Source organism: Monodelphis domestica, chromosome 1 (assembly GCF_027887165.1).
Source record: "Monodelphis domestica isolate mMonDom1 chromosome 1, mMonDom1.pri, whole genome shotgun sequence".
NCBI lineage: Eukaryota > Metazoa > Chordata > Mammalia > Didelphimorphia > Didelphidae > Monodelphis > Monodelphis domestica.
The window spans coordinates 64,877,388-65,129,031 of NC_077227.1; the positions used below are offsets into that span (position 1 = coordinate 64,877,388).

Here is a 251,644-nt window from a genome sequence, read left to right on the forward strand (position 1 = left end):
ACAAGTGTTTTTCTAGTTTACTTCACTAGAGCCACTAGAGAAGGACATGGTAAACCACTCTAGTATCTTTGAAAAGAAAACTTCATGGATAGCTATGGTTCATGGGGTCAAGAAGAGTCGGACAGGACTGGACAACAAGAACAAATATCCATTATCTCACTGGGCCCCCGAACAACCTTGTGAAGTAGATACCAAAGGTACTAGTGTTTTTATCCTTCATTCTAGGAAACTGAGTCTCTGAGAAGTAAAGCAATTTAACCATTGTTATATAACTGGTTTCAAAACCACCATTTGAACCTAGGTCTCCCAGCTTCTAAGCCCAACACTAGATAATCTGTAGTCCTGTTAACTATAAAAGCTATTTAGAGTATTGAAAAAGGATAAAACTGTATGTTCAGGGAAGACTTCTAGGAGGAAGTAGAGCTTGAGTTAAAGCTTGAGTTGGGTATTGAAGAGTAGACTTTGGGCAGTTAGGTGGTGTAGTAGATAGAGTCAAGAAGACCTAAGTTCAAATCTAGCCCCAGACACTTCACTTGACTCTAGGCAAGTTAATTAGTCCTATTTGCCTCAGTTACTTCATCTATAATATAAATTGGAGAAGGAACAGGTAAAAATTCCTGGCCCTATGCCAAGTAAACTCTAAATGGAGTCACAAACAGTTGGATATGACTGAAATGATTGAACAACAAGGCTTTGGAAAACTGAAGGAGAGAGCTGTTGGCAGATGGTCTAAAACAGGTTAGGAGTAATCTGTAAGCCTTAAACCTGTTGGTGAATCAGGAGAGTGTCTAACCCAAGCATGTGAAGACTTCCCTGGTGAAATAGTGGAATGAAAACAATTTATTCCAACAGACCATGAAGGTGACAGGGCTTGGTCAGACATGGAAAAATGCTAAGGTCATCCACTGCATCCTGAGCCATTGCCAGTTGTCTTTACTTTTGCCTTACCAGTGGACTTGTATGTCTGAAAGAAAATGAGGCTGACAATTTTGTGCAACTCCACTTTACATAAATTCAATTTATTATCAATTTATTCCCATGCCATTTTACCATTTACTATTTACTGTTTTAATATTTTGTTGTTATACTATTCAATTATTTTATTATTTCACTATGTAAAGATTTAGAGACAACTTCATCCCAAATGTTCATAAGAATTGTTTGTGCCTTCTGAGCTCATATTGCTCAGCCCCAGTTGGATGCACTGTACATTGACTTCAACTTAGTGATATCATTTTGGTCCTCTTTGAGTACAAAGAATAACAACCATTTTTTTTTGGAGATAAAACTGATAGGAAGGTATGATCATGTGTGTCAAATGAGATTATAGACCTAAATAACTTAGCACAGTCCTTGGCCAGTGGTAGGTGCTTATTAAATGCTTGTTACTTCCCCTTTCCCTATATGAACAGCCTGGAAGGGTTGTTTTATGAAGGTTTTCTCCTCTAGGACCTACCTCTAACACACAACCCTCACATATATCCTACGTGGTACCCATTGGAACTGTCCTCCCAAGGTATGCAGAACTGACAGTGCCATATCTCTGGAAGCAACTTATAGATTTCCTCTTTGCTCTTTTCAGTTCCATTCAGTTCAGTAGAAAGAGAGCTGGGCTTGGAGTCAAAAGATCTGAGCTCAGCTACTTTTTGCGAAGTGGAATTTTGGTAGGAATTGAATAGTTTATGGTTAGAGAAGACTTCCAAATGGAGGAACTGAGAGTTGAGTTAGGCCTTGAAGAATGAGTAGACTTTGGAAAAGTGAAGGAGAGTATTATGGGGGAAAAAATCTCTTCTTGAGTTCATATGGATCGTAACTGCTGCCAAGATAAAGCTACTACAATATAGAAATTATACAAGTAAGAAAAACCCAGGTCTTATTATTATATTTATGTATTGGTACAGGTATCAAACAAAAAAAATTCTGTAGCCTGATTAAGATTCTCACAAGGCCTTTTATAGGCAAAATTATGTTATAATAGTAGAGAATTCTTTTATATATTGTAATCTTGTACACCTTCCTCAGGCCATAAAAGTTTTTAAAAAAAGACAGATGAATAATCCCATTCTTCTTCCACTATTGTAAACATTGATCAAATTTAGTTAAACAAAGTCATAATCTTATATATCCCTTAAGGAAATAGACTTAGTTAAATCAGTCTCTACAGGAGAACTAAGTCAATTAAAGTCCATTAAACTACATTGAGAGGGTTTATAAATGGGCTGATTGAGGGAGGGGATTTACACGTCCCCAAAGAATGAGGGACAGTTGAGATTCTTCCTCTGTCCCCTTACTACTTATCTAAAGATTTTTTTAGTCTTAAGTGAGTTTTTATATGCCAAGGGACAGTCTGATCAGGTGAGGTTAATATGAACAGAAGGAAGATTTTCAGTTAACCAAAAGTTGCAGAAGGACTGGTCAGTCCTGAGCCCCAAATGATGAAAGTTAATAAAAAAATCAAAAAATTAAAAATGTCCAATCTAGAGTATAAGTATTGTAGGTGGAGATAGAGATCCGGGGATGAGTTCAACATATCCACAAGACAAGGGAAATCTAGTTGGCACATAATGTGATCACAGGTTCATAGATTCAGACCTGCAAGGGAACTTTGAAGTCATCTAGTCTCACCCCCTCATTTTGCAGAAGACCTTCATTTAGAAGATGAAAAGGTTCATTTTTATGGCAATCCAATTTACAATGACTGATTCGTTCATTTATGGAGTACAAATCTAGGTCCTTTGACTCCACAGTCAAAATGATCTCCACAGTACCAGTAGGACACGAACAAAGAAAGACAAAAGCTGTGCCCTGAGTTTAAAATCTCCCTCAAGGGGCTGTGGGCAGAGTTCCAAGCCAGCCCTGCACTGTCATTTAGGGCAGCTATGTTTGGAACTATAACTCCAAAGCAACAAAAATGCCCTTTTGTTGTTGAGTCCGTGGCACCACCCCCTGCCCATCCTACCAAATGCTGAACTCACATTTATGAAGTCCTTAATTTCTAAGCACTGAATTTACTAAGGGTTCTCCTACTTACAAATGGCTATGCCACGGTTTCAGTGGCCACAGCCCTCATAAAGCACTTGGAACATTTAGAGAATGTATAGGGGCTTGGAAATAGAGGAAGAGAAAATGCAGGGAAAGGCAGTTGTTCATTTAGGCAACCTGATGCTGAGGGTGGTTTCCCAAGCAGAGACTTCCAACCTATTTTTGTGACTGCCTCATTTTACTTTGTTAGGCTGTTTGCAAATGAATCAATTTATTTAGGCTAATGAATCACATTTTAAAAAATCTAAAGTATTCATGGAGGGATTAGGGATTCTTAATCATTACATAATATCATGAATTAGCTCAACTCTATTATTTTCTTCCTCCTCTCTCTAGAGATGACCTACTTTAAGGAAATACATTTTGGTCTGGAGGAGGGATTTCCAGATTCTAGATTTAGAATTATAAGGGACCTCAGAGGCCATATAGTTTGAACCATTGTTTTATAGAAAAGGAAATAATAGCCCAAAGAGGTTAAATACTTTGTCCAGAATTCCCTAGATGATAAGCACCAATTTAGGTACAGTGTTTCCCTCTCCCCCACCCCCAACGTTCTCCATTATGTCACAATGTCTCTTGTTTGGGATATTTTTTTGTGAGTTTTTTTGGGGGGGTATTAATTTTAATAAATTTCTATATAAGTTTTCCAAAGTTATATGATCCTTATTGTTTCCCTCACTTCTTCCCTCCCCCTTCGGGAGCTGACAAGCCATTCAATCTGGATTATACATGCATTATCATGCAAAACATATTTCCTTATTATTTATTTTTGTAAGTGGAATAATCTTATAAAACCCAAATCCCAAAACATATACCCAAATAAACAGGTGATAAATCATATGCAAATCATAATCTGTATTCCTAATCCAAGTTCTTTCTGGCATTCTTTTTCTTAAATCCCTCAGAATTGTCCTGAATCATTGTATTGCTGTTAATAGCAAAGTCTATTACATTTAATTATTCCACAGTATTGCAGTTACAGTGTATAATGTTCTCCTGGTTCTGCTTATTTCACTCTGCATCAGTTCACACATCTTTCCAGCTCTTTCTGAAATCATTTTGTTCATCATTCCTTATAGCACAATAGTATTCCATCACTATCATATATCACAATTTGTTGAGCCATTCCCTAACTGGGGTACATTCCTTTAGTTTCCAATTCTTTGCCACCATAAAAAGAGCAGCTCTAAATATTTTTGTTCAAACAGGTCCTTTCCCATTTTTAAAAATCTCTTTGTGATCTAGACCTAGTAGTGGTACTATTGAATCAAAGAGTATGCATTCTTTTATAACTCTTTTGGCATAATTCCAAAGTACCCTCCAGAATGGTAAGATCACAACTCCACCCACAATACATTAGTGTCCCTTCTTTGAGAAATATTAAACACAATTTTAACATTCAGTTTTTAAATTCTGCCTTACACCAGTCCTGGTGTCAAGACATAAGGAAAGGAAGAAAGCTCTCTTTTTTTCCCCCCTCCAGCCCCAGGAGTCCTAGAACTTGGGCATCTATGCTAGGAAGTATTTACAATGTTGGTTAAGTAGACTTTTATGGATTGGTCTGGAAAACCAACAATCAGTTAAAACCAATTTATAAATTTGAACATATCCTTTTGCTAAATAGGGGACTAACTTTGTGCTAATTTATTGTTTAAAAATTAAAGTTGTCAACTTGAAAAAATAATCAAAACTATAGAGTACCATTAAGAACAGATCTTTAATCAGGAAAAGAGACAAATGATCAGGGACACCAGGCAGAGCCAACCACCATGGGCCACATCTATGGAAAGACTGACAGTAATATAATTCCTGAATTGCAGAATTTGGGGTCCTACACACACACACACACACACACACACACACACACACACATATATTTGGGAGTACAGGAAAGGAAGGAAAGCCAAGTGGTTGCATTAATTCTTTAGTCAGAGAAGGAGGCCAGAGTACCTGGGAGGCCTAGATACAGTAGGAGAGATTAAAAAGACTAAAAGCATGCTCATGGTTTGATTGTATCAGTTGATTCTGTTTAGAGTAATCAAGAGGGTTTGAGAAATAAATACATTTTTACAAACTTCTTCAGGGCAGAGGTGAAAATTCTAGGAGCTGGACAAAATGTATTTATAAGCAATTCAGTCCATTCAATCTTTTTGAGTTCTTTGTTTCAATCTGAGGAGACCATCAACATGAAATAAAATAAATATATTTTGTCCTAGCATTATTTTTTGAGTTCCTCTCCTTCTTTCTTTCCTATTTCTAATAATTGAGAGGTCTATGGAAGGCCAGGGCTGGTGATCAATGAATTAAAAGTACAGTTAATTAGTATTATGATTAAGATTCTCTGGAGAATTTCATGATTTGTAATTATTTATTAAATAATAAAAAGCGGTCCAGAGAAAGAAAAAACACCAGCCACATGTAGCCCACCAATTCTCTTTGAAACTTCCTCCTTGAGCCTATTGCACCAGCCCTGAACCAGACCTTGTTAAGGGTAAATTTTTAGGGTTGAGACTAAATATATTTTTTAGTGGTTGCCAGGGATTTAAATTCTAAATTCCAATGAAATACTCAAGTCAGAATGGAATTTTATAGTGGTTTATTTACAATACAAGGAAGAAATTAAGAATGAGAGAGAATGAGGGAAAAGGGAAGATCTGCTCCAGCCTGGTCTGAGCCAGGGGAGTTCAGAGGCCTCAGGCAAGGGGCTCTTCCTAGAAGAGTAAATCTAGCTTGCTTCCGACCAGGAGGCCTCCTCCAAGTGCCTCCAGGAAGAGCCAAGGAAAAGGGGAATCAGCCTTAACACTCACCATGTGGTCACCTCAGGGAAGCAGTCTGAGGTCCCACACTCTAGCTCCTCTAAGTCAAGTACTATTGCCAAAGTCCTCTCACAGGAAGTCACACAAAATATAAAGGCAGTTCTTCACTTCCTGTGTCTCACATGTACAAATGATGGCTTAAACTTGGCTTTGGACAGCCCAGGGGGTTAGTCAGTTGTTTCTGATTTGTCACTTGCTAGCACATGAGGGTCAATGACTTTCCTCCCCCATGCTTAATCATTCCTGGTTGCTAAAATTCTAAAGACTAAACAGGGTGGAGTAAATCTAAAATTCACAACCTTGGGTGTGAAAGCACTGTCTTAGTCATTTCCTCCATGATTCCAAGGCAAGAAAATTCCATTCCCTTCCCCTAATCTAGTTTATGCTGCTTATAATGTTCTTTTTCTGAATCCCTCTGATTTGGAGAACTCTGACCTCAGTAAGGACAAGAAGTGGGTCTTTCCGATGCCAGGAGTCACCATAAGGTGACTGCACAACATTGGTACAACATTTCTGAGAATGGTGGACAAGGCAGAAGATTCCACAAATCACCACAGAGAGATACAATTTGGAGATTCAGAAGTAAGAGGTTTTGCTTTAAATTCAAAAGGTTATAGCTGTGTGATCCTGGACAAGTCTCTTGACTCCCATTGCCTAGCCCTTACCACTCTTCTGCTTTGGAGTCAATACAAAGTATTGACTCCAAGATGGAAGGTAAGGGTTTTAAAAAAAAAATCAAAAGGTTGTCTCAGAGTGCCAAAAAGAGATACTGATTAATATTGAATTTCATCATTAGAAAGACACAGAAAGGCAGTGTGGTAAAGGCAAAGAGTGGTAAGTTTGTACTGAGAGGAGCTGAGTTCAGATTCTCACACCTGTATGACCTTAGGCAAGTTATTTTATCTTTCTGGGACTGGTTCCCAAATCTGTAAAATGAAGAATTTGGAGTATATTAGGGATTCTTAGTTTCTTTGATGTTATAGATCCCTTTGAGGTCTGGTAAAACCTATGGATCTCTCACAATAATGTTTTGAAAGGTATTCAATGAACTATATAGGATTATAAGCAAAAATAATTATGCTGAAGTAATTATATATGTATATGTGGGTATATATGTATGTATAAATAAAATGAAGTTCTCGGTTCCCAGGTTAAGAATCACTTGACTAGATGAGTTCTAAGATCCATTCTAGCTCTAAATTTATGATTCTATGGCAAAGCAGAATATGAAAGAATTCACACTGATTTAATAAGGCTTAACTCAGGTCACAAAAAGTAGGGTGGGGAGAGAACATGGTAGCATTTGTTAATACTTTAGTTTTAGTGGAAAAAGCTCTGGATTCGCAGTAAGGAGAAACCTGGTGTCAAGTCTCAATTCCAACACTTTATATCTGTGCGACTCTGCTTAAGTGAGTCACTTTCTTTATGTAATCCCCTTCCTCAAACATCTTCAATGATTTCCTGCTGTCTCTAGGGATAAACAGCTCAGCTGGCATTCAATGAAAGCCTCCACAATTTGACTCATGCTTACCTTTCCCCTCTTCTTTCATTTCCCTTTCTGTTCTAGTCTGCTTCCCTATAGGTGACAGTCCATTGCTAACTTTGTATCATTCTTGGCTTCCTTCTATGAACTCCCAGAAGGCCCTTTTTTATTCCCCCAATTAGCACACTAGCCCACTTGAAATTAATTTATTTTTATTTGTGTATAAGTTATGTTCCTTTATTAGGGTCTAATCTGGGGGGGGAACGAAGGAACTGCTCTATTTTCATGCCTCCCACCCCCAAACATAGCTGGCGCTTAATAATTTCTTGTTGAATTATATTGAGCATCTAACTGATATAGAGGCAGGAAAGAGGGTTCCCCCCCCCCCCACATGTCATTTGAAGCTTCTTTGATCGACTTTGAGCAATGATGTATTTCTTGGTATGCAAATTAAGTGAGAGATCTCCCAAATATGAGGGCACGATGGGGACTTCTTGTACCATTGCTTCAGGCTCGTCACCAACAATGCCTAGGCAGCTCTCCCTGTAGTTATGTTTGGAGAGATCGGACCCAAATCTTGGTTGGCTGGTGTGGCGGGCCAAAAAAAAGGTTTGTATTTTTAGCACTAGGGTACAAGTCACCGCAAGAGGGGGTTAGAGTTGGACGTCGTCAGTAGTTCGGTGTGGTTTGATTCACATAGAAATCTTGGTTTGTGTGGGAGCTGTATTCTCCCCCAAAGATAATTACAGACCACAGGGAACTGAGACGCCTCTCCCCAAACCCCGCCCCCAGCCGTAGCCCTACTTCTCTTCAAGATGAAGTTGCCTAGCTCAACTAACTGGGAAGCTTTGTCCAGGCTGATTCTTGCGGCTCTGCACCTAGGGGTTAGCCTTCATTTTGCCCCTTCTCTCCCCATGCCCTGGTCTCGTCTTGGAGGTGTGGAGAGGGGAAGGCGATGGAGGCTGCCCTTTGCTAACTGTTGAATAGTCTTAGACCGGGCCATGAGGCTGGGCGGGTCCCAGGGATCAAGGTTCCTTCTCCCTCCCGCCCCACTTTTAAGTCCCCCCAATGAGTCAGCAAGCATTTATTAATCGCCGACTACATTCCAGGTACTGTGCGGGTTCTAGGGATCACAGTTCCCCCTCCCCATACTATTCACAGGCACACTTAAGCCCCCAAATCAATGGGCAAGCATTTATTAATCGCCGCCTACATGCCAGCCACTGTACTAAGCGCCGGGGATAGAAAGAAAGAAAAACAAAAGCACACAGTCCCGGCTCTCCACGAGCTCAGACGCTAACAGCAGAGACAGCCGGCGAACAAACAACGAGTATGTACAATCAAGATACAGACAGGGTAATGAGAGATGTCAGAGACGTCTGAGGAGGTACTCATTACAAAAGGCCAGGCACAGCTCTCTACGCTCTTTCTACACCCAGCTCAGGCCCTCAAACAGCCGGCTCTCCCTTGCTAGCTGCGCTCCAGGAACACGCGTGGCACACAATGGAAGCCGGTGCTGCTTCAGTTCCAGAAGAAGTGGCGAGAGAGCTGGCGTGAGCCCCCAAAAGTGGCTGAGGAGGGGAGTGGAACGCGCGGGAGGAGGCGGCGAGGGAAAACTCCCCCGAACGGGAGCAGGGTGGGGCGCGCTGTGGGGGGGAGGCCGAGTAGCTCCCGGGTGGGCGCAGGTCCCTGCGCCGGCGGGGCTGGGCTGGGTGCAGGGACTGGGCGGGGCGCGGGGCGTGGTGGCGGGGTTCAGGGGCGGGCAAAGCAGCTTCGCAAGGAAGTTCCGCTCTACTCGGATAACAACAAGGGAGCCAGTCTTGGTGCTGTGGACATTAGGGTGTGCAAGAGAGCTGTCCGTCTTTTCATCCATCTATCCATCCATCTGCAGTGAAGGAAGAGAGTAGCGCTCGAGGGGCCTGAAGAGCGCCCCGCCTCCCGTGCCTCCTTTCTCCACGACGCGCCTCACTCTGTGCTGTGCCCGGAGCAGAACGTTGATCGCACCTAGCCTAGCGCCTGGGCGGGTAGGCTGGCAGGCTCGCCTAGGCTTCTTCGTGAGCTCCCGGAGCTTGGGCTCCGCTTCAGTGTCCCCGCCTCTCCCCCGCCCACTTTTCGGATGCTTCGGGCACCCGGATGGATTGAGTGAGCCGAGCCCTCGCTACCTCCTCCTCCCGGCTTAACTTGCTCAAACTTCCTCAGCCGGGGCCAGAGCGCCGCCGCCGCCGCCCCCGCGGGTGAGTAGTAGGGAGCCCCCAGCCAGTGCCTCCCACGGATTGGTTCTGTACGCGCCTCTGCCTGCCCCCCCTTCCAGCTCGGGCTCTCCTCCCCCCATTGTCTCCGGCCACCCCAGCCCCTCTCGGCCCCTGGATCCTCCTCCCCTTTCGCTTTCAGTCCTGGGCCTCCAACTTGTTCTCACGCTCTGGGGCGAGGAGGGCAGGCGGTTACACCGGCTGGCACACCGGTGGACAGCTTCATTGTGCACTGGTCTTCTCTCTGGGGACGGGTGTCCTCGCTGCTCGGACCCCGCCTTCCACCCGCCAGCTCCCCAGAGACTTCAGCTCCTTTCCCATTCGTGCCCTACTCAAAAACAAGGTTTCATTTGCAGGGTGCCACCCTAGGGTCGGGAGGTGGGGAGGAAGAGGAAGAAAGATCAGGCCCTTGGGAAAGGCAAGTGAAGACCAGGTCCTACAGACTTAATTCTGGCGAGTGCCCTGACTTGAGTTAAAAACCTTGTAAATGACCTCTGGGGTACGGGGCGGGGATGGGGGAGGGGGACAGGGTGTGTTTTTTTAAAGTTAGTGCGTTTTAAAAATGTATTTAAGAAGCACCAACTCCTTCACCCCCACCCCCACCCCACCCCTGGTTGCTATTTTATGCTCAAGCCAGTCAGCAAGCATTTAGTAAGCGTTTACTGTGTTCCATGCCCAGTTGGGAGATTTGAGATGCTACAGCTAGGGGTTAATATGGAAGCTGCCATATGGAAATGGACAGAGGGAACAGGTTAGTTTTGTTGCTCGGAGGGAGAAACTCTAGTGAGTTAGCAGTTGAGCAGGTAAAAGTTTCACACGTACCACAGCTGGTTGGTGGGTATTTGAAAGCGGCAAGAGTTTTCATTTTAAAAAGTAAATTGAGGGAGACTAGTGAGAAATGGGTTTCTATGGGTAAAAACGTCCGATGGCCCTTTGGCTCTGAGGAACTTTGAAATCCCCATCCCAGTTCCAAAGTCCTTTAATTTTTTTGGCAAATCACCCCTTTGAGTTCTGACCCTGGCTGAGCTGATTCCCCTTCTCTCCCCTTCCCCCCAGTTTGGTTCTCTGTTAATCCAATTCTTAAAGTTGAGAAAACGAGTTAGGAGAGGTTGACTGATTTGAGTCGGTTAATATTTGACCATTGGCTGATGAGTGATTTCTGGGTTGTATGACTGGTTGGTTTTTTTCCACCTCTTTCCACCCCAGCAGATTCCTCATTGAGAACCTTGTACCTCCCAAAGGGTGAGTGAGATCCTCTGGCATTTGTCAAATGGGTAAATGTGGACTTTCATGCAAGGAGGGACTTGAATCAATGGGACTCCATCCTGAAAACCTCATTGTCTCATTTGGGCTATAATTAATGGTGTGCTGTGAGCAGCCATGTTTGAAGGAGAGACACTAGCATCATAACCAAATATCCTTTGCAACTCCCTGCTCTTTGGCATTTTGTAGGGGTGGAGATATTGTTTCAAATTTTAAGTTCTCAGTGATTCAAGCTGCAATAATCATATTAGGTATCATTTTGATAGCAACATTATTCATTATTAATTTGATTCTCACAATAACCATGAGAGAGATCCATTATTATCCACCTTTCTACAGATGAAGAAACTGAGGCCCAGGGAAAGTAAGTGACTTGTTCATGGCTCTGGAGCTAGTAAGTATGAGAGGACAGATTCAAACCTAGGTCTCTTTTAACTCCCAAGACCATATTGCCTCAAGTTTTACTCTTTCTCTGGTTGTGCTTTTGAGGTTTTTGCATTTAATGATTGGGGTGTGCAAATGTATTTATATAGTTGACTGGGATTTGTGCTTAGCAAAAGCTCACCAATGAGTTAGTTGTTTTTTTTTTAACTTCCTCTCTTGGTTGCATTTCACTAGGGCAGTAGTTGGGGTTGTCAGGGGTTATGAAGCCAGCCAAATTTATGCACAGGTTATCCGCTTTGGGGCTCCATGTGGCAGCTAGCTCTTCCACTTGGATAGAAGGAAGCAGAGAAGTGTTCAGAAAGATAAGACTTTGTTTACCATAAAGGTGGCTTTGGAGACAGTTGGGACCTATTGCTTCTGAGGGCATGAGTGAGTTTGTTTTTATTGGGAGAGTAACAATGTTGGCTAAGAGCGTTTACAAAAACCATCCAAAACAGATACATGTATCACTGTTCCCTTGTTTTTAAAGAGAACCATTTGTATGTGTATTTATAGCATTTGATTTTGGCAATGGGAGAACTGGTGTGTGTGAAGATAATTGAATGTTAAACCATCTGGACTGTGTTTGGGGCAAATTGTACCTTCAGTGGATTCTGCAGCTGAATATGTCCCTTCCTTTTCTGACCCCAACATATCTAGTGTGCAGAACCAGAAGAACTTGTGAAAGCCTAAAAAGCAGTTTGGCCCCCCAGCCTTCTCTCTGTAACCTCCAAGCAAGAGGAAGTAAGAGTAATCACTGTACTCCCGCCTGTCTCCCAGCCCCCCATCCCCTTTTGTATTATGGGGAATGCAAACCCAGCAATTTAGCTGGAGGAAAAGAACATGCAGATGTGTCAGTATTTTATGTTTCGGGTTTTTTTCCTTGAGTCCAGATGGGGTATAGTTTTTTTGGGGGGGAGGGTATTGTTTTTTAAGATTTCACACTTAAATATGTTAGAGACAAGGATTTCATTTGTACTCCCAGACTTCTATACTGGTAACCATGCGTTGTGGTTCCAAGTTCTCTTTTCTAATGGGGAATCCAAAATTCAAGATCCTGAGTTCTCAATTTCAAGAGTTTTCAGGCATCAGGGTGACTGCTGATTTGAAATCTGCCTTTTAGGGGTCAGGTGGGAAGGTAAGAGGGAAGCTTCCATAACTTAAGATTCAATGAGTTTTTCAGAAGTAACCCCAATGATTTCACTACTATTGGATTCTGTAGATGTAGGAAGTGAACATTCTCTGGTCTCTTGAGCTCTAAAGTTTTATGATTATGAGATCCTGAGCTTTTCTGTTTTCAGAAAGATGCAGACTTGAATATGTGGGAATATGTGGGAATATGGGACATTGATTTAAATGGATAGGAAAGCATTTTGAAAAGTGCTGTATAGATACATAGTGATATCATCAGAGGACAAAGAGAAATCCATTAGGATGTTTTCTTGGCCTTTTATTTCTTGAGTCATTCTCCATTCTAGAACTGGGGAGACTTAAGGGGTTTTTGGGGGGAGGGTGGAATAGGGAGAAACCGTTAATTACCTTTAACTATTGTTGGCCCCTCAATATTGGCCAAACTCAATTCCAATTGGATATCACTGTTACATGGAGAATTTTCTTTGTAAATAATACTGATATGTTTAGGTTATTGAAGTGGCTATGGGGTAGTGGGATGGCTGGAGGGGTCCCCTTTGCTATCAGTGGGATCAAATCCTGCTTTGGACACATACTGGGTATGTGACCCTGGATAAGTCACTTCAACTCTATGTGTCCTAGGCCAGAGGTATCAAACAGGAGCTGTCAGAACTAGGTTAAAATTTAATTGGGAAATATTCAAGGAATAAAAATACAATAAAAAGAAGATAATGTTAATAGGTGGCTTTCTAAGTGAGGATGTGCCTTCTGGGCAGATACTAAGAGGTTCTCTGAGACTCAAATCAACTATTTTCTTGCTTAGGTTGCCATTAATTATCCTAAAAGAGGGATCTTGCTTTCCTTTGCTCACTTCTTCCTCTCTTTAAACTACTTGAAGGTGGGTTCAGTGTCTGTAACTTCTATTTCCTCCCCACCCACTCTTTCCTCACCGGTTTGCAGTTAGCAGTTTGGCTTCCACCTTCATCACTGCTGACACTGTTCTCTCAAAGTTCACCAGAGACCTTTTAACTAGACATTCAGTTTATTGAGAGTTGTTATGAGGAAGTCAGCATTCGAGGCTGATGGTAGAAAGGTGGAAAAATGTATCCTTCATATCCTTAAGGACTCACCAGTCAGTGGGATGGAGAAAAAAAGTAAGACACAATTAATTGTGATAAAAGGTTCGTGACTTAGAGAGGGAAGACAGTATTATTAGGTTTAGAGCCAGAGGACCTGTATTTGAATCCTGGATCTCCCACTTGGTCCCCGTGTGGCTCTGTATTAGTCACTCAGCTTTTTTGGCCTCAGTTTCCTTATGTGTAAAACAGGGGGTTGAACTTGATGATCTTTGACTTAGCAGATCTAAATCTGTGGAGGTTGTAGGTTCCAGGATAGAACTTATTAATCAATCTAGGAGACTGGTACAAAGATCATTGAAGTATTACATTAGAAAACCGAAGAGGGACAGAGCCCTGGCAATAAATGGCTTCTTTTGGGAACTAATTCACTGGGAACCTGAGGGAGGGAAGTGGAGGTTGAGGAACCTGTGAAAGTACTAGCCTGACTCCCTGAAGAAGCTATAGAGGAATCTTTAAAGCCTGGGTAGGAAGGAATATTCTGAAGGAAAGTATTCTTTTGTCTGTTGTGCTGTGAATTAAGACAAAGGTCTTGGTTAGAAGTCTGTGGACATACCTTTGGATTGGGCAATTAAGATGTCTTTGGAGGGCCAGCTAGGTGGCCCAGTGCAGACTGGAAGTCCTGGGTTCAAAAGTGATCTCAGATACTTCCTAGCTGTGTGACCCTGGGCAAGTCACTTAGCCCCTATTGCCTAACCCGTACTACTCTTCTGCCTTGGAATCAGCACTTTAATATGGATTTTAAAACAAAAGGGAAGGGCAAAAACCAAAACATCTTTGGTGATCTTGATGAAAGCTAGAGTGCTGGGGATAATTGATGGAAGACAAATCTCAGTAATAGTTGCTGAGGAAATGGAGACCACAGGTATTGGCAAACCTCCTAAGAAGGGTTAGAGAGATGCAATTAATAGCTCGAAGGGGTAGGAAGATAACTCCTAACTAATAACCAAATCTTGTGTTCTTTTTGTTAGTCTCATTCTCAGTTCAATCCAGGAGGCATTTCTGAAATGCCTACTATGTGTTGGGTACTGGCTGTGCTCTGGGGATAAAAGGCAATACCAAAAAGCCTTTTCTTGCCCATAGAGCTTACATTCTGAAGGAGAGGGGTGATACTGAGATATAGCATTCTCTTTTGCTGCTTTGTCTTCTGTAACACTTTCTCCTTTGACTTCAGAGATGCCATACTCTTTCTTGAGTCTTATCCTTACTGCTCCCTTTTTTTATATACAAAGTTCAATGCTTCTCCTTTTCCAGAACCTATGAAGCAGATATTTCAAGGCTGCAATGAGGTGTTCATATGGGACCATATTTTATTTTTTGGAAAATTTTATTTAATTAGAGTATTTTTCCACGGTTACAAGAATCATGTTCTTTCCCTCCCCTTCCCTTGCCCCCTCCCACAACTGACACATAATTCCACTGGGTTTTACATGTGTCCTTGATCAAGACCTATTTCCATATTATTGATATTTGCACCAGGGTGATCATTTAGAGGGACCATATTTTAGAGAGAACATTTCTAAGGTAGAAGACAAGCAGAGGACCACCCCACCCCATGATTTGGAGCTCTGTCATGCCATGTGAAGATAACTATTAAAAATAATATTATCTCCTTTGATTTTTTTTCTCACAAGAGCCTTGGCAAACAGATGATATTATTACTTCCATTTTACAGATAAGGAAAATGAGGCATGGAGAAGTTAAATTATTTGCCCAAGGACATAACCTTTATTAAATGTTGAGAGAAGCAACTTACTTAGATGGTGCCTAGAAGGCTGAGCCTAAAGTCAGGAAGAATTGAGTTGAAATTTTGCCTCAGACACTTATCAACTGGTTGATCCTGGAAAAGTTTCTTAACCCCTATCTGTCTCCAGTTTCCTCAGCTGTAAAATGGGAATAATAATACCTTCTATCTTGTAGGATTGTTGTGAAGGTCAAATATAGTTATATTTGTAAAATACTTCGAACAGGGCCTGTCATATATTAGGCACAATAATGCTCACTATTATTTTTCTTCTTCATTTGCCATGGGTTAGAGCAGACACAGGGGACATCATAACTTATTTCAAATACTGAAAGGCTGCCATGTGGAAAAAAAGTTATATTTCTTCTGCTTGTCCCTAGAAGGCAGGCTGGAATCAATGAATAGAGGTGAGGTTGCAGATTTAGGTTCAATCTATGAAATAAATGGAAGTATCCAAAGGTGGAATGAGTTGCCTTGGGGAGGTGGTGGGTTCCTAGTCTCTGGAGGTTCTTAGGCAAAGGGTAGTTGGTCACTTGTTGGGCACTGTGGAGGAGATTTCCTGTTAAAGTACTGTTTGGTCTTGATGACCTCCAATATCCCATTGGAATGGGATAATCTGAGCTCACAATGCCTACTGTGCTTGGACATCCCACACTGGAGAACTGAGCTCCTCTTACTTATCGTCCACCGGTTTTATTTTCTGGCCAGAGTACAACCATTTACTCACTTATCCATGCTCCAGACCTTGGTGGTAATTTTTACTGCTCTGTCTTCTTTACTTAGAGACTGGTAGAAAATACTCTTCTTTTTGCCTCCTCAGTATCTCTTGTATCTATCCAACCCTCAAGTTCCTTTGTCTTTTTTTAAATCCTTATCTGTCAGGATCAATATCAATTCTAAGACATAAGAATGTTAAAGGTTAGGCTATTGGGGTTAATTGGCTTGCTCAGGGTCACACAACTAGGATATAACTTAGGTCAAATTTGAACCCAGGTCCTCTCAACTCCAGACCCAGAAGTCTAGCCCTGGAAGCACCACTGTGCTGCCTAGCTTTGCCTCAATTCTTTTCTATTGTACCATACTCATTAACATCTTCCATTTCTAAATCCTATGAAACCAAGAGTCACTGATCACCAGCTTCTTTTCCTAGAATATTGCAATAATCTCTTAATAGTTTTTAAAAATAATCTTTATTGACATTTTCTGTGCCTTATGCCATCATAGTATCCCATGCAACTTTCTTCATCTCCTTCCCTAAGAGCCATCTCGAAGGACAAAGTATTTTTGTTTTTTAAAGAGGAAAGAGTCAGCACAACTGACGGATACATTTAGAAAGTCTCTCCTCTTCCTATCAGGTTTTTCTGACTCAACTCTCTTCTTTGCAATCCAATGGTTATGATGATAATTTTAGTTCAATATAGATCTCGTCATGCCCTTGCCTCCGACAATCTTCAGCAACTTCCCCAAATTGAATCCAATTAAGAAGTCTTTGTTTACTATTTTATTTAGGTCCCTTTACAATCAGAGTCCACTATGCCTTTTGGACCTTATTTTAAATTATCTTCCACTTTTCTCTTACTTGCTGTCATATAATTACTGCTTCAGCCAAGCTGGATTCTTCCATGTAGGTGGCACAGTGGCTAGAGCCATGGGCTTGGAGTCAGAAAAACCTGAGCTTAAATCCTGACTCCTGCACTTGCTGGTTTGCTGGTATCTTAAGCACATCAATCTTTGTCTTGACTCTGTCTCATTGCCTAGAAAATGGGGATAATACTAGTACTTATGTCACAGTGGTATTGTGATATCAAATGAGAAAGATAATATAATAAAGGCTTTGCAAACGTTTCAGCATTTAATAAATATTAGCCACTTCTCTATTCCCTGGGCTTTCTTCATTGCCTTGGCTCATATTGTTTCTAATACCAGTCATATCCTTTTTTCCCCTTTACAAGCATTGAATTCCTATTGATCCTTAAACCCGGAATACTACCTTGTACCATGAAGCCTCCTCTTTTCCCACCTTTCCTCCATGTCTAACCCCATAGATAGCATTGCCCCAAAGCTCCAGTGTGTATCTCATGCATTGAAAAAAATGGAATCAGTACATGTATGTATCTCCTTATCTAGACTGAGTTCTTCCAGATCCAAGACTGAATCTTCTCTAAACTTTGTATCTTTCTCCTGTGCCTAGGATAAAGCTTAGCTAGCTGGTGAGCCAGCCTCCCCGTACCCCTGCCTGGGTTGTATACTTCCATACTGTTCTAGCCTTATCGGTTGTTAAGGAAGAGGGAGTGAGATAAGTGACTTGGGTGGAGTGGTTTAGGGCTTAGAAAGAATGAGGTCAGCTGGAATTTGCTTGGAAGCGAGGAGCCATATTCACCCTGCAGCCTGTTTCCTTTGGCCTTGGTCCCACCTGCCTTAGTAACTCAGGTAACATAATGAATGACCTGGGAAAATGGTTTCCCCTGGAAAGCAGCCTTGTTAGGGTGGCGATGCCCCAGTTCCTGGTTCTGGGCCAGCTGTACAGTAAGCCTTGATTCTCATCTTTCTCTGATCCCTCTGATTCATCAGTGTAGACCCCCACAATGCTCAGGCAGGTGTCTTTGAAAAGAGGGAAAGAGCCTGAGAGTGAAAAGAGCACTGAACTAGATTTCAGGTGGCTGGGGTTTTTTGCCCTAGTTCCGCCAGTCCCAGATAGGTTTGCCTGACCTTCTCTAGAGCTGCAGGATTCTATTCTGACACCCCAGGGCTTCTTCCTCTGATTGCATTGGTCCTTTTCCCCCCAACCCTCATTATTAGGAAGTTACCCTCAAGCCAGTCATGACCAACTCCTTCCTTCATGACTCTGGACTTCTCCCTTCTACCTTGCCTCTAGCTCTTCCCCCACTTCAACTTCCTTTTATGTGTTTGTTGTCTTTCCCTATCAGATTGGAAACTCCTCCAAGTCAGGGAAAGCTCCCCCATCCCCCTTTGTATCCCAAGTTCTTGGTGCTTTACTCAGTACTGTATAAGTGCCTGGAGATTTGTTCTCTTACCAGGTGTCCTGTTGTGACCTTAGACAAGAGACTTAGCATCTCTGTTTCTGTTCCCTTATCTGCAGAATGAAGGGTTGGGCTTGATTGCTGGATGATCTTTAATCTTTGGAAACTTTTTGGGGAGTGGTTCATAAAAAAAAAATACCCACCTTATTTTTGTGTCAAGGTTTGGAGTTTTCATAGCACTCCAATGCCCTTTTTTTTGGTATTAGAATCAATATGGACTATTGGTTCCAAGGCAGAAGAGTGGTAAGGGCTAGGCAGTAGGGGTTAAGTGACTTACCCAGGGTCACATAGCTAGGACGTGTTTGAGGACTCACTCCAATGCCCATTAATCTCAAGTGATCTTCACAACAACATTTTAAAGTAGGGTAGGAGGTATGATTTTTCGGAAAAGATAAATGAAGTCTGTGGTGGTAGATTTGCCCCAAGTTCACACAGCTATTTAAGTGCCTGAGATAGGACTGAACTCCTGTGTGCTGGCTCTTGGTGGCATGTTTAATATGCTACCCAAGGCTGTCTCTCATTCACATAGACAGTAAGTGGTTGTGATTAAGATTCTGGGTTAGCTGAGGCCACTGGGCTCTGCCTGCCCCTTCTTATTTTATCATTACTGATAGAGCCATTTTTATGGGGCTTTGCAAAAAGCTTGCTTGAGTGCCTCTTAGGTCTCTGAAGTTTCTATTTTTCATCACCACTGGGTGGAGTAGGATGTGGGGTGGTGACATTGTGACTTCTTATCCCATGACACAAACTAGACCAGCACTCCAGAGGATATGTGAAGACTGAGCCAGAGAACTCCTTTGCGATTCTTTTTTAGTTTGTAACCTATTGAACTGGAGAGAAGTGTTGGAATATAGAGGAAGTACAGCAATTCTCCCCTCCTCCAAAAAAAAAAGGCATTGGCACCAGACAGTGATAGTACCTCAAAGAAGCTCTCGCTATGGTTTCTTGTGAGAGTAACCCTGATGGGGGCACAGCTATCTACTCCTTCATGATTCAGAAATGAATCTATTAGGAGCAGCAGTAATTGTCTGGCCAGCTTGATGACTGGAGGGTGAGTTATCTAAGTGTTAGAGTGCAGTTTTGGTTTCCTGGCTGTTAGAATTTGGATAAGGCATACTTATCTTCTAATCATTCTGAAACTGTTTGGGGTTTTATTAGTATTCCATTCACTTAGTATTTTTTTCCTCTTCAAATGCTTATGTGCTTTGGAGTAGAATTATTTATTTAATGTGATCTTTTTTTCCAATTAATGGAAATCTACCGTGCTCATCCTACCTACTGAAAAAAGAATGGAAAAACAGAACCCTTGTAGCAAATATATATAGTTAAGCAAAATATGCCTGAATTGGCTTTGCCATATATATATGTGTATATATATATATAAACAAACACACGTGTGTGTGTGTGTGTGTGTGTGTGTGTGTGTGTGTGTGTGTGTGTCTGTCTGTCTGTCTGTCTGTCTGTCTCAGAGGGTGGATGACAGGAATTTTGGTGGATAAAAAGAACATAAAAGATCCAAACAGTCCATGAAGAGTACCTAGCCTCCTCAGGAACACAAGAATAAATATGTGAAATAAATTAGAAAACACTATAGGCCATCTTGTTGATTAGAAATACTGTAGCAAAGGAATACCAAATTGTTATCATCATCCATCCCATCTTCCCACTGGATGTCTAGTACCATTTACCCAATTGTCTATTAAACTCTTCTTTTATGGTGAAAGATTGATCAATCAATCAATCAGTAAATATTAAGCATTTAGTAGGCAAAAGACAGTCCTGCCCTTAAGGAGCTTATAATCGAGTAATAGCCCATGGTCACTCTAGTGTGTATCAGAAGCCAAGCTCATCTCCCCACTCCCTCTCCCATCACCTGTCATTGATACCATTTTTTTCTGCCAATCAGGTTTGTCTCAGACTTTTTACATGATTTTGTCCCTTGTGGATTCTTTCAGGGAGTTTTTCTTCTTTTTGCCCCTCTCTGCTGATCCCATCCTTGGGTGTCCATGCTTTTAGGACAATAGCCTCCTGTGTCCAGGCACTTGCTAGTGTAATACTTCTAGAATGGGGCTACCTCTGCTTGGTCGTATCCCTCTCACATCGTTCAGGTCCCAACTCAAGGTTTACATATCTTCCACAACATCTTCTCTGACTGGTCTAGTCTCATCTCAGAATTCCTGTAGCATAGTTGAAAGTAAGCATGGTATAATAAACCAGGACCTGGATCTGGAGGCACAAGTTCCAAGTACAAACTCTGCCACAAGCTAGTTTGTGACCTCAGCAGACCTTTCAGTGCCCTGAATTTCAATTTCCTTAGCTGTAAAAATGATGCTTTAGTTGCTTTGTTGCTAGGACAAGAGTTCCGATGTTCTGTGTATCTTCCTGTTCTATATAATTTAACACTTGATTGTGTATTATTTTGAAATCCTTTATCCATTTCCATTGTTTTTATGTAGCTTTGTTTCCCTATATAAGAACTATTCTGGCAATCTATGATGAGTCCAATACATGATATTTCAATATTCAAAATATCCTTGATTTTACCAGATACTCCCTCCAGAAGGGAAGAACCCCAACCTCCCTAATTCCTTAGGCTATGCTGAAAAAAAAAAGTATCATCTACTGGCCAACCTTTTAGTAATAAGTCTTTGGTCATAGCATTAGAGCTAAAAGGGATAGTAGAAGTCAAATGCCTTCATTTCACAGAGGAGATTAGAGGCTCAGAGAGTTGGAAGGAATTTAACTCAGAGAAAATAGAAGCAGGATTTTGATTCCAAATCCTAGATTTGGACTTCAGATCTTGAATTGGTTCTCATCATTGCACTGGGCTATCCTACTCCAAAGCCACCCTTTGGCATGGAAGGCTATGTGAGTGGAGGACAAACTCAAACAATGGTAGACCCTACCAAGCTAGAAAGGTTTTGGCTACAGTTCAGAGCCTGCCTTAGACATTTCTTTTCTTTGAGACTCCCAGCAAGCCATTTAGCTTCCCTGAGCCTCAGTTTCCTTATCTGTAAAATGGGGACTATAGTACCTCCATTATAGGGTTACTGTGATGGATCCAGTGAGACAGCATGTATAAAAAGCATTTTGCAAATCTAAAAAAGCACTATATAAATGCTTCCTTTTGTGATTGGCTGGATTAAGAATTTCAGTTTTTCTTCCACACTATTTTAAAGAAACTTATCATCACCAAAAGGCTGGCCCTTAGGTGTTAAACACCAACCCCTCTTTTCATTTTTTAAAACATATCCTAAAGTATAGAGGGATTGTGTTCTCTTTTGGAGAGAATATCTGATGAAATCAAGGCTATTTTGAATATTGAAGTATCATGCACTGAGTTCATCGATTGTCAGAATGGTTCTTGTAAAGCAGAAAACAAAGCTCTTTTTTCCATACAATGTTTTGATATCCCCTGTGTCTTTTAATCCTAGATATTTTTTCAGGTTCCTACATCTATTGATCTGTTCCTCCTGGATATGTGTTATCTTCAGGAAATCCCATTATCTGTAATACCTTCTGCCACTTAAGAGTTCTTTTAATCCTTAATAACTGCCATTTACATGTTCCTTTCAAAGTTAGGAAAGCACTTAGTGTACATTATCTCTGAAAGTAGGTACTCTAGGCTATTGTTATCCCCATTTTACAGGTGAGGAAACTGAGGTCCAGAAGAGGAGCCTTTTGCACTGTCATACAAGTGGCATATGGTGGTTGGTCTTGGTTTGATAATCCACAAGCTGTGTCCACTTTCATTTCTTTAGGCAGGATGAGGGGGTGGGGGTAGATGGGGCAGAGGGAAGCTCTCTTAATATCTGCCTTGCTCAGGAAGTAAACCAGCCAGCTTTGTCATCTTCACATACAAAAGGGAAATAACAAAGATAACCTGAAACAGAGTTTACATTTGCAACTCCATTCTGTTTTTTAGGGTGAATTTCATTTCTTTTCAGAGGCCAAGGGAAATAAATGTATTGGATTTTGGGTGGTATCTTGTCCCTCTCTCCAAAAAAAATAAAAATTACGAAAGCACACCTCATATTCTGAGTGCCTGGTGTTAAAATAAAAGGCATGGTAGTTAGAGAATACTATTAGAAACACATGATTCACTTTAGTGAGAAATAAATATATAATTACATTTAGTAATTGCATTTTGTGGCTGACACATTTCCTGAAAGGTATTCTGTGTGGGCTAGTGGTGGCTGGCCACGGGAGAGCTGGGAATTGGAATTCTGTAGGACTATGCCTCAACTTGTACCTGGATGGGGGTCAGACTAGTTGAATGATGCTATAGCTTCCCATATCTCTCAAAGTGGAATGACTGGGTAATAATACTGTAATTTTAAGCCCTAATTGATGGCTAAGAAAAGTTATATACAAACAGGTTATAGGATCAATTGATGCTGGAAATCGGCAACTTTTATTTCTTAAGCATTTTCATTGTGATATGCTTCTGTCAAAGTCTGAAATCTTAAATCAAGTGGACTGAACAGCCAGTTGTCTTTCAGAGGGTTGGAATTTATCCTTTTACCTTATTTGAAAATTTTCTATTTACTTGAAAATGAGGGGCTTGGTGTATTTTGAGATAAGTGAGTTTTTGGGTTGATACTTTAATGTATCCTTTCCAAAACCTGGTTTCAGTTCACTTTAATCCCCAAACTATTTGTTGAACCTTTGCCATGCTTATATCTTGTGCCAGGCACCATTCAAGAATATAAATTTAAGACTACTCTTCAGTCCTAAATCATTTTACAGATAGGAATATAGGATTTAGATTTGGAAATAAGAAAATAAGGCAAGGCAGTATAATTAAATCCCTAAGTGAATTATTCAGACAATTATCCAATCAATAAATATTTGTTAAGCATTTGTGGGCCAGGCCCTGTTCTAAGTGCTGAGGATACACAAAGAAACAAAAGATAGCCTCTGACCTAACTGTGGAAAGGTTAAGGTGAACTAGTGGTGAAGGGGAAAGCTTTTCTGGAGGAGGACTTGAATTGGGTCCATGAAGGATGAGTGGAATTTGGGTTTGAGGAAGGAAGGAGGGCATCTATGATGGGGGCTGGAGACCAATGTCTATATGAGATGAGATGAGAAAAATATTCAAAATTAAGCTCTTAAATTTTATAAAAGGAACAAATACCTTGTTTTTGACTATCCTTTCCTATAAGCTGGTACAGTGGGATTAAGCTTATTTGGCAGTTTAATTTGAATGAAGGGTTTCAGAAAGCATTTATTTAGTTAGTTCACATCTGGGCCTTTCTTCCATTTTCCTCAGTTTCCTTTTGTAAAATAAAGAGTTGGACTGAATGGCTGTTCTCCAAGATGTTTTCTGATACCTGAGAATTATGTGAATGTTATATTTTAGGCCTAGGACAATCAGTCTTGGAGAAATTTGTGGGAAGGGAAAGTTTGCCTAGCCCACACTAGGTGCTCAGTACATTTTTGTTGATTGACTAAAAGAGAAAAACCTTGTTTGCATTTTGACTGGCTGTCTCCCATGCCTGGATCTTACCCTCCTTATCTCTGCCTCCTGCCTTCCTTAGTCACCATTAAGTCTCAACTTAAAGTCCGTCATCTTCAAGTAGCCTTTCTGGGTCCTCCTTAATTTTAATGCCTTCTGTCTGAGATTATGGTCAGTTTATTTTGTGTACATTTTGTTTGTGCAGAGTTGTTGGTTCCCCCATTAGACTCAGTTCCTGAGGGCAAGGACCGTTTTTCCCATCTTTGCATCCTTAGGCACTTAGCACAGTACCTGACCCATAGTAGGCACTTAATAAATGTTTGTTTGTTAGACTAACTTTCCTAAACCTGTATAAATCCTAAAAACTCTTCAAATCATTGTTTATTTCAGTGGGATCAGACCTCTTCTCCAATATTTTTAAAAACTCCAAAACTGTTTACTTTCTAACCCTTTATTCAACACTGTGATAGTATGAATATACCTTAACTTTCATTTAACATTTTCTCTGTTCTTCTCTAGCTACTGCTTGTACAAACTCTTTCCACTGAATTTTTCCTAAGTATATATTAGGACACATTAAAAATTACATAAGACCAATTAATTGCAATATCATCACATTTTTGGATTCTTAAATATAGCTCAGTACAACTGCAAAATTCAAAGTCCCTCTCCTAATTTCTCAGTGTTGAGTGTCACAGATTTCAGTAAGTAAGATGACTTCAGAGAAGTAGTTACCTTCTCAAAGTTGACCTCTTTTATGCTGGAGAAACATTCATATACTTATTTCAAAGAGAAATTTACTTAGAAATGGACATTTTTCAATCCCGAATGCTAATTGAATTATTGTATCAAATTAAACAATTAAGAATTTATGTTTAATTTTTATCAGGAGAGGTATTAGTTTTCTAAAGATTTTAAATTAATAGAAGTCCTTATCACATAAATTTTGGATTTAACTAAATCAAATATGGCTATATCAACACTACCTTTATTAATTTAAAACCTCAGATTTTACAGGGACCATTAACTGCCAGGATCTTAGATTTCAGGGCACAGTTATAAATCGGAAAAGTGATGGTGAGATGGTGGTACAACTGTCATGATGTTACTTTTTTTAATTGAAAAATTTTATTTAATTAATTAATTACTTTAGGATGTTTTTCCATGGTTACAAGATTCATGTTCTTCCCCTCCTCCCCCACCTCCCCCAGCCAATGAGCAATTCTGCTGGGTTTTATATGTGTTATTGATCACGATATAATTTTGAATGGCATAACAGTATTTTTTTTTTGACACATTTCCTAACTTATTCATAGTAAATGGGTTCGTTCCCCTTTGTTTTATTTTGCCTTAATTTATTATAGCTTATACAAGAAAACATTACATTTTACTTTTAGTTGCTTTATGGCTCTAAAATGAGCTGTTCTCCCTCTAGGTTTACCTTTAATCTGGCAGTTCCAATTTGGGTTACCAACAGATCTTATTTGGTGTTAGCAGTGATAAAAGGGTAAATAAAATCTACATTTTCCACATCTCCTTCCCTCAGCAAAATTGTCACTATTGCAGGAAGAACCAACTCTTTCTTGCTGGATCCAAGAGCAGTCAGGGATCCAATCTTTAACATTACAGTTAATAGGCCGAGGAATCAGGGATTGAAATCAGGCCTCTTAACATCCTGAACCACTAACTCAGTGCCAAATATCAAATATTTTATTACCTCAGTGTCAAGTATCAAACACTTCAAATCTCAAATGCTGGAGTTATTCAGACCCACAGGATTTTTACTCCAAGCTCTCATGTGCTGTTTTGTTTTCAAAGTTCCTTATTTTAACATTTCTGTGAGGTTTACTAGATCTCTCTTTAAATTTCATGATTATTAAAACAGTTCTTAAACTTTAAATTGTAGTTTCAGAAGAGATTCTTTTGCAGGTTAATAAAACCAAAGCAATCCCAGTCTAATACTTTGGTTTCACCAGTCACAAGACATAAAAACTAGAAAAAACCCAGAAACAATTACAATTTAGAACTTTCTAGTGAAGAAATTCAATAATATTCTTTATCAAAAATTTAGTCTCTACAATTCTGAGGGACTTATTACAAAGAATGTTATCTACCTCCAGAGAAAGAACTGCTGGAGTCAGAATACAGATGAAAACATATGTTTTTTCATTTGTTTGTTTGAGTATATGTTTCAGGGTTTTGGTTTTTATAAGATAATTCTCTTTAAAAAATGAACAATATGGAAATATGTTTCATGTGATAATATATGTATAACCCAGATTGAATTGCGTGCCAGCTCTGGGAGAGGGGAGAGAAGGAGGGAGGGGAACAATTTGGATCCTATAACTTTCAGAAAGCTTATGTGGAAATTTGTTATTAAATGGAATTGGCAAAAAAATAAGTAAAAATTTAGTTTCTAACTTTGCCTTTTCCTTGTCTCTGTATCTTTAAAGTGGCCAGCACTGAGAACAGTTGGACTAAAGAGAAACATGCATACATACATATGTATATAGTCTCTTGACCAATTTTGGAAGTTTTACTGTTTAAAATCTTTTTCCTCTGGTGGATCAGACCAGGGCAAAAAGAGAAGAAGGCTGGATCAAAAGTGGAGCAGATAGAGCAAATTCTGGCCACAAGCAAGTCCTTTTGGATGAAAACATTGAGCTTAAACATCCCGTCTATCTTTATCTCCCTTTCCTTTCTCTTTAGTTTCTGAACTGCTCCTCTAGTCGATGTTTCTGTTATTTTCAAATTCTTCTGTTACTACTGTTTTCCCTTGATCCTCCTTGTCTTTCTTAGTGGGCAAGTGGGTCCTCAGAGCCATCAAACTTGCCCTGGTTCTGAGAAGCAGCCTCCCTTCCTTTCTTTAAATACTGACATATAAGATGGCCTTTCTTTCTGCAATGGGAGCACTCTAGGGAATTATGTCTCTTCCTTTTAAACCTATGAGCTTGGTTGTCTGCTAAGTTGGGTTCTGTGTGTGGGATACAGGAGGGGGCAATTAAGAGGGAGGAGTTGTAGGCTATATGCAAGATGTCTGGGATAATTCTGCCCAGCACTACCATTTCCCCCTTTCCCTTTCTTGCAGCTACTGCCCTGGAGAAGTTTTAGCTGAGACAATTTTCATCCCTCCTGTTACTATCAAAACCTCAGCTTCATGGTCTACATCTCTATAAAAGGGTACCAAGGCTATAAACCAACACAAACTGTAGGAATCTAGAAGTTAAAATGCAGTTATCTAACAGCATCCTTTTAGGTATATACATACATATATAATGTGTATTCATTTATGTATGTATACATGTGTAAAGGTACAGATATATATTTATATGTGTGTATATATATATAAAATATGTATATAAAGATATTTCATTTGAGGCTCATAATACCCCCACTGAGATAGGTGCTGATTACTATCTGTATGCAATCATACATCTTACCTGTTTTCATGTTAATTGTTTTTCTTTTGATCTGTTTTATTTTTCTTGTGATAGTCCCTTGCCTAGCACAAATGCTAGTTGAATTGAATTAATCATATTTTATAGATCAGGAAATTGAGGTACAAAGCAGGTAAGTGACTTCATAGCTTAGTGTGAGAATGAGATTTGAACCCAAGTCTTCCTGACTTTTAAATCCTTGTTCTGTAGAACTGTGATGCCAGAATTTTATCTAATCTGCAATTAAAAAACAACAAACAACCCCCCCCCAAAAAAAAAGAAACTGAGACATAGAGCTCCATGTCAATAATTACTTATTAAAAGGAACCTGGCCCTCTTTAACAAATAAGACTAAGACCTTCCTTATGGTCTGAGATCCCTATTTTACTCAGCTTTTCTATCCTTCTGGGTCCATTCAGTCTTTTTATGCGTGTACAGTCCAGGCAGCATGAGTTATAAGTGTGTAATTTCATTAGTGGATTCTGAACTCTTGATATGTCTCCAAAAGTCACACTGTTACAAAATAAATTAATTGATCAACTGACTACACACACATTTAGTTAGCTAGTTAGTTGATTAACTTGACTATATATGGTTAGTTGATTAAGTGATTATATATAGTTGATTGACTATATATAGTTTATTAACTTGACCATATGTAGTTGATTAATTTGACTGTACACATAATTGATTAAGTGATTATATATATAATTGATTGACTATATATAGTTGATTAACTTGACTATATATAGTTTGTTTATTAACTATTAACTGAATATATATATATATATATTTACTATATATATATTACTGTTTGTTAATAATAACTAATCATTATCCCCATGGAATCACATTCAACTTGATAACTGATTAGATTGAGATTTATCACAGGGCTAAAACCATTGATTGAAGATGGGCAGAGGTCTACTAAAATAGGGTAGGGGGTCAAATTATTTCTCACAGAGCCTTACACTGTACTAACTCTTCGTAATATAAAACACAGTTGCTCACATCCTGTGGTTTCCTCTGTAATTGCCTGGCCTCCTACTTGCTCATATATTCCCCTTTCAGATCCTTTAGAAGGCTACATTTATTTATTTATATTTATTTATTTAAGGTATGAATGCTTTATTATTTGTCCATGGTTTAAAAAGCCTGTTTGAAAGGCAGTGGCTAAATAATAGATGGGATTTCTAGTTCCAAACAGGCAGCTTCCTTTCAGAACTGAAGCAGGAAACAGAATGAAGGCCGTTTGGTTCTTCCTCTCAAAGTGGGGCCCAACAAGTTTACTGGCTGCAGAAAGGATGAAATGGGTGGGCCTGGCCCCTTCCTCTGAACATTGCACAGAGGTGGAAATGTGCCTCTTCCTGCCTACGCCTATGAAGTCAGGATGGGGATGACCTGAAGCTTGGGCTGGGGGATTTGGGAAGGTCAGAGGGAAATGAGAAATGGATCGACTCCCCTGTACCGTGGCTCACGTGTTAATTCTCTTGGTGTTAGCCACCTCCATGTTTGAGAGTCTCTGACTACAAGAGGGTAAGCCCCATGAGGGTGAAACCTTGGCTAATTTTACCCAGTCTTGGTCAGCCTGAATGTCATGCACATGTATTTGGACACTTGGAAAGAACCCTGACTCTGTTGATAGACTGACCCCCACTACTCACATTTCATCATTTGCTGGGGTTAACAATTTCATAACATTATGGGCAATCCCATAGTTCTAGGATTCTTTGCATTGAATTGGATTGGCTCATAGTCAATAGGCAAATAGTTGGTTTTTGCACTTGAACCCTTTCCAGATTGGTAGTGATACCTTCCATCTATAGAGGACTTTAGGGTTTGTAAAGTATTTTTCTCTCAGCAGTCCCATTATGCATGTTTTATCCCCATTTCATAGGAAGGGAAATTGAGGATCAGAACACCTATTGTGTTATTGGTCTTTGAGAACCCAGCTTTACCTTGGTGCTATGATGAGTCATTCAAGTGAGAGATTGGTGGAAGCTCTTTCCATCAATGTTCAACAAACATTCTTCTTTGGGGGTAAGGAAAGGATGGGAGGAAGTTAGAGCAGGGTACCCAGGTAGGTAGCAGAGAGCCAAGATGCCTCCTCTATGTGATGCCCTAGTGATGGGGCAAGGGACAGACCCCTGGGTCAATGCCCGGAGTCTGGGGCACGGGGGTAGCTGGGGTTCTTGGGGTGGTTGGCCTGTGGTGGAGAAAGCAAATGGGACCCTTCAGAGAACATGTGGCCATCGCCATGAAGAACTGCATTGGAGTGGGGATGCTGTGGTCCACAATGGGACATTCTCTAGGATCAGAGATCGGTATGTGCGGGAGGGAGGGCATTTTTAGGCATTGACTGTTCCCTAGTTCCAAAGCTCTCTCAGAGTGACTTCCTTGAGTCTGTCTCTGCTTTAGGGTTTGTGGGGAGGGAAAAGCAGGGGTTTCATCATGATGGGAATTGCAGCTCTTTGAGGGAAGAGACTTTGGTGATTCCTCCTTTTTATTTCCAGCTCCTGGCTTGGTAGAGAAGGGGTTTGGTGACTGATCCACAAAGATTTCGGGAGGCAGAATTGCTGGAGAGAAGAGCTAAAGGGCTGAGTGGAAAGGTGGGAATCCTCGATTTTAGTCTAAACTCTTTGGCTGACTGGCAGATAAATTCCCTTCCCTCGAGTTTCAGACTTCTGAGCTATAAAATGAAAGGAGTTGGATGAGGTGGATTTCCTAAGAGCAATCCCAATCTCCAAAGAGCCCAGTTTGTCTCCTGGCTTGCTCATGCACTTGTGTTAGGGAAAGAGAGGTAACCTCTGAACGCTAATGGCTCTTTTATAAAATGGCGGTGATACTGTTTGTATTATCCACTTGACAGGGAGGTTTTGAGGGCAACATGAGATAATGGATGATGTGAGCCATTTTATAGGATAAAAGCCTCTATGAGAAGTAGCTGGCCATTAGAATGGTGGTTTGGGGTAAAGGACGGGATGGTGGATGTGAAGTCAGTCTACCTTTGGCTTCAATCCCAGCTCTGCCAGCTTGGACAGGTTGTGGGCATCAGTTTCATCATCTGTCAAATGAGCCAACAATGTCTTCTGATTTTGTATCTGTGATAAAGGGCTGGTTTCAGAGGCAGGAAGGACCTGGGTTCCAGTAGCAATGGGTAGGGTCCCCATGGCCCCAGACAACTCTGTTACACCCAGCTGCTGTTTATCTGTAGAAGAATCTTCCCACACCAGGGAACCACAAGTCTAGAGCCCCCCAAAGCCTCATTTAGAGAAGCTCTTAAGAGTTTGTAATTGAACTTACTCCAAAGGAGGCCTTCAAGCTTTTATAATATTTTGTTATGCTTGTTTGGTAATCTCTCATCCTCATGGTTAGTTTCTTGATTCAAGAAATATATATATTAATTTATTAACCTGTTTTGTGCCACTCCAGAGGGTGAAAACTTCAGTCTTGATTCACATTTATAATACCCCTGACCCTGTCTTAACTTAGCAAGTCATCCAAGAGCCTGCTTTCCCAAGAACCACCTGTCCCTGGCCTTCGGTTTCTATATCATGGGAATTTTACTGTATGTAAAATCCTCTGGGTCTGGGACTTGGGAACTTTTGTTATGCAGAAGTTTTTATTGTTGTGTTTACCATCCAGGGATTTGACTTGTGGTTGGCTGCCCTGCTGGATAGAGGAGGGCCCCCCTAGCCTTGGTGGGTGTTATTCCTCTGGATTGGGGCCTTTCCTTTGGGGGAAGTTTAGCATTTTGAGGCCTGCTTGTGGATCTTTTGTGGTGGTTCTTTTACCTTCCTAGAAGTTCAGCTCATTGATTACTTTTAAAGTGGCATTCCTTCCCCTTGAAAAAAGGATTCTTTATCAAAAAGGTTTTCTTCATCAAAGATGGCTATTTCATTGTTCAAAAAACTGAGATGCTTCAACATGAGACTGTGAGCTCCTTTTTAAAAAGCATTTTAAATTGGACAAGAAATAAAATGGTCTTTTTTGGACCCCTTAACTCTTGCTTTCTCCCTTTTTGTTGTGGGCATTTAAAATTAAATTTAAAAGCAAAGGAAGAAAGGCTAATATTGAAAACTTAACTTGTGATATTGCATTTTCCCTTCAAATGGGATGAAAATGGTTCTTAAAGTAGTGTTCTGTACTTGGCAGTAAAATTGGTAAAATGTGGATTTTTTTCCCCTTTTTTTGTTAGTTGCAGAGCCTGCTTGGTGGGTTGCTTCCCTGGAGGGTGTTAAGCTTGTCTCAGCATCCCTCCCTTGCACTGCTCCCTCTCCCCCACTCTACCCACCAGGGATCCAAATTCCTCTGTGGAGACAGTTGACAAAAGTTTCTCATGACCCCATCTACCAGCTGGGCAGAGGAATTGGGGGTGGGTGAGAAATAACCACCACCTGCCTGCCATCTGCCTTCTTCAGTCTGGCTTTTGTTTGATTTCTTCCCCATAGTGTGAACCCCCCTCTTCCCCCCAAAGGACTCTCAGCTTGTGTGGGGCCTCCCCCCCTTTTACCCCCATCTCGGTCTTCTGCTTCCCTTTGGGATGGAGACATGGTTTGCAAAAGGGCTGGCAAACAGCAGCTGGCATCTTGGCTCTGGGGCTCAGCTGCAGTGCTTGGAGTGGGGCCAAAAGCGTGCCCTTGGTGGCTTTCTTTCCCTCACCATCCATCCTTGCCTTGTGCCTGGGTGCCCAGCGCACTGTGTCCCTTTTTCAAAGCCACTCGAGTCCCCCTCTCTAGCAGAAAAGGCTCGGCTGGCAGGCAGAGCCGGAACAGTGGAGCTGTTAAGGCCGGCCTGGCCCAGCCTGTGTCCAGGGAGAGGAAAGGACCATTTTTCTTTGTTCCTGTTCTCTTGTGTTCTGGCATCCCGGACACAATAAGGCCTTCTCTGAGGGCGTAGCTTGAATGGGGCTCTTGTGACATAAATCTTCTGGCTGATTGCTAAGGAATGCCAGCCCTGAATGTGCTGGGATCCCAACAAAGCCTCCTCCCTTCACCCTCCTCTTCCAGGGCCCAGCCTCTGATTGCAAGGGGAACAGAGTTTTCTCTTTGTCCACTGGGGAACAAAAACTTTTGAATCTTATTTTTTCCCTCCCATTTTTATAATGATGAGTCACTGGGTTTTGGCCCAGGATAGGGAAGAGATGATGATAAGCTGCTTTGATAACAGTGGATGGCTCAGAGAGGAGGAAATTGTTTTCCATGAAGTTACAGAAAGGTGGGTTGTGATTTTTGTTTGTTTTTGCTTTTGTAGATTTCTGTCTGGGCAGCTAGGTGAGCTCACTGGCTGGAGTTTTAGTCCTGGAGTCAGGAAGATTCTCCAAATCCATCTTCACAAACTTTTTAGCTGTGTGACCCTGGGCAAGTCACTTAACTCTGTTTGCCTCAGTTTCTTTTTTTTTTAAACCCTTACCTTCCATCTTGGAGTCAATACTATGTATTGCTCCAAGGCAAAAGAGTAGTAAGGGCTAGGCGCAATGGTGGTTAAGTGACTTGCCCAGGATCACATAGCTGGGAAGTGTCTAAGGCCAGATTTGAACCTAGGACCTCCATCTCTAGGACTGGCTCCCAATCCACTGAGCTACCCAGCTGCCCCCTGCCTCAGTTTCTTCATCTATAAAATGAGCTGGAGAAGAAAATGGCGAACCACTCCAGTATCTTTGCCAAGAAAACTCCAAATGGGGTCCTAAAGAGTTGGAGAGGACTGAACAAAAATATTTTTATCTGCCTTAGGTTTCAATAATAACACTACCTATTCCAATACAGTAAGAATTAAAAAAAAAAACAAACCATCTATTCTGTCTTAGAATCAATAATGTGTATTGGTTCCAAGGCAGAAGAGCAGTGCAATGGGAGTTGTGATATTGTCTGAAGTCACATAGCTAGGAAGAATCTGAGGTCAAATTTGAACCCAGAACCTAGCCCTGGCTCTAAATTCATTGAGCCACCTAGTTGCCTCCCCCCAGCAAGCATTTTTAAAGCACCCACTACATGCAAGACTTTATGCTAAGAGCCCCTGGGGTTCAGAGACAAAATTGGAAATAATAGCTAGCATTTATATAGTGTATCTGAAGGTTTGCAAAGCAAATAACTTTGGTTATTTGATGACACAACTCTGTAGTTGTTTACTTGATTACATGCTGATTAATAGGACAAAACAAGTCTTTTCCCTACTTCTCAGTCTGGCTTTAGGTCCTTTGAATCTAGGGTTCCTCCTCTAACCTTCTTCCTTCCCTCTGCCAGAGATTCTTGTAACTTTATTCCCCGTTGAACTAAGCTGTAGGCAACTACCCAGCAGGAGACTTAGTGCCTATTGTGTCCTGTTTTTCCCCCAGGAGGGAGCCTTTTGAATTGGTCCACATTAATTAAAAGCCTTAGAGATTTTCAGAAGGAGGTAACGGGTATAACTGCTGGAGGGAGGACAAAAAACTTCTAGTAGATAGCCTTCTAACCCAATGGGTTTCTAGTCCAAGTTTTGGGGCTTTTCATTTCGTGCTGCTTAAACAACTTATGTTTTTCCAAGTTGGGTAGCTGCTGTGGACTGATCATTAGAAATTTGAACTGGGATCCTCCTGTGAATTCTTTGATAAATGAAACTTCTAGGTAGCAAAGCCATCCTTTCCTCTCTCCAGACTTTGGGTGAGAAATGAAGTGATTTGTCTTGGGGCAACAAAGCAGGTATGTTGTCTTGCTCACTCCAAGAGCAGCTCTGTCTTCACTAGGTAATGCCTCTCAAAAGATTATAACATAATATTAAAAAACATTTTTTGAGTTACATATTTTCTTCCTTTCCTATTCCCCGAGACAGTAAGCAATCTCATAGATTTTACGTGTGCATTCAGGTAAAAACATTTTTTCCATATTAGCCATTTTGTAGAAGAGAACTGGGACAAAAACAAAGTAAAAATCCACAAAAACAAAAATGAAGAAAGAAAGTGAGAGTATGCTTCAGTCTGTATCAGACTCTATCAGTTCTTTCTCTCGGTTTTCATCATGAATCCTTAGATTGTTTTGGATTACTGTATTGCTAAGCCATTATATAGTATAAGTATTATAGTAATAGAATATAGTAATATAATAGTATAGTATTGTAGAGCTAAGTCATTCATAATTGCCTGTCATATAGTATCACTATTGCTATATACAATGTTCACCTGGTTCTACTTACTTCACTTTGTATCAGTTCATGTAAGTCTTTCTAGGTTTTTCTGAAAGCTTGTCATTTCTTACAGCACAATAATATTCTATTGCAATCGTCCAGCTGTTCCCCAAATAGATAGACATCCCCTCAATTTCCAATTCTTTGCTATCACAAAAAGAGCTTCTGTAAGTATTTTTGTACACGTCTTCTTTTTTATCTGTTTGGGATACAGACCTACTGGTGAGTGGTATTGCTGGATCAAAAAGTATGTATAGTTTTCAAGCCCTCTGGGCATAGTTCCAAATTGTTTTCCTGAATGGTTAGATCTATTCACAACTCCACCAACCCTGAATTAGTGTCCCAATTTTCCCACATTCTTTCTAACATTTCATATGGTATTTTTACAGAAAGAAAAAAAGGATTAATTTGAGCATCTCACTTCTTGCTTAATTTTACTATGTGCCATTTTATTATTTATTTCTGGGGCATCTCTTCATGTCAGGGATAGGTCCTTTTTAATCTTTTGACCTGCTTTTGGAATCTGGGATTTTTACAACTCTTGAGGTTGTCAACCATGTTTGGTTTTCCTCCAGGTCTTGACATTTTTTTTCTCTACTCCTGTGATATCCTAAATATGCTTGATTTTTATTTACTTTTTCTTCCTTGACAGCATAAACTTTAATAGTTGCTGCTTCTTAAAGGGACCCTAACTGAGAGGTATTTGTCATAGGACTCATTCTAGGTCACTTAGGAAAAGGCCCAAACACATTATTTAACTCTTCTCTAAAGTGTTGTGTCAGAGATCTCTATCCTGAGATGGGATGGAGAGGCTTTTCAGAGAGTTGTTCCACTCCAGCCTTTAAGGAAAAAGAGGTATCATGTTGAAGTTTAAAGAAAAAAAGACACCATTGCAAAACAATAGAGTAAATGAATATTATGTTATATAATATATATTAATGTTATATTGAAATTATATAAAATTATAATAACAATAACTGACATAGAAGACTTTAGAGTTTATAGAGAACTTTATACACTTAATTTCATTGGATTAAAAAAATTATAGTTGATGTCAAAAATCCCCCATTTGCCTCAATTGGTATTTTGGGGGTAAAAGGTAGGAATGATATTGGTTTAACTACAGATGTTTAAAACTGTCTCTGTTAAGTAGTTATAAGTGACATTAAGGATATTGGTCTAATTCCGTTATAACAAAAAAAAACCCCTTAATTGTGAATATCTTAGCATGGCAAAAAGGTGGAAGATACTAGGCCAGGGTTTCTGAATCTGGGGTCCATTTGTTTTTGTTTCTTTAAACATTTTAATAACCGTGTTTTAACTTAATTGGTTTCCTTTGTGATTCTATGCATTTTCTCTTATTCATTTAGAAACATGAAAAAGGGGCTTATAGGTTTTACAGGATTGTCTAAAGGGGGTCTATGACACAAAAATCTCTGGTATGGAAAGGAAGGAAGGAAGCAAATATTTATTAAAAATAACTACTATGTGCCAAGCACTGCTCTAAGCACTTTACAAGCAATATCTTGTTTGATCCTCACAAAAACCTGAGAGGTGGGTCCCATTTTACAGTTGAGGAAACTGAAGCAGATAGAGGTTGAATGACTTTTCCAGGGTCACTCAGCTTGTTAATCTTTACAATTTGAACTCAGTCCTTCCTGACTCCAAGCCCAGGATAGAGAATCCACTTCCCTACCTAATTGCACTAGGCTAAAAATGAACTGCTTTAAAGGATTTGAATTCGGGGAGCATTTTGTTATCTACAGGAAAAGTACCAAACCTCTCTGGGAGTGTACTGAGGACCAGATTAAAATGTGATTGGGAAATAGTTTAAAAAAATAGGTAGACATATATTGCAACATGATGTTAATTTGTTTGTTCCTTCCTTCCTTCCTTCCTTCCTTCCTTCCTTCCTTCCTTCCTTCCTTCCTTCCTTCCTTCCTTCCTTCCTTCCTTCCTTCCTTCCTTCCTTCCTTCCTTCCTTCCTTCCTTCCTCCCTCCCTCCCTCCCTCCCTCCCTCCCTCCCTCCCTTCCTCCCTCCCTCCCTCCCTTCCTTCCTTCCTTTCTCTCCCTTCCCTCCCATTCCTTTTTCCCCTTTTCTTTCTTTCCACTGCTTAGAACATTAATATCATTCTTCCTTGTGCTTCTTTTGTTCACCTTTTGCTATAAATCTACCATCTGTAGCTTTCCTTGTTCTTTTGCCTCTTGAGGGTACTGGCTGCAATCTGGGTTATTCAGGCATTGTTCCATGTTCCAAACAAGTACTGTTTATTAATTAACATTTAAAAAAACTTAACAAAATCCTTACTTTCTATCTTAGAATTGATATGAGTAACACTTCAAAGATAGAAAAGCAGTAAGGGTGAGACACTTGGGGTTAAGTGACATACCCAGAGTCACACTGCTAGGAAGTGTCTGAGGCCAGAATTTGAACCCAGACTGCTAGCCTGGTGCACTAGCTATTGTGCTATCTAGCTGCCCTATTAGTAAACATTTTCATGAGTGATCTCAGTGACAGTGGAAGCTACTTGAGAGCAGGAACCTAAACTATTATCCCCTGAAACAAGGCCAGTTGCATGGTAGGCATTTAATCATCACTTTTTATAGATTGATTCTGGTAGATTCTTCATTATAGGAAATCAGGAATCAGGCCTGGATCAGAAGCATCCTGTGAAAATTACATTATGTTCTTATGACAATCTGTGGCCTACTGTCTTAATTATCCATGAAATTTAAAAATCTGTTCATTTAATTTTTTTCCCCTTCAACTGTATTGTAAACCAATCTCTTTTTCTCTTTAATGTTCTTAGACAGCAGAGACTCATATCACTGGAAACATTCCACTATTTTTTAAAGTTAATTTTTAGTGTTCTGAACATAGCAAACACCAAATAAAATGGGCAGTTCCATCTATCTCAGTACAACGGAAAAAGAGGATTATGTGTGAAACTGCAAATCTATGTGTACAAGAAATCTTTGTATGATAAATTCAACATGTAACTTTAAAAGCTGATAAAATCTGTTTATGATTCTTTATGGTCTTTCCCTCCCCCAACCCTCTTTTCTTTTTCCTTTCACCCTCCCACCTTGTCTCTTCTGTTCTTAACCCTCCTTGCCTACCCTCTCTGAATTTGAAAATAAAATTCTCTTAACAAATATGCATGGTCAGGTATAACAAACTCTCACAGTTGACTAGCCATCTTTTGAAGAATAACAAATCTAAGTTTTCCCAGGGGTATTGCCGGTCTTTGGGGATGGTACTTTGGAGACTAGGTTTTGGATGCCCCAATGGACCATAAAGTCATGGACCAGATGAATGGCCATGCCTAGATCTATGCTATTTGGATTACTCAGAATTTAGCTGGATAAGATATGCTTTAGGATAAGATCTAATTCATAGCACCTGTTGCTGGTGGAATACCATCTGTTGCAACTGGGGTATTGACTGGTCATGCTTACACTGGTGTTCTTATCAAACTAGAAGTCAGTTAAATCATTGAAAACGAGGGCTTTCTAAACAGTGTGGTGGGATGGTGGATTGACTTCTATTCAGAGAGGTTTCTGAGGGTCTGTCTTTGGCAGTTTTCTCTTAGTTCAGCTTATATTTCTGCCTAAAGTAAGTCGGTATTAAAAAACTTAAAACAAAACACCACCTTCCATTAGAGTCAATGAAACATGGTAGTATTGAAGTATAGAGATGTTTTGACTCATGCTACTTAGGAGTATAATGTTGGACAGATCTCTGGGCCTCAGTTGCCTCATCTGAAAAAATGAAGGTATTAGACTCTCTGTGTGTGTGTGTGTGTGTGTGTGTGTGTGTGTGTGTGTTTTAAACCCTTACCTCCCATCTTAGAATCAATACCGTGTATTGGTTCTAAGGAAGAAGAGAAGTCAGGGCTGGTCAGTGGGTCTTAAGTGACTTGTCCACGGCCACACAGCTAGGAAATGTCTGAGGCCAGATTTGAACCTAGGACCTCCTGTTTCTAGACCTAGCTCTCAATCCACTGAGTCACCTAGCTACCCCCTAGACTAGATATTTTAATCTTATTTCAGCCTTAAAAATCAGTTTCTATGATCTCATGTACTGGTGAAATGCTTTAACTACTTTTTCTTGAGCCTTTCCTTTCCCCCAACTCCATTCAGGCTCAGTTTGTTGAAATACCTTGAAAACTCATTGCCCATTGAGTTGTTGGTGATGTTGACAAAATGAGATAATTTTTGGAGTTGGATTTTTTTTTTTGGTTGAGTTGTTAGAGAAGTGATTTGAATATGGTAGATCAGGAGAAGTCTTGGAAGATGAATCAGTGAGAGGACATGGCATCCCAGATCTCAGAATAAGAGATTTAGAGCTGGAGGGGACTTCCTTCTGATGACATCTCTTCCAACTCCCTCATTTTGCAGATGATTTTAAACTTTAATCTTTATTCTGTTGATTCTGAGATCAATTATATACAGCTGTAGGCTCTCTCTAGAACTCTAGTCATTCATCATCAAGATATAAAACTTTTTTTCATTATTCTCCTGAATTCAGTTTTTATTATTGCTTATTTGGATGGATTGTTGAGATCTGAGTGTTACTGAGTTCTTCATTGTTTAGAGATATCTTCATCTTATTACCATATTCTTAGAATTTTTTTTTTTAGCTAGTAGAAGCCTTAGAGAACCAAATAATCCAACTACCTCACTTTTTAGTTGAGAAAACTGAGGCCTCAAGAAAGAAAGTGGCTTAAAGGCTGAAATTAGATTATATATTGTAGAAGGTGAGCTCTTTAAAGGCAAAGATTATTATTGTTGCTTCGTTTGCTTGTTTTGGCTTGTATACTCAATTCATAGATGCATAGACCGGGGAGGCATTTATTAAATGCTGGTTGAATTAGATTGAATTAGAATCTAGTTCTCTTGGTTCTGTAATTCAGGGCCCTCATCCCTATCTTCAAAGAGCAGACAAGGAAGAAACTTGGAAAATGTCCCCAATCCCCAATTCTTTGATGTATATTTTGTTGAGGTGTAGTATTTAATCTCTGGTTGTTCTCTGCTTCTAACTTGGTATGGTGGATAGGGCTCTTAACTGGACTGGAAGGCAGGTGGTTTCACATTGATTATGTGACACTGGACAAGTTATTTAATCTCTTGATTTCAGTTTCTTCATCTATAAAATAAGAAAGTTGGTCTAGATGGCCTCCAAAGAGTTTACTTCTGGGGCAGCTAGGTAGCATCGTGAACGACAGAAAATTTCAGGCATGGGTGATGGCCAATAGAGTTGGGATATGAAGAATCTTGCAGCCAGACTACCCAGGACTTGACTTCAAGCATATCTAGGGTTTTTTCTGCTTTGGTGCTTTGGCAGTCTATTCACAATCCAGACTAATGCAATTTCACTTGGAAGTCAAAGATCCTAGAAACACCAATTAGGTAAAACCCAATCACATCCAACTTGTGGGGATTTTCAAGGTAAGACCTTTCTAAAGCACTCAAGTTTTCTTGGTTTCTTCCCAACTATCCAGGGCCACATGAGGGAGCGATATTTTCTCTAAGCAATAATAGCATTAATGAGCAGAAATGCTTAACCTGCCTGGCCTACTTCTGTTCTCTCAAAAGGATCTGACCTTTTCAATGGAAGATGGCAACACTGGCAGGTCCGAATCACACTGAGGCTAATGCTCTTCTAGAGGAGTCCTAGATTTAGAGCTGGAAACAAACTCTTTTTTTTAACCCTTACTTTATGTCTCAATATTAATTCTAAGACAGATGAGTGGCATGGGCTGGGTAATTGTTTATATGTGATTGTTTGCATGTGGTCTCTCCCATTAGATGTGACTTTTTTGAGAGAGGCTACTGTCTTTTGCCTTTATTTGCTATCTTTTTTTGCATATCTTTATCACAGTTCCAGGCACATAGTAGGTACTTAATAAATGTTTATTGACTGACTTATTAACAGAGGAGGACTTTCCCCCAGTAATGGGATGCTGTTACTGGTCTCTTCTTGGGTTTTGTCTTACTGAGGAGTATTGCCAAATTACAGAGTTAACAAATTACAGGAATATTGCAAATTATAGGAGATGGGTAATTAGTATGCCTGTAACTAGTCACCTGTGCTGGTGTCTTTTATCGTCCTTCTATACCATAATCTTTGTGAGAATCAGAGACCCTCTGAAATTTAAACTTAGTACTTTCCCCCATATCTAGCTCAGTGCTCTCCTTAGTAGGTACCCAGTAAGTTTTTATTAAATGGTTTGGAAGGGATGGTTGAGTGGGCTGGTTGAATGTTTGGTTTCAAAAAACAGATGGAACAGTGTAAAAGTTGTCTTCAGATCCCTAAAGAATCATCATATGGAAGAACAGTAGGTGGAAATATTAGGAGGGATTTTAGAAGCAGAGTAGTAGGTTTTTCCCCCCTTTCCCCCTTTTTTTTTAACTCTTACCTTCTGTCTTAGAATCAATATTGTTTATTGGTTCCAAGTCAGAAGAGTGGTAAGAGCTAGACAGTGGGGGTTAAGTGACTTGCCCAGGGTCACACAGCCAGGAAGTATCTGAGGTCAGCTTTGAACCTAGGACCTTCTGTCTCTAGTAGCTCTCCATCTACTGAGCCACCCAGCTGTCCTCTGGTTTAGGCTTTTGACTTGAGCTGGGTTCAAATCCTATTTGCCTTTTGTGACTTGTGCTTCAGTGCCTTAACTGCAAAATAAAGGGGTAGGGGATTGGATTTTGATTACCCTAAGGTCTCTTCCTAGATCTAAGGATATGGTTATGTGAGCCGTTAAGTAGACTGATGTTAGATTTCCATAATCATGGGATGCCTCCTTAGGGAGTAGGCAATAAGTTTCCCTTGGCCAAAGTTATTCAAGAGGGGTCTAAGTGGCCATATATCAAGGATATTCTAAAATAACTTCCAGCTTGGGTTAGGAGGTTGAAGTTAGATGGTCTCAAAAATTCCCTTTAGCACTAAAGTTCTAAAATTTTTAATCATATTATTTAATAAGGCCCCATGGGCATGGGATCACCAAGAGGTTTTTTTTTTTAAGTTTAAGGAAATAATTAAGTAACCAAGATGGAATGCGTTTTGTTTGACATGATAATACATAAGAATAAGCAAATAAAGTATAAGGAAATGGAAGCCACCTCTTGCCTCCACTCCAAATCCAATTCTCCATTTCCTCTTGGAGTGTTGCATATTTTTGTGCCTTCTTGGCCTTAGTAACCTTCCACCATGTTCATGGTTGTTTATTTGACATTCAGAAGTTGGTCTGGAAGTCAGTGAGGCCCATGGTAGGCTGCCCTGCCTGTCTTTATTCCAACTCGCCAGGGATTCTTAATAAAACCCAACCCCCTCTTCCCCCAACCAAGCAACTTTCCTGGGCCATGACTCACTGGGACTGCCTTGGGATTGCCCTGCTCCTGAATTGGAAGAGGTTTCCTGGTGAATCAACCACAGTAATTTGATGCCAAGTGTGTATGTGTGTGGGGAAGAATGTGTAGAATTAAGGAATTTTAGGACCCAGAACCCTAAAAGTCTTGGAATTAGCTGTGAGAGGATAACAAATGCATTCCACTGGAAAAGAGGGTCTTCCAAATGAGATGCTATTATCTTGAAAAGCAGATAGCCTCTTATCACAGAGAATTCTGTGGGCTGCTCAGCCGTGGGGCAAGCAGCAATGGATTATCAGTAGTTTGTTTTTGAAAATGCTTTGGGAGCAGTGGGGTGAGGAGCTTCTTTTATAGATCAGTTCAGCAAGCATTTATTTTTTATTTTTACTTTTTAAACTCTTTGCTTTTGTCTTAGAATGGATACCAAATATTGGTTCCAAGGCAAAAGAGTGATAGGGCTAGGCAATGGGGCTTGTGACTTGCCCCAGGATTTCATATATAGCCAGGAAGTATATGAGGTTAGATCTGAACCTAGGACCTCCAGGCTTCAGGCTTGGCTCTCTATCCACCTCCCTGCCCCTCTCCAAGCATTTATTAAGTACCTGCTGCATACTAGTAGGTAGGGGTTAGAAAGATGAGAATAAAATAGCCCTTGCCTTTAAGGAACATACATTCTAAACTATTCTAAAGATTAAGAAGGGTATCTCTTTTTAAAGAAAGCCTGTGATGATGAACAAGCTTTGTGAACTGCAGTTGGGAAGCTACTTTCAGAAAAGGAGCAAGGAAGAAGACTGCCCTCCTTTGGAGACCTTGAGCCAGGGTTGCCTGTTATCCTTTTACCATTTTCTCTTTGAATTAAGGCAAAAAATATATGAGCTTCTACCTGGAACCATATTCACCCAAAGGTCCTCTCTTCCCCACCTCAGTCACGAAGACCCAGTTGACAGAATCAGAAAGGAAGTCTACCACTTAATTTTTAGGTTTATATATAAAGAATTAAAGGGGTAGGGATGGTGGAGCTGACTCAGTGATGTAGCCAGTGGAGGTAAAAAATGTGTTGGCTAAACCAACTCCTCTTGGGAAAGATCTGAGATTCCAGGACATAAAAGTGAGAGCTGGGACTTGTAATATTCCTCCACCATCTCCCTCTTAGCCTACTCTGAATGCAGTAAATTTCCTTTTTTGGGTAATTATTTTCCCCTTTCAAGGGCACATTTGTTCAATTTAACCTGATTAAAACTAGAATAAATATATATTCCTTATACTCTGGTCCCTCCCTCCCTCCCTCCTTCCTTCCTTCCTTCCTTCCTCCCTCCCTCCCTCCCTCCCTCCCTCCTTCCTTCCTTCCTTCCTTCCTTCCTTCCTTCCTTCCTTCCTTCCTTCCTTCCTTCCTTCCTTCCTTCCTTCCTTCCTTCCTTCCTTCCTTCCTTCCTTCCTTCCTTCCTTCCTTCCTTCCTTCCTTCCTTCCTTCCTTCCTTCCTTCCTTCCTTCTTTTCTTCCTTCTTTCCTCTCTTCCTTCCTCTTTTCCTCCCTCCCTTCCTCCTTCCCTTCCTCTCTCCCTACTCTCTTTCTCTCTTTCCTTCTGACATTACTGCAAAAGTTCAATGATCCAGAATGCTTCTAATTTGGCAGTAGGCAAATGGTTAGATTCTCCACTTCTGCAGAGTCCCTCCCTTATTTGGAATTGCTTCCCTGGGCAGGGGCATGCTTGCATTTTGTGCAGCTGCTTCATTTGTAGGCTGTCCTGGTGAGATGAAAAGTGGTGCATTTCAGCAACCAACCCCTCTATTTCCCCTCAAGTAGGCACACCTCCTTGGCACTCATAACCTAGAAGGATTAAACTAGCAGCAAAAGGTTGGGAGTCACTGCAGCCTTTGTTCTGATTAAATTTCTGACGCTTTTTTAAACCAGATAAATCTCCAATGCTTTAAGTATACCATGTTCCCTCTGAACCAAGGCAGGGAAGGAGAGTGGATCTTTCTTAGCAGATGGGCAGATGGAGGAGAGTAAGGTAGTATGGGAGACTTCTTTTTGGGAGAGAATGAGCCTATGGAGAATTGAACTGAGAAGGAAGGGTGGCTTCTTGCATCCTCCCCCCACTAGCTCAGGGAGGCAGACACCATCCTGTCTGTTATTGAAATGATGGCAGCCCTTTGCTGTTGAGCAGCCATTTGCTCTGGAAGGGACAGGCATGCAAAAAGCATTTAGTAAGCATTTGTCATGTACCAGGGAAGAGATTGCTATGACTCAGTGACTAGAGCCCTCGACCTGGAGTCAGAAACACCTGAGTTCAAATCCAGCCTCAGGCACTTCCTAGCTGTGTGACCTTGGGCAAGTCACTTAACCTCTGATTGAAGGATCTACTGGAGAAGGGAATGGCAAACCACTCTATTATCTTTGCCAAGAAAACCTATGAATAGCTATGGGGCCATGGGCTTACAAAGAGTTGGACACAGCCTCTTTGGTACTCTTGCTGATTAGCCAGAGGATGCAAAGATAAGCATAATTTCTGCCTTCAAGAGGCTTACATTCTAAGACAGCACATAAGATGGACATGAAAAGCAAGGAGATAAGGGAGGAGAAGGTACTTGAGTCCGAGGCATGATCCTGAAGTCCAGGGAGTTGGAAGCAGAGCCCAGGAAGGGAATGAGGTGAGGCTGGTCTAGGGAGCCTGTCTCCAAAATGGGGAAATGAAGGAACTTGCCTATGGGAGTTGGGAGCCTATATGGCAGAGGGATGTCTTCCAAGATGAGAAGGCCCCAAGAGCTGAGACGGCTAAGATCATCATACCTTCCTGACATGAAGGCTGTGTGCCATGGGTGGCATCATGCCTACTTGCCCCATATCTTCTAGCTCAGCTTGCCCAGCTCTAGTTTCTTACTTGGGTTGCCTGTTTCCTGGAAATGGCTTCCTATTGACTTTTGGTAACATTGGCTCAAAAAGTTGTTTGCCAATTGCATGATTGCGACCGCTTGACTTTCCCTGAGGCTCCTCTGCCCTAGAATGGCCACAACAAATACTACATTTCTGTCTCTTGTGCTCTCTCCTAAAGCAGACCATGGCACCAGGTAGGAAGGGTTCGGGTTATAAAGGACCTTGAATGTTAAAGCAGCAAAAGGAGACTTGATGGGAGCAGAATAGAAAATCGGGAATCATTGAGGGTTTCAGAGGAGTAATAAAAATAGCAATAACTAAGATGAATGTATCAGTTTATGATTTGCAGTGCTCTTATTGATCCTCAGAACAACCCTGGGCAGTAGGAGCTATTATAATGCTCACTTTATAGCTTGACAGAGCCTAAGTGACCAGTTCAGGGTCACACAGCTAGTAATTGTCTCAGACAGTATTTGAACTGAGTCTTCTCGACCTCTGGTCCAAAACTTGCCTAATTTTCTGCCTTAAAGAAATCATCTGGCAGTGTTTTCTAGACAGATTGGAAGGAGGAGAGTCTGGAGTTACTGTCGTAATAGTCTAGATGTAAATTGATCAAGCCTAGATATTATGGTAGGACCAGAGTGGAAAAGGAATTCTCTCTTAGAAGGAAGAATCTATTTGATGGAGGAACTTGATGATATAATGGATAAGGGGAAGAGAACAGTCAATGATGATTCAAAGAGTTCCAAGCAGAGGCGGCTTTGAGAATAATAAATCATCTTCCACCCAATAGGATCCAGTTAAACCTGTTGAGTAGAATAAGAAGACAGAGGGGTGACTTAGTGAACCTTTTGGTGTTAGCACTGATGGTCATGTCTGGCACTCCTTGTTGGCAAATAGGATAGTTTTGATTGAGTCATGGCCAACAGGAAAGGAGAGGCCAAAATTTCCAGTCACATCCCCTTTGCTGTTGAGGTAAAATGAGACAATGTGTACGTGAAGTTCTCTGGAAACTTTAAAACACTGTCAATCTGTGTTGTTGTTGTTAAATAACAATTTTTACCCTGTTTCTTTTTGGTGGTAGCCTTTTGTGGTGGCCCTTCACGGTTTTTTAGATGAACAGATTCTTGTATTAGATAGAAGGTCGGAATACACCATCTCTCAAGGCCCTTCTAGTTCTAAAACTGAATTTTCATAGAACCTGCTACCTACTAAGGTGATAAACATATAAGTAGTCTGTGGTGGAGAATGAATGCTTCTCTTAGCAAGGTGTTTCAAATGCTAAGTGGCTCAGTGACTGTACTTTGTTGTCAGAATAGGGAATAGTGGCAGTGTAGGAGAAAGCACTGGATTAGAAATATGGAGAGACTGGGTTTGAATCTTGCCACCAGTCCTTATTAGCTTCCTGACTCATAAAAGGCAAGTCACTACACCTATAAAATGGCAATAATAATATCAGAAACACCTAACTCTTGAGGCAATTGTGAGGATCAGATAAGATAATGTATAGACTAAAAAGACTTGCCATATATTTGTCAGATTTTTTTTCTCCTTAAAACTGTTATCTTTCATTTTAGAATTAATATAGTATCTATGTTGATCCCAAGGTAGAAGAGTCATAAGGGGTGGGCAGTGGGGATTATGTGAATTGGCCAGGGTCAACAGCTAGGAAATATCTGAGGACAGATTTGAACTTATGACCTCTCATCTCTTGGCTTGGCTTTCAATCCACTGAGCTACCAGCTGTCCCTAAGCTATTATTCTTACTTGGCTTGATTATCTTTAGGCAGGCAAGTGGCAAAGGGGATAAAAGTGTTAGGCATATGGTCTGGAAGACTCATATTTCTGAGCTTGTATCTGGCCTCAGATGCTTAATAGTTGTGTTACCTTGGGCAAGTCACTTAACCCTGTTTGTCACAGTTTTCTCATCTGTAAAATGAACTAGAGAAGGAAATGGCAAACCACTGTCATCCGTGCCAAGAACACCCCAAATGGAGTCATAAAGAGTCAGATACAACTGAACAACAAATGGCTATCTTGGGAAAACTATATTAAAGTATTAGGAAACTAGCAATTATAGTGAAGCATGAACACAAAATCAATTTTTGATTTTGAATCAATCAAAGTTTTGGTTTTGAGTTGGATTACGTTTGAGGTTCCAGTAATAGATATGACTAATGACAGATTTAACTAAATTCTCTGAAGGGTTCCCTCTAGGTTTCATTTCTCCTTTTCTCCTTTGGGTGTAGATTTCCAGGTGAGCTCACTGTCTGTGAAATAACTAGCCTTTTGACATCATTGGTTTTGAGTTTATGTTGGGTCAGTTCAAGCCAATAAGCTGGATAAGAGTCATCAATCACCCCCTTCCCCCCCCAGAGCATGGCAACTCATGGAAGTCAGATTGGATGGAATCAAGAAAGATAGCATGACAGTAATAGATGGAGGACCAGATTGGAATCAAGACCTACCTCAACTGAAATATTCTGTTTTTATGACCATGGGTGACAAGCCACTCAATCCTCTGGTCAGCTTCAGTCTCTCAAACTGTTAATTTTTCATCTGTTTCTTTAGTGATGCATTGGTCTTCACCTTACATCAATGAAAGATGAAATACACATGCAAAGGAGAGAACATGGCTGGCTGATGAGGAAGAGAATACATTCAACAAGCCTAGCCAAGGTTGTAGGTAGTAATGCATCTCTGAGTACCACAGGATCATTGATCAGGGATTGGAAGAAACCTCTAAACCCATCCAGTTCAATACCCTTCATTTTGAAGTTGAGGAAACCTAGTACAAAGGGGTGATGAAGTAGGACCTGCTCAAGGTTATACCAGTAGCAAGCTCAGAGTAGGGATTTAAACTCATGACTCCATGATTCCAAGTACAGCATCAATTCTTTTTCCATTGTACCATGATCTCTCTTTGGGACGTTTGAAAATTCTTTTGGTTTTTGTTACATTTTCCCCATTCTTCACTGAGATCCTTGGGACCAGAGACAAGGAGAGAGTTAGGAGAGAGATTATGTTCTAAATTCTCTGGAACCGTATAAAATTCCTGGTTAATTTTTAATTTATTTTTTATTTTTGAAATTTCCTACACCCTGATGGTTCTGAGTATTACCTTGCAACAGTGAAATAAATATCAAAGTCAGGAGAAAGCTTGTCTTTTTGGTTAGTTCCAATGCAGACTTAAAATCAAGGGGATGCTGGGAATATATTTTTACTTATTGGCTACAAAAGGACCGAGAGAGTACTTTTATTGTGATTGGTATTAAATTGATGTCACAGTAGTAACCACTTAAATTCATTAACCTTCATGCATTTGCTGGCTTACTTTCTTTAGAAATGTGCTGGCTACAGAATGATTAGTTTTCAGGGCTAGAGCCGTACCTGTATAAAACATTGCTGACTGAAAGGTGACCTTCCTTCCTTCTCTTCTCTTCCTCACAGATATAAACTATTTTAAAAGATGAGGGGCAAATGAATGCACTGAGTAGCTGGGACAGGTCTTGCTGGGAAGAAAAATAAGCTTCATCCCTCACCGAGCACTATTTTTTTTCTTAGAGGACATTTTCTGTGGAGCTGACTTGTCCCTCTTGGGATATGTCCTTGAATTTTAATTGGAGGGGCTGATACTAAATAGGCCAGAAAAGTAGCCCTTTAGGGCTCATTTGGGAATCTGTGTTACTTTATATTTGGTCAGTCATCATACTGACAAATATTCTTTTTCCACGATATAATTGACTGGATTAGATTGTCCAATGGGAGACTCCTTTGTTTCACAATATAACAAAATAAGCCCTGTCCCCCTCCCCCCCCTTTTTGACCCTGTGGTTTTATTAAAGATTCACTCTTTTGCCCTTAGAGGCTATTTTTGCATGAATCCAACTCAAAGAATGGGAGGATCTCTCTTTCCCTTCCCGCAACTATTATTATTTCAGTACCTGGAGGATGCTACGCAGATTCTTCTTTGCCAATCTAGATTGTGGCTTTTTGACTTGGGAGACAGTCTGAGAATTATTGTGGCTGAAAAATTCATTAGTCAGCCTGGGGATGGACATGTCTGACCCGAGGATCACAACCTTAGGTTGAAGGGGATCTCAGAGACTGGGGGGTCCAAACCTCTCATTCCATTGATGAAGAAATGATGTCTAGTGGTTAAAATAACTTGCCCAGGGTAACCCAAGTGGTCAGCCTCCGATTCAGGTCTTCTGGATCTAGGGCCATTTTTGTTTCCCTACCTTCTAGGACCATTTTTGTTTCCCCACCTTAGTCCTCAGAGAGCAGTTGCGGAGCCTTTCAATGGACCCAGATGCTTTTCACATTGTTAGGGCTTGTCAGAGCTTGCCTTTCTGAGAGCTCAGGGTTACCTCCTTGCTGAGACGAGGCCTCAGAGTACAACTTTGTGGAAGTAGTGCTATTTTTATTATTTTATATAATAATAGCTTGTGTTATATATAGCCCTTTAAAGAAATGAGGAACACTTTACTATGCCTGTGACTTCTTTTGATGAGATTTCACAGCAACCCTGTAGAGGTAAGGGAGGGAGGTCTCCTCTGGTACAGGGCCAGAAAGTAGAACCAGTCTTTTGGTCAATTTGCCTTTACAGATTCAGATGTGGTCCCTGTTTCCTGGTTCGCCATCCCACTTGAAATTATTAAAGTTTTAGACTGGTTTTCTGGATAGCTACCTTGTTTTCCTTACCTCACATTACACTTAGATGATATTTTCCATATTTATGATATGGGAGAGAAGAATGATTGATTTGATCTTTTTTTTTCCCCTTTAAGCCTTACCTTCTAGTATCAATTCTAAGCTAAAAAAGCAGCAAGGGCCAGGCAATTGAGGTTAAGTGACTTGCTCAGGGTCAGTGTCTGAACTCATATTTGAGCCCAGTTCCTTTCTACTCCAGGTCTGACCCACTGTTCTACCTAGATTCTTCTGGTTGATTTGATCTTGAAATATAGGGATGAAGATTTGCTCTCTATCAGTTGATGGCCCTCTTCTCTAGTTCCTCTCTGCCTTTATCAAATAGTACTATATATATCTCTGCAATAAATGTATTGTATCCAGAGCTTTCTTGATAGGTAAATTCATTCGACTCTGTGGTATATTTTAGGATATTTACTTTTTGTTTGTTTTAAACATTAGAAAGTTAGCTATTTGCCCAATGGATTTTTGGAGTTTAGTTTAGAATTTATTTTGAAATGGAAAGGGATACTTTTGGAGTCATTCAGGACTAGGCTCTGTCAGATCTTCTAAACAGCTTGAGCTGCCCTTGTATATTATTGTTGAGTTTAGTCTCTTAATAATTTTTTTGTTTGTTTTTATTTTTGACCCTAGGTAGAGTTTTGGATAGTTTATCTGACAGTCCTCCATCCAAATTTCCAGGTATAGTTCAAACCAAATTAAAATGTAATGGTGAAATGTTTGACAAAACAAATATAAATACAATACAACATAGATAATGTTAATTTATGGTTTTCTAAGTTAGTGTGCCACCCTCAGAGATCTGTTATGATTTGAATTTGACCCCACTGATCTTTACACTATAATTCTCTCAGTATTTACAGATAAAGAAAACTGAGGCTTAGGGGTCAAATGATTTCTTCTCTGGCAGAGCCAAGCCTTGAATTCAAGTCTCTGATTCCAAAATTTCTATTCTTTCTTCCACTTTATCAAAGAACTTAACTTGACCTTGAATATTTATCCAACCCAGAAAATATGGAGGAGCTCTTATTTTTTCTTTAATATGTTTTAGTTGACCGTGTCTGTTATATCTTCATTTCTGATTATATCCCCATTTCCCTATCTAGCAAATAGGGCTTAACAACTAAGTATAAAAAACCAGAGGTCAAGAAGATCAGCTGAATCTCCAACACATAGATTAAGCCTCCCTGGCCCCCATTCTCTACAAAGAAGAGAGGGAAGTATGTTTTCTATACTCTTCTACTGGGCGAAATTCCTGGTTCATTAACACTACATTTGCTTTCTTTTCATTTGTATTGTAACTTATGCTTTGTTTTCTTCATTTCCTTTATTTTGCATCAGTTTTTATGAAGCTTCTTGTATATCTTTGAATTTTTAGTGTCCATTTTGCTTTATAGTCAAATTCAAATAGTAACAAATCTCTGAGGGTTGCATATTGACTTAGGAAACCATAAATTAACATTATCTATGTTGTATTGTTTTTTATTTTAATTTTTTTGTTACACAGTTCACAAAGACAATTTAATTTAGTCCTACTATACCAGGGAGTTTGGATAGATAAACTACCCAGGGTCAAAAATAAAAACAAAAACAAATAATAGTCTCTTACATTCACATACCATTATTTTAGTTATTGTCCACCCAGTTCACCAGCATCTACTTTGTTTTTAGTTCTTTGCTACCACAAAAAAAAAAAAGGAAATCAACAAATTATTTGGGAATTGTTTTCTTTTTCTTCTTCACCTTTTGCATGAGATTAGGTGTCATAGTGGAGAGAGTGCTGGGTTTGGATTCAGGAAGACCTAGTTTCAGATCTTGCCTTTAATGCTTTTTTGGGGTGTGAACCTGGATAATTGACAGACCCTGCATTAGTAACTCTTTAGGTCTTGCAGTGAATGGAGCTTTGGGCCTGAGGAATACTCAACTTCTTGAGTTCAGATCCAGTCTCAGACATTTAGTATTTATGTGACCTTGGACAAGTCACTTAACTCATTTGTAAAATAATGAGCTGGAGAAGGAAATTACAAACCACTCAGTAACTCTATGGAGAAAACCCCAAATGGGATCATGAAGAGTTGGACATCACTGAAAAATGATTGAACCATGCCAGGATCCATGTATTAATAGGTGTAGGTTTGTTGGACCTTGCTTTGGTATTGAGTATTTGCAAGTGGAATTTCTGTACACTGCAGCCCACATCCACTAAAGAACTACTGTGGAGTCATCTTGATAAAGAAGTGATCCTGGGCTGAAAAAAGATGTCAGATGAGCTGGGTGATGAACTGTCTTTCCCTATGTTTGGGGAGCCTTGACTTGTAGGTTTCTACAGTCTTTGTCCGTGGAGGGAACAGCTATTCAGGCTAATGAAATTTCAGATCCTTGAAGGATTGAAATAATTTTTTAAAGTTCTTTTTTTTAATCATTCTGTACTATTAGATGAAGAATTAACTGTTTATTATTGCCTTGGAGACATTATTTTAAAAAAATCTTATGTTCCATCTTAGAACCAATACTATGTATTGATTCCAAGACAGAAGAGCAGTAAGGAGTAAGGCAGTTGGGTACAAGTGATTTGCCCAAGGTCATACAAGTAGAAAGTGTTTGAGACTAGATTTGAACCCAGGACCTTCCATCTCTAGGCCTGACTCTCCATCCACTAAGCTGCCCCAGGACATTCTTAAAATGCTTCTTTCTGAGAAAGAATGTAAGGATTAGTATTAGGATGGCTCTGGTTTTCTAGAAAATTACAAGTATCCTGATCTATCGTGGAGCTCAAGGAATTTTTTTCCCCTTTTCTTTTTAAACATTGATTTCATTTTTTTGGGTTACATTTTGAACTTCTTCTGAACTGTCTCCCTCCTCTTCTCCCCCCAACCCCAAAGAGAAGTCCAACATTTGATAAGATATATGTAGATTCATACAACACAGGCTTCCGTATATTAGTTCTTTCTTTGGAGGTGGATAGCATTTTCCTTCATAAAAGGACTTTTTCTGTAGGCATGCCAAGGGATTGCTTGAGACTACAGGGGCAGGCAGGCTTCTGTGCGGAATGAGATTTTTGTTTGGTGGTAGCTGTCTTCCCCTCCACTTATGTCTCACTCCTCTTCCCCACTCTGTAAACATTTACCCTGAGGTGTCCTTTTGAACTTTCCTGCCTCTATCTTATGTGGTAGGAAGGAAGAAAGAGTGGGATTATTTATGTCTTTGGGACCTGCCTTTGGCTCATGAAACGCTGAAGTAGAACTTGGCCCATGTGGAAGTTCAAGGCTCCTTCTTTGTTTTTCCCAAATTTAATCCTAGGAACATTTTTAAGCAAAAAACTTTTTTTTTTACTCTTCTTTCTGAAATACTTTTAATTACAAAATAAGACAAGATAACAGATATAAACACGTCTATGCAAATTATATATGAGAGATAGTGTTAGGTTCCAGAATTGTTATCTTTTGGGGCAAAGGGGACTCTTTGGCTTTGAGACTGCCCTCAGGGATTCTGTGGAGAAGGAGGTGAGCCTCTTCACATGTGCTTGGAAGTGATACAGAATAATCTCTGTATAGTACCAGTGGATATCAATCAAGCGTTCCCATCCTAGTGAAAAAACATGGAGATCCCACTTGGTACCATTGGTAGGATTGCAAAAGAAAGAGATAAGATGCTTGACTCCGGGATCTCTCTAGAAAACCCAGAGAAAGAGAGAGGCGCAATCATAGAATTCCATGAATGTTCAACTGGGAGTCTGGAGACCTGGATTCTAGTTCCAACTCCAGCTATTTATGATGACTTTGGGAAAGGCTCTGGGCTTCCTTTTTCTCATCTGTAAAATGAAGTGACTGGTCCGTATATTATCTTTAAGATTCCTTTCAAGCTCTGGCATGCACAGATCCTAAGTTGATGGTTAATATAATGCAGATGGAGTAAGTGGATGGCCACTGTTTAATCTGAGAAGTTTTTCGAGAAGCGAGTTCTAAGCACATTTTCCAGGGAGATGAAAGACAGGTTCATAGGCTGATAGATTCGGAGCTGTAAGGGACCCTTAGGGATCATTTGGTCCAACTCTTCATTTTATAGATGAAGAAACTGATGGATTAAGAAGAAGGCAAAGTGTGTAGGGTAGGGGAGGAATGGAGATTGGGGAGAGAAAGCATTCCAGATCATAGATTTAGAGTTAGATGAACCTTAGAGGTCCTCTAGTTTAGCCCCGTTATTTTACAGATAAAACTGGAGTCTCCCCCCCTCCCCAAGATTACATAGGTAAAATATAACAGCTAAGCTAGGATTTGAACCCAGGTTTTCTGATTCTTATCACCAGTACTCTTAGCATGGTCAAGGCACAGATATTAGAATGAGGAATTGGCTTTTCTAAGTTCAGAAAATGGGGAGCTGAATTAGAATTTGAACTCAAGTCCTCTGCAACAATAGCATTCATGACATATTCTGAGGCAAAGACATAGGATTGAGTAAGACTCTGTAATAGATAACAGGCAGATGAACTTGTTTAGTGTTGTTGGAAGTAAGGTAACGACAACAAACGTAAGCTGATGAAGTTAGGGAATATGCCTTCATAGACTTGAGCCCTGTCATCTTAGAACCCACAGTGAGGGCATGTTGGGAAATCTTCCTTCTTTCTGAACTGTTTTCTCTTCCCTCATTTTCTGTCTTGATAGCTTTTACTATTCTGCTCCAGTTAACAAAAAAAGTTAATTATTTCTCATTTCTTATTCCTTTTGGAGAGCTATTTTGTAATCTGTTTCCTCCATACTTGTGTCTGGCATTGGTAGGGAGCCAATGCCCAGACTGGCATGTTTTCCTCCCCAATCTGTTACCAGCTCCCATAAATTCACACAATTGAAATATTTCCTTCATTTTAATTTCATGGAATGATTCACTGGCTATCTTGTTATGAGATTGTCTTTACTTTTTAGGCTACCTTTGACCTCCTGCGAGGTGGGGGAATAGACTAGAGGTTTGGGCATAGATCCTTGTATTCAATTTATTTATTAAACAAAACAAAAGAAAAAACCCATACCTCTGTTTTAGATTCAATACCGTGTATTGAAGTGTACCGAAGAGCATAAGGACTAGGTAAGACTAGGGTTACACAGCTAGGAAGTGTCTGAGGTCAAATTTGAACCCAGAGCCTCCCATCTCCAGACCTGGCTCTCAATGTGCTGAGCACCTAACTGCCCCTTAAAAATAATATTCTTTGAAAGAATGACTGTCTTGTAGGGAGAAGGAGGAAGGAAATGGAGAAATCTAAATGATGCATTAACAAAAGACATCAATAAAATCTATTCTTAAATTAGTTGCTAATTAAAAACAAGGAGATAAAGATGTTGAATGCTAAAGAACTAATAGCAGCACTAGTAGTATTAGTGATAACATGGTAACAGTAGTATAGTCGTCTCTCGCTGTATTGCGGTTCACTTATTGAGGCTTCACCGTATCAGATTTTTTTTTATCTGATTCTGTATCTCTGGGATTTTTGCTGTTTAGTCGGATTTTGTGAATGAATACTGTACTGTACACAATGGAAATGTAGTATACCACTATGGCTTGTGCAAAGGTGACCTACCAGAACGCTGTGTTTTGTATCCTGGGCGCATATTGGCTCCGTGACTGTAGCATCGGTCTGTTTGCTCTCTTGCTACTTTGCAGATTTTCACCTATTGCTGGGGTCTCTGGAATGTAACACCCACCATAGGTGAGGGATCACTGTAATAGCATTAACCCTACTAATAGCAGTAGTAAATAGTAGTAGTAATAGCAACAGTAGTAGCAATGGCAATAGCAACAATAATATCAATAGAAGTGATAGCAATAGCAATAGCAATAGCAGTAATGGTAGTAATAGCAATAGTAGTAAAATAGCAATAGCAATGCTATTATTAATTATTAATATGTATTAATAAGTATTAATAACAGTAATAGTAGTAGTAAAAATAATAGCAGTAATAATAATAAAATAGTAATAGCAGTAACAATAGGACTAGTAGTAGAAGTAATAGCAGTAATAATAAGATAGTAATAGCAGTAATAATAGCACTAGTAGTAGAAGTAATAGCTTTAATAATAAAATAGTAATAGCAGTAATGATAGCACTAGTAGTAGAAGTAATAGCAGTAATAATAGCACTAGTAGTAGAAGTAATAGCATTAATAATAATAAAATAGTAATAGCAGTAATGATAGCAATAGTAGTAGAAGTAATAGTAGTGGTAATAATAAAACAGTAATAGCAATAACAATAAAAGCAGTAGTAGAAGTAATAGTTATAGAAGTAATAGCAAAAATAGTAATAGCAGTACTAATAGCAATAGCAGTAGTAATACCTATAGTAGAGGCAATAGTAGTAATAGTAAAATAGTAATAGCAGTAATAATAGCAATTGTAGAAATAATAGTAGTAAAAGTAATAATAGCAATAGCTATACTGATAGCAATAGCAGCAGTAGTAATAGCAATAGTAGTAGTAATAGCCATGGCAAGAGTTGTAAAATAGTATGGCTATCCTATCTCTCCAGTTTGGGTCTAACATAGTGCAGTGATTTCTAATCCTGACTAGAGAAGGGGGAAAATAGATTCTTGTTAAGCCTTTAAAGTTTAGGAAGATGGTAGTTTCTCAGACCTAATGGAACCCCATTTCTGGGTTAGTCATCTCAAACTCGGGGTCTTGGTGCTTATAAGAAATCACATTCAAAATATATACTCTCATTCTTGTCTGCTAACCCTTGAGTAAACTTTGTATTAACCTGATATTGTTGTCGCAGTAGTCACTGCCCTAAATCTCCGGTCGAAACAACTTCCCTGATCTCCTAGTCCATCATGATCCCAACTCCCCCCCCCCCCCCCATGGCAGTAAATGTGCCTTGTTTATGGTTATATGGGTCTGTACTGTATCTGGTAAGTAGAATATAAATGCAATGAGGGCAAACCAAGTTTTTGAGGAGGGAAAATTCCTGGACACAAGGTGGGGAAAACTCTGAAGCTTTGGAGTAGCTGTAATTGTTAGGAAGTTGAGTTTGTCCCACCTTATGTCCAGGAATTTTTCCCTCTTCAAAAACTTGGTTGCCTAGCCAGGTAGCATGATGGGTTTCCTTCAGCAAAGGCTGGATGGCTACATGTTAACTTTGTCATAGTAGGGATTCTTTTTTCAGGTATAAATTCGACTATATGATCACTGAGGATCCTTCCAACTTGGAAATAATAGAATTCTGACCAGGGATTATTCAATTTCTGTTTCACTTCCAGTGATGAGCACAGGGCCGTATACATAATAGGAAAGAAAAAAAAGAGAAAGAAGGAAAAAGGAGGAAGGCAGGACAGGAGGGAGGGGGGAAGAAAGGAAAAGAGGAAAAATGGGAAGAAGTCTAGGAGAGCTAGGGATCTACAAGTATGTCAAGGTTGTTCTAGGGACAATTTCAAATTCAGTTACTTTGCTTGGGGTGCTGGCGAACTTTTGAGCACTTTATGGAGCTCTTTGTGAGTGAATTCTTTGCATATTATTCATTTTTTTCTGGGATGAAATAAGGGCTATTTAACTTTTATGTATTGCTACCTTGTATAAAAGCTGGGACCCTATTGTCTACCTTTTGGAAAACCTAGGCATGAGTCAAACATAGGCTATCGTTGGAGATTTTCTTGGGATTCTTGGGACAATAAGTAAAAGAGTTGTGGTGACCCTTTTACCTCCAACCACTAGAATGAAACTGAGTCTATATAAACCTGTGTATCAGTTCCAAGGTAGAAGAACCATAAGAGAGTTAAGTGACTTGCCCAGGGTCATATAGCTAGGTATATCTGAGGCCAGATTTGGTATCCTTGCTGCCCCCTATATAAATATATTTATTTATTTATTCATTCATTAATTCATTAATTCATTCATTTGCTTGTTTATTTGCTTGCTTATCTATCTGTCTGTGTGTCTGTCTATCTATCTATCTCTCTATCTAACCCTCACCTTCTACCTTAGAATCAATACTGTGTATTAGTTCCAAGGCAGAAGAGTGTTAAGGGTTGGGCAATTTGGGTAAAGTGACTTACCCAGGGTCACACAGCTAGGAAATGTCTGAGGCCATATTTGAACTTAGGATATCCTGTATCTAGGTCTGACCCTCAAGCCACTGAGCTACCCAGCTGCCCCCTCCCCCAAACTTTTAAATGCAATTTGCTAACTCATTTCTTCCTTCTCTCTGAACAGGCCCTGGTTTTCAGAAGATGCATTATTACAGATATTCTAATGCGGAAGTCAGCTGTTGGTATAAGTATCTACTTTTCAGCTACAACATTGTCTTCTGGGTGAGTGTAAGAGGAATCTGGTGGGGCTTCACCTCTTCCTTCTGTGAGGTTCTCCAAGCAGTAGGTGGCATTGAGGACCCTGGAGGAAGTGTTGGTTAAAATGGGGATTTGGCTAGTAGTATGGAGGATTTGCAGCTCACTTAGTTCAAGCTGAAAGGGAAGGTTGGAAGTTGTTCTTAAAGGTTTAAGAAATGCACCAAGAGGCCACATGTTGACTTCTTTCATCACTATTCACACTTCCCATTTGGGCTGGAAAGAGAATGAAAAAAGAGAATTCATTAAAGAATTGGTTCTTTTTTCCAAGGCTCACTTTTACCACAAATGGCTTCAGACAACCTTTGTTGCTATCTCAGTACTTTTAGTGGCAAGTGGTTAAGGAGCTGAGAGAGTGAAAATGGGGTGGGTATGGAAGGAATCTGGGTATTGTAGAGGACTGATTTGGGGCATCAAAGAAGGTATATTATGAGCAAAAGAGGACCTTTGAACTTGGAAAAAATAGAGTACTCCTTTCCTTCATGCTTCCTTCCTGCCCCTAGAGTCACTCCCCTACAGTGCCGCCATATATGTGGTATTCAGTGCCATGGAATTATAGGATGGTGTAGTGGGAAAGCTTTTTTTTTTTTTTAAACCCTTACCTTCCATCTTGGGAGTCAATACTGTGTATTGGCTCCAAGACAGAAGATTGGTAAGGGTTAGGCAATGGGGGTTATGTGACTTGCCCAGGGTCACACAGCTGGGAAGTGTCTGAGGCCAGATTTGAACCTAGAACCTCCCATCTCTAGTCTTAGCTCTCAATCCACTGAGCTGCCCAGCTGCTCCCTCTAATCAGCTTTTAACTTCCTTATGTGACTATAGGAAAAATCACCTGAGATCTATTGTCTTCCATATCTTCATTTTTAAAAATGAGAGGGTAAGACTATCTCCATCCTGAGGTCTCTTCCATCTCTAAATCTATAATTTTACAAGTTTCCTCAGCTACCGGACCCCATCCTTCCTCCTGACCTCAAAAACAATGTGACCTGTGAGAATTTATTTTTCATATACTATATTTAAGTTTTGCAGATTAGAAAGAATTTTGTTTATTCCTGTGTCTGGGTTCTGGGTCAGAGACTCTGCTTTTTACATTTTCTTTGTCCAGTGAATGCCTTCCTTTGTGGCAAAATTTGGTTAATAGAAAAGTGAGACGAGGATTTTCTTTTTGACCTTCATCACGTGGAGATGAAGAGGAGTGGATAGTTTGATGACCCATCTCCTAATTAGCTGTTACAATGAGAAATGTCTTGGGATGTTCAAGGGAGGGACTGAATAATGAGCTTCTAAAACACTATTTATAGATCTGCCTGATGTGGTTTTGAGATCTGTGGTCATTTGTGGGGGGCCTCTGACTTATCACTTTATTGGTTATAATGCTAGGATAATCAATAAATCAATAAACAAATCTGTTGAATTAATTTTAACCATAAGAGACCCTTAAACACAGACTCCTCTTGGGAGCAGGAAATCATTTCAAACTTGAGGACATGACTAGTCCACTGTTGAATGGGTGTACCATTTAAAGAAAAATGTTTTCCCGGCAGCTCCTCCTGAGATGGCAGGACTGTAATCTCAAAATTATAGTGCTTTGACATCTCAGTGGTAATTAAAGAAACCACACCACCCACCACCATGTTTGAGTGTGATTTCCATGGGTGGTTGACACTTAGATCAGGCCAGGGAGCCTTGGCCTTCTGATCTTTCTTGTATACAGCAGTATCTCCTCCATAATATCCTTACAGCCTTCCTGCTGCAGTTTTTAAAAATTCCATCTTGTTCAGCTCCGGCTGCATAAATATTTCCTCTCCCCCTGCAGAATCCTCGTCATCTGTTTTTCTGAAGCTTTGAAGCTATTTTTCCTCCTTTTCCTGACATGTAATCTCTTGGCTTCTTGCATCTTGTACTTGGTTTACCAGTAACAAATTTGAAGCACCAAATTCAGATAGCAAAAGTTCATTACTCTGAAATTATAGCAGGTCCAGTTGGTGATTGAAGGTGGCTGCAAATGTTATCAGTGTTGTGCAGAATTGGGAATGTATTTGAGTGAGAGTTAAATCATTTTTCAACTTAGCATGCAATGTTAGGATTCCAAGTGAAGAAATGACATAGCAGGGAGGTTGGCTTTGGAAATGACAGGACTGAGAGAGATGGGCTCCTCCTTTGAAGAGAGACGGTGAGGGTGACAATCCCATTAAGTTTGTAATGGTCTATTATTTTAATCAATGGGAAGAGAGAGACCAGAGCTAAAGGGATTTCCTGTGCTGGGGAGGAATTGGGGTTGAAAATGATAGAATCTCAAGTTGTAGATGATGGAAAAACTGCTTTTGATTTGGAATCAGAAGCCTTGGGTTCAAATTCTGACTTACAGGGATTGTAGGATTTACAACTCCAAATCTGTGAATCTGTGATCATCTTTAGAAAGAGGCAAGATTAGGGATAGTGGAAAAAACCACGGATTTGGAATCTTGAATTCAAGTCTTGAACTTGGATATTAAACAATCTTTGTGAGCTTGGCTTATTTAGTGTTGCTAGGTCTTGTTTTCCTCACCTGAAAAATGGTAATAATATTCTAGATTAATTTCAAGGATCTCTTGGAGCCAGCTCTAACTGGAGAGCTGACTGTTAAATGTTTAATATAAGCATTTAGTTTGGAAATCAGCAAGCTACATATCAAGGCTTGGTTTACTCTTTGACTGGTTGGCTAGACTGAAGAAAATGATGGAGAAAATGTTAGTTGTGTTATGAGCAGGCCCCTCTCCTCCTTCCCAAAGATGGCCATTAAGCCTACCACTGGGTAATTGTAAAGATTAGATGAATAAAGAGGTGAATGTGCTTTGAAATAAATTATTAAACTAGACATGTTAAATTAGTTTTTAAACTTTAACTTTAAACCCTGACCATCAGTAGATAAAAAGGATCATAAATTCAAAGCTGGAAGGGACTTGGAAGTCAGTTGGTCCAACCAGAGGAGGAATCTGAAACCCAGAGAAATTAGGTAACTTGTATGGTATATGATAGTGGTGGGATATTGTTGTGCTGGAAAAAATGATGATCAGGATGATTTTGGAAAAATCTGGAAAGATGAACTGATGCAAAGTGAAGTGAATAGAACCGGAAGAACATTGTATGTGGTGACAGCAGTATTTTTTGATGAACAATTGGAATGACCTAGTTATTCTCATCAATGCAGTGATCCAAGACAATCTCAGAGACTCGTGATGAAAAATGCCACCTGCCTCCAGAGAAAGAACTGATGGGGTTTGAATGCAGAATGAAAAATATTATATTTCACTTTCTTTTTTTCTTGAGATTTCTTCCGCAAAATGATTAATGTGGCAAAATGTTTTACATGATTGCACATGTAAAATCTACATGAGCTTACTTACCCTCTCAGGGAGAGAGAACAAGTAGGAGGTAGTGAGCGAGGATAGAAAGGAGGAAAGAATTTGGAACTCCAAAAAAAAAGAATGTTAAAAAATTGTTAGTACATGTAAATGGGGGAAATATTAAAATACCAATATTAATATAGGAATATTAAAATTAGGAATATTATCATGGCTGAAAAATATACTTGTCATGTGGCTGACCCAGTAATGGGCCTCTGAATTTGAGCTGTCCTCAGACATAAAAAACTTACTGTCTATTTCATCCTTAATGTCTAAATAGTACTAGAGAATCAGAGTTGGCTCCTTGTTGCAATGAGGCATCAAATTAGAACTTGATTGGATGTTATTAGAAGGCATTTTCTGTTGGCATAATTGTAGATCTGTGGTGCTGATGGGGTTAGCCTTTAGCAGATGGGTTGTTTTAGAAAGGTGATGTCTTCCTTAGGGCAGTTTACCATATCACAGAGATGTTAGACCACTGATAGTTTACCTTCTGAATAGAGAGGGAGCAAGATGTGGAAAGAGGACTATGTACTGTGTTTCAAGGACCTGGGCTTCAATTCTGGATGTGTTACTTATTGGCTGTGTGCCCTGGACGGATGTTGGGTCCCCCTGGAGGGTCTCCTGAATTCAAGTTTTAAACCTCTTCGCTGAACTAGCTATGTGACCTTGTTTTAATGTTGCTAATGTTCACCCTAGACTTGTTCATCTATAAAATGAGAGGAGGGTGGGGGATGACTAAATGATGTCCATCCTCTTTTCTCCCCTGATGCCTGTGATACTGTTTCTTTACTTTTTTGCTCACTCAAAAAAAAAAAAAGAAAATCAGCCTCCTGATATGTTAAAACATTTTTATTTATTTAGCAGTTAAATTTCATATTTAACCAGGGAATTAGAGGGAAAATGTATTGGGAAGAAAGGGAGGCCAGAAGAGAGATGATTGGAAGATGAAAAGATCCTTTAAACTTTCCTGGTTCTAATCTGTGATGAACTTACTCTTCTGTTCTCCCTTTAGCTAATGCCTGTGACTGTACTGCTACTTTCTTCACCAGAGATTGTTTAAATTAAAGAGTAATTGGCTTGAACCTTTTCTTGGATGTGTTTCAAAGACAGAAGTAGTAGATAAAAGGAAGGGAAATATTCAAGTTACACTAAATGAGAAATAGTAAAAAATTAAGTGGTAGCATGATGTAAGTTGCTGTGTTGCTATTCAGGCTTTATAACCTGTGTTGCTCTAAACATGTCAGAGCAAGAATATGCAAGTACCTCTTGAGTAATGCTTACTTATTAGTACAGATAGATTGCAAAATCTTCCTTCCTTCCTTCCTTCCTTCCTTCCTTCCTTCCTTCCTTCCTTCCTTCCTTCCTTCCTTCCTTCCTTCCTTCCTTCCTTCCTTCCTTCCTTCCTTCCTTCCTTCCTTCCTTCTTCCCTCCTTCCCTTCCTCCCTCCTTTCCTTCTTCCCTCCCTCCTTCCCTACCCCCCCTTCTTCCCTCCCTCCTTCCTTCCCCCCCCCCCCTTTCTTCCTTTACCTTTGTCTTAGAATCAATATTATGTATTGGTTCCAAAGCAGAAGAATGGTGGGGGTTGTGACTTTCCCAGGGTCACACAGCTGGGAAGTGTCTGAGGTCAGATTTGAACCTAGAACCTCCCATTTCTAGACCTGGCTCTGAATCTACTGAGCTAGCTACCTGTCACTCTAAAATGTTTATTTTAAGTGAAATATTTATTAACCTCGCACTATATGCTAGTTATTGTGATAAAGGTTTGGGTTTATAAAAAAAGGCAAAAAAATAGTCCCGTGTCTCAAGGACTTTATGAAAATCTAATAGAAACATGGAAACAACCATGTAGAAATGACATGGGCAGGAGAAATTAGAAGGAATAATAGCCAGAATTATTTACATAGCACTTCATTTGTTTCCAAATTTTTACACGTTAGGTATTAGAAACTCACAATAACTCTGAGGTAGCTGAAATTATTTCCCCTATTTTTCAGATATAGAAACAGGCTAAGGAAGGTTAAATGGCTTGCCCAGGGTCATACAGCTAGTCAGTGTCTGAGGCAGGATTTAAACTTGGGTCTTGCTGGCTCCATTGGGCCACATAACTACTACCTCGGTTGTTAATCTGTAACATTAAGGGAGATAACGAAAGGTTTCTTGCAGAAGCTGAATTTTAGTTGAGGCCCAAAGGAATGCAGGGAAATCAGGAAGACAGATGAGGATGAAGAGAATTCTCAGCATTCAAAGCCAAAGAAAATATTCAGTGTTGGGAATAGCCAGAAGGCCAGTGTCTCTATTACAGAGTACATGTTGTAAAGATTAAAATTAATATCCAACAACTATTATATTTTTAAAGTTTTATTAATAATAACTAAAGTAAAAGAACTACCAGAACTCAAGACCAGTTGCGAGTAAAAAAGAGCCTGGGAGGAGTCACTGCAAACTTAAATCATGCAAAGTGAGGACGCAGGAAAAGAGAAAAGGATTCTAGGTAATACAGAAAGGAATTTTGGGTAATGTAATTTTAGGGGTTCAAGAAGTTCTAACTATATAATGGAGGAGTTTTAAATGTCAAAGATTAGAAAAGTAGAAAGAGACCCAGTTATATGAACAATTTTGAATACCAGAATTTTTTTTTAATCCTGACTTTTGGTCATCTTAGGGTGCCACTGGGGTTTAGTGAGTTATGGTCAAATCTGCCTTTTAGGAAAGAATTGTTTGGCCACCGAGAGGAGGAGGATGAATGGGAATAGGAATAGACTAAGAAGCAAGCAAGAAGACCAGCCAGGAGACAATAGTATGGTCATGAGGCAAAAAAAAAAAAGCTGGCACCAGAGTGGTGGTAGTGAGAAGACAGAAATGAGAATATCTGAGAGATGTTAGAAAGGAAGAAATGATAAAATCTGACAATTGATTGGAGATGAGTCCTGGGAGGGAAAGAAAGTGAGCAGTCAAGACAAAGTGAGTTTTAAAGCTGGGTTCCTGGGAGAATGGTGGTCTCCTTAACAGAGGATGGAGGAAGAGTAGGAAGAGGGCAAGAAAGGCAAGTTCAGTTTTGTTTGAGATGGCTATCGGATATCCATTTAGAAACACCTAATAGTCGAAGAAATATTGGGCTGTAGATGAGGTGAGATGTGAGAGTCGGACAAAACAGAGCTGAGAATTGTCCGAATAGAAATGATCTTTGGGTCCAAGGGAACTGATGAGCTCACCATTTGAAATAGTAGAGGGAGAAGAAAAGAGGGTCCATGCCAGAGTCTTGGGGGACCTCCATGGTTTGGATGTGTGACCTATTTTAAGGTCCAGCAAAGGAGACTGAAAAGGAGGTCAGACAGATAGAAGGAGAACCAAGGAGAGCAGTGAAATGGTAACTTGGAGAAAAGAGAGCTATCAGGTTGATTGCTAGTGTCACAAGCTGCAGAGAAGTCAAGGAAGATAAAGATTGAGAAAAGGCCATTAGATTTGTTCTTTTCAAAATTACTGGTAACTTTGTAAAGGGCTATTTGACTGAGAAATGAGATTGGAAGCTGGACTGCAGATTGGAGAGCAAGATGGCCTTGGAGAGTTTAGCTACAAAAGGAGGAAGAGAGATAGCATGGATGGGCAGATCTAGCAGAATTTTTGGAGGATGAAGGAGACATGGGCATGTTTGTGTAAAGTAGGGAAGCATCCAGCATACAGAAAGAGATGGAAGACTAGTGAGGGAGTAAAGATGATAGGGCAATCTACTGAAAAGATGGGATACAATATGATTTCTTGTGAATGTAGACATTTTGCTTTGGCAGAGAGAAGATCCATTCTTCAGTGAGATGGAAAAGATGGTGGTAGAAGTCATGTGAATATTTGTTTCTCTGCATATTAACTTTTGAACAGATCCAGTGAATGAGAGGAGCACATAATTATATTCAATCATAGACCAAGAGCTAGAAGGCATCTTAGGAACATTCTGATGCAATTCCTTCATTTTCACATGGGAAACAGCTCCAGAGAGGTGAAATTTTCTTTTTTTAGGGACACATAGGTAAGTATCAAAGGCAGGATTAGAATTCAAAACCTTACTGCTTTTTACTCTCTGCTAAATTGAATCTTATTTAGGTCAATCCCTTCTATCACCAGATATTCCTTCATTCCTTCATTCATTTGTTTATTTATTTATTTAAATGTTTGTTTTTGTTGATTCACATTTACTATTTCATTGGAAAAAATTTCTTTTTCATTGCAGTTTTTCATACGGCTACTTCTAGTTACAGTAATTATCATCAGATATTTATTAAGCATCTGTATGTGTGCTAGGGGTTGGGAATACAAGTACAAAGAATGAAACAATCTTTCCTCAGGAGTCCATAGATTTAATTTAATGTGATTGAGAGCTAGTAGGGACTTGGAGACCATTCATGTTAACCTGTCATTAGAACTTCGAGCTGGGGAGAAACTTAGAAGCCATCTTGTTGAACTTTCTCATTTTACAGTTGAGGAAACTGAGGCCCGAGGCAGCGATAAGGACTGTTAAAAATCATACCTGTTGTACCAGGTGCAATTTGAACTCAAGTCCTTGTGTTTTCCACTGTCCTGTGTTACTTTGTAGTCTTTGTAGAAAATAATCCAAGCCATTTACATTTAAATTCTTTGGATTAATTGTAGGTTTGGGCTATACATGGTTCTGGTGTTATCTCTGTCACTAACTAGCTGTGTGACCTCAGACAATTCACTTGATTTCTCCTGGGCCTCCCTTTTCTCATCTGTGAAATGAAATTTTGGCCCAGATGGTCCTTAAGGGTCCTTTCCATCTCTCTTCTCTGTTTTTAATCATATTTTGAGAAAGATTGGAGAGATCTGGCCACATTAGGCAGAGGTGAGGGCCCTGGGGGGTGGGGGGTTGTGGACTGCTGGATATGTCAGGACTGAATCACCAAGGAGACCCTCAGGTAAGAAGGCCACATGGCACGTGTGCCTCCTGGCTTAGAGGTCTGCATGGAATAGTGGCCTCTCGCTTCCATCTGTTGGAGCTAAAATAAGTGAAAGGGAAATTCAAATCCTTCAGGTTTTCTGTCAGCCACTTACCAGTTACAAAAAAAAAAAGGATGCTGTAATTTTTGACCCACATCCCGATATTTCCATACCCTGTCTGGCTCTAAGGCAGATGGTCCAAACACTTAATTGGAGAATGCATTAAAACTTGGAGAGATAGCATTTTAGGGCTGTTTCCAAGGGCTATCAACTCAGCAACTTGAATGCAAACCCTCACCGATAATGGCTCCAAGTCATCCATAGGCAATATTTTTAAAAAGAGGCTTGATTATTACTTTTGGGGACAGATAGCGACTCATTATTCCCTGATTAACTATTCTGAGTAAAAGTCCTGTTGAGCTAGCTTTAATAAATAAATGTATGATTAACAGCCATTAGGATGGGAGTAATTAGTGTGTCCAAATCCAAAAAGCCAACCTCCCCCCCCCAAAAAAAAACTTTGTAGGTTAAATATATCCCCAGCCATCTTATTTGCACTGTTAATTTCCTTTAAAAACCCTTTCTTCATAGGTAGTACAAAGGTAAACTTGAGGGAATTCTCATTTCCATTAAGGAAGCCCTGAATTAATGAGGTTTCACCATGCCAGAGATGTCGAGCTAAAGGGAGACTTTATTTGACTTTCTTATATTCAGGGCTTTCAAGTCCTGTTGGCTTATAAAGCCCACCTTTTTCTCCTGTGTAATGTCATAAATTGGAAGCTTCAAGTAGTGGACTAATTTATTCCTTTGGCAAACATTTTTGTGCCTTTGTTGTTCAGTCATGTCCAACTCTTCCTGACCCCATTTGCAGTTTTCTTGGCAAAGATAATGGAGTGGTTTGCCAATTTATTCCCCAGCTCATTTTACAGATTTAGAAACCCAGGCAGACAGAGTTAAGTGACTTGCTCAGGGTCACGGAGCTAGTAAGTGTCTGAGGCCAGATTTGAACTCAGGAAGATGGTTCTTCTTGACTTGAAGCCCAGTGTTTTACCTAGCTAGCTGCTGATTTGCATGCCTACTGAGAATGATAGTCATAGACTTGATATTTGAATAATTTCTCAGGTTAGCTAGACCAGTTTGCCTTTGTACTACATATAAAGAAAGAGTTTTTAAAGGAAATTAACAGTGCAAATAAGATGGCTGGGGATATGTTTAACCTACAAAGCTTTTTTTGGTGAGGTGGGGCAGGAGCTTGTCTTTTTAGATCTGGACACACTAAATTTCATTTAATGATTACTATAAACTCTGAAGAGGGAACTAGCATTTATATAATTCTATGAGGTTTGCAAAGCAGTTTATAGTTGTTATCTCATTTGATCCTAATGACAAACCTTGGAAGTAGGAGCTATTGTTGTCCCCATTTTGCAGATGAGGAAACTGATGCTGATAGAAGTTAAATGACTTAACCAGGGGCACACAGCTATTTGTACTCAGCTTCTCCTGACTCTCAAGTCCAATGCTGTCTATTACCTTGCCCCATCTACTTGGCAGTCATAGACTTGCAGTCTCTCAGAAGTGGGAGGGTTCTTCGTGATCATCTTTTCCCTGGCTGGGAATCAGTTCGTGTTCTATGTGCAGGATACCCCACCACATGCTGTGTAATTGGATGTCTAATCTTTACTTGAGATGGGTCCCCCATCTCAATGCAGCCTTAGCATCAGCATCAGTATAGGGAGCAACTCTGGATACTTCATTTTTCAGAAATTATCTCAAAATGCCTAATTTTTCAGAAATTCTTCCTTATTAATGAGTTCAAATCTGCCTTTGTAACTTCACTCTTTGGTCCTGATTCTGCCCTCTGGGGCTAAGAAATAACAAGCTTAATCCCTTTTCCACATATAGCCCCTTGGATATTTGAGATCAATTCTCATTTCTTTGTTTTTCCTTTTTTCCCATCTTCTCTTCCCATTTTTGCCCCCTTGTTCTACATTAAATAAATATGCCCATATTCCTTAAAATAAAATAAATTTTGTTACCTTTTCCTTTTATATCATTTAAATTTCTCTCCTGCATTCTTTTCCCTTTCCTGATCCCTTTCAGAAAGCCATCTTAACACTGAAATTTTTATTAGATTGTAAGCTTCTTGAGGCCAGGGACTATATTATCTCTAGCACTGTGCCTAGGATGTAGTAGGTTTTTAATATATGTTTATTGATTGATTCTTTAAGAAAAATAAAGACTAAAAAAAATCAACAAATCCCCCAAATATGTGGAAAAATATTAAATACAATATTTCACACCTGAGAACCCCCACCTCTGTCAGAAGCTGGGAGAGAGGGGTCTTGGGAATCCCTAGGTCTGTCATCTATGGTCCTCCAACCACACATCTTCTGTATGGTTTCAGATTCCTTATTACAGTGGCTAATATTCCATTTGTCAGTATCTTTCCTAAAATCGAGGCATCCACCCATTATCACCTTTACTATTTAATGTTGTTCTAGAAATGCTAGCGATAGCAATTAGAGAAGAAAAAGAAATTGAAGGGATTAAAGTAGGCAGTGAGAACTAAATTACCACTCTGGAGATGATGATATGATGGTCTACTTAAAGAACCCCAGAAAATCAACTAAAAGACTAGTAGAAATAATGAACAACTTTTATCAGAGTTGCAGGGTACAAGGTAAACCCACATTAATCATCAGCATTTCTATATATTTCCAACAAAACTCAGCAGCAGGAGTTAGAAAGAGAAACTTCGTTTAAAATCACTGTAGAAAACATAAAATATTTAGGCATCTAATAGCCAAAATTGAAGCATCCAGAACCCAACGTGAAATTTATACCCACATGTGTTCTGATTGGCTAGAATGGCTGGTTCCAGGCCAACTTTAAGCTCTCTTTTACTCTCTTTTAATGATTGTGTTACCAAGATTGTAACACTCTATTACGATACATTATGATTGAAGGGTCTGTATAAAAGGATAGATTGTATACCTGAGTTCCCAGTGTTTGATGAAAGTCGGAGGGCTGCCTGTTTCTCCCTCCTCCAACTCCTCATTCATTTATAAAATGAATAGTGTTGGTGATTGAAAAGTGGAGTGGCCCTTCCCATTGATAGTAACATCATTTTCATTCCTTTGGAAAGCTTTGACAAAGTAGGATTCCTGTGGGAGGCAGGCGGCATGTTATCTGTTAGCTGGGGTAGCCCAGAGGATTCTTCTGGTTTATCTTAGAGGACCCAGCTTCCTCCCCAATGACTCTGTGCCATCCACCCAGCACATGCCTTCCTGAGGCCTCTTCCCCCACTTTCTGCTCTGCAGATCCTCTGTGAGCTCTGTGTGAGCTCACTCTGTTGCTGGGTTTGGAGCACAAAGTCAGACCCAGAAGTGCTGGCGGAGTGGAAAATCTTAGGCGCCTGCCTTTGTTTCCAAGGGACCTGCTTAGTCACTGTCAAATAGAACTGAATTTTTTCATACTTTTTTTTTTGGCCTTGTTTTGGAAACTTAGATCAAAAGTGAAATTTCCTTGGAAATGATCCATGATGGCTTCTTGCACTGAACTCCCAGAGTTCACTGTGGCTTTTTAAAGCTTTTTTGAGGGAAGACTGTGGTGTGTTGTCTTTGTCTGTGACTCTTGTAGTGGATAGGTCTGCCTACTGCAGTAGTAGGCTCCCAAATATTTGCTGAGTGAATGAATGAGGTGGGATATTTTACAAAAAGTCCTGAGGTCAGTTGAGGGTGGAGAGCCAGAAAAACATATTTACCTTGTTGCCAGCATTTTACTTTGAGCCTGATAAGAAAGAAGAAGCCCCTTAGGACTTTTTAAGAAGTGCCGAATGTTTTTTATAGGCAATTAATTGGATTGTTAGACTCAATTAAGGTCTGCCAAATCAAAGTGAGACAAGCTCCCTTTGAGATCAGTAGCTTAGTTATTATCCCTATTTAAAAAACCCCACAACAAAAAACAGATGGGAACCTAAGATTTAATTGCAAGGTCATCTGAGTTAGTAAGTGTTGTATCTCAGAACCTGAAAATCAGAAAGGGCCTTGGGGTGGGAGTAAAATGGGGAAAGGAGCTAGGAGGAAGCCAGAGGGTTGGAGAAACCAGAGGATCTGAGTTGACATTTCATGCATTCTGCTTGTTACTCTGTGATGAAGACCGAGTTGTTTAATTCCTCTGGGGATGTTTCTTCTTTTGTAAAATGAGAGACTTTTAAAATCTCTTATAGCTTTAAATCTGGGGCACCTGGAGGGAGTGGTAGGGCAGGGCATGGAGTCAAGAAAGATTCATCTCCCTGAGTTCAAATCCAGTCCCAAATACTTACTAGCTGTGTGACCCTAGGCAAGTCACTTAACCCTCTTTGCCTCAGTTCCTCATCTGTAAAATGAGCTGGAGAAGCTATTGGCAAACCATGTCAGTATCTTTGCAAACAAAACCTCAAATGAGATCTTGAAGAGTCCAAACAGGGCTGAAAAAATGAGAAGCTTTAACTCTATGAGCCTAGAAGGCTAACTCTATAGAATTATAACCCCTATAGCCATAAGGGATTTTAGAATCCAGCCCATTGATTTTACAGCAGATTGAGGCCCAGGGAGATTGTAAGTTGCCCCAGGCAGTCCTGAAGCCCTTTTTATCATCTCTCTTTGGTGTCTTCTTGAACCCTTCTGGTAGTCTTTGTGAGAATTCCATAGGATAACTCAGAGTGCCCTGGGGCAGATTCTGTACCTGAAGTTGTCCCTTTTTGAGAACCACTTAAAGAGGTCTAATACTGGAGAAAGAAATGGCACACCATTTCAGCCTGTTTGCCAAGAAAAGCCCTTGGATGGTATTTGGTGTGGATAGCCCACTGGTCCCAAAGAGTTCCAAAGGACTGAACAAGAAAAAGGGGAATCTGATACCAAAAATCTGGGGTGAATTGAGGAACAAATGGAAATCTTTATGTGTTAAGCACTTATGTAATTGAGAAGGATGCAAATACCAAAGTGAAATGGGCCCTGGATTCAGGAGATTTCATTGGAATGGGAGAAATCTAAGGGAGTGTTTTTTGGCCTTGGGGAGGGGAGTTTTGGGCTTTGGAGTAACAAAGATGCTGAAAGGATTGGGGCAATCCATGAACTTTCCCTTTCCTAGATGCTCTAATCCCTTTTTGCAGGGCATTCCTGCCTGAGATAATAGAGAGGACACAATTTGGAGTCAGGAGAACTGGGTTTTGTAAAATTTAAAATTAAATCTTAATAATAAAAATATTATATTTTAGGGGATTTATTAATGATCATTAGAAATCAAGGAATAAAGAGGACACAAAATAAAATCATGGGCCCATGGCTGATTAGCTATTTTCAAAATCCTCACTTGCCACCATCACCATGCTGGCTTCATGCCAAAGAGAGAGAGTAGGACCGCCCACTCAATATTTATCTCCTGTCTACAGGAATTACAGGAAGTCAATGGGCTCCTGGGAAATGTAGTTCTTTTTTTAGGGTAACAGATTTTCAATTATACAGTTTGAGTTCTAGGTCTGACATTCAATAATCTAATTTCAGATCATTTCTGACTTAGAGTTTCCAATCATTCTGAGCCTTTGTTTCCTCAATCTGTGAAATAAAGGCAATATATAATATAATAATGATAACTTAGATTAATTCCTGCTACATAGGATTGTTGTAACAACAGCTCCTGCTATTGTTAAATACACTTAAAAACCTATTTTATCTTGTTTTTAATGTTATTGATATCCTTTGTTTTTGTATCACCTCTGTTACCTGCCATTTCTCTCTTCCCACCACCTTAGAGACAGTCTTCCTTTATAATAAAGGGGAAATTAACAAGACTAACATATTGAAAAGGAATATATAGTATTAAATGCCTATATTCCAGGGTAGCTAGGTAGCTCAGTGGATAGATAAAGAGCCTGAAATCAGGAGGATCTGGGTTCAGATGTAGCCTCAGACAATTCCTAGCTGGGTGACCCTGGGCAAGTCACTTAACCCTCATTGTCTGGTCCTTAACCACTCTCCTGCCTTAGAATGGATAACACAATATTAATTGTAAGATGAACAGTAAGAGTTTTTAAAAAAATATGTAAGATTATAGATTTAGAGCCAAAAAGTGTTGGGGAAAAACTATATTAATGTTATAGTCTGCATTTAGATATCCTCTGAAAGAAATAATCTTTATTACTTGACAGGTACTTATTATCATCTCTTTATCCTGTATTATAGCTTGTTTGTACACATTTGTTTGCTTGTGGTCTCCCACTTTAGTTTGTAAGCTCCTTAAAGGCTGGGGGGGGGGGAGACTGGCTTTTGCCTCTTTTAACATCCCTACCACTTAGGACAGTGCCTGGCATGTAGTAGGTACTTAATAAATGTTTATTGACTGAGAGACAATTTAAGAGTAATCTAATTTCAAGTCATTTTTGACTTAAAGTTTTCCAAAATGGCAGTTTCCCATGTCCTCTGTCACATCTCTGCTTCAAGACAATTTTAGCTAACCTTTATTATAATAATAACAATAACAACAATAATAAAACAACTAGCATTTATTTGGTGCCTATTATGTTCTAGGCACTATGCTAAATCTTTTACAAATATTATCTTATTTGATCTTTACAACATCCTTGTGAGGTTTGTGTTATTATTTTCCTTATTTTACAATTGAGGAAAGCAAGGCAGACAGGTTAAGTGATTTATCCAAGTTAATACAGCCAGTAAGTGTCTGAGGTCAAATTTGAACTCAGGTCTTCTTGACTCTAACCCAGCACTTAATCCACTGTACCATCTAGCTAATTTCTAGGAATCTAAGAGGGAAAATTGGCATCACCTTCCTTCCAGATCACCCCACTAGAGGAATCAATGGGGTCCCTCCCACAGTTCTATTTGGAGAGCCTAAATTGATAGAACTATTGAGTGGAAATACTTCATTGGTAGATTTTCATCCCTTCTGGGGATAGAGAGAAAAGATTGCTTTTAGATGGGTCAATATCTAGCTAGCTTCACTTGGGGGGGGGGTGTATGATGGTGGGAGGTGGGATGGGGGAAGCAATAATTTCAATATTACCTAGACTAGAGTTCCTCAGATACTTGCTGAATTAAAGACCTTTTTTCTTTGTCCTGACTCATCCCACCCTTCAAACAGAGAAGTAAGGGAAAAGAATTTATTAGGCAAGAAAAAATGTTGTTTCATAATATCTTTTACAAATAAGTTTTTTTTTTTAATACTTCCATAAAGGGATGTTAGACCATTGAAGCCAATCCTCATATTTTTTTGGAAGATGAAATTGAGGCACAAAAGAGCAGTTAATGAGTATGCCCAAGATGATACAGATTGAGTAAGTGGGATTTGAACCCTATGCCTACTTTTGTTTAAAAAAAGAATTTTTTGTTACTAAAAAAATGTGCATTTGTAAAAAGCAACCTAAAATGTTCTTTATTCTGAGCAGTCTGTAGTGCTTAAGCAGTTTCTCGTCTTGTATACTGCTAGTCACTAGCCTTGTCCATGGGACATTTGCCCACAGAGTGTCCCTGGAAGAGCTGACCGGGAATCTGTGGTATAAAGGTCCAGTCCCTGACCAGTCCCCAGAAACCCTCATCCTGTTGTCACTTTGATTCTTCCTTCAAAACAAAACAAAGCTTGGGAACATGGCAAATAGTGTGAATTTATTTTGCCAGATATTCTTATTCAATAGAAAGATTTTTTTTTCTTTAATTTTTCATTTGTAGAGAAAAGGGAAACTGGATTATTTTGATAAAAAAAGGAAAGAACTTTAAAAAACAGACAAAATAGAAGGAAACAAGACAGTACAACTGGGAAAGTGCCATTTTGAATTTATCATTTATTTTATTTTTTAATTTATTTTTAAATATTTTTCTATGGTTACAAGATTCATGTTCTTTCCCTCCCCTCTTCCCTCTCCCTTCTTGTAGTCGACTAGCAATTCCACTGGGTTATACTATTTTATTTTTTAAGAACCTACTTTTATTTTTGAATTACCATTCATTTTAAAAATATAACAACAATAATATATGATGTGTTATTAAAATGTAATAAACATGCTTATCCAAGAGAAATAAATTCCCACATTAGCTGTGTCTAAAAATCTATGCCTCATTCTTTTTTTCCTCCTTTCTTCTCATTTTTCTTCACCCTTCCCCAAGAAGGCAGAAAATACAATTAAGGTTTTACACACACACACACACACACACACACACACACACACACACACACACACACAAAATTCTATTCTACATATTTCCCTATTTCTTGTGTTGTGAAACAAGACACATACTGCTTCCACTATATTTTATTAATTAATTTAATGAATTCTTACCTTATTTCTTAGAATCAATATTTTATTGATTTCAATATAAAGGAGCTTGGACTAGGCAATGGGAATTAAAGGACTTACCCAGGATCACACAGCTAGGAAATGTCTGAAGTCACATTTGAATCCAGGTCTCCCATCCTTACACCTGACTCTTAATCCACTGAGCTACCCAGCTACCCCCTCAATTCCTTTTTTTAAAAAGCATATATAGAATATAAGTGAATGATTTCACATAATCCTCTTTTTTTTTTCCTTGTATTTGTTCTTGAAATGTACACTTTTGATTTAAGTTTATAATTTTAAAAAATATCCCCAAATGGGAACATCTGAATCAGCTCTTTGACTCTGACCATCCAAAGAGAAACATGGGAAGAGGTGGACCATGTAACTTGGAAAAGAATGCTTCAAATCTAGTTTAATTCTTTGATTGTTTCAAAAAGTTTGTCCCCAGAGAATAAAACTGAAAGGAAAGGAATGAAGGGGAGGAAATATGCCCTTCATTTGCTTTGAACTCTCATAGGTGAGCCAGAAGAAAGGAGCAAATGAAAATTTTAATTAAAAGCAAAATAAAATGATGTGCCTCCTTCAAGTCAAAATAAAATGTTTCAATGCCTTTTGTCATTTCAGACATCACCCTTAATCTTCTTCATCTCCACCTTCCCCAATTTGAATCCTTTCTTTTTATAATAATGACGATGTTGATGATAAATGTTCAGTTGTTCAGTCCTGTCTGACTCTTTGTGGCTGGTGGACCATAGTATGCCAATACTATCCATGGGGTTTTCTTGGTTAAGATGCTGGAATGTTTTGCCATTTCTTTTTCCAGTGGGTTAAAGCAAACAGAAGTTAAGTGACTTGCCCAGACCCACACAGCTAGTGAGTGTCTGGAGCCTGGATTTGAACTTGAGACTGGAAAAGGGGAGACAGAGGAAGAGATGACTGTCCTTTAAATATTGAAAGGTAGTTATATGGAATAGTAATAAAAATAACAATAGTGAACATAGAACTTTTTGAGAAGCAGGGCTCATAAGAGAATGATAAGGAATGTAACCAAAATTAGAAGGGAAGCAACAAATTGGGAAAAAATCTTCATAACAAAAACCTGACAAAGGTCTAATTACTCAGATTTATAAAGAGCTAAACCAGTTGTACAAAAAATCAAGCCATTCTCCAATTGAAAAATGGGCAAGGGACATGAATAGGCAGTTTTCAGTTAAAGAAATCAAAACTATTAATAAGCACATGAAAAAATGTTCTAAATCTCTTATAATCAGAGAGATGCAAATCAAAACAACTCTGAGGTATCACCTCACACCTAGCAGATTGGCCAACATGACAGCTATGGAAAGTAATGAATACTGGAGGGGATGTGGCAAAGTGGGGACACTAATTCATTGCTGGTGGAGTTGTGAATTGATCCAACCATTCTGGAGGGCAATTTGGAACTATGCCCAAAGGGCGCTAAAAGACTGCCTGCCCTTTGATCCAGCCATATGTCACTGCTGGGTTTGTACCCCAAAGAGATAATAAGGAAAAGGACTTGTACAAGAATATTCATAACTGCACTCTTTGTGGTGGCCAAAAACTGGAAAATGAGGGGATGCCCTTTAATTGGGGAATGGCTGAACAAATTGTGGTATATGTTGGTGATGGAATACTATTGTGCTAAAAGGAATAATAAAGTGGAGGAAATCCATGGAGTCTGGAACAACCTCCAGGAAGTGATGCAGAGTGAGAGGAGCAGAACCAGGAGAACATTGTACACAGAGACTGATACATTGTGGTACAATCGAACATAATGGACTTCTCCATTAGTGTCAATGCAATGTCCCTGAACAATCTGCAGGGATCTAGAAGAAAAAACACTATCCTCAAGCAGAGGATAAACTGAGGGAGTAAAAACACGGAGGAAAGGCAACTGCTTGACTACAGGGGTTGAGGGGATATTATTGAGGAGAGACGCTAAAGGAGCGCCCTAATGCAAATACCAACAACAAGGAAACAGGTTCGGAGCAAGGACACATGCGATACCCAGTGAAATCGTGCGTTGGCCAGGGGAGGGGTGGCAGGGGGTGGGGAGGAAAAGAAAATGATCTCTGTTTCCAATGAATAATGTTTGAAAATGACCAAAGAAAATAATGTTTAAAAACTAAAAAAAAAAAGAGAGAGAATGATAAGGTCAGGAAAATCTGAAGTTCTTGTACAATTACCATGGACAAGTCATTTAACCTCTAAATGCCCCCAGGTGCCAAACATGGGTGTTTCAGGGTATGGGGTGTTTCAGGGAGAACTGGCACCTCTGGTGGGAGCGTTTGCTGAGCCCTTTTAGGGCTTGCTCCTCTACCTTTGGTATCTAATTTTCTACCAACTCTCACCTGAGGCTCCAAGAAGTACTAGTATGTGCTGCGGCCATACCTTGGTAAAAGTGTCCAGGCAGACAGATTGATGGTAAATGAGTTAGGGGGGTTTCTAATCCCCCAGGCATGTGAAGACTTCAGATGTGAATAATTTCTGCCAGCAGCCTTCAAAGACTGTAGGCACTCTGGAGCACTTTGAGCTTGGTCAGCTATTGAAGATGCCAAGGTCATCCCACTTCATCCCAGGCCATTGCCATTCATGCTGACTTTTGTCTTGCCACTGGGCTTGGATGACTCTGGAAGAGAGTGAGGCTAATGGCTTTGGGCAACTCTGTGTCACTTTAGTTTAATTTATGATGAGTCAAGACCTCACCTTGTGATGTCATTGGTCCTCTTTAAAAAAAAAAAAAGGAAGGACAAACAGCAACAACTTCCCCCAGACCACTCTCTAAGACTAAGAGGTTTAAATATTTTAAACACATTTTTCTGATTGGAGTGTCAGAAAGCCAAGCAATAAACTCTTTCCCAAGCCCTCCTTTATAGAGGTCTCAGAATTTTCCATCTAATTATGCATCTTCTTCTTTGCCTCTCTTTCTTAGCTCCTAAGCTCCCCACCCCTTCCATCTTCCTCTTTGCCTCCTTCCCTTAGATCTTCAACTCCCCACCCCTTCTATCTTCCTCTTCCCTCCCCACCCCCCAGATTGTAAGCTCCTTAAGGGCAGGAACTATTTTTCTTTTCAATGCCTGGCTCTTTGCAGGTCTTAATAAATGTTTACTGATGATTGACATTATCTTATTTGAGCCTCTGGAACATCCTTATAACTAGATCTTCCCCCATTGCTTATTCCTCGATCCATGGACATTGACCTCCTTGGTTTTTTGCAAACAAGACACTCCATCTGTCTCCAAGGATTTTTACTAGCTGTCTCATCCTTGGGATACTCTACCTCTTTATCTCTACCTCCTTGGCTTCCTTCCAAGCGAAATGGAAATCCTATGGTCTGTAAGAAGCCCTTTTTGATTTCCCCTTAATGCTAGTTCCATTCCTCTCTTGATTATCCAGAGGGGCCAGTCATTCAACCACTAGGCATCAAAGTATCTACCATGTATCAGGAACCCCACTAAGCACTCAAGACTCAAAATGATGGCAAAAGGCAATCTCTGTTCTCAAAGAGCTTCACTGTTTAATGCAGCAGACAATTTAGGAGCAAACAAGGTATAGACAGTAAATTGAACATAATCCCTAGGAAGAGGGCAGTACTATTAGTGCCTAAAATCACAAAAGTGCTAACAGGAAGAGTCGTAATGAGTACAGAATGGAGAGTGAAGATGAAAAAAATATTTGGGAAGTTAAGGTCTTGTTATTTATTAGCAGAGGTATCAAGTCATGGATAGGCAAAAGAAAGTTCTTTTTCAGCTTACTCTTAGAAATTTAGAAGTTAATTATTAACATAATGCTGAAATTATTGCATGCTTCTTCTTTTTTTTTAAACAAAAACCCTGAGCATTGTTTTAGGAATGTTTGCTTTAGGAACTTGTATAGATTTTTTTTTGAGTGGGTATAAAATAAGATGGGAAGAATTGCTAAAGGGGAGGGGGATGTTATTTTCTAGTTTAAGGTTATTGTTTAGCCTCAGAGGACTTTGTAGTAGTTTCTTGGTCTCCTATTTCTATCATATCTTGACTTTTCTTGACTTCATTTGGGGTTTTCTTGGCAAAGATCTTGGAGTGGTTTGCCATTTCCTTCTCTAGCTCATTTTACAGATGAGAAAACAGAGGTAAGAGTTAGGTTGGATTTTTCAGTAAGGAACCAGACTGAGTTTTTGATGCTGTCCTAGCTCCTTTGGTTAGACTTCTATTCTAACTCAGATGAGTCAGGTTAGTTTTGTTGTTTTCTTCACGTGTTTGTAGACTGTATACTTGGCTTGGATTGGCTTAATCATTGGATTGGGGGAGTGGAGGGAGGGGGAAGAAAATGGGTGAATCAATATAAATCTATTGTCAATGTCAGAAAAATGTGTCAAAGTAACCTATTGATAGTAGGTAATACCTTTGTATACACTGCCTCTGACTCTATGTATAACCTAAACCAAGCCATTAAAGGAATGAATCATGAAGTACTATTTGTTAGGTATTGTTAATCTTCAGAAATATACATAAAGACAGTTCCTGCCCTCGTGGAGTTTCCATTCCAGGGGAGGAGCGGAAGGAGACAAGGCACAAAGGATACTGAAAAGACCATAGAGGAAGATTGGGAACATGGTGGAGAACAACCAATATGGAGCCAGGAGAGGAATGAAGTTGTGACTGTGACTGGTAGTTTGCTTACCATAGAGATTCTGGGAGGGACCAACCAATCACTGGCAGTGTGTACATCTAGTGAGAGAAGACCAAGAGTAGGTGGATACAGTGAATGGAGTGCTAGACCTCAGTTTCTTCACTTCTAAAATGGAGTTAATATTCTCAATAATAGGATAGTTGTTGGAGTGGATCCCCAACTTTTGAAAGTTGTTTAGAGTACTCTAATGCAATGGTGAGCTGTCACTATTATACACAGGATGAAGATGTGTAGTTAGTGAAAAACAACTGCATGTGTAGGAAATGAAATACTACAGTTAGAAAAGAAATTAGCTTAGCCCCTCTCTTCATGCAGAAATCAATCCTCTTGGTGCTGGTAGAACCCAGGGATTCTGAAATAGAGGCGAGGGAGTACAGTCTGTTCATGGAAAGGAGATTGTCTATGAGAGTGAGGGGTGGAATGATAGTGTGATCAAAGGCTGGGAAGCCAGTTTCTCTAGAGTGGAGAATATGTGGGGAATTATTTGAAATAATACTGATATGGTAGGTGAGAGTGTCAGATTATGGAGGGCCTTAAATGGTAGGTTGTGGAATTTGTATTTTTTTTCCCCTGGAAGCAATAGGGAGTCATGGTAGATTTTTGTAAATGAGATTTATGTAGTCAGACTTGTGAATTAAGAATATCAGTATGGCAGGCATATGGGAAAAGATTGGAGATGGAAGAGAAGACAAGAAAAGAGAAGTGAGAAGACCATTTATTTTACTAGTTTAGGGTGACAATGATGAGGGCTTGAATTATGGTAGAAACTTGAAAGTCAAGAGAAGGGACTGGATGCAAAATATGATGTAGAGATGGATGGACAAGACTTGGGAGCATTGATTATGGGGAGATGAGGGAGAAGGAATAGTCAGGGATAACTCTTCATACTTTCATCTCTAATAAAATACAAGCTCAGGGCAGCTAGGTGGCTCAAGGGAATGAAGAGCCAGGTCTAGAGATGGGAGGTTCTGGGTTCAGAAATGGCCCCAGGCATTTCCTAGTTGTGTGACTCTAGGCAAGTCACTTAACTCAATTGCCTAGTCATCATTGCTCTTCTGTCTTGGAATTGATACTTGTTCTAAGACAGAAAATTAGTTTTAAAAGAAAATAGAATATAAATTCCCTCGAGTCACAAATTTCTGTTTTGCTTTTGTGTGTCTAGATGCTAGCTGGGTGTTTTTTTTTTTTTCTGGTGAGAGGGAAGAACATGTGCCCCAGAATCTGATTCTATGAATTTAGATTAGCAACTCTTATGGAATTTATAGCCATAGAGAGTTGTCTGGGGATTCCTTTAGAGGTTAATTAATGTACTTGTCCATGATTACACAGAACGTATCACAGTTAGGACTTGAACTCATGTCTTGACTGTTTCCTAGAGGGTTAAGTACAGATCCCCAAGAATAGATCTTAGATTTCTTTTTTTTTCTTTTAACCCTTACCTTCCATCTTAGAAGCAATACTGTACATTGGTTCTAAGGCAGAAGAGAGGCAAGGGTTACTAGGCACTGGGGGTTAAAGTGACTTGCTCAGAGTCTCACAGCTAGGAAGTGACTAAGGCCAGATTTGAACCCCCCTATTAGGCTTGGCTCTCAATCCACTGAGCCACCTAGCTACCCCTAGGTCTTGGATTTCTAGGCAGCTTTTCTTAAAACTTTGCTTGGTCTGAAACAGAAATCTGATCCAAGAAGTGAGAATAGCTTACATAACTGCTTGTGCCTCAGGTTGATAAGAGAACTAGAACTGTAATCTTACTAATTCCAAAAAGTTCATCTTCTCTGTCTGATCTGAACCAGAACATTTTAGAGGGCTGGAGCAGGTATTTGCAGTTTCTCCTAAAATGATCCCATTCCCTCGTGAAAATCAGTAAGACAAGAGTTTCTTTGTTCTGGGGCTGGAAAACTGCTCAATTCATATAGTAGTTTGACAGCAGATTTCTTTTAAAGAGCCCCCACCCCATTGTATCCTTGGCACTAGGGCCTGCCCTTCGAGTGGCTCTGCCTGTTATGTTGTTCAGATGGATTGTGACGATGCCTCTGATGTTGATCTGGCTGCCTGCGTATTACACCAAGAGTGCTGTAAAGATGGACTTTGTTGCCCATGGACTCAGTTTAATTTCTGTTCTCTTCTCTTTCTTCTTCCCAGTTAGCTGGAGTGGTTTTTCTTGCTGTTGGACTCTGGGCATGGAGTGAGAAGGTAAGAGCACCCTTGAACTGTAGCTCTTTAAATATTTGAAGACAGCAGCATGTCCTATGTCCTTCCCAGCCACCCACCCACTCCCCCTTCCCCAAAACTCCCTATACTCCTCCAGCCATGCAGCAAGGCAGCCTTTGTCTGCTTTTGGCAGGATGCCAGGGCTGCTATTGACTACAACAAATGCTAGTTCAGACTTGACTTTTCCTCTTTAATTTTTTTTTTTAATGTAGCCTCATGCATTATTTGTGCTGGGGTCGAAAAGTTTGAATTGATTAAAATCCACTAAAAGTCAGTACTTAAAAATCATTCATTCATCCATTTATTTGTTTATCTATTTATTTGTTCATTTATATATCTATTTGTTTATCTATCTATCTATCTATCTATCTATCTATCTATCTATCTATCTATCTATCAGCCCTTAACTTCCATCTTGAAATCAATACTGCGTATTGGTTGCAAGGCAGAAGTATGGTATGGGTTAGGCAATGGAGGTTAAGTGACTTGCCCAGGTCACATAGCTGAGAAGTGTCTGAGGCCAGATTTGAACCTAGGACCTCCCATCTCTAGGCCTGGTTCTCAATCCACTGAACTATTCAGCTTCCCCCAAACCAGGACTTTTAAATGATATTTTTGACCTTTGAATCATGGGAACTTTCACTTGGAAGGGCCACTAGTGTTTGGTTTATCCAACCTCTTTTTCAGTGCAGGAATAGTCTTCAACAGAATTTCTGATTGCTATCTAGCTGCTTCTTCCAACTTTCTCAGTGATGGAGGAAGTGTGTTGTCTCTCAAAGTGATCCCTTCTACGTTGGGATGATTCTACATATAAGAAAATTATTCCTTACATTATGCCCAGTTCTGCTCCCCTATACACAAATTCCCTATATACACATATAATAAATTTTAAACATTCTGGATTCCTAAGTTTTTAGTTCCTAGTTTCTGAGAATCTCCACTGATTCTTTACCTCCTTCCTAGCTGAAGCTTCTAGATAATACTGTTTATCATTAGAATGTGACTTTGATAATGACCAGAAATTGGACCATTGACTAATTCTATAGAAATAAAGCTTACATATCTAGGTTTTTTTTTTCTTGAAAAGTCCAGGGAAAGTTGTTTATTAAACTGAGGATCAGGATCTAGCATGATCCATTACCAGAGCCAGAGAAAACATGCTTAGTAATGTCTTTGTTGGGGTCCAGTAATTGCATGATTGTTGTTGTTGAATCATTTTTTAGTCATGTCTGACTCTTCATGATCCCATTTGGGGTTTTCTTGGCAAAGATCCTAGAGTAGTTTGCCATTTCTTTCTCTGGTTCATTTTATAAAGGAAACTGAAGCAAACAGGGTTAAGAGACTTGCCTAGGGTCACACTGCTAGAAGGTATTTGGGGCCAGATTTGATCTTGAGAAGAAGAGTCTAGCATCATAGTCTTATTCTTATCCTCATGTTTATCCTTCATTTTCAAAGAAGCTCAATGACATTGCATTAAAATTGCCGGTAAGGAGCAGGTACCAAAAGTCTAGCCAAATGAGAAGTGGTGGAAAGATCATAGAATACTAGGTTCAGGGCCTTGGTCTGCCTTGGTCTGCTATTCTATTCTCTGTGTGGATCTTTTCTGATCGTTCAGTGTCCCAATTCTTATTGAAAGTGTTAGATTCAATAGACAAATGATCTTTAAAGGTTTATTCAATTTCATGATCCTTATTTGAAAAGTCTGCTCTCTGGAGGGATGGCTGGGGGATTTGGGGAAGAAGTTAAGGGATGTCTGTGGTGTCCCTTCATTGCCTCAAGTGCCCCAAATACTGTTCTTTTAGGCAGCTGGTTACCACCTCTGGAGTGAAGACATTAAGCTGGAAGTGGTGTTTTTGAAACTCCTGCAAACCTTGGACTTGTAGCACCACCTTGTGGGAGCTTCAGTCCTTGTCGCTACAATTGGGTTGTGTGCATTTGGTTAAGAGCTTCATTGTTTTCAGAATTTACCCCAAACATTTATGTTATTTGCCAAGAAGCTGAAGCCTTACCTGGAGACAATAATGTTCATTCTCCTTCCCATTTTGTTCCATATTGAAAAGAGCCAAAGATCAAGCCTCGCTTTATTACATGGATTAACTTAGTGGCTAAATGCCAGGCACAAAGCCCGAAGTCCATTGCCTTTCTTCCTCCCTCTTTTTAAGAGTTTTCATTCTTTTTCATCAAAGGCAACTTGGAACCTCTTCTCTTAAAGTTGGGCTGAATGTTTGTCTTGGAGAGGCCCTGTGGTGTAGTTGTTTGAGCTTTGGGCTTGGATTCACAGCCAGGTTTGAATCCTTCTTCAGTGGTAGTAATATAATTGTATGCCCCTGTCCAAATCTCTTAACCACTCTGGAATTTATTTTTCTTCTCTGTAAAATGAGGGAGTTGGACTTCATGACCTCAAAGAAGCCTCTTCTAGATTCAACTTTGGAGTGCTTGAAGTTATTATAATGATGATGATAACAATAATAATAATTTCAGTTCTAGTATCCTATTAATAATAATCCCCTTGAGTCTTCAGATGGTACAAGAATTCACACCCCTAACGTCTCAGTCATTGTTGAATACTCTGTGTATTCAGCTCTTTGGGGGTGATATGAGAAAAGGGGAAAGGGCAGGTCCTGCCTTCGTTGCTTGTAGTCTAGTGAGGGAAACGAGCCTGATACACACAAAACCAGTATGAGACAGGTATGATGGATGTTATATGGTACACGTTATCTTTGGCATCATTTTCTTCTTCCTTATTCTAGGTTAGCTCCCAATTTTAACCTCTAAGTCTTCTTATCTCCCATCTTTGTTTTACACAGTTGCCAAATTAATACTCCAAATGGATCAAAATCCATCAGTTTCCTTATCTCCCAAGTGAAAAAATATAAATTCCTGAGCAGAGCATTTAAGCACTATACTCCTCTTCCCCCCAAGTCTGCTTCTAAGCAATATTTTCAAACTTCCTTCATAATCTCTCTATTTCACATAATCTACTCTCTAGCCATGGGGCAGCCAACTTGTACTCTCCTGCCTCCCCATTTATTTGTACTGGCTTCCATTTTGGAAAGGACTCATTCTATATTGTAACTTGTTTAAAAAATCCCTGCCTTCTTTCAATGCATAATTTATATGTCACCTTCTATAGGAAGCCTTTTTTTGTTTTTGCCTTCCTCAGATTTTCCTATAGTACATTGTCTGGATTTCTCCTTTGTTTTTGTTTTTTTCCCCCGACTCCTACACTTTTGTATCATACTTATTTATGTTCATTATGTCCATTCTGTGTGTCCTTCCTTTCCTCCTCCCCCAAGTTGGATTCCTTCCTTCCTTCCTTCCTTCCTTCCTTCCTTCCTTCCTTCCTTCCTTCCTTCCTTCCTTCCTTCCTTCCTTCCTTCCTTCCTTCCTTCCTTCCTTCCTTCCTTCCTTCCTTCCTTCCTTCCTTCCGTCCTCCCTCCCTCCCTCCCTCCCTCCCTCCCTCCTTTCTTCCTTCCCTCCCTCCCTCCCTACCTCTCTCTCTCTCTCCCTTACCCATACCTTCCATATTAAAATCAATACCATATATATTGGTTCTAAGGCAGAAGAGTGGTAAGGGCTAGGCAATAGGGGATAAGTGGCTTGCCCAGCATCAACAGACTTGAATCCAGGACCTCCCATCTCTAGGACTGGCTCTCAATTCACTAAGCCACCCAGCTGCCCCTATAAATTTTTTTACCCTTACCTTTTTATCCCTGGCCTTTAGCATAAAGACTTGCATATTATAGATATACAATAGTAAATAATAAATTAAGAATAATAAATATTTGTTGAATTGCTGAATTTTAATAATTAACATAAGGAAGGCTTCATGAAAAAGGAGGGTGTACCCCATGGGATGATTTTCTTTTTGGTTAACCTAGTCTGACCTCAATATTTCTCTTGTAAGTTAATGTAAGTACCTTGAAGGCAAAAACAAGTGTATTTAGTTTAATTTATAAATTTGAAAGTAGATCTCCTTTGAAGATGCTCTTGACCTCCCTTTCAACGCTCTGCTGTCTCTTTGACTCTTTCCAGGGTGTGCTCTCAGACCTGACCAAAGTGACCCGTCTCCATGGCGTGGATCCTGTCGTGTTGGTCCTGATTGTGGGAGTGGTGATGTTCACACTGGGCTTTGCTGGTTGTGTGGGAGCCCTGAGGGAAAACATCTGTCTCCTGAAGTTCGTAAGTAACCTTGGCTCAGCCATAAGGGAATGGTGGTGGGAAGTGGAAGGAGAAATTAGGAGCAAATTTCCCTGCTCAGCTGGAAAACCAAGAAAGGGTGATGTTGTCCAGTCTGGGGAGCCATATGCCTATGGCAATCCCCATTAGTCAATCATAGTCTACCAATTAATATTGTTTTTGAAGGCTTTGACTTGGTTAGTACTAGAGTTATTTATTGCTTCTCTGCCCCTCAACACAGGCACAACTCTAGGACACATGGGAATATCCAGTGGGGAAGGGACCTGATTCCCTAGAGTTCAGATCAATAAACCATCGATTCCCTCCCATTAATTTGTATTTCCATGTGCCACTCTTCCCTTCCTTCATCCCCCATCTCTCCATTGAATAATATATAATGCAAACCCCTCAGAACGATCACTTTTCGATAGAATTAAATGAGAAATGTTTGTGGATTTTGAGAAAGTAGAGTTACATTTAGATAAATTCATTTTGAGAAACTTTCAATTACAATTCAGTAGGATCTGGTGGGAAAACACCTGTTACATTGCTTTGCGATGTATTATTTCTTATATTTATTGAATCATTCTGTATTCCCTGTTCTGAATTTAGATAGCACACATGGAATGTTTTATGTGCTTCTCTCCTCTCTACCCTAGATGGTCTCTAAAGGTCTGCTAGCTCTAACATTTCCTAGTTCTGTACAAATCTGCAATTTCCTTGTGACTGTTGCAGTGGGTAGAGGCTTAGTGAGTCAATTAGCAAGCACAGAGACATATCCTAAGGGTGAAATACTGTGCTAGATGTCCTAGGAACTGGAAAAACCAGCATGATACAGTGCAAAGTCTGCTGAATTTAGGATCAGAGGACCTGGGTTTGAATTTGCGCCTTAGTGCTTTAGTCATAAAATGAGTGAGTTAGAATAGTCGTTCCTTCCCAATTCATGAAATAAATGGTAGTAATAGTGTGTTACATAGCAATATAGTATAACAAAGATGAATGATACTTTGTTGTTCAGTCCTTTCAGTTGGGTTAGACTTTCGTGGACCCATTTGGGGTTTTCCTGACAAGATACTGAGAGCAGTTTGCCATTTCCTTCTCCAATTATATGATGCTATTATACATTTTATGCTATTATACAATGTGACTATATTGATATGTTATTATATTACCACAATCAATAAATCTGTGATTGTGACCTATACGATGGGCTTGTAGAGCTTTTGCCCTATTGAGGAAAATTCAATGTGGATCCTCAGGTTTTAATAGATAAGTATTACACGAGGCTTCCAGTAATGTGAATATAGAGTCAATCTCACAGCCAAGAACATTGAGGTTCAAATGACTCCTGGCAAACAACTTAACCTGCTTCAGGTAACAGGTAGCAAAAACTCCCTGATGTGGCTGTGGGTGGTCCCAACTAGATTAAAATGTAATTGGAAAATATTTAGGAAAATAAATAAAAATACAATTGAACATGAATAATGCTAATCTGTGGTTTTCTAACTCAACATGCAGCCTTCAGGGATCCTTTTGTGAGCTTTTCCCATTTCTGTATGAATTTGACATCACTGCTCTAGGCAACAAAGAGTTAGTAGAGAAACAGTAGAGAAGAACCTAGCTTGCATTGGTAGGTAAAGTTCCTCTGGCATCTCCCTATCACATTCGCAGTCAAACACCATTCATAGCCCTTGTTCCTGTCCCAAATGGTAAATATTAGAGAGGCTCGGAGAAAAGGGATCCCTTATATATTGCAGAAGAGTGGGACAGTTCTCACAGGGGGCTCCAGTCTGGAGAGTTTGGGGAATCATTTCCTTTTTCTCTTCCTCTCACTTTTCCCCCTCTTTTTAGTTCTGTGGGGCTATTGTGCTGATATTTTTCCTGGAGCTGGCAGTAGCGATGTTGGCCTTCCTGTTCCAAGACTGGGTGAGAGACAGGTTCAGGGAGTTCTTCGAGATCAATATCAAGTCTTACCGAGATGACATCGATCTGCAGAACCTCATTGACTCCTTGCAGAAAGCTGTAAGTCACCCTGTCCTTTGGTGGGTGTCCTTGCCCCCATGACAGCTTTTTCTTTGCCTTTTTCCTGTTCTGGGATTTTAAAGCTGATGCTTCATCTTAAGCATCCCAGGCCTAGAAGACAGCCAGAGAAAATGCCTGGAGCTGAGAGGTGGAATGTCCTATTAATGGAATAGCAGGGAGGCCAGTGTCCTTGGGTGGTAGAGGAAAAAAGATGTAAGGAAATTGGAGAGAGAGATGGGAGCTAGGTTATGAAGGGCTTTGAATGCCAAAGAGAGCCTTTTCTGTTGGAATATGGAGGCCATTAGAGAGCCATTAGAGTTTACTGAATGTAATGGTAGCCTACATGACATTGTGAAACTTGTGCTTTAGGTGGCTAAATGGAGGATGGGTTGGAATAGGGAAGGCACTCGAGGTGGGCAGTCCTACCAACATGCTATATATAGAATTAGTCCAGGTAGGAGGTGATGCATCAGAGTAGTGGCAACGTCAGAGGAGAGAAGGGGGCATATTTGAGAGGTGTTGGGAAGATGAAATCAACTGGCCTTGGTAATGGGTTGGATGTGAGAGATGAGAGGGAGGAATTGAGCATGGTAGCCAAGTTGTGCACCTGAGGGACTGGGAAAATGATATTGCCTTGGACATTAATTAACTGCCCTTGACAATAATAGGGAAGTGAGGAGCAGAGGAAGGTTTTAGAAGGAAAGAATGAGTTCATAAAAATGTCTTCCTAAGGAATGGAGGAAATGATGGGTTGAGTTGGCAGAGGGAGAGTCAAGGCATATGTGCCTCCTCAAAATGCTTTGGTTTGGGGTAGGAGTGCTGGGGAAGCTTCTAAAAGGTGGACCCTTTAATCCTCTTGGATAGATTTTTCTGGATTCTAGAAGCACTTTATTAGAAGCATAGGGAAGGTTCTTATAAATATTGACCAGAGTTACTCATAAATTTTAGGATTATTTCCCCAATGGCTCCCATGCAGTCCATTCTCAATTTTAAGGAGAAACTTTCTCATATCCCTGCCATTCATTGTCTCCTTGGATGATTGAAGAAACCTTGTGGCCTTGTGAACATGCCATTGCCATCTGGGCTATGCCTTTTTGAGGGCAGTGAAGACCTTTAGTATGACTATAGTCTGACTGTGGACCTAAGGGGGCATCTTTTATTTCCTCTGGGGTTGGAGTGGTGTTTTAGACACCCAGAAGATTCTCTATAAATATTCCTTTCTATATACCTAAGAACCTTGATTCTCCCGAAGCATCTGTCCAATCTTTTCCTGTATATAAAAATGTTGGTGAGATGAGGGAATCCTTTCCCTAGCCTTGCTGTAATTCTTCAGGATCCACAGGATATCCTCTTTTGGTTGGACGTTATTCTTATCCTATCTCTCTGAGGGACTTTTTTCCCTTCCTGTTCGAGAAAGCTGACCTTGAAGGAAGCCTGGTCAGACCAAGAAGAATTAGCCTCCATAGGATATTTTGGGGAGCTCCTGGACAGAACCCTTCTGTCTAAGACCTTCACTTCCTCTGGTTTTTCATCCACCATCAATCCCTGCTCAGCATCTGGATTTTTTGAACAAGAGCTAAACAAACACCTCTTGTCCTTCCTGGGGTGGGCCATGTTAAGGGACTGAGCCTTGATAAGCTCTCTGTTCTTTCTCTTCAAAAACCTAGCTTCCTTAGGCATTTTGTTTGTTTTTGTTCTGAAAAAGACTATAATCTGTTTTGTGTCACACAAAGGGGAATGGAAAAGAGATTACCACAAATACAGAAACACACTAAGGAAATCTTAAACTAAGCAAGATTAGGCTTCTTAGTTTTAAGGATTATTTGATCCAATAAAACTCATTATAACCTCTAGATTTTGCTTGTCTATGTCATGGGATTGTTCTATCGGGAGACTTGAAGCTAAAGAAACCCATTGGATGCTAACAGTCCCATTTTGGAAACCAGCACAGTCACCTTTTTTATTTGCATCCATGATTGCCTACAATTGTCTATCTCCATTTCTATATTTTTCATTTGCCAGTAGACAGCATGCTATGATGTTTCTTCTATGCTAATGTTAAACAAAAGAAAACATTTTGATGTTGTCCATTCTTCTCATTTGCCTTAAAAGATGAATTCAGTATCTCCTCTTTCCCGTTGTTCATTTTTTTGTCAAGGAAGAAAGTGTTGGAGTTTGTTGATAAACATATTCTAATTATTTTAATGTCTAGGCTCTTTAGAGGTGAGATAATATCAGTCATTTGAAGCAAGCATATCCGTTCCTGATAATTTACCAAATGGCTAAGAGGGATTAAAAACAAAAAAGAAAAAAACAAGGTACAGTTTCTACCCTCATGGAGTTAACACTCTGGTTGGGAAGCATGTGTACATATATGAAGAGTGAATTAATGCCACGTAAAAGGCCATAAAAGCCAAATATGTAATAACTGGCAACATGTACTGTGGAATTCAGAGGAAAAAGAGATACTGAATGAATGTAGTCATAGAAATGATTCTTAAGCTGAGGATTGTAGGAGAGAAGCAGAGAGAGTGGAAATTTGATCCATTTCAGGTCTAGTTGTAGTGTGTTGCTCCCTAAATGACAGTGCTATAGCTATAATGGTGTTGATTTGTGTGTGTTTGTTCTGTAGAACCAGTGCTGTGGGGCTTACGGCCCTGAAGACTGGGACCTCAATGTTTACTTTAACTGCAGTGGAGAAAGTTATAGCCGAGAGAAATGTGGTGTCCCTTTTTCTTGCTGTGTACCAGATCCTGCAGTAAGTTGTGATTTTCTCTCCTTCTTTAGGTTTAAAAAAAAATTAATGCCTTGTTTTTATATCCTAGCCATATCTGGAAACACTGGTCTAAGAATCAAACCCAACTTTGTAAAATTTTTAAAAATCAAACAGCTTCTCCTTCATCCCACCAACAATTAAATAGTTAGGTACAAAATGCTATAGGGTGACTTGCAGCAGACATTGTACCTAACAGTTTGCCCAAATAATAATGAACTTTTCTACTGAGGGCAGTGTCTCGCTACCATCTTTGCAAAGTATTTGATCATTGCAATTCCCAAGACTTCATTTCTTTTTATGTGAAATCACTAGGTTTTTTGACTGTGCTTCTAGTTTCCACAGTCAAACTTTGCTGGTATCTAGATAAATTATTTTTGAAAGGTGTCTTGGGAGCAGCTGGATTGCTCAGTGGATAAAGATGGGAGGTCTTGGGTTCAAATCTCCTCTCAGATGCTTCCTAGCTATGTGACCCTAGGCAAGTCACTTAATTCCTATTGCCCAGCCCTTACTGCTCCTCTGCTTTGGAACCAATACTTAATTCCAATTCTAAGACAGAAGGTAAGAATTAAAAAAAAAAGTTTCACAACTCCCAACCCAAAAAGATTGAATACCTAAGACAAAGAATTATCTCTCTTTAAAACTGTTATCTAGGCCAATACCTGGATTCTGATTTCTTCTCAGATTAGAAGTTTTTCAGATCAAGGGTTTAGCCAAAGTTTGATCATTTATTTGACAAATATTTTGGAATATCTATCTATCTGTCTATCTATCTGTCTGTCTATCTATCTATCCATCTGTCTATCCATCTATCCATCTGCCTATCTATCCATCTATCTAGCTCTGTTTGTCTATTTTTGTCTATTATTTTTGTCTGTCTATCTATATCTATCTATTTATCCATCTATCTATCTGTCTGTCTGTCTATTTTTGTCTGTCTATGGTCATCCATCCATCTATCTGTCTATCCATCCATCTTATCTATTTTTGTCTCTATATGTCTCTCTGTCTATATGTCTGTCTGTATCTCTGTCTGTCTGTCTATCCATCCATCCATCCATCCATCCATCCATCCATCCATCCATCCATCCAGCTATCCTTTATAAAATCATATATAGATGAGTTAATATTACAATTATTGTTTTGTCCCAGTAGTTCAGTAACAGCCAACAGACTCAGAATGTAAGAATTACTGTGCTGTTGTGTTATATAAAGAATTCACATAACTTCTCTGTACCTTATGGGAATTCATCTGTAAAATAAGGTGATCATATATTTTTTATTTGAAAGCAGGTGGCTATTGAAGCTAACCACAAACCTCTTGAATCCTAACAACCCTGTACTCACTCAGAGACTTGACTTGAATATGAAGTCAAAGAAAGCAGGAAAGAATAGGAACAAAGCAGATTCTTCTATCAATTAAATACTACCACCTGTAGGGATGATTGGGTATATTTCAGTCCTAGGGATACTAAACTTGAAATTCTTCTAGAGAAAAGAAAGTGCAAAGAAGGTAGGAAAAAGTCTGTGGCTCAGAAAAACCCCCAACATATGCATGCATATGAGTTTGTGTGTGCACACATGTCCATGCATGAATGTAGAAGTATACATACATTTTAAAAATAATTTTTCCCCAATTGCATGCAGAAAGGTTTTTTTGAGTTCCAGATTCTCATTCCCTCTCCCTCTCTCCTTCCCTTGTATTCTTTCCTCCCTCCCTCCCTCTCTGAGACGAGGGAGGGCGAGCAATCTGATATAGATTCTACATGTGGAATTATCATAAACACGTTTTGACAGCCCCCCTTCTCTTGGAGTTTGTAGTCTAGTGGAAGGGATAGTGCAAAAAATATAAATAATAACATACAAAAATATAAAACAGGCCATGAACATTTGATGTAATCTAAACTGTTGAGAGGAGGGAGAAACATCTTTACGATTCCTCCTGATTGTGGTTGTGTGGTCTGGACCAGAGGCACATAGCTCTGGGGTCTTACTCCTTATTCTCATCTAATTTATAATGTATCAGCTACTTTGTATTAGAGATCCACAGACTCTTTCCCTTTCCTTTTTCTCTCAAGTTCAGTTTCCCTGAGAAAAGAATATACCCAATTCACGGGGCACTATGTAGTTAATGGAAGAATCGGTTTTGTTCCAATCTGTCCTGCTTTCTTTGACTTCATATTCAAGTCAAGTTTTTTGAGTGAGTGCAGGCTTGTTGGTATTCAAGAGGCTTGTGGTTGATTTCAGTCTCCCTGCCTTTAAATCAACAAATGCATGACCATCTTATTTACAGATGAATAAAACAAGGTACAGGGAAGTTATGTGATTTCTTTAGGTAATGTAGTCAGTGTTATAATTCTTCTCAGTTTGTGGTCCTTTACTGGGCTATTGGAATAATAATTGCAATATTAACTCTTCTTTATATGCTTTTATAAAGACTCTTCTACTTGGATTCAGGAGAATCTGACTTCAAGTCTTGCTTTGGACATTTACTAGTTGTGTGACTATAAGGTGGCTTCTCTGGACTTCCTAGTTCCTTTATCTATAAAACAGGAATCATAATAACAGCACCTACTTCACAGGGCTGTTGTGAGGATAAAATGAAAGCACCTGATATAAAGGACTTTGCTCACCTTATGAGTGCTCGCTAATAGCTAGTCTTTATCATGTTCCAAAGCACAAATGCCCTGGGCAGGTTAAGGAGTGTAGGGATTCCATTTTCTTTTACAAATAAGGCAGCAGAAACTTGTTTGCAAGTTCAGTGACTCACCCAGAGTCTCACGGCTAGTAAGGGGCAGAAACAGAACCCAAGTCCAAGTGCAGAACTTTTTTCTCTGCCCCTTGCTATCTCCCCAAATCACTCAGCACTGTGTTTCCTAAATTTAGCTTTTGCCTCTTAGTATTTGGAGCATGACTGAATTGAGTGAACCAGAATGGTTCATTGCTACCAAAATCTGTGTAATTTTCCCCAGAAGACCTCTCCCTCTCCCTCCCTCCCTCCCTCCCTCTCCCTTTCTCCCTCCCCCCCCCCCTCTCTCTCTCCCTCTTTCCCTTCCCTCCTCCTTTTTCCTCTCTCTTTCTCTTTCCCTCTTTCCTTCCCCTCTTTTTCCTCTGTCTCTCTGCTCTCTCTCTCCCTCCCTTTCCCTCTTCCCCCCCCTCCCCTTCCCACAGGCTTCCATGATACTAATCTTTTCTTATTTCTTTTTCAGCAAAAAGTTGTGAACACACAGTGTGGATATGATGTCAGGACTATGGTGAGAACTCCTATTGCTTATGGTTATCCCCTTTGGTCCAACTTCCCAATTTAGCACACACGTGTAAATTAGATTGGGAAAACTTAGAGCTGAGTGCAGAGGTGAGACTCAGAACTCAGTTGGAGAGAGCAGAGTGAGAATAAGCAAGTAACCTGACAGGCACCATCCCCTGAGAGAGTCCAAAGGAAGAAGAAAATGGTGATCCATGTTAATTTCAAGCTTCATTAACCAGTGGTCCCCAAACCAGCTATTGCCAAGTTAGTGGGGAAAAAAGTGGACGAGAATTTAGGAATTGCAAAAACTCTCTCATTTTCACATTTTTAAGAAGGCATATTCTAGGCATAGGGTGGCTTTTTAAAGGGGCCACTTAATGTATTCATAGTTGCAAAAAGGTGTCAGACTTCTTGAAAATAATTTTGTTTGGATGCTCTTGTTAACATGAAATTGGAGTCAGTCACTTTCCCCTCATTTCAAGGGCTCCCCAGATTAACTCAGGGTTCAGTTATATCAGGTATTCACATGGGGGGGGGGTGTCAGACTGGTTTCATCACCTGATATATGATGAGGGAAAAACATGTTGGAAAAATATTTACCTTACCTCTTGCTGGTTGGTAGTGATAGCTGGTGATTATTAATATGGTATTGATATTTCTCTCTTATTTTTTACTATAAGCTGAGTGGAAAAACCAACGTGGAATCAATAGGCCTAGCTAAAGTGAAAATTATCCTGGGCCACCTAGGGGTATGTGCCCCAGTAAATGATTAACTGAAAAGAGTAGTAGTGCAGATGATCCAAATAGTATTCCAATCACTTTGGGACCTTGTAGTGATTGTTAGAGTCAGTGGAATTCTTAGTAGGTAATTATTAGTCTGAAAAAATGCAATCCCCTGAAGGACAAGAATTATTTCATTTTTGTCTTTATATTTCTAATGCCTAGAAATACCTTAAATAAGGTAGCAGATACTCATGTAAATTAATTGACTTGGTTACAGTTTATATTCCATGAGAATAGCAGCTAGTGCTGGAAAAGGGTCCTTGAAGTATCATGATGAAGTTTTGATTGGGCTAATAAAATTAGTTGAAATGTTTGATGTGGTAATAATTGAGGATACTTTTATTGAAGTGTACACATTATAGTCAAGGTGCACAGATACAAATATCATAGTATTCATAATATACTTTCATAATAAAATAATTTAATGCTTTCAAAATGAAAGCATAACTATAGGGTTCTGCTTTCAAAATGGTTGGAAAAGTCATTCTTCTTTCGTATAGTGGTTAACTGATTTATGTACCTGAATGTTATATATGTATATTTCTGGGATGGAAAAATGTATACCCACATATAATGTGTGTATGTATATCTGTGTGTATGTGTAAAATGCCTCTTTAACTGTCTTTCTGTCTCTCTTATCTCTGTCTGCCTATTTTAGCTCTATCTGTCTACCTGTCTATCTAATCTATATCTACCTAATCTATCCATCTATCTATATCTATCTATCTGTCTGTCTGTCTGTCTGTCTTGAGAAGTTAAGTGGATAGAGTGGTGATCTTGGAGTCAGGAAGACTCTTCTTCAGAATTGACTTTAGATATTTACTAGATGTGTATCCCTGGGTGAGTCACTTAATCCTGTTTGCCTCAGCTTCCTCATCTGTAAAATGAGCTGGAGAAGGAAAGCACAAACCATTACATAAGTATGTGCCCCCTAAAAAAACAATTGGGGTCATGACAAGTCACATGACTAACCCCTGCCATGTTCATATGTAGTTATTTGGTAGTCTTTAACTAGGTCCCTTAGTTCACTGTCTCCATCTTTTCTCTTTTGCCATCAAACTCTTTAGACTTCAAAAGTCACCGTCACCTTCAACATCAGTATACTTTATCAGCTATCACCACACTTCTAGGAATCCCCTTTCTCAAACTTGAGACTTTGGACACCAATTAAAAAATATATTGTCAGTTGTTTACCCTGCCTGCAAAAGACCACATAAGGTCTCTTAGAAATCACCTGAGCACCTCCTATATGCCAGGTTATTTTCCCAAGTGCTGAGGATACAAATAAAATGATCAAAATGGTTCCTATCCATCAGGACCTCACCTTCTCATGGAGAAGATAGCAAGGACATATATTAGTATACAAAAAGAATAAATAGAAAGTAGTTAATATTTGGAGAGAGATCAGGAAAGTCATCATTTAGAAGGTTGAGGTTTGACTTGAAGGAAGACAGGAATTCCATGACATGGAAATGAGGAAGGGTCATCCAGATATGAGAGATGGCCACTCTAAAAGTATGAAGAAAGATGGGGTGGTTGGTGTGAGGAAAATAAAGCTATTTGCCTGGTTTGTAGAATGTGGACATGAGGAATAATGTTTAATGAAACTGGATAGATAGGTTGGTGTCAGGTAGAAAAGGGCTCTGAAAACTCTGCAGGGAAATTTATATTTTTCTAAAACAATAGGAAACTTCTGGAGTTGATTTTTTTTTAAGATAACTAGATTAAATGACTCCTGGAGGTCATGTAGAGCTCTAGGTGTCTGTTACTCAACCTCCCCCTCTTGGATACTGGGGACACTTGCCCTTCATTCCCCTTTCTTCCGCACTCAGGAGACTTAATAGGAATAGAGACTAGTAGTTGTGTTCTTATTTCCATTGCAGACAAAGAACAAATGGGACGAATCAATCTTTACCAAAGGCTGTATCCCTGCTCTGGAGGGCTGGCTGCCTCGGAACATTTACATAGTGGCAGGGATCTTCATCGCCATCTCCTTACTCCAGGTCAGTACAAGGTGTCATTGGCCACTCCACAAAGCTGGCGGGAAAGACCCTGTGGGTCACTGATTCTTCTGTAGTTATTTCTCTTCTTTCAAGCCGTTCCTTTTTAAAAAATCCTTTTGAAATAAAGGCCTTTGACCTAAAATGCTTATGTCAGCATCTGATGATTCCATAGTTTTAAAGTTGGGAAAAGTATTTTTGAGAATTAAAAAAAGTGAAGAAATATTGTTGGGAATATCTTGATCAATTCTGTTTACTTGGTTGATGTGAAGGGATTTAATTACTGCTTTAGATTATCAACCAGAAGTTTTGCTTTGAGGCCAGAAGTGGCTCACGTGATTGGAAATGAGTTTCCCTATTTGTAACTTTGACCCCATCCTCATTCCTCCAGTAAGCATCTGCTTGCACTTGGGGGTAGGCCTAGGTGCCAGAGAAAATTAAAGGATACTAATACTCTCACAATAACCCTGAGAAGTACATATGAGGACACTGAGGCAGATAGAGGCTAAGTTACCTGACAAATGTCACCCAAATCAGAGACCAAATTTCAGCCCAGGTCATTTTGACTATAGGCCACCTGGCTGCCCCAGGATCTGAGCTTTTGGATTCTTTGAGCCTATAGCTCCAGTCTAACATGTAGGAATACATGGGTAGAACAAGTGGTGAGTGAATCAGGAAGGCAATTAGATGAAGAGTCGGCATTGGCTCTGCCAGCTGGCATAATAATAATAATAATAATAATAATAATAATAATAATAATAATAATAATAATAATAATAATAATAAATATTCTTTTTACATACCATCAGCCTTAGAGCATGTGGCTTCTGCAGACTGGGTCACTTCTCAGGTTGGAGTTTCCATTTTTGTAACTTTTCCTGTTGCTGGTCATTTGAATTAGGTGTTAAATTATTATTTTATTAGTGTAGAATTAGGGTAAAATGTTGGTGTGGGGTAGGTGGGTCACATTTGCTCCAAGGTGTGCTGCCTTATGGTAAACTAAAATCTTGGTGGGACTCTGGGAAAATAGGCACTGTACTATATCTTGAGGGTGCTGGAACTGCGGAGTGATATGGCTATTAGGTAAAACTCCATGTAATTACAGAGTTACAGAGCCGATCATACCTTCTGACCAAGCAATTTCATTGTTCAGTTTTATATGCCCTTCCTCCCTGTCCCTGAAAAAACTCATAATGAAGAAAAAATCATTTTGTTTAGAAATATTCATAGCTGTTTTATTTAATTTACAATAGTAAAATACTGGATATAGTTCTAATCTTCAGTGACTGGAGAATGGCTGAATAAATTATGTTGGGTTAATGTAATAGAGTATCATGATGCCATAAAAAATGATAAATATGAAACATACAGGAAATAATGGAAAGACCTGATACAGAGTGTAATAATATTGACAGAAGGAAAAATGCTCTCATTTAATAACTCTTTAAAAAGAAACCAAAAGGGGAAGGGAGATAGAGTAACAGGAAGCAGAATTTCAGGACCTGGGAGAGGACATGGAACAAAAAACATTTTCTTTGCTCATTAATTCACTTGGTAAGGTCTGGGGAAGGTGGGGGGGGTTGTCTTTTATTTTGGAAGGTTATTTTTGTTGCTGGTTCTTGAATTTATTAAAACAAAAATTATTAGGGGGGGAAAAAGATGGGGGAATCCTCTAAATCTTAATTGAGGTGACTTGATCTGTTGTAGGTCTCTGGTGATATTCATAATTTTTTAACTTGTCTTTTTTTGGATGCCTTAGCAGGAAAAAATAACTAAAATTGATGTGTAGATTCTCAGTTTTTCTCTAGACTTCCTCTGGTCTAGTTTGTGCTCTGTGAGTAACCAAGGATGCTAATGTGATTTATTTATTTTACCATCAGTGTACTGGAGGTTCTTTGCATAGGCCCTGGAGACAGGATTCTATTTTGACTGAGATCTCCTACTACCTCACTCCTGCCTCATCTAACTCTCCTGCCCTTTTCCATCTTCCCTTTTCCCCAAACCAATCACAAATCCTTTTTGGTTTTGGTTTCAGATATTTGGCATCTTCCTGGCCAGGACCCTGATTTCGGATATCGAGGCTGTGAAGGCTGGCCATCACTTCTGAAGATAAAAGCCCAACTCCAGCTGTGAAAGTGAATCCATTTCTTTGTCATTAACTTTGCATCAGGATGGAAAGAAAATTGACAAGCTGGCCTGAGAGTTCTGGGTTGCTGCCTCTCCACCACCCCGCTCCAAATCAAGCCTTCCTTCAGACATCAGTTGGATATTAACTCTATTTCTGCTTCATGCTGGTAGAGAAGGAAGAAGCCAAGCTCACAAGCCTTGGAGACCACCAGTGCTTCCTTTGTGTGGTGGTCAGGACCGGGGGGGAGGGTGGGTATTGTGACCTAGGAGCCAAGAACCGACCTGTAAGTGGCAAAGAGTGAAATGAAATACCAGGGGAAGACTAAGAAACTTTGGGGCACATTTAAGAGTCCACTCAGTGTCAGTGTTTGCAGATATCACTGTCTTAGAGCCTCGCTTTCTTGGCTCCCAGTTATTATAATCTGAATTCTTCCTTTGCTTCACCGGTGCTTACCTTGGTGGGAGAGAAAATCTAGCATTGGGAAGATAAAAATACATAGAGAATCTCTCTTCTGTCTCAATAATGCCCATTGTGTAGAAGTTTAATTGTTTCCTGGATATCTTGTCTTTCTAAAGGGAAGCCCAGGGAGTGAGAGAGACAGACAGACAGAAAGACAGACAGAGACAAGAGAGAGTGTGTTTACACAGATGAATTTAACTGGGTGCCAAGACAATCAGAATCAAAGAGAGCATGGAACTTCAACTGTGCAGAAGTTGTAGAGACCCTGAGCCAATGTAGATACTTTAGTTACAAAGAACTTTCTTACCCTCCTGCACCCCTGAGAGAAGCCTCCAAAAGGCAGAACCTCCTTGAACGTTCTCCCTAAAGGCTTTTCTGAGGGCAGGAGCCATCTTCTATTCCAACAGCATTATGTTCCAAAGGCATTTTGAGGGGGGAGGTCTGTGGGTTGGGTTTTCCTCTAATATCTGTCTCCTCATTTTCTGAAAGTTTGTAAATAGTTTTATTTATAGGGGTAAGCACATTTTCTTAGAAATACTTTGATAGTTTTTTCTAGAGCTTCCCCTACCTACCCCAAAAAGCCTTGATTCCATGAAGACCCGAGTTCAGGTCCAGACTCTACACACATATTTGTTGTGTGGCCTTGTGGGTCACTTAAGCTCAGTGTTCTTAGCATGTCTCCCAACACTAAGCTGGAGGGAAGGTGCTGACTTGTAGAGGTAGTGGGGATTTCCTCACTTGTGAGTTTCTTCTCTACTCCTATCCCTATCAGCTGGGCAGCATTAGTTGGAATAAGGCCATTTTTCTAAAACCCATTTACCTTCTGAGTTAGAATTGATGCTAAGCATTGGTTCTAAGGCAGAAGAAGAGTAACAACTGGGCAGTTGGGGTGACTTGCCTAGGGTCACACAGCTAGGAAATGTCTGAGATCGATTTTGAACCCAGGATCTCATGTCTCCAGGCTCGTGCATCTATCTGCTGAGCCACCTAGCTGCCCTAATGAGGCTATTTTTAAAAGAGCTCACCTGTGAATTCTTTTGACTGATGATGATTCTGGGTAATGTCTTCAGAACCAAGTTTTTCTTAGCTTCTTTTTTTCCCTTTACCACCCAGTACATCCAAAGCTTCAGCCCCTTCTTTTCTTTGCTGTCAAGTGGAAGCAGTTTTTCCCTGTCTTCTAAGACTAGCTAATATTAAGGAAAACAATTGACCAACAACTTCATTGGGGATTTATGAAGCCATTCAGTATTCTTTCTTTTCTTGGTAAGTTCTACCTTGTGAGAGCCTTTATTCTCTCTATCTTCCCTAACCTCCTGCCCTTTTTTGGGGGTTCCCAACCAGGCAGGGTTCAATGCTTGTATTGTCTAGCTTTATTGCATTGTCTTACCTAAGTTCCATATTGCCCTTTTTTCATTTCTGTGTGTTTATTCCATGAAATCTGTTTCCCTTACTAATTAATACATGCACACCCCTTTGTTCCCCGCATTGACCCCCAGAGTTGGGGCATAATCAATTTTGTGTTGGGCCATTTACTAACAAACTGTCATTCCTGCTTATGATGGTGCCCTACTTGTTGTTCAGGGATTGCTATGTTTAATGTCCATGCCTATCATGATGTAAGTTCTAGCGTGGTATAGACTGATTTTTTTTTTTTTTAAGTTTTGTATGTTTGTAGACTAGGGAAAGAATGATGCCTATGATTTTGGAAGTGTGATGCCTTTCTTTGACTGCCAAATCTGTTTTTTTTTGTTGTTGTTTTTGAATTATATCTTTATATAAATGTTGACTTTTTCTTATTTCCCAAGTGGCATTAAGTATCACAGTAGTAAATAAACATGGCAACCCTGGGACTCGGGGGCTGTTTGGACCAGACAGCAATGATCGATGGCCAAGGCAAATGGCCTGTTGGTTCAATTTGGGAAATATTTTATGGGTGGGTTTTTTTTGGGGGGGGGTGGTGGTGGTTGTTATTTTGGATTCTGAACACAATTTTCAACTTCTCTTTTATGTGAAGACCAAAACTAAGGTAAGATTGTTCATGTCCCAACCTATCCTAGACTGGCTTGTGGCAGGATTTCTGTATCCACAAGGGATGCTGTGATCTTCCCAAAGATAAAGGCATCATTTTTACATAGATACTGTGGTTATTTTCAAGGCCTGAGAAGAGTGAGATCGCCAATATTGGCCTTACGTTTGGGCCACAGTTCTTCCCTCATTGTACTTCATGTTGAACTACACCTGGATTTCCCTTCTGTTGAATGAATACATGAAAAAAAAAATAATGGTCATCAAGGAGCTTTTATTCTGCTGATTTTAAGAAACTGAGATGGAGAGGGAGAATGACCCACTTTGAACTAGAGATGAGCCTGCACCTGAGGTTCTTTGATTCCCAAGACCAGTGTTATTCCTTTTATACCACACTCCTTTCATTCTCACCACTGTTAACAGACAACAAAGGATTGCTAGGTAAGGTCTACTCTGCAGCACTATTCTAGGTGCTGTGGGTGATAATGAGGATAAGTAAAACCAGGTGATTCATTTTAGGGAAGGACCCAGAATTGGAGTGTCCATAGAAAGTGGTCAGAAGGGTGGTTGGAGCCATGTTGTATGAAGATCAGCTGAAGAAATTGGGGATGAAAAAGAGATTTACTGGGGTAAGACAGGTGATAGAGAGATGAAAGAGGTCATAAAATATGTGATGGGTTGCCACGTGAAAGAAAGTATATATAAATTTGTTCTGGTTTTTCTCTATAAATGGAAACTGGATGTGTAGAGAGCACTAAATATTAAGCTTAAATATCAAAATTCAGGGCAGCTGGGGTGGTACAATGGCTAGAGCATTGGGTTTAGAATTAGGAAGACATCTTCCTGAATTCAAATCTGGCTCAGGCACTTACTTTGTGACCCTGAGCAAATCATTTAATCCTGTTTCTCTCAATACCTCATCTGTAAAATGTGTAAAAGAAGGAAATGGCAAACCATTCCATTCTCTTTGCCAAGATGTGGGATCACAGTCTGACACAACTGAAATGACTCAATGACAACACTAAATAATACTAAAATTAAATATTAAGGCAAAATTGTTACAGCCCATATATCATAAAGGGTCAGAGAAGGGCTTTAAACTATGGAGGAACTGTGAGCATGAAATATGGAATTAAGAAAGGAAAAAAAGGAGAAAAAAGAAAGAAGAAAAAAAGACTCCAATACAGTATATGGTTCAGAGAGAATCTTTCTTGCCTCCCCTCCCAGGGGCTTTTGGCTAGTGCTTTTATTAGCATATCAACACTCACTGATTATGTGATTGGTATCATAGACATACAGAACTAACTCTGCAGTGGGTTACATCAAAGTAATCAGTTCTGTTACAATTTGGTTAATAACCAATTTCTATTACAGCCAGAGTTCACATTTTTTATGTCTGAAATGTTTGCTAAGGAAATAGAAAAGATGAAAGAATAAAAGAAGATTCTTGATAGAGAAGTTATCTGGGATATAGTGGGATTGGCAAAACCTCCTATCTATCCAAAAGGGAGCTTTTGAAATGTAAATTTCCAGGTTGGTTGACCCAATAATCAGAAGGGCTAGAACAGTCACTGTTTGGAGCTGGGGAAGTTTGCTACATCATCTGCTGAGCAATGCCAGATTAACCTAGTCAATTTGGTAGAGATTAGACTTTATTTTTTCTTTTGAAGGTTTAAGCACTTATTAACCCCGTGAGTTCCTGATTTGGCCAGCACAAGAATATTGCCTTTCCAGCAATATCTTGTTTTGTAGAGGACCTTGGCCTTTCCCATGATGCCTCAGTGTGGCATTTCAGCTTCCCAGGATGGGTTAGCACTTATGTTCCCTTCAGTTTCTGTGAAGCGGTAGCTTCAGAAGCCAAGTGTTTCGGAATAAATGCTAATGACAAAAAGCATTGGAAAAGTTCATGGTAATTAAAAAAAGAGAGACAGGATATTAAATTAAGAGGATAACAGAATCAAAGGGAACATCTTTTAATGATAGGAAAGATGTTTGTAAGCAGAATAAAAAAATGTGGGTGGGGAAGAACCAATTGAGCCAAGTCCCAAAGTTTGGGGTGAAAGTCTAGAAAGTCTAATCACCCTTGTGGCTCGGTGAGGGAGTGATGATGAAGGTCAGGGGATGAGGTTGAAGCTGGCTTGGAAGCCTGTGGGTTTCACAAGTGTGAATATTGAAGTCTAAGAATATAGACGAGAATTGGGGTAAGAGAAAAACTTGAGTCAGATATTGAACTCACTGAGGAAGGAGTTAAGAGGGATGTAGAGGTTGGTAATAAATTGTCATTTATATATAACACTATAAAATTGGCAAAGGACTCATGAATATGCAGACACATTTTATTTGAGTTTTAGAACAGCTCCCTGAGTAAGGTGCTATCATTCTTCCCATCTAAAGGATTAGTGACTCTTCCATTTGGTTCATTTGTAGGCCAACACCAGCCAAGCTTCACTTTAGTCCCTACTTCTAGACCATCTTCTGGTCAGCCTCAACAATGGACGTGAAATATGTACTGCCCCCTGTGTACCCGATACCCTTCTCTCTCCAGCCCTCTCTGGAACCTGTGATCCAATCAACCCAAACATTGTTCCTGGAAGGGGTGCATCAGCTTGCTTTTCTGTGGGCTATTCATCACCTCTAGAGCTTTCCAGAACAAAGAACTCCTCCCTAGCCAGGACTCTTCTGACTTATTTTTCCCTATTATAATGTAAGCTTGAGGGCAGGGATACTGTTTCCCAAGAGAGGAAAAGGAACAAGCATTTATTAAAGGCCTGCTGTGTGCCAGGCACTGTTTAAAGCACTTTACATATCACTTAGGGCTGTTTGGTTCAAAGATGGTACTGGCTATTTGAAGGGAGGCTTTCAAGTGATTTTTTTTTTCTTTTAGCTACAGGGCTAGAATAGATTTCTTTAAATATTTTTTTTAAAAGCAAGCCATTTCCACTTATATGAAATAGAGCAGAGGGAATTCTGCCCACAAGTTTATTTCTGGTTAGAAATAGTGGAAGAAAGTGAGCCAAGTGAAACAAGTATCATATTGTCCCTGTGGAAAAGACTGTTGGTCATGGCTGTTCTTTTGGTCCCAATGCACATGGTGCAAAAACAGAAGGTATGTAGAATGGCAATTCATATTTCTAGATGGTCTAATGAAAGGGATGATGCCATAGTGCATAGAACTCTGGACTTGGAGTCAGATTCATCTTTTCTAAGTTTAATTCTGACTTAGATACTAGCTGTATGACCCTAGGTAAATTACTTAATCCTGTTTGCCTTAGTTTCCTCATCTGAAAAGTGAGCTGAAGAAGGAAATGGCAAACCATTCTAATATCTGCCAAGAAAAGCCCAAATGGGGTAATGAAGAGTTGGACAGGACTGAAAATGCCTGACCGAGAGATAGAAAGGAGTTTGTGCAACTCAAGCCTCAGTTATTCCTTCTCTGAAATGATGTTTGCCCTACCTACTTCATTGTAGATATTTTTAAGGATAAAATGAAAAGTGAAATTGCTTTGCAAAGTCTTTTATTTTTTAAAGCATTATACAAAAGCAAAATACTATAAAGAGCCAAGAAACGGAGAGTCACTAACTTGTTTTGGAGTTAAAATTTATTCATTGAACAGATTATGGAGTTGAGATGCAGAGGATTTTTTGTCATATCCACTTGATAACAGTGACTGGTATAGGCTAATAGACTCAATGGGATGCATCTGGACCCCCTCCCTACTTCCTTAGTGACTTAGTGACTACTGCCTGTCCTTGGCCTATGACTAGCAGACACCATTTTTCAGAGCTTACAGATTCCAGAAGGCAGTTTGCAAGGAGGGCACTTTCTACAGGTGAGGTTCCCCATTGTGGGCCAATAGATGGACAGAAGTGATTGCACCGGAGAGGTAAGTATCATCTTCCCCAGAGTGTAAGCCTGTTTCATGAGATTCTCTCAGGACCTTGTCAGTAGTGTCCCCATCCTCTCTCCCCTACAGATCTAATTTTCCTTTTTCCTAATGAATGGGGCTATTGCTACAAGACATGCCAGTTGTCCATACTTCTGGGAGCACAGAACCTGATGGGAGAATGAATGGGTTTATGTATTTAGCATGAAAATTATAATTCATCTAGTCCAGCCTTCTTTCTTTTAAGTGCCTTGCTTTAAGGGCAGAGCTGGGATTTGAGCCTAGGTCCACTGATGACAAGTCCAGCATTCTTTCCATTGCACCATGAGGACAGGGCAGACATCATACCAATAAGATTACTTAAATCCAGTGGAAGCTGGCAGTTTGTAGTCTTCTTGTGTAGACCTCCTCCCTTGATTGGCCCTTAGTCTTGTAAATAGATTTTTGCTTTTTTGTAAGACCAATCAGCTCTCCCAAGGAATAGTTTTGCTTTTTTAAGTTCTTTGGGGGTGTGTAGCAGGGTGATGGTTCAACAGTTCCTAAGGTGAGGGATTGTTGTTGGAATGGCCACAAGCTCAGAAATTACCAAAGTGGAGATTATACCCCAGAGACCAATCCTTTTTGGATTTTCCAAGGATTTGGCTAAAAAGGACTTGCCCACTTGGTGAAAGTGGAGGACCAGGAACTGGAGAACACTGACATGGTATTCTGGAACTTGAGTTGCCAAAATAGACAGGTGCAATTTGCAAAAATAACTCTCGGAGTGCCAAAACAATGCCACATTGCCACAATGCTTTGTGTATAGTAGTCACTCAAATATTTATTGAATGAATGACCCTCCCAAGTGAGGAGATCTCCTCTAGCCATTCTTTGAGCACCACTTTAATGACCACTTTACAAATTAGACCTCCTGCGGAACTTGTTCCCTAGAAACTCTAGGGCTTCAAGCCTGGTTCAGAGAAAACTATCAATGGAAAGGGCTGGTTGGATGGTCTCTGCTTGGTGATGGGGCATGGAAAAGAACATGGCTCACACTGAGGAGTTCCTCCAGGGTACCAGCTTAGAGGGATCACTTGGATCAGAGGTGAGGATAAGTTTGCACAAGGCAGGTGACTGGAAATCCCCAAATTGGCATGAAAATCACAATGTTGCTGGGTACTACCACCTAGAATGTCAGTGTGCTGCTTGGCATCCAAGGATTGGACACTTTGGGCTCCCCCTTCATGTATGGGGAAGAGATGGCAAGAAGAGTAGGTTTCTTATCTATTGCAAAAAGCAACCTCCTAAGGAAGGCTGATCCTAAAGAGAAGAAGGAATACCAGCACTTAGGGGAAAAAGAGACCTGAGTCCTGGGTATCACTTTTCAGGATCTGGAGGGCAGCGATGGCCTGTTTGACCACGTTGGCATTGCTGTGGTTGCAGAGGTTCTCTAGTGTACCTTGTATTTTAGCTTCTTCTACTTGCTTCCTCAAGTCACCTAATGGCATTAAAAGAAGGGAATATCAGTAAAGTGAATTCACAGTATCCCTTTGTGTGGCACTTGGGAGCTAAGCTCCCGTCCACATCTCCTATCTGGTGGTAAATCCTAGTCAGTGCTACTCTTCCTATAGGGCTAACCAGTCTTATTCTGTTCAGCAATTAGAGAAATGTGACTTTCATCAGATTAACAAATACTTATCAAACATTAATATTCAGGGGTTTTTTCCCTTGAGGTTTTTGCCCTCCCGTGTCTAGTCTAGAGTTAGGAAAAAATCATTTCTTTATCTACTCCAAGGAATAGGATGTCCCAAGGCTACCAAAGTCTTTCCATGCAGATTTTTTTCTACTGGGCTTTTTCTCCTTACTGTCCCGGCTACTACCCCATGTTTTTCTCTTGCTCCCTGTCTAGATCGTACATTTTGGGCTTTATTTCTTCCCTGCCTCATCCCATTGGGCAAAAGCTGGACCTCAACCCTCAGAGCCCCTTTCTTTTTCTCTTTCTCTCCTGGTTCCTCAGGTTCCTACAAAGCTGGATGCTATGGAGGAGAGAGTGGGAAATCATTTTGTCTATTAAACTGGTTTTACAGATGGGGGGAGGGTGGTCCTCAGTTTTTTCAAATGCCTGGAAGACATCTTAATTTAGTTGAGGTGGAGACAAAAAGCAGAAAGGGAAGTAGATGAGGAAACCAAGATTCCCAGGCTAGACGGCTGGTATTTTGTTTTCATAATTGGAAAAGGGAGCATGAATGGTCTCTAATATAGCTATGGGCACTGGTCACAGAGTTTCTGTTGAAAGGTCTCTTGAAATCTGAAGTCTGAACAACAAAAGTACCAAAAACAGGAGAGAGGAGAGAACGTAAAAGACAGTATAAAGGAATAATGGGGCAGGGCTTTTGGTTTCACTTCTGAAGGCTTCTTTCAGCTATGCATCAATGAGAAGAATGGGTAGAGGAATGGCTTTTAAAAAGATTCTTAACTTCGGCCTTGGAATGAACTGATTCTAAGGCAGAAGAGTAGTCAAGGCTAGGCAATGGGGGTTAAGTGACTTGCCCAGGGTGGCACAGCTAGGAAATATTTGAGGCCAAATTTGAACCCATGGCCTCTGAACTCTAAATCTGGATCTCAGTCCACTGAGGCACCTAGCTACCCCCCCCCCCCTCCCGCAGTGAATTTTGAACCAGAACCGCACTTTCTATTAGGGGTGCTTGTCTTACACGTTTCACAAATTGAATTATGGCACCCTTACTAGGGCTGTCTGACAGCTGGAGTCTTAAGATCTGATTTTTCTTCTTTTTGTAGTCATGGGAAAGGTGTAGTGGGTGGGCTATTTACCTGAACCCAGGAGGCTGCACAAGAGGCCCAAGGACTTATACTTCACTTCTGGACTTGTCATATCATCTTCAAGGAGCTTCTGTAAATTTGATACCAGTTGGGATTCTTTAAACGCATCTTTGATAATTTCTGCAGAGAAAGAAGTGATATGTTGAAAATTCTCTATGAACACTTCTCTGTGCTATAAAACTGGCTGGACTGTCCTAGGCCCTGGGGATTTAGCCACTTTCAGAACTATAACAGGAGAGCTTGGATACAAGGAAAGCTTCTTCTGTCCTTCACTGTAGACTTTTAATGGGGTTCTCTAGCAAGTAATGTAATGTAAAGGAAAGCCATTTCAATGAGAAAGTTCCAAGGCAGGAACTAATGGAAACTCCAGAAAACAAGAGGCCAAAGGAATTGGGTGTCAGGACCATGGGGTCATATATCTAGAATTGGAAGGGACATCGAGGGCCAATATACCACGGTGCAATTGCATGCAATTTGGAATAGGGTGATTTACTTTCAAATTTTGGCTTTGCTACTTCCTATCTCTATGGCCTTGGGCAAGTCACATTACTTCATTTCATCTCAGTTGCCTCATCTTAAAGGAGTGTTAGATTTGATCTCAATGATCTCTTCTACTTCTAAATGTATGAGATCATCTCATCCTACTGTCATTCTATGGGTAAAGATCTGAAGAGATGAAGAGATTTATCCAAGATTACTTAGGGAGTAGTTGGCAGAGCCAAGATGGGCGCCTAACTGGTCTGAATCCAGGTCCAGAATGTTCTCAACTTATGGAGGGTGAGGGATCAAGGGAGTCAGGGTCAGGCCAAAGCCTAGAATGGTTGTTCAGAATCATAAGTTAGAGACAAAAGAAGAATTTACGAATAAAGACACCGAGGCTCTATGGCAGAGGCACTAGGTTTCTTCACTCCCAGTCTAGGACTCCTTCCATTATGCCATGGTCAAGTAGAAAACATTTATATCATGTGTTAAGGTTTATGAAGCACTTTATATGAGTTATCTCCTTTGAGCCTTACATCAACCCAAGGATGGAAATGCTCTTATTTTATAGTTGAGGGAACTGAGTGAGAGGGTTTAAGTGACTTGCCCAGAGACACCTAACCTGCTAAAGTATCAGAGGGAGGATCTGAACTCTGTTCAATGCCAAGTTTAGCACTCTATGCACTACACCCCTTAGAAGCTAGGCTGAAGGCCACTTCACTGACCATACATACTCTTGTTTCCTTTAAGGGAAGAGGTATGAGTGCAAACTCAGATACAGATTGGGTAGGGCTATATATCATGCCACCAAGGGATGGAAGGATGGACTAATGATCCTTTGGAATGGAAGGATGATCTAATGATCCTCTGGGATGGAAGGATGGTCTAATGATCCTCTGGGATGGAGGGTGGGTCTAATGATCCTTTGGAATGGAAGGATGATCTAATGATCCTCTGGGATGGAAGGATGGTCTAATGATCCTCTGGGATGGAGGGTGGGTCTAATGATCCTTTGGAATGGAAGGATGATCTAATGATCCTCTGGGATGGAAGGATGGTCTAATGATCCTCTGGGATGGAGGGTGGGTCTAATGATCCTTTGGAATGGAAGGATGATCTAATGATCCTGTGGGATGGAAGGATGGTCTAATGATCCTGTGGGATGGAAGGTGGGTCTAATAATCCTCTGAAGTCTTAGCTGGGGACTGTGTAACGTTGCCTTCTCTGAACAATATTAATGGCCCTCTCCATGTACCAAAGGGCACACACATTCCTAAAGTAAGTCAAATGTAATGTTTGGCTCATAGTAGGTGCTTAACAAATGCTAGCTGAGTATGAAGGGACTAAATAAACTGTGTCTGTGGTTCTGAAGGAAAAAAAAAAATCAAAGACTAGGAACTTCCAGCTGTTCTTGCCTGGGCAACTAAATGAATTTCTCATCCTTGTTTGCTTTTTTTTTTTTTTTGAATTGAAAAACCTCCCTAATGATTGAAAGGACACAGCTGGGACCTATCAATCCATGTGCACTTCAATGTACTACCTAAATTAACAGCTGATGCGATGGCCAGTGCTATCAGAGCTTCATTCTGCATGATAGCATGCTCACTGGTTGTCATGGTGACAAGGTACTTCATTCCTCGGGCTTCCTGAATGGCCCTCACTACTTCCTGTTGGAGAAAGGACAGAGAGATGTTTGCTTCAGAAAGTGTTGTAACCAAGGAGCCCAGGAGAGAAGTGGGGTTAGAGCAAATGATGGAGGGAGAGGACCAATAAAAAGAATGCCTATTGTTTGTGCGTTAGACCATACAGAATCTCAGATTTGGAATGTGGACCTTAGAGGGTTTCTGGTTCAGCCTCCCTCTCTATATTGCATCCCTTGGTGGTGGTCATCCAGCTTATGTTGAGCCATTTTATTCTCCATTTGGGATAGCGCTAATGTTTGAAAAAGTTCTCAGATACTAATCCCAAACTTGCCTCCATCTTAGTTCCTGCCTTCCCACTCATTTCATCCCAGGAAGAGACCTCCAACTTCAATTAAGGCTTATAGATCTAGAGCTAGACTGGATCTCAGAAATCATCAGGTCCAACTGCCTCAACTTTAAAGATGAGACAACTGAACTGTTCAAACGACATGGCCAAGGTCACACAGGATCAGAGGCAGGATTTTGAAAATTGGTCTCTGTTTTCAAGTCACTTTGTCTTCTAAAATATCCATGTAATAAAAAATGTTCATCGCTGTGACTGTTGTTTAGGGTTGGGGCAGAGATGGATTGTGACATGTGTGGTCTCACTGATCACCTGTGGATGTGAGTGGAAATGGTAGAACACCCGGTGGGTGGATCCAACAAGGCTATTCCTTCTCTCTTGACATTGTAAAGGGTGCTAAAACCAGTATTGATACTCCACATGCCATATGCCTAACCTAGCATCCCTTTCTTGAATAGACATGTCAACTTCCTTGGAGGGAATGGTTTCAAGACTTCTTACCCTGATCATCGTCCAGTTTTGTCAGTGTAAAATGTGATACCCAGAACTGGACACAATGCTCTTGATGTAGCAGGGGAATTCTAGACTTCCACTAGAATATCTAAAATTGGACTTTCTGGACCTCATGTTAAGAATATATATATCTTGGTCTCCATGATGTAGCATGGGAATTTTAGACTTTTAGACTTTTAGAATTTTAGACCATTAGAATATCCTGGGCCATTCTAGTAGAAGTCTAAAATTCCCCTGCTACATCAAGTGTTGCGTCCCGTTCTGTGTATCTCATTTTACACTGACAAAACTAGAAGATGATCAGTATAAGAAGTGTGTGTGTGTATATATATATATATCCCGGGCTCCATGATCTTTTAATATTTGGATATTTTTATATAGGTGACTTCATTTGGAATCTCCTATATTTAATTTTATTTATAGTTTATTTAATTATGTGTAACATGTTCATTTTATGAATTTAATTTTATATTAATTTAAAAATTTAAAAATATTTGTCTACCTCTATCTACCTCTATCTACCTCTATCTACCTCTATCAGATGAACTTGAGGGCAGGGGACTGTCTTTTTCCTCTTTTTAGTATCTCCAGTATTTAGCATAGTCCTTGGCACATAGTAGATGCTTAATATGTGTTCGTTGACTGAATAACTCATTCTGAGGAGTTGTTAGGCTTCACCAGACTACTAAAGAGGTCCATTTCACAAAAACAATTAAGAAGCCCTGGATTAAATGATGATTAGAGAGCACTTTAAGATTTGCCAAGGGCTTTATAGGCATACCACCATTTGCTTCTTGTAATAACTTTGTGAAATAGTTATGGAAAATATGATTATTCCCCCTTGACAGATGAGGAATCATGAGACTTCAAGAGATCAAGTGACTGGCCTATGCTCAAACAGTATTTTTTGGATGTGGGATTTGAAGCCAAGGGTTCTTGATTCCAAGACTAGAACTCAATCCACTATGCTACTCTGCTTCTAAAGAAAATATTGGATTGGCACAGCTAGGTGGCTCAGTGGATTGAGAGCCAGGACTAGAGATGGGAGGTCCTGGGTTCAAATTTGGCCTCCGACACTTCCTAGCTGTGACCCCAGGCAAGTCTCTCAATCCCCATTGTCTAGCCCTTACTGTTCTTTTGCCTTTGAATAAATATCTAATATTGATTCTGAGACAGAAGGTAAGGGGATTTTAAAAAGAAAGAAAGGAAATATGATATCATTAAAATACACCTGATTAAGCCCTGTCTCCTGTTCCTGCTCTCTTGAAATACAGAGGCTACCCAGGGTCTGGGATAAAACAAAAACAAAAATACCTCTGAGTTCGTGTTTCAAAGGCAGAGTGATTTATATACCCAGGAGTCAATGCACTCTGCAATGAAAGACAGTTGTGGCTTCCTGCCGATAGCATGCTTTAATTAAACATTTCCCTAGTCCCAAGAATTTCCAGGATGCTTTGCAATAATTAATTAACTATTGACTTGAGCAGACCCAACCTGTATAACAATGATTAGTGCTTAACTTTCTTCCAAGTTGTGTCATCATTCCTCAGAAATATCTTTGAGAGGAAAGGTTGGCTTGGAATCTTTGCCACGGCTTTAAAGGTGGGAAAACCGAGGCCCAAAGTGGTTATCTAACTTTCTATGGACAGCCAGTAAGGCAATAATGCATATGAGAGTGGAACCCATGTGGTAGAGTGGATTGAAATGCTGTATTTGGATTTAGGAAGATGTGTATTTGAATCCTGCCACTGAGACTACATCAATGACTCTGGGCAAGTCATTTAGCCTCTATGGGTCTCAGTTTCCTTATCTGTAAAATGGGACTGTTGGACTAGGTGATCTCTAAGGTCTCTTCAAATTCTAGGTCTATAATCTTATGAGTCTAATAATCCTCCTAATCATCAACTCTATCATTGGCTGTAGGGCAAAAGCTGTGGTATGGAAAGATCATCTGGGTAAGGAAATGGATGTTTTGAAGAGGAAGAAAGTTGAGCTTTCAATAAATCCATAACCTGAAATTTTTTTACCTAAAATGAAAAAAAAATTTTTTTTTGTGGGGTGGAGAGAGAACACAGAGGCTCATTGTAGTGGAAACAAAGTAAGGCTAGAAGAGGAGTTCTCCAGCAGAAGGACCCTCGAGATGGTAGCTAAATCAGAAGATTGCTAGTTGAAGTTTGGGGATGATGTTACTAAGGAAGGCAACAAGGAGTTGTTTGGGGAAAGATACACTCTTCATCTCAAGTTAGTGGCAAGAGGTGAAGCCCCCTTGACACCATGATAATTATAGCTAGGATTAAAGGCTATTGAAGGGTTCCTAGAGATCTAGTCCAATTCCCTCATTTTGGACATTTAGAGCCTTGGAGGAATGAGAATATCAGAATAGAAACTCAGGAAAGATATGATGGGTTTCATGTATTGGAGGGCTGTCATCAGAAGAAGGGATTAAAGTCATGGCTCTAAAATCAGAAAAGAGCTTGAGCTAGAAGGCCATCATCTAGTCCAAAGCCCTCATTTTACAGATGAGGAATCCAAGGTCAGAAATTATTAGGTGGTTTGTCCAGGTCATATAGTGAGTTTCAGAGGCAGTCTTTGAAACCAGGTTCTGTGACTAGAAAACAGTGTTCCTTCTATGGTACCATTCCGGGTTAGATTTGGTCTGTTTGGTCCAGTAGTGAAAACTTAGGAACGATAATGGGTGGAAATTGCCAAAAGGTAAATTTAAGTTTGATGTAAGGGGGAACTTCCTAATAATGACAACTATCTGAAAATGGAGTGACTAGCCTTGGAAGACATTGGGCTCTTCTTCACTGGAGGTCTTGAAGCAGAGGCTGAATGAACATGAATTTTGTAGGAGGTAGTAGGGATTCTTTTACCAGATATGGCTCCCTTTCCATATCTAAAGTTCTGTGGGCTGCTATCCCACATGATCTCAGGGAAATGAAGGATCCAGCATCCAGCTGGAGCTTGGGATAGTTTTTGATAGTTCCCCTTTCACCCCTCCTCCCAGCTCTGTGATTTTTCTGGCTTCCTCTCACCTGGGACTTGCTGTGCCTCAGCAATGAAGCTAGCAGGCGATTGGCTTCCCCTTGGACACCTGCATGCTCCTTGGCCTCACACCACTGTACTAGTCGGTTCAGCAGAGCTGGGTCCTGCCCAAGGATTTCTGCGGCTTCCACTGGCAAAGCAAAGACTGCAAGTTGTAGGTGACTCAGGGCACCTGGGACTGGTCAAGGATGGACCTGCCCAAAGCCACCCCTGGGGATGTATCCCAGGTGGTTCCTCATCCCAGGTTATTGGTGTTGTCAAGCTTGGCAGGCACTTTCTACTCATGCTCTATTTCCCTGGACCCAAAATTGGGAGCCAGTAGTTGTAACTAAAGCTGTATGTTCACATTCCAAGTTCCTGTTATTAAATAGAGGCCAAAAAAATTTGCCTTTCCCCCCTTCTTCCCATCCTCCCCTAATTTGCTCTCACTGCTCCCCCACCCAACCCAACTGTTCATCTGCCAGACTAATGAATTCACACTAGATAATACAATTAACTAATTTAACAGGAACTTGTTAAGAGACACATGTTCAGGAAAATGTTAATGTTCCCCTGCCAAGCTAATTAAGGTCAATGACCGCCCTGGGTAGGTAAAACATGAGGCAATTAAAGGTGGAAAGACTATTTGTTTCTTGCTCCCATTGGAAGAGTTCAACTTTGAGGTAGATTTTGGTAGCATCTGAGGTAGTCTGCTAAGAAGTGGCTGCTCCAACTGCCTATTTTGGGGTGATCTTGAGCTTTCAGTTTACAAGTCCTCTCAGGGGTTGACTAAGTGCCCTTGTGTGCTACAGTTCTACCTAATCTCTCGTTGGAGCGATATTAATAACATAAACCTCTTAGGCTGAGTGACAGTTTTAATGCATCTGGAGACCTGTACTTCATTAATGCTTTCATAACCCCATGAACCTTAGCAAAAGAGGCCACACAGTGGCCTTCTGGATGTAGAAAGTTCCCCAAAAGGATAACCAACCCAGGCTTGGATACTTGTCTCATTAGTTTTATTATCCCTTTTGATGCCTCCGGAATCTTTTGGATGGGTGGGAGCAGGCACTATATTCTCTTTCCCTCCTTGTATAGGTCAGGAGCCAGTGAGGCTCAATTACTCTCTACCTTGACCATCCAGCAACATTCGAAGTGTTCCCAGGAGTTTAAATTGCACTGGGGGCATCTCAGACCTCAGCAACATCTGGATACGCTCAGCCACACCTTCTTCCAGCATCTGCACTTTGTTGATCACTGGAAAAGAGAATGGAAGGGAGAGATCCCAGCAGATTTCCTCACTGCTTGTCTGTTTCCCTCAGAACTCTCCAAACTTGAGAGTTGGGTGCCATGATTATCCATGGAAACTCCCATTGGCCAACAAAGCTTGAGACTAACATTTAGGTTGAGCTCCCTCTGAGCGCAGCTTTGATGGGAAAGGGTGGTGTTTCATCCAGGAAACCCTTATTAAACCTCTACTATATGCCAGACATCTTGGCACAGTGGAGAGAAGGCTGGGATCAAAGTCAAGAAGTCCTGGATTTCAAGCCCAAACTCAGACACATACTGGCTGTGTGACTCTGGACAATTTATATAACATGATGCCCCAAGTGACTCGGAGACTAGATGTTGAAGAGAAGATTCCTATCTGTTTTGGTCATGGGACATTTTCAACAGGAGCTCCCTTTACGGATATAATCACAACAATTTTTTTAAAAGTGCTAGATGCTAAACACTAGACTAGAACAAGAAAAAAAATAGATCAGTCCCTGGCCTCAAGCAGCTTAGAGTCTACATGAAGAAAACAAAATATGTAGCAATTTAAACATTTCTCTCATTCACTATTTCTCTATCTCTTCGTCTCTGTCTCTGTTTCTCTGTCTCTCCTTCTGTCTCTTTCTCTGTTTACCCCCCCTCTTTCTCTCTACATATATATATATATATATATACATACACACATATAAAATCATTTTGGGATTGAAAGAGCACCCAAAGCTAAAAGGATCTAGAAAGGTGATAAGTACTTGCCCTTGAAAAGATGTGGGATTTCCAAGAGGCAGTTGTGAGAAGGAAAAACTTGGGCATGGGGGATAGCTTGCAAAGTGCTTTATATACATTATTTCATTTGATGCTCATTACAGCCCTTTGAGGCAGGTACTAATCATTATCAGCCCTATTTTATTGATGAGGAAGCTGAGGCCTAGAGTGGTTGTCTTGCCACACTGCCAGTAAGTGTTTATGGGAGGATTTGAACTCAGGTCTTCCTCACTCCAAATCCCTTGCCCTATTTATTGTGTCACCTAGCTTCCTAGACACTCATAGCCTGTTGAAGTAGAAAGGAAATATACATCTCCCTCATTTGACAGATGAGGAAGCTGAGACCACAGAGAGGTCTAGAGAACTGGCTATGGTCACAGAAAGTCAGTGGCAGGATTAGAGAACTTTGAAATGTTCTTTGCCTATGTGTGCCCTGTCTCCCCATCAACACTGAGAATCCCCTGAGCAAAAAGCTTTCCTTCCAGCTCTCCCCAACCCCCCTAATGATCTGTATCTATTGAGTAAGCTCTTCATGGACCCATTTTTAGAACCTCTATTGTCCTGGGCCCAGGTGTTTCCTTCCTGGCTGCTCTTGGGTTTGTCTTTGCCCATTTTTTTTTCCTTGGAGAATCAGTAGTAAATAGTGTTTCCCTCCTCAGGCTCCTAGGCCCCCTTGGCTCACTGAGAAGCTGAGGCCAACTCTGAATGATCCCTGGGTCCTTGGGGACCATGGCTAGGACCTGGTTCCCTCCCTTTTGCAGCCCAGCATCCCTGGGTGGCTGCCCTGGAATTGCTCACTGGCCTTTAGATCAATGAAAAGCTCTTCTTGTGAGCTTCTGTCAGCCTCCATATATAGCTAATTGATTTAGTTTTATTCTCAGTTCAATTCTCTGTTAAGCTTTTATCTCTTTCCCTTTCAAAGTGGGAAGGGGATGGGGGAGGCAGACAGTGCAGGTTCCAAGCCTAGGGCTGACTCCCAGGCTCAGCAGGGGCTGTCCTGCTGACACCTTTCCTGGGTTTGATGTTTGCTGTTAAGGTGAAGCCCAGGAAGGCATCCTCTCTCCCCCCTTCTCTGCTAAGAGACTCAGAGCTCTTGTTGTGTTAGTCTGTTTCTTTTTTGAATTTTCCAGGTCCTGTAATTAGTTTGTTTTTTCCCCCCAGGCATCCTGTGGAAAGGAGACATTTCTGTTCCCCTCCCTTCCTTTCTCTCTGTCCTTCTACTGACTCTCTTCCTGCTTCTTGCCTGGGAGTGTTCAGAGGATGAGTGGGTGGAACACAGAAATTTTTATCTTCTTTCAGGGCATCTCAGCTGTTTTCTGAACCCAGGATGCTCTCTGCTTGCCTATGACCTCTAGAGACTGTGTGTGGCCATTTGCCAGCCACTCATTCAGAGCATTTGCTCGGTATTGTGATTGCCAATCATTCTCCCCACCGCTACCTCCTATGCTCACCCTTTTCCAGTCCATCATTCGCCCCACTGCCACTTTCTTTCCCCCTATGCACACCTGATCGTGTCTCTCCATGGCTCCAAGCCCTTCAGAGACTCCTACTGGCTTCTAAGTGAAGTTTAAACTCCTGACATTCAGGTTATTCGATGCCCTCTGCCAACTTGCACTTCTCCTGTACGCCATGCTTGAGTGCTTGCTCCCCTGTGCACACACCTGACATCCCCTGTCTGCCTTTGCTCGAGCTGTTTGCTCTGCCCCCACCTCTTGGGCTTGACTCTTGAAATCCTAACTTTTCATGAAGGCTTCTTCTGGGAAATCTCCCCTTCCCTACCCTTTCCTGCTTCAGAATGTGCATTGCGATGTCCTGTGGACTCCTTTTTGAATTATCATTATGTATGTATGTCATAGACCTCTTTTTAGATGAGATGATGATCCCCCATCAGCTAGCCCAGTGCCCTTTAATATAGTAGGCATAGACCAAAACTGTTCAAGTTGGAGAGACTTTACTGATAGGAGGGAGCTGTATAAGGGCTCAAAAGATTTTGTTTTGAAACCCAGGGCAGCAGACTCCCCCCATCCCTCCCCAGCAGAGGCAGCCCTGGACCACTAGGAGTTAGGAAGCCCGGGTTCTAGTCTGGCCCTGCCTTTGCCTGAGTAAGCCACTTAGTCTCGTTTGGAGGCAGCCTGCGTCTTTCTCCTGTCCATTGGGATAATCCCAGCTGTCCAAATCAGTGAGGACCTCAAGAGGAATCCCTTTGGCAACATCTATAGAACTGTATGCCTAAATGAGATGCTACTGTTTATTTTATTAATGTGAAAGGGTGGTTCAAGGTTGCTAGCAAGAAAAGGATGATGTTGGGGGCAACTAAGTAGCTCTGTGTAATTGAGAGTGAGGCTCAGAGATGGGAGATCCTGGGTTCAAATTTGACCTTAGATACTTCCTAGCTGTAAAGATTAAAAGTAATATTCAATAACTAAGCATTATATTTTTAAAGTTTTATTAATAATAACTAAAGTAAAATAACTACCTAAACCCAGCACAGTCGTGAGAGAAGAGAACCAGAAGGAGGAGCTACAGAACTTGTCAAACAATAACTTGACCATGGGAAGATGGAGGCTTAGGGAAAGGGGTGCTGGGAAATACTGAAGAACTTCGGGGGGATGAAGTCCAAGGGTTCAAAATTCTAACTAGACATAGCTGGGTGACCTTGGGCAAGTCACTTAAACCCCATTGCCTAGCCCTTACCATTCTTCTGCATTGGAACCAATATACAATATTGATTCTAAGATAAAAGGGAAGGCTTTTTTTTTGAAAAATGGATATTTGTAAATATTTAGCATAGTGCCTGGCATATTTGTGGTTGTGCAGTTGTTTTTCATTTGCATCTGACTTTATGACCCCGTTTGGGATTTTCTTGGCAAAGATACTGGAGTGGTCTGCCATTTCCTTCTTCAGCTCATTTGACAGGGGAGGAAACTGAGGCAAACAGACTTGACCAGGTTCATACAGCTACCAAGTGTCTGAGGTCAGATTTGAACACAGGAAGATGGGTCTTCCTGCCTCCAGGTCCAGTGCTTTATTAACTGTGATGCCTGGTCCATGGTGGCCACTTCAGAAATGCTTGCTTCCTTCCCTCCTTTCTGCTAACACCTTGGGAGGGGAACTTTGCTTATAGGAGGAGTCTTGAACCTGGAGTGAAGAAGGATTTAATTCTATTACTGCTTTAGATATGGGCAAATCACTCAAACTCTCAGACTTGGTTTTATCATCCCCTAAAATGGAGATGATATTAAAAATTGCCCTACCTACCTTGCAAGGATGTTAGGAAGAGAAAGGTCGGTGCAATCCTTAAATTGCTATATTAACAGCATAGCTATAGAGTAAGCAATGGAGACATTGAGAGGTCCTAAGAGCATCATCTAGGGGCAGTTAGCCGTGGAGAGAGCACAGGGTCTGGAGGCAGGGAGCTCAAATGGGAACTCAGATACTTAATAGCTGTGTGACCTTGGGCAAGTCACTTAACCCCCTCTACATAGCCCTTACTGCTTTTCTGCCTTGGGAACAGATACTTGTATTGAATCTAAAACAGAAGATAAGGGTTTGAAGGGGGGAAAAAAAGAACAGCTTTTATCAGTTATTAGCTCTGAAGTACTGTGATGCTGAAAAAAAATCCTGATGATGAAGGTGATAATGATGATGATGATAATAATCCCTTATACTTACGAGCAGCATTTCATTCTATTCACAACACATGCATGTGGATGGAGCTCAGGATTTAAGAGCTAGAAAGACCTACATTGAAGTCAGATACAAATTCAACTTTGAGACTATGAACAAGTCAATCCACCTCCTTCAGCCTCAGTTTCTTCATCTGTAAAATGGTAATAATGTTCAAATGAGTAAACATTTGTGGAGCGATGTGCAAACCTTAGAGCCTTATACTAGGTATGATTGTCCCACTTGATTCTCCTAACACCTCTAGGAAGGAGGGATGGTACAGTAATTATTATTCTGATGTGCAAATGAACAAAGTGAGGCTTAGGGAAATGATTTGTTTGGATAGAGACTACACTAGGACTTGAGCACAGGGCTGACTCCCAGTCTACTGGTCTTTGACCATTCCATGTGGTGTAGGTGTATGTCATCGAGTTTTAGCTCCAATGGCTTTGGGATCAAAAAGCACTGAGGCATGGGGAAGGGTCCTACCAGGGATGGCGAGGTTACGGAGGGCACTGAGGGCTGCATGTTGCACTGTCACATCACCCTCTTCCACATGCTTTTCCAGGACATCCAAGAGCTGATGCACTATACCCAGCTGTACCATCTTCACACAATTGCTGTCTGCAAGAGCAGAGAACATGAGTCAGTCAATCAATAAGCATCTTTTAAAGATCTACTATGCGCCAGGCTCTAGACTAAAGGTTGGGAGAACACAAAGGGGCAAAAGACAATAGCCTGCCCTCAAGGAGCTCACAGTCTCATGAGGGAGAGAATAAGCAAACAAATACATCTAAATAAGGATAAACAGGAAATTATTAAGGAAGTCTGAGGCATGAGAATGAAGAGGGGTTGGGAAAGGCTTCCTTCTAGAAAATGATGCCTTTCTTCCTTCTACAGAGTATAATTCAACAAATATTTATTAATATTTCCTGGACATTGTACCAGTGCTAAATGCTGGGGGAGTTATAAAAAATAGACAAAATATCTCTATCCTTATGAAACATATAGTTTAGTTATAGAATATCATCAGGGTTCCATGATTAGGAACCAAGGTCCTATTACCTTAAACATACTACATTATCTCTCTCTGCCTCTCTCTGTCTCTGTCTCTCTGTCTCTCTCTCTGTCTCTCTGTCTCTCTCTCTCTCTCTGTCTCTCTCTCTTTTCTCTCTAACACTTACCTTGGGGGCAGCTAGGTGACTCAGTGGATTTTGAATCATGCCCAGAGCTTCTTTGGTTCAAATCTAGAATCTGGCACTTCTCAGCTCTGTGTGATCCTGGACAAGTCACTTAACCCCCCTTGCTTAGCCCTTACCACTCTTCTGCCTTGGGACCAATACAAAATATTGATTCTAAGATGGAAGTGAAGGGTTTTATTTTTTTAAAAAAGGGGTCCTTGGCCCTCTGCCCTGACTAATATTTATTTTTTACATTTCTCATGTATACTAACCTACTAACATTTATCCTTCTAGTGTGATGTACACTCCATGAGAACAGGGATTGTCTCACTTTTGTATTTGTATCTCTAGTAAGCAGTACAGTGCCAGACACATAGTAGGTCTTTAATAAATGTTAATGAGCTCATTATTGCTTTTCCTGGAACTCATATGTCAGCACTCATTGGGTAGCCTTACCATTCCTGGCAAAGTTGGCCACAGCCAGGGCACCAGTCAGCTGCAGCTGGGCATTCTGGGACATAAGCCAGTTACTGATCTTCTGGTAGATGAGGCCAGTTCCATTAGCAAACAGTTTCTGCATGGACTCATCTGCAAAGGGAAGAGGAGACAGAGAGAAGGAGATGTAGGAGCTGCAGCCAGCAGTGTCTACTCACAGATTGGAAGGTCTAAGAGCTGGCAAAGCGCCCTGCCTCATGGTCTAAAATTTTCAGACTGAGACAAGGGTGGTAAGGGGAGAGGGCACAGAGTTTATTTCAAGGGAGGCCTTTCCTGCCTTCATCATCACTGTACTCAGACACTGCCTACCAGTAGCTCAACTTCGTATTTTCTGGCTTCCTTAAAAAAAAATCCATTCATTTATGTTAAATGATATTATAAACTTACCATTGAACATGAAAGCAACCATTTAACAACTATTTCTATGTAAACTGATGATAATTTCAATGAACAAGACGTCACAACAATTTGTCAAATATTGCCTCCAAGTCTTCAGGGTTCTTGGTTTGTCTCCTGGTTCTCATTCACTTTTTTCTTTCCTTTTAAAAAAATTAGTTTTCATTCCCAGATTCTCTCCCTTACCTTTCTCTCTTCTTCAACCTATCCAGAAGCCAAGCAGAACAAGGTACATTACAAATATGTATAGTCATGTAACACAAATTCCTTTTGCTTTCTTCTATTTCACAGCCTAGAGAAAGATGACCCATACAACATTGTGGACCCAATAAATTATCTTAATTTTCTATCAATGACTTGTTTCCTTAAGACAAGGTAAAAAAAAGCTAAGTGGCTCAGTGGATGGAGAGCCAGGCCTAGAGGCAGGAGGTCCTGGGTTCAAATTTACCTTAGATATTTCCTAGCTATGTGACCCTGGGCAAGTCACTTTACCCCATTGCCTAGCCTTTACCATTCTTCTACCTTGGAACCAATATAAGGTATTGGTTCTAAGATGGAAGGAAAGGATTTTTTAAAAAATAAAAAATAAATTTTGGTACTAAGAGAGGACTCTGTGTTTTTGTATGTAATTGCATTAGGAAATGTATGTAATTGGCATTAGGAAATGCTAATCTAGTGGAAAGAACTGACCAAGGAGTCAGAAGATATGGATTTAGTTTAAATTCTGCCTCAAACTTCCCCAATGCCTGGGCAGGTCATATTACATCTCTGGGTCTCCATTTCTGCCTCTGTTGAATGGGCATAATGACTTCTCTCCTTCCTTCACTGATATATTGTGAAGACCAAAGAGATCATGGATGCCAAGAACACGAGATGAATTTAATGCCATTAGGATGATGACTGAAACAATGAAAGGGCAAAAGGGGAAGAGCCATTGTGCTGAGTAAGGTGAGACAATGGATCTTATTTATCTAATAAATCAGCATCCTCCCTCCCAGGATTAGGGAGTATTGGAAGGAAAGTCTCCCAATGAGGATATAGGTTTGGAATACTGCCGGGCCGGGCAAGGGATATCACACAATCATAGCATGTTAGAGGCAAAGGGCTCTTTATTTTATTTATTCATTAGTTCATTTATTTGTTAATTTATTCATTTATCATTCATTCATTCATTTGTTTATTTATTTGTTTAGTTTTGAACCCTTACCTTCCATCTTGGAATCAATACTGTGATTGGTTCTAAGGCAGAAGAGTGGTAAGGGCTAGGCAATTGGGATGGTGACTTCCACAGGGTCACACAACCGGGAACTATCTGAGGCCAAATTTGAACCCAGGACCTCCCATCTCTAGGCCTGGTTCTCTCCATCCACTGAGCTTCTCCACTGCGCTCTAAAGGGCTCTTTAGAGATCATTTAGTCTACCCCTTTTCATTGACCCCATTTTCCAGATGAAAAAGGCTAGGCTCAGAAACATAAGAGACTTGGCCAAGGTTCCATGGTAAATCAGAGGAGGAATTCAGGCCTGGACATCCAGACTTTGGGAGTACATTACTGTGTCCACTTTCTTTGGAAGTCAGAGCATTTGCTTTAGTAGCTAGACAACAGCTAAAAGGTTTAGCCCGGTAGGTGGGAAAAGGTTTAAGCAGTGGGGCACAGAGACAAAGCCATGAGGGCTTCCTCTCTTGCTCTTGCTGCCCTGGCTGGTCCAAGTCCATTGATGAGCTGATCCAGGCCCTGTCTAGCTCCTCCTAGAATGAAGGCTCTAGCAGAAGGCAAGAGACTTGTAGATCCAAAGAGAATGAATGCTTCTACTCCTCCCCATGGCACTGGGTTTGACTACAGCAAATTCTGAACCATCCCTGTGGCACTCATTTTCCTCTGGTTGTGGGAGAGGTCAGCTGGAGGAGATCTTGGAGCTCTCCAAGGTTTTCTTTGGCAGAACTATGAATCAGGAACATTTTTATTCTGCTCCTCCTGCTTCACCTTTTAAAAATTTCTTCCAGGTCCCAGTCTCTCCTTTGAGGGAAGCCAGAGATGTGAGAAATTTGTTCATGTTGAGAAAAGTATAGTGTTATTTGGGGGTGTGTGTGTGATTTAAAGGTATGGAGAAGGCTTGAAAATAATATTAAAACCAAAGGAATAAATCTCTAATGGTAGAATTTCAGGCCTCCTCCTCCCCTCCTCCTCCAGGTGGAAGGCCATGGGGTAGGGGTTAAGGAAGGGGAGCAGAGATCATTTTTGGAGTTTGTTTCTGCCAAAACCAGACAGCTTGGCTAACACTTGAGAAGAACCTGGTGCTGAGACCCTTAGGAGCACCATTGTGTTTGAGTGTGTACAAAGGGAGGAAAAACCTGCAGATTCCCCAAAGTGGAATCTGACCCAGAAACAGAGCGGAGTATACCACAGGGCCTCTGTGGACCATCATCAGATGGCTTCTCCCAACTGCCTGGCAGGGGGTGGGGGGGGGCAGGAGAGAGTGTGGCCTGGAACCCTGGCCCGTCCCTTACCTCCCAGGAGGAGAGAGATGACAAGGTCTGAGATGGTCTTCAGGATGCCGGTGGCTTCCAGCTCTGGGTTGTCCTGGGCCTTCTGCAGGAGCTCCACCAGGGCACTCTGAACATCTGCTTCCACCAACTGTAATTTCAGGGTATCTGCAGAGGCATCGAGAGAGAGAGAGAGAGAGAGAGAGAGAGAGAGAGAGAGAGAGAGAGAGAGAGAGAGAGAGAGAGAGAGAGAGAGAGAGAGGGTGGGGGGAGAGAATGAGAGAGAGGAGAGGGAGAGAGGGAGACAGAGACAGAGACAGAGACAGAGAAAGATGGAGAGAGAGAGTGAAGAGGGAGAGAGAGAGTGAGAGAGAGAGAGAGAATGAGAGAGAGAAAGAGAGAGAGAATGAGAGAGAGAGAAAATGAGAGAGAGAGAGAATGAGAGAGAGAGAGTCAGAGGTGGAGGTCAAAGGATGATTCAGGCATCCAGAGGACTTTGGGGCCATCTAGCAGCCCACAGAGAGGACTGGGAGCAAAACCAGAGAGGTACCAAAGAAACTAGTGCCCAAGAGATTTCTGGAAACTCCTTTCTTGGGGTACATCCTTGTCCTTCAAAATTCAGTCTCGCTACTTCTTTTCCCTATAGAAACCTTGTCTTAAAATCTAGTATGCTTGGGGGCAACTGGGTGGCTCAGTGGATGGAGAGCTAGTCCTAGAGATGAGAAGTCCTGGGTTCAAATTTGACCTCCAACACTTAGTTGTGTGATCCTGGGCAAGTCACTTGACCCCCATTGCCTATCCCTTACCACTCTTCTGCCTTGGAACCAATACAGAGTATTGATTTTAAGGTAGAAGGTAAGAGTTTAAAAAAAAATCAAGTATGCTTCACATAACTTGACACACCAGATCACAGGTTCTTAACTTGGGATTTGCGAACTTTTTTTTTAAACCCGTACCTTCCATTTTAGAATCAATACTGTGTATTAGTTCCAAGGCAGAAGAGTGGTAAGGGTTAGGCAATGGGGGTTAAGTGACTTGACTAAGGTCACATAGGTAGGAAGTTTCTGAGGCCAGAGGTCTGTGAACTTAAAAAAAATGATAACTATTTCAGAGTAATTCATTTTCTTTTTAATCCTACAAATGTTATTTTATGCATTTTAAAACATTATTTTACAAAGTGGTCCATTGCCTTCCCTAGACTACTAATGTGGTCCAAGATAAAAAAAAAAGTTAGGGAGCCCCCTTTTATGTAATACAAAGTTCAACATGAAAAAAATAGGAACATATAACTCTCTACTACCCAGTTTTTAAAAAATGGTTAAGTTTAGGCAATGGCTAAGACAGCCCTTTTTTTTGGTGTCATAAATATACTAGAATCCTCATCTCCCATCAGCATCTCCTGGATATTCCCCACTGACCTCAGGAACATTTACATTCCTGGACTCTATAGCTTTCTCCAGTTGTGGCGGTCATGGCCGTCCTGGATGCTTTTGGCCTCACCATTCTCTGCCAGCTGCTGCAGTATCTCAGTGATGATCTCCAGTCTCTCCTGGTTCTCAGCCCTCCTTAGCTGCCTCACCAGCTGCTCTGCCACATTGGTCTTGCTCAGGGCTTCTTTAGCTGTATCTGGGGAGAGAAAATTGGAAGGTCCTATAACCAAGGGGCTCATGAAAAAACAAACAAACAAAAAACAACTCTTACCTTCTGTCTTAGAAGCAATACTGTGTATTGGTTCCAAGGCAGAAGAGGTAAGGGCTAAGCAGTGGGGGTTAAGTGACTTGCCCAGGGTCACACAGCTGGGAAGGGTCTGAGGCCAGGTTTGAACCCAGGACCTTTGTCTCTGTGCTGGCTCTCAATCCACTGAGCCACCCAGCTGCCCCATAAGGCACCTATTTTCAGTGATAATGTTACAACATTTGAGGAGCAGGGCTAGTCTCCTGAGTCAGCTCTGTGATTCTTCCATCCCACAAGTCTATTTCTGAAGAAGACCCCAAGATATATTCCACAGGATTATGGGGAGTTACTTAGAGCATGCCTATAGGCTAGGTAAAAAAACGCCCACAATTTTCACCTTTTTTGTGTCTATCTTTTGTTTTAATATATTATAAATCTATAAAATATATATTTAAAATATATTTTTCCAGATAGTTATTTATTTTCAGATATTTCTCTTCCTTTTCCTACCCAGAGAGCTCTCCTAAAGGACACTTTACATGTTATGATTCATAAATGCACAAGAGAGGGATTTGTTGTTTTATAAGATTGTGCATGTAAAATCCATATCAGATGGCTAACCATCTCAGGGAGGGGAGAGGGGTGGGAGGAAGTGAGGGAGGAAGAATGGGAAGAAAGGAGAGAATTTGGAATGAATGTTAAGATCATTTTTACATGTAATTGGAGAAAAAGAAAATAATGTTTTAAAAGAGAGAGAGACATGATAGAGAACTGATCCCAAGGCAAAGAAGTTTTGGGTTCTAATCCTGCCTCTCACATAAACTGGATGCATAACTTTAGAAAAGTCATTTAACCTTTCAATGTTCTGGGAAGTTCTACAATAATAATAATGATAATAATAATAATTATTATTATTATAGCATTTACATAGCACTTTAAAATTTATAAAATGTTTTATAAATGTTGCCTCAGTGTATCCTTATAATAATGTTGGGGGGGGTAAAAACTCTTATTATACTCATCTTACAGAGGAGGAAACTGAGGCAGACAGGGGTTAAATGACTTGCCCAAGGTCATACAGCTAGCAAATGTCTGAGGCTGGATTCGAATTTGTCTTTATGACTTCTATCCATGGTTCTACCTCTAAGACTATAGAGAATAGCTTTAAAGTATAGCCTTTAAGACTAAGTTTTAAGAGAAGGTTTTACATCTATACTGATAAAGTGAGTTTTTTTTTACTTGTAATTACTCACAGGTACAATTCCAATTCTCTATGATACACAACATTTTAATTCCAGAATTCTACTATCTATATTTAAACACACATATATTCCAGATATTATGCATTATCTCTTTGTATATATGCATATACATATATATTTTCCAGATATTTATTTTGTGATAAATCAACCAACAATTGTGTATTATTTTATTTTTTATAAATTTACCTTCCATCTCAGAATCAGAACTATATATTGGTTCCAAAGCAGAAGAGTGGTAAAAGTCTAGGCAGTGGGGGGTTAAGTGACTTGCCTGGGGTTACATAGCTAGGAAGTGTCTGAGGTCAAATTTGAACCCAAGACTTCCCATCTCTGGGCCTGGATCTCAATCCACTGACCCACTCAGCTGCTCCCCGCCCCCCCATCATGTATTATTATAAAGAAAGTCTGCTTCTTCTAAAAGTCAATATCATAGGTGAAATAATTGTTCTCTCTATCTGCTGCTTTTCCTGGTGCTTGCCCCAAAACGAAGGGAGATTTGTAGCCTTCCTGGGCAGCCATTCCACTGCATTTTAGGCACTTCCCTGTTCAAACTTTGATATTTTTTTTATTTGATTGCAATCTGTTGTCATTCTACTTTCACTTTGTCTTGCATATCCTACGTCTGTTCTTTATTCCCACCATGACTTCATCCTCAGGCTCTCAATTTTCTCCCAGCCCATCACCCCTTACCATGGTTATATTATCTTCCCTCCTCCATCTTGATTCCTTGGTGAACCAATACAACTCTTCCCTGTCTTCTCTCAAGTATCTTGGCTCCTTATCCTATCAGTGATCTTGCCCTACACCAAGTTTTAGCCTTGAATTATGCCCCGAGTTTACTGCCTTTGTTCCTCCTTACTCTTGCAATTGAACAAAACTCAAGAAAATCATAAAACTGAGCTGAGTGACTCGACTACAGATTTATGCTACATAATCTTAAATGGGCCCTCACTGTGGCAAGGCAATCCTTTTACAACTCTCTCAATTCAATATCCTACTTACCATAGAATCTTCTTCATTCTTTTAATTCCTCTTTAAGTCACCCATGCTTCTCCTTCCTTCCTATCCTTTCAGCTCAGAACTTTGCTCATATTTTATTGAAAAAAAAAAAGATCATTTTCTGAGAGCTTTCTCTTCTCCCTCCTAATTTCAAGTCACTTTGATGCTTTTAGCAACTATTTCCTTTTTGCCCATGTTTCACAAGAAGAGGTGGCCCTTTTCCTTTCCAAGGCAAACTCTTTTGTACATACAAATGATTATATTCAATCCCACATTCTCCAACAGATAGATTCTCTATTATTCCCACTCCCCTCATCAATCTTCAATTTCTCTCTTTCTACTAGCTGCTTCTCTACTGCCTTCAAACATATTCATGTTTCTCCCATCCTCAAAAGACCCTCCTCTGATTCATCCATAACAACTAATTATTGTCCTATCTCTATCTTTTGACCTTTTCATGGCTATTCTCCCTGAGAAAGCCATCTAAAATGGCTGCACCCACTTCTTTCCCTGTCACTATCTTCTTAGGTATCTGTATCTAGGCTTCCAACCTTATCATTCACCTGATAAGAATGATACACTTTCTCCCAAGTTACCAATGATTTCAACTACCAAATTCAAAAGCCTCTTTCTCAGTCATTGTCCTTTTTCATCTCTCTGTAGCCTTCAACAATGACAATTTCCCTTTTCCTGATACTCTCTCTTCTAGGTTTTGGTGATGCTCTCTGCAGGTTCTCCTACCTCTTTGACCTTCTTCTCAAACTCTTTTGCTGCATCTTCATCCAGACTGAGTCTACTAACCATGGATATTCTTAAAGCTTTGTCCTGGACCTTTCTCTCTTTCCCCTTTGTACTCTTTTGCATAATGATCTCATTAGTTCTGTTAATTATCATCTCTTTATAGGTAATTCTCAGATTTTTCTAGCCCTAACTTCTCTTCTATCCTTTAATCTTCCATCTTCAAATGTCTTAAATTAGATTCCTTTAGACATATTAAACTCAACTTGTCCAAAACTGAACTCATTATTTTTCTCCTCCAAACATTCCTCTCTTCCCAACTTCTTTATTAGTATTGAAGGTACCACTATCTCCTCAATCACTCAGTCCTGCTACTTAGTAGTCATCCTTGACTTCTCACTCTCTCTTAATCCCCATCTCCAATCAGTTGTCAAGTCTTTCTACCTTCCTAATGTTTCCCCCTCCCATACACCCCCTTTTTTCCTCTAACACTGCTACCACTCTGGTATAGGCTCTCATCACCACATGCTTGAACTATTGTAATAATCTGCTCATTGGTCTCTATATCTCAAGTCTCTTCCCGCTCCCATCCATCCTCCATTCAGCTGTCAAATTGATCTTTCTAAAACACAGATCTGACAGTATTCCCCTATTCAATAAATCTCAGTGGTTCTTTATTACCCCCATGATCAAATATAAAATCTTGTATAGAAAAGAGAGATAGGAATCGTTTCTGACCCATGTGAAGATTGGGTTTATCTGTCTCCTGATTGTAACAATGAAGATACTTAGCTCTTTCTTTATTGTGAAGATAAAATTGTAATCTCCTGATTGTAACAATGAAGGTACTTACCTCTTCCTTTATAGTGAAGCTAGAATTGTGAGAACTAAAGAATGGACAGTCCTGGAGAAAAGAGTCTGCTGTGATTGGTAGATGTGAAAATTTAGGGGAGGTGACACAAGAGAAAAAAAGATCTTTAAAAAGAGGACCAAAAGGCAGAAGGAGATCTATCATTTGGATTTATTGGATTTTAATCATTCATTCGGGCACTGACTCAGAGGAGTGACAGGAAGACAAACACCCCGACTTCTTGTAGACTGTCACCATTGGTGAGTGAAAAAGCTGACAGTGACCATGCCTTTCTGGAGGTGTGAAGCCTCCAGATTAGACCCATCTTCTTGAGACTCTCTTCCCCTGGCTGGGGCTTAAAGATTCTACTGGTATCAGAAGAAGCCAGAGTTTTCTTTCTCTCTCTTATTCCTTAATATCTTCCTTCTATTGTAAATAAACTACCATAAATTCCATTTACTTTAGTAATTCATTTTGGGATTTAGAAGTTAAATCCCTGGTGACCACTTATTATATATTCAGAGTCCAACCACAATTTAATTTTAATACCCAACATTGAGAAGAGCCTCACATCTTACCCAGATCTGCCAGATTACACAGGGCCAACAGGTCCACCCGCACAAGTGGTTCACTTTCTGGAAAGTCTGATAGGATTTTGACTAATAAGGTGATTACTCCAGACTTGACTAATTCCTCCTGAAGTTCCTCTGGGAGACACAATTAGAAAATAAAGCTTTGTAAGAAAAAATGTCATTCCTATTTGGAACAGAAATCCATATCCTGCCTAAACTCCCTTCTTTCCTCCCTCAGGACTATTCTGACAATTGATCATCAAAGGGTTTAATAAGCATTTATTATGCTCTAGGCATTTTTCTAGGTGCTTGAGATGTAATACAAAAATCAAATTAAACAGTTCTGATTCTCAGGAAGCAAATATGCATGCTACTTATGAATTCCATGTATGTATACATACATATCCTGTTATAAGCCAGATAGTTGATCTATAGTGATTCTGCAGGGAATTATTATTATAATGAAAACCCTTGAGCTATGATAATATTCTTGTATTCTAGGAATTAAGAAATTCACTGGGATGAACTCAGTTGTCTTTGGAAGCCTTTTTTTGACTAAGTAGGAAAACATACTTCTCTTTTTTTCCCCTTAAAATGAATCTAGCTTTGTTCCCATTCACATCTGATACCTTTTTCCAGAAAAGAGAAAGGAGAATGGGATGGGGATGGGAAAAGACAATAATGGTACCTTCTAGGTTGCTCGTTTGGTTTCCTCAGAAATCAGTCTTCAAAATATCAAAGGTGATAGGCCTTTTATTTATTTTACTTTTATATTTCATTATTTTATATTTATACATATGTATTTTATTTTACATATTATTTTTATACATTATTACATAAAGGTTATAGGGTGGGCCATTTAGCACATTGTAGTCCTAACTAATCAATAAGCATTCATCAAAATGATCTTGGGGGGAAGGCACTAAAAACTGATAGTAGGGGTAGGGAATGAGGGTGGGTAGATAGACCAGGAAAGGTCTCAAGCAGAACATGGTCCTTGAGTTAATTTTAATGTCTGTAAGATGGTACCATAGAAAATCTTTCATGTGGATCTTTGAGGAGAAAGGGACAATGCTCAAATAAGGATTTGGAAAAACTAGAATTGAAGGAGCAACTGGGTAGCTCAGTGGATTGGGAGCCAGGTCTAGAGATGGGAGGTCCTAGGTTCAAATCTGGCCTCAGTCACTTCCCAGATGTGTGACCCTGAGCAAGTCACTTAACCCCCATTGCCTAGCCCTTATCATTCTTCTGCCTTGGAACCAATACACAGTATTGATTCCAAGATGGAAGGTAAGGGTTTAAAAAAAAATTGAAGGGCCATATCACCACCTAATATATTTTAAGAATGCTGATCAAAATTCTTTCATAGAGGACTTTTTTGTTTTTTCTATGACTTTTGGCTCTTCTGTTAAAGAAAATATACTATTGGATATTAACTAGTCAAGAATTTCAGGCTAGCCTCTAACCTGTGAACTACCACGGCCAGAAGTATTTCTACTAATAGTATATTGATGAATGATTGATTATCTTTTCTGAATTGATCATGCTGGAGGTGCTCACAATGGAGAAATAGTGGCTGGTTAGAGTGATAGAGTCTTAGAGGCCATAGAGATCTTGAAAATTTATTGACTTAAAAGTGATCACAACCATAGTATTTGGCCTGGAGAAGTGAAGACTTGGGGTGGGGAGTGATTGTGAGGTGTAGAATAAAGCATGATGGATCCATTCATGTCTCTGAAAAGTTGTTAACATGGAAGAAAATTTGAATTTGGTCCAGTTGGCTTCAGTAAATAACTAAAACAAGAGGAAAAATTTAGGCTCATTGAACAAGAAGAAAAAATGCCATAAAGAATTAGAATGATTCCCAAAATAAAATGTGCTCCCTTGGGAGGTAGTGGGCTTCTGAACTCTTCTATTTGGGGCTAGATGCCAATTTTTTTAGGGATTCTAAAGAATGAGTTCTTGTTCAGGTAAATGTTCAACTAGATGATCCATGAGGTCTCTTCCTACCTGAAATTCTGTGATGATATGATAGTTCAGACATTGGGGTAAGACAAAAACTCCTTTGCCTATGAAGCTCCATCCTCAGGTTCTAAGGTATCTCCTTGTTTCCTTGTTTGAGGTTACCCATGATATTAGGCTAGATTGGTTTTATGTTTTGAATTACTTTTTTTCAGTTATCAAGTATTTTTTTTCCCTCATACTTTCTTCTCTGCTTAAAAAAAAGGAAAAAAGAAGAAAAACAAAATCCTTATAACAAGTATGGATAGTCAACAAAACATATCCCTAATAGTGACCATATCTAATAATGTGCTTTTCATTCTGCATATTTAGGCGATTACCTCAATGTCAGGAGATGGGTAACATTCTCCACTGCTGGTCATCTGGAATCATGGTTGATGACTGTATCAATCAGAGTTCTTATAAAATTGTTCATTTTTACAATGTTGTAAGCATTTTCTCACTTCACTCTGTATTATTAGCTCATATCATACAACTCCCAGAATTCTCTGAAATGGCTTCTTTCATAATTTACTATATAGCAGTGTTCCAGCATATTCATATACTATAATTTATCTAATTTTTTCATTTGACAGGCACCATCTCTTCTCTCCTCTTAGAATCTAGTTCTTTACCATTATAAGAAAAATGGTTATTATTTTGTATGTATGGGTCTTTTTTTATTTCTTTGATCTTTTGGGGACCCAGGCTAAGTATCAGTATTGCTGTGTCAAAGGGTCATGTACAGTGTAGAAACTTTGGGGACCTAAAGTTATATGTGCTTTCTAGAATGACTGGACCAGATTACAGCTGCACCCATGATGCATCACTGGGCCAGTATGCCTAGTTTATAAACAGGAATACAGGTAGTCTTCTTTACAACCCCCTTCATTTGGCTAGAGTCCTTCGCCCATCACCTTGAGCCCTCTTTTATTCTGATGCCAATACCATTCAAGAACAAAAGCTCTTTAGCCCCTTCTGGGATACAGAACTGCATTCTGACTTTTCTGTGTACATGGGGATGCAGTGCTCAAGGACAGACACTCTCTATTTATCATCTGCTGCATAAATACAGCCCGTTTTGCTCAATAGCTCTATTTTTATCTAAAGTCAAAGGGCAATTTCTTACTGCCAGCTTCCCTTCTGTTGGCAATGAGAGAAAGCCCTTTGTAAATATCAAATACTGTATAAATATGAAGAAATGTTCACAAATAGCTCTTCCTTCCAAAGGGCCAGCTGCCGAAAGGTAGACCAGGTTTGGAAAACCAAAGTTAGGTCAGTGATTTGGATGCAATGGACCACATTCCCCAAGTGACCGGAGGCTATTGTTCTCCTTTCAGTCTGACATCCGTCTGGCTGCTGTCAAATGCCACCTGTCAGGGGCTGCGCTCGCTCCCAAGTGGCAGACAGCTCTCCACATGGCACTGGAGATTGAGGCTTGGCAGCGGCTTAGAGGAAAGGAGTTTTCCCTTACCAAACTTTCTACTTACTGTTTCCATAACAGATGCGCCCAATGGCTCTTCCAGCATGGAGCAGCAGATCTTGGTCAGAGCTTTTCAGAAGAGGCAGCAGGGTAGTTATCAGACCGGCATCAATACAGGGCTGTTTTAGCTCCTCTGCAGACACGGGAAACAGGGTTAAGGATGGTGCATGGGAAACAAAAGAGCTTGCTATAAAATGAAATGGCCAGAGTTGGTCTTGTAGACTGATGGATTTTATGAATTGTGGGAAGCGGGGAAGGTAGAACCCAGAAGCTCAGGTAAAACATACTGGGCAAGAGGAGCCCAGATGCTATTTTAAGGTGAATAATCTGGTTAAAAATGAACATCATGGAAATGAGATATATGTGTGTGTGCATGCATGTGTACATAGGTAATGAAGGTTGGAGCTGGGATTTGGGCTATGGGGTAAAGGAAAATGGGCAGAAAAGTTAGGACTTTGGGTATCAAGACAGGAATGAGGTTGCTTTCAGTAGTTGGGTGTCCATCATGGTCTATCTACGGGTTCTGGGTATTTTTCATTATGTCACTATTAATTATAATGATTGACTGCCCAATGTCACAAGTGGCTCTAAATCTCACAGCAGCTAGTTCCCTCCCTGCAAAGTGTGGGGAAAGATGATCAATCATTTTGGTTTGCTGCACACCCTGAGGAACCGCTCTGCCCAGAATCTCTTGACACCCCAAATACCCGCTTTGGTGAACAGATGTTAATTGCTAGGAAGTGAGGGTAGGGAAGGATTTGATGGGGTCAGTTGATTCAAGCTGGGGAAGGGAATGAGGGAAGAAGAGGATACCACAGAAAGAGGGAAAAGGGCATTCGATGAGACCAGGAGAAATGAGAGGCCAAAAGCATGAAAGACAAATTCCTCTGACATTAGCATTTTGCCCAAGCCAGCTGTAAGAATGGCAGAGGGTCCAATGGCTTGCATGAATATGGGCAGATGGATGACTGCCACTGAGAACACTGGCAAAGGCTCTAGAAGGCTAAGCTTTGGAGTGGTGGTATCTGGTGGCCACAGGCTGGGTTCTCCTCCAGAGAAATTGCTAAGAGAGCAGGTTTTTCTCAGTGCCTTGGAATACTTCCCTGGCAGTTCTTAGAGGTAAACGCCACCCTGGATGAGGAAGACAGCCAGAAGCTTGGGGAGACTCCTGGAAATGGTAATAGATGAGAAAACCTCTCTACCCATGGTTTCACTGCGTTCCTTATGGTTGGTCTATTCCCTATCATGAGATAGCCTTTTAAAAAAAATTATGAAATGGCCTTTTATATATCTTAATCCCTATTTTTTTTTCTGCCATTGACAAAACCCATATGTGCCAGCTAAGCCAGGTCCAGTGGAATCCAGAAAGGCTGACAATTGAAGCCTTCTTTGATCTATCCCCTACCCCCTAATTCAGCCACATCTCCCCATTCCTACTCAACAACTACTCTACACTCCAGCCAAATGAACTTGTCATTTCCTGAACATTCCTCACATTTTGCTACTTCCATGGCTTTGCTTATGCCCTTCCCCAAGTCTAGAATTCCTGATCCCATATCTCTTGGAAAATCTGACCCAGATCTGAGTCCATCTCAAATGTAACTTCCTCTGTGAAGCTTTTCCTTCCCCTTCCCCCCTGCCCTAAGCTAGAAGTGATCCTTCTTTCCTCTGAATCCCTGGGGTATTTTTCTTCTATTTCTCCTAGCCCTCAAGACAATAAAAATATTTACCCACCATTTAAGGTTTGCAAAGCACTTTACATATATTATTTTATTTGATCCTCTCACAACAGTCACATAGATGCTATTATAATTATTCCCATTTTAAAGATGAGAAAACTGAGGCTAAGAGGAGCTAAGTGATAGCCAAGATCTCCCAGCTAGTATGTGTCAGAAGCAGGTCAAACCCCGGTCTTTTTGACTCCAAGCCCAATACTCTAGCCATTGTACAACCTAGTAGCCTCACCACATTTTATCTTGTATACTAATTATTCCTATACCAACCTCATTTTCCCTTCTGGGATTCTTGTTGTGTTTAACTTATTTAAAATCAATTAATATACATTTATTGCAGCAGCTAGGTGGCTCAGTGGATAGAGAGCCAGGTCTGGAGATGGGAGGTCTTGGGTTTAAATCTGGAATCAGACACAACTGCCATTTCCTTAGCTCTTACTGTTCTGCCTTGGAACTGATACTGAGAATAAGTTCTGAGACAGAAATTAAGGTTACTTAAAATCAACCAGCATTTATTAAGTATGATGTGACAGGCATTGTGCTAGGCACTGGGGATGCAAAAACAAAAGTGCATCTGCCTCTACCCATAAAGGTCTTATATTCTGCTGTTATTGGATGGATGAACAACCCTTTCAGCTTGCCCAGTTTTTCCCAACTTGGATTAGCCTCTAAGGAAGAACCAGTTTTCCCATTAACCAACCTGGTGCTGTGTCTATAGTGAGGGAACCCCTGCCTCTGAGCTGCTTGGTGTCCCTCTGGTAGATTGTAGCTCCACCTGGAAAATGAGGCTCCATCATGTCTCATACTTGACTCACCAGCTATGTTCTCCTTCATGAGATGGGCTCATCCCATGAAGGCTAGGCACTTACCATTCTTGGCCAGTTCTGCCAGGACTTGTGTAACGGGCACAGCACATCTTGGATGACTTGTCAAAATCTGGTCCAAGGTGGTGAAAATGCCACTGGCTTGGAGGAGCTTCCCTGATTGTTGTTCTGCCAGGGGAAAAATGGTTTACGATTACAGACTTTCCAGGCTGAAAGGGACTTCAGAAGCCATTTGATACATCCCCTTCCTTTTTATAGGTGAGGAAACTGAGTTCCAGAATTTACGTGTTTTGCCTAAGTTCGTACAACTAGTTGGTGGCAGAAATGAAAACAGAACCTTGGTCTTCAGCCTTGGAACCCAGTGTTCTAATGCATGACACGACCTTGTTGCTCAGTCCATCATTGCTTTCAGGGTTTCTGACAACTAGATATAGGAATGAGATAAGGAAGGAGAAGGGAAAGGTATAAGTATTTCTTAAGTACCTGCTATGTGCCAGGCACCATGCTAAATACTTTATAAACATTATCTCATTTGAGCTTCATAACATCCCTGAAAAGCAGGTGCTATTATTATCTTTCACATTTTACAGTTTAGGAAACTGAGGCAGACAGAATAAGTGACTTGTTCAGAGTCACACAGCTAGGAAGTATCTAAAGTTGGATTTGAGCTGAAGTCTTCCTGACTCCAGATCTAGCACTCTGTTCCCTGGATCACCTTGGGTCTGGGGGAGCAGAGGCATAGGTGGGCATGTTATGCAAGGAGATTTGAGTTGGATGACTTCCTATAAACTCACTTTCCAATCTAGAAATCTCTGCCAGACTTTCCTTCAAGTGCCCTGGATCAAGGTTTCACAGCTGGATATATCATGAACACGTTTCAAAACAGCAGAAATAAACCAAACCAAATGATAAAAGAAATCTCTCATTATCTGACTCCGAAGACTGCCTGCCCGGGGAGCTGTTACTTAAAAACCTGGTGTCATCCCAAGACGTCCACAGGTCAGTCTGCTGGAAGTTACATTTGCAACCTAAAAATAGACAAGGACTTTTTATCGCTTTCCTTTGTTAACTGTGACAACAAAGAAGCAGCCATAATTAGTTTTGCATTTGTAGACATGTAGTGCAGCAATCAGCTAGCGGGGATGATTATAGGGTTCACCTCTACTGGTATCAACAGATTTTCTTTGTTGCTGCAAAATATGGAGTGATTTTCCTGTTCAGTTTCATGACATCCCATAATTAGAATATATTATCTTGACTTTTCAGCTGCCCCAGTGTCGTCCAAGGGTACAATGTGGTTAGATAAGGAATGGTAAACCCTATTAGTAGAGGTCAGGTTGCTGATTGCAAACACTATTTCAAAAAGAATGCCCTACATCGAGAATCTTGTTATTCAACCTCCTTTCTTCGTTTCTTCCAGAAGGTAAACTCGGTAGCTTTCCCATGTGGGGGTGTTGGGAAGGCACAGAAGCAGTGGAATGTAAGTTCTTTGAGGGTAGATACTATCTTTTTTTCCCCTTTGGAGCCCTAAAACCTGGCACATTTTTTTCTAGTAGACCTATGATTTCTCTGATGTGTTGAATTTCCAGTGAGGGGACTCTGGTAATTTATGGTTTTAGAGAATTGCAAGGGATACCGAACAGTTCAAAGACTCATCCAGGGCCAGTATATGCCAGAGATGGAACTTGAACCCTGGTGTTCAGACACAGAGGATGCCTCTCTAACTGATGTAGGAGAAACGCACCCATGTCTATAGCAGGGTCTTGGCCCAAGAATGGGAGACTCAAACTCCATTCAGTCCAGAAGTAAGAAAAGGATTTTATTTGAATAAGAGGTGGTCTATGGTGGTATAATAGCTGGTGGAATAGTCTGTGCCTAATGTGGTAGCCTTATGGCTGCTGGATAAGCCAAAGGCTAGTAGGTTAGCCTCTTTGGAGCTGAAAGTATGGAGTAGGAGCTCTGCTGTAGGGTGGCAACTTCCTCAGAGGAGTGAAGCTACCTCACTCTGTGGATCAGGGTTGGCATATTTATTGGGGTCTGGGAGCTTGGCATCTCCCTTCCAAACTTGGGTGGAGGTTCTTCCATTGCCCACCTTGTCATCATTTGTCAGGGAGAGGTCTTGATGCCCTTCGAGTATGAGAACATGGGGAGGGGACCCGGTACATTGGAGGACCACTAAATTAGGTAATGAATTAGTTCTAAGAACAACATAAGCAATTAATAAAACAGAATGGGTACCAAGCTGATGCCTAGCATAGAACTTTACTAATCTGGTACACAGAGCGGAGAACTGAACAATCGACAATTCATGTTTGATTAATGTTGAAACTCCAGGTGGTGCAGTTGAGGTTGAACTAGTGAGAAATGCAAGGATTTAGAGTATGAGGGTCCATTCCTATTACTTCCCCTTACTGCCCACTGCCAGCACACATCATAACTACTATACCAGAGTGTATCTCAAAGAGATATGCTTAGACAAATGTTTGAATTGAACTAGGAATTTTTGTGTTGTAGGCGATTACCACAAGCATGGTTCAGGCAGGGACCGGAGGATCTTCCTCAAATATAGTGGTATGTGGCAAGACCCATTCTTTTGGGGATAAGAGACAAAGACTCTGGGACACTGGATACCCCAAAAGGGGAGGTTTCCTCATGGAGAAGATAACTGGGGGGAAAGGAGAGCCCCCAGGGAAGAACTCACTGAAATTTGCTTCCTATTTTAGTAAGTTTCTATTTTAATTAATTAGTATTCTTGCTAACTACGTAACAAGATGTCCGGTATCTACGCTGCTAAAGGATTGCAAATGGCATCATTGCTGGTGAATTTGTCATCCTCTAAAGTCAAGTGCCCTGTGACAAAGCTCCAATTGTCCTGTCCTGGTTATGGCCCTTGCTGAGAGAATGTGGCAACATGAACCAAAGCTGTAACAGCTACTGTGCAAAAGAGAGAAGAGACTGACTTCTTGCCTTTGCTCCTTTCATGTGCCCTTTCTTGAATGCCTTTTCCTTCCATTTTTGCCTATTCTAAACCTAGTCATCCTTCAAGACCAAGCTCATGTTTCTTCTATTCCATGACATCTTTCCTGATCATTCCATTTATTTATTAAAAAAAATTTTTTTTAAACCCTTACCTTCCATCTTGGAGTCAATACTATGTATTGCCTCCAAGGCAGAAGAGTGGTAAGGGTAGGCAATGGGGGTCAAGTGACTTGCCCAGGGTCACACAACTGGGAAGTATCTGAAGCCAGATTTGAACCTAGGACCTGCCATCTCTAGGCTTGGCTCTCAATCCACTGAGCCACCCAGCTGCCCCTGTGACCATTCCATTTAACACTTATATCTTTCCTACCTTCTGCCTGTAGCATTTTAAATTTATGCCAAAATTTTTGGCCCTTAATTTTATTCGTTTTACCACTTCATTCTGTGCTACCTTATTTTGCTCATCTGATTTTTCTTGGGCATTTGTCTTGCTGATGTGGGAAATTCCTGGCTTGGAAACTCACCCCCGTAATACAGACTGGTAACTCCAAGAGTTGGCTGGTGACAAGGAGAAAGCAGTGACTTGTCCATGAAGTGTCAGAGGCAAGATTTGAATCCAATGGTTTTCCTGAGATAAATGCTAGTCCTCTACTGTATTACTCTGTTTCTTGCATTGCCTTACATCATCCTCTAATTGCTTCATCCTTTTTGTTTGGCTAGTTAAATAAACTGCAATGATATTAATACTATCTGTTTTGGGCAGTACCTAAGCCATGCCGATCCCTTGGTAATTGAAATTCAATATTGGAACAGGATGCGATGGTCATAGGTTTTTTCAGCAGTTAAAGAGATTTATTTAGCCACAGCAAGAGAATGTTCAAGAAAGAGAAGAATTTAAGACACCCTGAGTTGATTTAGCGGAGAGAAATTCCTTTGCCTGAGTTACCCATCCTGATCCACCAGCCAAGTGTCAGAGCATTCCTGGATCCCCTAGTGGCTGCTTTGTATTCAGGCGAAGAGAAAGTGAGGGCAACCTCACTTCTATCTGATCCCTGAGTCCCCTGAGACAGCCAAGTCTTGAGGAAATATCACAGGACACTTAAGAAAAAGCTAGCCTAAACTGCAGAGGAGGAAGGTTAGGACACTGCTCAGTATATTTGTTTCCTGGTGCTAATTAATTAGTTGAGCAGTACCATGTCTCTTACATTATAACTACAATGTATTTTACATTTGTTATCTCATTTTATCTTCACATTAGTCCTGTAAGGTAGCCAGGACAGGTATCTTTATCCTTATTTTATTTTTTATTTTTTTATCATCTATTTATCTATCTATTTATTCATTCATCTATCTGTCTGTCTGTCTGTCTGTCTATCTATCTATCTATTCATTCATTCATTTATTTATTTAAATCCTTACCTTTTGTCTTGGAGTCAATACTGTGTATTGGCTCCAAGGCAGAAGAGTGGTAAGGGCTAGGCAATGAGGGTTAAGTGACTTGCCCAGGGTCACACAGCTGGGAAGTGTCTGAGGCCAGATTTGAACCTAGGACCTCCCGTCTCTAGGCCTGACTCTTTATCCTCATTTTAGAGAAGGGGAAAGCTCAGAATGGTTAGGCAACTTGCCCAAGAATGCAATAGCTCATGGATGGCAAAGCTAGAATTTGAACCCATCTATCTGGTATTTCTTCCATGATTAAAACCATGTGGCATAATTAGAAACCCCTTGAGGGCAAGGGCAACATCTTAAACTTCCTTTGTATCTCCATAATTCTTGAAAAAGGCTGGACAAACTGTGAGTAGCCTGTGAATCTGCATTGAGTTAAATGAATGAAACATTTATTTATTTTCCTTTTATAAGTATAAGGCAACTTGTCCTAGTGGAAAGAGTACTGATTGGGATTATAGAAAACCTGGATTCAAATTCCAGTGACAACATTTGTTAGCTCTGTGGGTTGCATATATGAGGATGTGTCAGTATATATGTATATATATATATATATGCATGTATGTATGTGATTTTGGATAACTAACAGTTGCTCTGAACTTCAGCGTTCATCTCTACAAATTGGTCTCAATAATGATGGTACACACAAGTTACTTTATAGTATTTTAAGAGATAAAGTAGGGGGCAGCTGGGTGGCTGGGTGGATTGAGAGCCAGGCCCAGAGATGGGAGGTCCTGAGTTCAAATCTGACCTCAGACACTTCCTAGCTTGTGACCCTGGGCAAGACACTTAACCTCCATTGCCTAGCCCTTACCACTTTTCTGCCTTGGAACTAATACACAGTATTTATTCTAAGAAGGAAGATAAAGGGTATTAAAAAAAAAGAAATAAAGTGTCTTAAAAACATTAAAATATTAAATAAATGTGAGTTATTATTGTTATGCTCTCCTCAAATACCATAACCTCTGCCTTTAATAGCAATCTGATTCTTGCCTTGAATCTTTATTAGACTCTCTCCCCATCCTTATAATTTGGGAAATCGGAACCGAATTGAGAGAATGAAACATTAATTAAATGGTATCTATGTGCCAAGCACATTGCTAAGTGCTGGTTGTGCAAATACAAAAGATAGTCCCTGCCCTCAAGGAACTGATGACCAAGCATGGAAGGACTGGGAAGGCACAAGGATGAACTGAGCCCACCCTTCTTAGCAGTAATGGTAGTACTGAATAGAAAATCGATGGCACAAGTCATCAGGTCTTTTGTAATTCAGCAGACACAGATGAAGTTTTTTCCTTCTCCCTCAGTCTGGGACATTCTTTTCCCTTTACTGATAGAAATATTGCCTGTATATATGTAGCTTACACAAGAGTAGAGGTGAAGAGGGTCTGCATCCCTGAGGGTGATGGTTGTGTGTATGTGGGGAGGGGAATGTTTATAGGAAATATTATGAAACAAGAAATGGCAAGATTTGCCATTGGATGTGGATCCTTGGAGGCGAGTGTAAGGAATCAAAAATGATCTTGTGATTGCGGTCATGGGTGACTGGAAGGATGGATACTATGGATATCCTCCATAGTAACAGGGAAGCTGGGGGAAGACAATGTTTGGGAAGAACGAAAATGAGTTCTGTTGTGGACATGTTGAGCTGGACGTCCCTGAGGAAGATGGTGATTCATGACTAGCTCAGGAAAGAGACTATAATTGGATGCATGGATTTGGGAATCATCTGCACAGAGATGATCATTGAACTCATGGGAGCAGATAAGACCTCCAAGGCTGATAGAACAGGAGGAAAAGAGAAGAGAGCCATGACCACATTTATAAGAGATGTGACATAAATGACAAAACAGCAAAGAAGACAGAGAAGGAGTCAGGTAGGAGGAGAACCCAAAAGAGGCAGTGCCATCAAAACCTAAAGAGAAAAGAGTATGCAGGAAGAGGAGGTAATCTATAGTGCCAAATGCTACAGATATGTCAGAAAGGATGAACAGGGAAGAAAAGACATTACATTACACAATTAAGAGTGTACTGGGGGTGGGAGGGGCAGCTAAGTGGTTCAATGGATAGAGAGCCAGATATAGAAATGGGAGGTGGTGGGTTCAAATCTGGTCTCTGATGGCTCCTAGTTAGGTGATCCTGGGCAAGTCACTTAACCCCAATTGCCTGGCCTTTATTGCTCTTCTGCCTTGGAACCAATACTTAGTCTTGATTCTAAGACAGAAGGTAAAGATTTAAGAAAGAAAGAGAGAGAGAGAGAGACAGACAGACAGACAGACAGACAGAGACAGAAACAGAGACAGAGAGACAGAGACACACAGAAAGAGAACACTGGTAACTTTGGAAAGAGAAATTTCATTTGCATAATGAAGTTAAAGCTAGATTGAAGACTTTTGAAGTGAATGAGGGGTGGAAAATGGAAGCATGAATCCATAATTAAATATGACAATACATGTTACTAATATTTCTCCTTGAAATCTTTTTATTACTCCTGGGTACTGACTTTGGAGTAGAAGACTACAGCACTTCAAATACAGTCTCTGTTACTTTTGTGGCCTTGAGTCAACTGACCTTGTTGGGACTCGGTTTCCTCATCCCTACAAGGAGATTAGACAGGATGACCTCAAAGATCTTCTCTAGATCTAAACCCATATAGATCCTGTCATTTAAGGTACTTTAGCCCATAATTGTACCTCTTTCCTCTGAGTTTCTGCTATACTTAGTTTCTGTAATAACTATTTAGTCCTTGTCACACATCGTACCTTGCAACTTTTCTTGTATTATTGCCCTGTGTTGTGTATGACTGTTGTCATGTAAATGTCATGTTCTTATTTCTCCTGTAAACCCCCAGTGGAAGAACTGTCAGATTCTTTTTATCCTTCCGTGTTTAGCCCAGGACCATGAAAATCAGATTTTCATGGTCCTGGGCTAAACACAGAAGGATAAATCTATGATTTTCATTATTTCATTTTTGAATTTTGATATTCAATATCAAAACAAAAGATATTTATCAAAAGATTTAATGGGAACATTATCCCTTGTGAAAATAAAGCAGCACTGAGCTCAGACTGAAAGCACAGAAGTAACTTGACTATGCTTCAGATCTCCCTCTAGGCATGTCAAGTTTCTGTGTAAAGGAAAATGCAAAAGTCACCCCTAAACTCAACCAGGTGGTATGCTCAGGGAGCATTCTTTAATTGAATGCTCTTCCCTGACTTCAGAGTTAAAATTGCATTTTGAGCATCATAGATATTTAATGCTGGCAGAGATATGAGATCATTTAGCCCATACCAGTCCTTCCATCATTTTATAAATGAGGAAACTGAGCCTTGGAGAAGTTAGGTGACTCATTCAAGGTCACACAGAGTTAGTGCAGATGTAGGGTTGAGTTTGGATCTTTGAATTCCTAGTCCTCTTTATTTTTTTATAATCCTTACTTTCTGTCTTAGTAACAACTCTAAGACAGAAGGGCAAAGGTTGGGCAAACGGGGTTAATTGACTTGCCCAGGGTCACATACCTCCTCCAGCCCCAGCCTTCCTATCATACAGATACATTCCTAGTCTTTCCATCATACAATTTTCTTATTTATAGAGGTATATTTAAATTTCCAGGCTACTTGTAGCCACTTTATAGTATCCTTAAAAGGTACTCTCATACCCTTTTGGTGAACTAGAGCTTGACGAGACCTTAGAGATCATGGAAACTAATCTATTTATTTAGCTGAAGACCAGGGCATATGGGAGCAGCTAGGTGGTGCAGTACATAGAGTGCTGGGCCTGGAGTGAGGAATACCTGAATTCAAATCTGGCTTCAGACACTAGCTATGTGACCCTGGACAAGTCACTTTACTTTTTTTTTGCCTCAACTTCCTCATCTGTAAAGTGAGCTAGAGAATGAAATACCAAATGACTCTAGGATCTCTGCCAAGAAGATCCCAAATAAGATCATGAAGAGTCAGGCATGAAGAAACAACTGAACAACAACCTGGGAATATAAGTGACTATTTCTAGATCATGCAGTAGGAAGTAATACAGGTGTCTTGTGCACCAGTGCACAGCTCAGCTGGTGATACAACCAATAGAATTTTGTACCTAGAAACAGGAAGTTTTGAGTTCAAAGGAAACCCCAGACACACATCAGTTGTGTTCTCCTCGGCAAGTCACTTGACTTTTAAATATCCTCAACTATAAAATAAGAATGATAACAGCACCGATCTCCCTATGGTTGTTGGGAGCATAAAATGAAATATTTTTAAGGTTCTTTGTTAGCTTCAAAGTGCTATTTAAATGCACATTATTCTTATTGTATGATTATTTTCTGCTATACTGTCCTTTCAGCTATAGAAACTTCATTTTTTTAATGCTCCCCCACATATGGAAAGTCCAAGTAAGTAAGTGTCTAGTTAGATGCCATCCTCAGTAGCCTGATTGTGTGGGTTTTAACAATTTTTTCCTAGGGAATATTGTTATTACCTTAACAAGCTAGTGATTGCAAATGTGTGTTAGGACAGAAACACCAAATAGAGAGAGGAAGGAGGAGTACTAAGACTGCCTCTGATGAACCAGAGATTTGAGAGGTTGTGTTTGTAGAGGTACATGAAAAGGGATTTTGAGAATGCCTCAGAGTGATTAGCCTCCATGTCCGCATTGGGAAGGATAAATGAAATGTGGCAGGAGGAGAAAGTTTGGAAAATATGATTAGTGGTTTTATTTAAAGAACTGTCAGACACTTCAGTGCTTCACAAAGAAATTCTGGTCCAACCTTCAAGTGGAGGACCATTTCTATGGCAACCAGTTCCTGCCCCTTGTTTTGGAAGAAAAGAAGATGCCACTATCACCTCACAATGCTGACAGGTAAAATAGCCCACTGTCTCCACTGATAAAACACTGGCAGAGGTTGCAATTAGCACCAAGTAATTAGTCCTCAGACAAGATCTCTTACTACAGGCTCTTCAAAGACATCTGGGTATAACTGTTTCCTCTGTTTGGAGCCTTGGATCTAGGAATTCCAGTCCAGGATCTACTTTTAACCCATTGAGTGACCCTGGACAAGTCATTTGACTTCTTAGGATCTCAGTTTCCTCATCTGTAAAATGACTATTCTATGATCTCTAGTTCTGTGGATTCAGGATTCCCTTTACAACTTCAGTGCCAGAAGCACAGGCAAATAATGTAGACAGATGTGGTTAATCTTTGGAGATAGAGTCTTTGCTAACCCTTGGTTACCAAGATGAAGAATTATTAGTACATATTATTTATTATTTTCATTATTGTGTAGTATATAGTAATAAGTGGGATTTATATGGTACTTTATTTAACCTCTCTGCAAGCCTTATGGGGTAGATGTTATTAGTGTTAGTCTTGTGTGGAGGTTGACTACCTTCTTAGAGCCTTAGAATATAGGATCCCAACTGATAGGTCAGGAGGAAGGAGACATTGCTCTGTTTAGACCCCCTAAAGGCATGGTCTATGATTACTTTTACTCTTTAATTACTCTAGGAACATATCCATCTAATTAAAATTATATATCATTTTAAGCACAGTAGTTCTAATACTACCTTGCTTGTCTGTCTATTTCTCATGTTCCTTTTACTTTCTTCTTTGTGCTTTTAAGTGATTCATTGGCTATTGTCTTTCTTTTCTTAGGATATTTCTATATTAACATCTTATCTGTTCATCAGTATTTAAGAAAATGATCTACCTCTAAGTGAGATCTCTATTACCAGAAATATTAACAAATAATTTAGCTCAAGATCTTCCATTTCAAGCTAATCGAAATAATCAACAACTTTAGCAAAGTTGCAGGATACAAAATAAACCCACATAAGTCATCAGCATTTCTATATATCTCCAACACATCGCAGCAGCAAGAATTAGAAAGAGAAATCCTATTCAAAATCACCTTAGACAATATAAAATACTTAGGAATCTATCTGCCGAGACAAACACAGGAACTATATGAACACAACTACAAAACACTTTCCATACAATTAAAACTAGATCTAAACAATTGGAAAAACATTGATTGCTCATGGGTGGGACAAGCTAACATAATAAAAATGACCATCCTACCCAAACTTATCTATCTATTTAGTGCCATACCCATTGAACTACCAAAAATCTATTTTACAGAATTAGAGAAAACAATAACAAAGTTCATTTGGAAGAATAAAGGATCAAGGATATCCAGGGAAATAATGAAAAAAATACAAAGGAAGGTGGCCTTGCAGTCCCAGATCTCAAACTATATTATAAAGTAGCGGTCATCAAAACAATTTGGTACTGGTTAAGAGACAGAAAGGAGGATCAGTGGAATAGACTTGGGGTAAATGACCTCAGCAAGACAGTCTTTGACAAACCCAAAGACCCCAGCTTTTGGGACAAAAATCCAGTATTTGATAAAAACTGCTGGGAAATTTGGAAGACAGTGTGGGAGAGATTAGGTTTGGATCAACACCTCACACCCTACACCAAGATAAACTCTGAATGGGCGAATGACTTGAATATAAAGAAGGAAACTATAAGTAAATTAGGTTAATACAGAATAGTATACATGTCAGACCTTTGGGAAGAGAAAGATTTTAAAACCGAGCAAGACTTAGAAAGAGTCACAAAATGCAAAATAAATAATTTTGACTACATCAAATTAAAAAGTTTTTGTACAAACAAAACCAATGTAACTAAAATTAGAAGGAAAGCAACAAATTGGGAAATGATTCATAACAAAAACCTCTGAGAAAGGTCTAATTACTCAAATCTATAAAGAGCTAAACCGGTTGTACAAAAAATCAAGCCATTCTCAAATTGAAAAATGATCAAGGGACATGAATAGGCAATTTGGAACTATGCCCAAAGAGCGATAAAAGACTGTCTGCCCTTTGATCCAGCCATAGCACTGTTGGGTTTGTACCCCAAAGAAATAATAAGGAAAAAGACTTGTACAAGAATATTCATAGCTGCGCTCTTTGTGGTGGCCAAAAATTGGAAAATGAGAGGATGCCCTTCAATTGGAGAATGGCTAAACAAATTGTGGTTTGTGTTGGTGATGGAATACTATTGTGCTAAAAGGAATAATAAAGTGGAGGAATTCCATGGAGACTGGAATAACCTCCAGGAAGTGATGCAGAACAAAAGGAGCAGAACCAGGAGAACATTGTACACAGAGACTGACACATTATGGTACAAGAGAACATAATGGACTTCTCCAGTAATGGCTTTACAATGTCCCTGAACAACCTGCAGCGATCTACGAGAAAAAAAACAAACAAACAAAAAAACCTATCCTCAAGCAGAGGACAAACTGAGGTAGTAAAAACACCGAGGAAAAGCAACTGCCTGACTACAGAGGTTGAGGGGACATGATTGAGGAGAGACGCTAAATGAGTGCCCTAATGCAAATACCAACAACAAGGAAATGGATTCAGAGCAAGGACACATGTGATACCCAGATGAATCATTCCTTGGCTAGGGAAGGGGTGGCGGGGGGTTAGGGGGGAGGAAAAGAAAATGATCTGTTTCCAATGAACAATGTATGAAAATGACCAAATAAAATAATGTTTTAAAAACTAAAAAAAAAAGGTTCTTCCATTTCAGAATTAACTGAGGACTAGAACCAAAGCTATTTTCTCTTAATGTGCTGTAATTTTGGACTGTATAGTGGTCTCTTCTCCTCATTCTACCATGCCCTCAAAATTATAGTTTCCATGTGCTTTCACATCCTATATTTATTTTTCAACAATGTCAGGACTGTTTTTAATGATCCTTTAAAAAGATATGTTTTTTTTATTGATATAAGTTCCTCTGCATACCACCACTAGTGGCTCTATTTGGTGACTACCAGAATTAATTGATCTTTAAGACTTCTTTGGGGCAGAGTGACTTGGTGGATTGAGAGCTAGGCCTGGAGACAGAATATTCTGGGTTCAAATCTGGCCTCAGACACTTCCTAGCTGTGTGACCCTGGGCAAGTCACTTAACCCCCATTGCCTAGCCATTACCATTCTTCTACCTTAGAACCAATACTTCTAAGGCAGAAGGTAAGGTTTTTTTAAAAAGACTTCTTCAGAATTCAGTTTGTTTAGCAACTATCTTTTCCACAAATCCACAAAGAAATTCGAACTATTAGTGTGACCTAAAATCAGTAAGAAATCAGATTTTCTCAAACTTGAGTTTCATTGAATCTAAATAATGTCCATAGACCCTCAAAGGTGACAAAATTCACATGAAATCAATGTTACAATCATTGTTGCCCTGTTGCTTTCTAAGGAGGATGGAGGTAGCAAAAGTACAAATTTAAAACTTTTTCAGAGAGGAAACCAAGTATTTCTCTTGAAAATTCCCCCTTTGGGAGGAAAGGACATTTGTTGAACACAATTTTTATGAATCTCTACTCCACTGAGGTTTATTTAAACAATTTTTTTTCTTATTTTCTATGGACAATTCTTTACCCTTACCTAGTAGCTGAATAACTATTTAATTGAATGAGGACCTTGGACAGTACTTTGTAACTCCTTGAGAGGAAGAGTTTCTTAAAGTCTCATTGGAAGGAACTTGTCAGGATAATAGACATTTTGTATTTTCTTCAAATGAGTGGAAAATAGAATTCTCTCCTCTCCACCTCAAGACTCTTGGGATTAGCTCTCTCTTGCTACAAATTATTAGCTTGGTTCTTTTTATAGGAGAGTGTTTTTTAGCCCAATGTGTTTCGTCAAGTGTTGTGACCTTATCCTGTACAAAACAAGCCCAGTTTGGTGCCTCATTTTGAGTGCCTCACTTAGAGTTGGGAGGATTGTTAAGGGCTCCTTTTCAGAAGAAATGTGACCTTTGGAAGACCACTTAACCTTCTCTAGGCCTCCATTTCCTCATTTATCAAATGAGGGGATTGGGCTATGCGCCAATAAGCCCCTTTCCCAGCTCTGACATTCTCTGATGCTGAGCCCATGAGCCTAACAATTTTCAGACTACATCGATTTGACTAGCCCCTACTAAGCTCCCTCAGGATGCCCAAATGGAATCCACAAATAGAAGCTTCATGGGTTCTTGCTTTAAACTGCATCCTCCTTACCTCTAATTCCTACTCTTTTTCATTCTCTATATTTAGAGGTGTCTAGGTCCCTCCTTCTTGGAAACACTAAATCTCTGAGTGTGGTAAATAGGAATGACTGGGTTCAATCTCATTGTGATGAAACGTGTTCTTCGTGTACTGATTTGGTTGGTTTACATTACCCATAGCTATTGGATTTGTCTCAGCATGGTACGGTGGAAAGAATGATGGATTTGTAACAAAAGACTTGGGTTCAAATCGCATCTCTGTCATTTCCTACCTGAGATACCTTGGGAAAGTCACTCATCCTCTTTAGGTCTGTTTCCTCAATTATAAAATGGGGGTGGGAGTGGTAGGACTAATTGATCTCTACGATAATTTCTAACTCAGAATCTCATGACTTTTAATACAATGGTTAATTCTCTGGATTTTTGCATAGTGTGGTGTGTTATAACAAGGATCAACCCTAAATGACTCCCATGGTCTTCATTAGAGAATAGTTAAAAGAAAGCTATGGGGATTTTTCCTCAAAGGACTTAACAAAGAACATTTTACTCTTTAATTCTACCAAGCTCCAAATCTCCTTTTGGGTGGAGGTAGCTTACAAATTCTGACCCACTATGGAAAAAAGCAATAGAGTGAGTTCAGTAAATGGGTTCTATAGGGGTGGTGAGATATTATTCACTTGGAATTATAATTATTGGATAAAAGGAGGTTACTTGCCTTTTTACCTCACTGTCAGAGTGAAGTGAAATACTGTATATGAATAGAGATGGTGGTGAGAGATCCCTGGTATGAGAACTCATAGAGATTGCAAATCATCTATTGCTTAACAAATAAAGCCTAGGGAGTTACCTGAGGCACTGAGGATGAATGACTTTTTCAGGGTTATAAATGTCAGAGGTGGGATTTGAATTTAGGTCTTTTTAACCCAACATTAGGATAGATTGCTTCTTAATTTATGTAATTACATTTTGAAAAAACTATAAACTACTACATAAATTCCCCATTTTAATGAAGAGCCAAGGTGTTTGTCTACTTTGGAAAACATCCTTAAAAGTTTAAAAGAAAATGACACCCTTTCTTGCCCTGAGCATTCTCTAGCTGTTTTCTTTCTGATAATCCATGCCCTGGACTAAGAGAGAATGGTCCGCCTTTCTGGGGTTAGATATCTGCAATATTTTCTTGACTTGTTAAATCATATCAACCTGACCTGGAAGTAGTGGGGGGAAGGACCGTAGAAAAGAAGGGATGCAGATAATGAAAATAACAAGATTTTTTTTTGTCCCCTTAAAAGGGGAAAAAAGGGCTGATCCTTGCTATGACACACCACACCCCTTGAATATTTTGTACCCTGGGATCCTTCAGTATAGGAGGAAAGACAAGAAAAGAGAGAGAGAGTTCTGGTGAGCTAAAGTCAATAGAGAAGGAGGGAGAAGGCACTTGACCTCTCTTGCTTAAAGGGATCGTTCTCTAGTAGACTTTAGGCCAAGGCTATTTGTTGATCAACTATACACATTATTCCCTTTCCCTATACACTGCTTTCTAGCTAAACTGGCCTTCTTAGTATTCCCCACATATCACATTCTACCTCTCATCTTTAGACCTTTGCATGGGTTGTGGTCTTCTATGCCAGGAATTCGCACCCTCCTTACCTCTCTTTCATAGAATCTCTAGCTTCCTTCAAGATGCAGTTCCTACAGGAACTGAGGAGTTTCCTGATCCCATTAATTGCTAATAACCTAATCCCTCTTCCAATTACTTTGTGCTATTTTTTACACATTTCATATTTATTTATTTGTGTTGCTATTATTTTTTATTGAATGGAATCTAAGTCCCTTAAAGATAGGGACTTAAAAATCTATGCATCTAGAGTGCTTGACACATGGAAAGTGTTTAATTAATACTTGTTAATTGAAGTACTGAACACTATCGGGTAAAGTGTTACATTCTTGTAATGCAAGCTACTGAATAGCTGAGTTCAGTGGATATCTTGAGCTCTGGAGTTCTGTGCTAAAATAGACTAAGCCAATTGAAGTGGCACAGTGGATAGAATCTTGGGACCTGGAGTCAAGAAAATTCATCTTTGTGATTTCAAATCTGGCCTCAGACACTTACCAGCTGTGTGACCCTGGGCAAATCACTTAACCTCTGTTTGACTCAGTTTCCTCAACTGTAAAATAGGGATAATAACAGTACCTACTACTTCCCGGTGTTGTGAGGCTCAGAGGTATTTATACCTGTTTCTTTCCTTCTAATTGGGTATCTCCCAAGACAAGGATGAGGAGAGGAGGAAATACTTATGAGGTTGTTAAGGAGGAGCAAACTGGTCAAAACTTTCATGTTGAATAGAGTGGGAATAGTTGCATGAATAGTATATACACTTTCAACTTCCATGAGAACAAGAGAGCTATTCTTGAACCCCTCTTAGGCCTGAGAGCTTGCATTATTCCATACCTTTTAGAAACAGTTGATCACCCTGTGAGGAACATCTTGATATTATTCCCATTTTATATAAGGGAAAATGGGGCTAAGAGAAGTAATAACTTGTTTAGAGTCAAACAGCTAGTAATTAGATAAGGCTGAGTTTGAACTCGGGTCATTTTACCTGATTGGATGTGCTGGCCTTCTCCTATTACCTACAAGACTGATTTGAAAGAATTAAGTTCATTTTCATATTCTGAAATAAAGAAACAATTTTGGGAAGAACTCCATGTTTGCTTTGGGTAATCAGAGGATGGAAAATCATATGGGAATTGTTTCTTTATCCATCTTTAATCCCACTTGCAACAAAAAACATATATATATATATATATATATATATATATATATATATATACACACACACACACACAACCCCTATAACTCAATCCTTGAGCCAAACTGAAATTAAAGAACTAGCTTGTGAACTTCTTTTACTACCAAAGACTTCTCTCCTCTGTTTCTGGGTGGAAAACAAATGGACCAGTCAGTTCTCTTCCTATATAACAGAGTCAGGGAAATGGTGAATGAATGATTTTTGAGTTCTGCTCTATAAGGTCTCAGAATGATAATAAAAGAGAACTTTATGAAGCTTTTTTTCCCCAAGTACTTGAAGTAAATGCACAAAAGAAAAATAGAGATAAATGGAGCTTCCACCTCTCCCATCACAAAAGTAAAGAGGCATTCTGAGATAACATGCCAGACATTTAATAAACAACAGCTCGACTCCTGGATTAAAACCAGCAAAGTAGAATGTCTGTGTCAGAACTAGGAGGGATTTTTCTAAATGTGTCTGAAAACCTTGAATGCCAGATACAAGGAGCATAAATCTAGAATCACAAAAATCATAGGAATTCAAAGAGAGAAGGGACTTCAGAGGTCATTTAGCTTAACCTTCTCATTTTATACATGAGGAAACAATCCCAAAGAGGTAATCTGACCTACTCACAGACACATAGGAGTGGTACATGGTTTGGACTACACTAAAATCAGTATATGTGTGTTTGTGGGGGACAAAGCAAAAGTGGGATGGAATTGATAGGACGTCATTTAGGGGGAGGGCAATAGTTGCATGGAGGATGAGGATGGACTTCTAGTAATCAAAAAATGTGGAAGGAAATAAAAGATTCTACAAGATGCAAGTGAGGAGGCAATGCCTTCAGGCATGGGGAACAACCTATGAAATCATGGATAAAAGAGAATGAATGTTGTACATGGTCAATAGCTAGCAAACCACTCTTAAAACTCTGTAAAGGAAGGCTAGAGTCATATTAAAAAGGTTTAAAAATCTTCATAATTAAAAGGATATGAAAAAGTTATTTTGAATATCCTAGGAAAGGAATAAAGATTTTTATAGTACCTACTATGTGCCAGGCACTGTGCTAAATGTTCTTTTATAAATATTATCTCATTTGATCTTCACAACTCTTCAAAGTAAGTGTTATTAATACCCTCATTTTACATTTGAAGAAACTGAGGCAAAGAGATGTCAAGTGTGTTCCCCTTTGCCCAAGTTAATCTACATCTGAAATATTAGAGTTTGTTCTTTCTTTAAGAAGAATATGGGGAGCAGCTAGGTGGTTCAGTGGATTGAGGGGATTGAGAGTCCATTGAGATGGAAGGTCATGTGTTCAAATTTGGCCTCAGATACTTCCTAGTTGTGTGACCCCGGGCAAGTCACTTGATCCCATTGCCTAGCCCTTACTACTCTTCTGTCTTAGAACCAAAACACAGGTTTTTTTTTTTTTAAAGAGGAACATGGACAAACTGGAGGACACTTAGAAAATGGTAACAGGATAATGAAGGAGATGCAGATTCTGTCCTATTGTTTGAAGAGACTTGAGATGTTTTACCTGGAAAGAGCAAGACAAGATGTGAGGGTATGATAGTTGCCTTAGAGTTTTTTATCTTATGAAAATGGTATTATATTTGTTCAGTTTAGCAGTGCTTATAGCATATAGGTGGAAGTTAGGTAGACATAGGAACACTACAAGGAAATAGCTTTTCAACATGTAAAGTCTTCCAAAAGAAGACTGCTTTGGCAGACAGTTTCCTGTGACTGGAGATTATTCAGGAAAGGCTAGATATCCCTTAAAGAAATAATTCCCATTTAGGTCCAGAACTAAATCAAGAAGTTCCTGGAACAGCTAGGTTAAGGCAGTGAATAGAGTGCATGGTGTTAGGAAGACCTAAGTTCAAATCTGACCTCAGATACTTACTGGCTATGTGATCCTGGGTAAGTCATTTAACCCTGTTGACCTCAGTTTCCACCTCTGAAAAAATGAGCTGGAGAGGGAAATGAAAAGCCACTCCCATATCTTTGCCAAGAAAACCCCAAATGAGGTCATGAAGAGTCAGACAAAATTTCAAAATTACACAACAACAACAACAACAACAACAACAACAACAACAGATTCCTTGTTTTGGGACTCCCAAATTCTGTCAATATGTGAATTATACTTAACGGTCTCCAGTTACAGCTTGCAGCACCATGTTTAGGCTCTTGAAGATTTCTTCTTCAACTTCTACTTGATCTTTGTTTCCAAAAAGTTTGAGCCCTTCCAGGTGTTGGCTAAGAGAATCTGGTTCAAAAATGAGAAAAAGTCAGTTCAAATGTTCCAGAGGAAGAGGCTTCTCCTCAGTTTTCACTAGGTCTAGTCCATGACAAAATTGGGAAGTTGGCTGCATCTCTTTTCTTCCCCACATCTCTTTCCTTTCTCCTATTTCCCACGGATCCTTTTTTTCATCAGTTTTCTCCACTGCTCTCAGGCTTCCTAGATCTTATTAGTCAGTAACATTATAGTGTGAATTCTCTCAATATTAATCTCTGCAATATTAAACAGAACCCATAGGGAGAGGAATACATGACAATGAAGGACAGAATTGCTGGCATCATGGAATCCAGCATGGGAAAATATTTTGAGGTCACAGATAGAGTCCTAGAGTTGTAAAAATGATGCTATGTGACTGCCTCCTCTAGATATAAGTAAGATTAGATCCTACTCATTTACATTTAAAGTACTTAGACATAGAAGGGACCTACGATATAATGCAATTTATCCTTTTATTTTATTTTACAGAAGAAGAAAAGGAGAGAGGTTCAAACAGTTTGAAGAAACAGATATTTTAAAGCAACTTTCCCAAGGTCACAGAGACAGTAAGTGGTAGAAAAATAATTTGAACTCAGGTCCTTTTATATTCAACTCTGTGCTAAGATGCAACAAAAAGGAAGCACCAAACTTCTAGAGCATCCCTGTCAGGGATGCCTTAGCATAGAATAAAATTGAGAGTCAAAGTTTAGTGGTTAGGATATCAAATCTCTGACACTCCTTGGTTTTGAACTTTATGGTCAATTCTGATTTACTCCATCTGTGAGGGTGTGTCTTTATGAAAGGAGGCAGACTGCAGTGGAAAGAGTCAAGGGACCTGAGTTCTAATCTTGCTTGTAGTGTATCACTAACTGTGTGACCTTGGGCATACTTTCTCTCTGAAGGCTTTTATTTCTTCGTGTCTTGAATGAAAAGGTTGGTCTTGATGGTCTATAAAGTGCCTTTTTGCTATGACAGTTGGGAGAATACCTTGGGGGTGGGGGAAGCAAGAGGTGGGATGGGGATCTGCAGTTAAAAAGCCCCTGAGAACGGGTCAGTCAGGGGTCGACTGAGACAGCGTTCCATTAAAGTTCCGATCGCCTTAATGAGCCCAATTCATTATGACCTAGAAAATCACTTTACTCTTGTATCTCATCAGACTGTAACTACATTAGGAGATTTTAAATTAAGTTTCTAAGGTTTGACAGTGAGAAGGGGACAAAACGGATGCTCCACTTGGAGGAGCTGGTTGTGTAAGTAGAGCATGGAGCCAGCATCAGGCTGGTCAGGCAAAGGAACTGTACAATAGTAATTAGCCATCCAGATGTGGGGATTTCTCCAGGGGCTGATCAGGAGAATTACACCATATGCATAATGACAAGTCTAGTCCTTGAAAGGACTCCATATGGCGAGGGTCCGGCCCATTATCAAATTACAACCCACACTCCCAGGGAAGGAGGACGGAAGTATTTTTCCCCAGGAGAAGGTGGCCTGGGGCCTAGACTGCAAATGCCATTGAAAGAGGGAATGGGGAAGAAATCTCTGCTGCTGAAAACTGACTCTAATTCAAAATGTCACACTGTTCCCTTTTCTTTCCCTTCCACCTTTTCAAATTTCCTTAGTTAAAGCTTTGCTATTTGGACACATCACCTGGATTCTTTGTCTAAAGTCAATCACTTAACAAGCATTTGTTAAATGTGCAAGGCATTGTGGGGGACATAGAGACTCCAGAGAAGCTAGCCGTTCATTGGAGGATACTGGACCTCAGGATAAAAAATCAGTCAAAAAATATATTGTGCACTACTACTTTCCCTCAGTCCCTCTTTTTACCATCCCATCCATCATTCACATCTAGGTGAAATTAGATTCAAATGAAGGTCAAGGGCAATCTGAATAGTAAAGAGGGTTTAAAGAAGTTTGGCAGTCTGTTTAGGATAGATAAAAGCAGGAAGCAGCACTCTTTCTCTGATTTACCTTCACGATGATGGGAGCTTTAGGTTGGTTATAAATATATAAATTTCCTGTCTTTTAAGCACCAGCTGTCAGACAGAAACCCCCCCTTTCCCTTTCCCCCCTCTACTTCCCCCTCTTCTCCTTCTCTTCTCTCTAATGGGGTACCCCCTGAATCACTGCTCTATTAATAGAAAGGTGATCCCCTTTAAGTATGGGACCCACATCTGTTGTACCCTGGGAATGATTCTGTATATAATGAATGATCCTTGTCCTCTAGGAGTATAATGTCTAGGAACAAAGGCTGAGTCTGGAGTTTGGAGATCTGGGTTCAAATTTGAGCTCTAGTGCTAAATAGTTGTGTTTGACTGTAGGCAAGTGGGCAACCTCTTTGAGCTTGATCATTCTTCATTTGTGAAATGGAGACCTTAACACTTGTTCTACAGAATTCCTGAGACTGCTGAGTTCCTTTCTTTTTAATGCTTTGTAACTTGCAAAGTCTTACAGAAATGTGATTTGTCCTTATTATTGCAGTTTCACTTGGGAGTAAGGGGGGAAGTCATACATATCTCAAAAGATAATTAGCAACTCAAGGCAATATGTGGTAAGTGCCCAATTAGAGGTGAAGATTCTAGATGGTTAGAGGAGATCATTGAGAGCTAGGAAAGGTAGCAAAGCCTTCTTGGAGAGGGTGAGACTCAGCTAGACTTTGAAGGTTATTAAAATCGGTGAATTCTCATTTACACAACAGGTGATTTAAGACTGCACAGCAGAAAATGAACAATGAAACATTAAAATCTTTGTAGTAGTGACAATGGTCATTATACAATAATCTCTGATATTGGTGTTCTGGGTCCACTGTTGATAGGATAAAGCACGTCAGGGAAGAGATGCAGCTGCATTGAGCCATTCCTATGCTTACTAGCCACTGGAATGGGGTCAGGAGAGGAGCTTATAGCAATGGTGCCAACACCTAACTGACCTGTACAAAGAATGAGCTTCTCACCTGGGCCTCATTGGTCTGAAAGGGAAAGGAGAGATGCTAATTACTCTTTTTCTTTGGCATATGTTCCTAAAACCTCACAAACTTTTGGGGCTCGGGGGAAAGAGAGCAAAGCCTAGAGACAGGAGGTCCTGTGTTCAAATCTGGTCTCAGACACTTCTTAGCTGTCTAGCTAGTCACTTAACCCCCATTACCTAGCCCTTACCACCATTTTGCCTTGGAGCCAAAACATAGTATTGATTCTAAAACAGAAGATAAGATTTTTTAAAAGACAAAACAACTTCAAAGCATAGTGTTTTGTTTTGTTTTTTTGAACCCTTAACTTCTTTCTCAGAATCAATACTGTGTATTGGTTTTAAGGCAGAAGAGTGGTAAGGGCTAGGCAATAGGAGCTAATTGACTTGCCCAGGGTCACACAGTTAGGAAGTGTCTGAGACCAGATTTGAACCCAGGACCTCCCATCTCTGGGCCTGGCTCTCAATTCACTTAGCCATCTAACTGCCCCCAACAAACTTGATTTTAAAGCTCAAATGATTTGATTTTAGACTGAAACTATAAACTGGCTTCTCCATTCCCTTCCACACTCCTCCCCCTCCCCAAGCTGAATCCTTGGGTGGAGTCTTTTCTTCTTTTAGCTAGATCTTTTGTCTTTGGTAAGACCTGACAGGGTGAAGACCAATTCTTTGTTTTATCCACAAATGAGGATTTTCTTAGGTAATGAAATTAGTCAGCTAGTGCCATGTTGGGTCACTTGGTAAGGGGAGAGAAAGAGACTTCCAGTGTTTGGGAGACCTATCTCTTATCCTGATTGAGGTCTAAGTCTCCCAATCAGAGAGGAACTGGAAAGGACATTTTGGAGAGCATGAAGAGCATAAATTGATAGTGTGAAGGTTGCTAGAAGTTACCCTTTGTCTCCATATGTAGCTCCTTCATGAACTTGATTATCTAGCAGGAGAGACTTTTAGGGGGAGGTGATCATCGTCTTGACATATTTAAAGGAAAGGCTGTTACATTGAAGAGTGATTACACTTGTTAACCCTAATGGGTAAAACTAGGAACACTAATAGGCACACTGGGACTTGATAGAAGTAATTTCCCAACAAGTCCAAGAAATCGATTACCCCAGGAGCTAATGAATATCCTAAAATGAGAACTTTTCAACTACAAAGTGAGATGACCTTTTGTTAGGATTGTTATAGAGAAAGGTTTAGACTTCAGGTAGGGGTTGAACCAGATGACTACTAAAGTCCCTTCCAAACTCTCAGATTCATTGATTCTGTGATTGGAATAATGAGAATTCCAGAGCAGAGAAAGCAGGTTGGTGAGGGAGATAATTTGGATGCCTTTTGGTTCTCCATCACCCAAATGATCATACTGCACTAGTCTGATAAGACCCACATGGTCCCTCAACCTAACAACTCAAATATTCTCATGAGATGAAGGTCCTTCAGCTCTAGGCTCAATTTCATGTAGCCTCTTGGGAACTTAGCCTAGAAAGAGAAAGATGCTCCTTTTTCTTGATGTCAGCGGCAGGAACTAATGTAGTAACCTCAAGGAAACCATAATCAGATTTATGACTACATACTAATAACTTTTACGACTCCCAGTTTCATTATGTACTTTGCTGTCTTCTATTAACACTCTATAAACAGGACTATGTCTAGACTTTTTACTTTGACATAAAAAGTCCTTCAAAGTTATTAGTATCAGTCAACTTGCCCAGCCTCATACCTTCTTCTTTGTACAAATTATCCACCTAATCATGTTGTAATACTTGCTTTTTCCTGAACATACCATGAACATTCCTGCCTTTGCCCTTTTGTAGGTGTTTTTTTCTGCCTCTGATGCTTATCTTTAGAAATTCTACCGATCCTTCTAGGTCCATTCATTCTATGAAATTTCATCTGATCATGCCAGGTAGTATGAATTTTAGATTTTCTCCATTTTGCTTAGTCTTAGAATTCTAGCAACCAGGAATGTACACACCCCTACTTAAGGATTAAGTGTTGAGGAGGATGGCCTATTACCTACATGTGCTAGCAAGTGACAAATAAGAAACAACTGACAGACCCCCTGGGCTGTCCCAAGTCAAGCTTAAGCTACCATTGGTACATGTGAGATGCAGGAAGTAATGTAAAGAACTGTCTATATATTTTGCATCACTTCCTCTCTCTTGGGCTCCCTCTTGCTCTCTCTCAGAGCCATGAGGTTCTTTTTTTTTTCCCCTGCGCTGGGAGCTCATGGGAATGTTCTTGGCATCGTGGCAGGTTTTGGCATTTGCAGTTTGGTGGTGAGGTGATTTATTCCCCCTTTCCTCCTTTCCTTGACCCCAACTCCTATCTGGCTTGCCAGAACAGTCCAATTCCCTTTTCTCTCTCTCTTCTTAATTTCTTCCTTCTATTGTAATTAAAGCACCATAAAAATCCGAAACTGACTTGAGTATTTTATTGGGATTGAATTTTAATCCCTGGTGACCACTAGTATAATATATTCAGTCAACAACCGTAATTTTACCCATAATAGTCAAAGCATTCTCTCCTTCTGAACTATAGTATTTCTAGGGGGAGATCAGAAGGACAGGAAGAGTTGATTGTGGCTAAATTAGACATAGCACAGTGGTGGGTAGTCGAGTGTCCTTTAAAGGGATAAGGATTCCCAACTGGGGAAATTTCAGGTAAAAGTGGCTAGGAATTGAGGGAGCATCAATCCATCTATCAACAAGCACAGGCACTGTGCTAGATGCTGAGTTTGGTTTTCAACTAAAAATGAAAAAGTCATTGCCATTAAGGAACTTATAGCTTAGCTTTCAGAGGTGAACCTGGCTTCTTGAATCAGGTGGAGCAAACATGATTGGAATACAGTTTTTTTTATTGGTCATAGGAAGACACATAGTCTGATTAATGCATAAGATAGCCAAGTGCCAAGTCCAAGGACAAGAAGAAAAGACTGGAAGGGACCAATTGTAACATCCATTCATGGAAGAACATAATATAAACTAGAGTATCCTTTAAGGTAATCACAAGATCACTGCATCTCTTGGTCAAGATGGGTTTCAGTGTGATTTCATAACCTCAACTATAAGTCTAATCTCCTATTCCATCATACTCACTGAGCATACATTGCTTAGTATTATTACTTTTATTTTCTTGTGTCTACAACCTATATCAGATCAGGGATGTTGTAGTTATAACAATAACAACTTTAGATACATTATTTCATTTGATCTTCACAATAACCCTCTTGGTATGTTACACTTGTGTTATGCTCATTTTATAGATGAGAAAACAGACTCAAAGTGCTTAAATAACTTGCCCAGATTCACACTAGAATTATAGAATATTATGTCTGAGTAATTCTATCTTAGAGATTATTTAGCACAACATGTTCATTTTACAAAATAAAGAAACTAAGTTCCAGAATGATGAAGAGCTCTACCTATAACCAAACTGCAACTGAGTGTGGGAAGTGATTTAAACTACTTTTTTTGAAATTGGAATTATATATATGTGTACATATATATATATATAATTTCAATATATATATACACACATATACATGTGCATATATTGCATGAGGTTATATAATATATGCATATATATTCATATATACAATATTATTATACCATTTATAGATGAGTAAACTGAGACTCAGTACATAAATGACTTCAATGACTTGAAATTTCTCTATGAGAGTCATGGGATGAAGTATGTATAGATAGACTCCTAGTTTCTTCTTTTTATCTCATGTCCTTTCCAATGAAAGTCTGTCTTGCCTCTTGGTCTATATACATACATGCATATATGAACATCCATATTTGTATACACATATAGATATATATCTCTGTCTTTATCTGACCTCTGCATTTCTTTTTTATACTTTTTGGAAATTAAATGAGGTAATATTTATATAGTGCTAACCACAATTCTTAGTAATAAAGATCTGTTCCCTTCCTTTTCCCTGTTCCCTTCCTTCACATCAGTTAAAGATGATTCATAGTGTGTGGCTGTTAAGATTCTGACTTTGCTGTGAATGAAACTGGGAGATAAGGCTAGACATGGTGACTATTAGACCAAGAACAGCTTTTACAGTGGGGAAAATATTGCTGTGCTGTGAGGGAAAGAATAAACAAATAACTCCCAGATGAAAAATAGTGGCATCTTAAAAGAAATGAGACAGGGTTGACACTGCCTAGTACCTTGGAGAGCTCCGGTTAGGGGACTCATGATGTCAGTGTTAGGGGAATTCAACTTTGCAGTATTAAAGCTAAGTTGGTTGCATCTTCCCACTTCCACCCTTCAGCCAACCATCTATTTTGGTGGTATCCAGAGATGACACTCAATAAGAATGGAAGGGAATAAAGGCCTGACATGAATCCCTACTGATGTCCGAATAAAATGGAAAGAGCCTTGTACTGATAATCAGTAGTGCCACATTTTAGATTGTATTCAGCTGCTGCCTTACTATATGATACTAGGGAAGTCATTCAATTTGTCTAAACTCTGGTTTTCTACTCTGTTAAATAGGAATGGTAATATCTGTACTGTTTGCTTCATATGTTTGTTGTAAATCCCAAATGAGTTAATGTATTTGAGAGCTCATAAAGACTTCAAGAGAGACAATACCAGGTAGAGAATAAAGTACTGAATTTATAATCTAAAATGCCTGAGTTTGTGTCCTAGGGGGCAACTAAGTAGTTAGGAGGCAATTAGATAGCTCAGTGGATAGAGAACCAGGCCTAAAGATGGGAAGTCCTAGGTTCAAATCTAGGTTCAAACACTTTCTAACTGTGTGACCCTAGGCAAGTCACTTTACCTTTATTGTCTAGCCCTTAATACTCTTTTGCTTTGTAACCAATACATAGCATTGAGTCTAAGATGGAAGAGGAGGGTTAAAATTTTTTCAACAGACATTTATTTCTATGTAACTCTGGGCAAGTCCCTTAACTTTTATGAACATCAGCTTCCTCATCTGTAAAGTGGGGATCATTATAGAACTTATATTAGAGGGTTGATATGTGAATCAAATAACATCAAATAACATATGTAAAATCCCTTACAAACCTTAAAATGCTCCATAAATGTCAACTTTTATATTGTTTTCAATATTATATTATTCAAAAGGTATTAATTATTATCATAGCCTGATTACCATCTAGATGGTCAGAATTCTTGCTGGATTTTGCCAATGGTTAGCACTGGGTAAATTTTTGAGATGAAAATGTTCTCTGCTTGTCTTTCTCTCCATGCCTCCTGGACTCCATAGTGTTTCCCTGCTTCTTTCTCTCCTGAGACTCAGTCACAAAGAAAGGTAGTTTAATAAGCTATTTCACACTAACGTGGTAACAGGATTCTCCTTTTCTAGAGATATTTGCATTTTATAAGAAGAGTCTTGAGTGGATATTGCTTCAACCAAATTATGAAATTTAGGCATCTGTAAAGGAAATATCTTTGGTCACAGATCATTCCAATTGCCTACATGAGGATGCTTGTTTCATTTGTCAGCAAGATCAGCCTTGGTTCAGCCTCTATAGAGAAGAATCCCTGAATAGATTATAAGTAGAGGATTTATATTGACAGATCCCAGAAAAGCAGTTTTGTGATTTATATTGTAGTCTGATAGGGGAAAAAGCATCAGGACAGACCTGGGTCTCTTTTTGATCCAATGACATGGGCTTTTTTGTGAGATCCAGGGCAGAAGGAAAGTGATCAGCCTAGGGGCTGTCGTTCTCCTTATAATTCTCCCCTTGTCTGGTTTCTAGTGTCAGTGAAGAAGGTACCATTTCTATGTCAGAATCCTTTTCACCTAAGAGCCAAGAGATCAAGCTGCTGTTAGAGTAAGCACCACATGGTGTTTATTATTACATTAATAGGATTCATAAAGTTTAGTCCAAACCCTTCATTTTACAGATGAGAAAACAGAGGCTTTGTGAGGTGGAGTGATTTAGTAGAGACAACGCAATGGTAGAATCGGGGTTAGAACCTGGGCCTTCTAACTCCTAATCCAGTGCTCTTTCCACTATAGCACATTTAAAGTATGGTGAAAAAAAAATGGTTATCCAATATTTTTTAGGGTTGGTACAGTATTATTCCTTGTCTTGGCTATGAACAATCCTGATATTGTGACAAGGAGATCACTTTAAAAGACTGATATATATTAATTTAAGGTCGCCAAGGAATTCAGCTATGTAATTCCTAAATGAAAACTCAAGTCAGCAGTCAACCTTTTATGGAGTTTAATTACAAACAGGATGAAGAAAGGTATTAGAGATAGAGAGAGAGAGGGAGAGAGAAAGGGGAGAGAAGGGAATAGGGCTTAAATACCCCTTCTGTTTAGGCTGGGCCAAAAGGCCCAAGCCCTTAGATAGCTGAGGCAAAGAAAAGAGATCAGTCCCTATCACTCATGTGACCAAAATGTAGAAACAGTCTCAGGGGCCTCCACCTCCAGCTTCCTTCAGAGCAAGCTTCTCAGAGCACCTCCCCAAACACTCAGAGCCAAAACTCTCCAACCAACCACATCTCAGTCCTCAGACCCCTCTCTCTTTAAGCAAATCATCCAAGTTCCCTCCCCTCAGTTCTCACATCTCCCAATTACTGTCCATGTCTTCCCTGTGCCAATGGTGGCTCTAGCTTAACCCAGGACCGCCCAGAGGTCTGTGGCTTTGCACATGTCTGTTGAAGGTCATATTCTCAAATAATTAAATCTTGATCCTTTGCTACAGCCCTTCCTAAATCCTGTTACCCTAAGTAGGGTAGAGATTGGAATAATTAAATTTTGATCTATGCTACAGCCCTTCCTAAATCCTGTTAGGACTGAGTAGGGTGGAGATTGTAATTTCCAAGACCTGGTTCTGTCATTCCAAGTATCTCTATTGTATCAATTCTAAAATCAATCATGACTCAAAGAAATTCCTGTTCTATGCTTAAGCATAGGTCAAAGCCCTTTCCATTGTTTAGGTTTCTGTCCTAAAGTAATCTTAAGAAGGGAGGAGGAGGAACCTCCCATGCCAATGGGGTTCACATTCCAATAGAGTTCCCACTATCAATAGGAAACTTTTCAAGTATGAAATTTCCCAATGGTGAAATTTCCAACATTTATAAGTCTAAGAAATTTTAAGGTTTACAATATGCTGGAGGAGAGTTGGGAGACTCCTAAATTTAATATAATTGCTGTTGAAAGTTCCATACAAACTGAAGCTGAAATTCATGTCACTTGTGCCATAGTGCCAAGTGACAAGTGCCATGCCACTTGTGTCATGGGGGAAAACCTCCAAACCCCTGGCTTTGAGAGTAAATATAGCAGGGCTTTAGACTTTACCTTTAACTAGCTGTGTGATCTTGGCTAAGTTGACTGTCATCATTGGACTTCTATTATCTTATCTGTAAAAAGGGGGAAGGTGGGCAGGAAGTTGCTTCCTGATGATCTCCAATATTCTATGCTGATTCTATGATTTTTTTTTTGTGATTAGAATAAGAGAGTGAGTGATCTATTATGATGTTGGCCTCATGTTGTGTCTGTAAACTACTTTCTTCTACCCTTTATGTCTGATTGTTATAAGCATTCTTTGGGTTGACATCACTTAAAATAGGTCATTAAACCTCAGCCCTCCATGAGAACTGCATAGGCTTTATAGGCTGGGCTAAGAGGGTGGGTTTTGTCCTCCAGGGTGGCAGGTGATTGGTTGGCCATGGATAATTGGATAATAGGAAGGATAAACCCCCTTTCTCCTGACCTATGAGAGATGAGTTGGTGGGGCCTTTATCTAGGTATACTGATTGAATCAATTAGAATATCTCTTTGATAGTCATATGATCAGATTCATCTAGGTAACCTCCTAGTTTCTCTTTTTATTTCATCTCCTTTCAGGTGAAAATCCTTAATCCTGCTGCTTGGCCTGCTCTACTCTAACTTTGTGGTCATCTCAGTAGTTGGGCATACGCTACACAATCTATCCACATTCCATTTGTTACTCTAGGCTTTGACCCAAGAAACATAGAGGCAGCCTTATTTAAAATTCAGGGTGGAGGGGAGCAGCTGGGTGGCTAAGTGGATAGAGATCCAGGCCTAGAAATGGGAGATCCTGGGTTCAAATGTGGCCTCAGACACTTCCCAGCTGTGTGACCCTGGGCCAGTCACTTAACCCCCGTTGCCTAACCCTGACTGCTCTTCTGCTTTGGAACCAACACATAGTATTGATTCTAAGATAGAAGATAAGGGTTTAAAAAAATGCAGAGAGGGAAGAAATGAGAGGTTTGGCCTCCTGTCTTTGTCTATTGCTGGTGCCCATCCTTTCTGGGCTTGTGAGTGGCTTGAGGACTCTTCAAAGACAGTGATGGATTGCCTGGACCATCTGTTGGTTGTCACTAGCTCTTTGGAAATTGTGTACTGGATATTCTGTCCAGCTAGAAAAGAGTTGGGTTAAACTCTGATCCAGTGGACATACTGTCCAAGGATGTAGATGCCTTAATGCTATATTGAAGATCATTACAATTTTCCATGAGACTGGGAACTGGGGCAAATGGCCTTACAGTTGTCTGATCACAGACACCACATGCTGCATGCTTGCAAGACTAACTTTAGAATGGGAAGTGAGACAGACTAAAAAAGGAACTTGGAACACATGCAAATTCCGGAACACCCAGGTGCTGGTTTAGACTTTGCTTTCAAAACTGGGGCTTTGATGGTATTTCTCACAGCCATGACTGTGGGATTTAGAGGATGGCTGTTTGAAAAGGGCAGTTCTATGCTCACAGTGGGTAACTTAAGTAATGTTTCCTGCTTATATTAAATTGAAAACGAACTAAACTCAGTGAAGAGAATAAAGCTTGTCACTCCTACTTTGTCAGGGAGGAAGCAGAAATACATGAAGAAAACAGAAAAAAATTTTTTTTTAAATTGTGGTCTTATAATGACTAAGATGATTTCTCCATGAAATGCTTTATTTCTAGTGCTCTTCACAGTACAAATCCTTATGTGCCTGGGTTCAGAAAATCCTGAAGTCAGGAAGTTTGTCTTCGGACCCTTTCTGAACTCTTTCACCTTACAAGTGATGATTCCCCCTTCATTGATCCCCCACTTCAGGTTTCCAGTAACCTCTTGGTTTGACCTTCCTTTCTTCTTCTTCATCATCATCATCATCATCATCATCATCATCTACTTTATAACTACCATCTCCATCAAAAAACATTTAACTAAACAAATGCATAAAAATTATGTGCAAAACCACAAAGTCCACATTGTTTATAATTTGTTTAAAATATGTAAATTATATATGCATTCTAATGTAAACATCTGCTTTTGAGTTCCCTTTGGATTTGTTTTACTTTATTTTTTCTGATTCAAAATCAAAATTTTGATTTTGATATTTAGTTATTTAAAAAAATAATCATAGTATGCATTATTCTTATTCTCTTTTGTTCATGTATTTCCCTTATTGTCTTTATATTTCCAATATTGTAATTTCTAATCACATAATATAATCTAGTCGAGTCAAATACCACAATCTATTCAGCCATTTCTCCTGTTCATTGCATTTATTTAATTTCTAATTATTTTATCATTACAAAGCTTCTATAAATGTTTTCATATATGCACAGCTTTTTACCCTCTCAATAATGCCTTTAGGATCTAATACCTAGTTTTGGGATCCCTAGATCAATGAGTATGAACAACTTTATAGATCTTAATGAATATTTCCATTTTGTTTGAAAAAACCCCACAATTTAAAGTTGCTCTAGGAATGTAACCTTTAGCTTTTTTCTTCATGATCCTACCAGCATTTAATTTGATCAACTTAACCTGTCTGGTTCTCAGTTAACATACATTAATTAGCAGGACCATATTTAGCTAGATAGGTTTGTAGGCATCAGAGACAATGTGTTGTCAGGACCAGAATTTTTTTAAAAAAAAGTTTTTCCAGTTTTGTTATACCCAGTGTACTTTTGTTCCAATGCCACAACTCATCTGGAATATTTCCATAGTAAGATGAATGTTAAAGTAAGACTTTTACAGAATATTTATGCTCTCAAAAACATTGTTGTTGTGCCAGAAATTGTATTTGGATTAAGTGTAAGCTCAGGCTTAGATCTACTACCAACCTCATGCAGGTGTGTATAAGTCTTCCAGATATCATATTTAACTTATCTAAAGTTCTATTCATCTCCTTAATGTCTTGTTTATTTTTTGGTTAGATTTATCTAGTTCTGAGAAGGGAAAATTAAAGTTTCCACTGTTATTATTTTTTTTAATCTATTTCCATCTGTACCTCATCACATTCTCTTCCTTTCTTTCTATCATATCCCTCCTCTGATGTCCAATCTCAGAACAATACCTCTCCAGTTCACACTATATCCTAAAAATCCTCCATTACTCTCTTCCTTTGCTTTCCTAGTACCAAATTAGCCCACCTTTTCTAGAGGTCTCTCATTTGTCCTTTTTATTTCTTTTATTTTTATTCTATCTACCTTTCTAAATATCCTTTCCTTATTCCCAAAACCATGCCTTCTTACTTCTTGATATGTTTGATTGTAAAAATTCTTTGCCTATCTTGTCCCAAGAATCCCACTTTATCCCTCACTTTGCCCTCTACCTCTTGATATGTACTCCTTTCCCCAGGCTCTCCCTTATCCCATCCCCTTTACTTCCTCTTTCTCTATACATTAAGAACATTTTTACTCTTCTAATTGTGTATGTTGTTCCCTATCTCAGGTTTGATGGGATTAGAGTTCTGGTCATTCCCCATGGCAGTTCCACTTATTCCCCCTCATATGAGCTAGCCATTCACCCTACCTTCTCATGGTCTATTCCACTACTATTTCAGGTCATTCCATTCCATTCACTTTGACCTTGACTTCCACCCATACACACCCCCTCAAAATATCCAGGCAGTGAAGCCCTTCCTAACCTTCCTTTATTCTTAACCCTTTCACAGATAGCAGGTGCTGTCCCCCTATCTCCTCTATTGAAGGGTTCCTTAGTGTAAATCTTAGTTTCCTTTTTCTGAGTATTTTCCATTTTTAAGCCTGATTACTTCCTAGGCCTTTCCAGCTTGAAATCTATAATCCCAAGATCCTATGATAGAGATTGATGAGGTTTCAGGGAAATCATTGACCAATATAGATCTTAAAAGAACTAGCTCCTAATTAGATTTAAATTCTATTTTTAAAAAGGATTAATTTGATTAAAAAAAGATATTAAAAAAAGGTGACCTGAGATGAAATATCTGAAAGACTTTTTGGCTCTAACAACATTCAAAACAAAGTAAGATACAAGATTTAAAGAAGGAAATAGCAAGTATTTGAGAGCAGGAATTTTTACTTTACTTTGTATCTCTGTTACTTAGCATAGTAACCACTTATATATATATATATATATATATATATATATATATATATATACATATATAATTATTTTTTTTTACTATTTATTATGTTTCCAGGCACTGTTGTAAACATACACACACAAAAAGAAAAAAATAAAGATCACTGATTTCAAGAAGCCTGTCTTCTAATGGGGGAGAAGTCCATGTAGATTAATAGTTAAATACAGTATTCAGTTCTTATATTCCTACAGGGATGGTGACCGAGTGGTAGAAAAAGGGGAGGGGAGAGGATGCTAAGAAACACTCTGGGCCTGATTTCATCAGCATTGGGAATTCCCAGTGAGGAATTCCTCAATTTATTCTGCTCTGAATCTTGCAGTCTTACAGTTGCCTGAGGGTACTAAAAATTATTATTCAGCCAGTATGTGACAGCAACAGGACTTGAATTCAATTCTTCATGACCCTGAGGATACCTATCGATATAATATCCCATGTTGCCTCTCAAATATGAACTTACTTGTTAGTAAATAAATGAGGGGACACGGCATTAGATAAACTGAATCATTTCAATCTTGACATTCTTGCTAGAAATGAAACCAGAAAATGAAGAATGCTGCCACTAAATTGGAGAGATGCCCACAGGTCAATGGACCTTGGTCAAAGGTTTTATTGCATGTCCAAAAGTTTGAAGGCGAAAAGAAGCATCATTCCATAGGAAGATGGGTCATCTGTTCTTGAAGTGTTCTTGATGAGTTGAAACAAAAAGACAACCAGGAAGGCAATTGTAGATTATGTTTCCACATGGTTTCAGAAAGTGAGAAATTAGATAAAGTTTACATAAGGATAGTGAAAATTATTAGAATATATGGCTCAGGATCAAGAAACGAAGGGACAGCTTGATGGTCCAGTGGTTAGAGCACCAGGGCTGCCATTAGGAAGATCATTTTCCTCAGTTCAAATCCATCCTCTGATTGTCACTTTAGCTATATGACCCTGGGCAAGTCACTTAACTTTGTCATCTGTAAAATAAGCTGGAGAAGGAAATAGCAAAGCACTACAATATCTTTGCCAAGAAAACTCCAAATGGGGTTACAAAGAGTTGGACATGACTGAAACAACTGAACAAGAAATGAAAGAGGCTATTAGCTTGTAGGTAATACAAAACTCATCTACACAAATATATCATCAACACTTTTTTTTTTCACAAAAAAGGTTGGGTTAGCAATGGATAATTGAGCACTTAAAAGCATCACGGAAATGAAATTGACTATATTTTAACAGAGGAAACTATTGGCTACTGATGTATGTCACTTTTCAAAGCAACTGTTTATATTCTGACAAGTTTTAATAAATTTATTAGAGCAAAGATAAAAATCAACATCAAACTAGAAAAGAATAATTAGAAGATATTGAATGAAGTTAAAATGGTTCCTTTTTTTTTTACCAAACAAGTTATTTACACTAGAAAAGAGTAGGGGGAAGCACATGGATGAATGAACAGATAGCAACACAGAGATATCCTATTTTCTGAGGAAGTTTAACTTTTGTACATCAAGGGGCCCAAAGAGAGCAAAAGAGCCTACCAAGAACTTAACCAGCTAATCCTTCATCTCCTGGCCAAATGGAGAGCTATGGAAACCAAGAGCAAATCTGTCTTATAAAAGCTCAAGCAAAATCTTACATGGAAGATTAGAAGCACTATTTGGTCACAAAACAAGTAAGAAATGAGAGAGGGAAAATTGAATTGCAGAGAGGTTGACTTGAGACAATGAATTCAAGTCATCCCAAGAGAATTTAAGGAGAATCTGGTAGGACTCTTTTCAACAAATCAGCATCTAATTCTTATTCTAGTTAGGGACTCAGCCCCAGGTTGGCAGTAAAGTAGATGAAATTTTGAACCATCCATACACATGGGGATCTAGCACTGATATCACCTATAGGCAGAGGAAGTAGCTTCTTGCTGGTGAGATTTCAGGAAACAGGAAAAGGCCTCTATGAACTGAAACAATAAAATCAGAGAGCTGAAATGAGTCATAAAGGCTAATGCAACTCATACCTGAACAGAGATTTTCTTTCTAGCAACTCTGATGAAGAGGAGGCATCCAGAGATAATCTGAAGACATCCAATTATAAGAGAATTGACCACTTCCCTTGATATCATTAGGAAGACTTTAATCATTAAGTAGCTAGGTAATGCAGTAGATAGAACACTGGACTTAGAGTCAAAAAGACTTGAGTTCAAATTCTGCCTCAGATACTAACTACCCATGTGATCCTGGGTGAACCACTTTTGTCTGCCTCAGTTGCCTCATCTGTAAAATGGAGATAATAATAGTACCTACTTCTCAGGGTGGTTGTGAAGACCAAATGATATTTGTAAAGCATTTTTCAAATCTTAAAGTACAATATAAATACTAGCTTTATTATAATTTTTTTCATACATGGGGTTAAAATAATTATTTTGGCACATTATACCAATGACTCCCTAGTTCTGCCTTCTGGAGCATGAAAAACTAGTGTAATCCTTCTTCCACTTAACCCTTTAAACATATGATTCTTAGCACCTTTGCTTTGCAAGGCTATATGATTGGATGTCGTGGAAAAGCAAGATCTCCGAAGAATTCAAAGTTGAAGCTAACCCAAAGGGCAATAAAGAGACGTGTACTGAAGGCAAGTAGACTGAAGCACATTGTCAATGATCATTTGTATACAAGAGGTAGTGTACAAAAAAAAAGTCATCCCAGAGTTTAACTGGGAGAGGAAGTTGGCTTTGTATGTCGTGAGTATGAAAGCTAATGCATGGACCCCCCCCCTCCCCCCATGATGTGCTTGTACTGCTAGGGAAATTGAAAGACCCAGAACAAAGCCCCTAGGATGTTGGGTAGATCCCCTAGGGAAGAGGGAATGGGCAAGAAAGGTACAAATAGAGAAGGCATGGATGAGCTACTATCTTCACTGTTGGAAACTTGCCCAGGGGCATCCAGCTAGGGAGTGTTTGAGGCCAAATTTGCACTCATATCTTCCTGACTCCAGGCTCTATCCATTGTGCCACCTGTATGCTGTGCAAATCTTATTTTGTTCAGTGGTTTTTAGTCATGTCTGACTCTTTGTGACACGTTTTGTGGGTTTTCTTGGCAAAAATACAGGAGTGGTTTTTCATTTGCTTCTCCAGCTCTTTTTACAGATGAGAAAACTTAAGCAAACAGAGTTAAATTACTTGCCAGCATCACACAGCTAGTGTCTGAGGCTAGATTTGAACTCATGAAGATGATTCTAGGTTCATCACTCTATCCAATGAGTCACCAAGCTGCCCCCTGCAAATATTACATTGCTATATAGATGTTAGGTGGTGTTATTTTTCACATATTTCTTGGTCCTAATGGATATAAAAGTGTTGGCTACTCAGGTATAAGATAGAAATGAATTATTTTCTGACTTACAGACTGAAAATTTAGGCTAGCTTCCCTATGTCTTTGTTATTGTTCATTGTAAGGTTAATTTAGAAAGTTAATATTTATTAGCTATAATTTTCCTCCATCTTTTAAAATTTGTGAGCAGATGATCACGGAATGTGAGGTCCCTCCCACTCAAGGCACTAATTTTTTTTTTTAAACCTTTACCTTCTGCCTTAGAATCAATACTAAATATCTGTTCCAAGGCAGAAAAATGGCAAGGGCTAATCAATTGGGGTTAAGTGACTTGTCTAGGATCACACAGCTTGGAAGTGTTTGAATCCAGATTTGAACCCAAGATCCTCTAACTCCAGATCTGTCTATCCACTGTGCTACCTAGCTGCCCCTAGATGTTTCATTTTGCAATTAGAATTTATCCCCTTTGCCAGGTAGTTAAGATTAGATATATTAGCCCAGGTCTCTGATGGGAGAAAGCTGAAAGTTGAGAAGCTCCCTTTGTCTCCTTAGAAAGGGTTTCTGGGAGGAGAAGACCAAGAATTTTTTCCTTTTTTTTTCCCTCTAAGGGAAAGTCTTTCTTCGTGGCATTAAATTCAGTGGTATGATTAAGTGGCAGTCTCCTTTCCTACAAATTCTTTGCTAATGAAATTGTACCAATTTGAGTTTAATTAGGGTTAGTAAGCAAGCACCCCTGAGAGGAGATAAGGGTGGATTCAGATGGAAAAAAAGTTAATAAGAGTTAAAAGGTGGGAGCAGCTGGGTGGCTCAGTAGATTGAAAGCCAGAATTAGAGACAGGAGGCCCTGGGTTTAAATTTGGCCTCAGATACATACTAGCTGTACGACCCTGGACAAGTCACTTAACCCCCATTGCCTAGTTCTTATTGCTCTTCAGCCTTGGAAACAATACACAGTGTTGATTCTCAGGTGAAAGTCAAGGGTTTAAAAATGAAAAAAAAAAGAAAAGAAAAGAAAACAGAGTGAAGGATAAGAGGTGGAACTGAGATACCAAAAGGGAGGAGTTAAAATGAAGGAATTCTGGAAAGTCCCTGAGAATCAGAAAATTTATGAAGGGATGCTTTAAGACACACATAACCATCTGTGCATTGGCTTAGCATTAGCATGAAAGCTTAGTTCCTGCTTGCTCCTGAAGAGCAAGAGCTCATGTTAGTTTAAGGCACCTTTACCAAGGAGCTGAGATACAAACAGACATCATTATTTTTAGAAAGTCTATGGTATTTGGATGAAAAATTATTAATATGTTATTTCTCTATGAATGAATAAATATGGTATTTCTTATCTACTGATACACATTTTTTTAAAATGCTGCTGGTGGGGAATGAAAGAATAGAGAAAGTGTGAGAAATAGGAGGAAGGTGGGTGGGGAGGAAAGAGATGTTGAAACAAAACTATTGCTTCAGAAATGCTTAAAAACCCTCCAATAGTTTTTGTCCATGTAACACTTTGCAGACTTTGTCTTCTGATTGCCTAGGGGAAGAGGGCTGTATTGTGGGAAGTGCCACAAATGTAAATTATATAGGGAAGGGGCTTCCTGGGAAATCCAGATGAAGTTTTGAACAGTCTTCATAAAGAACTGAGCAACACAGTTTGATCTTACAGATTAAATTGGAAAGGAGAGATGTTGCTTCTTTTGCTCAACTTCTTGGAGTTTCCCCTCCCATGGGCACAGCCAATGGAATATTTATTCATGAATGAAGCACACTGCTCTGATCTTTGCCACAATTTCTTGGCATGTATGTATATCTGTTATGGCTAAAGACAATTCCAGGGGCAAACTAGGTAGCATAGTGAGCTGGGTGCCAGCCTAGAGTTAAACAGATCTGGAGTAAAATCTGTCCTCAGACACTTCCTAGGCTGTGTGACCCTGTGCAAGTCACTTAACCCCAATTGCCTAGCCCTTGCTGCTCCTCTTAGAATTGAGACTAAGAAGGTAAAGGTTTAAAATAAAAGACAATTCCAGTCACTCTCCTCAGTAAAGTAAATTCACAAATTGTGCTTTTATTTAGCTTTATGTTCTGAAAGCTAATTATTCAGATGATGTCTTTTATGTTGATTTACATCCCTGAGCACATGAAAGAGTGTTTGCATTTCCATAAGTCTCTAATTTTGCTTAATTGAGCCAGGCTCAGCTAATATGTGTGGACTAAAAATAGTCCTGATCAAAGGACAGGCTTAGCTGAACAATAATTTATTAAGCACTCTTGCCATGTGCCAGACAGTGCTCAAAGTGTTGGGGATTCACATTAGATAAAAATAGTCCCTGTCCTTAAGAAGCTCTTAGAAAAGGAGGCTAAACAAAATCATAAGCCATTGCGTTAATCTAGGAATTGTGCTTTCCTTTAGGACCTCAGTTTGAGATGGCTATTTAGGCATCCCCCATAAACATGTTCACAGACACAGACATGCAGTCATATACAGAGGCTGGCTTCCACTTATTTATGATGACATTTCACATGTCAGAGCAGTGAATGATTGAATGAGCCTAGGAATAACCTCTGAAAGTGTTAACTTGACCTCAGCCGTGGCACTTGGAATAGTTCAACACTTTATTTTGAGGGGGGACTCTTCTTTTTTCCTATTGTCTTTCCTTTTCCTTTTGGCTCAAATCTGCTAGTCATAATATTTGGGGAACAAATTTACTAAGTAATCAGCAGTCCTTAAAGTGTTTATTTACTATATAAAAGTTGCATTAAAACACTATAAGAAAATTAGAAAGAATTCAGAGAAGGGCAACAAAAATGATTAAGAGCTGGAGGGACTGACGAGGAGGAAAGATAAAAGGAATTAACTAGACTGAGATTTCCCAAATTATGACTAAGAGGGACTTGATGACAATCTATGAGCATTTGTATACATCAGTGAAGGAGAAGAATTGTTTATGGAGGTCCAGAGGGGATTGCCAAGCATAATGGAATACAATTATATAGAGGCAAATGCATTTATTTATTTTAGTCTTTTGCTTATGAGCTAACCAAATGTGATTCGCTTGACTGATTAATTTGGTGAGGGCTTAGGGCTTCTGGCATTTAAATGAACCAGTAAGAATTCAGAGGAGGCAAAATGCTGTCTCTGCTGTTGTAGGGAATATCAGACTGGATTCTGATGGTCAAATATTGGCTTACTATGTGACCTTGGGGAAGCCAGTTCTACACCTCTGTGGGTCTTGACTTTCTCATCTGTAAAATGGCATCTTTAGATGAATATCCTTTCTAGCTCTGTGATTTTGTGACTTCATAAAGCAAACCAAATAAAAATGATGTCACCATTTTATGAAACATCCCAATAATCATTATCTCATTGACAATAATAATAATAATGATACTTTGCTATCATAAGGGAATATGCTTTTATTGTTGTACCAATTTCTCCCCATCACGAAGATGGAACCTCTGTATGATTTAGAAGACGAATCATATGGATTTGTCCAAGTTTCAGAGAGGTCCACTGATTTGCCCATGGTTACAGGATTAGAAAGCGTGAGAGACAGGAGATGAATCGTGCTCTTTCTGAGGCCAGCTATAGCATCTTATATTGACAGGTGGCAGTAAGCTAACCTTAACTTATTTCAATTGTTTCATGATCAAGAGAAGAGATTTTTGAACTCTTCTAGCTGTCTTAAGTTTTCTTGTTGCATGTGAAGAAAGATAGTCACAAAGCAGGATTCTGCTGCAGTGGCCATTTCTCTCTACAAGGGAATTGAGGCAACTATTGGACTAAAATCTTTGTGGCAGACTGGTGCTGATTGATCTGGGACTTTGAGGCCCAAGTGGTACTTGTGGGTTTTTAAGCTTGAATTGTACACATAATTATCTCCATTTTCTACTTCACTCCCACTTAGTAGGTTCTGAATTGAATAAAAGTGATTGCCTTATTATGGATCTGACCTCGAGTTATGGATTTCTAAGGGGATCTTAGAAGGCAGCTAGCCCAGTGTTGGTCAACCAGAACCAGGTTGTGGACTAAATATCTACATTTTCTATCTCTAGCCCCTCTACTCTTCATTGACTCAGAGCAACTCATTTTTCAGCAGCTTGAGGGACAGAAACAGAGATAGAGAGCCAGAGTTTGATAAAAGAGGGAGGGGGAGAAACAAGAATCAATTTTTAAAGATTTATAAGGGTGAGGGAAGGTCCCTTTCAGAGTAAAAGTTTTAAGGCCCTGTACAAAGATCAAAGATATTAATGTAATCAGTAAAAAACAAAAAAACCCAACAAAAAAATGAACTAAATCTTTGATCACACGCTTCCAATATATGAATATTATTTATAAATTATAGATGGGTACTATCATTCTGCTTACACATGTTATAAATTTGTGTAAAAAGTAACTATTTTAAAAAGAGATGAAGATGGAATAATATTAGATTCTAGAGTTAAGAGCAGGCCATAGAATTTTTTTTCAGGACAGAAGTGGGATGGTCAGAGCCAGACTTTAGGAAAATCACTTTCATAGCTAGCTATGTGGTTGATGGATTGAAGTTGGGAGAGAGGACATAAAGTGACTCATTAAGGAGGTTTTTGCAATAATCTAGGCGAGAGGCCATGAGGGTTTAATCTGGGGTGATGACTATGTGGGTTGAGAAGGAGATGGATGTGAGATGTTGTGGAGGTAGAAATGACAAGATTTAACTACTCACTATATATGTAAGTAAAGGAAAGTGAGGAATCAAGAATAGCATCAAAGATGCAAACCTGGATGACTAGAAAGACCATGGAAGTCTTAAAAGAAATGGAAAAAATTGGAGGAGGGTTGGTTTGGAAGGAAAGATAATTAGTTCTGTTATAGATGTGTTGAATATAAGGTGCTTAGGGGACCATGAGTTCAAAACATTTAATAGGCCGTACGAGATGTAGGCTTGGAATTTAGAAGAAAGATTAGGACTGGATATATAGATTTGTGAGTCATCTATTAAAATGATAATGAAACTTATGGGAACTGATGGTGCCACTGAGTGAGAGGGTACAAAGACAAAATAATAAGGCACCGAACTGAAGGTCTTGAGGAATATCCACAGTTAGACAATGGGATGTGGAAGACAATCTAGCAAAGGAGATTAGAAGGTATTTCTCAGGTTAAATAAGTAGTAAAATAATTTAAAAAGAGCAGTATAAAAAAATAAAACTATGGAGGAGAAAGTAAGCATCCAGTAAGCTGGGGACAACAAAAGTTTCAAATGCAGAGATGCTGTGGTCCATAAAGAGGAAGATTGAGAAAAGTCCATCAGATTTGGTAATCAGGAGAACAATGGTAATTTTGAATAGGGTAGTTTTGGTTGAGTGATGAATCAAGGGTAATAGGTTGAAAGCTTGGGAGAAAGAAAGATTGGTGATACCTTTAATGGAAATAAGGAAATTCAAAAGAGGGGTGGGTTTTGGGGAGAAAAATAATACGATTGAAATCACCCTTCTCATCTCATCTCATATTGTAATACTTACTCTTTTCTATTAAAAAAAATGTATGTGTAGGAGGATTTTACTAGCCACTGCTCTAAAGTACAGAGCTTGCTCCTTCTGGGACAACAGTAGTAACCATGAAGTAATCCAGGGGCACTGGAGGTTAAGGATACTTGGAGGAAGGACTAGGAATTTTGCCTGCCCTATGCTGTGGCTTCTAGAGTCTGAGTAGGTTAACCCTAAAGTCCCATAAACCAGGGAAGTCACAGAGATTTTGGGAGAAAGAAAAGTGGAGGAGAGTTGAATAGAGTGATATATTGGCTATAAGGAGAGGAAAATGGAATTTAACCCATTTTCTCCCATATACCCTTTGGAGTCAAGCCATCCCCTTTGGGGATCATATTTTATGACCTCTAGTTTGGATATCGCTGTATTAGAGAATACAACTAATCAACCTATAGATATTTATTAAATGCCTTCTCTAGGAAGTCTTCCTTTGCTATTCTAGCCCATAGTGATTATTTTTTCCCCTTAATGTCTTCCAGTGCCTACCTATTAATTTTTTTAATTCAATGCTGTCTCCTCAACTATAAGCATTTTATATGGTTCCTGTTTCATCTCTTCATTGTCTATTAAAATAGCTTAATCACACTTATATCCAACACATTTTTGAAAATGAATTTGAACAATTTATTGTTTGTACCATTGTTATAAAATATTTAGCCTAAATCTTGGGCCTTATTGATGAAATAAGTTTCTTGGTGCATAAACTCCTTTTTTGGGATCAGCTACAGAGGAACCTTGCTTTGGTTTCAAGGTTTTCTTCTTTATTAAATCCCAACTTAAGGAAAGGATTTTCCCTTGACTTTCTCAATCCCTAAGCCTTCTAGGATCTCTATTATGTTCAGAGCTTTGCTGGACTCAAAGCCTAATGGCCCACCTTCATTCTTTTGCTATTGCCAAAGTGACTAAATTGCCTCTTCTATAAACTCTCCGTCCCTCCACATTGGTGTCATCTTCAAATTAAGGAAAGACGCAATACACATATACATTAATAATGAAAAAAGAATATTAATCCAAAAATGGTACATTGGGCTTAATATATTTTTTCCTTGGTCTATTTGATGAGCTTCTAGATTGTTGGCTTGCCCTAACATGCCAAAAGTTGCCCTGGTTCATTTTATATCCAGGAGGATTCCTTTCCTCATCAGGAGTTCATGTCACCCTTTCCCCTATACTCCCATCCCTAGAAATAATGATTCTGATTTCTGAACAACATCCTCTAGTTTAGGATTCAACCCAAATGGATACCTTAGACCTAGTGATTTAGTTTTTTCTAAGCTCAAGGTTATTCTTAGTAAATAAGTAGTTTCCTTATGCTAACAGGTATTCATGATCCATTCACATTCCTGGCTACAAATATTCATTTTCCTCCCCCCCCCTTAACAAAGATAATAAAATACAAATATTGTTGTTCAGTTTTTCAAATACCAATAGAGAATAATAAATAAATGTATTTTAAAAATATGATATTCCATACTATTCAAAGGACATGATGACAAATCCATTTATCACACACATACATTACTTTATGTTGTTAATTGTCTTATTTCCCCAGATGGAGAGTTTTAGCTCTTTGAGGTCAAGGACTGTTGTTATTGTTTGGTAATGTCTGACTCTTCATGACCCTATTTTGTTGGGGGGGGGGTTGGCAAAAATACTGGAGTGGTTTGCTATTTTCTTCTGTAACTTATTTTGCAAATGAAGAAGTGAGGCAAACAGGGTTTATTGACTTGCATAGGGATTCATAGTTAGTATATGTCTGAGGCAATCTTTGAACTCAGGAAGGTAAACCTTCCTGATGTCAGCCCCAGGAATTGATCCTTTGTCAGGAACTACTAAGCCCTACATGTCTTAGTATTCTTTATAGCCTCACTCTGTTGTGGTAAAACATTGGAAAATAAGGGGATGCCCTTCAATTGGGGAATGGCTGAACAAATTGTGATATATGTTGGTGATGGAATACTATTGTGCTCAAAGGAATAATGAACTAGAGGAATTCCATGTGAACTGGAACAACTTCCAGGAATTGATGCAGAGTGAAAGGAGCAGAATCAGGAGAACATTGTACACAGAGACTGATACACTGTGGCACGATTGAATGTAATGGACTTCTCTACTAGCAGCAATGCAATAATCCAGGACAATTCTGAGGGGCTTATGAGAAAGATGCTATCCACAACCAGAGAAAGAACTGTGGGAGCAGAAACACAGAAGACAACAATTGCTTGATCACATGGTTTGATGGGGATATGATTGGGGATGCAGACTCTAAATGATCACCCTGATGCAATTATCAATAATGTGGAAATACGTCTAGATAAATGACACATGTAAAATCCAGTGGAATTGCAAGTCAGCTAAGAGAGAGAGGTAGGAGAGGGGAGGGAAAGATTCATGTAACCATGGAAAAGTACTCTAAATTAATTAAATAGAAACTCCCAAATTTAAATAAATAAATGAATGTCTTAGTGTTCTTCTTTATTCCTTACAGTGTCTAGCACATCCTTGGTCTTTAGTAAACAGCTATTAATCCATTAGTTGATATTGGGAGATTTGGAGTTTTGGCAAAGAGGCAATGATTTATCTAGCACATCATATACTAAATAAGTGACCCAGGAGATAATGGATGCCAGAAGACAAGGCTCTAAGTTTTTATCAGCTGACAAAGAGGAAACAGCAAAGAGAAACGTGGTTTTTGGCCCTGATTCTCTTAGTATTCCAGGAAATTAATTTCAGTCATTATCTGCTGATGCTCTGCAGATTTCAGATTTCTTCTCCTTCCTTATTCCCCAAGCTTTCCCTTGGTTTAACCCACATGATCAGTTTTGGAATGATTCAATGAAAAAAAGATCATAGCAGTCAGAAAATAACCATGGAGCCCTCTAACAACTTAATATTTATCCCCTGCCTCTGCTGAATGGCTGAGAACTTCAAAGGCACTATTATTGTTTTGTCAATGAGAGGGAGAGGCGAGGAGAACAAACTGGGAATGTAGGCAGAAAAGACAGCTAATGTGTTTTAGAGCTGAAAGAGGCTTTATTCCTTTATTCCCAGAAGGTGAATGGTTTGCCTAAGGTTACCTAGTAAGCTAATGGTAGTGCTGGAACAGAAGCCAGGTTTCAAGGCCACTGTCCTTTCCATTACACTATAGTAAATCACAGTTAGGTAATTCTTTAAGGTTTGAAAAGCATTATTCTTAGAAAAAGTCTGTGAGGTAAGCAATGTTAGCACTTTGACCCTCATTTTATAGGAAACAGACCCTTAAGAAGCTGTGACTTAAAGTAGGTAGGTGACTCAATGATTAGAGAGCCAGACCTGGAGATGAAAGGTCCTGAGTTCAAATTTGACATCAGATACTTCCTAGCTGTGTGACCCTAGTCAAGTCACTTAATTGCAATTATATACCTCCCTTTCTACTCTTCTGACCTTGGAACTGATACTTAGCATAAATTCCAAGATGACAGGTTTTATTTAATTTTTAAAATTTAAATTAAATTAAATTTTTTAAAAAGTGACTTCTTTAGCAGCTAGTAAACATCTAAGGCATAGTTCAAATTCAGGTCTTTTTACCTCTAGGTCCAACATTTTTTCCATTATTCCAAGCTATCTTTTTTTTTTCAAATACTTCCATGAGATCATGGTTGTCATGAGTTAGCTAGTTGTCATCTAGTTCATGGCTCACCTTTCTAGGAAGCCCTGCGCCTGACTTAGCACAATGGTCACAGAAGAAGAGGTTTAAAGCCAGAAGTGAACATAGTCTAACCCACTTGTTTTCTTGAAAGAGAACAAGAATATAGGAAGATGAATCAATTTCCTCAAGGTCACCCAGGTATTAAGTGTCCAAGCTAAGATCGGAGCCCATGTTCTTTGACACCGCTTCATCGCTTCATCTGACTTCAGACACAGAAGGTAAAAAGTCTTTTTAGAAATATTCTGGGTTGGAAACTTCCCAAACATCTCTGAACAAAATGTCAGGCCCATAGGATTGCTTTGATGACAAGACACTTTATTCCAGAGGCCTTGTGATGAAACGTAGCCCCCCCTTTTCCTTTCCCCTCATCCCACAAGGGTTAGGAAATCCCTGGATATACTCAATGCATCATAAAGGTATTTCCTTATTAAACACTCATTCCCATAAGTGGCCTGGGACCCCGTCTGCTGAAGTTAAGTCATTGCCACACCGAGATTCCAATTGTGAAGCAGCTTCTCCTTTTGTCCAGCAAGTAGAGAGACTAAAGGAAGAGCCACTGAGACAGAATGCTTTTTGAACTGCGGCTATGGATAATGCTGGATTTTCAGGAGAGTCAATTGGAGATGGGAAGAAATGGCGTTTGGATTTTTCAAGTATAAAGCTATGCTCCTACAGTCTACATTTCCCTCTAGACTTGGCTAGCAGTGAGCTGTTTTCAGTCACACATAATACTCGGCTAACATCTTTCCTCTTCTCTCTCTCCTAAATCCATGAAAAGAAGCTGGCTGCAGAATTGGAAAATTTCAGATTTCCCTGAGGTGTTGAAGCTCCATGTGCTATTGGAAAGAAAGATTGCTTTACAGGAGCCAGGAGAATCAGAAATCAGGGAATTCCCTACCTCTCTTCTCCAGGGATTTTGAATGGCTGTTACCCAATGGCACATAACAAGTAAACTATGGAATAGAGATTAGAAACTCTGGGATCCTGCTTCTAAAACTATGAGAATTTTTGCCCATCATTGCTCAAGAGGTCCCTGGTGGCTGTCCATATAAGCAGGCAATTATCAAAGGCAAGATTTGAACCAAGATTTTCTGATTCCAAGGTCAGCACTCTTGAGTCATGGCATCATCTTTCCCCAAAAATCGATACTTTCTTCTGATTTAATTAGTTCTCTGAGTTAGCATTATCATCTATATAATTTCCTGTTTGAGACCTTGGAACCATCTTTAACTCTTCCCTCTCTCACACTTTTCGTTAACTAGGTAGATAAGTGGATAGAATTTTGGGCTAGAGAGTCATGAAGACCCAAGTTCAAATCCTGCCTCAGACATTTAGCTGTATAACATTGAAGAAGTAACTTAACCACTCAGTCTCAGTTTCTTCATCTGTAAAATAAGCAAAATAATGAATTGTCATGAGGCTCAAATAGGATAGCATGTAAAGTATTTTGCAAGCCTTAAAGTGCAATTATTATAATATATCTAATCAGTTACCAAGTTCTCTAGTTCTCCCCAGGATCTCATATCCATCTTCTCTCTGTGTGCATTGTCACTATCCTAGTACAAGCCACCATCATAATTATACTCCAGGACTCTTGAAGTAGTCTCTTAGTAGACCTTCCTGCTTCCATTTCCCTCCACTTTTTTTTAAACCCTTACCTTCCTTCTTGGAATCAATACTGTGTATTGGTTCCAAGGCAGAAGAGTGGTAAGGATTAGGTAATGGGGGGTAAAGTGACTTGCCCAGGGTCACACAGCTGGGAAGTGTCTGAGGTCAGATTTGAACCCAGGACCTCCCATCTCTAGGCCTGACTCTAAATCCACTGAACTACCCAGCTGCCCCCTTCCTCCATTTCTAATCAATTCTTCATCTTGCTATTAGAATAAACTTCCTTATGTATAGACCAATTTATTATACTTCATAGCTTAAAAGTGTTCATTTATTTCCTATTGACTATTAAATAAAGTTTAAACTTTGATCTTACATTCAAGAACCCTCTGTAATTTGGTTGTCTACCTTTCCAGTTTCATAGCAGTCTCCTCCACATGCTTTTTACTTCATCCCACCTAGATGATTTTCTGACTCCTAAATATGTCCAGTACTTTACCATCTCTATGCCTTTGCTCATGCTGTTCCCTTTGTCTAGAAAGAACCCCTTCTCCTCTTGCCTATTAAAATTTTACTCATCCTTTAAAGGCTTCAATCATTTAAAATTTTTTTTATTTTAGTGACATTTTAAGCAGGTGAATAAACAAAAAATTTCCTAATAACCAGTAAAGAAGATACTGAATTAAATATAATCTCCTCCATGATGGCTGATTGCCCCTTGACCACCTCCTCCTCCCCAGCTCATATCTGGACCCATCTCTTTTATTCACATAGCACTCGCTTTTCTACTTTTTTTCCCCCTAACATATTCATCTTGTAATAGTGTATGTTTAATATAGTTATCTATACATGTCTATATCTCATCCTCCTGCTAAAGAATAATGTGTCTCTTATATTATGTATATTTCTGTATTTTTATTTTCTAAAAACCAAGTATGATTCAATCTTTGTGTTATTATTAATAATCTCATTGTCATTTTATTGTTATTGTATAAAACCCTAAACAATAGGACCTCATCTAACTTAATGCCTATAAGAATGCATTCCAAAAGTAGATAATGAATGTTAGTTGAACGAACAGATGAATGAAAGAAGGAAAAGGGAGAAGGATGAGGCCCTTGAATAAGGAAGTTTGAACATCACTCAGGGTAAACCTTTATGTCTTATGTCTTGGCACTTGGTGTCAGTGTGATTCAGATCCTATAGAAGTACTTCTTTCCCCCACCCTTGGCCCTCACATGTCCTTCTTCTTCCCTAGTTGTTTCTGGAAATTCTGCCCAGAACTTCATCCCTTTATCCTGAAGCTTTAAACTTTGTGAAAATGTCATCTTTTTCTTCTCACCCCCCAAATACGTTAAGTCTTCATGTACAAGAGAGTGTGAAGGAAGGATCCAAGAGCAGGATTTGAGAGAAGAAGGGGAGGCAAAGAGCATAAGGGCACAGAGCGCAGGAAGGGATGCTGGGGCAGCAAAGAGGTCAAAAACAGAAAAATGAATCTGGAAAATGAATATAAGCTTTAGTGAATGTACCCTTTTCCTGGAATCTGACACTGCCATGCTTGTTAGCTGGGATTCTTTATATAGAGTTGGTTTGAGGAGGAAGGAAAATTTGGGGAACATACTGTAATGGCTGACATTTTTCAAGCAGATGGTGTTTCACTGCTCTGAGGATTCTGCATCTTTGAGGTATGAACTGAACATATTAGCCAATGGTGAATGAATGTGTGGAGCCACCTACTCCCAGATATACATTTTTCCAATTACCTCTTCTGTACCAGATTTCAGATACTCACATTTTTATAGGTAAGTAAAAGAGAGATGCAAGGCCTTATGTTCTTCTGAATCTAGGAATAAGTTATCACCTATTGAATCCAAACATCTCTGTTCCTTCTCCTATCCCTAACTAGTCCCAAATTACAAAACTGGCCATAAATCTTATGAATCAGTTGTGTTTTGTAGACCTTCCCTATCCCAAAGCTATAGATTAATCAAACCCCTAAACCCAACAATTTGGGGTGGCCAGCTATGCTATTCTAGACTAATACAGTGAAGTTGAGATGGGATAGAAAAAGAAATCTGCCTAGAACTGTTTTTTAGCTTTTGATCTGTTGCTGGAGGAAAGGACTAGTAATATTCATTTTATAATAATAATAGCTAGCTAACATTAATATATTTGTATTGTTTATCTATAACTTACTACTAGTGCCAGATACTATTTTGTTTTTTTAATTATAATCTCATTTGATCCTCACAATAACTCTGGGAGGGAGGTGCTATTATTACCCCCAATTTACTGATTTTTGGAACAAACAGGTTAAGTGACTCATCCAAGGTCACATAGCTAGTAAAATCCAAGGCTGAATTTGAACTTGGGTTTTTCAGACTCCCAGTCCAGTGCTCTATCCATTGTCCCTTAGCTCTTATGCCAAGTCAACTAGAGCAGGATAGTTTTGTCTTAAAAGGTGTCCAGTGGTTACAAGTGTATGCCTTTGGTGGTTTGCCTTTTCCTTGAGACTCACTACTTCCCATCTGTTCAGAGAGTGGATTTTGAAAATTCACCTCTTCTGGAAAGCTGACCCAGATTAATCCTATTTGAATTTTATCAATCTTTTATTCCTCATCCCTAAGGGCAAACCCAGCAAGGAGTCTTAATCTAATCTTGTTTATTTAGTCCTTGGTCTGTGAACTGAATTTATTTTCTGCTCCCTCTCTCCAACTTAATAGTAAATAGTATTATTGGTGGACTGACCTGGGGCAAGAACCAATCCTTCTCTCATTTAATATAATGATTTACTAGTGAAAAGTGGGTGTAAAGCTTTTATTAGCTCTTCTTTCCCTCCAAGTAATTGAGATATATTCTTTGGATTGAGAGCAAATTGGCACAGAAATTTGTCCAAGGCTTCCAACTCTTGAACCTCTCCAAATAAAGTGAATATCTTTGTCAAGCTCCCATTGCATCATAATGTGCTGTTGTTCAGTTATTCTTCAGTTATATCTGATTCTTCTTGACATCATTTTGGGGTTTTCTTGGCAAAGATACTAGAATAGTGTGCCATTTCCTTCTCCAACTTATTTTACAGATGAGGAAACTGAGGAAACAGAGTTAAGTGACTTATCCAGGGTCATACACTTAGTAAGCATCTGAGGCCAGATTTGAATTCAGGAAGATGACTCCAGGTCTGGCACTCTATCCACTGTGCTGCCTAGCTGCCCATTATACCATGCTAGGTGTGTCCACAGGAGGCACCAGTACAACTGGATCATTCCCTGAAATGTGAGCACAGGGCACCAGAGACATAATTACGAATTCCGACACTTGAAGCAGATTCTGCAGAGGCAGACCTTGAAACTGTTGTTGGAGAGGCCATTATGTGCCAGCACTGAGAGATGCTAATTCTGCTGCTGATCCCATGAGAGTCCCATCATTGGGGAACCACTGACCCTCCCTAATCAGGTGCAGTTGTGTTTTTATGGTGGCAGTAGAAAGTGGCACCTCAGGAAAGGGGTGTGATGCATAGCATGGGGAGGTGATTGTATTGGTTGGCTGTTGATGGAGGGCCATAAGGCATGGAGAACCTTGAGGAGGAAAAGGAGGAAGCACACCCCAGCATGTCGGCATGCTGCTACAAAGTCCAGGTAACATCATGAGAGTTACAGATCTTCCAGGTACCAGAACAAGCCCCGCTGATCTTCATCTTCTTTTTAGACAGTCAGCCCCCAAAGCGAGGCTCATGTCTTTAAGGACTGACTCTATTTGCATTAATAACTAAAACTCAAAGTCATTCTCCTCTATGCACACAGGCTGTAAGAAGTTTATCATTCAGGAGGAAATGGGAACATTCCTCACTTCTGACAGCAAGTGGACAAATTGGCACAGCTAGAAAGCCCCAAGGGAAAGAGGAAGGGAAGGAAGAATAGTATTGTCCACCCACCCACCCTCAACTGTGATGTTACCCTCTCCCAGGAGCTTTAGCTTAAATATTCTCTTCACCTTGCTCTCCCTATACAGCAAGCTCTCCCACCAAGGTCAGCCTGCTCACATGCCAAGAGACTGGGCGTGTGCCGTTGGTGACCCCAAGCCATCCTTTGCTTCCTGTACAATGTGATTCTGAGAGTCAGTGAAGGTTAGTTCTGCCTGCCACAAGGTTGTTGGGTCATTTATTTTTTAGCATGTCCAAAACATCATGTGAGAAGGGCTCGATAGTGGTGTGGAATTCCATTTTCTTCCTCGGGGGAGAAGAGGTACCTGGAGGAGCCACAGACATCCCTCCCTCTGCCTTACATTCATCAACTTTTGGGTATCCTGTCCAGGCTGAATCTGCCAGGCTGACTGACTGGCTGGCTGCTTGCAAGAAGCCGAGCATTCTTACCCAGTACTCGAGTATCACGTACAGGGGAGCTACAATCAGTTAGAATTGATTGGCACCATCCAAAGGCATGCACCCAATGGAAATAGCCCCCATCTTGAACCCTATCCCCACCCCCAGCCCCTAGATCTGGAGCTCTGTCCTGGGAGGGAAGGTACAGGATGCCGGCATATACATTCAATAGCTAGACATCTTCCTATTTTTAGGAGGTTTACTCACCCATCGCAGCTGATGATCTAAAAAATGAGATGGCACTGGGTAGCTGAGCTCTAAACGTGAGGTTCCGTCCCCTGGAGCTACCAAGCTGCGAAGAAGGAGAATATTTTTATAGCTTGCTAAAGCCAGGCAGCTCACAGCTCCCTCTAACTCCCTTCTCTATCTCCTCTCCCCTCTCTGGCCCCCACCCCCACCTCTCTCTCTCTCTCTCTCTCTCTCTCTCTCTCTCTCTCTCTCTCTCTCTCTCTCTCTCTCTCTCTCTCTCTCTCTCTATCTATCTATCTCTTTCTTCCTCCTCTCTCTCTTCTTTTCTCTTTCTCTGTCTTTCTCTTGGTGACCCTGATCTCTGAACTAATTCAGTCCCTTCTAATTACTTAATCCTTCTATTGCTGCTTGTATTCCTCCTGTTCAGATGTCATTGGCAGAAATGGAAACACCATTTTCTCCTTGGGCCAGGAGAGAATCTGAAACGAATTTAAACATAATTTCCATCAGGTTTACAACTATTCTCCATCGAGGCAAGACAACTGTGAAAGATATATACATGTTTAACTATTCAGGTCAGCTTTTGCTTTGCATGTGTGCCTCTGCCTTTTGGTAGATTTGTGAAGAGTGTACAGAGATATTGTTGAAATAAATGCTGACATTTCAGCTTTGTTTCTTTGTTTCTTTCTCTCTCTTCCTTCCTTCTTTCCTTCCTTCCTTCCTTCCTTCCTTCCTTCCTTCCTTCCTTCCTTCCTTCCTTCCTTCCTTCCTTCCTTCCTTCCTTCCGTTCTTTCTTTCTTTCTTTCTTTCTTTCTTTCTTTCTTTCTTTCTTTCTTTCTTTCTTTCTTTCTTTCTTTCTTTCTTTCTTTCTTTCTTTCTTTCTTTCTTTCTTTCTTTCTTTCTTTCTTTCTTTCTTTCTTTCTTTCTTTCTTTCTTTCTTTCTTTCTTTCTTCCTTCCTTCCTTCCTTCCTTCCTTCCTTCCTTCCTTCCTTCCTTCCTTCCTTCCTTCCTTCCTTCCTTCCTTCCTTCCTTCCTTCCTTCCTTCCTTCCTTCCTTCCTTCCTTCCTTCCTTCCTTCCTTCCTTCCTTCCTTCCTTCCTTCCTTCCTTCCTTCCTTCCTTCCTTCCTTCCTTCCTTCCTTCCTTCCTTCCGGAATTCTTAATTTAATCTCTTTGCCTCTGTTTTCTTATCTGTGAAATAAAGGGTCTGTACAGACTCCTTATCCTCTGAAGTTTCTTACACATCTAAAGCCAAGATCCTACATACAGTATAATTGATGATTCTGCTAAGGGAGGCTGGGTTTGGTCACTTGCTTTAGGTTTCAGCTGACCTATCACCATGAATTGGACTAGGTAGAGTCCTATTTAGACAGATTCTCTTTTCCGTCACCCAAGGGATTGCTGAGAATGTTCAGGATTGAGCAGGAAGAAAATCCCTTTCCCTAAGTACCTTCCACATCAATTAATCAACCAAAAGATATGTGTTGAGCTCCCAGAAGACAGTGTCATGCAATGCAGAAAGCACCAGAGTTAGAATATCTAGATTTTAGTCTGGACTTTGCCTTTTTCTACCTGTTTGATTCTGAGCAAGTCATTTCAATTTTGGGGTCTTAGTTTCCCTATCTCCAAAATGGAGATAATTATAATAGCATGTCATAATTAATAGTATTGACCTACATTATGGTGTTGCTGTAAGGGCCATATTTAATAATGCATATGAAGTGTAAAGGACTAGATAAATGTGAGCTATTATAATGGTGAAGATAATGATTGTGATGATGTGGTCAATTCAAAAAACATTAATCAAATGTTGTCCTAGGTGCTGGAGATAGAAAGACAAAAATGAAATGGTCCCTGCCCTCAAGGAGTTTATATTCTTCTATGCTATGTGTATGTGTATATGTATATATATATATATGCATATGCATATATCTCCCCACAGTGTTATAAATTATAATTAAATTAAATATATAATTATATATCCCTAACGTTTGTTTCATCTCTTTATCTATCTGAAACAACCAATGGTACTTTGTTATCATCCCATCCTCTTTCCTTTCAATCAGAATGTCACTTATTTATTGCCTCTGCCCATTAATATTAGGTTAACCAACCCTCACATAGGTATAGAGGCATTCAAAATGCTCACTAGTCACAACAATAAACTCTTCCTCCAACCAAAAGAATCTGGGTGGTGCGGTGGATAAGTACAGTAGGTCTGAAGTCAAGATTTGAGTTTAAATCTGGCCTCAGAAACTGACCAGCTGTGTGACCTTAGACAAGTCATTTAACCCCAATTTCTACAACTGCAAGTGGGCATAATAATAACTCCTATCTTCCAGATTTGTTGAGGATCAACTGAGATAATATTTACAAAATGCTTAACATTCTGACTGGCATTATTTGGTAATCACTTCATAGATGTTTATTTCAGTTTTTCTTCCTATTTAGCTATTCTATCCTTCCCTTCATAAATGCTGATCAAATGCCCTAAAACCAGTGTTAATATTTTAATAATCAAATTAACTTGAAAAGCAGACAGGTTACTGCATGGAACATATACTACTCATTCTATCTGATTCCAAAGGCAAAAAAAAAAAGGCTGTAGTCTACTTCTCATTCAGATCAGTTTGTAAAGTGAAACCACAAATTAGAAACTAAATCTATGGAGACTAAGGTAAGGTATTTATGGAGACAGAAAATATGGTATAATGGTATCTCTTTTGAAGTCAGGAAGAGTAGGATTCTTTGATATATACCGGCTATGTGACATTTCTACTTGCTCATGTAGCACCTCTAGGACTGTGATATTAGAGTCCAAATATGGTGACTCCAATGTCATTGGTGGCGATTTTTTAAATAAAGTGAAAAATCTTTACAGATATTTTTATGTCTTTTTCTGTTCTTTTCCCAGTTTCACATTTAAATGACCTTGGAACAATTTTGAAACTGCCATTTAAATTTTTTTTTCCTTTTTTTATTTAGAATTTTTTGCCATGATTACATGATTAATGATCCCTCACACACACCTTTTCCTTCTCTCTTCTGAATCCAACAAACAGTTCCACTGGGCTATACATGTATCATTGTTTAAAACCCATTTCTGTGTTATTCATATTTGCAGTAGAGTGATCTTTTAACATCAAAGCCCCAATCATATCCCTGTTGCATGATGTGATTTATCAGATAATTTTCTAATGTGTTTCTGTTTCCCCAGTTCTTCCTCTACATGTGGATAGTGTTCTTTCTCATAAGTTCCTCTGGATTGTCCTGGGTAATTGCATTGCTGCTAGTAGAGAAGTCATTACATTCGATTGTACTACAGTGTATCCATCTCTATGTGTAATGTGAAACTGCCATTGTTATACAATCACATTTTGCTTAATTTGTTTGGGCAAAAATAAAAATTAATACAAAAAGATGGATAACTAAAACAATTCCACAAGGACATATTTAAACAATCTGTTGACAATAAACTTTTGGAAATGGATAGAAGAATAGACATTGACACAGAATATAACCATTTTCCATAAAAAATTTTACTTCTATAAATCAACTGACAGACTGAGAAGTATTATAGCATTCACTTATTTTCATCATCTACAGGAGAGATATGATAGCCAACCCCCCCCCCCCAGTTTAGAATATAACCTTAGGTAAAATCTTAGAGATGTAACAGTTAAAATTTAGGGGAGACTGAGGCAGGTAGAAATTAGTTTCTCTCTGCAAGGAGTATTATATTTTTTAGAGGTTTATTAAAAATTAAGGATTAAAGAAAATACAGGATAAGGAAAACATGCCTAGGCCAGAGACCTAGACAAGACCTCACCTACATTATGGAAAGAGCTACGTCTACTCCAAAACGGAAGTCCAAAAAGAGCCCCAAAAACCTTTGCCACCAGCTTAAATCCCTTCTCGATCTTGGCCCAGATTACAAAGCATTCTGGGGAAGTGGAGCAAGGAATTGTGGGGATTGTAGTCCTGTATTCGAGTCTATTTTTTTACATTCCCCCGTTTGATCATTGTTGGGGAGCAAAGTTTCCCCAAAAAGGATCATGAGAACATAATCAACTTAAACATTACAATAATTTGAGGATAAGAGAAAGAAAAAAAAATTAAACCAATAATTGTTGAAGCGCATTGACAAAAAGCCAGTTAGGGGGCAGTCCCCTTTGGCATGAAAGTATACATACAAATAAATGTTCAATCAACCACACCCAAAGTTCATTTTTGTGCAATTTGTGGTCTGGAGGCATCTTCATTATGTCTTCTCCAACAGTTCAGTTTCTGGGTTCAGAGAGGTAGCATCTTCTTTACCTAAAATTCTTCTCAAAAGGAATTTAAACTTTGCAATTTAAATAATGATATTTTTTTTACAGAGAGAAAAATGTAGGAAGATTTTAATAGTATTACCTTGAAAAAGATCAAGATACAATACGGGGGAAGGAAGAAGTTTAAACTTGGTTAGAGACACATCTTAAAATGTAATCTAATCCCCTCATTAAATAGAGGAGGAGATTGAAGAATTGAGAAATGAACTGATTTGCTCGAAGTCACACATATAGTAAATTGAAGAGTTAGTATCCACACACAAGTTCCCTTATATATTGTTGCACAATAGGAAGAATAGTATATTTGAAATTCTAGTATGAATCTACATTTTTATACTTTTTTTTTAAACCCTCACCTTCTGTCTTGGAGTCAATACTGTGTATTATCTCCAAGGCAGAAGAGTGGTAAGGGCTAGGCAATGGGGGTCAAGTGACTTGCCCAAGGTCACAGAGCTGGGAAGTGTCTGAGCCTAGATTTGAACCTAGGACCTCCCGTCTTTAGGCTTGACTCTCAATCCACTGAGCCACCCAGCTTCCCCCAACATTTTAATACTTTTTTAATATTATCCTCTTTCCTTTAGAGCTCTCCTAAACTGGCTTTCTTGCTATTTCTTGCACATGACACTCCATTTCTTATGTCTATTGCTTTGCACTGGCTGTCCTCAAGTTTGGGATGTACCTTCTTTTGTCTCTCATTTCCTTTAAGTCTCAGACCAAGCACCACCCTTTACATGAAATTTTTCCTGAGCCCACAGCTCCTACTGCCTCTTTCCTTAAATTACCTTGTATTTATTTTGGAAATATTTTTGACCTCAAATAATCAGTCCCCAAAACAGATTTGTAATCTACTTGATTTGGGAGCTTCATCAAACAATAAAAATCACATTGCCTGTCCCTGTTGGGTGAATCTTGTCTTTGTTTTTCCCCCAGCATTCATCATGTTAAAAAGAGACCAAACCAGAAAAAAAAAGAAGTGAGACTGTGTTTGGAAACCTGAAGTTTCACATCTGGGAACTTAGTAGTTGAATCATAGTAATAACTTATTTTGGTTTTGCACTTTCCAGTTTGCAGAAAGTTTTCTATTAAAAGGCTCTACAGGCAGAACTATTTTTGTCTTTAAAGTCTTCAGCTGTTAGCATAGTATGGAGAACATAGTGGTTACCTGATAAATGTTTATTTATTGATTGATTTAATCAAAATAGGCTTGTCAGGAAGGTAATACGTATAAGTGTAATCTCCATTTGGCAGTTGAAGAAAAATTGAGGATTCATGATATTAAATGGATTGCCCATGGTATCACAGGTACAGAAGCACCTGCCATGGGATTTGAGCCTGGAGTCTTCTTAATTTAAAGTAAGTCTCTAGAAGGTGATGAATAAGAAAAATTTTGCAAAGAGCTTATTCAAAAAAGAAGCATGTACAATTTAGTTTTTAATGGGCATTATTTCTTAATAGGAAGAGATTCTTTACCCAATGTAGGGAAGAATGCACTAGCTAGCAAGTGAAGCAGAAATGTTGCAAAAAATACTTGAACAGCAGTTACATTAAAAATTGTTAAGGTTTCCCAATTGCAGATGTAGAGGTAAAACCTTGCAATACTGTAAGAAATTATTAAATATGATTTGGAGGCAGAAAAATATAGAGTTAAAGAATTATTGGGAGTGGAATAGAAAGAAAATGAACTACAAAATCAATAGAGAGAATAATGTGCAGTCTTGAAAAATGAGGCAAACTGAGTTAAGAGACACGTAGAACAAAAGAAATGCTGGGCTCTCCTTTGAAGAGAGACACAATATACAAAATACATACAAAAATAGACCTTGTTTTTATTCTTTGTATGAATTTATATAAACGGTTTCTCTGAAAAGGATGTAAACCCCTTGAGGACAAAGAGTCTTATACATCTCTAGCAGAGCAGCTAGGTGGAAAAGTGGATATAGTGTTGGGCCTAGAAGAACTGATTCATCTTCCTGAGTTTAAATCTGGCCTCAGACATATACTGACTGTGTGACCCTGGACAAGTCACTTAACCATGTTTGCCTTCTATTTCCTTATCAGTAAAATGAGCTGGAGAAAGAATTGGTAAACTGCTCTAGTATCTTTGTAAACAAACAAACAAACAAACAAATAAACTAAAAAGGGGTCATGAAGAGTCAGACAATTGAAATACATGAACAGCAACAACAAAAAAAACCCCTAGTAACTAGGGTTTAACTCTTTTGCTGTGCTCATGGCAGATATATCAACCAAACAGCAAGTTTTAATAAATAGTTACCTGTCATACAAGCGACCCTCTGTTTTGTGGCAGAGCAATTCATTGATCTAACCCAATATACAGAGTTCCAACCAGGTGGAATAACTAGGGGACCTTACCTAAAGGAGGAACTGTCCAGGGTCCTTGTTCTAATGCCAATTCTGAGACTCCAGCAAGGGGAATAGACAAGGAGCAGATAAAACAGCCCAGATGGCCACACTGGCAACACATGTAAGAGAAAGCTTCTAGATCTTGTAGGATTGGAAAATAAAGAGAACCCCAAGGCTGGGATTGTCAGGAGTGTAGACTGAAGAGGTTTTCTAGGAGAAGTATCTGTTACAAATATGATTCACAAAAGGAGGTGCAAACTCAGAAGGCGCTTCAACAATTCAAAAGGAGCCCATCTAGATCACAGGAGTCAAAGATGACAAAAGAGAGAATATAAGAGATTAGAAAGGAAAGGACATTCAACCAGAAAAAAGAGTATCTGAAAGTAATTGTCCAAGGGCTTAGGTATTTCAGTATTGGCAACAGCAAAGTATAGTTAAATTATATAAAGCATAATTAATTACAATGAAGATTTATTTAATGCTTTAAGGTTTGTAAAGTACTTTATCTTACATATGTTATCTCTTTTGGTCCTCACAACAACCTATGAGATAGATGTCATTTTCACTTTCCCCCCAGATGAAGAAACTGACACTGACATTGGCACAGTTATGTGACTAACCTAAAGTCACACAGCTAATAGATATCCGGAGTGTGATTTAAACTCAAATTTTTTTTAAATAAAAACCCTTACCTTCCATCTTGGAGTCAATACTGTGTATTGGCTCCAAGGGAGAAGAGCAGTAAGGGCTAGGCAATGGGGGTTAAGTGACTTGAACAGGGTCACACAGCTGGGAAGTGTCTGAAGCCATATTTGAACCTAGGACCTCCCATCTCTAGTTCTGACTCTCAATCCACTGAGCCACCCAGCTGCCCCCTCAAATCTTTTTGAAGCCAAGTCCACTTCCCTATATTACTTAATCAAAGAAGGTGTCCAAAGAAATTTATCAAATGGACTCTAGACACCAGTGGTGGATATAGACATTTCCAAGGAAACATGGTAGATTTCTAATAATTTTCAAGTTTTTTTTTTTAATAGATGTTGGAACAAAGAAAAGTTTCTAGAAAATATACTAGATCACCAGACATTGGGATTATCCACTTTGTCTGTTGGACTTGTATATCACTCTGGAAAATGGGTAATTTGGTACTGAATGGCATTTTGGATCAGACCTATTTAAGTTCTTTAGGAGAGAAGATTCATATATTTCATGATTATAATATAATTGAATGTTAAATGAATTACTGTCCTTTAGTGTAACGAATAGACTGTAAAATTTGGGTTCAAGGAGATCTGGGTACAAATCTGCCTCTCACTAATTCTGTGACAATGGACCTTTGTCTTAATCTTTCTGAGCCTCAGTTTCCCTGTCTATAAAATGGGAATGTTCCTCTCTGTAGTATTTATCTCAAAGAGTCTTTGTGGAGGTCAAATAAGAATCACAGAATTTGAGAGTTGGAAGAGGCTTTAGTGACCATTTGGTTCAACCCATATGCAAAAGGGATTCCTACTCTAATGTATTAGAGTGCTCTAATATACCCCTATGGTGGTCCATAATCTGCTTGAAGGCCTCCAAAATAGGGGAATTTACCTCTTTAAAGAAGCTGGTTTCACTTTCAAATAGTTCTAATTGTTATGAAGGTTTTTCTTTTTGGCCACTACATCAGCCCACTGATTCATATTAAATGAACAGTCTATTCAAAACTTTAGCTTCTAAAAAAATAATTGCCCTCTATCAGCCAGCTCCTCTTCCATCCCATATTCATAAGGCTAAGTTTTTGTGCCCAAGAACAAGACAATATTTATCCCTGCTGAATTTCATTTGATTACATTTGGGCCAATGCTCCAGTCTGCTAAGGTGCTTTTTTTGAATCTTGACTGTCATCCACTCTGTTAGCCATCCCTCAGAGTTTTGTGTAACCTGCAAAGTTGATGATCATACATACCTTCTATGAATTTACCTAAATCAGCAATTAACTATTAAACAATATAAGGCCAATCACAAATCCCTGGAGTTCTCCACTGGGGAGAGAACAAGGCGGAGTCAAGATGGAGGCACAGAGGCAGCAAAAGTTCAGACCTCTGAAAACCCTTCCTTACCGATTAAAAACTAATAAAGTCCTAGGGGACCAAACCTAACAACAGGACAGAGCTAAGGAACCCTCCTGCTGGACTCAATTTAAAAGGTATGCCCCTCAAAAGCCTGAATTTGAGAACACTTGGGTTTAAGGGAAAGGAAGAAGGAAGGTCCCAGGACCCCTTTGCCACCTAGAGCACTGAGCCTCCAGTGGTGGCTGGAACCTTTGGATGGGCAAGGGTGCTAGTCTGGAGGGAGTACCTTGTGGGCAAAGCTGTGCCAGGCTCAGTGCTTTGAACACAGGTGGTGGGGAAGCAGTTGGAGAAGAAGCACAGAGGTGGCAGCCTAGTTGCAGCAACGGAGACACTCCATATTGCCCCCCCTCCCAGGTTTTGGCCTCAGGGCACATTCAGATATGCAAGTTCAACTCAGCTGGGCTTAATCTCATCAAGCCTTCAGTGGGAAGGGAAGCTCAAGCTCCAACATCCCTCCCCCACAGTCTGTTCTGAGACATTTGCTGACTAAGCTCCAAGGGTGAAGACTGACAGAAAAGCCCCAAACCATAGATCCAGCACATAATGAGAGGAGCAAGAGTGTAGGCAACTACAGGGGGAAAAGAAGGGGCCAATAGGAGCAAACAACAGAAAAAGAAAAAAGAAATTACAATCGACAGCTTCTATACAGGCAATGAACAATGAACAAATGTAACAGAGGAAAATGAAGGAACACCAAGCAAAGAACTCCAGGGAACTCAAAATACAATTTAAAACACAATTAAGAGAGGCTGAAGACAACTGGGAAAAGAACTTAAAAAGCATGATAAATCATCTGGAAACAGAAAATAGTGTCTTGAAAGCCAAAATTAATCAGCTTGAAAATGAGACAAGGGAGATGAAAGATAAGGCAAAGAAAATGAAAGATGAGGCAAAGAAGATGAAAGATGACCTCCAAAGAAAATCAGACCAGAAGAAGGATGACCAAAAAGTCAGGGATGAAATCCAGTCTTTAAAAACCAGAATACAACAATTAGAAGTAAGTGACTTCATAAGGCAGCAAGAAACTATAACACAAAATCAAAAGAATGAAAAAATTGAGGAAAATATGAAACACCTCTTTCACAAAACACTGGGTAGAGAACACCACACCCATCTGATAATATTATTGCCTAATCCATACCTTTCCATCTTCACCACAAGGACAATGTATAAAATACTTTATCAATACCCTTGCTAAAGTCAAAGAAAACTATTTTCATAGCATTTGCCTTTCCTACCACTACAGTAATTATGTAAAAAAGAGAAATGAGGTTAGTCTGGTATAGCCTGGCTGTTCCTTATAATTACCATGCCCTCTTCAAGGGAACTGACAATTTGGCACTCATCTCTTTGCTAGTCCTCTCTAGAATATTCCCTAGAATAGAAGCAAACTAATTGACCTACAGTATGTAGACTTTGTCCTTTTTTCTTTTTTGGAAATCAGGATAGTATTTGCTCTCATCCAATTTAATGGTATCTTTCCAGTTTTCCATGATCTTTCAAATATCAATGACAGTGGTTCAGTAATCACATTTATCATTTCTTTTAGGATCCAAGAATAAAATTCATCTGGAACAGGTGGCTTGAATTTTTCAAGGGCAGCTAAGTGCTCTCTTATTACCTACTCCTTTATCTTGGGTATCAACTCCTTGTTAGTCATTTTCATTTGGCCATTTTCAGTTTCTAATTTCAAGCTCTTTTTCCATGAAGCAGAAACACAGTAAGAATCAATCAGTTCAGCTTTTTCTCTTCTGTCAATTATTACCATTCCATTATCCCCAAGAAAAGGTCCTATTACTTCTTTGCTTCTTCCTTTAGATTAAAAATAAAACTCAGCCCCCTTTTGCTATCTTTAACTTTTCTGGCTAGTTTCTGCTCATTCTTTACATTATTTCTATAGGAATATTCTGTGCTCTTCACCTGGGCTGATTTCCTTATCTCTATTTTTTGGCACCCATTTCCAAAAAGAGTATCTTTCATTTTCTTCATGATCTTTGTTTACTCTAGACCAGCACTGGTGAACCTTTTAGAGTTCACATGCCCAAACTGCACCTTCAAGCTTCCTGTGAGCCCCATGTATTACCTCAAACAATGGAGGGAGGAAGTGATCGCATTGATGGCTTCTGGGTATAGGGGTGGGGGCTTCAAAAAAATGTCCTCAAGGTTGGTGGAGAGGGGGAATGGAGCACTTGTGCCATGTCTTTGCCAACACAGCTCTAGATCATCATTTTCTTATTCATGACCTTTAGAATTATCTGTTCTCTCTTTTTTCTCTTTATTCTTCATGTAACTAAACTTTTCTTTGAATCAGTCCCCCTTGTCCCCTCCCTTGATGTTTCCCTTTTTAGTCCCTCCCTTTTTCTTCCCTCCCCCTCCCCCCCTCTCTTTCCCTCCCTTTTTGTTCTCCCTCTCCCCCTCCCCCCCTTGGTTTTCCCTTCTCCTTACCCTTGTTGGGTAAGATAGAATTCAAGATCCCAATGGATCTGGATGTTTTTCCCTCTCAGAGTTGATTTCCCTGAGATTGAGGTTTAAGTAAACCCCCCCCCCCTCTTCCTCTCCTTCTTATAGGAGTTTTCTTCCCCTCCCCTTCCCATGTGAATCTTTGTGTGAGAACGATTATTCTATTTGGTCTTTCTTTACCCCCTATTTATACATTACATTTCCCCACATATTAGTATACATAGATTGATATAAATGTAGTCCTTATAGAAGAGAGTTTGAGTAAAAGAAGAAGATAACATTTTCCCCCTTTCCTTAATATTTACCTTTTCAGGTATTCCTTGCTCTTTGATTTTCGGTATCAAACTTTCCACAGAGCTCTGGTCTTTTCTTTGCAAAAAGTTGGAAGTCTTCTATTTTGTTGAATGCCCATACTTTCCCTTGGAAGTATATAGTCAGTTTTGCTCGGTAGCTGATTCTTGGTTGGAGACCCAGCTCTCTTGCCTTTCTGAAGATCATGTTCCATGCCTTATGATCATTCAGAGTAGAACTTGCAAGGTCTTGTGTGACCCTGATTGGCATTCCTTTATATCTAAATTGTCTTTTTCTGGCTTCCTGTAGGATTTTTTCTTTTGTTTGATAGCTTTGGAATTTGGCAATTACATTCCTGAGAGTTGTCTTTTGGGGGTTTAGTGTAGAAGGTGTTCTGTGAGCTCTGTCAGTGGCTGTATTGCCCCCTTGTTCTAGAATCTCTGGGCAATTTTCTTTGATTATATCTTGTATCACCATGTCCAGTTTGGTGTTTATTTCTGGCTTTTCTGGGAGTCCAATTATTCTTAAATTATCCCTTCTCCCTCTATTTTCCAGATCTATCACCTTGTCGGTGAGATATTTTATGTTCTCTTCTAATTTCTTGGTGTTTTGGCTTTGCTTTATTAGTTCTTGCTTTAAAGCCTGGTTTTCTTTTACAGTTTGGTCAAACTGGTTTTGGAGATGCGTGAATTTCTTTTGCATTATTTCCCACTTTTCCTCCCAGAAGGCTTCCATCTTTTTGGTCATTTCTGATTCAAATTCTTCATGGGTTTGTGGAGAGTTTCCATTTCCTTTGGAAGATTTTGGAGCATTTTCTTGTATATCTTCTTCTATCTGCTCTGTATTTTGTATTTTGGCTCCATAGAATGTGTCCAGAGTCGCCCCTTTCTTCTTATTTTTCTTGGTATTTTGGGGCTTCTGTGCTTCTGTGGAGTTTGCCATCTCTGAATGTGGAGGATTAGCTTTTCTTATCTCTGTCTGGTGATCAGAGGCTTTAGTCCTGGGCAGATTGTCGGTTCTATGAGCTTTCCCTGGGTTAAACTGAATATGCCTCACTGGAACTGGAATGGAAAGGTCGGACCACGTTGCTTTCTGGAAGTTGCCTTCAGAATCGCTGGCCATGAGGCTGTTTCCTCGGCCTGTGGGGGGATGGGCTGCAGCTTCCCCAAGCTCCGAGGGCAGGGACTTTCACTGAGACTTGGATAGCAGGATCCAGCCCGTGAGGCTGTCTTGCTCCAGGCAGTGACTTTCACTGGGACTCAGATAGAAGGCCCTGAGGGTTGTTGTTCCAAGGACCCTGCTCTCTGAGCCGGGCCGGGCTGCGGCTTCCCGGAGCCTTGGACTCTGCGCTCCTACCCCTTAGGTCCAAGTGATCTCGGGTTCTGGCTTTTGAGGGGAGCCGTACCTTTTGATCCGGGTCCAGGTCCAGGAGGAGGGTTCCCAGGGTCTGTGCTATTGATCGTTTTGAATTTCGGCGCCTTAGGAGCTTATAGTTTGAGATCGGTCGGGAAGGGTTTTCCGGAGATCTGAACTTTAGCTTTCGCTAAGCCGCCATCTTAACCGGAAGTCCGTAACTAAACTTTTCAAGGTATCCATTCTGGCTCTCCCCTCTAGGCCCTCTTCTACTTGTCCCATGGATTTCTCTTTTCTGCTGTGCCTCATTCCCAGAATAATGCCAACAATTATAGGTATTAGATAGTATACTCTCCCATGATAGACTCCATCTCCAACCACAACCCTGACTATGCAGCCCACTACTGATCTATACCTTCCTTAGTCACCTTTTCCCCCTCCACATTTGACTTAAAAATTTCTTCCTTGAATCTATGCTCACCTATTTCCTCAGGCACCAGTTGCCTACAGGCATCCTAACTACCCCTAACCCAATTTGGATGAATATATCTTTCAAATATTAAATCTCCCAGATTTTCCCAATGTGAGGCCTTCATCTCCCTCCACAGACTATCTCTTTTCACCTTAGTTGCATTCATCAGTGGGAAATCCTTCCTCCAATCAAAGAAAGATATCCTTCCTTTCTTTCTGTTTTCAGCCTTTCTCCTCTCCAGCTCCCTTGTATGTACTTCTATTTCTGAAACCACAGAGGCCACTTTCCCCTCATTGCTTTTATTTGACTCTGGCATGTCACACATTCCTCCCTATCCCTTTGCTCTTACCTCTGTCTTTCATACACTTGCCATTGTTGTAATTCAGCAATACATTCCCCCCCCCCCCAATAAAAAGATTCAGCCATTGGAAAGGAATTTCCAGGTTCTGTTAATAATGCCACCTGTTCACCCTTTCACTGTTACCTCTACCAGATTTCCACCTTCACCCATCTCTTTGTGTAAGACATTTGCACTCATTACTTACAGAAATTGTCTCTGAATTGAATTGTTATGTCAGAGTTTGCAACCTTGTTGTTGCTATTTTTTTTTTTAATTCTGGGAGTTGATTTGAAAATTCTTTCTATTGGAATTTCACTTTTTATGTTCAGAAGTTCTGGGCAATTCTTTTCTACTATTTTCTTCATGGCTTCCTTAAATTTTTTTTGTTTGTTTGTTTTGTCATATGCTTTTGAGAGACCTATAATCCTTATATCTTGTCTTCAAGGTCAATATATTTTGCTTGCATAGTAAGCATATTTTCTTTTAGTGTTATTGTTTTTTGCTTCTTTTCTTCTTGATTGTCCTTCATATCTGTGTATTTGTATCCCAGTCTAGTGATCTCTTTTGTTTCTTTGGTGAGACCAGTCCAGATACCAATTTTTCTATTCTGCCCATTATTTTTTGTTGTACAGCACATAAACTTTGTTCTCAGGATTTTCATTTCTCTTTTGAGCCACTCAAGAACAGTGTGTTGTGATTCTATATTCTCTTCAAATTCCACAGAGTTCTCTGTCTCACTTTTAGATCATTTCCCTTTATTTTGCATCATTTATTTATAGATGCCTGAAATAGATGATTAGATCTGGAGGTGGTGTTTCCTTCTATTACTATAATTTTCTGTTGATTTATCCATTTATGTTCAGAGTTTTAAAAATGTCTTCTTTTGGAAATCTTTGGTAATTTTCAGGGTTTTTTCCTCATTATTTGTCAGTCTTTTGTCTCCTCTCTGATTATATATATATATATATATATATATATATATATATATACACACACATATATATATATACACACACACATATATATGTATTTTATATTTTTAATTTTAATTTTTTAATTTATTTTTGTGGAGCTGGATCTTTCCCTGCTGGGCAATTTATAGTTCACCAGCCTAGATCACTGTCCCAGGTGATTAGAACTGACTCCAGCAAGATATTCTGCTCTTTTCCTTAGGTTTGGTGGAGTACTGCACAACTCTCACCCCCACTCCAACTTTCCCACTGTATACTGGGCTGGTTTCCTATCCTGTTTCCTCTTTTGCTTAATTCTTTGGTCCTGCAACAGTAGTTTGGAACTTTGCAGCACTGGTGCTACAGTTACTCTGGCCAGCTTTTGATCCTGAGGGTTGTATGTCAAAGTCAGGGCAAATTTCTCACACCTGGATCTTGGTCGTCATGACACGGGAAATTGGGAGGGGGAGACCATGGTATGGGGGTAGATTTTGTTGTAAACTTATGCTGTGTCATTAGATCTGTTAGTGAAGCCTTGCTGCCAGTAGCAAGGCAAGGAAGATAGGAAAGGAATACTGAGGGAGTTCAGGGTCAGTATATGTAAGGTCAAAGATTTTTTTTAAAACTTTCTTTTGGATTCTGGATATCAAGGAGAGAGCTGAGTTACTTCACTAGCACATAATTTCTATTTTGGAGAGAATTTCGAGTTCAAGAGATCATAGCAAATAGTGAGTCCTCCATCTTATTTTGCATGTCACTCATTAGTTGTTTGGTGAGTTCCCTGTATATCTATGTTGGTCTTCTCAGACAAAAAACATTTTCCTCTTCATTAGAATGCTCTTTCTTTGTGTCTTCATGATTCTACTCTTGAGCATCTCACTTGTTTCCTCACTTATTACCATAAAATATTTTATTCTGTGGGATCTGACCCAAATCTGACAATAAAATCTTCTCCCCGTCCCTCCCCCTCCCCACTCAGAGTACAGGTTAGACTTCACTCAATTTTTTTTTCTTCTATTATAAAACTCTAAGACAGAATGAAGGCATGAAGTGACTTAAGACATGCTGGCTATGTAACTACAATAAGTTATTTAACTTCACAATGACTCAAACAACTTAAGATTGTTGTACTATTCTTTTACTGGTTGTCCCCCATTTGAATGAAATCAGGGATCTTAACTTAGAAGAAGAGAAAAAAGATATTTAATAATTGTTTTTATTTTTATGATCTCTGATAACTACTGACTTTAGATATTTTTTGAAATTTAAATTTCCAATGAACAAAAATCTATTTTATTTCCCTCTCCTCTTTCCCCAGTGAGTCATATGCAAAACCATTATAACAAATTTAGTCAAGTTAAGTAAATTCCTGAGTTGGCCATACACAGGCATGTATGTCTCAGTCTTCACTGAGCTAATTATTTCTTTATCAGGAGTTAGAAAGGTTTTTATTATTTTTTTTTAATCTTCATTGGTCTTCCTTTGGTAGTATGGTTAGTCATAGCATTATGATAAAAATTCTCAAGTTTTCCAAGGTCCTTGCCTTTCTAGTGTCATTGTTATTGTATAACTTGTTCTCTTGGTTATACTTATTTCATTTGGTGTCAGTTTATATAAACCTTTACACTATTCTTTAAAACTATCCATTCCATAATATTTTACTGTTTAAGAAAAATATAACCAGCAAGGAATGCCCAGTATATATAATACATACATGCAATATTTCATCTATGCAGATAATCTGGGCATTCATCTGATTGCACTAAAGTTGTTGGTGTGAAACTATTTTTAATTTGTGTTTCATATTTTAATTGTAAGATTTTTATTTTGTTTACCTTATGTTCATAAGTTATTGAACTTATGAATATAATTTTTGATAAAATTACATGTTTTGAAGAAAATATGTCTTAGAGAAAGTCAAAAAAGCTATTCCTTCAACAGTTAGGGAAAGAAAAAGTTGTTTTTGGCTCCCAGAATGCCATGTATATGTGAGATTGAGGGGTAAGATTGTTTCTGAAGATTTGAGCACTCTGATTGGTTTATTAATTGGGGCAATATTATAAGTTTTGGATAACTGTCTGTATTTGATATATAGACCATGGAGAAACTTTGGACTTTTCCAATTTCATTTGGGGGGGGGGGCTTTGTTTTCTTCTGTGTCTAGATAATATTAAAATAGTGAACAAGCTTTAAAAAAACAGATCTTTGGCTAAGGAGGTCATATGGTGGACTTGTAAACCAAACTCAAACCAACCCAATAAACATTTACTAATGGAGTAAAGCAGTATGCCATGGTCTAGGAGGGATACAAAGAAAAATTGAAAAATAGTTTTTGACCTCAAGGAATTTATATTCTATAAGAGAGGGATTACAACATATCTAAATAACACATTGTTTTAATGGAAACTTTAAGCAGATTTACCTTTAACTATCTGGCAGAACTCAAGTAGATAATATATTTTGATAATAATTATTATATTAATAATATATTATTAATAAAGTTATATAATTATATATAAGATTATATGTAAGTATATAACATATTAATCTAGAATATATTAATCTAATTATTTATAATAATATATAATAATATTATATAATTATGAATATTATATATTATATTTATTGGGGTGTATGGGGTGTTCAGGGAGGAGTAGTATCTCTGGTCTGGAGGGCTTGTTGTGCCCTCCTAGGGCAGCTCTCCAGCTTCTGACACTCACCTGACACCCAGCTCTCACTTGTGGCTCCTAGTAGCTGCTAGCATGCGGCAGCGGCCACACCCTGGGCAACAGCTTCGACAGTCCGGCTAAACCTTGTGAGGGTAGCCATCGGGTCGACGTCGACCCCTGGTGAACCAGGGCTTTGCTCACCCAGCATGTGAAGACTGCTTTGGCTGAACAGATGGAAGAAACCAATAAGAAGGTTCAACGGCTGAGATGGCGACACAGCAAAGCACTGCAGAGTGCTTAGGGTGTGTTGGAGCACAAAAGACAACACGGCCATCCAATGCAGCTGAGGAAGTCTCCAGATGTAAGGACTTTTCGTGCCACTGGACCCAGGCTTCCAATGCTGAGAGAGTGGGACTGTCTCTGTGCATCGACTTTTCCACTTAAATCTTCATGCACAAAGACAATCATCTTCCTCAGTTCGAGAGACAACCAACAATAAATGTTTTTATTTCTTGATCCTTTCCAAAAGACTCTCTAGATGCTTTAAACATTTCCTCAGAATTACTAACAGTTTTTGAAGGATGAAAATGATCAGCTAAATTAATGGCCCCACTGTCTATTGTATAAATAAATTATAAAGTTAGGACTAGACACATGCAATTCTTAAGTTATAGGTTTGTTATGGTTTACTTGAATTCACTGAACTTATACAATGTTATAAAAATCACTAACTATATATTCTGTTCATGGTATTAGTTCCATTAAGCATATAAAGTAACCCCTTTCTTAGGGACAACTAAGTGGTATAGGGAATAGAGCACAAGGCCTGGAGTCAGAAAGGCCTGAGTTCAAATTTGGCCTTAGACACTTAGTATCCATGTTCCTGGGCAAATCATTTAACTCTGCCTCAGTTTCCTCATCTGTAAAATGAGCCAGAGAAGGAAATAGCAAACCACCCAAGTATTTTTGTCAAGAAAACCCCTGATGGGGTCACAAAGATTCAGATATGATTGAACAACAGCAAAAAAACCCCTCTTTTTAGATCTATTAAAAATTGCCTCCAGGTTCCTTTGTATTGAAAAATTCTTATGAATGTATATTTCCAGCCACATTCAGTTTAATAATTGCTTTTAGCACCTACCTATAAGGCACTTTGTCACATGCTTAGACACCCAAAATGAAAAGTCAGAAGAGAGATGTGTATTATATATAGATATGTATTGGATCTGGGTAGCATGCTGCCATGATCACTTTGATTATAGGATTTCCTGGAGACTTCCTGAGACTCTTTCTATTAAGAATTCGAGCTTTGGAAACATGGGACACATGAAAGCTGGACCTTGGTAAAGATGGAGGTGACATCGTGTTCTGTCTGGAAGTATTTTAGTACAAACATTAGGGTTAGAAACTCTCCTCCAAATTGGATTCGGAGGGGAGGAAGCTCCTCACCTCACAGATGATATATGAAAGTAACCCCAAGGCTCCTGCTGCTGCTGAAGAACCTGAGGATTTGGTTATGTATCTGAAAGACTCGTTTTAATGTCTCATTTGGAGCATCAACTCTGGGAAAATGTAGGTAATGAGAGTTTTCAAAAGCACAAAAACTATGAATGTAATAATAGGAATTAGAAAAATTAACTTCATGATAAAACCAAATCAGATGTTTATGGCAAAGTTACAAAATTTTGAAAGTAATTCATGATATATTCCTCCCATCAAGTTTCTTTTTAGTGGTAAAAAATAAGTAACCAAAAGTTTAGGTATCAGAAGAAAGATTAAAGGCTGAATGTGAAACTGATTGAGGGTGTGTCAATGGCATAAAATCCAGAGTTTTGAAATTGCTTCTCTTCACAGAATATTAAGCTTACAAAGCATCTTTTTGCTATGTGCTTTTATTTTGTCTGGCATATTTATTGGCTAATGCTTTATGTGATGGGCTGTGATCAGTTTAATGGTTCACTCTCTAGCTTATTAATCTCTTACCTGAAATGTGGTTCTTATTTGTAATACTTCATAGCTACCATTTTTGGGTCACTTTAAGGCTTGTAAAAATTTTTATGTATATTACTTCATTGATCCCCACAACAGCCTTGTGAAGTAATTGCTATTATTATCTTCATTTTATAGGTGGGGAAACTGAGTCTGAGAGAGGTTAAGTGACTTATCCAGGGTAACATAGCTAGTAAGGGTCTAAGTTGGGATTTGAACTCACCTCTTCCTGACTTTGAGTCCTGTACTCTCTCCACTATGCCACTTAGCTATCATTTCCCTAGGCTTGGACATTAAACTTTTTTTTTTTTAAGGCAATCTATGATTCTACTGAGTTGTGTTTGGCTGCCATATTTCACTGTTGACTAACATCGAATGGCAGACCATTAAAACCCCCAGATCTTTTTTAAGTTGTTCTCAAATCATACCTACTCCATCTTATACTTATGAGGTAGATTTTTGAACCCAGATAGGAAACTTTATGTTTATCTCTATTGAATTTTATTTTATTAGGTTCAGCCCAATGGTTTTGACCAGTCATATTTAAAGATGTAAAAACCATTCTTAGCTGCTGGGATTTCCCAAAACAGGCAGTGGTCAGATTAGGCCCAGATCATATCTTTTTGAACTGTAATGGTCATTATGTTAACACTTTGCATCTGCTCTATATCATTTACAGGGCAATTAGAGGGCACAGTTGATAGAGTACTAGTCCTGAAGTCAGGAAGTCTCATCTATGTGAGTTCAAATCTGACCTCAGGCACTTACTAGTTGTGTGACCCTGGGCAAGTCACTCATTCTTGTTTGCCTCAGTTCTTCATCTGTAGACTGGACTGGAGAAGGAAATGGTAAACTACTGGAGTATCTTTACTAAGAAAACCCCAAATGGGGTCACAAAGAGTTGGACATGACTGAAGCAACTGAACAACAATGTCATCTGCATATCAAATAGTCATCCAAGTCATAGTAAAGATGTTAAAGAGCACCGGGTCAAGTACTCTTCACTGCAGCCCTCCACCTATGTAGACATCAAGCTATTCAACCAATTCCTAACCTACTTTATTGTATTATTTTCTATCTGACCCACTACTTCTATCTTTTCTCTAAGACTAGCATGAAAGACTGTCAAACATGTCATAAAAACCTAAGTAAAATATGTCCATGACATTTCTCTCATGTACTCAAATAACAATTTTGTAAAAAAGAAAATAAAGTCAGCTGGACCTGTTCTTTTTCTAGATTTTTCATTTTTAATAGCAGATTCCAGAATTTTGTTAGGAAATCAGGGCAGTATTTTGCCCATCCTCAAAACTTCAGGACATTCACTGTTCTCTAATATCTTCCAAACATCACTGTTTATGGCTCAAGATTAATTGTCCAGTTCTTTCAAAACTATAGAATGTACAGTCATCCCTCACTATATCATGGTTCACTTATCATGGCTTCACTGTATCGTAGTTTAAAAAAATCTAATTCTATATTGTAGAACTATACTTATGGTAGCACACTATTGACCCATGGAATGAATGGTGACCAAACAGCACTGTGTTCTGTATCCTGGGCACTGATTGGCTCAGTGACTGTAGGTTAATGAGAGTGTAGAAAAAGTTTATGGGAGAGTGGGAAGGGCTTAAAAAAGTTAGTGGAAATAATCAACAACTTTAGCAAAGTTGCAGGATACAAAATAAACCCACTTAAGTCATCAGCATTTCTATATATCTCCAACACATCGCAGCAGCAGGAATTAGAAAGAGAAATCCCATTCAAAATCACCTTAGACAATATAAAATACTTGGGAATCTATCTGCTAAGACAAACACAGGAACTATATGAATACAACTACAAAACACTTTACACACAACTAAAACTAGATCTGAATAATTGGAAAAACATTAACTGTTCATTGGTAGGATGACCTAACATAATAAAAATGACCATCCTACCCAAACTTATCTATCTATTTAGTGCCATACCCATTGAACTACCAAAAAACTATTTTACTGAATTAGAGAAAACCATAACAAAGTTCACTTGGAAGAATAAAGGATCAAGGATATCCAGGGAAATAATGAAAAAAAATACAAAGGAAGGGGGCCTTGCAGTCCCAGATCTCAAACTATATTACAAAGCAGTGGTCATCAAAACAATTTGGTACTGGCTAAGAGACAGAAAGGAGGATCAGTGGAATAGATTTGTGGTAAATGACCTCAGCAAAACAGTCTATGACATACCCAAAGACCCCAGCTTTTGGGACAAAAATCCAGTATTTGATAAAAACTGCTGGGAAAATTGGAAGACAGTGTGGGAGAGATTAGGTTTGGATCAACACCTCACACCCTACACCAAGATAAACTCAGAATGGGCGAATGACTTGAAGGAAACTATAAGTAAATTAGGTGAACACAGAATAGTATACATGTCAGACCTTTGGGAAGGGAAAGATTTTAAAACCAAGCAAGACTTAGAAAGGGTCACAAAATGCAAAATAAATAATTTTGACTACATCAAATTAAAAAGTTTTTGTACAAACAAAACCAATGTAACTAAAATTAGAAGGAAAGCAACAAATTGGGAAACAATCTTCATAACAAAAACCTCTGAGAAAGGTCTAATTACTCAAATCTATAAAGAGCTAAATTAGTTGTACAAACAATCAAGCCATTCTCCAATTGAAAAATGGGCAAGGGACATGAATAGGCAATTTTCAGTTAAAGAAATCAAAACTATTAATAAGTACATGAAAAAGCATTCTAAATCTCTTATAATCAGAGAGATGCAAATCAAAACAACTCTGAGGTATCACCTCACACCTAGCAGATTGGTCAACATGACAGCAAAGGAAAGTAATGAATGCTGGAGGGGATGTGGCAAAGTAGGGACATTAATGCATTGCTGGTGGAGTTGTGAATTGATCCAACCATTCTGGAGGGCAATTTGGAACTATGCCCAAAGGGAGATAAAAGACTGTCTGCCCTTTGATCCAGCCATAGCACTGCTGGGTTTGTACACCAAAGTGATAACAAGGAAAAAGACTTGTACAAGAATATTCATAGCTCCGCTCTTTGTGGTGGCCAAAAATTGGAAAATGAGGGGATGCCCTTTAATTGGAGAATGGCTGAACAAATTGTGGTATATGTTGGTGATGGAATACTATTGTGCTAAAAGGAATAATAAAGTGGAGGAATTCCATGGAGACTGGAACAACCTCCAGGAAGTGATGCAGAGTGAGAGGAGCAGAACCAGGAGAACATTGTACACAGAGACTGACACACTGTGGTACAAGAGAACGTAATGGACTTCTCCATTAATGGCTTTACAATGTCCCTGAACAATCTGCAGGGATCTACGAGAAAAAAACACAACAAAACTATCCTCAAGCAGAGGACAAAACTGAGGGAGTAAAAACACCGAGGAAAAGCAACTGTTTGACTACAGAGGTTAAGGGGACATGATTGAGGAGAGAAGCTAAATAAGCACCCTAATGCAAATACCAACAACAAGGAAATGGATTCAGAGCAAGGACACATGTGATACCCAGACGAATTGCGCATCGGCTAGGGGAGGGAAAAAATGATCTGTTTCCTATGAATAATGTATGAAAATGACCAAATAAAATAATGTTTTAAAAACTAAAAAAAACAAACAAAAAAACCCTATACCTACCCTTTGATCTTGTGATACCACAACTAGGTCTGGATCCCAAAGAGAACATAAGAAAGAAGAAAGGACCTTCTTGTTAAAAAAATTATTTATAGCAGCTCTTTTTGTACTGGCAAAGAATTGGAAATTGAAGGGATGTACATGATATGGGGAACAGATAAACAAATTGTGGTATATGATGGTGATGGTGGTGTATGGGGTGCTCAGGGAGGACTAATATCTTTGGTATGGAGGGCTTGTCCTGCCCTCCTAGGGCAGCTCTCCAGCCTCTGACCCTCACCTGACACCCAGCTCTCACTTGTGGCACCTAGTAGCTGCTAGCATGCGGCAGCGGCCACACCTCGGGCAATGGCTTCGACAGGCTGGCCAAACCTTGTGAGGGTAGCCATCTGGTTGTCGATCCCTGGTGAACCAGGGCTTTGCTCACCCAGCATGTGAAGACTGCTTCGGCTGAACAGACAGAAGAAACCAATTAGAAGGTTCAACGGTTGAGATGGCGACTCAGCAAAGCACTGTGGAGTGCTTAGGGTGTGTTGGAGCACAAAAGACAACATGGCCATCCAATGCAGCTGAGGAAGTCTCAAGGTGTAACGACTTTTCGTGCCACTGGACCCAGGCTTCCAATGCTGAGAGAGTGGGACTGTCTGTGCATCAGCTTTTCCACTTAAATCTTCATGCACAAGTGTCTTTGTGCACAAAAACACACAACAACAATAGTCATCCTCGGTTACCGAGAGACTACTACTACTACTACTACTACTACTACTATTCCATATGAAATTTTGAGGAGTAGGATTTCAGAAAAAGCTGGAAAGAGCTACATAAACTGACGCAAAATGAAATAAGCAGAACCAAGAGAATATTGTCCACAGTAATAGCAAAATTTATACTATGATCAACTGTGAAAGACTTAGTTACTCTCAGTAATACAATGATCCAGAACAATTCTGAATAGTCCTTCAGAATTGTTCTGGATCATTGGCAAAGAATACTGTTCACTTTCAGAGAAAGAACTGTTGGAGTCAGAATGCAGGCTATTTTTCACACTAGTTTGTTTATATTTTTTATTTTGGGTTTTGGTTTTATGTGAATACTCTCTTACAACAATGACCAATATGTACATTATGTTTTGCATAGTAATATAAGTATAATCCAGATGAAATTACTTTGAGAATGGGGTGGGAAGGGAGTTAGGGAGATAATTTGTATCTTATAATTTCAGAAAACTTATATTGAAAATTGATATTACATGTAATTGGGAAAATGAAATATCTTTTAAAAAAAGTTTATGGACTCAAAGTTCAGAAGTCCTATTACTGAATTGCTGTGAGGCTCAAATGAAATAAGCTATGTGGAAATGCTTTGAAAATGATAAAATACTAAAAAAAAATGTTATGGACTATTATGTAAATTAATCAACACAAGTCCACTGGGCACTACTGATATGTTCAGGCCTACAATGTGGGAGGATATTCTAGATCTGAGAATCCTCACTCTGAATACCACACCTCATACAGGATGGGCTAGAAAGCATCTCATATGAAAAAACAAAACAAAACAAAACAAAGCAAAAAAACCCAACGCAACCAAAACACAAAAAAATCCCCAAAACAGAAAAACAAAACCCTTGGGAGGTTTAAACCATAATATCACTATGAGTCAGTCATATGAAATGTCAGTGCAAAAAAAAAGCTAATGGATATTGGTCTTCATTAATAGAAATGTGCAAAGGAAATTTACCTTTCCCCCTTTTCTGAGGTTGCATAGGTGATGCTGACTTCCTGCTTACCTGGCATGAGGCTAGACTTGACTGACCTGGAGGCTAGGACGGGACAAAGGGAGTCAGAAGGTTATAGAAAGGATTAATCAGGAAGTTCATGAGCATTTTGTCTCTGGTGTTCTGGCAAGGAACTTCCATGCTGGGGTGTCTGCTAGAGGAGGCACATGGAAAAGTTAGATTAGGGTCCCCTTTCTCTCTCTCTCTCTCTCTCTCTCTCTCTCTCTCTCTCTCTCTCTCTCTCTCTCTCTCTCTCTCTCTCTCTCTGTCTCTCTCATCTTCTACCTATACAATTACTCAGAATAAATTTTACTAAAATCTAAGGAACAGAGTTTTAATTTTATTAAACCAGTTTTGGGAACCATGAAAGGATTGTTGGTCTTCTTGACTTTGGGCTTCTTTTCACTGTTCTGTGGCTCCTTAGTAATCCCTTCTTCTGAAATTAGACACAAATATTAAGGTCCTCTAATACTTAACAATCAAAGGCATGGGTTCCATACTCTAACATTTTTGGGTATCTAATGGCATTAGGGCTAATAGGTATTGTAAACTTATCCTTCAAAATCAAAAACATTAATGCTGGTTCCATATACTCAGGAGAAGAAAACCCCCCTCAAATTCCAATTAGAAATTGGACAGTTTTGGATCCATTAGACAATGGGTCAGCCAAACAGAGGCATAACAAAAGGATTTTTCACTCAAAAGTGAAATCTATTTACTCTTTAACTTGGCCATGATCCACACAAGCGTACATAATTTTTTTTTACCTGGTAAAAGCTTTTTAGAAACTGTAATGTAGCAGTTAATATAAATTCTAAAGAGTACCAGAATTCCCAAGACTACAAGAGCCCATTTGGTTAGAGCAGCAAACAAACCAGTTCCCTGCAGCCATGAGAGGTACCACCATGTACCTTCAGGTATCACATGAGTTTCTACAGCAATTTGCTGAGTGTCATTTAAAATCTTTTGAAGCTCATGGATACTTGTCACAGTTTCTCCAGATCTATTTACATAAGAACAAGACTGATTAATAAAGGCACACACACCTCCTGATGTGGCTGTAAGCATGTCAAGGGCCAGCTGATTTTGTGGAACTGTTTTTGCTAAAGAGTCAACCTCTTCCTGTGGGAAAGAGATGGCCTTAGTAGTTTGGGAGATGGCTTGAGCTGTATCTTGAGCCAATCTTTCAAACTCAGCCTAGATATTTCTAACAGAGTCTATCACAGTCATCATTCCAAAATTTGGCAGGAGTGCCCAGAAAAACTACTGTACTGCAGATGAAGATGCTACTGAATTTGGCCTTGACCTTTTGGGTCTAGCATGGCACCAAGAGCCTAGATTCCTGGCTGCAAACTTGCCTACCCAGCCAACATGCACTAATATTGTTGCAATCACCTAAGCCAAACCACAAGTACCATACCATCCTTGGTGAAAGGTAGAGTAAGCCGAAGAATTACAAACATAGAACTATCCAAAGGTCAACAAGCCCCATGGAAAATCCTTCTTCAGCTAGGATGAAACCATAATAGTTGTGAAAGACATGTATTTATGTATCCTATCCATTGCCTTTCTAAGCTTTACTCTATCACAAATAAATGTAAAGGTAGGGAACAGAAGGATGCAGTTGCACTTCATTTTGTCACCCATATATTTACTACTTCTTAACTGACCCTTATCTCTTGTCACACACAAGTTAAAGGTAGGTGAATGATCAGTCAGAGGTAGTAGTGGTCCTAGGCATCTAAAAACCACTTCTGAAGACCTGTTAAAATTAACTGAGATTTTCAGTTCCTTAAATTCCTCAAAGGTCACTGATACAGGTTGTAGCCAATTTGATGAGGTCCATCTATTATTATCTATGTGACAGTAAACAAAGGCAAAAGGAACAAAAGGCTATTTAGGCAACATGTGACCTTCCTCTGGTGCAATTTGTGGTAAAGTCTCATTCTTATGAACTGGAATTGTTGCCCCATAACAAAACAGAACTCTGATGTATCTGTTGAGAGACCTAACATCTATAGGGGCCAATGGTTTTGCCTTGGAAAAGAGTTTGTCCAACTTTTCTATGGACTTTTATAAAGGCATTATCCCTAGTCCAATCATAGGAAAAAGGTTCAGATAAGGATGATGTAACAGAGAAGTTTGAGTTCCTTATAAATACTCAATCTCCTGGATGTAGACCTGTGTTTAAGGCTGCATTACATAGACTTCTTCACTAGGGGGAGTGATACAGACTAAAATAGTTATCATCAACAAGCAGTGGAGTCTAAAAAGGCTTAAAATTCATCTCCAGACTACTTGAAGTCCCTTATCCTCCCATGTACCATCATAAATCTCCATTCCTTTGTCCATATCCTTGACCACTCCTCTGGCTGTACATCTGGGCATCCCTCTAGTCATTCTGACCATTCCTCTGTGGTCTGAGTTATAATTTAACATATTACAATCACTTATCCTCTTGGAAGATCTATTATTATTATTGTTGTTGTTGTTGTTGTTGTTATTGCTGTTATTTCTCCAGCTTCTGTTTCTATTTTCATGGTTCTTCTTCCTACAATTCATAGCTACATGACCTTGCTTCCCACAAAAATAGCATTCCTTCAAAGGATCTCTGCTTCTCTTTCAGCTTTCTTTTTCTTGTTTCTCTAATTTGGCTTTTCCCCTCTTCTGTTTTTATTTCAATTTCATTTTCTCGTTTTTCCAATTCTTCCTTCTCAAAGACATATACTGCTGTCCTCTATAATTGTTCTATGTCCATGCTAGGCCAGTCTGGGCAATTGTTCTGAAAATATTCCTTAATATCTCAGAAATAGTGATTTACAAAATGAGTTCTTATGATTCTGGACTCTGTGTCTCTGGAGACATCCAGGCCAAGATACCTAGACCATAGTTCAACAATTCTGTCATAAAACTGAGATGGTCTCTCATCCTTTTCCTGTCTAATGTATCTCAAATTTAGTCCTTATTTGACCTTGAAGAGCAAGCTTTCATTCCCTTTAATAAAGTATCCCTAGCTTCACATAAATGTGCAAAATCTTCAGCTATGTTGGGATTCTATTGGGAATTTTCCAATGGTCAACATATTGCATTGTCATTTTAGGACCCATTCACAATGGAAAGGATTATGTTCCTTTCCCTTTCCATTAACAGAGCATAAAGCAATTCTCTAACATCTGGCCAACTTTGGTTTTATGTCTTAAATATACTGTCAAATTTTTTAATCACGACCATAGATTCTTCATCAAAGGCAGGAGTTTTCTCAATGAATCTCTCAATATCTTATGTAGAAAAAGTTGTATGATATCTAATATTTACTAAATTCCCTCATCTATCATAAGTGGGAACATCCCTTATTGGAAAAAAAAGCCTATATTGGACTTGTCTGTGGTTCCTGGTGCTTAGCTTGTTGTTTGGGTGGAGATGGAGCACAAAGTCCTTGGTGTGGTGGGGGGAGGGGAGGAGAGGTAGAGAGAGATTGGGCAGGAGGAGGGAGGGGTTAGGCAGGGGAAGGAGGGACTGGAGGGGAGGAGGGAGAGGGAGAGGGAGAAGCTGAGTGTGGGGGAGGAAAGGAGGAGGCTGGTTGGGGAGGAGGAGAAAGCTGGGGAGGGGAGGCTGGACTTTTTCAGAGTTCAAACCACTGTGACATCTATTTTCCTCATCTCTGGTGATCTTCAAATAGAAGCTAGATATCCACTTTTGGGGTAAGTTTTAGATTTGATATATGCTTTAGGTAGGAATTTGACCAGATGGTCTATTAATTCCATCCCCACTTTGAGATTCTATGGTTCTACTGGATAGAGAGAGAAGAAATAAAGATGGAGTTGAATCTATGCTGACCCCATTTTCTCATTTGAGTGAATCCCTTATCACAGACTAGAGTGTTAAAAATTTATTCTTTAGAGCAATTCCAGATTTTCCTGTTGGCCTCTAAGCAACATTCCTGTCTATCTTCAATGTTACTACAAGGTCTGTTTTTGGATTCAGAGCCAAGGAGAGTAAGTTGTTTGCAAATCTCTCCCAGGGATTCCTTGGGGAGGAAGGTGCTACATTATAATTGCTAGTTATTATCTATCATCCATCTCTGGGGTTTTCTTCTCTATACTGACAATGTAGCATATGTTTCCAGGCTCACACATCAATGAGATAACGTTATATCTCACCAAATTGAATAAATTGCTTGTTGTTTTTGTTCTCTCTTAAGTTATTACAGCTGGTAAAAAAAAAATCATTTCTATCCCACTGACATTTCTGGGTTTTAACTGTTGCCTGAGTGACTAGGCCCTTTGAAGAGTTCTGGTGAGAATGGACAGCTGTTTTCTTGAGGATGCTTTGCTATGATGAATCAGTAGTCTTCAAAAGGAAATGAGTCAGTTTCAGACTTGTCATGATTAAATAAACAGTGCCCCTAGTGGAGGTGCACTGGAGGCAGTGAAAAGGTTTGGCTCAGCTCATGAATGTAAAAGATCATCAGAAAACAGTGAGTCAGTCCCTAGGAACTCTGATGAAAGTTTGCATTTTATCTATGGGTTTATTCTCAGAAGCCCATTCCCCAAAGAAATTGGTTACAAACTAAACCTTAGATTATTGGAATTTAAATTCCATTGTCATTTTGGAAATCTCAGATGGCTTTGCAAGGGAGTAACACACTGGGAGCATTTGTTTCACTACTTTCCCCACATAGCCAGATACACTATCTGCATAATGGTCCCATTAACATCTTATCCAGTCTGATAATAATCTCATTGTCTTGTCTTTAAATTCTCCCTCAGAGAATAATACTACTAATAACAATAATAATAGTAATACTTTAGGTCATTCATCAGCTGTCCTCAGAGAAGAAGGATCAAACCTCCTCACAGCTTTGGGAGCTAGGAAGTGAGGGAAATAAGCCTGATCCTATGAGAAGGGCACAGAGAAGGAGAATGAAGCCCTGAGACAGACAACAGTAAAAATCAGAAATACACAAATGCACTATGAATATGGGAAAGATTATTTTAAGGAGGGCAACAACTGGTTACTCTTCATGGAGAATAAGAATGAAAAGAGTTAGATTAAATTCTGGCTATGGGAGGAGAATGGAGGCTAGGAAATGCTCCCAGTCAGCACTCACCATAAGCTTATGATATCTCCATAGTTGTGGTTGTTTGGTTGTTTGTTCTTTGTTTTCGAAGAGGACCAATGATATCAGGAAGAGGATGTCTTGACTTGTGCATGAAGTAAATTTAAATGAGACAGAACTGTACAAAATCAGCAGCCTCACTCTCTCTCTTTCAGAGTTGGCAAAGTCCAGTGGCAAGCCAAAAGTCATTATGACTGGTGATGTCTGGGGCTGCAGTGGGTGACCTTGACATTATCAATGTCTGACCAGACTTCAGGCACTCCGTAATACTTCAGAGCTGTTGGAACAAATTGTTCTTATTTACTCATTACTGTTAAGGATAAAAATTAGGGGTTACTAACTGAATATATTATACTAGTGGTCACCAGGGATTAATTCAATTCCAATAAAATACTCAAGTAAATTTGGGAATTTTATGATGGTTTAATTACAATAGAGGGAAGAAATTAAGAAGAGAGAGAGAAAAGAGAATTTAAACTGTTCCAGACTGGGCTGAGCCAGGCAGGAGTTCAGAGGCCTTGGTCAAGGGACCTTCTCAATCTAGCTCAGCTACCAGCCACAAGGCCTCCTCCGAGATGAGGGGTCTCCTAGGAGGATAGCTTTCTAGGAGGTAAAGGAAAAAAGAATCAGCCTAAACCACTCACCAAGCATGCTAAGAACTTCTCCCAGTCACCTCACTGGCAAGCCGCAAATGCCAAACCACCAAGATGCAAACCATGCTGCCACAAGCCACATGGGCAAGACAGAGAGCAACTTCTCTGTGAGAGAGCCTAGAGAGAGGAAGTGATGTGAAACATATAGCTCGTTCTTTACATCACTTCTTGCATCTCACATGTACCAATGGTAGCTTAAGCTTGACTTAGGACAGCCCAGGGGTCTTGCCAGCACATGTCTGTCATAGACCATACTCCTCAACACTTAATTCTTAAGTAGGGGTGTATACATTCCTGGTTGCTAGAATTTCTTAAAGACTAGGCAGGGTGGAGAAAATCTAAAATTCATATTACCATCAAAGTGAGTCTTCACATCCCCTTAACTCACTGACATGTTTGTGATCCATTAGTTTCCTTCAACCTGGTTTAGCCCATCTACAGAGAAAGTTTTTTTTTTTAAACCCTTACCTTCCATCTTGGAGTCAATACTGTGTATTGGCTCCAAGGCAGAAGAGTGGTAAGGCTAGGCAATGGGGGTCAAGTGACTTGCCCAGGGTCACACAGCTGGGAAGTGTCTGAGGCCAGATTTGAACCTAGGACCTCCCATCTCTAGGCCTGGCTCTCAATCCACTGAGCTACCCACCTGTCCCCTACAGAGATAGTTTTACTGAATTGTGGCTGCTTTGTATGCTACAGCTTCTCAGAGCCATAGGTGAAAATTGACTGCTAGATAGACACTAAAATGTGGATGAGCAGAGATGTGGATGAGCAGAGTGGAAAAGGCCTCGGCAAGCCCTTACCCTACAGGTGCTAGGTCTCCTGAAATACCCACACATTTCTGTAGTAGCAGCTTAATAAATACTTGTTAACTTGACTTGACTTTTGGAAATGTATTAGAGGAAATCAGATAGTGTTTAGAATGGTTTAGTCATTTAAAGGGGCAGATGGTATGACTGTGCCCTTTTCAATCCCTAGTCAAATAACAAGTGCCTCTTGCAGCCTATTAATCAGAAATTCCTGCTTAGAAAGAAAATGCTCTGAATTTCCCTGAAAGAAAGGCTTTCTCTTTGTCATCCTTCCTTCCACCTAATGCTGAGTCTCAGTTAACGTTTTGAGGTAGGTGGGGTGTGTTTTCAGTATCCTTATATTTTTCTTTGTTGAAACCACAATCCTAGTATCCTCATGATCTTTTCCTCTCTTCTTTTAGAAAAAACTAGCCACCCTTTCCCCCTTCTACCAAGAGTGATAAAGTTATTCACAAGGAGGTGTATTCCAAGAGGAGTCAAAATTAAAGCCAAATAGTTTAATTTCTTAGGATTATAGATTTAGAGCTGGACGGGATCTTAGAAGTCACTTCCTCCAAGCCTCTCATTTTTCAGATAAGAAAACTGAGGCACAGAGAGATGGATTTGTTTAGGTTTGTCTAATTAGCAGAAAACCACAAATTAACATTATCTATATTGTATTATATTTTTATTTCCTTGGTTAAACTTGTCTCAATTATATTTTAATGGGTTTCAGGCCATATTTGAGACCAAACCACCTAGCTTAGTCATTATGTAGTGGAAAGTTCCTGGGGAGTAGCTTTTTCCATTCCCACCCTGTTCTCCTGCAGGGCTTCCCTCCCACCCTTTGAGTTTATATGGAGTCAACTTTCAGTAGAGGCTTACTCAGTTTGTTACAGCTGCACACATTCTATGGGAAATAAGATAGATCTGACTTTTTTACAATTAACAAGATTATGGCTCTAGGGAAAGGTTTAAGAGAGAAGGAGCAGATACAATTGTTTGCCATCCATCTCTATCAGGTGAAGTGGAAGAAGATTCCAATTTACTTAATGTATGTATCACTATTCTGTTCTCTAGAGTGTCAGGGGGGATTTATTACTCTCCTTCCAGAAAAATGGCAAGAAGAAATTCAATGTTCTGTGAGCAACTGATTAACTACTTTGGGTAAAGTTCTTTTGGACATCATTGCCCACGTGGTCTGTGGCCCTCTTCTGGGATGGAGTTGGATGAAATCTTTTGGGATATCAGAAGATCTCCAGTATAAACTTTTTTTCATTTTATAGATGAGGGAGTGGATGCCCAGAGAGATCAAGTTATTTGCCCAAGGGTACACAGCAAGTAATGAAAGGCAGAATCAGTGATCAAACCCAAGTCCTTTGAGCTGGTTTCAGGGCTTTTCCATTGGGCCATGCTGAGGAGGGTAGGAGTCTATAAATAGGAGCAGTAAAAGAATGACAAAAGACTTCTTTCTACATTGAAACCAATGGTCATAAATGGTTGGTAACCAAGAAATATCTTTGGGAGACTGAGGGAGTTTTGTTCTCAGGCCAGTGGCTAGTCAGTACACCAGGCAGCAAACAATGATCTTAAAATGCTTCAGTTAAAAACTTTGAGTGGGAAGGCCAAGCCAATAACAGGACTCAAAGAGCAGAAGCTTTCTTCTTCCTTCTCCTCCTTTTATTCTTCTTTTATTAAAAAAGTCTTGACCTTCTATCTTAAAATCAATACTGTATACTACTGATTCCAAGGGAGAAGAACAATAAGGTGTAGGCAATGGGGCTTAAATAATTTGCCAAGGATCACACACCAAGGAAATGTCTGAGGCCAGATTTGAACCATGGATTTGACACTAGACCTGGCTCTCAATATACTGAACCATTTAGCTTCCCCCCTTTCTTTGTCTTTTTGATGCAAATTACTTTTTTAAGATTCTAGGAAGGACCTTAGCCATATTTTCCTTCCATACCTTCCATTATATATATATATATATATATATATATATATATATATATATATATATATATATATATATATATATATATATATATATATATATATTGCCATCCTTCAATCCAACCTCACCCCCAACTTGACAAACAGCAGCTGTTACTGTGGGAGGTGGCAGACTTTGTCATAGAATGAAGGAGAAGAGGGTGGATAAATAACCAAATTTGTACTCATGTTAGGGCTAAATTCCTGAAAAAATTGAATTAAAAAGGGTTTGGGACCAAACAGTCCCTTCTTACAGAAACATAAAATATGTCTTCAAAAGACTTGAGTTTGTCTTTTGATTCTGATGCTAGATTGTAACATGGACAAATTATTTAACCTTTCTTAATTCAGTTTCTTTACTTGAAAATAGGGATAATGATACCCTACCTTGGGGCAGCCAGATGGTACAATGGATAGATAGCTGGGCCTCAAGTCAGAAAGTCCCATCTTTATGAAATCAAATCTGGCCTTAGACATTTATGAACTGTATGACCCTGTGCACTTAACTCTGTCTGCCTCAGTTCCCCATTTGTAAAATGATCTGGAGAAGGAAATGGCAAACCACTCCAGTATCTTTCCAAAATGGGGCCACAAAGAGCCAGTCAGGACTGAACAAAAACAGCAACAATAGCTTCTATTTACTTGAAATTTTAAGGAAAGTACTTTGTAAACCTCAAAGCACTTTTGCTTTCATATTAATTAAATTATAATAATTATTAAAAATAAACCAGTGTGATTTTCCAAAGGAAAACTACTGAGCAAAGTGGTTATGGTAGTATCAAACTCTAGGAGCAAGGAAAAGACAGTTGTATGGTCATAGTTTTGGAAGGAATTAAATTTAGGGGTTTGACTAAAATATGAGAATTCTAAAGTATTATTGTGGTCTCTGATAAAAAAAAAAGATTATAGCTCAAGTCAAGTGACTTTTAGTAGCTTTTATTTACAAAGAGGTGGAAAGAGTGAAAGTAAAGAAATGTAAAAAGAGAGTAGACAAAATGTCTATCACACTAAATGTTGTTCCAGTGTCCAGCTCAGCCCTGGCAGGGTTTGTTAATCCTCAGTCAGAGGATCCATTGGTGCCTTATGTAAAAGTTTCAGCAATGCAACCTCCTCCAGGAGAAGGAGGCCTCTCTGGAACCAATCTCTCCAGAAGCTAGGGAGGAAGGCCAGCTACTCACTCACCCAAGACAAAGTCCAAAGGAGAAGATCTAGGAGCAGTCCTTCAAGAAGCAGTCTGAGAGCCAAGGTCCCAAGTTGAAGCTGAGATCCAAGTCTAAAGTCACCTCTAAGAGGCAAGTCACCAACCAAAGCTCCAAGCTGAAGATTCAAGCTGAAGACCTCTTGGATGGGAAGTTCAGGATTTTTATAGTCCTTTATCCATGTCACTTCCTGTCCCTTCCTCCACTTCACAGGGGCCAATCACAGCTTCCAAATTGCCTAGCGCTGCCCAGGGTACAGTGTTTGTGGGATCCACCTCTCATCCTCTGAGGGTGTAAACTCATCAAAGGATTCACAAGTTTCTGAAGGATTGAGTTAAAAGGGTGGAGCTCTTCAAGTAAGTGATTTGTGGACTCCCTTACTTAGTGTTAAATACGGGTGTTTAAGGTTTTGGTTGATTAATTCAAAATAGACAAAGAGAATAAAGAATTCTCTTTCACAGTTTTAGATTTAGAGGAAACTTTAGAGATCATCTGGTTTTATCCTCTCATTTTATTGATAAGTTCTAGCAAGTTTAGGATACTTGTCTACATTTACTTAATTTTATCTCTTTTGATTTCCCTTTCCTATTGACAAGTCTGACTCTAAAGGTTGATTAAATGAAAAAAAATGAAAGGTCCTCAGACAAAAGACTCTAGGGATATTTTTTTTCAATTTAATGAGGAAATTATAGAATCTCCTGAGTAAAAAGGACTCAGAGAGTTCATTTTATCCATTTCTCTTTCCAGTAAGACATATAAATAAAATATCCTAAAGAGATGAGAATCTCTATATTTTAAAAATTAAAAAAAAATCTACCTTCCATCTCAGATTCAATACTGTATATTGATTCCAAGGTAAAAAAAAAAGCAGTAAGGGCTAGGCAATGGGGGTTAAATGACTTGTCTGGGGTCACACAGCAAGAAAATGACTGAGGACAGATTCAAAACTAGGACCTCCTGTCTATTTCTTGGTCTGGGTCACAATCCACAGAGCTACCTACTTGCTCCTGAATTGATATATTTTTAAATACTTTCAAGAAATGAGGGACCATATTTTGTTTTGCAACCTATAGCATTTACTGAATAACCCTCATTACCCCCAATTTTGTTTATCTTTAAATACTTTTCCATGGTTATGTGATTCATTTTCTTTCCCTACCCTCTTCCCTCCCCAATCCAGGAGAGTTTATAAGCAATTTCACTGGATTATACATGTGTTATCATTTGATACCTGCTTTCATATAATTCTTTTTTGTAATGGAGTAAACTCTTAAAAACAAACCCCCCACATCTAATACCCACAGAAACCAGTGATAAATCATAGGTAACACATATTATTAAAACAAAAAGCCCCTAACTTAATCAAGCAAAGGTTTGATGATCACTTGCCAGTATTTTGAAGTGGGACTTCCCTATTGCACTTAAAGAGCTTCTGAGGAACTTTACAGCTTTGAGTTTCTTCGATTTTTGTCCTCCTCTCTCCAGAAGGCAAGGAATTCACTAGCCTCTTGACATGTTGTCCAAACAAGTCTAACTGAATATAGAGATGACAGATAGATAGAGGGAAGCATGAATTCTTTTTCTGTAATTAAGGTCTAATTGTTACTGGAGTGATAATTAATTGATTCAACATTTTATCTCAGGAGGGAAAAAAAAACCCAAATGGAATTGTCTGCTTTTCTGAGAGAGATCAGCTTTGGAATTCACCTGAGAGGTTGTTGTTTGCCCAGAGAGAATGGGGAGAGTTTTGCACCATTGCTTCTGTCAACATGTTTTGCAGCAAGCAAGGCATGTGACTTGTAAAGCCCCTCAAAAGAAAACAAAGGATGTGGCCTAGGACTGAGAGGATTGGGAGGATACTCCAATCCTCTGGGAGATGGGATTAAATACTTGCACTGTAGATTTAAGCAGCAGGAGAAAACAGTATTTGCTTTCTCTTATCCTACTGTATACCTTACAGTATCCTTGTAAAGAAAGCATTTTATAAACCTTTAAAGGATGATCTGAATACAAGTGCTTTTAAAAAATGTTACTTTTAATTTTTAATCAGCAAAAATCTATTACCTTTCTTCCCCATAAAAAAAAAAAAAGGCAAAAAGAACCTTTGTAATAAAGATGTATAGTCAAGCAAAACTAATTCCCACTTTGGCCATGTCCTGGAAAAAAAAAATCTATTTCTCGTTCTGTACCGAGTCTATCTCTGTCAAGAGGTGGGTAGCATGCTTTATCTTCCGTCCTCTGGAATCGTGTTGGTCATTACATTGATCAGAGTTCTTCATTCTTTCAAATTCATTTTCTTTCGCAATGCTATTGTTATTATATAATTTGTTCTCTTGGTTCTACTCCTGAATTTGATTTCTATGTATTGTTATTATCGTCTCATTCTTCTCATCCGATTTAGTGGAGTTCAGAAGGAAACAATATTGGGACCATTCGATATTGTTGTATTATTACCTTTAATGTTTGGTAACAATTGTTTATGTGTATAAAATTAATCCTATCTCTGTCACTATCTGTGTGACCTTGAGCAAATCCCATCTTCTCTGGATACCAGTTTCCTTAGTTGGAAAACAAGGGGGCCGGACCGCATGACCTCAAAGGGACCTTCTGTAAATCTGTGATTCCCTGTACCTGACTGGAAAGGAGAGCTGAGAAGCATTCATCCCTGTCTGTGAATACCCCCCCACCCCGCCCTTCCACTGGAGTCTGGAATTGGTCTTCGGAATAAATAGCATTATGTAAATAAATTGCTTCAAAATAATAATTCCATTGCTCTTCTACCATGATGTCTAATTGTTTGGGTCTTGGAAAACTTTTGTGTCAGTAAGTGCCTCCTTTGCTTTAGGAGGATTTCATAATAGCTGATATTTATAAAGCACTTTAAGGTTTGCAAAATGTTTTTTTTTAATTTCATGAGTTTTTTCACAGTAGTGGAGTGATGTAGGTAGGCACCGGATAGGTATGGTTATCCTTAATTTACAGGTAAGGCTCAGACAGATAAGAGACTTTCTTCTTGGTCACATGGTCCTCTCTTGTCCCTGTCTCTAAAGTGTCTCTAGTCCTTTATTGATGTATAAATAATATTGTTAAATAATGTATATAGTATTATTTAACTGATAAATTAAATAACATTTATGGTAATTAAATAATATGTAACATTATTTATGGCAATTATATATTAAATAACATTATTTAGAGTAATTAAATATATAACATTTATAGCAATTATATATTAGATAACATTTTAAAGTAATTAATATCATAACATCTATAGTAATTAGGAAATATCATGTAACATGATTTATAGTAATTATATATTATATAACATTTATAGCAATCATATAATATATAACATTGTTATAGTACTTAAATAATAACATATATTATTCATAGTAACTAATAAAATATAACATGATTTATAATTATGACACGTTATATAATATCATTTATAGTGATTATATATTATATAATAGAGTAACAATAGAATATTATGTAATATTATTATAGTATAATATTATTATGGTACTTATAATATATAATAATAAGTTAGCAGTTAGCAAATATATACAAAACATTCATGTACCTGGCACTAGGGATATAAAGGCAAAATTCAGTCCTGCTCTTACAAGCTAATGGTAGATACAATTTGCAAACAATTATATACAAAACAAGCTATGCACAGAATAAATCAGAGATAATTAACAGGAGGACTGGGAAAAGCTTTTTTGTAGAAGGTGAGATTTTAGCCAGGACTTGAAGGAAGCAAATGAAGCCAAGAGTTGGAGGTGAGAGAGAGAATTCTAGGCACAGGGGACTGATGGTGAAAATGCCTGGAATCTGGAGATGGAATGTTTTGTTTGAGGAAAGCAAGTATGACAATGTCACTGTAATGCAGAATTTGTGTGAAGAAGTTATCTTAAACCTTTAGATATCAGTGAGGACCTCAAATGACAGTCAGCTGAAACCAAGGATGCATCGGACCTGGAATGAGTGTTTTGGCGATGAGGGTGGGAGCTCTGGTGGGAAGAAAGTGATCCTGATAGGTGAGGTAGGAAACTTCCAAAGACAAACTCAGCTAATTGTACATAGTTAGGTGTGTTGTTCAAATCACAGAATATTAGAGTTGGAAGGAACCTGAGAAATCATCTCATCTGACTGTGTAGGTATTATATAGTCTAGAACTGTGATGGTGAACCTACTGCACGTGTACCAAAGAGGACACGCGGAGCCCTCTCTGTAAACACGTGAGCCATTGCCTGTCAGAGTGTGTTACTAGAAAGGCAGAAGTACTCAGGAGAGCTTCCCCCTTTCCCATCTCCACCACAATGAGGACATTTTTTCACCTCACCATCCCCTTTGCCCAAGGGAAGAGTTTCTTCCCTCTCCTGTCTGAGGTAAGGGTGTGTGTGGAGGCATGGGATCTGGGAGGGGGGGGTGGGAGTTGCAGGGCACCTAGACCATCACTGGTCTAGAAGTCTAGAACAAGGGTATCAAACCTGGGGAAGTAATACTTGAGTGAGACCTGAGCCAAACCTAAAATGTAATTGGAAAGAACAACTTATATAGCTTTAGAAAACTTATGTGTAATTTTTAAAAATTTAAATAGATAAAAAATAAAATGTAACTGGAGGTAGGTCAGTGGATCTGGAATATGGGAGGTCCTGGGTTCAAATCCACCCTTAGACATATCCTAGCTGTGTGATCCTGGACAAGTCACTTTACCCAATTGCCTAGTCCATACTGTTCTTCCTCCTTGGGAACTGATATTGTTGATTCTAAGACAGAATCTGGTAAGGGTTTTAAAAAAATGTAATTGAAGAATGTTTAACCAAATATACAAAATGTAATCTAACATTGATCATTTTAACTTGTGGTATTTTAAATCAACAGGGATCCATGGGGATCTATTTCTATTTTAGTAGAGCTCCATTGCTCTAGAAATTTTGTATTTTGTGTCTTATTTCTGTTGCTAGATCAAAGCTCCAGAAAGGCAGGAGTCATGTTTCATTGTTCCCTGAATCTCTGCTGCATCTAACACATTGCTTTGGAATGAATAATAACAGCTCATCTTTATGTAAGCTTTAAGGAAGGCTTATAAAGTATTTTGCATTTATTATATCATTTGACCCTTACAACAACTCTGAGATAGGCGATACTATTATCTCCATTTGACAGTTGAGGAAACTGAGACTCCGAAAGTATAGGTGATTTGTCAAGGGCTACAGAGTCTGAGGCAGGACTGAGCCTGGATCTTTCTGAGTTCAAGTTCAGTGCTGTATCCACTATACCATGATGTCTCTCTAATAAATGGTTGCTTTTGAATGAATGTTATCTTTTAATACAACTACATCATTTTACAAATAAGGAAGCTGGCACTTAGACAAAGGAACTTTCCCAAGGCTATGCAGCTTAGTTAAAAAAGCAGAGCTAAGATTTTGTGTCTTCTTGTAGAGTATTTCCTGTCACACTGTTATTCTCCTTGGATGTCATTCTTCTCAGACAAATCAACCCACTTCCCTTTTGCATCAAGACATTCAAGATCTAAAATCTTCTATTGGGGGAGCTTTCCAGGATCAATAAATTCAGAAAATGATTCGAGATGAAGTCTTGGGCAATGGCCCATCTAGGGTCTTAATTTCTTGAACTGAACTACAAACGTTCATATCCCCTCCTTATCGGCTATGGACAGTGACTTCTGGTTTCAGCGTGTGCTCAGAAATGTTTCTGACATTGCTCACCTGTTCACCTAGTATGAGCTTTTTATTTGGGGTAAGAATAGCCTTTTATATGGATTTCTTGCTTCCAGTTTTTCCTCTTTCTATATAGTTCTAAAAATAATCTTACTCCAGCTCAAGTATGTTTTGTTTCAGTTCTGTTTAAGTCTTCATAACCCCATTTAGGATTTTTTTGGCAGAGATATTTCAGTGGTTTACCATTTTCTTCTCTAGCTCATCTTACAGATAAGGAACCTGAAGCAAACAGGCAAAGTGACTCATCCAGGGTCATACAGCTAGTGTCTGAGGCCAGATTTGAATTTAGGTCTTCCTGACTTCTTGACTACCCACGATGATGTTGTTACTCCCCTACTTGTGAACTTTTAATGGGGGGAAGTTAGGTAGCACAGTGCCAGATCTGGAGTCTGGAGGACCTACATTCAAATTTGGCCTCTGTTGTGTGACTCTGGGCAATTGTATGGCCCTCGCTGCCCCTCTGTCTTAGAACTGATACTAAGACAGAAAGTAAAGGCTTAAAAAAAAAAAACAAACCCAAACTTTTAATGGCTCCATATTGCCTCTAGGATAAAAGACAAACTCCTTAACCTGGGAACAGCTTACCTGACTTTCGGAGTTTATTGCATATTACTCTCATTCATATCTATCTCTCGCCCACTTCTATGCCTTTGTACTTACTCTGCATTTTAACTCCTTCAAATTCTTAGTTTCCTTCAAAGTTCTCTTTATGAGCCATTCTGTGGAAGCTCTTTCTGATCCTCTACTTATAATTGCTTATTCCTCAAATTATGTATATGCATTCATGTTTCCCTTTTATATCTACTTCCTCTTCCAGTCAAATATACATTTCTGGAGGGGAGGGAATACTTTTTGTTTTTATTTTTCTCTCTCTAGTGCCTAATATAGAGCCTTGCATGCAGGAGGTGCTTAATAAGTGTTTTTTTTTTATATCAGATCAACTGAGATGCTTTTTGGATTTTCATATTTAAATATTTCCCTTGGTTTCCAGTCTTGTATGTCAGAGGTCTGCTGCTCATGCCAGTTTTTAATGGACAGCTAACATTGGAGAACTACTGGTCTTATCATCCTCTTTGATAAAAGCACAATCTGACAACCTTGGGTCTCTGTAATTTACCAAAGTCTGAGGTAGGTGTCATTTTCTGAGGAATCTCTGCCATTGCCATCATAGGAATCTGCCTTGGAGCTGATGGTTGACAAGGAAGAAAAAATGCCTGTCTTTCCATATGTCTGGAGACACAGGTTTACTTCAGGGCTATGAAACCTGTGGGAGACTCAGCGACTGGCTTACCTGTGGGGAAGAGAATCGAGAGCTAGCTTTCGTGCTGCCTGGCAGATGGAACATGAGAACTAGATTCACTTGATTGTTCAAGCCTGAGCTGTGTCTAAGTCTGGAGGAATATCCCCAGAGGTTTCAAGTGGAAATGCAGACTTGATCCAGGATTGCAATAGACATTGAGCCAGAACATTTTCAATCTTGGCTGGATGTGAATGTGCTGACATTTTCATCGTGAGGTGGTGAGAGGGTGTTTCAGTAGTGATTCAGTGGAAGGTTTGGAGAAAAATCAATAGGATCCTGGTTCAATTTTCCCTACTCTCCCTTTCTCTCTGTCTCTGTCTCTGTCTCTCTTTCTCTATCTCTGTCTCTCTCTGTCTCTATCTCTCTGTCTCTCTCTGTCTCTCTCTCTCTCTTCCTCCCTCTTTCTTTCTTTCCTCCTCTTTCCCTCTTCCCCCTTTCTCCCTCCCCTCAGTTTAGAGAGATAACATAATGTATAGAGCTCAGGGATAAATCAAAGGACCTGATTGTTTGGGGTTTGATTTTTTAAACCTGAATTTGAATCCTGTCGCAGATATTTATTAACTATGGGACTTTGAGTGAGGCACTTAACCTCTTAAAGTCTCAGTTTCCTCATCTGTAAAATGGGGATTATAGAATGTGTGCTGCCTACTTCACAAGATTATTGTGAGGAAAGAGCTTTGCCAATCTAGAATCATTTATGAGTTATTTTATTTTTTAAAAATCCTTACCTTCCATCTTAGAATCAGAACTGTATATTGGTTCCGAGGCAGAAGAGTGGTAAAAGACTAGGCAGTGGGGGGTTAAGTGACTTGCCCAAGGTCACACAGCTGGGAAGTATCTGAGGTCACATTTGAACCCAGGACCTCCTATCTCTAGGCCTGCCTCCCAATCCTCTGAGCCACCTGGATGTCCCCTATGGGTTATTTAAAAATCTAACCATGGTGTGTGTTTCTATCCACTTACTATTGCTATTTTATCATTATCATCATTTCTCAGTTTCACCTTGGTGAACTTCCTCTTTTGGGTGGCAGAGCTGTGTCCTTAAAGGAAAGAGGATTCACTTTGGGGGTTCCAGAGATCTGTTTGAAGGACAAAGGTGAATATGAAGTCATTTTGGGAGGAATTGTTTCGGTTACTATAAGCAAAAGGTCTTGCTATCCATGAAGACTCAGAGTGGAAATCCCATTAGAAAACCAAGAAAAAGAGAGTAAAAGAGCTGATGTCTTGTTTTTGGAAGTTGCTGTGTTGCTGAGATATGTCCATTTTCTGAGGCAGAGAAAAATTAATCTCTAAACTCACAAGCAGATTCAGGAAGCTGGATGCTGAGGTGGAAGGTTGGACCTACGTTTTTATTTTCACTGCTTTTAAAATATTTGTGGCTTATCCAGTTTTGTAAATTGTTAATATTTGTGAAATAGGGACTAAGTGAAACCAAAGGTCAAAGTCTTACTACAATCTGCAGCTTTTAGGTGTGTGTATGTGAAAAGCTGATTTCTGGACTTTCTCAGAGACATTTCCAAATGGGATATTATCAAGCCCACTTTGATTTGTTTATTTTGGTGAGAAGGGTGGCACTTTTTGGAGGCAGGTTAGAATAGACAGCCTGATTTCCCCCCAGCTCAGCATCTAGCTGTCTAGTGACAGAAAGGCTGCAAAAGCATTTTTTTTTCTAATCCAGACCCCCACAGTACCTTATTTTACCCCATTAACCTTCTGGCTATTACCTGGCTCATGACCTGCATTTGGGGAAAACTGGCAAAGGGCCTCTTTTAGGCAAGGATCATCTTCTTGGAGATCAAAGGTCCAAAATACCATGAAGCTGGCACTTTGTGTTTCTGATGGTTTAAACTTTAAAAACAGTCCCATTGTGTTTTCTCTGTAGCTATTATAAACTGTAGGACAAACACAGGAGGCTTATTTAGTATTTACAGCTAAGCCTCTATATCCATGGGGGATATGTTCCAGGACCCAATGTGGATGACTGAAACCACAGGTATAAGTGCGTTAGGGATAGGAGGAAAGAAATAATGCAATTTTTTGTATATATGAGGAAAAAAGTATATATTCTCTGCCAATATACATATGAGGAGGCATACACACATTTTTGTGTTTACAGTCATCCCTTGCTATATTGGGGTTCACTTATCATGGCTTCAGTGAAAAAAATAATCGAATTCTGTATTGTGGAGTTTTTACTCTATTGCTGGCTTTTGTGAATTAATACTGTACTATATACAATGGAAATACAATACACCACTGTAAAAAATTAAATTTAGGGTTTGACTAAATATGAGAATTCTAAGGTAATATTGTGGTTGCCAATTTAAAATATTATAGCTTAAGTCAAAATGACTTTTAGTAGCATTTATTTACAAAGAGGTGGAAAGAGTGAAAGTAAAGAAATGTAAAAAGAGAGTAGAGAAAATGTCTAGACTATCACACTAAATGTTGCTCCGGTGTCTGGCTCAGCCTTGCCAGGGCTTGGGAATCCCCAGCCAGAGGACCCAGTGGTGTCTTATGCAAGCGTTCCACCTTTGCAGCCTCCTCCAGGAAAAGAAGGCCTCTCTGGAACTAATCTCTCCAGAAGCCTGGAAAGGAAGGCCAGCTACTCACTCACCCAAGACAAAGTCCAAAGGAGAAGATCCAGGAGAAATTGTCCCAGAAACAGTCCAAGGACCAAAGTCAAGGACCAAGACAAAGGTCTAGTCCAAAGCCACCTCCAAAAGCCAATTCACCAGCTGAAGTTCTCCTGACAGGAAGTTCAGAACTTTTGATAGTCCTTTTTCCACGTCATTTTCTGTCCCTTCCTCCACTTTATGGGAACCAATTGTAGTCTTTCAATTTGCTTAGCACTGCCCATATGGTGATTCATGGCCTCTGGAGTTGTCACTCACTTTAATAAGTAACTTGGGAATTCCCTTACTAAGTGTTAAGTGGTGGGGTTTAAGTTTTTGGTTGATTAATTTAAAAATTGCTGGTTGATAGACAAAGTTTGATTCACTCTTCACACCTCTACTACTTGGGCAAGTTTGCCAATGTGAGATTGTACATGGCACATTATTGGCTGCTGGAATGAAAGGCAACCAACCATAGTGCTGTGTTCTGTATCCTGGGTGCTGATTGGCTCAGTGTTTATAAGCATGCAGAAAAAGTTAATAAGTGTGGAAAAGGTTTATAGGAGAGTGGGAAGGGTTTAATAAAGCCTTAAAATATATGTAAATAATAAAATAAATATAATGCTGCTCCTTTGTGGATTTTCACCCATCATGGGGATTTTGGGAATGTAAGTCCTGTGATAGGTGAAGAATCATTGTATATATTTTTCTGTATATTGGAAAGTGATTACAAGAAATACTTTGATATAAAACAAAAATAATTCATTCATAGCATCATTGTTAAGTAGACAAGGGCAGACCTTCCATGGCACACCAGTAACTAAAACTATGGCTCAGTGCTTCCCAGTTGACTTTAGATGAATGAAACTGCAGAAAAGGAAACCATGAATAAGGGGGAACTACTGTATTTGGTTGTCATTTTAGTAGAGAAATAAAGACTTGTCACCCTGAGAGGTCACTACCTATATTTAGTTAAATTCAGTTCAATTTGATTTACTTCAAGAATCATTTATTAAGATTTCCATTTCTGAGAGCTAAGATGGTAGATTAAGGAAGGAATGCTCTGAGCTTGGCCCAAAGTCACTTCAAAACAGTCACACACATGCGAATAAAATAAACAAATAAGCCCCCCCCCCCCAATTCCTACAAAAGGCAGAGTGAAACAGTGTTTCAGCCTAAAACAACATAGAAGAATAACAGGAAAGACCTGCCCCACTGGAGTAAAAGGGAAGAACAATTCAGTGCACACAGACCCCCAAGTATGTTCTATATTCCTGGCACTTTATTGAGTGGAAGGGATGAAAAGACAAAAATTAAACCATTCCTCTCCTCAAGAAGATTACAATCTACACATGGAAAAGAGACAATGAAATAAGCATGCTTTTTTTTTTTTTGGTAATAGTCTCTAACAATTGGAATCAGGAGACCTTACATATAGGAGGTAGTGTATAAGCTGAGAGTTGAAGGGATATAGGGGTTCCTGATGGTAAAACAAGAAAAGAGAACATTGGGGATGATCTAGCGGAAAAGCAGAGGTTCAGAAAGGAATGTGATGTTTGAAGAACAGCAAGTGGGCTCTTTTGGCTGGAACACAAAACTATGTGAGAGGGAGTAATGTGAAGTCATCCTGGAAAGTCAGGTCAGAGCCAGATTGAGAAGGCTTTTAAATGACAGAGATTTTGGTATTTTATTCTAGAGGCATTAGGCAACCATTGAAGCTTCTTGAGTAGGGGAGTAAGATGGTTGGATAAGTGCCTTAAGAATGTACATTTGGCAGAGGTTTGGAGGATGAATTTGAGATGGATAGAGTACATGCAAAGTGACTTTTACAATAGAGGATGGGTGACGAGGGGCTGAACTAGGATGGTGATCCTGAGAGGGAAGAGCTGGCACATTTATGTAAGAGCAACTTTTAATTTAGCAAAGGGAAGAATCAAGGAGGACATTTCAGCTGTCTTTAAGTATCCAAAAGATTATCACCTAGAAAAGGGATTATAAATGTAGTCTATTGATCTACCATAAAAATAGTCTTAGACTAACAAATTAACCTGCTGATTGTAATGGCTCTCATGATAATTTAGCAAAAGCATTTCTGTTTTGCAGATGAGGGAAAATTAAAACTTTTACCATCAGAATGAAAACTTATTTCATTTATTGTATTTATATTCCTGTGAATTAAGTTTAATTTATATTATATTCTTGTTCAGTGGCTGTCACGGAGTAGTTGCCAGTTGCCTAACACATTTGTTGTTTGGTTTATTGATTGTTAGTAATGCTTTACTTGGAATTGACCCAGAAAGGAATAGAATTAAGCTTTCTAGACCTCAGTTTCTTCATCTGTAAAATGAGATAGTTGGGCTAGATGATGTCTAGGACACAATGCAGCTTGAACATTCTATGAATCTATAAACTTATGAGTGGTGTACTCTTGAGGGTGTGTGTGTGTGTGTGTGTGTGTGTGTGTGTGTGTGTGTGTGTAGGGTAGGTGGTGTTTGCACAACTGAAGGGAATTAAAGAATTAAAGAGACTGGATTAGGAACTCATAAATTGGACTGGGAAACCAAAGATTGAAATGAAAAACAAACAAACAACTAAAGGACTTTAGAGTAAAGAATAAGCAGATACTGAAGTATAAAGTATTTTATCTCAACTCTGAAACTATCTCCTTCAGGAGCCTATGCCAAGGTATTAGTCCTGGATATACTTAGAATCTAGGCTAAACTAAAACCAGAACTGAAGTCCAGAGTGAGAGCTTGGTACTTTGAGCTCAAGAGATCACTATTTAGGCCTTTGGTAATTGAGGTTTACATACCACTCTTCAGCCAGTACTTCCATTCTTCAAGTTTAGGCATCTGGACACCAAGGAAGTAGACTAAAAAATCATTCACTCCCTCCTAACTTCCTCCTGGAACACAGTTTATTTTTTCCTCTGACGTTAAATTCTCTTCTATCTTGACTTGAGGCTACTGTTTGTAGTCAGACAGGTTGCACACTCATGTACCTTACAATATCTTCTTTAGAATGAGGGTAGCCCTCCAGGGATTGATTGAATATGCCAATCACAAAGTCAAAGTTCCTCTGTGTTGGAAAGAACTTTGGAAATATTCCAATCTAAATATGAATAAAAATCTCCTAATCAGTGCCCTGCCAATCCTTCTAGTGTGGGGAACTTATCACTTTCTGAGATAATCTTTTGCTTTTGGAAAAGTCCACTTATTTGGATTTTTTTTCCAGCTCTGTTGCTCCTACTTTTCTTTTATCCAGGAATTGTGTTGTTAATTTTCAATTGTTCTTGACTCTTTATGACCCCATTTTGGGTTTTTCTTGGTAGAGATATTGGAATGGTTTGCCATTTCCTTCTCCAATTCATTTTACAGATAAGGAACTGAGGCAAACAAGGTCAAGTGACTTGCACAGGGACACACAGTTAGTAAGTGTCTTAGGTCATATTTGTACTCAGAAAAGAGAAATCTTCCTGATTTCAAAGCCTAATAACTCTATCTGTTGTGCTACCTAGCTGCCTGTAGCTACTTATCCAAGAGTAAGTCATGTTAATATGTAGTAGGGATCCATAATGAATATGAAATCATTCAGGATGCTTGTGATGGAACCCAGAGTTGCTAGAAAAGTAGTGTTCGTAGATAGTGATACGAGTTATCTGGCCAAATGGTATCACTTCATTCCATGAATCCTCCCCCCAACTTCCTTATTTCTTTTGAGGGTACCACCATTCTTCCAAATAGCCATTTCCCCAAACTGAGCCATCATTGACTCTTCTTTCTCACCTTCTTCCCCCATATCCAAACAATTCTCAAATTTCTTCTCAGCTTCCTTTGTCATGTCTTTGGCATGTTTCCTTTTTGTCACTCATGCAGCCTCTAATTGCAGGGATACATTTCCTCTTTCTTGGCCAACTGTTATAGACTCTAATTTTTTTTCTGCTTTCATTCTCTCTCCTTTCCAATCTTTCTTTCATTTAACTGCCAAATTGGTATTCCTAAAAGTTCCATTTGATAGTTTCCCTCTCCTACTCAAAAATCTTTAGTGCCTTCCTATTGCCATTATGAGGAAGTCTGGCTCTTTATCCTGGTATTCAAAGTCCTCTAAAATCTTCCCATCAATCTTTCTAATCTTCTTGAATATTATTCTACTTCAGATACTTTATGTTTGAATCAAATTGGTCTACTAAATCTTCCCTGTACACAACATTACATATTCTATTTCTGGACCTTTGAATGGGCTATCGGTCTTGTCTTGTGTGCAATCCTTCCTCACTTCAACATCTAGGGACTTTGAGGTAATCTACTTTGGAGCATAACTTATTCAGATGCTACCACCACCCCATTTCTCCCTCCTGCCCTCTTTCTCCTTTCTTCCCTCTCTTCCATTCCATCTCATCCCCTTCTCTCTTCTTCCCTCTTTACTCCTTCCTTCTCTCCCCTTTCTATTATTTTGTATTTCTTGGTATATATTTTGTATATTTCCACACATGCTTACAAATATCTTTCTTGTCTTCACCATTAGAATGTAAATCTTTGAATGTGAACTTCTTTTCTCCCTCCCTCCCTATTTTCCTTCCTTCCTTCCTTCCTTCCTTCCTTCCTTCCTTCCTTCCTTCCTTCCTTCCTTCCTTCCTTCCTTCCTTCCTTCCTTCCTTCCTTCCTTCCTTCCTTCCTTCCTTCCTTCCTTCCTTCCTTCCTTCCTTCCTTCCTTCCTTTCTCCTTCCCTCCTTCCTTCCTTCTTTTCTTCCTTCTTTCCTCCCTCTCTTCCATTTGTATCCTTAGTGTCTATTGTGGTGCTTAATAAGTGCTTATTGGTTTATTGTAAATAAAGCATTTTTATCTTAATGGCAAACAGGGAGGCCCTGAAGATTTCTAGTTCATTGATGAAGCTCGTGTTTCCATGATGCTCTTTTCTTTTTCATTTGTAGTGTGGAAAGGAAAACCAAATCATTCTTTGGCCTTTCTGCCACTGAGATGGAGCAGACAGCAGTTGGAATGTTAGAGTGAAGACTGATGGGCAGCAAAGACAGTTGGAGGGGGGAGGAGAGAGGTGGAGAGTGACAGTTGTTCTGGAGTGGTAACTCTTTCCTGGTCCTCAGACTGGAAGGAATGCTCTCTCCCTGTATCTGGATAGAAGTACAACTATTTTTGGATTTTCCCCAACTGTGTGCTCTACCTGGATTCTTGTGATCATGTCATTGAACAAAAGGATTTAAGGGGAGAAGTTTGAACTGTAAGGCAGGTCTTTAGGGCATTAGCCCAAAGAGACAGGTCCAACCAGCTCTGAAGATCAGATTCTCTTTTTACTCTTGCTTTCTTCTGCTAAAGATATTGAACTTAAGAAAGCTAGCATAAAGTATAGCATAATCAAAAATAAAAGAATCCCTCCACAAACCTGTGAGGCCTGGCCTCAGCTCAAAAACTGAGAGGGACTCAAACCCAATCTGTAGCAAAATATAGAGGAATCCCTATTCCCTCTACCCTGATACATTCCCAGTTTGAAACTGTTATTAAATTCATCTTTAGTTAAATAAATACAGTCAGATATCTTTGTAAGGGTGAGGGGACCCTGAAGAGAGTAAGGGATTTTTAGGGGAGAAAGTTCTCTGTAACCTCAAGTACCCTAAATCTTGAGGTGCTCATCCATGCCTCTCCCCCCTTTCACCCTGGTATATTATCTGTAAGAAGAGTATTTTCTTACAGCAGGACTACTCATTACTTCTCTCCTTCTCGTCCCTTCCAGGTCAGCCCCTCATCTGACAAATAAATATAGTCAAGCACAGCAGAGTCACACAGCTGCCATGATTCATTCTCCCTGCCAAAGAATTGTCTTTCTGTACAACTTGTTCATCATCTTTTGGCAGAGAAGTAGGCAGCCTGGTTCCTTTAGACCCTTCTGAAGGCATGAGAGGTCACCTCATTGTTCTGTATTCTTTCTCCATTGTTTACTTTTGTACTATTATGGTCATGAGATGTTGGAAAAGAGAGACACCTTTCTCTGACACAGGAAATCCAACTCATGTATCTGGATGTTTGGAGCTTGCAGTCCTTCTGAGAGGTCTTTTATGTCAAGAGAAACACAAAGAGAGTTAAGAAAAAAAAAAAAACACCAGCTCTGTGTCTTGCTGAATTCAGTTCAAGAGAGAATGATGGAGCCCATGGTAAAGAATGAATGCTGTGTGGGAAAAAGTCTTAAGGTTTCATTTAGCTAAGCCACCCTTGAGACCAAGATGGAGACCATGACAAAGTGGCCTCTCAGTGGCTCTGGACAAACTTGGGACCCAAACCATGAATCACTTATGAGCAATTCTGCATTAGTAATTTTCACATTAGTGGCCTTTAATTGTATCAATCACTGAGTTCCCTCACAGACTACAGTGACTAATGAGCTAACGTTGTTATGATATGATTGTTGAATGAAATACTGTTCTGCAAAGTGAAGTGAGGGGTGGGGGGGAGACAATGAAGATTATGATTCATTCAGGCCATGGAGATTCAAGCCAGGCTGCCTACTTGAAGGCACTAGACTACTGGGAATGCTTCATTTTATATCTAATATTTTTCAAATTATATTTGATTTCCCCCCCAAGAAAGTTTGTTTGGTTCTTCCTACAACCCTTTGAGGGATGAAAGGTGGGGATTATAATGTCCAATTTTATAGATGAGGAACCAGGATTCAAAGAGGTTATGAAGGTTGTCAACATCACAGAATTAGGGCTAGAACCTGTATCTCTTGATTTCATACTTCATACTCTTTAAATAATAATTGTTGTCACTTATAGCACTTTTATTCCTCCAAATACCCATCACTCTTCTTTTAGAGCCATCCCCTCTTAATAAAAAATAAAAAGAAAAGGTATGGAGAGAGGGAGCAATTCCATAAAACTTATCAATATATAAAACAAGTTCAATGTTACATGCCATTTTCTATACCCATAGTTCCTCACTTTTGTAAAGTGGTGAGTAAATTATGTTATCAGTTCTCTTCTTCAAGGCTCAGTTTGACCTTTGTAATAATAGCCAAAGTTTATATAGTATTTTAAGGTTTGAAAACTGCTTTGATTATATCATATCATTTGATCTCCACGATGATCCTAGCAGGTAAGTAGAGAATATTACTGTCCTCGTTTTACAGTTGAGGACACTGAGGCTAGACAAGATAAAATGACATCTAATAAAATGTTGCTGGATTGGAACTCAGGTATTCCTAACTACAGTCAATTGTATCCACTGAGTTACCTAGAGGCCTTTCCAGCATTGTTTCTTTACTTTTCTATCTAGATTGTGGAAAAAAAAAATTACTTATAGCTGGGCTAATTTGCTAAATGTTCTTTCTACCCAATCAGATAATGCCATTCTTTGAAGCAGTCTCCCACAGTGCCTAGCAGAATGTTTCTCCTATAGTATGTATTAAATAAATATTGTTGCTAATGAAGTGATGATGACTGTGAAGAGCTCTAAATTTTGTTCAGTCTCCCTATGTGCACATCAAGTTGTTCAGTAGCTCACCCCTGGGCTCTAGCAACATAGAGGAAGACTATGTCTCTAGGAGCTTCATCCCTTCAGGTTCCATTTAGCAGATCTGATTCTTCTTTTGTGTGCCAGAACCAGAAAGGTTGTTCCAGTTGAATTGAAACCACAGGAAAGCAACTGAGAGACCCCATGAAAAGGGGTGTTTCCCTTGCTTGGTGTCCTTGGGATAATCTGAGTAGACTTGTGCTGGAAGCAGAATTTTTTTCTGCCCTAAGAGGGAGCCACAGCCTCATCTATGGCTTAGCTGGACCATGCTACAGAAGAAATTCCCCAGTGCAGAAATCGATTACATGTGTATTTATCCACTTCTTTTCTCTTCTCTCTGTGATTGGCAGAAGTCTCTTGCAGGACCCGCTTGTTACCTAGGCTCCACGGTGCCATCTGTCTTGAGAGTCTTCTGGTGTGTTCTTGCCTCTCCTCTGACAGCCTGGGCAGGGAGCCTACAGAAAGCAACTCTACCCCTCCCCTTTCCCTTTTCCCCTATTGTTCAGGGAATGGTTTATTTGAAATTTGATTCTTCATTTCAGCTTGTCTGACAGAGGGCTCTTGCTCCATAGCTCTGATCTATAATTTACCTGAGGATTTGGCTGCTTCATTTGTCCTTCCCACAACTGTCCTCCAAAAGCAGACAGGGGACTCTGGCTAGCTCCTGGCATTTATTACATGCTTATAGATACTAAAGCTGAAAGGGATCTTAGAGATCATCTTATCCAGGCCTCTTATTTAGGCAGACAAGATATTATTATCTCAGTTTCACAGAGGAGGGAACTGAGACCCAGAGAGGTTAAATAAATTGCCCAGGGGCACCAGTTAATTAATGATACCAAAAGAACTAGATTCCAGGGCTCTTACTTCACTGAGAGAACAGATAAAGGAATCCATTTTGGGATTTCCAGGATCCATTTTAAAATATATGAGGAATGTATGAATATCCTCAAAGGTAATGGAAGAAACTTCATATTCTCACTGTCATTTATGTATGTGTTTGTGTGTGTGTATATATATATATATATGTAATATATATATATATATATATATATATATCACCCAAATCAACTAAAATTAAGGGATTACAGAAAAGATTGCTTGAGATAATGACCAAGACAGTCTAGGTCCGGATTTTATTTCCATTCATGGCGGAATTTTTTCCCCTTTTTTGGAACTATCGCACTTAGAGACCTTGTCTTAAAGAAGGCTCCCCCCCAACATGACTGTATAATTGATTAAAGAGGTATTTTTCTAACCTTAAAATTCCAAAGTCTGAAGGGACCTTAGTTGACATCTAGTCTGATCAGGAATCCCTTCCATGATATCATGGAAACATAATCCTTCAGCTTTTGCTTGCAGAGCCAGGGAACTATTCTTCTTAGATAAGGAATGTCTTTGGGTTCATTTTAGGCTGAACAGGGAGTCTTTTCTTCAAGTGACTTCAGGTCTTAGTTCTATTGCTGCCATTGACTTAAAATATGGCTCTAAGCCAGTCAAACATAGTTTCCAAGTCTTGGTTTCTCTGTCTGACAAACAGGGTATATCCATATCTTCATTGTGGCTTCCCCAGTTTAGAGAGATTTGGTGTGGTAGAAAATGAGATAGGGTAGCCCAGTGCTGTCATGAAGCCTGCACCCAGCATCCATCAGCTGGTTATAGAGTTAGAACTCCTAGAAAGAGTTATTCCAAAATAATTCTGAAGAAAGAAGACTGAAGGGAAGGAATCAAAGTTTAAAATGAGAAGTTCTTCTATCTTCCATTTTGCCACCAGTTGATTTTTTCCCCAAGTTGCAGACTTAACCAGCTAATGATTTCTACTTTTCTTGGATTCTCTAATGAGATCTTGGGAGTTGGTGGTGGTTATGTCTATGATTTTAGTTACTGTTGTGATTAACAATGTGGTTTGATGCTAGACCCGGAGACACCAGGCACAAATGGATGTGCTGACAGTTAGGCTAGCTTTAATAAGATGGTACTCATGACTCTTAGAGTCAACATCCTTCTCCCATGATAAGCCTATGATGGAGGAAGAGAGAGGGTTGGTTTCTAAGTCAGAGAAGTAAGCAACCTTGGACTTCTTTCTAAGGGAAGAAGTCACCAAAAGTAGTCATTTCTCTGCTATGGTTGGCAACATCCCTTGTTGCCTATGTATGCCCACAGATTGTTGGGTTCCTTTTTATTCTGTTCCTCTGTCCTTTCCCTTGCTATTATTATTTACATTGTTATGTAAATCAAGAGCCACTAACCTTAGTTGGGTGTTCAGTATTGTTTGTGATGAAGGGAAATGGGAGGGAGGAAGTCTGAAAAATAAAGGGTACATCCAGTACCTAGCATGAGTGATGAAGGAATCACAAACCTGGTATTTCTGTTCTGCCATAGCTTTTTCTGGATCAAGGTTCATAAGCAGAAACATTAAACAGAAAGGGATTAATAACTTAAAGCAGAATTTTAAAACTCCCCTAGACTAGTAGAAAAGATAAATCTTTTGGGGCAGATGCAAGTCAGTCTAGGAATGAGAGGAAGAGAGGGCTGGTTTCCATGGGCACCACATGAATTTTAATTTAGATTCTTTTGTTGCTCACCTATACCTTTCTCCCTTGATAGCAGCTTGTAGATATTTACAGAATAAGAGACACTTTTCTGTCCTCTCACTCAGCTCTTCTTATATGTATATTCCCTCTATTACATGTGGAGGCTGCCTCCTATGAAAGTAAATCTATAAAGTAAAGCCTTATAATTATATATATATATATATGTATATATATATATTAGTTCACATTTGTATATATTCTAAGATTTACAAAGTCCCAAAGTATCTTCCTTTTTAGATATGAGGACTCAGAGGCTCAGGGAAGTTGGGTGACTTACCTCTGGTTGTACAGGTAGTGCCAGAGCCAAGATTCAAACCCTGGTTTCCTAGTATTCATACATAATGTCCTTTCCACTATGCCAAAGTGCCTTAAGAGTTGAAAGCTTTTGAAAAGATAAATTCTCACGAGAATTTAGGGTTAGGGTTAGGCAATGTTAAGGGCTTATTGGACCTCAGCTACTTAACTGTGTGAAGATTGGTCTTTCCTTTGTTATGCGCACAAGCTCCCTTCCTATGTGATTTGAGGTGTTGGTTCAACCCAAATTTCTGCCACATTGCTTTCTAATTTTTCTCGCAGTTTTCCTCAAGTATTGAATTCTTATTCTCATAGTTGGAGTCTTTGGGTTTATCAAGCACTAACCCATTAGATTAATTTACTTCTGTATGTTGTGTGCCTAATCTGTTTCACTGATTGATTTCTCTCTTTCTCTCCATTAGCTCCTATCCATCTGGCTACAAATATTTTTCACTTTCCCCAATGCTAAAAATATTTTCCCTTGATGCAATGCAGTAAACATTTGTCTTTCTTCCACTTTTCACTGCCAAACATCTTTCAAAATTTGTCTATATACTTCATACTCCAACTTCTTCACCTCTTATTCTGTTCTTAATCATTTATTGTTTCTGTACTCAGAACTCTTATCAAAACTACCCTTCCAAAGTAACTACCAACTTTTGAATTATGTCCAGTGGCTATTTTTTCTGTTGTTACTCTTTCTGAAACATTTGATAATTATAAATGATCATCTACTCCTTTGGCATGCTTTCTTCTTTTTTTGGCTTCCAATATAAAAATTCTCGGGGTTCTTGGCCTACCCTTTTAATAGTTCTCTGTATCCTTGTCTTATTTCTGACCATTTGAGTTGTGTTATCTTCCTGGTTCTGTCCTCAACATTCTTCTTTTTATTCTATTTTCTCCTTTGGCAAACTTATTGGTTCTGTGGGACTTCAGCGATTGCCTTTATGTAGATGATTCTTTATTAAGACTTTCTACAATCTGTTACTATTTGACTTTTCCAAATTTTTCTCCTTAAACTATTCTCTATATTCTCTAGACTTGAACCAAACTGAATTATCATTGTTCAGTTGTTTCAGCTATTCAGTATATTCAGCTATGTTGTTCAGTTGAGTTTTTGTGACCCCTTTTGGAATTTTTTCATCAAAGATCCTAGAATAGTTGGCCATTTCCTTTTCCAGATCATTTTATCGATGAAGAAACTAAGGCAAACAAGGTTAAAGGACTTGCCCAGTCACAGAACTAATAAGTGTCTGAGGTCAGATTTGAACTTAGCTCTTTCTGACTCTAGTTTCAGTGCACAGATCCACTGTATCACCTAGCTACTCACACTGAACTACTTGTCCCTTAAAAATACTGTAAACTTTGCTACCTCTATGCCTTTAGTCATGCTATCCTTACTTATTTTTTTAAACATCATCCCACTCTCTTCCTATTTGTCTTTTAAAAGCAAACTCAAATGCCATCTCCTCCTTGCTAGTAAGTTTTCTATTTTTTGTGTGTCATATTGTGAAAAGGTCAAACATTTAACCAGTCTCAAATACTGGTCACTCCTCAGCTTACTATTTCACTCATTCTTATTATCTGTCATTCTAGGGTAATTCAGGGATATGTTTAGATAGATCTTCATTAATCAATAAAATTATAACCTCTTTTTCTCTAATTAGTAACTTAGAAATCTATTCTATAATCTCAATAATACTGAAATAACAATAAATTTGGAATAATTTAAAAAATTTCCAGAATTTTTCCAAATCAAACAGTTTTTCATCTTTCCCCATATCAAAACCCCTAATCTCCTAGGATTAATTCCATTTTCCAATTATTGGCTATGTAATATATTAAAGGCAAAATCAATAATAACATGAAGATATGTATAACTTATATTTTGTTTTTGAGAAAGGTCAAACTAGAATAACTTCTAACCACCATTGTAATGATAAGATGACCCTTTCTTACCCCTGGAAAGGCAATTCTACCAATCAGTTTACTCAATATACCAGTCTTGTTAAGATTTTATTTTATTTACTTAGTGAGGAAAAGGTTAAAACTGTTCCATTAGGAAATCATTTCTGTCATCTTTCTTTGTCTTCTATAGCTTCTTTCAAGACAATTTTAATAGTACCTCTCCAGATTCACTCATAAAATTCTATTTATCTTATTTCTTCAAAAAATAAGGTTTTGATATTTCTTCCAAGAATTTTTTTCTTGTTCTCTTTCTCTTTGTCTTTTTTCACATTTCTTCTCGAAGTACTTCCATTAGCATTCTATTCTTGATTTTTCAAGAATTCCCAGGCCTATTTGCCAGAAACTAAAAATTCAATTTGGTTATTATGGCTACAGCCATAATAACCATAACATCTATGGGTGATGATTTTAAAACTTCAATTATAATAGTAATTTGTGTGTGTATGTGACATATGCGTCTATCTAACTGTAAACTCCATGTGGACTACCTTGTTTCCATTCAATTCAGTAAACACTTGTGCCAGGCCCTGTACTTAGTACTAGAATTACAAAAGAAGCAAAAGGTAGTGTGTGCCATCAAGAAGCTTACAGTCTATGTGTACTCCCCTACATGGGGAGATGGTTCTTGTCACACCAAAGAGCTTTGTCAGTATAGGGCAGTTAGAAGGAGTATACATAGAAGACAAGGGTGTGAGTTGAATATGATTAGATGATATAAAAATTAAATTAAAGCAAAGAAAGAAGACTGCATTGGGAGAAGGGGGAAGGGAAATACAGAATGGCACAAATGATTGTACATAAAAGAGGCAAGAAAGAGCAATTCTCAGTGGAGGGGAAGATGAGAGAAGCGGGGAGGAGAGCATGTGAACCTTACTCTCAGAATAGGCTCAATGAAAGAAGAACATACATAATCAGTTGGGCATAGAAAGCTATCTTACATTACAGGAAAATAGAAGATGAAGGGGATAAAAGAAGGAGTCGGGTTGTGGGGGTCTGATAGAAAAGAGGGCAAACCAGAGGAGTGAAGGTCAGAAACTAAACAGGGGTAAATAGGATGGAAGGTAATACACAGTAATTATAATGATGCAAAATATTTTTATGAGTCTTTCTAATAAATGCCTCATTTCTCAAATACATAGAAAAATGAGTTGACTATTTAAGAATATAACCCATTCCCTAATTGATAAATGGTCAAAGGAAATGAACAGGCAGTTTTCAGATAAAGCAATGAAAGCTCTCTATAATCATGCAAAAAATGACCTAAATCACTATTATTTAGAGAAATGCAAATTAAAACAACTCTGAGGTACCTACCCTATACCTCTCTGATGGACTATTATGAAAGAAAAGGAAAATGACAAAACTTGGGGTGGGTTTAGAGCATTTCTGGGGGAGTTGTTAACCGATTCAGTACTTTGGGAGAACAATTTGGATCTATGCCCAAAGGGCTATAAAATAGTACCCATTCTTTGACCCAGCAATACCATTATTAGGTTTTTATCCTAAAGAGATTAAAAAAGAAACAAAAAAGGAAGGACCTATATCTACAAAAATACTTAAAGCATCTCTTTTTAAGAGGGGCAAAGATTTGGAAAGTGAGGGGAATCAATTGGAAAAATGGCTTAATAAGTCATCGTATATGATTGTACTAGAGTAATGACAATCAGGAGGAACTAAAAAAAATCCTGGAAAGTCTTACTTGAACTGAAGCAGAATGAAATAAGCAGAACCAGGAGAATGTTGTATAGTGACAGGAATACTTTACAATGAACAACTGTAACAGCTATTCTCAGCAATACAATGATCCAAAACTATCCCAAAGGACTCATGATAAAAAAATTGCATCTACTTCCATAGAAAAAGAACTGAGTCTGAAACCAGACCAAGCTAACTTTTTTTCACTTCCTTAATTTTTAAAATTTGAGCTTCCTTCCACAAAAGGATTAATACAAGAAAATGTTTTACATGATTGTACAGGTAAGATCTATATGAAATTGCTTACCATTTCAAGAAGGTGTTGGAGGGGAAGGGGAAGAGAATTCAAGATTTAATATTCTTTGAAAAATATTAGAAACTATTTTTACATGTAATTGGGGGAAAAACAAAATTAAATTAAAAAAGGAGCTTACAGTCTAATGGGAGAGATAAGCCAATAAATATATATCAAACAAACTACACACAATACAAATAGGAAATAATGAAAAGAAGGAAAGCACTGGAATTAAGATGGGCTAGGGAATCTTTCCTGTAGAAAGTAAGATTTTAGTAGGGACTTAAAGGAAGGAATGAAGGTAAAAGGTTGGAGCAGGGAAACATTAGCATTCCAGGGACAGGGTACAGCCTGAGAAAGTGTCTGGCGCTGAGAAATGGAGTGTCTTGTTTGTGGAATAGTCACAAAACCAGTGTCATTGGATCAAAGAATATATGTTGGAGAGTAAAGAAAGGTAGGAGAGGGCTAGGTTATGAAGGGCTTTGAATTCCAATCAGAACATTTTGTATTTTCTCCTGGAGACAACAGGGAGCTAATGGAGTTTATTAAGTAGGGAGATGGCATGATGGGACTTCCTTTTTAGGAACTTTATTGGCTGGATGGAGAACAGATTGGAATGGGGAGAGACTTGAGAATGGTAGACCCATCAGTGGGCTATTTTGTAACAGTGCCACCATGCGGAGATGAAGGGCTATATCAGAAGAGAGAAAGGGACAGTATTGGAGAGATACTGCAAAGGTGAAATCTGCAGACCTTGGAACCAGATTGGACAAGGTGGGTAAGAGTAGTGAGGAATCCAGGATGAGCCAGAAGGACTGGAAGGATGGTGTTTAAACCTAGATTTCTTCTAGCACAACACTGTACACACAATAGGTGATTTGTAAATGTTGGGGTGAGTTGAATTAAGGATTGTCTTCTCCACCACTGGTCAACTCTAGGCATAACATCTCATTTTAGTTTTGATATCACAGTTATAATATTTTAGGTGCTTTACACATAGTAGATGTTTAATGTTTGTTGAATTAAATTAAAATTTACTTGACTCAAGGATAATTTGGAATGGAGAACCTGCTTAGAACTGCATCTCTTGGGTCAGCAGAGGGCAGCAACCTCTTTGCTGAGCCTATTACTGTAACAGTCAGCTGAGTAAAGCTTTCTCCTGGGCCCTCTTTTCTCTTTCTCCCTAGCTGGTTTTGTCTAGTCTCATGATTCAGTTATCATCTTTAGATGGATGGTTCCTAAATTTAGACATCTAGCCCCGTTATCTTCCCTGCATCTCGAACTTCCTGCTGGACAGCTCCACCTGGAAGTCCTTTTGGGTCCTTCCAAATTAGTTATGCTCCAAATTGAACTCCCCATTTTCCCTCCTCCAAATTTCCTTATATTTATTGAAAGTAAGTACCACCATTCCCCAGGCATCCAAGTTTAAAATTGCCATTCCTGACTCTTCTATTTCCCATCCCCCTTTGCTCTGTGTAAAGTCAGATACTCGTGCAGTCAGTCTGAGTGACTCCAGTTAAAACCTTGTTTAAAACTTTGCGTATGTGTACAACTAGCCTGTAGGAGATCGTGTTTGCGTACTCATTCCATCTCCTCATAAATACTTAGGGAGGAGCTGAGGTGGCACTAATCCCAGTTCTTCATAATTATGTGTACTGATCCAAGTACCTTTGCTGGAAATTGTTTACTTCTGTCTACAAAAAGCAATTTGCAGATAGAATCAGAGCTGATGGTACCCAACCCCAAGCTGTCTTGCTATGCTCATAAACTTATTTGTCTTCTTGAGGAGGGCAAGACCTTAACCAAGCTTTCTTTTAATAGCTCATATTCCTTCTGCTACCATGTCCTACTGATTGTCTCTCTGTAGCACTCCTCTTCTTTCTGATCACTCCGTTAACAGTCTTAGTTCAGGCTCTCCTTCACATCAGCCAAAATAAACTCTTAAGGCAGAAATCTAAATGTGGCACTTTCTTATTAAAAATAATAATTAAAAAAACAAACTTCAGCGACTCCTGGTTGGCTCTAGAAGGAGATGCAACTTCACAATGTTTTGCATGGGTGAAAATAATAATAGCATCTACTTCCCAGGACTGTAGTGAGAACCAAATGAATATATATTAAGCCTTTTACAAACCTGAAAAAGCTTTATAAATGGGAGCTTTTATTATGACCTTCTATGGTCATGTTCCAAACCACCTGTCCAGTCTTACTTCTCATTTCTCCTTTTTAATACTCTACATTTCTGGAAAACTATACTATTCACTATTACCTGACCTTTAGGTTTTTACATCCCACTTTTTTTCCTTCTGCTTGGACTGCTTTCCTTCCTCATGACTGCCTTTCTTTAAGGTTCAGCTCAGGTACCACCACCTTCTCCTTATGAAATTCTCTTTGAATACTTCAGATTATTAGTGCACTTTTCTTTCTTAAATTGCTTTGTAGAACAGATGTCTGTTGTGTATGTTATATCTACTAAGTAGAATATAACCTCCTAAAGGGCTATATTTTTGTTCTTGTATTCTTTTTTTTTAAACCCTTACCTTCCATCTTAGAATCAATACTGTGTGTTGGTTCCAAGGCAGAAAAGCTGTAAGGGCTGGGAAATGGGGGCTTAAGTGACTTGCCCAGGGTCACACAGCTAGGAAGTATCTGAGGCCAGATTTGAACCTAGAACTTCCAATCTCTAGGTCTGGATTCATTACACTGAGCTACCCAGCTGCCCCCTTGTTCTTATATTCTTAACATTAACCATCCCATCAACACTCATCAACATCATAAATACTTTAGAGATGTTTGTTAAATTGAGTTGAACAGTGGTTGTGAATTTTTTGCTTAGTTTAGAGGGAGGGAAATTAGAAGAAGATACTTCTAATGTCAGAGGCTTCATGAATTGTGATGCTGGGTTGAGCCAAAGTAACAAATCTGAGGATGGCCTTTCTAAATTAATTTGGAGCCATGGGAAGACCAAGTGCAGTGGAAAGAATTTTGGATTTGGGGTAAGATGACATAGGTTCAAACGCTGATTCTATTTACTAATTATCACTTGGGTGATGTTATTATGAGAATAAAACTTAAGGGACATCTATGGTTAATGGACACGACATGGTTGAAGAACCAACAAAGAAAAATGAGAGTGGTCAGGAGAAAAACCAGGTGAGAATGATATTACAAAAACACAGAACTATCTTTCCTCCCTAGGATCCACTTTTCTCATCTATAAAACAAGAGGGTTGAATTAGATGGTTTCTAAGGTTCCTTTCATCTATAAATCTATGATGCTCTGATTTGAAGGGAAAGCCAACATGGTAGCAAGGAAGTAGAACTCAGTCATACTCTAATAGGTGGAGGCAAGTTGTCTGCTGGTAAGATTTCCCTATACATTGGGTCTTTGGGGTTTGGTAGGTCCATATGAACATTGTGCCTTCTTTTTTCCTCCCTCCCTCCCTTCCTTCCTTTTCCCTTCTTTACTTCTTTTCTGCCCCCCTCCTTCCCTTTCTCCCTTCTTTACTTCTTTTCTCTCTCCCTCCCTCCGTTTCTCCCTCTCTTCCTTCCTTCCTTCCTTCCTTCCTTCCTTCCTTCCTTCCTTCCTTCCTTCCTTCCTTCCTTCCTTCCTTCCTTTTGAAATGGCCAATTACCCACTTCTGTATATTCTCTTTTATCTGTTTTTGTAAAATCATTCTTTCCTGGCTTTTCTCTTGACAACTTTTCCTCATTTTTCTCTGTTTGTTCTTCATCCACACCAGGCCCATTAACCATGCATATCCATTAAGACTCATTCACTTCTTATTTTATATTTTGTCCATTAGTTATCTCATTGCTTCCATGGGTTCAGTTATCATCTCCTTTCAGATGATTCTCAGATCTACATAAATAAACAGTTTAACCACTTTTCTGAGTTAGTCACACATTACTAGCAGTCTTTGGAGATCTCAGACTGAATGGCCTGTTGTTCAGTCATTCAGTTGTATCTGACTCTTCATAATCCCATGGACCATAGCATGCTGACTCTTCTATTCTCAAAGGCTCATCTTGTTTATGTCGTGTTTTTTTAGCATTTTTAATATTGCTTGTGAGAATTTCTTGGCAATGATACTGAAGTGGTATGCCATTTCCTTTTCCAGTTTTATACAGGCAGGAGTTAAGTGACTTACCCAAGGTCATACACCTAGTAAGTGTCTGAACACAGATTTGAACTCTGGTTTTTGTGATTCCAGGCCCAGTGCTGTATTTACTGTGCCACCCAGAAGTCCCTGGGGCTATTGTCCGATAGGTATCTTAAACTCATTGTGTCCTATACAGAAGTAATTATCCCTCCTGAGTTTCTCCAAACCTTCTCCAAAGCTTCTCAAATTCTCTATTTTATCAAGTATATCTTTATCCTCTCAGTCACCCAGGCCCACAATCCTTTCATTCCATACTTATGATCACCTCATAAATCCAATATATTGTCAAATGCCATTTCTGCCTTTACAATATAGCCTGCATATTTCTCTTTCCCTTCACTCACATCTCCAACCCTCTAGTTCAGGTCCTCATCATCTCTATTGACTAGGCTATTTCAATAGTCTCCCTGGATCAAATATTCCCCAAGTCTAATCCATCCTTTATTCAGTGGCTAAAGGTGACTTTTCTAAAATGTATATCTCTGATCATGACATCCCTCTGCTCAATGAGCTTCAGTGATGCCCTTTTACCTTCAAGATCAAACACAAACTCCTTTGTTTGAGGCTTAGAGCTCTTTCTAAAGTAACCCTTTCTGTCTTTCTAGTCTTCTCAACCATGACTCCTTCTCTATACTCTATTTATTAGCCAGGTGCATGGGCTCCCTCAAATGTGACACCCTATCTCCCATCTCCTCTGCTCCCCATGCCTGGAATGCTCTGCACCCCTATCTCCACCTCTTTGTTTCTCTGGCTTTCTTCAAGATTTAACTCAAAGTATATCTTCAACAAGAGTTTATTCCCCAAAGCAACTGCTTGATCACATGGGTCAATGGGGATAGGATTGGGGATGTAGATTCTAAACATCACCCTAGTGCAAACATCAATAATATGGAAATAGGTCTTGATCAATGACACATGCAAAACCCAGTGGAATTTCATGTTGGCTATGGGAGGGGGGATTGGAGAAGGGGAGGGAAAGAACATGAATCATGTAATCATGGAAAAACATTCTAAATTAATTGATTAAATAAAAAATTTTAGATTGAAAAAATAAATAAATGATCATGTTTAAAAAAAAGAGTTAATTCCCAGTCTTCTCAGCTGCTAGTGCTTTTTCCCTCTCTCAGTGTGCCTTTCACCTTCTCTCTATAGACCTTGTTTTTACCTCATTATGTAGATGTTGGCTCTTCCATGAGTCTGATCTCCTTGAGGACAGGAACTGTTTTTTTTTTTTTAACAATTTCTTTGTATTGCTAGTGCTTAGCACAATATATGCCACAGAGTAAGTTGTAATAAATGCTCCTTGGCCAACTGAATTGAAAACATCTTTGGGAACTAGTTAGTGTTCCCATCTCAATGGATTTTTACCAGTTTTTTTTTTTAAACAAAACAAAGTGAACTACCACTTCTGTTTTTTAATTGATACTAAATATCATTTC

General features: G+C 39.4%; 2 protein-coding genes across 4 annotated transcripts; one reads left to right on the top strand and one right to left on the bottom strand.

Moving 5' to 3' along the window:
• The first annotated feature begins 9,437 nt into the window (after window positions 1–9,437).
• Window positions 9,438–100,684, top strand: TSPAN14 (tetraspanin 14). 3 transcript variants are annotated; one of them, XM_007478524.3, is made up of 10 exons: window positions 9,443–9,575; window positions 29,737–29,832; window positions 57,523–57,620; window positions 81,153–81,203; window positions 85,257–85,403; window positions 87,252–87,422; window positions 90,055–90,180; window positions 93,405–93,449; window positions 96,109–96,228; window positions 98,261–100,684. In XM_007478524.3, the coding sequence occupies exons 3-10, from the start codon at window positions 57,540–57,542 to the stop codon at window positions 98,330–98,332; spliced, it is 813 nt and encodes a 270-aa protein (XP_007478586.1). In that variant the 5' UTR covers window positions 9,443–9,575; window positions 29,737–29,832; window positions 57,523–57,539; the 3' UTR covers window positions 98,333–100,684. The 3 variants fall into 3 exon arrangements, with proteins under 3 accessions (XP_007478585.1, XP_007478586.1, XP_056656154.1); XM_007478523.3 differs by lacking the exon at window positions 29,737–29,832 and having other exon boundaries at window positions 9,438–9,575; XM_056800176.1 differs by lacking the exons at window positions 9,443–9,575; window positions 29,737–29,832 and adding an exon at window positions 10,802–10,832.
• Window positions 100,685–104,335: 3,651 nt separating this feature from the next.
• On the bottom strand, window positions 104,336–217,545 carry LOC103098508 (rap1 GTPase-GDP dissociation stimulator 1-like). The gene is made up of 15 exons (XM_056800165.1): window positions 217,371–217,545; window positions 187,514–187,598; window positions 154,352–154,468; window positions 135,983–136,105; window positions 133,388–133,513; window positions 129,903–130,031; window positions 125,302–125,427; window positions 123,826–123,969; window positions 120,885–121,016; window positions 119,737–119,871; window positions 114,676–114,801; window positions 113,556–113,695; window positions 109,562–109,688; window positions 107,533–107,661; window positions 104,336–106,198 (listed from the first exon to the last, which is right to left on the bottom strand). The coding sequence occupies exons 1-15, from the start codon at window positions 217,371–217,373 to the stop codon at window positions 106,047–106,049; spliced, it is 1,794 nt and encodes a 597-aa protein (XP_056656143.1). The 5' UTR covers window positions 217,374–217,545; the 3' UTR covers window positions 104,336–106,046.
• Window positions 217,546–251,644: the final 34,099 nt, after the last annotated feature.

What these genes read in the sequence shown, in the direction of transcription:
- TSPAN14 (XM_007478523.3), top strand. Translation starts at nt 57,540, where the DNA reads ATGCATTATTACAGATATTCTAATGCGGAAGTCAGCTGTTGGTATAAG. An exon ending in TCTGGGCATGGAGTGAGAAG is followed by an intron (nt 81,204 to 85,256) that starts GTAAGAGCACCC and finishes GACTCTTTCCAG; the next exon opens with GGTGTGCTCTCAGACCTGAC. An exon ending in TTGACTCCTTGCAGAAAGCT is followed by an intron (nt 87,423 to 90,054) that starts GTAAGTCACCCT and finishes TTTGTTCTGTAG; the next exon opens with AACCAGTGCTGTGGGGCTTA.
- LOC103098508 (XM_056800165.1), bottom strand. An exon ending in GGCAGAACTGGCCAAGAATG is followed by an intron (nt 133,514 to 135,982) that starts GTAAGTGCCTAG and finishes CCGTGTCTGCAG; the next exon opens with AGGAGCTAAAACAGCCCTGT. An exon ending in CATCTCTCTCCTCCTGGGAG is followed by an intron (nt 121,017 to 123,825) that starts GTAAGGGACGGG and finishes TTCCCTTTGCAG; the next exon opens with ATGAGTCCATGCAGAAACTG.